The 257,944-nt window shown below is 44.3% G+C and overlaps 5 protein-coding genes and 1 non-coding gene across 21 annotated transcripts; 4 read left to right on the top strand and 2 right to left on the bottom strand.

Moving 5' to 3' along the window:
• Window positions 1–26,123: 26,123 nt before the first annotated feature.
• Window positions 26,124–174,596, top strand: LOC135507897 (nesprin-1-like). 7 transcript variants are annotated; one of them, XM_064927664.1, is made up of 151 exons: window positions 26,125–26,693; window positions 30,632–30,693; window positions 35,406–35,501; window positions 35,715–35,798; window positions 36,845–36,937; window positions 37,174–37,358; window positions 37,616–37,812; window positions 38,549–38,658; window positions 41,963–42,070; window positions 42,550–42,687; window positions 43,561–43,725; window positions 43,958–44,070; window positions 44,315–44,483; window positions 44,705–44,801; window positions 45,357–45,559; window positions 48,879–49,043; window positions 49,298–49,450; window positions 53,073–53,216; window positions 53,432–53,599; window positions 53,829–53,987; window positions 54,281–54,445; window positions 54,697–54,831; window positions 55,111–55,269; window positions 55,571–55,779; window positions 56,572–56,680; window positions 56,918–57,082; window positions 58,464–58,631; window positions 58,967–59,148; window positions 59,646–59,781; window positions 60,012–60,172; window positions 61,452–61,602; window positions 61,869–61,999; window positions 63,094–63,190; window positions 63,590–63,688; window positions 64,226–64,413; window positions 76,245–76,368; window positions 76,585–76,751; window positions 77,025–77,178; window positions 77,301–77,504; window positions 77,825–77,996; window positions 78,132–78,390; window positions 78,995–79,174; window positions 79,354–79,504; window positions 79,694–79,852; window positions 80,290–80,472; window positions 80,722–80,823; window positions 81,095–81,298; window positions 81,540–81,747; window positions 81,886–81,998; window positions 82,257–82,462; window positions 82,723–83,164; window positions 83,505–83,677; window positions 83,873–83,960; window positions 84,376–84,597; window positions 84,867–85,031; window positions 85,279–85,635; window positions 85,865–86,001; window positions 86,200–86,377; window positions 87,018–87,200; window positions 87,407–87,550; window positions 88,079–88,234; window positions 88,633–88,797; window positions 89,091–89,263; window positions 89,436–89,589; window positions 90,327–90,470; window positions 90,595–90,759; window positions 94,088–94,405; window positions 94,636–94,791; window positions 94,985–95,155; window positions 95,459–95,785; window positions 97,455–97,607; window positions 97,821–97,988; window positions 98,175–98,354; window positions 98,534–98,680; window positions 98,907–99,032; window positions 99,372–99,548; window positions 100,423–100,688; window positions 101,188–101,437; window positions 101,543–101,818; window positions 101,963–103,597; window positions 103,855–104,028; window positions 104,315–104,478; window positions 105,163–105,307; window positions 105,546–105,764; window positions 106,132–106,406; window positions 106,694–106,859; window positions 107,126–107,281; window positions 107,518–107,670; window positions 107,846–108,028; window positions 108,326–108,463; window positions 108,784–108,969; window positions 109,242–109,364; window positions 109,439–109,621; window positions 109,832–109,975; window positions 110,193–110,372; window positions 110,687–110,812; window positions 111,810–111,929; window positions 112,059–112,220; window positions 112,437–112,631; window positions 112,862–113,038; window positions 113,984–114,187; window positions 114,491–114,544; window positions 114,904–115,035; window positions 115,262–115,362; window positions 115,556–115,709; window positions 116,819–116,953; window positions 117,229–117,384; window positions 117,742–117,951; window positions 118,147–118,248; window positions 119,747–119,866; window positions 120,011–120,211; window positions 120,470–120,643; window positions 120,914–121,045; window positions 121,921–122,117; window positions 122,406–122,538; window positions 122,731–122,913; window positions 123,455–123,604; window positions 133,979–134,155; window positions 134,337–134,492; window positions 134,692–134,847; window positions 135,193–135,363; window positions 135,631–135,764; window positions 135,929–136,133; window positions 136,427–136,609; window positions 136,848–136,994; window positions 137,422–137,576; window positions 137,862–138,009; window positions 138,687–138,781; window positions 141,044–141,278; window positions 141,649–141,843; window positions 142,066–142,191; window positions 147,729–147,884; window positions 148,623–148,781; window positions 148,992–149,158; window positions 150,952–151,114; window positions 151,509–151,696; window positions 154,190–154,340; window positions 154,607–154,789; window positions 154,994–155,131; window positions 155,577–155,768; window positions 155,997–156,348; window positions 156,549–156,617; window positions 157,472–157,614; window positions 162,070–162,196; window positions 167,318–167,529; window positions 167,864–168,064; window positions 169,444–169,572; window positions 169,878–170,090; window positions 170,380–170,475; window positions 171,509–171,579; window positions 173,283–174,596. In XM_064927664.1, exons 1-151 carry the CDS (start codon window positions 26,615–26,617, stop codon window positions 173,521–173,523), a joined length of 26,466 nt encoding a protein of 8,821 aa, XP_064783736.1. In that variant the 5' UTR covers window positions 26,125–26,614; the 3' UTR covers window positions 173,524–174,596. The 7 variants fall into 7 exon arrangements, with proteins under 7 accessions (XP_064783733.1, XP_064783736.1, XP_064783730.1 ...); XM_064927658.1 differs by lacking the exon at window positions 114,491–114,544; XM_064927661.1 differs by lacking the exons at window positions 114,491–114,544; window positions 171,509–171,579 and having other exon boundaries at window positions 26,124–26,693; window positions 173,283–173,451.
• A 2-nt stretch (window positions 174,597–174,598) lies between these two features.
• ccdc170 (coiled-coil domain containing 170) lies at window positions 174,599–196,624 on the bottom strand. 5 transcript variants are annotated; one of them, XM_064927667.1, is made up of 11 exons: window positions 184,403–184,492; window positions 184,162–184,292; window positions 179,231–179,413; window positions 178,789–178,974; window positions 178,586–178,711; window positions 178,150–178,350; window positions 176,534–176,707; window positions 176,110–176,259; window positions 175,701–175,790; window positions 175,245–175,448; window positions 174,600–175,089 (listed from the first exon to the last, which is right to left on the bottom strand). In XM_064927667.1, exons 2-11 carry the CDS (start codon window positions 184,216–184,218, stop codon window positions 174,820–174,822), a joined length of 1,641 nt encoding a protein of 546 aa, XP_064783739.1. In that variant the 5' UTR covers window positions 184,219–184,292; window positions 184,403–184,492; the 3' UTR covers window positions 174,600–174,819. The 5 variants fall into 5 exon arrangements, with proteins under 5 accessions (XP_064783740.1, XP_064783739.1, XP_064783741.1 ...); XM_064927666.1 differs by having other exon boundaries at window positions 174,601–175,089; window positions 175,701–175,793; XM_064927668.1 differs by lacking the exons at window positions 184,162–184,292; window positions 184,403–184,492 and adding an exon at window positions 180,196–180,429 and having other exon boundaries at window positions 174,599–175,089; window positions 175,701–175,793.
• Window positions 196,625–213,906: 17,282 nt separating this feature from the next.
• Window positions 213,907–222,055, top strand: LOC135507896 (syntaxin-11-like). 2 transcript variants are annotated; one of them, XR_010450727.1, is made up of 3 exons: window positions 213,907–214,057; window positions 216,665–220,702; window positions 221,033–222,052. XR_010450727.1 is itself a non-coding variant. In XM_064927657.1 (2 exons), exon 2 carries the CDS (start codon window positions 216,665–216,667, stop codon window positions 217,568–217,570), a length of 906 nt encoding a protein of 301 aa, XP_064783729.1. In that variant the 5' UTR covers window positions 213,907–214,057; the 3' UTR covers window positions 217,571–222,055. The 2 variants fall into 2 exon arrangements, 1 of the variants encoding a protein (XP_064783729.1); XM_064927657.1 differs by having other exon boundaries at window positions 216,665–222,055.
• Window positions 222,056–229,847: 7,792 nt separating this feature from the next.
• Window positions 229,848–237,249, top strand: LOC135507895 (syntaxin-11-like). Of its 3 annotated transcripts, XM_064927656.1 has the most exons (3): window positions 229,852–230,123; window positions 230,360–230,450; window positions 233,866–237,249. In XM_064927656.1, the coding sequence occupies exon 3, from the start codon at window positions 233,871–233,873 to the stop codon at window positions 234,750–234,752; it is 882 nt and encodes a 293-aa protein (XP_064783728.1). In that variant the 5' UTR covers window positions 229,852–230,123; window positions 230,360–230,450; window positions 233,866–233,870; the 3' UTR covers window positions 234,753–237,249. The 3 variants fall into 3 exon arrangements, with proteins under 3 accessions (XP_064783726.1, XP_064783728.1, XP_064783727.1); XM_064927654.1 differs by lacking the exon at window positions 230,360–230,450 and having other exon boundaries at window positions 229,848–230,123; XM_064927655.1 differs by lacking the exons at window positions 229,852–230,123; window positions 230,360–230,450 and adding an exon at window positions 231,443–231,570.
• Window positions 237,250–238,689: 1,440 nt separating this feature from the next.
• Window positions 238,690–238,772, top strand: trnal-uaa (transfer RNA leucine (anticodon UAA)). Its single transcript has one exon. It is a non-coding gene; the product is annotated as a tRNA-Leu (tRNA).
• Window positions 238,773–242,075: 3,303 nt separating this feature from the next.
• Window positions 242,076–249,245, bottom strand: zbtb24 (zinc finger and BTB domain containing 24). Of its 3 annotated transcripts, none has more exons than XM_064927653.1 (9): window positions 248,696–249,245; window positions 248,210–248,554; window positions 245,779–246,478; window positions 245,412–245,579; window positions 245,053–245,220; window positions 244,894–244,975; window positions 244,342–244,606; window positions 243,889–244,146; window positions 242,076–243,561 (listed from the first exon to the last, which is right to left on the bottom strand). In XM_064927653.1, exons 2-9 carry the CDS (start codon window positions 248,504–248,506, stop codon window positions 243,076–243,078), a joined length of 2,424 nt encoding a protein of 807 aa, XP_064783725.1. In that variant the 5' UTR covers window positions 248,507–248,554; window positions 248,696–249,245; the 3' UTR covers window positions 242,076–243,075. The 3 variants fall into 3 exon arrangements, with proteins under 3 accessions (XP_064783725.1, XP_064783724.1, XP_064783723.1); XM_064927652.1 differs by having other exon boundaries at window positions 249,171–249,228; XM_064927651.1 differs by having other exon boundaries at window positions 248,210–249,219.
• Between the last annotated feature and the right edge of the window lie 8,699 nt (window positions 249,246–257,944).

The following is a 257,944-nucleotide window of genomic DNA, read 5'->3' as shown; positions in this document are numbered from 1 at the left end:
GACAGCAAGGAGTCATCATGTCAGGTAGTCCTGGGGCATGGTCCTAGGGCTCAGGTCCTCCGAGAGAGAGAAGGAGAGAATTAGAGAACGCACACTTAGATTCACACAGGACACCGAATTGGACAGGAGAAGTACTCCAGATATAACAAACTGACCCCAGCCCCCGACACATAAACTACTGCAGCATAAATACTGGAGGCTGAGACAGGAGGGGTCAGGAGACACTGTGGCCCCACCCGAGGACACCCCCGGACAGGGCCAAACAGGAAGGATATAACCCCACCCACTTTGCCAAAGCACAGCCCCCACACCACTGGAGGGATATCTTCAACCACCAACTTACCATCCTGAGACAAAGCTGAGTATAGCCCGCAAAGATCTCCGCCACGGCACAACCCAAGGGGGGCGCCAACCCAGACAGGATGACCACATCAGTGAATCAACCCACTCAGGTGACGCACCCCCTCCAGGGACGGCATGAGAGAGCCCCAGCAAGCCAGTGACTCAGCCCCTGTAATAGGGTTAGAGGCAGAGAATCCCAGTGGAAAGAGGGGAACCGGCCAGGCAGAGACAGCAAGGGTGGTTCGTTGCTCCAGAGCCTTTCCGTTCACCTTCCCACTCCTGGGCCAGACTACACTCAATCATATGACCCACTGAAGAGATGAGTCTTCAGTAAAGACTTAAAGGTTGAGACCGAGTTTGCGTCTCTGACATGGGTAGGCAGACCGTTCCATAAAAATGGAGCTCTATAGGAGAAAGCCCTGCCTCCAGCTGTTTGCTTAGAAATTCTAGGGACAATTAGGAGGCCTGCGTCTTGTGACCATAGCGTACGTGTAGGTATGTACGGCAGGACCAAATCAGAGAGATAGGTAGGAGCAAGCCCATGCAATGCTTTGTAGGTTAGCAGTAAAACCTTGAAATCAGCCCTTGCTTTGACAGGAAGCCAGTGTAGGGAGGCTAGCACTGGAGTAATATGATCAAATTTTTTGGTTCTAGTCAGGATTCTAGCAGCCGTATTTAGCACTAACTGAAGTTTATTTAGTGCTTTATCCGGGTAGCCGGAAAGTAGAGCATTGCAGTAGTCTAACCTAGAAGTGACAAAAGCATGGATTAATTTTTCTGCATCATTTTTGGACAGAAAGTTTCTGATTTTTGCAATGTTACGTAGATGGAAAAAAGCTGTCCTTGAAATGGTCTTGATATGTTCTTCAAAAGAGAGATCAGGGTCCAGAGTAACGCCGAGGTCCTTCACAGTTTTATTTGAGATGACTGTACAACCATTAAGATTAATTGTCAGATTCAACAGAAGATCTCTTTGTTTCTTGGGACCTAGAACAAGCATCTCTGTTTTATCCGAGTTTAAAAGTAGAAAGTTTGCTGCCATCCACTTCCTTATGTCTGAAACACATGCTTCTAGCGAGGGCAATTTTGGGGCTTCACCATGTTTCATTGAAATGTACAGCTGTGTATCATCCGCAAAGCAGTGAAAGTTAACATTATGTTTTCGAATAACATCCCCAAGAGGTAAAATATATAGTGAAAACAACAGCGGTCCTAAAACGGAACCTTGAGGAACACCGAAATTTACAGTTGATTTGTCAGAGGACAAACCATCCACAGAGACAAACTGATATCTTTCCGACAGATAAGATCTAAACCAGGCCAGAACTTGTCCGTGTAGACCAATTTGGGTTTCCAATCTCTCCAAAAGAATGTGGTGATCGATGGTATCAAAAGCAGCACTAAGGTCTAGGAGCACGAGGACAGATGCAGAGCCTCGGTCCGATGCCATTAAAATGTCATTTACCACCTTCACAAGTGCCGTCTCAGTGCTATGATGGGGTCTAAAACCAGACTGAAGCATTTCATATACATTGTTTGTCTTCAGGAAGGCAGTGAGTTGCTGAGCAACAGCCTTTTCTAAGATTTTTGAGAGGAATGGAAGATTCGATATAGGCCGATAGTTTTTTATATTTTCTGGGTCAAGGTTTGGCTTTTTCAAGAGAGGCTTTATTACTGCCACTTTTAGTGAGTTTGGTACACATCCGGTGGATAGAGAGCCGTTTATTATGTTCAACATAGGAGGGCCAAGCACAGGAAGCAGCTCTTTCAGTAGTTTAGTTGGAATAGGGTCCAGTAAGCAGCTTGTAGGTTTAGAGGCCATGATTATTTTCATCATTGTGTCAAGAGATATAGTACTAAAACACTTGAGCGTCTCTCTTGATCCTAGGTCCACGCAGAGTTGTGCAGACTCAGGACAACTGAGCTTTGAAGGAATACGCAGATTTAAAGAGGAGTCTGTAATTTGCTTTCTAATAATCATAATTTTTTCCTCAAAGAAGTTCATGAATTTATCACTGCTAAAGTGAAAGTCATCCTCTCTTGGGGAATGCTGCTTTTTAGTTAGCTTTGCGACCGTATCAAAAAGGAATTTTGGATTGTTCTTATTGTCCTCAATTAAGTTAGAAAAATAGGATGATCGAGCAGCAGTAAGGGCTCTTCGGTACTGCACGGTACTGTCTTTCCAAGCTAGACGGAAGACTTCCAGTTTGGTGTGGCGCCATTTCCGTTCCAATTTTCTGGAAGCTTGCTTCAGAGCTCGGGTATTTTCTGTGTACCAGGGAGCTAGTTTCTTATGAGAAATGTTTTTAGTTTTTAGGGGTGCAACTGCATCTAGGGTATTGCGCAAGGTTAAATTGAGTTCCTCAGTTAGGTGGTTAACTGATTTTTGTCCTCTGGTGTCATTGGGTAGACAGAGGGAATCTGGAAGGACATCAAGGAATCTTTGTGTTGTCTGTGAATTTATAGCACGACTTTTGATGTTCCTTGGTTGGGGTCTGAGCAGATTATTTGTTGCAATTGCAAACGTGATAAAATGGTGGTCCGATAGTCCTGGATTATGAGGAAAAACATTAAGATCCACAACATTTATTCCATGGGACAAAACTAGGTCCAGCGTATGACTGTGACAGTGAGTGGGTCCAGAGACATGTTGGACAAAACCCACTGAGTCGATGATGGCTCCGAAAGCCTTTTGGAGTGGGTCTGTGGACTTTTCCATGTGAATATTAAAGTCACCAAAGATTAGAATATTATCTGCTATGACTACAAGGTCCGATAGGAATTCAGGGAACTCAGTGAGGAACGCTGTATATGACCCAGGAGGCCTGTAAACAGTAGCTATAAAAAGTGATTGAGTAGGCTGCATAGATTTCATGACTAGAAGCTCAAAAGACGAAAACGTCATTTTTTTTTTGTAAATTGAAATTTGCTATCGTAAATGTTAGCAACACCTCCGCCTTTGCGGGATGCACGGGGGATATGGTCACTAGTGTAGCCAGGAGGTGAGGCCTCATTTAACACAGTAAATTCATCAGGCTTAAGCCATGTTTCAGTCAGGCCAATCACATCAAGATTATGATCAGTGATTAGTTCATTGACTATAATTGCCTTTGAAGTAAGGGATCTAACATTAAGTAGCCCTATTTTGAGATGTGAGGTATCATGATCTCTTTCAATAATGACAGGAATGGAGGTGGTCTTTATCCTAGTGAGATTGCTAAGGCGAACACCGCCATGTTTAGTTTTGCGCAACCTAGGTCGAGGCACAGACACGGTCTCAATGGTGATAGCTGAGCTGACTACACTGACTATGCTAGTGGCAGACTCCACTATGCTGGCAGGCTGGCTAACAGCCTGCTGCCTGGCCTGCACCCTATTTCATTGTGGAGCTAGAGGAGTTAGAGCCCTGTCTATGTTGGTAGATAAGATGAGAGCACCCCTCCAGCTTGGATGGAGTCCGTCACTCCTCAGCAGGTCAGGCTTGGTCCTGTTTGTGGGTGAGTCCCAAAAAGAGGGCCAATTATCTACAAATTCTAACTTTTCGGAGGGGCAGAAAACAGTTTTCAACCAGCGATTGAGTTGTGAGACTCTGCTGTAGAGCTCATCACTCCCCCTAACTGGGAGGGGGCCAGAGACAATTACTCGATGCCGACACATCTTTCTAGCTGATTTACACGCAGAAGCTATGTTGCGCTTGGTGATCTCTGACTGTTTCATCCTAACATCGTTGGTGCCGACGTGGATAACAATATCTCTATACTCTCTACACTCGCCAGTTTTAGCTTTAGCCAGCACCATCTTCAGATTAGCCTTAACGTCGGTAGCCCTGCCCCCGGTAAACAGTGTATGATCGCTGGATGATTCGTTTTAAGTCTAATACTGCGGGTAATGGAGTCGCCAATGACTAGAGTTTTCAATTTGTCAGAGCTAATGGTGGGAAGCTTCGGCGTCTCAGACCCCGTAACGGGAGGAGTATAGACCAGAGAAGGCTCGGCCTCTGACTCCGACTCGCTACTTAATGGGGAAAACCGGTTGAAAGTTTCTGTCGGCTGAATGAGCGACACCGGTTGAGCGTTCCTACAGCATTTCCTTCCAGAAACCGTGAGAAAGTTGTCCGGCTGCGGGGACTGTGCCAGGGGATTTATACTACTATCTGTACTTGCTGGTGGCACAGACGCTGTTTCATCCTTTCCTACACTGAAATTACCCTTGCCTAACGATTGCGTCTGAAGCCGGGCTTGTAGCACAGCTATCCTCGCCGTAAGGCGAGTACAGCGACTGCAATTAGAAGGCATCATGTTAATGTTACTACTTAGCTTCGGGTGTTGGAGGTCCTGACGAATCGTGTCCAGATAAAGCGTCCGGAGTGAAAAAGTTGTGGGTAGTCCCAATTAATTGTAGTCCCAATTATCTTCCTACCCCTTCCTCTTGGCCCCAACCTGTCAATGTTTGCAGATCCAAAGGGTCAAAAGCAGTGTATTGTTGGAACTCACAGGTCTGAAAACATCAAAGGGGCTAGGGTCAAGGGAAAGGGGTAGGTGGCAAATTGGGACTGAATTTGTGCTTGTAACCTGCAACTTCACGTGTGGATGTTTTGTTACTGATAAATTCAGCAGGCAGATTGTGTGTGTGTGTGTGTGTGTGTGTGTGTGTGTGTGTGTGTGTGTGTGTGTGTGTGTGTGTGTGTGTGTGTGTGTGTGTGTGTGTGTGTGTGTGTGTCGCTCATTACCATAGGTACTGTGTTATAAAACATCTGTGTGTGGTTGTACCACTGCTACCCGATAAGTAACTTCCAGCTCTTTGGGAGGATGTTTTCCTGTTCGTTTAGCTTGAGCTTTTTCTAATCAATGTCAAACTTGAACAGTAAGTGTGGACATAAAGGGATACTTTGGGATTTACTTCCCCAGAGTCAGATGAACTCGTGGATACCATTTTTATGTCTCTGTGTCCAGTATGAAAGAAGTTAGAGGTAGTTTCACAAGCCAATGCTAATTACTGAAGTCTATGGGTATATTAAGCTAGCATGCTCATTTCCAAAATCTCAAAGTATCACTTTAATTGTGAGAAACAATAAGTGCCAATAGAATTGGACTGTGCCATTTGAATGGACTGTATCTTCTCTTAGACGTTAAGTGCCCTATTTTAGGGAACTTTGAGCGGTTCTGGACATTTGGGTGTACCAGGCACTCTGTGAATTTCTTAGGGTCCAGTGCCTTATAGTGCCCGAAAGCCCCATCTGTCTGATTTCCGCTGACACTCAAGTCAGTGAAATGGGGCCAAATTTGTAGTCACTAAATATGATCCTATTTATTTTACAGTTATAAGAAAGGTGAACTCTTACAGTAAGTAATTTATAATTTGATTGTTACTATATTTTGAAAGCATTTCAGTCACCATTCCCCCACTTTTGTTTTACCAGAAAGGTGAGTTCCAGACCTTTCTAGAACTATGCAGCATTACTAGTTATTGTTTATTGCCATCTCGTGGAAAATAATTACTTTTTGCCATAACGTTCAAGAGTTAATCATCATGTGGTTTTTGATGTGGAGATGCTCTCTTAAACTATACATAGCAGAATAGTGTCTGAATTGTATAGGTTGTGAGATGTAAAGTGAAAAGCTTGGTATTTTTATTATTTAACTTTTGTGAATAAGTCATAGTCTTTGAGAAAGATGTGATGTTGACTGAACATAGGAACGATAAAGGCTATCTATAGTTTTAAAACTTTCCTCTGTGTGTGTGTGTGTGAGTGTGCATTTTAGAGTTTCAAACCTTTTGCTTACACCATGCCTAAACCGGATGTGTGCGTCCGTCCGCGTGCGCCATCGTGCGCAAATTGATTTTGTCCCCCCACACCAAATGCAATCACGTCACCAGGTTGAAATATCAAAACAAACTGAACCAATTATATTAATTTGGGGACACGTCGAAAAGCATTAAACATTTCTGGCAATTTATCTAGCTAGCTTGCAGTTGCTAGCTAATTTGTCATATTTAGCAAGCTTGCTGTTGCTAGCTAATTTGTCCTGGGATATATACGTTGAGTTGTTATTTTACCTGAAATGCACAAGGTCCTCTACTCGGACAATTAATCCAAACATAAAACAGTCAACCGAATTGTTTCTAGTCATCTCTCCTCCTTCCAGGCTTTTTCTTCTTTGGACTTTATATGGCAATTGGCATCTAACTTTCATAATAAGGTGTAATCCCAGAACTGATCGACCTCAGTTCATCTTTCAATGGTTATACCCATGTGGGTATAACCAATGAGGAGATGGGAGAGGCAGGACTTGCACCGTGTCCAGCGTCACAAATAGAACTGACTTCTATTTTAGCGCTTTGCAACGCAGACACTCGTTGGCGTGCACGAGCAGTCTGGGTGCAATGATTGAATAACATGTATGTGTACATTTATTTTGCAACGAGAGCTGTGTGGTCAGCATGTTAGGCAATGCCCAGGCTTGAAGTGGGCATGTGCTAACCTGGCTCAATGTCAGTGTAAGGTAAAGCTTTTTTGCTTAGTCAATCAAATCAAATCAAATCAAATCAAATTTATTTATATAGCCCTTCGTACATCAGCTGATATCTCAAAGTGCTGTACAGAAACCCAGCCTAAAACCCCAAACAGCAAGCAATGCAGGTGTAGAAGCACGGTGGCTAGGAAAAACTCCCTAGAAAAGCCAAAACCTAGGAAGAAACCTAGAGAGGAACCAGGCTATGTGGGGTGGCCAGTCCTCTTCTGGCTGTGCCGGGTAGAGATTATAACAGAACATGGCCAAGATGTTCAAATGTTCATAAATGACCAGCATGGTCGAATAATAATAAGGCAGAACAGTTGAAACTGGAGCAGCAGCACGGCCAGGTGGACTGGGGACAGCAAGGAGTCATCATGTCAAGTAGTCCTGGGGCATGGTCCTAGGGCCGCGGTTCAGTTGAAACTGGAGCAGCAGCACGGCCAGGTGGACTGGGGACAGCAAGGAGTCATCATGTCAGGTAGTCCTGGGGCATGGTCCTAGGGCTCAGGTCCTCCGAGAGAGAGAAGGAGAGAATTAGAGAACGCACACTTAGATTCACACAGGACACCGAATTGGACAGGAGAAGTACTCCAGATATAACAAACTGACCCCAGCCCCCGACACATAAACTACTGCAGCATAAATACTGAAGGCTGAGACAGGAGGGGTCAGGAGACACTGTGGCCCCACCCGAGGACACCCCGGACAGGGCCAAACAGGAAGGATATAACCCCACCCACTATGCCAAAGCACAGCCCCCACACCACTGGAGGGATATCTTCAACCACCAACTTACCATCCTGAGAAAAAGCTGAGTATAGCCCGCAAAGATCTCCGCCACGGCACAACCCAAGTGGGGGGGGGGCGCCAACCCAGACAGGATGACCACATCAGTGAATCAACCCACTCAGGTGACGCACCCCCTCAGGGACGGCATGAGAGAGCCCCAGCAAGCCAGTGACTCAGCCCCTGTAATAGGGTTAGAGGCAGAGAATCCCAGTGGAAAGAGGGGAACCGGCCAGGCAGAGACAGCAAGGGTGGTTCGTTGCTCCAGAGCCTTTCCGTTCACCTTCCCACTCCTGGGCCAGACTACACTCAATCATATGACCCACTGAAGAGATGAGTCTTCAGTAAAGACTTAAAGGTTGAGACCGAGTTTGCGTCTCTGACATGGGTAGGCAGACCGTTCCATAAAAATGGAGCTCTATAGGAGAAAGCCCTGCCTCCAGCTGTTTGCTTAGAAATTCTAGGGACAATTAGGAGGCCTGCGTCTTGTGACCGTAGCGTACGTGTAGGTATGTACGGCAGGACCAAATCAGAGAGATAGGTAGGGGCAAGCCCATGCAATGCTTTGTAGGTTAGCAGTAAAACCTTGAAATCAGCCCTTGCTTTGACAGGAAGCCAGTGTAGGGAGGCTAGCACTGGAGTAATATGATCAAATTTTTTGGTTCTAGTCAGGATTCTAGCAGCCGTATTTAGCACTAACTGAAGTTTATTTAGTGCTTTATCCGGGTAGCCGGAAAGTAGAGCATTGCAGTAGTCTAACCTAGAAGTGACAAAAGCATGGATTAATTTTTCTGCATCATTTTTGGACAGAAAGTTTCTGATTTTTGCAATGTTACGTAGATGGAAAAAAGCTGTCCTTGAAATGGTCTTGATATGTTCTTCAAAAGAGAGATCAGGGTCCAGAGTAACGCCGAGGTCCTTCACAGTTTTATTTGAGATGACTGTACAACCATTAAGATTAATTGTCAGATTCAACAGAAGATCTCTTTGTTTCTTGGGACCTAGAACAAGCATCTCTGTTTTATCCGAGTTTAAAAGTAGAAAGTTTGCTGCCATCCACTTCCTTATGTCTGAAACACATGCTTCTAGCGAGGGCAATTTTGGGGCTTCACCATGTTTCATTGAAATGTACAGCTGTGTATCATCCGCATAGCAGTGAAAGTTAACATTATGTTTTCGAATAACATCCCCAAGAGGTAAAATATATAGTGAAAACAACAGCGGTCCTAAAACGGAACCTTGAGGAACACCGAAATTTACAGTTGATTTGTCAGAGGACAAACCATCCACAGAGACAAACTGATATCTTTCCGACAGATAAGATCTAAACCAGGCCAGAACTTGACCGTGTAGACCAATTTGGGTTTCCAATCTCTCCAAAAGAATGTGGTGATCGATGGTATCAAAAGCAGCACTAAGGTCTAGGAGCACGAGGACAGATGCAGAGCCTCGGTCCGATGCCATTAAAATGTCATTTACCACCTTCACAAGTGCCGTCTCAGTGCTATGATGGGGTCTAAAACCAGACTGAAGCATTTCATATACATTGTTTGTCTTCAGGAAGGCAGTGAGTTGCTGAGCAACAGCCTTTTCTAAGATTTTTGAGAGGAATGGAAGATTCGATATAGGCCGATAGTTTTTTATATTTTCTGGGTCAAGGTTTGGCTTTTTCAAGAGAGGCTTTATTACTGCCACTTTTAGTGAGTTTGGTACACATCCGGTGGATAGAGAGCCGTTTATTATGTTCAACATAGGAGGGCCAAGCACAGGAAGCAGCTCTTTCAGTAGTTTAGTTGGAATAGGGTCCAGTAAGCAGCTTGAAGGTTTAGAGGCCATGATTATTTTCATCATTGTGTCAAGAGATATAGTACTAAAACACTTGAGCGTCTCTCTTGATCCTAGGTCCACGCAGAGTTGTGCAGACTCAGGACAACTGAGCTTTGAAGGAATACGCAGATTTAAGGAGGAGTCTGTAATTTGCTTTCTAATAATCATAATTTTTTCCTCAAAGAAGTTCATGAATTTATCACTGCTAAAGTGAAAGTCATCCTCTCTTGGGGAATGCTGCTTTTTAGTTAGCTTTGCGACCGTATCAAAAAGGAATTTTGGATTGTTCTTATTGTCCTCAATTAAGTTAGAAAAATAGGATGATCGAGCAGCAGTAAGGGCTCTTCGGTACTGCACGGTACTGTCTTTCCAAGCTAGACGGAAGACTTCCAGTTTGGTGTGGCGCCATTTCCGTTCCAATTTTCTGGAAGCTTGCTTCAGAGCTCGGGTATTTTCTGTGTACCAGGGAGCTAGTTTCTTATGAGAAATGTTTTTAGTTTTTAGGGGTGCAACTGCATCTAGGGTATTGCGCAAGGTTAAATTGAGTTCCTCAGTTAGGTGGTTAACTGATTTTTGTCCTCTGGTGTCATTGGGTAGACAGAGGGAATCTGGAAGGACATCAAGGAATCTTTGTGTTGTCTGTGAATTTATAGCACGACTTTTGATGTTCCTTGGTTGGGGTCTGAGCAGATTATTTGTTGCAATTGCAAACGTAATAAAATGGTGGTCCGATAGTCCTGGATTATGAGGAAAAACATTAAGATCCACAACATTTATTCCATGGGACAAAACTAGGTCCAGCGTATGACTGTGACAGTGAGTGGGTCCAGAGACATGTTGGACAAAACCCACTGAGTCGATGATGGCTCCGAAAGCCTTTTGGAGTGGGTCTGTGGACTTTTCCATGTGAATATTAAAGTCACCAAAGATTAGAATATTATCTGCTATGACTACAAGGTCCGATAGGAATTCAGGGAACTCAGTGAGGAACGCTGTATATGACCCAGGAGGCCTGTAAACAGTAGCTATAAAAAGTGATTGAGTAGGCTGCATAGATTTCATGACTAGAAGCTCAAAAGACGAAAACGTCATTTTTTTTTTTGTAAATTGAAATTTGCTATCGTAAATGTTAGCAACACCTCCGCCTTTGCGGGATGCACGGGGATATGGTCACTAGTGTAGCCAGGAGGTGAGGCCTCATTTAACACAGTAAATTCATCAGGCTTAAGCCATGTTTCAGTCAGGCCAATCACATCAAGATTATGATCAGTGATTAGTTCATTGACTATAATTGCCTTTGAAGTAAGGGATCTAACATTAAGTAGCCCTATTTTGAGATGTGAGGTATCATGATCTCTTTCAATAATGACAGGAATGGAGGTGGTCTTTATCCTAGTGAGATTGCTAAGGCGAACACCGCCATGTTTAGTTTTGCGCAACCTAGGTCGAGGCACAGACACGGTCTCAATGGTGATAGCTGAGCTGACTACACTGACTATGCTAGTGGCAGACTCCACTATGCTGGCAGGCTGGCTAACAGCCTGCTGCCTGGCCTGCACCCTATTTCATTGTGGAGCTAGAGGAGATTGTCAATGACAATCTATTGTGTGTACATCTTACCAAACAGGTGGTTGGCCTATATGTTTGACATCCATCTGCATGTTTGAGTGCTTGACAGGTAAACTCAACAGTGATCATAAGCCTATTCATGTAGGCTACATTTACAGAAGTTACACAAGATGCAGTTCTCTATCCTTCCTCTTTCCCTGAAATATCCATTCATAATATTTTACCCCCTAATATATATTTTTCAACACCTAATTGGCTACTTCCTAATAAGCTACTGCATTGCTGACATTCTTCTTCCCTCAATCACAACCAAGTCTGTGTCCCAAATGGCACCCTGTTTCCTATATAGTGCACTACTTTTGGCCAGAGCCCCATGGGCCTTGGTCAAATGTAGTGCACTACATACGTAGGTACAGTGCCTTGCGAAAGTATTCGGCCCCCTTGAACTTTGCGACCTTTTGCCACATTTCAGGCTTCAAACATAAAGATATATAAAACTGTATTTTTTTGTGAAGAATCAACAACAAGTGGGACACAATCATGAAGTGGAACGACATTTATTGGATATTTCAAACTTTTTTAACAAATCAAAAACGGAAACATTGGGCGTGCAAAATTATTCAGCCCCTTTACTTTCAGTGCAGCAAACTCTCTCCAGAAGTTCAGTGAGGATCTCTGAATGATCCAATGTTGACCTAAATGACTAATGATGATAAATACAATCCACCTGTGTGTAATCAAGTCTCCGTATAAATGCACCTGCACTGTGATAGTCTCAGAGGTCCGTTAAAAGTGCAGAGAGCATCATGAAGAACAAGGAACACACCAGGCAGGTCCGAGATACTGTTGTGAAGAAGTTTAAAGCCGGATTTGGATACAAAAAGATTTCCCAAGCTTTAAACATCCCAAGGAGCACTGTGCAAGCGATAATATTGAAATGGAAGGAGTATCAGACCACTGCAAATCTACCAAGACCTGGCCGTCCCTCTAAACTTTCAGCTCGTACAAGGAGAAGACTGATCAAAGATGCAGCCAAGAGGCCCATGATCACTCTGGATGAACTGCAGATATCTACAGGTGGGAGACTCTGTCCATAGGACAACAATCAGTCGTATATTGCACAAATCTGGCCTTTATGGAAGAGTGGCAAGAATAAAGCCATTTCTTAAAGATATCCATAAAAAGTGTTGTTTAAAGTTTGCCACAAGCCACCTGGGAGACACACCAAACATGTGGAAGAAGGTGCTCTGGTCAGATGAAACCAAAATTGAACGTTTTGGCAACAATGCAAAACGTTATGTTTGGCGTAAAAGCAACACAGCTCATCACCCTGAACACACCATCTCCACTGTCAAACATGGTGGTGGCAGCATCATGGTTTGGGCCTGCTTTTCTTCAGCAGGGACAGGGAAGATGGTTAAAATTGATGGGAAGATGGATGGAGCTAAATACAGGACCATTCTGGAAGAAAACCTGATGGAGTCTGCAAAAGACCTGAGACTGGGACGGAGATTTGTCTTCCAACAAGACAATGATCCAAAACATAAAGCAAAATCTACAATGGAATGGTTAAAAAATAAACATATCCAGGTGTTAGAATGGCCAAGTCAAAGTCCAGACCTGAATCCAATCGAGAATCTGTGGAAAGAACTGAAAACTGCTGTTCACAAATGCTCTCCATCCAACCTCACTGAGCTCGAGCTGTTTTGCGAGGAGGACTGGGAAAAAAATTCAGTCTCTCGATGTGCAAAACTGATAGAGACATACCCCAAGCGACTTACAGCTGTAATCGCAGCAAAAGGTGGCGCTACAAAGTATTAACTTAAGGGGGCTGAATAATTTTGCACGCCCAATTTTTCAGTTTTTGATTTGTTAAAAAAGTTCGCAAAGTTCAAGGGGGCCGAATACTTTCGCAAGGCACTGTAATAGGGTGCGATTTGGGACGCATCCTAAAGCTGGAAAGGGCCCCCATTCTATGAATGTACAGAAGGTACCCAGCTCTACCAGTATCGGAGGTTACTGAGTTTCCATAGCTTGTGGCTGAAAGAAAGAGGTATTCTGTAGGTCGGTCACATCTGGAACAGATCAACATAATGGTAAACATGTTTGCGCATGGTTAAGTACTAAGTATTGAAATTGAACATTCATAGACAGTGCTGTCCATGTAATTTAATCCAAACATTTAGCTGAACCATTGCATAACGTTAGACTAGAGCACCATGGAATCCATCCAGTCCGACAGATCATCCACATACGGATGGATGGGGACTCTCGGGTTACCACTGACGTGTCTTTTACTGCCAGGAGAGACCGGAGAGTAGAGTGGTGTGTATGACTAGCCCAGCCCACCCCAGACCGTGCAGCTTTCAGAATGACATGACTGACTGAGCCCTTGTCGTTTCCCCTTTTATGGCTGGTGATGGTGGTCTAAGGAGGAAGTAAAGAAACACTGCCAGTGAAGGGTTTCAAATCAAATCAAATTGTATTCGTCACATGTGCCGAATACAACAGGGTGTTGACCTGACCGTGAAATGCTTACTTACAAGCCCTTAACTAACAATGCAGTTCAAGAAATAGAGTTAAGAAAATATTCAATAAATAAACAAAAGTAACAGAGTAAAAGAACAATAAAGAGGCTATATACAGGGGGTAAGTCAATGTGCGGCGGTACAGGTTAGTTGAGGTAATTTGTACATGTAGGTAGCGGTAAAGTGACTATGCATAGATAATAAACGACGAGGACAAACAAAGGGGAGGGGAGGTAAATGTAAATAGTTGGGGTGGCCATTTGGTTAATGTTCAGCAGTCTTATAGCTTGGGGGTAGAAGCTGTTAAGGAGGCTTTTGGACCTAGACTTGGTGCTCCGTTACCGCTTGCTGTGCCTTAGCAGAAAGAACAGTCTATGACTTGGGTGACTGGAGTCTTTGACAATTTTTGGGCCTTCCTCTGACACCGCCTTGTATATAGGTCCTGGATGGCAGGACCCATGCCAAATCTTGAGGGTGAAAAGGGGCTGTCGTGCCCTCTTCATGACTGTCTTGGTGTGTTTGGACCATGATAGTTTGTTGGTGATGTGGACAACAAGGAACTTGAAACTCTCGATCCGCTCCACTTCAGCCCTGTCGATGTGAATGGGGGCGTGTTCAGCCCTCCTTTTCCTGTATTCCACGATCAGCTCTTTTGTCTTGCTTACGTTGAGGGCGAAGTTGTTGTCCTCGCACCACACTGCCAGTTCTCTGACCTCCTCCCTAAAGGCTGTTTCATCATTGCCGGTGGCCAGTGTTGTGTTCGTCTGCAAACTTAATGATGGTGTTGGAGTCGTGAGCATTGTGGGCACTATGGTGTTAAACGTTGAGCTGTAGTCAATGAACAGCATTCTCACATAGGTGTTCCTTTTGTCCAGGTGGGAAAGGGCGGTGTGGAGTGTAATTCATATTACATCATCTGTGGATCTATTGGGGCGGTATGCGAATGGAATGGGTCAATGGTTTCCGGGATGATGGTGTTGATGTGAGCATGACCAGCCTTTCAAAGCACTTCATGGCTACCAACCTGAGTGCCAAGGGGCAATAGTCATTTAGGCAGGTTACCTTCGCTTTCTTGGGTACAGGAACTATGGTGGTCTGATTGAAACATGTAGGTATTACAGACTTGGTCAGGGAGAGGTTGAAAATGTCGGTGAAGACACTTGCCAGTTGCTCCGTGCATGCTCTGAGTACACGTCCTGGTAATTTGTCTGGCCCTACGGCCTTGTGAATATTTACCTGTTTAAAGGTCTTGCTCACATCGGCTATGGAGCGCGTGATCCCACAGTCATCCAGAACAGCTGATGCTCTCATGCATGCTTCAGTGTTGCTTGCCTCGAAGCGAGCATAAAAGGCATTTAGTTCGTCTGGTAGGCTCGCGTCACTGGGTTTTCCTTTGTAGTCCATAGTAGTTGGCAAGCCCTGCCACATCCGACGAGCATCAGAGCTGGTTTAGTAAGATTCAATCTTAGTCCTGTATTTACGCGTTGCCTGTTTGATGGTTCGCCTGAGGGTATAGCGGGATTTAGTGTCCTGTTCCTTGAAAGCGGCAGCTCTAGCCTTTAGCTCAGTACGGATGTTGCCTGTAATCCATGGCTTCTGGTTGGGATATGCACGTACGGTCCCTGTGGGGACGACGTGGTCGATGTACTTAATGATGGTGCTGGTGACTGAGGTGGTATACTCCTCAATGCCATTGGATGAATCCCAGAACATATTCCAGTCTGTGCTAGCAAAACAGTCCTGTAGAGTAGCATCCGCGTCATCTGACCACTTCTGTATTGAGGGAGTCACTGGTAGTTGCTGCTTTAGTTTTTGTTTGTAAGCAGGAATCAGGAGGATATAATTATGGTCAGATTTGCCAAATGGAGGGCAAGGGAGAGCTTTGTATGCGTCTCTGTATGTGGAGTAAAGATGGTCTCGAGGTTGTTGTTGTTGTTTTTTCCCCTCTGATTGCACATGTGACATGGTAGAAATGAGGTAAATTGGATTTATGTTTGCCTGCATTAAAGTTCCCGGCAACTAGAAGTGGCGCTTCTGGATGAGCATTTTCTTGTTTGCTTATAGCCTTATACAGCTCGTTGAGTGCAGTCTTAGTGCGAGTTTCCGTTTGCGGTAGATAGTGTGGTCTACAGCTTATCATGAGGTACTCTACATCATGAGGTATTGAGACTTCCTTAACATTAGACATCGCGCACCAGTTGTTATTGACAAATAGACACACACTCCTGCCCCTCTTACCAGATGTAGCTGTTCTGTCCTGCCGATGCACAGAAAACCCAGCCAACTGTATATTATTTGTGTTGTCGTTCAGCCACGACTTGGTGAAACATAAGATATTGCAGTTTTTAATGTCCTGTTGGTAGGTTCGTCTTGAACGGAAATCATCCAGTTTATTCTCCTGTGATTGAACATTGGCCAATAGAACGGATGGTAGAGGCGGGTTACCCACACACTGACGAATTCTCACAAGGAACCCCGATCTCCGCCCCCTGTATTTCCGTCTTTTCTTCATGCCAATTACAGGAATTTGTGCCTGGTCTCGGAGAAGTAGTATATCCTTCGCGTCGCTCAATGAAGAAAAAATCTTAGTCCAGTTCGAGGTGAGTAATCGCTATTCTGATATCCAGAGCTCTTTTCGGTCATAAGAGACAGTAACAGCAACATTATGACAAAATATGTTACAAACAATGCGAAAAAACACAAAATTGTGCAGTTGGTTAGGGGCCCGTAAAACGGCAGCCTTCTTCTGTGTGGGATCACTACCCTCCCTTACAGGAACCACAGTGACAAGCATAGGGAGAAAACCCACCCACCAGATTTCATTCTGGTCCTCACAATCAGCAGGTTGTATGCAGTTTGCTCTGTGGATTTGTGAAGTGGCACTGACATTTCTATGTCATATGGCTCTATATAGAGCCCAATTGCCATTTCTGACCAGACTTGTCTTGTATTGCATTCATTTTCATTCATTCATACATTTGCAGGATATTTAGGCTACAGAGGAGGCTGGTGGGAGGAACTGTAGTAGGACAGGCTCATTGTACTGACTGGAATGTAATAAATGGAGCAGTATCACACACATGGAAACCGCGTTTGACTCCGTTCCATTATTACATTCCAGCCGTTACAATGAGCCCAAGCCATTACAATGAACCCGTCCTCCTATAGCTCCTCCTACCAACCTCTTCTGTAGATGTGAGAGAGTGGTGATTATTCTGTCAGTCTCCATACATGAGATCATATCAATCAAGCTTTAAGCTGTAAACTGTAGATCATTGAGTCTGTGAGCTCTACACTGAGAGGACCTGGCAGCTGCTGCTGACACTGTCTGGGAGGTAGATTAGCGGAAGCTCTTACAGCCAACCCCCCCCCTCCTCTCTCTCTCTCCCTCCCACCCCCCCACACATAAGTCATTGAATAATTTTACTTATTTTCTGTCATTGTAAAGCCACGCACCAGATGTCACTGTTTCCTGTGCAAGTTCAGATGTTGCCTTATCAAACTTGACTGGTTGAAGTCAAGTGCAGAATCAGTCCAAACCCTATAGCCCTATATCATTATTCTATGCTTGTCAGGACTACAAAGTACTGTTGCTGTCAGGTAAATGGAGCAACAGAGTGAGTGGGCTTTTACAGTGGTCCCTGGTGACCTGCAGAAACCTTTGGAGCTGAACTACACTACAGTGTGCTTCTTGCCAAAGGTATCATCATGTCCTAAGATCGCTTAAAGTACAACATCACTCATGTAAATGACTTCTACCCTGGGGTTGATGTGGTTTGTGTTTGCTCCTGGGTCTATCCCCTTCAATGCCACTTAGGCTACATCCATATTGTAGTGCTTACCTACCGTATGGCAAACTAAATTGAATTAATCGTCTAATATATAATTCTGGAGAAAATGAGATGTGCATGTGACCTGATATCAGATGCCCAGTAGATATTATCATGGTTTAGAATAGTCTTGCACAGTATAATTTCATCTAACTAGGCAAGTCAGTTAAGAACAAATTTTTATTTTCAATGTTGGCCGAGGAACAACTCCTTGTTCAGGAGCAGAATGACAGATTTTTGCCTTGTCAGCTCGGGGATTCAATCTTGCAACTTTTCGGTTGCTAGTCCAACACTCTAACCACTAGGCTACCTGCTACTCTAAGAAGCCTATTGATTCCCCTAAAATAGCACAATAACTCTCTCTGAGTTCAGGACTGGACAGCTCCTTCATACACTAGATGAATGTACAGTTTATTCAGCGAACCTTTATGAGTTTTCCACCCTCAATACCAGCAACATGCAATGCATGTACTTTTTTCTTTCTATTTTTACTTTAAAAGCTTTTTTAGTCAGAACTGCCTGACTAACAGGGTCCTGTACTGTAGTACTGAAAGGGTGTGACGAAAACTAGTCTAGTTGTATATATAGTCTGTCAGAAAAAAGCTTTTAGAGGAATAGCTGCTGTGGTCCCGAAAGAATAAAAGGCTTTCTGTGTTGCATATGACAAGCAACCAGGTACTAAATTATATTCATTCTATTGTGTGTTTTATTCAGGACGGTGGTGCTGTATTAGACTGGTCCCAGATACACTTTATATACAAAAGTATGTGGACACCCCTTTGAATTAGTGGATTCCGCTATTTCAGCCACACCCGTTGCTTGCATGTGTGTCAAATCGAGCACACAGCCATGCAATCCCCATAGACAAACACTGGCAGTGGAATGGCCTGACTAAAGAGTTCAGTGACTTTCAACGTGGCACCGTCATAGGATGCCACCTTTCCAACAAGTCAGTTCATCAAATTTCAGACCTGCTAGAGCTGCCCCGGTCAACTGTAAGTGATGTTATTGTGAAGTGGAAACATCTAGGAGCAACAGCGGCTCAGCTGCGAAGTGGTAGGCCACATAAACTCACAGTGCTGAAGCAGTACACTCACTACCGAGTTCCAAACTGCCTCTGGAAACAACGTCAGCACCAGAACTGTTCATCGGGCACACAAGCCTAAGATCACCATGCACAATGCCAAGTGTCAGCTGGAGTGGTGTAAAGCTTGCTGCCATTGGACTCTGGAAACGCATTCTTTGGAGTGATGAATCATGCTTCACTATCAGGCAGTCTGGTGGACGAATCTGGGTTGTGCGGATGCCAGGAGAATGCTACCTGCTCCAATGCATAGTGCCAACTGTAAAGTTTGGTGGATGAGGAATAATGGTCTGTGGCTGTTTTTCATGGTTCATGCTGGGCCCATCAGTTCCAGTGAAAGGAAATCTTAACGCTACAGCATACAATGCTTCCAACTTTGTGGCAAAGGCTTCGGGAAGGCCCTTTCCTGTTTCAGCATGACCTTTGGGATGAATTGGAATGCCGACTGAGCGCCAGGCCTATTCGCCCAACATTAGTGTCCAACATTAGTGACAACTCAGGGGATGAGCAAGTTATGGTAGTCGATGTAAGCTTTTCCCCCAAACAAAAGGGAATTGTTGCTAACTCTTTTGTCAGGACCCGGTTACAAACCTGGGTCTCCGGTGTGAGAAACAGTCACTTAACCAACTGAGCCACGAATAGTCAGCAGAACCCAGAAGATGAGGCAGACACAGCAGTACTTAAGACGGTGTATTTAATAAAGTAAAAAAGAGAAGTCCTTCAATACAAAAAGGCAAATCCACAAGGTGGTAGGTATAGCACAAAAAAGCCTCAAAAGATACTCAAAAACAAAAAACAGAATTCCACAAGAGCGTCCACCGGAATCGACAAGAGTACACAGAACACTAGGGCTGGGTGCTAACATACAAACACAGAGCACAGAACTGAGGGAAACTAAGGGTTTAAATACAATCAGGGAAAACGAGGCACAGGTGCAAATAATAATGGGGAACAAGGGAAAAAACATAAGGTCAAAAAGCACAATGGGGGCATCTAGTGACCAAAACCCGGAACAACCCTGGCCAAATCCTGACAGAATCCCCCCCCTAGGAACGGCTCCTGACGTTCCTACCAGCTCTCTCAGGGTGGAGGGCCCTGAACTGACGAATGAGGTCAGGGTCCAGGATGTCTTTGGCAGGAACCCAGGAGCGCTCCTCGGGACCGTAGCCTTCCCAGTCCACCAGATACTGCCAGGACCGCTGCACCCGGCGGGAATCCAGTATCCGATGGACGGTATAAGCCGGCTGGCCTCCAATGACACGAGGCGGAGGGGAGGTCTGTCTGCCGGGACAAGGGGAGAAAAAAACAACAGGTTTTAACAATGAAATGTGAAATGTGGGATTAATCTTAAGGGATCTGGGTAAGTGTAGGCGATAAGAAACTGGGTTAACTCTCCTGGCAACCTTGAAGGGACCGATGTATTTCTGGGACAGCTTGCGAGACTCCACCCGTAGAGGTAAGTCTCTTGTGGAGAGCCAGACTCTCTGGCCGGGGCGCAGGGTAGGCCCGGGACGGCGACGTCTGTTGGCTTGTTGTTGGTACCTCTGTGAGGAACGCATAAGATTAAGACGGGTCTTCCTCCACATAAGCCGACAGCGTCTGACGAACTTCAAGGCTGAAGGCACTCTGACTTCTGCCTCCTGGTCCGGGAACAATGGAGGAGCATAGCCAAACTGACACTCGTGCGGGGACATACCAGTGGAGGAGGAGCGCAAGGTGTTGTGCGCGTATTCGGCCCAAACAATAAAGGATGACCATGTGGACGGGTTGTCACGAGTCATACATCGGAGGGTGGTTTCCAGCTCTTGATTCATCCTCTCTGTTTGGCCGTTGGACTCCGGATGGTACCCTGAAGATAGACTGGCAGAAGCCCCCATAAGTTGGCAGAAGGCCTTCCAAAACCTTGAGGCGAACTGGGGACCTCTGTCAGAAACCATATCTTGAGGAATGCCGAAGACTTGGAACACATGATTAATTACCAACTCAGCCGTTTCCTTGGCAGAAGGTAACTTAGTCAGAGGGACGAACCTGGCCGCCTTTGAAAACCTGTCGATTATGACTAGGATAGTAGTATTGCCATGGGATGGAGGAAGTCCAGTAATAAAGTCCAATGAGATATGGGACCAGGGTCTGTGGGGAACAGGTAAAGGGTGAAGGAGTCCTTGAGGGCGGAGGTGAGAAGATTTGCCCTGGCAGCACACGGGACAGGCATTGACGAAAGTGGCAACGTCTTCTCTTATGGTAGGCCACCAGAACTTACGCTGGATGAACTCCAAGGTGCGACCTACGCCCGGATGACAGGTGAGGCGAGAGGAGTGCCCCCACAGAAGGACCTGAGTCCTCACTGCCTTGGGGACAAACAACCGATTGGCAGGACCTCCTTTCGGGTCCGGTTCGCTAGCTTGAGCACGTCTCACGGTATCCTCAACTTGCCACGAGATCGGAGCCACAATCTTAGCAGCAGGAAGGACAGGCATGTCCGTGTCATCTCGAATGGCAGGAGCGTAGACTCGGGACAGGGCATCCGGTTTGAGATTCTTCGACCCGGGCCGATAGGTGAGGATAAACTGGAATCGATTGAAGAAAAGAGACCATCTAGCTTGTCTAGAGTTCAACCGCTTCGCCTGCTGGATATACTCCAGATTTTTGTGGTCCGTAAGCACTTGAAACGGGTGAGAAGCCCCTCGAGCCAGTGTCTCCATTCCTTCAATGCCATCTTAACCGCTAGGAGTTCACGATCCCCCACATCGTAGTTCCTCTCAGTCGGGGTAAGCCGGTGTGAGAAGAAAGCGCACGGATGAAGCTTCTTGTCTTCACCCCTCTGAGACAGGACAGCTCCAACACCAACCTCTGATGCGTCTACCTCCACCACAAATGGTTCATCCGTAGTCGGTAGTATCAGGATGGGAGCAGAGAGAACGCGCTGCTTGAGTCCTTGGAAGGCCGTCTCAGCTTCTCTTCCCCACAAAAACCTTGCATTGCCACCCTTGGTTAAAGTTGAGAGAGGGGCTGCCACCAAGCTGAAGTTCTTGATGAACTTGCGGTAAAAGTTTGTGAAGCCCAGGAAACGCTGAACTTCCTTAACGGATTTGGGGGTGGGCCAATCCGCTACCGCCCCTACCTTCCTGGGGTCCATTTGGACTCGACCGGGTTCCACTACAAATCCCAGGAATTGTACTCGGGATGAATGGAATTCACATTTTTCCGGCTTAACGTACAGATGGCTGTCCAGGAGGCGTTTGAGTACTTGTCTGACATGCTTAGTGTGTTCTTGAAGGGAGCTCGAAAAGATGAGGATGTCATCCAAGTAAACGAACACAAATATGTTAAGCATATCCCTAAGCACATCGTTTATGAGCACTTGGAACACCGCTGGGGCGTTGGTCAGGCCGAAGGGCATCACCAAGTATTCATAGTGACCAGTAGGCGTGTTGAAAGCGGTCTTCCACTCGTCACCAGGTCTGATCCGCACAAGATGGTATGCGTTCCGCAGGTCAAGCTTAGTGAAAACAACTGCTTCCTGGAGCAGCTCGAAGGCTGTGGCCATAAGGGGTAGCGGGTAACGGTTACGGACGGTTATGGCATTGAGTCCCCGGTAGTCGATGCAAGGACGTAATCCACCGTCTTTCTTGGCCACAAAGAAAAACCCTGCTCCCGCCGGGGAGGTGGATGGACGCATGAGGCCTGCTTCCAGAGCGTCCTTGATGTAGGTATCCATAGCAGCTCGTTCGGGTGGAGATAGGGAAAAGATCCGACCCCTGGGGGGCAAGTGCCCGGAAACAGGTCGATGGGGCAATCGTAAGATCTATGGGGTGGTAGCATGGTGGCCCTCTGTTTGCTAAACACCAGTTTGAGGTCATGGTAACACTCGGGAACTCGGGTCAGGTCGATGGATTCTAAAGACTCGGGAGTAGAACTCGGGGAATTCTGGAAAATACAAGTAGCTTGGCACGTAGGACCCCACTGCTTGATAGTGCCCACAGACCAGTCGATGTGAGGGTTATGGCTGTGAAGCCAGGGGTATCCAAGGACGAGAGGGAACTCGGAACAGGAGATCAAATGAAAGTTCATCAATTCCTGGTGTTGTGAAACTGAAAGTCGCAAGGAGGTAGTGACATGAGTGACAAGTCCAGATCCCAAAGGGCTTCCATCCAATGTAGTGACCCTCATGGGTTCACTTAGAGGTTCAGAGGGAACGCCATTCTCCTTTGCCCAGACACCATCCATGAAGTTACCTGCGGCTCCAGAGTCTACCAAGGCTTGAAGGTGAAGCTTGTGGTTGTCCCAGGAGAGGGTGACTGGAATGAGCAGACGGGAGTTGGATGGATGGGAGGAGGTTATGTTTCCCGTTACAGTTCCCCCGGTCTGTACGGGACAGAGCGTTTCCCTGGAGCCCGGGACACGTGGAACGGAAATGGCCCGGTTTGCCGCAATATAGACAGCGTCGCTCCCTCATCCGGCGGTCTCTCTCAGCCTGGGAGATGCCTCCAATCTGCATGGGTTCCGATGGAGCCAGCGAGGATAAAGGTGGGGACTCGGAGCTGGGACTGATAGGGGCTAGAGGTCTACGGTTGAGTTCTCTCTCTCTCAGACGCTGGTCAATGCGTGAGGCCAACTTGATCAGGGACTCGAGATTGTCCGGTGGTTCCCGAGTGGCCAGTTCATCTTGGATAGTGTCGGAAAGGCCTTTCAGAAAGCACACCGTGAGCGCCTCGTTGTTCCAGCCACTTGCTGCTGCCACCGTGTGGAACTGGATGGCATAGTCCGTCACGCTGCGCCAACCTTGGTGGAGAGTCAGGAGCTGTTTGGCTGAGTCGGAACCACTGCTTGGGCCTTGAAACACTCGTTTGAATTCCTCAGCAAAGGCAGAGTAGCTGGCACAGCAGGAACTATGGGCATCCCACACAGCAGTAGCCCAGGCCAGGGCTTTTTCCGACAGCAGGGTGATGATATAAGCGATCTTATACCGGTCGGTGGGAAACGACGAGGGTTGTAGCTCAAAGGAGAGAGAACATTGGGTGAGAAACCCTTTACAAGCACTTGGATCACCTGAGAACCGTTGGGGAGGTGGAAGACGAGGTTCAGCCAGGGGGTTAACTGCCATGGGTACGTGAATCTGAGGTACTGGAACGGGAACTGTTGCCGGGGTAAGACGATCAGATATTTGCTTAATGGAAGTCAGCATCTCCGACAGAAGATGAGAATGTCTAGCCATTAAGGCCTCTTGCTGAACCAGGACGGCTTCGTGGTGTTGGACAGTCTCCTGGTGGTGGGACAGCATGGCAAAAAGGTCCTGGGAACTGGCTGCCTCTGGGTTCATTTTTGGCTCTGTGTTTCTGTCAGGACCCGGTTACGAACCTGGGTCTCCGGAGTGAGAAACAGTCACTTAACCAACTGAGCCACGAATAGTCAGCAGAACCCAGAAGATGAGGCAGACACAGCAGTACTTAAGACGGTGTATTTAATAAAGTAAAAAAGAGAAGTCCTTCAATACAAAAAGGCAAATCCACAAGGTGGTAGGTATAGCACAAAAAAGCCTCAAAAGATACTCAAAAACAAAAGCAAAAAACAGAATTCCACAAGAGCTTCCACCGGAATCGACAAGAGCACACAGAACACTAGGGCTGGGTGCTAACATACAAACACAGAGCACAGAACTGAGGGAAACTAAGGGTTTAAATACAATCAGGGGAAAACGAGGCACAGGTGCAAATAATAATGGGGAACAAGGGAAAAAACATAAGGTCAAAAAGCACAATGGGGGCATCTAGTGACCAAAACCCGGAACAACCCTGGCCAAATCCTGACATCTTTAGGATAGATTAAGTATTTTTAACAGTTTTGAGGGTTTTTTAAAGGGATTTTGGCAATAAGCGTCTCTGTTTTCAGTATGAAGTAAGTTGGAGAAGTTTCACGTGGTAATGCTAACTAGCGTCAGCGCAACAACTGGAAGTCTATGGGTATCTACTAGCTCGCAAAAGGACCTCTTACTTCCTTTGTACTGGAGAGAGAGACATAAAAATGGTATCCACGTGTTCCTCTGACTCTGGGGAAGTAAATCAAATCCCGAAGTATCCCTTTATCATTTTAACACTAACACTTCCATGTTCCATCCAATCTATAGCCTTTAAAGGGGAAGGGGAACACTAGAACGCCAGCAAACTGTAACTGTCAATCTAAAGTGTTTCCATTCCCCTTTAAGCTTTTTAACACCACGGTCATTAGTATTGTGAAGCTACTGTATACAGACAAGGTAGTGAGTATTAACTGGACCTGAGTCCAGTTTGTTGTCCTGCAACTGGTTTCTTGCCCAATGTTTCACTCTCTCCACAGTCAGTCAGACAATAGGCTGATTGAGACTTCTCCAACTATGTCATAAAGTGGGCGTCTGGGAGAGGGAGACAATAACTGTATTCACATACATTCAGGCAGGAGCTATCAAATACCCTTTCAACTTTATTGTCCCCACACGGAAATTCATTGTGCAGCTGTGAGTACTGCACAATGTAAGGAGGGTACACGAGAATTGAAGAGTTCAAGAGAACATTTGAACCTAAAGTAAGAAATAATAGTTTGAACTCTAATAAAACAAGTTACAGATCAAAATAGTTTATAACTGTGGCCTTCACATTGTAGAATGACTATTGTAGGCTCGTTTTGAGGTACTGTTAATCAACAGAGAGCATTCATTTACTTGATTGAGTGTGGGGAAATCCCTAGGGGAATCCTATGGTACTGTATCTAGTTTGGTCTCACAACAATAGCCCTGACAATCAGAGAGCAGGTGGCTGATGCCATCTACCAGCTATGAAATAAATAATTTAGAACGGTTGTCCCATGCTGAGATATTGTAACATATTCTTGATACTATTCTGGTCTTTGTGGGAGGGAAACTAACGTAATATATATCATTACTATAATTCAATTTTAGAAGAAATTAGTGTAATACTGTATATAATTTAATAAGACGGAACTGCTAGCATTGTGCTGGCCATACATTTATTGTTATGTATTGTATTACATTATTAATAGTGCATAAAACACAGTACTCTTTGTTTGAGTGTCCCACAGAATTATAGTTTCAGTTACAGCAGATTAGATCTAAACCTTGTATCCACACACAAACGCACACGCACACACACACACACACACACACTGCACCCGCACACACACACACACACACACACACACACACACACACACACACACACACACACACACACACACACACACACACACACACACACACACACACACACACACACACACACACACACACACACACGCGCGCGCGCGCACACACACACACGCACACATATACCCCCCCACACGCACACACACCCACATACACACACGCATGCAGGCACGCACACACACACACACACACACACACACACACACACACACACACACACACACACACACACACACACACACACACACACACACACACACACACACACCCTGCTTGAGATAATGCAGCTAGGGCAGCCTGTGACATCAATGCCGTCCCTTGTGCTGATTGGTTGAGCAGTGCTCCAAGCTGATCCCCCCTGCTTCTGTCTCAGATGGATGCTGCTGCGGGAGGGAGGCAGGGCTACTGGGTGGCAGGGAGGGAGGCAGACAATGCAGCGGGGGCTGGGCAGTGCACACATCACATGCACCACACATCACATCCACACAACACAAGCATAGCTCTTCTGGATATTGGGAGAATAACAGGAAGAGGAGGGAAGGATGGGTTGGGAAAGATTGTATGTATCTGTCTCTATTAGAGGGCTTTCCACTGACCTCTGTGTGTTTGGTCGTGTGTGTGTGTGTGAGGGGTGTGTGTCGGGCTAGGAGTGGATTGAGGCTGCAGCAGGCAGTCAGCCCCCAGCAGCTCAGCTCTGTGTTGTCACCGGGGAAACAAGCGACCAACCAGGCTGAGGCAGCCCAGACCTGTTTTGCTTCCTGCCGCCTGGAATAAAAGGGAAAGGAACAGCTCTGTTTTTAGCCTTTTTCTTCTGTTTTTTTTCCCACTGTGGATAGCCTTTCATCATCAACTCCCACAGACAGACAGACATACAGAGGCTCACAACAAGCTTGCAATGTGAAGGGCACAGGGAGGGAGGCAAGGAGTGTGTGTGGATAATGGCTCACTATAAGGATGTAGCCGTCAAAAAGACCTCTTCTCTCAACCTGGTGACGGGATTCTTTCAGTATCTCCGCGGTAAGTAGGCCAGCAGCAGTGATTTCTATAGATTGTCATCTCTCACTGCATCCCATCCTCTCATCCTTAGTGGATGATTGAGTTCATGCATATGGAAAATAACAAGGAACCAAGCTTGGATTGTGATTTACATGGAGGTGAACCAGATGCATGAACCAGATATATACAGACACAGCAGCACTATGTATGTAAGGTATATGGTGGAGGATTTAGTTAGTGCAGAAAATAACAAGGAGTTCACTGAGGCTTTGGTTTAGCTAGGTAAACCAGATACAGCACTATGCATGTTGTACGCTTCACTGGGCATCCCTGTATGTGCATCACTGATGCTCCTTCAGATTACACTATATGCCTTTAGGTTAATATGGGCTCTTTTCTCTCTGTGGAGGCTATCTATTGTTAGCATAGCCCTATTCTCCAGCATCACGTGACCAGAGAGTATACTTTAAGTGTGGATGTTTAAAAATGGCCACTGTGTATGCTCAACCTACTGACACATATGTACATGTCACTGTGTTCAGTGAACTACAAATGCTGTGCAATGCAAGTCACCCTTTTCTTCTATGAAGCGACAGATGTTTTGTGTAGTGTGAAATCAGAAATGCATTATGCATGAGGCACAGAGTCTGTCTGCATATATTATCCCCCTCTCTACAAAAGCGCAGGCTGGGGGTGACCTGAAAGAGTATGCTTGCCGTTATTGGTGGGTTGGACACTGAGCAGTGAGTCTGCAAGATGTGTGAAGCTGTGAACAGAAGTCTCCTCTGCTTATACTTTGATCTACTTAGGACTCTTACTTTGATGGGACTTTTATTTGAGCAAACACCTGTCAATATCTAATCATTATATGTGATTGTATTATAAATATGTTTTTTTAAAGGTGGTTTGGGTGCATCTTTAGTAGGGCCGGGAGGATACCAGTATCATAATATTTTTTCCATGGCAAAAATGAAAACTTGTGAGCTAAAGCTCCGAAAAATAAATAAATGTGAGTTTGATGATGTTTGTTTCCATCATTAGGGCTGTTTTCCTAAAGAATTTAAATCTGCTTTGTGTTTTGTTTCCTTGCCACGATACTAACGAGTATCATGATGCTGGTAATGTCCTGTTCAGTCATTAGGTACAGTGGAAGTCGGAAGTTTACATACACCTTAGTCAAATTATTTTAAACTCAGTTTTTCACAATTCCTGACATTTAATCCTAGTAAAAATTCCCTGTCTTCGGTCAGTTAGGATCATCACTCTATTTTAAGAATGTGAAATGTCAGAATAATACTAGAGCGAAAGATTTATTTCAGCTTTAATTTCTTTCATCACATTCCCAGTGGGTCAGAAGTTTACATACACTCAGTTAGACTTCTGCCGAAGTCGATGCCTCTCCTTGTTCGGGCAGTGTTCGGCGGTCGACGTCACCGGACTTCTAGCCATCGCCGATCCATTTTTAATTTTCCATTTGTTTTGTCTCTTTTTCCCACACACCTGGTTCTCATTTCCCTCATTATATGTTGTGTATTTAACCCTCTGTTTCCCCCTTGCTTTGTGTGGTATTGTTTATCTGTTTCATGTATGTCTGGTTGCGCTGGGTTATGTCAACCCATATTGTATTTCGTGTTCGTTGTGCCGTGTGCTTTTGGTTCGCCTAAATAAAAGGCTCTGTTTGCTACCCACTATCTGCTCTCCTGCGCCTGACTCCCTTGCAGCCATTTATGCATACGTATTTGGTAGCAATACCTTTAAATTGTTTAACTTGGGTCAAACATTTCAGGTAGCCTTCCACAAGCTTCCCACAATAAGGGGTGAATTTTGGCCCATTCCTCATGACAGAGCAGGTGTAACTGTGTCAGGTTTGTAGGCCTCCTTGCTCGCACACGCTGTTTCAGTTCTGCCTACAACATTGTATATAGTATTGAGGTCAGGGCTTTGTGATGGCCACTCCAATACCTTGACTTAAGCCATTATGCCACAACTTTAGAAGTATGCTTGGGGTCATTGTCCATTTGGAAGACACATTTGCGACCAAGCATTAAGCTTTAACTTCCTGACTGATGTTGTGAGAGGTTACTTTAATATATCCACATAATTTTCCTTTCTCATGAAGCCATCTATTTTGTGAAGTGCACCAGTCCCTCCTGCAGCAAAGCACCCCCACAACTTGATGCTGTCACCCCCATGCTTCACGGTTGGGATGGTGTCTTCGGCTTGCAAGCCTCCCACTTTTTCTTCCAAACATAACGATGGTCATTATGGCGAAATAGTTATATTTTTGTTTTGTCAGACCAGAGGACATTTCTCCAAAAAGTACAATCTTTTTCCCCATGTGCAGTTGCAATCTGTAGTCTGGCTTTTTTATGGCGGTTTTGAAGCAGTGGCTTCATCCTTGCTGAGCAGCCTTTCAGGTTATGTCAATATAGGACTTGTTTTACTGTGAATATAGATACTTTGTAGCTGTTTCCTCCAGCATCTTCACAAGGTCCTTTGCTGTTGTTCCGGGATTGATATGCACTTTTCGCACCAAAGTACTTTCATCTCTAGGAGACAGAAAGCGTCTCCTTCCTGAGCGGTATGACGGCTGTGTGGTCCTATGGTGTTTATACTTGTGTAACATGGAAATTGCTCCCAAGGATGAACCAGACATGTGGAGGTCTACAATTGTTTTCTGAGGTCTTGGCTGATTTCTTTTGATTTTCCCATGATGTCAAGCAAAGAGGCGCTGAGTTTGAAGGTAGGCCTTGAAATACATCCACAGGTACACCTCCAATTGACTCAAATTATGTCAATTAGCCTATCAGAAACTTCTAAAGCCATGACATAATTTTCTGGAATTTTCCAAGCTGTTTAAAGGCAGAGTCAACTTAGTGTATGTAAACTTCTGACCCACTGGAATTGTGATACAGTGAGTTATAAGTGAAATCATCTGTCTGTAAACAATTGTTGGAAAAATGACTTATGTCATGCACAAAGTAGATGTCCTAACTGACTTGCCAAAACTATAGTTTAACAAGAAATTTGTGGAGTGATTGAAAAATGAGTTTTAATGACTCCAACCTAAGTGTATGTAAACATCCGACTTCAACTGTATGTCCACATGTTCCGTTGTTGTACACCTAAATGTTTATATATGTGCGTTCTAGGAGCTGTAATTGTGTTGCAGGATGCACCAATGTATCTCTCCTCTCTTCATCTCGTCCTCTGATCTTCCATACCACTGCATAACTTCCTTCCTCTTTCACCTCCTCTATGCCAGGTTTTCCCTAAACTCGGGACCCCAAGAGGGTCACGTTTTGGTTTTTGCCCTAGTACTACACAGCTGATTGCAAATATCAACTAATCATCAAGCTTTGATCATTTGAATCAATTGTGGAGTGTAAAAAACAACATTTGGGGTCCCCATGACCGAGTTTGGGAAACTCTGTGCCATATCCCTGCTTAGATTACTGTGTGGTCTGGGGCTGCACAGATCAGAGGTCTACACTCGTAAACAGAATGGATACTACTCACAGCTCAATTAAATATTCACATTGTTTGTGAATGCACTTACTTGAACAGGCTGCAAAGAAGCGTTGGGAATAGAGAATATACTTGAGCTATAAGGCACGGGTGGGGTGGGGTGGTATATGGCCAATAAACCATGGCTAAGGGCTTTTCTTGGTTGCGGAGTGTCTGGATACAGCCATTAGCCATTGTATATTGGCCATATACCACAAACCCCTGAGGTGCCTTATTGCTATTATAACTGGTTACCAGCTTAATTAGAGCAGTAAAAATACATTTTTCATCATACCCGTGGTATACAGTCTGATATACCATGACTGTAAGCCAATCAGCGTTTAGGGCTCGAACTGCCGATGAAACAGGGGAGGCAGCAGTTGTGAGCAGGGTAGGCAGTTATCTTGTGTGACATCATGTATTGACCATGTTCTGTACCACTTCAATTCCAGATGAACAAGAGGCCGTACAGAAGAGGACCTTTACAAAATGGATAAACTCCCACTTGGCAAAGGTAAGGAGATATCTTTCACTTGATAAGATATGTGTTGTGTGTTAACACATCATGATGAGTTAACTATCATGCCACCCGCAGCTTCCCTTTCCGTATAGGAGCGGAGATGATGAAATAACATTATTACAATGGTATAATCACTGATATACAGCAATTGTATCACTATGATAATATTGCTATCCCGAATATTATCCTGACCTTTGTTATCAGATGGCTGTAGTAGTATTGTACTGCTGTCTTTGACCGCCCAGTTTTATAGCTGCTCTCTGGACAGTGGCATTTCAATAGTCCTCGTGACCCTGTGTGAACAGAGATTGGACCATGAGATGAGGGTTGTCATCCAATCATAATGATTCTGTGAGGCACCTCCTAGTGTAATGGAACCACATTATGCAAACAAAGTGTCAGAGGTTTTTATGTCAATTTTGTACACGTGGAAAACTACAGTTTGATTGCGGCCATAATAGACAGTTCACATTTCAAGATATGTTTTTCATCATCTAGATGTTTGGATTGTGTTACAGTGTAGCTACTGAGTTGTTTGTAGAATCAGTCCTGTAAATGTATTTTAAACGAGACCAGGGGAGAGTGAGACACTAGTAAAGACGACTCAGGGCAGAGATCTGTGTGTTTCTCAGTTCCTCAGTAAGCTTACAATATGCCTGCAGCATGCCTTGCCGAGCCAATGTGATGGACAAAGTAAAGTTGACTAGGTAGGTAGAACTATCCGTGTCACTGTATTGTATACAGGAGATCACCAGGGCAGCATTTTAGAGAAGATAATACCTGTAGAGTAAAGCTGTGTGTGTGTGCGCGTGTGTGTGTGTGCTGCGTTTGTGCCTATAAGTATGCCTGCACACTTGTGTGTGTGTGTTTGTGTGTGTGTGGGGGCATGCGCGTGTGTGTATATATTTGTCCATGGCTAGATTTGGCAGGCAGGGAGAGTTTAGCAACACGGTGCAGATGGAGAGTGTGATGTGGGAGGAACATTTCTCTGCAGGAAGCAGAATGCCATATGACAGTTCAGCTCTTTAATACTATAAACATACTCATCATGAGTTATAGCTATATATAAACACATAGGATAGCTCATAATGTCATCATCATCATCATCATCATGAGTGTGTGCATAACGCATTACAGATACGTGCTTCATAGATACTGTTAGTGCCAACCATGTTTTCTTGCTGTATTTTAGACAGCCAGGTTTTGCTGGCTCAAAGGTTTTCGGTGACACAGCACATTGTGCTGCTGCTTGGTCAGACAGGGTGACGAATCAACTAGTACAGGGTTTAAGTTTTGAACCCAGCGGAGAGATCTGTCTTTTGTCCTGTCAGATTTGGCCCACGGGGCGGCAGTTCAAAGCGAATCTGAGTAATGTGGCTGGCCAATAAGTCACCACGGAGGTCTATTCCTCATTATTCATGCTGTACACTTATACGCCCCCCCCTCTCTCACACACACTCTCACCTCTCTCTCTATCTCTCTCTCACTGTCTCACTCTCTCTCGCTCTCTCTCTTTCTCCTTTCCTCTCTCCCTCTCTCTCTCTCTCTCTCTCTCTCTCTCGCTCTCTCTGTGCATACCAATGAACCTGTAGAATAAGCCTAGTCATGAGCCTCTCGCTCCAGTTCACTCGGCTACTGCTACTGTAGGAGGGATTCAAATCTCAATTCTTATCAGTTCATCTTTCAATCAGTTTATCTAATCTCATCTAAACCTTTTCCGTCAAGTAAGCAAGCCATTCTGAATGAATTACGATAGACCACATGACGGGTGCCTTAAAGTTCCCATTTTAAAATAGATTTTTTAATCAAATTCTGAATGGAACAAAATGTAATATGTTGGCTTTATGATGGAAAGTGCTGGCCCTTTTAGTTTGAACTTTCACTGGGCAGTCACGCTTTTCCCATTGTGTCCATTTCCTCTCACGTTACCAAGCACTTTTGCATTTATTGAATGACAGAGTGTGCGTGCGTGTGTGCGTTATGACAGTGTGTGTGTGCACATGCATGTGCGTGTGTGTATGTGTGTGTGCGTGGGTGCGTGTGCATGTGCATGTGTGTGTGTCATGACAGTGAAAATGGGGCTTGTCATGTGACTCCTATTTTGTTTGTCACAAAACCCAGGATGGGCTTGATGTTTTTTTTTTTACCTCGTGACTCATTTAAGTGTAATGACATTCTGGAGATGTATGGTTCGTGTTACCGGTCAAATAGTTTAATGTAATTTCTATATTTAAATTGATCTTGTTGTTAGGATACTGGTGGTCATAAAGGAGGAATACTTAAATGTAAATGTAAATGTAATATTATCTCAAAGACTTCCATTGGATTCTGTTTTTGAAGCAAAGAAAATATCACAAAAAACAGTGTATACTTTTCACACTGTTGTACTCCACAGTCCCAGCCAACTGCATCCTGTCGTCCTGTCATGAAATGTGACGAGTTGTGAAACGAACAGCTTAGCCTGCCAAGACAATTCCCACAAAGACCAGCTTTCCATTAATTAATGCATTGTTTTCGTGTATGATTTCTGAGAATGTTCTGTGTGTTTCATGATGTAGTTTGCTCTGTCACCTAACTCCGTCAGAATTCCCTCAGCTCTGATAATACATGGATAGTTGGATACAGTGTGTTACATGAAACAACTATGCCCAGCTAGGGTTAAATGGACCCATGCTCTGATTTTGCTCTGAATCACACTGCCTCAGGCACGGGCACCTCGCCATCTCAGATGCACAGGCACCATCTTTTCAGCTGCAGGGGAGCTCTTTCTGTTCTCTTTATAGTCCAGCCGTTAGCTAGCCAACAAGCTCTGTTCAGTCTGGACTCCAGTCTGTAGCTGGCTCTGCTTTCTTTTCTCCTCAACACAAGGGCTGGGGAGAGGGCTGTTCAGTCTGGACTCCAGTCTGTAGCTAGCTAGCCAGCTCTGCTTTTACTCCAACCTGTATAGTAGCTAGCTCTGCTTGTACACCAGCCCGTAGCTAGCTCTGCTTGTACTCCAGCCCGTAGCTAGCTAGCTCTGCTTGTACTTCAGCCCGTAGCTAGCTCGCTCTGCTCTATTTTCTCCTCAACACAAGGGCTGAGCGAGAATGAATGTGTTGTGTTTCTAGGATTTACTTATTGAAAGATTATAGTGGATTGTAATAAGATAATGTCTTTATTAACTTCTTATGGCTGCAGGGGCAGTATTGAGTAGCTTGGACGAAAGGTGCCCAAGAGGTGCCCAGAGTAAACGGCCTGCTCGTCAGTCTCAGTTGCTAATATATGCATATTATTATTAGTATTGGATAGAAAACACTCTGAAGTTTCAAAAACTTTTTGAATGATGTCTGTGAGTATAACAGAACTCATATGGCAGGCAAAAACCTGAGAGGATATTCAAACAGGAAGTGAGAAATCTGAGGTTGGTCGATTTTCAACCCAAGCTTTATTGAATTCACAGTGGGATATAAATGAAGTTGCACTTCCCAGGGCTTCCACTAGATGTCCTCCATCTTTAGAAACTTGAATGAGGCTTCTACTATGTTGTGGGACTGAATAAGAGCTGAATGAGTCAGGTTACTGGCATAGAGCCATTTCCTGGTCATGCGCATTCCACATGATATCGCCCTGCGTTCCATTGCTCCTCTAGACACAAATGATTTCTCCGGTTGGAACTTTATTGAAGATTTATGATAAAAACATCCTAATGATTGATTCTATACTTAGTTTGAAATGTTTCTTCGACCTGTAATATTACTTTTTGAAGTTTTTGTCCGAAGTACTACACGAGCGTTTGGATATGTGTACCTAACGCGCTAACAAAAGTAGCTACTTGGACATAAATAACGGACATTATCGAACAAATCAAGCATTTATTGTGGAACTGTGATTCCTAGGAGTGCATTCTAATGAAGATCATCAAAGGTAAGGTAATATTTATAATGTGATTTCTGGTTTCTGTTGACTCCAACATGGCGGCTAATTTGATTATTTTTCTGAGTGCTGTCTCAGATGGTTTGCTTTTTGGTTTGCATGGTTTGCTTTTTCTGTAAATTGTTTTTGAAATCTGACACAGCAGTTGCATTAAGGAGAGGTATATCTATAATTCCAAGTGTTAACTTGTATTATCATCTACATTTATGATGAGTATTTCTGTTGAATCGATGTGGCTATGCAAAATCACTGGATGTTTTTGGAACTAGTGAACGTACACACCAATGTAAACTCACATTTGTTTTCTAAATATGAACTTTATCAAACAAAACATACATGTATTGTGTAACATGTTGTCCTATGAGTGTCATCTGATGAAGATCATCAAAGATTAGTGACTAATTTTATCTCTATTTGTGCTTTATGTGACTCCTCTCTTTGGCTTGAAAAATGAAAATGTTTTTCTTTGACTTGGTGGTGACCTAACATAATTGTTTGTGGTGCTTTCACTGTAAAGCCTATTTGAAATCGGATACTGTGGTGGGATTAACAACAAGATTTCCTTTAAAACGGTATAAGATACATGTATGTTTGAGGAATTTTAATTATGAGATTTCTGTTGTTTTAAATTTGGCGCCCTGCACTTTCACTGGCTGTTGTCATATCATCCCATTAACGGAATTGCAGCCCTAAGAAGTTTTAAACAATAGGTGGTCTATAATTTGTAACAGTATAGCCTACCAATTACCAATGATTAATGTATTAGTTTCACTGTTGAATCTTCTCTTCCCTAGCGCAAACCACCTCTAGAGGTCACCGACCTCTTCGAGGACATCAAAGATGGGGTGAAACTTCTGGCTCTGTTGGAGGTGCTGTCTGGACAGAGACTAGTAAGCACTGCTCTTAATATATACAGTCATTGGTAATGCTGGATTATTCTATTCATGCTACAGAATTCAGTTGCATTTAATTACCATAATATTGAATTGAACTTTCTTGCTGTATTTAATGTGAGCGCTCTGATAAGATTTTGTGTATTTACAGTACTCCATATGGAAAATACACTTAAACGTTACTTGAACCCTCCCTCCTCTCTCCCCTAGCCATGTGAGCAGGGCCGCCAGCTGAAGAGGATCCACTGGGTGTCCAACATCGGCACCGCCCTCAGGTTCCTCGAAGGCAGGAAGGTAAGCACGCCCTCAGAGTAACTACACAGTATTTTCCCTGAGTATTTTGTCATAGCTCGAGTTTAACATGTAAACCTAAGGGCCCATTCACAATGTCACATATCTTCTAAGGGTTTTATTCAAAACATTTGGCCAAGGCTTGTGAAAAGAATATTCATCTCTGTTTAATGCTAGCGGTTTGAAAATACGACATTGTATCATAGTGTTTATTAACAAAGATAGATAAATGGAGGCAATGCATGGAAATATCTATCTATGCAAGGCCATATGGATGGTATATCCTCTCTCAGTCAGTATTGCTTTGAGGCCTGTATCTTACTGTGACCTTCTCTCACCATGCCTGACCTCTGACCTCAGTCTGTGTACCGAGGATCCCCGGTCAGTGGCTGCCTGTAAAACACACTGTGTTCATATACTGTATGCATTCCTTTTGTTTAATTCACGGTGTCTATTCCTAGCTATTCTTTGGTTGAGCCATTCTTTTCCTCTTTGAGCATCTTGACGATTGTAGTGCCATCAACCAGGTGCTTTCTGGTTGTCATGCATTTTGTATGCATTTTGAAACTTTGGAGTCAATTCTTTCCTACCCTCTCCTTTCTCCAACCTTTGTGAAATAGTCACATCATCAAAACAAATCCTACAAAAAGACGAATGTAAATATGCAGCAACCTTAATGTAAACTAGTTTGCTCATCTAAAGTTTGTTACAGTGATATTCACTCCATTGGCTTTATTGTTGCTGTCCTGCCAAATTGAGTACTCTACCGCTTTTATGTTTTTCCTTTGTTGAGCTTGGCTGTTTCTGCCTCACCTGCTTCCGCTCTTCCAAAGTTCACGTTGTTGCATCAGAGAGCTGATTTTGATGGCTGTGAAAGAAAAAACATAAAATCGTCATAACTATGCCAATGGCCCACTCACTCAACAATGCCTTTATTTGTTAAACATTGTTTCAGAATGTACCTATGTATGAGTGCATGTATTTCACAGACATTTCATTTCATGACAAGTTGTGAATTGCAGTTAAATTGGGGTTTTCTTTCCCAACAGATCAAGCTAGTCAACATTCATGCCACTGACATCGCAGACGGTCGACCATCCATTGTCCTGGGGTTGATATGGACCGTCATTCTCTACTTCCAGGTAATGTACTGTTGTATCTGGTCAGTTTGACACTTACATGTTGTAATATGACTGTCTGTGATTGTTAACAGTGTCTCACAACTCTCCGTGAGTGGTCTTCAGTGTTGTTTTTACCTGTTATATCGAGAAGTGACACTTTAATGCACTTTTTTAATCTGATTGGATCTACATACAGTTATTTGATGTTGCTATGGTTACTCACAGCATGTTTGCTCTAATTGCTGACCCTCTGTCAGATCGAGGAGTTGACCAGTAACCTACCAGCCCTGGCAGCCCTCTCCAGCAGTACCTCCTCAATGGACAGCATGGCCAGTAACTCAGAGACTGGCAGTCCCCCTATGAAGAGGAAGGTAGTACCCAAGAAGTTCCAGGGCAACGCCAAGAGGGCCCTGCTCAGATGGGTGCAGTGCACCGCCGCCAAGTACGTATGCCATTATATATTTGGCCAGCTTTTCTAACCAGTGCTCCAGCGGGCAAAACGGGTTGAAATGATGTCATTACAACTAAATTAAGACCAGTCCAACATCATTTTCTCTACCATTTTCTCCACGTCAGCCAAGAGTATAGGAAACAGAGCTGTCTGTATCACCCGAACTGTCTGTATCATAATTTGAGTTATAATTTCAAGAGTGCTCTGCCACCGGCCCGCTGTAAACATATACTTCTGTTTGTCCCAAGGCGTCAGGGCATGGAAGTGAAGGACTTTGGTGCTAGTTGGCGGAGCGGGGTGGCGTTCCACTCTGTGGTCCATGCCATCCGCCCAGACCTGGTGGACATGGAGGTGGTGAGGAGGAGGAGCAACAAAGATAATCTGGAGGAAGCCTTCTCATTGGCCGAGAACGAGCTGGGCATCCCACGCCTGCTGGATCCAGAAGGTTACTACCTCTCCTCTTCTATTTAGTGAAAAATAAAAGATTGCTTTGTGAAAATAAGCGTACACTCCCTCACTCATCCCCAGCTCCGGCTGGTACATAGGTACAGCAACAAAGGATCTCCACCTCTGTCTTCCATGATGCAAGAACTATGCAATTCCAACAGAGCTTTATGGAATACTCTATTAAAGTTTTCATTGAAGATTGTGCGATGTTTATTTATGGGTGTTTGGTTCCTTCAAAGTGTTGTTGATACGTCTGTCTGGAGATAATAATGCAGACAGCAGCTCAGCAGCAGTCACTTCAGGAGAGATCAGACTCCTGAGCCCTGAGGCTTCATTACGAACCTCAAGAAACGTCTGTGTTTATCATGGCCCTCGTTTTCTCAGAGATCAGGTCAGCGATAGAGATGACAGGAGACATTTATAATTAGATGTCAGTGTGTCAGAGGAAACACAAAATGTAGTCTCCTTCAGGGCACAAATGTGTTCCCTGTTTTTACTGTGTCATATTTGTTATAGAAATGATGTTCCTGCCCTGCCTGTACTTTAGTCTATATATACATTTTAAATGACCACAGTTTACAGACGGCTAATCGAAAGTGGCATATAGACCTATACACACATCAATCATACTTAATTGACATAATGTAGTTTGCTTGATGGATACCACTAATGCCATTGTTTTATTATTTACTACTTTCACGCCAGACTCTCTCTTTCACTCTCTTCTTCTGCAGATGTGGATGTAGATAAACCGGATGAGAAGTCCATCATGACATATGTTGCTCAGTTCCTCAAGCACTACCCCAACCCCCACCACTCCGAGACAGATGGACAGGAAGATGAGGTACCAAGCTATATTCACTGTAGTCCTGAGTCAAGTACTGTATTGGCTTGGGTAAACTCAGTGTTGTGTTGTAATGCTTTATTTAAGCGATAATGCCTGAGAAGCCAGTGTTTGGAGGATATATTGGCACGGGTTTTGTTGTCTCGGGCCGGCAAACCGTGCCAATATATCCTCCAAACACCGGCTTCGAGGGTATTATCACTTTTATACAACGGGTTACCAACATATTCAAATAATGATCGACATATTTTCATTAAAATAGTTATTTGGATGAATTTATTAATTAATACTATTTAATCCTTCCACAAGATATAGTCCCAACACAAATCTAGGGTTGCTACCCAAGGTCAAATCAAATCAAATCAAATTTTATTTGTCACATACACATGGTTAGCAGATGTTAATGCGAGTGTAGCGAAATGCTTGTGCTTCTAGTTCCGACAATGCAGTAATAACCAACAAGTAATCTAACTAACAATTCCAAAACTAATTTCTTATAAACAGTGTAAGGGGATAAAGAATATGTACATAAAGATATGAATGAGTGATGGTGCAGAGCAGCATAGGCAAGATACAGTAGATGGTATCGAGTACAGTATATACATATGAGATGAGTATGTAAACAAAGAGGCATAGTTAAAGTGGCTAGTGATACATGTATTACATAAGGATACAGTAGATGATGTAGAGTACAGTATATACGTATACATATGAGATGAATAATGTAGGGTATGTAAACATTATATTAGGTAGCATTGTTTAAAGTGGCTAGTGATATATTTTACATCATTTCCCATCAATTCCCATTATTAAAGTGGCTGGAGTTGAGTCAGTGTGTTGGCAGCAGCCACTCATTGTTAGTGGTTGCTGTTTATCAGTCTGATGGCCTTGACATAGAAGCTGTTTTTCAGTCTCTCGGTCCCAGCTTTGATGCACCTGTACTGACCTCGCCTTCTGGATGATAGCGGGGTGAACAGGCAGTGGCTCGGGTGGGTGTTGTCCTTGATGATCTTTATGGCCTTCCTGTAACATCGGGTGGTGTAGGTGTCCTGGAGGGCAGGTAGTTTGCCCCCGGTGATGCGTTGTGCAGACCTCACTACCCTCTGGAGAGCCTTACGGTTGTGGGCAGAGCAGTTGCCGTACCAGGCGGTGATACAGCCCGCCAGGATGCTCTTGATTGTGCATCTGTAGAAGTTTGTGAGTGCTTTTGGTGACAAGCCAAATTTCTTCAGCCTCCTGAGGTTGAAGAGGCGCTGCTGCGCCTTCTTCACGATGCTGTCTGTGTGAGTGGACCAATTCAGTTTGTCTGTGATGTGTATGCCGAGGAACTTAAAACTTACTACCCTCTCCACTACTGTTCCATCGATGTGGATAGGGGGGTGTTCCCTCTGCTGTTTCCTGAAGTCCACAATCATCTCCTTAGTTTTGTTGACGTTGAGTGTGAGGTTATTGTCCTGACACCACACTCCGAGGGCCCTCACCTCCTCCCTGTAGGCCGTCTCGTCGTTGTTGGTAAATCAAGCCTACCACTGTTGTGTCGTCCGCAAACTTGATGATTTGAGTTGGAGGCGTGCGTGGCCGCGCAGTTGTGGGTGAACAGGGAGTACAGGAGAGGGCTCAGAACGCTGGTTGCCAGAGACGAGACCCTGTCGTTAAGTCTTTTTGTTCTAAATCTATGGACATGACCCAGTTGTTCGTTCTAAATGTTTCGTTGCCATGATGGCTGGCAACGTCCTTATCCCTTTGCTTGCTGGCGAGCCAACTGTGGATCTTTCTTTGGATACTTAACAATGACCTTATGATGTGAGATTTCGTCTGGCATAGAGCATTGTCTCTCTCGCCAGACCATTGTTCAGAAGAGATAGCCAACTACACAGCTAACACAATCACTTCAAACTAAAGCTGGAATGACAGCAAACTAGCTGCATCTCTTGTTTTTCCATAGATATTTCTTTGTATATATCCACAAAAATTATGTTCATTTTCATGATTTCGACTGGCTGAAAAAAGATGCCAGCCTGTCTGTCTTGTCCTGACTGCCGACATGTTCATTACCACAGGAGATCGAATTTTAATATTGAAACAATGTTTCAAATGTCAGAGAGACAGACAGCAAGGTTATTACAAATCTCCGCTGTTGAAAACCAAATGCTCGTCTAAAAGAAATAGGAGGTCAAGTCTAGATGCTTTTTACAGGGTAGATATAGTATATACATTGCCTGACTGAGCTGATGAGACAGTGGATTGCGCAGTCAGATGGAACAGAGTAAATAGGCATTTTAACATCATAGATTTAGCTGGTGGTAACTTGTGGAATAGATACCGGCTGGAATTCCGTTTGAACCAATCAGCATCCAGGATTAGAACCACCTCTCCCATAAGTACTTTTCTCTGCTTTTGTTTTCTTTTGTCTTCTATTGTATTTGCGTTTTCAGTATGATTGTTCTAGTTTACCCAGCTACAGTATATTTAATATCAAGTGGCTAACTAATACTGGCACCCTCATTGTTGTAATGCTTTATGTACTCTGTTATTGTATTGTTGTATCTGCTATTGTATTTGTGTTTTCAGTATGCTAATGCGTGTTGCTAACCATATTTCCCATTACACCAACGACAGCTTTTATGAAAAAAAGATACATAAAAACAATTTGTCACTGCATGAACTCGGCAATCATCTTACTTTCCTCATTGTGCATTACGTCATTCACTCACTCCATCTCTCCGTCACGCTCTCACTCCATCTTATGTTATCTTTCCTGTTGCATTTGAAGCTGCTTCTTCGCTACTTTCCAAGTTTTGCACTCTCTATCCCAAACCTACGGGTAAGTCCATCCATGCCCATGTAGTGTAGTGTCTGCCTGCAGTGTGCTATATTTCCTCTTCTTTATGTTTGTCATGGCTTCGCTTTGATCTTGCTCTCTCTCTCTCTCTCTCTCTCTCTCTCTCTCTCTCTCTCTCTCTCTCTCTCTCACTGCCACTAATGCCTTTCTGTGCTGTCTGTTTGTTTGCATCTCTTCGTGTGGCTTTCTTTCCTGGATAGTATGGTCCTCAAGATATAGAGCAAATACTTGAGGTATGTTGTCACTGAATACATAGATTCATCAGGGATTCTTATTTTGCTTTGAATCTTATTGTGCTTGCTGTGGTACTGGAAATCTATTTGGAAGGTTTTGGTAGGAGTGGTTTCACTGTATATAGTTTGTTGAGAATTCTGTTCGGGTTGAGAGAGGAAGAATAATGGTGCATTGTATTACCTGAATATTATGTGTCATCTGAATGCTGTGTGTTAACTGACTTCCCAGAGAGAAGAGCGTAAGGTTCTGAGAGAGCTGAAGGTGTGGCTGGATCAACTGGAGAGGGACGTGCTGCGAGTCCAGGGGGCAGAGGGCAACCTGACAGACAAGTACCAGGTTAGTAGTAGGTGACCAGAGGGCAACCTGACCGAGAAGTACGAGGTTAGTACCAAGCCAACGGCGCAGAGGGCAACTTGACAGACAAGTCCAAGGTTAGTACCAGGTGACCAGGGGGCAGACGGCAATCTGACAGACAATACCAGGAGGAAGTATCAACCTGACCAACAAGTACCAGGTGATTGGAACCAAATCTCATGCTACGTATGTAGCTGGCTAATGTTATGGTATATTTAGTTCCAGGTCACGAGGTAACGTACATCATACGTGTAGAGGGAAGAGACAGAGCGTCGTAAACACCATGACTCTTTCTCATGTCCTCGCTGACGTTTTAAAAAAGGATGTGGGAAGAGGGCACTAAAAATCAAGGAAAGACTATTAAGAACAGGCCCATATTTGACTGAGCTCTACGTTCCTGTGTGTCATATACTCAATGTGAATGTAACACCTCTAATACTTGTGTTTCTACTTTCCTCCAGGGCTTCAAGAGTTTCCGTGTGCAGTATGAAATAAAGAAGAAACAGACAGAGCCTCTACTGCAGCCGGTGCACAGGGATGGGAAGCTGTCTGTAGACCAGGCCCTGGTCAAACAAGCGTGGGAACGTGTCTCTATCAGGGTGAGTCAGTGTATTGCTGTCTATGGACCCCTGGACAACGAGCCTGATCCCATATTGCTTCAGTCAACTCTTATTTACAAAGATGATCCACCAGGCTACTGCACAACCAGCCCAAGACTACACACAATCTATGGGCCAGACTCAAAAGGGCCGATTTCACGGACACAGATCAAGTCCACTGTAGTTATGGATTAGAGAGCGTACTATATGGAGGATCTCCATTGAAATAGCTTTTTAGTCCAGGACTAAGCTTTATCTCTGTCTGGGAAACCGGCCCACAGAGACCATATAAATAGACTTTAACCTTTGTCATTGTGAAATTGTTATTTTTGTCCGCCAACTCATTTTCAATTGCCCTGTGTTTATTAGTTAGACTGAGACTTGCATTGCAGAATGTGAGCCCAGATAGCTATCATAATAAACTGAATGAGTGTTCAGTGAGGCGCAAGCTTTTGAAGGAGCGCTCATTAAGAGGGCATGCGAGTTTTGGAGCGAGGGGAACAGAAAGGGTTTTGTTCACTTGATCGAGTGTCCCCAGCCTATATGGACTGTGGACTGGAGTAGGGCAGCACTGTGGCCATCCACTGGAGTAGATGCTTGAGAACATGTGGAAACCTTTTTAAGCACCACCTGCTTTTTAAACAGCATGGTTAATGCTAATGCCTCGATTGTACTGATCGTTCTGGCTGTAATGGGTGGCTGTTGCAGCTCCTGGACTGAAACTTGATGAATACCCAAGTGGTCGAAACAATATCACTAACAAACCACATGGGAGCATAGATCACAGTTTTTGCCACATTTTGCAGACTTGTACTTTTTTTTTATCCAGCACCTGCTCAAAATCTTTGGACATGTAATATTTGCCTATACTAGCTCCTGGACTGGCACATCCATCTGGATAAGTCGTTGCCTGGCCCACTGGGGGTGATCGGAGCCTGGCTGCATCGAGCTGAGATCGCTTTGAGAGAGGAGATTCCCATCCAACAAGCCCATGAAGAGACAGCCAACGTGATCCACAGGAAACTGGAGCAGCACAAGGTATTCAGCAAGAGCAAATTTCATAATATATACATGTGCTGTGGTAAAACGATCCTTGGATAGGCGTTGTGCGAAGGTACAGCAAATCTCAAAATTCTTGGTTTTGTTGGTCATATAAGAAAAGATGACAAAGTCACAGTGATGTTTTGGATGTTGCACCAGTGTCTAGTCTAAATGATTCAACAAGTTTTTATTTATTTTAGCGTACATGTATGTGGATATGTGTTTTTAGGAGGTACTGAAGAACTTGGAATCCCACCAGCAGACGTTCCAGCAGATCCACAGAGACAGATCTGTGAACGGGGTCCCTGTCCCCTCTGAACAGCTCCAAGACATGGCCGAGCGGTTAGTCATCCTTCAGTCATCTCTACATTAGTGTTAATACTGTAACACATCTATGGATGTCTCTGGACAATATTAGCCTGATCCCTGATCTGTTTCTGCTGTCTTGCCAACTCCTACGGTCGTTGTCAACCCATGAGTTGACAAGAAAACACAAACAGATCAGGGACAATATGACATTACTTAAATAAGACTGATATTGATCAGTTTGATAAGAATGTTATGGATTTTCTATTTTGTCAAACAGGTTCAACTATGTGTCCACATCATCTCATGCCCACCTGATCAAACTGGAATTCTGGGAGATGAAGTACCGTCTGATGGCGTTTCTCATCCTGGCTGAGTCCAAGCTCAAGTCCTGGATCATCAAATATGGCCGCCGTGACTCCGTGGAACTACTGCTGCATAGCTACATTGTGAGTTGGCCTTTCCATTAGTTGTTACTTGTTTGTGGTAGCCTGGTGGTCTAGATCTATTTGTGTTGTTTAGCCAACCTCATGTTTGCCATGAAAATGACTATGGGAGTTGGTAAGACAGCACAAACAGATCTGGAACCACCAAGCTAATTTTCAATGGATACTGTTCCAATCGTATCCTCATGATAATTCCATGCTTATCTCACCATCATTCCCAACAGTCCTTCATTGATGGACACAAGTTCTTTGAACAGTATGAGACAACATTTAAGGCACTCAGGCAAGCTGCAGATGTCTACATCAAGTCTGATGGTTCAGGTAAGGGGGGTTTTCTTTTGTGTGTGTTTACCTCAGATGTGCTTCGATTGAATGTTGTCTGTCAGAGAGGGCTAAATGTGCTAACTGTTGATTTCATATTCTAGGCATTAAGATCAGTAGGAAAGGTAAGTCTAGATTCATTTGGTATTGATATACAATAGTTAACATGGTGACCACACTAGCTTTTGATTTGCTGTGCACTAGTGGTTCACTGGTCTAACAAAAAATCCAAGAAATCTGATAGAATCTCACTGTGCCTGGCTGTTTACGAACTGACTACTCTATATTCTTCCACAAAGATCATTTCCTGTAACGCAATTACTCTTTGCATGATACAGTAACAATAGTCACAGTAGGTCTTGGAATGTGAAACACTGCAAATGCAAATACCTTGCTGTCTTGACTTGCTTGGCTTATCCAACAGCCTTGAAACGTCTCTGTACTAGGCTCTATTAATAAGATCTTGAGTAATGGGTTGGTACGTGACCCAATTAACCACTGAAAAATCGTATGTCATGATGAAGAGAGAACTGACTCCATGATGTTTTCTTTCAGTTGAGGAAGCGGAGGGGGTGGGTAAGTTCCTGTCGGACACGTCGGCCCAGTGGAGGAACCTGTCGGTTGAGGTGCGTAGCGTGAGGAGCATGCTGGAGGAGGTCATCTCTAACTGGGAGAAGTATAGCAGCACGGTGGCTGGACTGCAGGCCTGGCTGGAGGACGCAGAGCAGATGCTCAACCAGTCAGAGAACAAAAAACGGGTGAGCATGAGGCTGGGTGGGTGGCAGGCAAAAAGGGAAACATTTAAGCTAAGAGTATCTTTATTCCATGACAACAATTGATGTTTTGGAATAAAAATACTCTCAGCTTACATTTTTACCTCCCATTCCCTTTTTCTTATTGGATATACAGTTCATTTGGAAAGTATTCAGACCCCTTGACTTTTTCAACATTTTGTTACGTTACAGCCTTATTCTAAAGTTTATTTAAAAAAATGTTTACCTCATCAATCTACACACAATACCCCATAATGACAAACCAAAAACAGGTTTGAATTATTCTTTGCAAATGTATAAAAAAACAACAACTGAAATATCACATTTGTGACGTCCGGCTCAAATCGGTCTTATGTAGCAAAATTTGAAATGGTGTTTTTTTTACATTGTATAAAAGTAGAGTCTCAGAGCTACACAATGGAATATCAAACACTACAGTTGAGGAACAATGGGAAAGTCATTTTGCTTTGAAATTTGATGAACTTGTAAACTTACATTTGAGAAAATGCCCTTTGAATGTTTTGGTACTGCTATTTAAGAGCCCTTCTTTGTCTACACCATTCAGCATCATTCACACTCTCTTAAGCTTTAGCCTCACCAATCTCTCTAAGGGTTGATCCGAATATACTAACAACAGCAGTCAAGCATGCACGCTAATTTTCTAGCTACTTCCAGACAAGTGAGAGAGAGAACAGCTCACTGAACATTACTCGCCCTAGCAGAGCTGGTTAGGCTGTTTTCATGTTATCCAGAGCGTTGGTGACTTTAACTGTGCAGTTGGCAACAATTTAATATGCTTTTTTGCCTACGTTTACTGACACCAGCCATATTCAATGGGTGTTAAGCGTTCATAAATTCATCAGTTATTCTGCGCTCTGGCACACTAAAACGAGAGGCTTTTGTTAAGACATGTTGCTAGCTAGCTAGGTAAACAATGAACCATAATCCCAACTCATGACGTTACTACCCTGCATGAATCTGCAGGTAGCTAACCAACCAGATTCAATGTTAGCTAGCTAACATTAGGCTATAACTAGTGGCTTTGAGATACAAATTATCATACACGTAACGTTAGTTAGCGAGACAGCTAACGTGTGGAAGCTAGCTAACAGTACACTTGAAATGAAAATACTTGATGTTAAAGTTAGAAACGTATAATATCTGAAAATGTAGCTATCTTACTTCATGGTTGGATGCATCTCCTGTCGGATGCTATGGTTGCCCTTAGTTTAAAGATGTAATCCAGAGGCAGGTGTTTTCTCCATCTCCTTAGCTGTCATACTCGAATTCCACTGATTTCAAAACTCGGTCCTCCAGGAAGTGGAGAGCATACACGTAACGTTAGCTAGCAAGCCAGCCAGCTAACGTTAGCTAGCTAACAGTACACTTTAACTTGACATTAGGTTTATGCAGATTTACTACAGATACATTTCTTTTTAAAGTCGGTGTTAGGATTACTGCTATATGGCAGACCAATCCAAATTCATCTCTCGGCATGTCCAGCCCACTCATTATCTTAGCCAATAATGGCTAGCGGGAAGGTTGCTCACTTTTTCTGTGGCTAAACCAACTAGGCTTGTAATTGAACCATTTTATTTGTATTTACAGATGTCATACACATTTGTTATTAAGGCACATGAAAGTTCACATGTTCGAGAAGGCATTTCTGCCCCCCAAAAAACACATTTTGATAAAACAAGTTTTATGTTCAAATGGCTCCCCTGTGAAGTAGTGACCCAATACATACGCCTAGTTTCCTGAAACGGGGCACATTTAAATAAGTATTCAGACCCTTTACTCAATACTTTGTTGAAGCACCTTTCGCAGCGATTACAGCCTCAAGTCTTCTTGTGTATCATGCTACAAGCTTGGCACACCTGTATTTGGGGAATTTCTCCCATTCTTCTCTGCAGATCCTCTCAAACTCTGTCAGGTTGGATGGGGAACTTCAATGCACAGCTATTTTCAGGTTTCTCCAGAGATGTTTGATCGGGTTCAAGGTCGAGCTCTGGCTGGCCCACTCAAGGACATTCAGAGACCTGTCCCGAAGCCACTCATGCATTGTCTTGGCTGTGTGCTTAGGGTTGTTGTCCTGTTGGAAGGTGAACCTTTGCTGAGTGCTCTGGAGCAGGTTTTCATCAAGGATCTGTACTTTATTCCGTTCATCTTTCCTTCAATCCTGACTAGTCTCCCTGCCGCTGAAAAACATCCCCACACCATGACGCTGCTACCACCATGCTTCACCGTAGGTTTTCTCTGCAGGTTTTCTCCAGATGTGACGCTTGGCATTCAGGCCAAAGAGTTCAATCTTGGTTTCATCAGACCAAAGAATCTTGTTTTTCATGGGCTGAGTCCTTTAGGTGCCTTTTGGCAAACTCCAAGCGGGCTGTCATGTGCCTTTTACTGAGAAGTGGCTTCCGTCTGGCTACCATAAAGGCCTGATTGGTGGAGTGCTGCAGAGATGGTTGCCTGGAAGGTACTCTCATCTCCACAGAGGAACTCTGTCGCTCAGTCAGAGTGACCATCTGGTTCTTGGTCACTTCCCTGACCAAGGCTCTTCTCCCCTGATTGCTCAGTTTGGCCAGGCGGCCAGTTGTAGGAAGGGTCTTGGTGGATCCAAACTTCTTCCATTTAAGAATGATGGAGGACACTGTGTTCTTTCAGACCTTCAATGCTTCAGGTACCCTTCCCCAGATCTGAGGCTCGATACAATCCTATCTCCTTTGACCTCATGGTTTGGTTTTTGCTCTGACATCAACTGTAGGACCTTATATTAACAGGTGTGTGCCTTTCCAAATCATGTCATATCAATTGAATTTACCACAGGTGGACTCCAATCACGTTGTAGAAACATCTCAAGGATGATTAATGGAAACAGGATGCACCGGAGCTCAATTTAGAGTCTCATAGCAAAGGGTCTGAATACTTATGTAATTAAGGTATTTCTGTTTTTTATATTTGATAAATTAGCAAACATTTCTAAAAACTTGTTTTCACTTTCTCATTATGGGGTACTGTGTGTAGATTTTTACATTTTTTCATTTAGTCCATCCATTTTAGAATAAGGCTGTAACGTAACAAAATGTGGAAAAGGTGAAGCAGTCTGAATACTTTCCGAATGTACTGTATATTCTTTTTGGGTCAACATTACATTTGAAGCGCTGTGCCAAAATACTCTTTCTGGCTGTATAGACACCCACTATGTCTGTTGGCCCGTTTAAAGAATACACAATGTTGTATATTCTATGCTCACAGCTATTGCTATCAATTGTGTAGAGTTTCTGTCTTTCTTCTTCAACCCTAGGACTTCTTCCGGAACCTTCCTCATTGGATTCAGCAGCACATGGACATGAATGATGCAGGGAACTTCCTGATCGAGACATGCGATGAGACCGTCTCCAGAGACCTTAAGCAGCAGCTGCTTCTTCTCAATGGGAGGTGGAGAGAGCTGTTCGTTAAAGTCAAACATGTAAATTATTGTTTTAAATCTCCTATTTTTCCTGCACCTACGATTATGATTATTGAGAAGCATACTTCTGGATTGGGCCATGAAACATGGCTGTAGACTCGATAGTCTACAGCCATGTGTCAGGGCTAACCACTGTTATTTAGGCTGTGAGACTCAGGTGTCATAAAAGATCTTGGCATTGCCTTTATAAGCAAAGTTCACATTGAATGCTCAAATTATAAAGACAATCATTGTATTCACTGTTTCCATGGCAGTATGCTAGAGCGGATGAGGTGGATAAGTTGAAACAGGACTATCAGGACTCTATAGCTACTCTCAAAACGTTCATGAATGCAACCAATGACAAGATGACTGCCCCTGTCCAAGTGTCCTTCCTGAATGTCAGGACATTCGTTCAAGATGTTGAGGTACCCATCACGTACATACAGTGCCTTAAGAAAATATTTATAACCCCTTGACTTATTCAAAATAATGACAAAGTGAATACATGTTTTTCGACATTTTGGCAAATGTATTGAAAATCAAATACAGAATACAGAAATATGTAATTTACATAAGTATTCACATCCCTTTACTATGTAACTCTAACTGAGCTCAGGTGCATCCAATTTAATTTGATCATCTTTGAGATGTCACTTCAAGTTGATTGGAGCACCTGTGGCCAATTCAATTGTTTGGACATGATTTAGAAAGAAACACACCTGTCTATTCAAGGTCCCACAGCTGACAGTGCATGTCAGAGCAGAAACTATACCATGTCCAAAGAACTGTCCGTAGATCTCCGAGATGATTAGGTATATATCTGGGGAAGGTTATAGAACCATTTCTAGAGTGTTGAAAGTTTCCAAGAGCACAGTGGTTTCCATCATTAGAAAATTGAAAAAATATGGAACTACCCAGACTCTGCTGGCCGTCCAATCAAACTGAGCAACTGGGCAAGAAAGACTTTTGTCAGGGAGGTGACCAAGAACCCGAAGACCCCTCTGACAGAAGTACAGAGTTCCTTGGCGGATATGAGAGAACCTGCCAGAAGGACAACAGTCTCTACAGCACTTCACCAATCTGGGCTTTATGGGAGAGTGGTAAAATGGAAGTCACTCCTGATAAAAAGGCGTGCCTGGAGTTTGCAAAAAAGCATGTGAAATACTGAGAGCATAAGGCAAAAGTTTACCTGTCTAACACCATTCCTACCATGAAGCATGGTGGTGGCAGTATCATGCTATGGGGCGGCTTTTCAGTGGCAAGCAATGCAGATGTAGAAGTACGGTGGCTAGGAAAAACTCCCTAGAAAGCAGGAAACAGGCTCTGAGGGGTGACCAGTCCTCTTCTGGCTGTGCTGGGTGGAGATTTTAACAGCACATGGCCAAGATGTTCAAATGTTCATAGAAGACCAGCAGGGTAAGATAATATTAATCACAGTGGTTGTAGAGGGAGCAACAGGTCAGCACCTCAGGAGTAAATGTCAGTTGGCTTTTCGTAGCCGATCATTCAGAGTTAGAGACAGCAGGTGCGGTAGAGAGAGAGACCAACACAGCAGGTCCGGGACAAGGCAGCACGTCCGGTAAACAGGTCAGGGTTCCATAGCCGCAGGCAGAACAGTTGAAAATGGAGCAGCAGCAGCACGAGAAGTGGACTAGGGACAGCAACTCGTCATCAGGCCAGGTAGTCCTGAGGAATGGTCCTAGGGTTTAGGTCCTCAGAGAGAAAGAGAGAGAGAGAGAAGGAGAAAGAGGAGAGAAAAAGAGAGATTTAGAGGGAGAGTACTTAAATACACACACGACACCGGATAAGAAAGAAGAAATGCTTCAGATATAACAGACTGACCTTACCCCCCAACACAAACTATTGCAGCATAAATACTGGAGGCTGAGACAGGAGGGGTTGGGAGACACTGTGGCCCCGTCTGATGATACCCCCTGGACAGGACCAAACGGGCAGGATATAACCCCACCCACTTTGCCAACGCACAGCCCCCTCACCCCTAGAGTAATATCTTCAACCACCAACTTACTACCCTGAGAGAAGGCCGAGTATAGCTCACGAAGATCTCCCCCACAGCACGAACACGAGGGGGGTGCCAACCGGACAGGAAGATCCCGTCAGTGACTCAACCCACTCCAGTGACGCACCCCTCCTAGGGACGGCGTGGAAGAGCACCAGTAAGCCAGTGACTCAGCTCCCGTAATAGGGTTAGAGGCAGAGAATCCCATTGGAGAGAGCGGAACCGGCCAGGCAGAGATAGCAAGGGCGGTTCGTTGCTCCAGTGCCTTTCCGTTCGCCTTCACACCCCTGGCTCAGACTACACTCAATAATAGGACCTACTGAAGGGATGAGTCTTTAATAAAGGTTTGAGTCTGCGTCTCTCACATGGATAGGCAGACCATTCCATAAAAAAATTGCTCTATAGGAGAAAGGCCTGCCTCCAGCCGTTTGCTTAGAAATTCTAGGGACAGTAAGGAGCCCTGCGTCTTGTGACCGTAGCGTATGTGTAGGTATGTACGGCAGGACCAAATCGGAAAGATAAGTAGGAGCAAGCCCATGTAATTCTTAGTAGGTTAGCAGTAAAACCTTGATATCAGCCCTAGCCTTAACAGGTAGCCAGTGTAGAGAGGCTTGCACAGGAGTAATATGATCAATTTCTAGCAGCCGTGTTTGGCACGAATTGAAGTTTATTTAGTGCTTTATCCGGTTAGCCAGAAAAGTAGAGCATTGCAGTAGTCTAATCTATAAGTGACAAAGCATGGATACGTTTTTCTGCATCATGTTTGGACAGAAGGTTTCAGATTTTTGCAATGTTACAAGATGGAAAAAGCTGTCCTTGAACTAATTCTTGATATGTTTGTCGAAAGAGAGATCAGGGTCCAGAGTAACGCCAACACATACTTAGCAGCTCATGTTATAGACAGAAGCCTGCTACATGGCGGACCAATCCAAACTCATCTCCTGGGATGTCCAGCCCATCCATTATCTCAACCAATCATGACTAGCGGGAAGGTTCCTGGCTTTTTCCGTCACTAAAACCAACAAGGCTCATAATTTAACAAATTGATTCATATTCACATATGGAATACAAGTTTGCTATTACGGTTTACATGACTCTCCTGTGAAGTAGTGACGTGCGACATACGCCTAGCTTCCTGAAACGGGTCACAATTGAACATTAAATTCTCTGGCAACAGCTCTGATGGACATTCCTGTAGTCAGCATTGTGTTGTGTGACAAAACTGCACATTTTAGAGTGGCCTTTTATTGTCTCCAGCACAAGGTGCACCTGTGTAATGATCATGCTGTTTCATCAGGTGGATGGATTATGTTGGAAAAGAAGAATTGCTCACTAACGGGGATGTAAACAAACATTTTAGAGAAATAAGCTTTTTGTGTGAATGAAACATTTCTGGGATCTTTCATTTCAGCTCATGAAACATGAGCGCAACACTTTACATGTTGCGTTTATATTTTTGTTCAGTGCAATTAAACAAAACTTGAGATAAAATCCCCAAATCCAGATGTTCAAAGCTGATACAGAAATACCCAAGACGACTCAGAGCTGTAATCGCAGCCAAAGGTGCTTCTACAAAGTATTGACTCAGGGGTATGAATACTTATGTAAATGAGATATTTCTGTATTTAATTTTCAATAAATGTGCAGAAATTCTAAAATCATGTTTTCACTTCGTCATTATGGGGTATTGTGTGTAGATGGTTGAGTTAAAACTCAATATAACCCGGCTGTAACATAATAAAATGTGGAATAAGTTAAGTGGTATGAATACTTTCTGAAGGCACACAGAACATACAGAACATGCACATTTGCTTTTCTTTCAAAATTGATTGAACTACCTATTGAACTACCTCAGCTTGGCTCACTTTGTTGCAATGTCATCAGGCTGTTATTGTAAATCAAAACATTTGTTCTTTATAGACATTCCCGGTTACGTAAATGGTAAATCAATTAATGAATACATAAATACTTAAAGTAAGTAGAAATGGACCGATGTTTGATCTCTGTCCTTCCGCATCCCTTTCCAGGACATCAAGCACAAAGTGCCTGCCATGGAGGCAGCCTGTAAGACAGCCACCCGCACCGCCCAACTACTGACCAAGGACACATCCCCGGATGAGCTCTCAACGATGCTGGCTGTCATGGCTTCTATCAAGGAGGAGATGAGCAAGGTGACCATCCAGCTCACCTGTTCCTGTTCGAATTGTTCAAAATTGCATCTTTCCCCTACCCCATTCCTTGGAATAATCATTTATCAGATATTACTAAATTGCTGAAAGTTATTCACTGGAAGCCCCGCTTTCACCAAGCCAACTTTGTTAGATCAGTGATTACCTCTGTCTATCACCTTAACACTACCTCTCTCACTGTGTCCTCCTTCCACCAGATAAGGGAGAGGTGTCTGCCGCTGCTGCGGGAGGCCCAGTCACTGCTTCCCCCTCTGGAGGAGATGGAGAAGAACATCACAGGGTTCTACCAGGCTCTGGAGAAGGCTAGCCACATCACCTGCTCCAGGGACTCAGAGGCCCCCGGGGACTTCAAACAAAAATGCCAAGTGAGATCAGGAGGGTCAGGGGTTGAACAGAATGAGTGATGAAACGTGCTTGAGGGATTAGGTTTTGGTTGCCGTTCAAACTGTTAGACCGACTTTCTACATAAACAAAACATAATTCTACTTAATCGCCTAATTAGTTAACATGAACAAATTGCTTAATTGACCCATTTATGTTATTACTAGTAACCCAAAGTCTCTAAACTCTACTATCCTGGTTCTGCCTCTCCAGGAGCTGGTGACATTCACCCAGAGCTGTAAGAAGTGTCTGACAGTGATTGAGAAGAACCATCAGGGCATCCAGAGAACCCTGGACAGCAGTAAGACCCTACAGCACATGGACATGGCCCTGCTGCAGAAGAGAGTTGTTGACCTGCAGGCGTCCTCACGGGTACTAGACATGACTATACATGGCACTGCAGGCTTCGCGGTTAGGTTAGGGCTGTGTGTAATTTTGGAAATGAATGAATAAACATAATCGATCTTGATCAATCAATCAATCATGGGGTTTTGACAGAGAAAACGTATGTAGCGCACTGTATAATGTGAGGGAGAGAGCGTCTGAATGACGTAGCCGCGCTATACAGCATGTTCAAATCAATTCAATATAACTGTACTGTCCCTGAAGGACACGATGGTGATGATGAGACTGCTTGTGAGTATGTCTGTATTTGTGTGTCACAGGCCATGATCAAGGAGTCCACTGACTGGAGGAAACACATGGAGGCCAACAGCAGCTTAATGAAGAGGTTTGATGAGTCCCGTGTCGAGCTGGAGAAGGTGCTCAAGGTGGCTCAGGCCTCTCTAACGGAGAGAGGCCACCCAGAAGACCTGCTCCGAAAACACACAGTAAGACAAGAGCTTGCTCATGGATAGGACCAGGGTTTTAGATGTTGTTTGATCTGGACTTAGCCTGGTCCCAGATCTGTTTGTGTGACATTGCCAACTCTTATGTTTAATGTTTGCCATGACAATGGCTGCACACTTGGCTGCACAGCACAAACAGATCTGGACCAGGCTAATCTTGACTAGGGAATCAGTAGATGAGGGGTAGGATCATAAGGAAAATCTCAGTGACAAATATTTGTCAATATTTGCAGGAGTTCTTTGGGCAGTTGGACCAGCGGGTCCTCAATGCGTTCCTGAAAGCGTGTGATGAGTTGACAGACATCTTGCCAGAGCAGGAGCAGCAGAGTCTGCAAGAGACAGTCAGGAAACTGCACAAACACTGGAAGGTTGGTGCCATGTTGACAGAAAGGACACATACGAGCCATCATAGTCATTCAAAGCCTATCAAATTCCTCTTCAATGTCTAGTGCACTTCGTCAGTCCTGGATAGACCTTCATTGTATTGAATAGTATGTTCAGGTTAACAGTGAGACTGAAAGAGTCCCTCACTCTTTACTTCTTTCCCTCCCTCCCTCCCTCCCTCCCTCCCTCCCTCCCTCCCTCCCTCCCTCCCTCCCTCCCTCCCTCCCTCCCTCCCTCCCTCCCTCCCTCCCTCCCTCCCTCAGGATGTCCAGACAGAGGCGCCCTACCACCTGCTGCAACTGAAGGTAGAGGTGGAGGGAAGCAAGCTGATGGTCTCCCTTCAGGAGTGTCAGTCAGAGCTGACCAGGGAGAACAGACACCTGTCTGGCATGGGGAGCGAGAGGCTGGTCAAGGAACACAGGGTGAGACGGGTTGATGACTGTGGTCTCCATCCTGATCTAATAGTGATCTCTATTCCATGGTGCAACTCAGTTTGCTTTGCCGAGATCACATGATCTGGCCCATATCAGGCAGTGAATGTGTGGGGACTGTCACTCTACCCTGTAGAATAAAATCTATCACAATCACAGTGCTGGTCCACAGTGCATATTTCAGAAATTGCATTTCATGATATAAGTTATTGTTTGATGATTGTCAATGTATTTGGCACTTGATGTCTTCCTGTGATAGAGTTTGTCACATTAACAATGTACCTTTCTGCAGGGCTTCTTCAGAGAGAAGGGTCCTCAGTCTCTGTGTGAGAAGAGACTACAGTTGATGGAGGAACTGTGTCAGAAGCTCCCGGACAGAGACCCAGCCCACCAGACTCTGGACAGCTCTAAGAAGGCCTACTCTGAACTCCGGGAGGAGATAGACAGCACCCATCACAAACTGATGCATCACCCTGATAAGTGGAAGGAGTTTAACACTAGGTAATAAGGCCTCACCAACGATGCTGATCCAAGACATATCATTTTGTTTTGTTTCTGTTTCAAGTCTAAGGACATTTCTGCCTTTTCGTAGTCACTCATTACTCACTATCTATATTTATGCACTGACTAATAACAAACCAGGGGCGTCAACTGGGTTTGGCAGAGTATGGCAGTTGCCATACCATAGCATAGCTCAACACCAACAATTTAAAATAGGCTACTGAAATCATTCCAATCCTGATTAAAAGGAAAATGCAGTTTAGCGGATAGAAGGGACGTTTTTTTTCTGGCTGGCTGAGCGGGTGGGATGCCTTTAGAGCGCACCGAGTCGAGGCATCTGCTGTGAACAGAGCAACTTTTCTCTTAAAACAGTACGGAGGTGGAAGATGGCTGTAGATGGCTAGGTAACTGCTGTTTGACTTCACATGAAACTAAACTAGAGTTTTTAATCCCGGCACTAAACTAGTGAGCAGTAGCTAATTGCTGTATGTTTGTAGAATGATAAATCCCCTAATATCGACTGAAGGAAATGAGGCTAGGTGATAGTGGCTGTAGTAAATGTTGCTTGTTTTCGCTGTTTTAGAATGTTTAAATTGTGTAGAAATACATTAAATGAGCTTAAAAAATGTATTGGGTGGGGGGACCCCACCCTGTCACATTGCCATACCCTAGGTTTAGCTGAAATGACGCCACTGTAACAAACCACTAACCTATTTACTATTTAAACCTAATGAAAACTGAAATATTGGGTAGATATACAGTATGATCATACTTTGCCCATCTTCATCCCAGGTTCTCTGAGCTGTCAGCCTGGCTGTCGTCTAAAGAGAGCCAACTCAGACTGCTGAGGAAGCGAGCCAATGACCCCAGCAAGTACGGACAGGTCAAGTCCACCATTACAGTAAGTTGGAGTCCCCCTGTGTGTACGACAATGCATATACTTTATGTTTTAAAGACATCAGGGTCGTTGGGTTCATTAGGAACCAAACTGACATAAATGGACTAAAACAGGGAGGGACTACCTGGGCCTTCCTTTTCAAAATGTTTTTCAATGGTGCGCCCTACTCATTATGACCCTGTTAAGCTAAATACACTGTACAGAACAGTAACCATTGACACCTTACTCTCCCTTCTCCAGGAGCTGAGGAACGATGCAGAGTTGCAGGAGGGGAACCTGGGCTGGCTAAAATCCCGTCTGTCTGTGCTGATAGAGATCTCCTCTGAGACAGATGCACAGAGGCAGGCTGGGGCCCTGAATAAACTTTCCACCAACTTCAAGGGCCTCCTCTTCTATCTAACTGAGGTAAGGAAATTAAGCTTGAGAAGGGCATTACATTACATAAGGTTTGTTCCACCTCAAAAAGCACAAAGAATAGGAGTTTTGACACCCAGTATCTCAGATTGTTTGTAGTATGTAGTTAGAAACAGATTTTTTTTAAGCTAATGGCAGGAACAGCGCCATCTAGTGGTCAGAACCTGTTGAAATCAGGATTAAGGATGGGACATAAACCTAACAACTTCAATGACTAATTTCTCTGAAGATGGGAAAAAATTCACTGAGAATAGATTGCATAGGTTGAAGAAGCAATACTCCAAGCCGCAGCTCCATACTACTTGCCAGACATAGAGAACTTATACTGTATACTGGCTTTTATGGTGGGATTGGCACTTTTGTCCATTTATTTTGAATTCCTCAAGTCTTACCCATTGTTAAAAAAATGTTCCAAATCAGATGTTAGGTACTATATTTGTTGAATAGTATATGAATCCTATCAATTAAAATGGCTAATTTGTGTGCAATCAATTAGATTAATTTCTCACACATCAAGTTTTATTTAAACAAAAGAATGTTGCATAAATGCTAGTCTTATGTATTTCTAACTAAATAAATGATTTCAGAACAATCTGAGATGTTGGGTGTCATGGCTTGCTGAAATTACATGGAAAGACCCATAACTTATTTACTTAGTTCTCGTCGTTCCAGATACTGTAGGACATAGGGCTGCAACCATAGTCGGAATTGCATGTAGAACTCGATGGCTGCAACACTCTTCTGTTGCTGAAGTTGTCTTTTGCAACAGTTTGTCCCATGACAAACCTATCTCCTCCAGATTGACATTAGTGATCCTTATTACAGGTCCTAGCATTGTCTATCTGGATCAATCCTGGAGCTGAATTATTCTATTAAATATAGTCTCTGTCTTATTGAAGAATCGTCTAATATACAGTAAATCAACATACTGTTAGCCAGGTAGCTAGCGCTGTAGCATAACCCTTGTCCGGGCCACACAGTCAGAACCACAGCATTATATTGCACCCACATTCCTGATACTCTCCCTCTGTGGTTTCATCATCGATCCACTACTATCACTACCTCAAGGTGATATGTTATCGATTGTTTGGGTCAGCTAGGGTTCCTTATCACTGAGTGAGGCTGTTTCGCTTTCCTCTGTGTTGTCTCCAAGTCTGTTTTACCAACTTCCATGGTCCTTATAGCAAGAGTTGTTGAATATATTTTCTTCTTTAGTTTGCTCCACTGTTCTTGCACCTTGGTTTGAATGCAAGGTATCTCTGTAATTTTTGGTGTCTAAGTCATGTTTTTGGTGTCTAAGTCCTGCATTTGTTTTGTTTGGAAATGGGAATTCATTAAAAAAAAAATATTCTCTTGTGTTTTTGTCTCCCAGTCTGAGAAGTTGGTCCTGGCGGTGGGGGACTGTGTGCAGTTCAGGGAGGAGGTGCGTGGTACGCTGGATGAGCTGGTGCAGGGTCAGCAGGAGGTACACCAGGAAGTGACCAGGATACTGGACTCTGAGACCGTCAGGGAGGCCCAGCAACTGCTCCAGGTTCACCAGGTAAGTCGGACTGGAGTGGAGCACCACTGGCCGTCTATGTTAGATGGATAACTGGCCGCACATTGCTTCTGATTAGATTGAACTATTCTCAAAGGTTTATGCGATGTAAAATGATTGAGTTGGAGCAACAAACTTTGCCCTGGCTGTTGGAACTTTACATTGTATTCATGAAAGAAAATTATGCTTTTTTTTGTGGTTGTTGGAAATGTCATTTTTCTTGTCATACTGAACAGTCGATGCATTCTTTTTTCAAACAGTAATACAGTATATGACATGTAAAGCATCTGCATGACATTCCAACACGTACATCTTGATTGTCACTTGTCCGTGTGCAGCAACAGCTGAAGCGTCTGCGTATGAAGAGGAAGGATGTGCAGCAGCAGATCGCCAGGGGCCATCAGCTACAGGCTGAGGAGGGGCTGGGGGAGACCTTACAGCAGGACCTGCAGAGTCTGGAGACTACACTCAGCAAGATGGACCACACCATGGACTCACAGGAGCAGGAGTTAGAGGTGACCTATCTCACCAGAATGTACTGTCTGTGGTTATTGGAAATCCTCTTGCACAGTGTTCCAGAGCCTTAGGATCAGTTTCCTAGACACAGATTCATCTTAGTTCTGGACTAAAAAGCATATTTAATTGAGATTGTCCATTAAAAGTGCTTCTTAGTCCAGGACTTTCTTTACCTGTGTTTTTTTTTGCTGTGGATTACAAACGACCTGTCTGCTCAAGATGTAACAATGCAGACCATATCAGGGTGTTAATAAGTGTGCTGAACGTCCCCATTTGTTCATCTGTGTATTACATGTATGTCCCTGTATGTCCCTGTCCCCAGGTGTCAGGGTGTCTGTGTATTGAATGTCTCTGTTTGTCCCCAGGTGTCAGGGTGTCTGTGTATTGAATGTTTCTGTTTGTCCCCAGGTGTCAGGGTGTCTGTGTATTGAATGTCTCTGTTTGTCTCCCAGGTGTCAGGGTGTCTGTGTATTAAATGTCTCTGTTTGTCTCCCAGGTGACCCTGTCTTCATGGCAAGAGTTTGACGGTCAGCAGAGGGCAGTGCAGGAGTTTGTTACAAGGGCCCGCTCTGTCATGGACAGAGACCTCAACTTCAGCAGCCCAGAGAGCCTGGCTACTGATCTGGACCAGTCCAGGGTGAGGGAGAAGTACATTTTGTGAACATTTTAGTGTGGCATTTGACACTTTTGAAGGATAGTTGACAGTTGGCAGGGCTGTATCATGTCTTTACATTAAAGGTTTGCTATTCAGGCTACATGTTGCGATGTGAAATTAAGATTTTAAAACCTTTCAAGAATAATTCAACTTAGTCATATCGCAACGTGTCAGTCACATTCTGACTCTCACATTCTCCATTGTCACAACAGGTCCTTTTAAAGCAGAGTGACGCAGAAGCCTCCACGGTGAACACCTTGTTAAAGAAAGCAGCAGAGATCCAGCTCGGCCCAAAGAACAGCACCCTGCTACAGAAGCAAGCCCGCTCCCTCAGTGAACAACTGGACAAAGTGGAGGCTGGCCTCAAGAAAGAGTAATACAACACCTCCTTGTCGAGGTTCTGATCTGGGCCTGTATTCATAAACGCTCTCATAGTAGGAGTGCTAATCTAGAATCAGTTTTGTCTTTTAGATAATAATGATTAATATTACTTGGACAAGGAGAATATGAACCTAGATCAGCACTTCTACTCTGAGAGACTTTATTCATTTACCTTTATTTAACTAGGCAAGTCAGTTAAGAACAAATTCTTATTTTAAATGACGGCCTAGGAACAATGGGTTAACTGCCTGTTCAGGGGCAGAACGACAGATTTATACCTTGTCAGCTCGGGGATATGAACTTGCAACCTTTCGGCTACTAGTCCAACGCTATAACCACTAGGCTACCCTGCATACGGGCCCTGAATTCTATTTGTTGTGTTGCCTACCTACACAGTTTTATTTTATTAGTGGTTTTCCCTCAAGACCCAAATTGAACCAGGTTGTCTTAGTCGCGACCCAATAGTCGCATAATATTTTTATTCAATAGGAAAGAAAAGTATGCTATATTGACAGTAAATGTCAATAATCCCATATTTATTTTACCAGGTAAGTTGACTGAGAACACATTCTCATTTACAGCAACGACCTGGGGAATAGTTACAGGTGAGAGGAGGGGGATGAATGAGCCAATTGTAAACTGGGGATTGATAGGTGACCATGATGGTTTTAGGCCCAGATTGGGAATTTAGCCAGGACACCGGGGTTAACACCCCTACGATAAGTGCCATGGGATCTTTAATGACCTCAGAGATTCAGGAGACCCGTTTAACATCCCATCTGAAAGACGGCACCCTACACAGGGTAGTGTCCCCAATCACTGCCCTGGGGCGTTGGGATATTTTTTAGACCAGAGGAAAGAGTGCCTCCTACTGGCCCTCCAACACCATCTGGTCTCGCATCCAGGGACTGACCAGGACAGACCAGGACCAACCCTGCTTAGCTTCAGAAGCAAGCCAGCAGTGTTATGCAGGGTGGTATGCTGCTGGCTTGTAATCATATTCTTAATGAAGAACATTGGTAAACTCACTGGTTTGAGACCACAAATTGAAGAAAAATCGTCTTCAGAGATTAAATGATTGTAAAATGTAGTTTCATTATAATTTCTACACACACATATAGTGTTCTTCGTCATTGAAGTTCAGACTGAGTATTTTTTCATCCCAGCAAAAGAAAACATAAATGAAAAGTCTGACACCTGCGACCCATTCAGAACCTCCCAACCTACCAGCTGAGAATCACTGAGCTAAATGAATCGTTCTCCTTTTCAAGTGTCAAGGCTCTTGATGGGATGAAGACTCAGTGGGACCGGTTCGGGACAGAGTTTGAGGCCTTCTCCTCGTGGATCTCTGAGAAAGAGAAAGAGCTGGATGCTTTAAAGAGTTCCACTGCTCCACTTGGACAACAGATCAACACAGTAAAGGTACTGTCAGCAACCTCTGCATTTCATGTATGTTTCAGCACATTTTCCCTAGACGGTATGCACAACATGTTAATTGTTTCGAAGATTTTCCATCTTTGATCCAAATCAGGGACAGATCATTTCAACAGAGCACTCATAACTTAACTTGTATGACCCCATTCCAACAGTAAAACCTTTGTTATTGATCTGACATTTGAGAAAAGTGCTAATGAATCAACGTTAGCATTTAGTCCCCTAACAATCTTTATCCTCCCCTCTCCTCCCAGGCAGTGGGTGTGGAGCTGGGGGACAGGGTGGAGGTGTTCTCCCAGCTAGAGGCAGACTCCCAGGCTCTGGCCCAGTTTATCTCCTCTGGGGAGGCAGCCCGCGTCAAGGCCCGGCTCACCCAGATTGGCAGGTACTGATTTGTGGATGTTTTTACCTACCTTGGTTGAATGCACTGACTGTAAACATCTAAATGCGATGTAAATGGGTATTTATCTGGATAAGAGCATCTGCTAAATTACAGAAATGTTAATGTAATTTTTTTAAACATAAATATTGGTTTCGTAAGCAGCAGCAGCAGTCCATGGCGGTATAGACTGGTGGCTTAGGTGTAATGGTGTGGCGGATGTTTTCCTGGAACATGTTACGTCCCTTGAAACCAATTGAGCAACGTTTGAACGCCACACCTTGTACAATCCATTCCCCAAAGAATATAGGGTGGTTCTGAAGGCAAAGGGTGGTCCGACCTGGTACTACACTGAGTGTACAAAACATTTGTACATTCATAAAATTGAGTTGCACCCCTTTTGCTCTCAGAACATCGTCAATTCGTCGGGGCGTGGACTCTACAAGGTGTCGAAAGCATTCCACAGGAATGCTGGCCCATGTTGACTCCAATGCTTCCCACAGTTGTGTCAAGTTGGCTGGATACCCTTTGGGTGGTGGACTATTCTTGATACACACTGGAAACTGTGAGCATGAAGAAACCCAGCAGTGTTGCAGTTCTTGTCACACTCATACCAGTGCGCCTGACACCTACTACCATACCCCGTTCAAAGGCACTTACATCTTTTGTCTTGCCCACTCACCCTCTGAATGGCACACATACACAATCCATGTCTCAATTGTCTCAAGGCTTCAAAATCCTTCTTTAACCTGTCTCCTCCCCTTCATCTACACTGATTGAAGTGGATTTAACAAGTGACATCAATAAGGGATCGTAGCTTTCACCTGGATTCACCTGGTCAGTCTATGTCATGGAAAGAGCAGATGTTGCTAATGTTTTATACACTCAGTGTAGATGGGTATACCTAATATACTGGTCACTGAGTATATTTTGAGATCTTGTTCTGGAACCTTTTACAAGCATTTCGCTACACCCGCGATAACATCTGCTAAACACGTGTATGTGACCAATAAAATGTTATTTGATTTGATTTGAACCTGTGTGTTTATCTTCTACGTTGTGCTACAAAAAGTTGCTGAGTATTATCTTTTCATCTTCAGGTACTGGGAGGAGCTGAGAGAGAGTGTAGACCAGTTAAATGGACAGCTACAGGAGAGCTCCTCCACACAGCACCGCTTCCACACCAGCCTTGCAGAGGTATGACTGACAAAAATAGTCTTGGTTACTCGAGTAACCTCGGGAGAACGAGACATCACTGCTAGAATTACCACTAGCTACCTATATGTCACCTCTAGAATCAATTAAAATATCCCTTAAAAGGATACTTCGGGATTTACACATCTACTTCCACAGAGTCAGATGAAGTCGTGGATACCATTTTTATGTCTCTGTGTCCAGTATGAAAGAAGTTAGAGCTAGTTTCGTGAGCCAATGTTAACTAGTGTTATCGCAATGACTAGTAGTTTATGGGTATCTGCTGACTCTGGGGAAGTAGATAAAGGGCCTCATTGCCAAAATCCCGAAGTATCCCTTTAAAGGTGTTGGAGCAGATGATGAATGTCAAAGTCAATGATTGTCTGAATTATTTTAATAAAGGCCCAAACAACTCTTGGTGATCTCCATGAGAAACTGGACCATCCTGTCACCTCCTGTACCTCCTCGTCAGAGACCTACAAAGGACTCCAGAACCACATGGTATGTCTTTCATTCACTCTAGTTTCATCATTACGATATACTGACTGTATCTCACTAGCAACTTATTTAAGGGAGGCAGGGTAACCTAGTGGTTAGAGCGTTGGACTAGTAACCGGAAGGTTGCGAGTTCAAACCCCCGAGCTGACAAGGTACAAATCTATCGTTCTGCCCCTGAACAGGCAGTTAACCCACTGTTCCCAGGCCGTCATTGAAAATAAGAATGTGTTCTTAACTGACTTGCCTGGTAAAATTAAAAAATTACCTACTTCATTATCCTAATTTCATGTCAGACATCAGACCACAATTGACTCCCTCTGCTGTTTCTTCTCCCTGGAGATAGACAATTTTAGCTTTAAGGTTGTACATTCAGATCATCTCCCTGGCACACTGCCACCTATGAGGTTCTGCCATTTGACTGACAATATTGTCTCGCTGTCTTTTCCCTAATGTTGTCTTTGTAGCGCTATATATAATATATGGTGTTGTTTTAGTAAAATGTTCTATTTCATAATGTGGGTTTTTCTTTGTATCCCCCAGGATGTGTGCCAGAGCTTGGAGAGGCTGAAGGCAGCCTTCTTGTCCCTGTCTGCTGGGGCACGTAGACTCAGTGACAGGGAGCAGGCTGAGAGGGCCGTGGCAGCTCTACAGACCAGCTATGACCAGAGTCTATGGCAGGCCAAGGACAAACAGAACACACTGGAGAAACTGCTGTCTCTATGGCAAAAGTAGGAAGGCTGGGCTGGAGGGAGACATTTTGGGCAGGTTTTCCAGACACAGATTATGCATAGTCCTCAATTAAAGCATCTAAAGAACCTCCATTGAAAGTGTTTTTTAGTCCAAAACTAGGCTTAGTATGAATCTGGGAAACTGGGCTTTTAGCTCTGAAACACTAGTTTTTGTACATTTATTAATTAAAACTTCTTATGGCTTAGATCCCGTTAACGGGGACGATATGACAACAGCCAATGAAAGGGCAGGGCGCCAAATTCAAACAACAGAAATCTCATAATTAAAATTCCTCAAACATACAAATATTTTACATCATTTTGAAGATATACTTGTTGTTAATCCCACCACAGTGTCCAATTTCAAAAAGGCTTTACGATGAAAGCACACCAAACGATTATGTTAGGTCAGTACCTAGTCACAGGAAAAACACAGCCATTTTCTTCATCAGATGACACTCATAGGACTTCATGTTACACAATACATGTATGTTTTGTTCGATAAAGTTCATATTTATATCCAAAAATCTCAGTTTATATTCGCGCGTTACGTTCACTAATGTTTTGCTTCCAAAACATCCGGTGATTTTGCAGAGAGCCACATCAATTTACAGAAATACTCATCATAAATGTTGATGAAAATACAAATGTTATGCATAGAACTTTAGATAAACTTCTCCTTAATGCAACCGCTGTGTCAGATTTCAAAAAAGCTTTACCGAAAAAGCACAGCGCTCAGACACAAAAACAAGCCGTACAGATACCCGCCATGTTGTGGAGTCAGTAAAAGTCAGAAATAGCTGTCATGTCTTGTTATGTCTGTTCCTGTCCTTTCTCTTCACTCTGTCTCTCTCTGCTGGTCTTTTTAGGTTACCTTCTCTGTCTCTCATTCTTCAGCTGTTCTACATCTCCCCTAACTAGCTCATTCACTCTTTCCCACCTGTTATCTCTTCCCCCTCTGATTAGGTCTCTATTTCTCTCTCTGTTCCTGCTACTTTCAGTGTCTGATTCTTGTTTGTGTTTTTGATGCCAGAAGCAAGCTGTCGTCCCGTTTGCTTCCACCTTGTCCTATCCTGTCGGAGTCCGCCTGGCAGGTGCATCCTGCATTATACTAACGTTCTTTTGTTCCATTGACTACGTTGGAAGAGGATTTATGCCATTCCTGTTTTTCATTAAAGAACTCTGTTTTCTGTTAAAACCGCTTTTGGGTCTTCACTCAAGTACATAACAGAAGAATCAGACCAAGAATGGACCCAGCGGCTCCGGACCCTTTTCACTCCGCCGTCGAGATCCAGGGAGCGATGCTAGGCAGACACGAGGAGGAATTGTCTGCTGCTCGACATGCCGTTGAAACCCTGGCCGTCCAAGTCTCCGACCTCACAAGACAGGTTCACCAACTCCACCTCGATCCACCGCCCACTTCCAGGGTTTCCGAGTCTCCGGAGCCCAGGATCAACAACCCGCCGTGTTACTCTGGGGAGCCCACTGAGTGCCGCTCATTCCTCACTCAGTGTGATGTGGTGTTCTCTCTCCAGCCCAACACTTACTCCAGGAGCGCAGCCCGCATCGCCTACGTCATTTCTCTCCTTACCGGACGGGCGCGTGAGTGGGGCACGGCAATCTGGGAGGCGAGGGCTGAGTGTATTAACCAGTATCAGGACTTTAAGGAGGAGATGATACGGGTTTTTGACCGTTCTGTTTTTGGGGAGGAGGCTTCCAGGGCCCTGTCTTCCCTATGTCAGGGGAATCGATCCATAACGGATTATTCTATTGAGTTTCGCACTCTCGCTGCCTCTAGTGACTGGAACGAGCCGGCTTTGCTCGCTCGTTTTCTGGAGGGTCTCCTCGTCGAGGTTAAGGATGAGATCCTCTCCCGGGAGGTTCCTTCCAGTCTGGACTCCTTAATAGCTCTCGCTATTCGCATAGAGCGACGGTTTGATCTTCGTCGCCGAGCTCGTGGAAAGGAGCTCGCGTTCTCCGTTGCTCCCCTCTTCACATCACTGCCACCTGCCGCATCACTGCCACCCTCCTCCGCCGGCTCGGATGCTGAGCCTATGCAGCTGGGGGGTATCCGCATCTCGGCCAAGGAGAAGGAACGGAGAATCACCAATCGCCTCTGTCTCTACTGCGGCTCCGCTGGTCATTTTGTCACCTCATGTCCAGTAAAAGCCAGAGCTCATCAGTAAGAGGAGGGCTACTGGTGAGCGCAACTACTCAGGCCTCTCCTTCTGGATCACGCACTACCTTTCCGGTCCATCTCCGCTGGCCCGGTTCATCTGCTTCCTGCAGTGCCTTGATAGACTCTGGGGCGGAGGGCTGTTTTATGGACGAGACCTGGGCTCGGGAACATGACATTCCTCTCAGACAGTTAGGGAGCCCACGGCCTTGTTCGCTTTAGATGGTAGTTCTCTCCCCAAGATTCAGCGTGAGACGCTGCCTTTAACCCTCACTGTCTCTGGTAATCATAGCGAAACCATTTCTTTTTTAATTTTTCGTTCACCTTTTACACCTGTTGTTTTGGGTCATCCCTGGCTAGTGCGCCATAACCCTTCTATTAATTGGTCTAGTAATACTATCCTATCCTGGAATGTTTCTTGTCATGTGACCTGTTTAATGTCTGCTATCCCTCCTGTTTCCTCTGTCTCTTCTTCACAGGAGGAGCCTGGCGATTTGACAGGGGTGCCGGAGGAGTATCACGATCTGCGCACGGTGTTCAGTCGTTCCAAGGCCACTTCTCTCCCTCCACACCGGTCGTATGACTGTAGTATTGATCTCCTTCCGGGAACTACTCCCCCGGGGTAGATTATACTCTCTGTCGGCTCCCGAACGTAAGGCTCTCGAGGATTATTTGTCGGTTTCGCTCGACGCCGGTACCATAGTCTCCTCCTCCTCTCCCGCCGGAGTGGGGGTTTTTTTGTTCAGAAGAAGGACGGGTCCCTGCGCCCATGCGTGGATTATCGAGGGCTGAATGACATAACAGTTAAGAATCGTTATCCGCTTCCTCTTATGTCTTCAGCCTTCGAGATCCTGCAGGGAGCCAGGTTTTTCACCAAATTGGACCTTCGTAACGCCTACCATCTCGTGCGCATCAGGGAGGGGGACGAGTGGAAGACGGCGTTTAACACTCCGTTAGGGCACTTTGAATACCGGGTTCTTCCTTTCGGCCTCGTTAACGCTCCAGCTGTCTTTCAGGCACTAGTTAACGACGTCCTGAGAGACATGCTGAACATTTTTGTTTTCGTTTACATGGACGATATCCTGATTTTTTCACCGTCTCTCTCGATTCATGTTCAGCACGTGCGACGCGTCCTCCAGCGCCTTTTGGAGAACTGTCTTTATGTGAAGGCTGAGAAGTGCACTTTTCATGCCGCCTCTGTCCCTTTTCTCGGTTCCGTTATTTCCGCTGAGGGCATTAAGATGGATCCCGCTAAGGTCCAGGCTGTCATTGATTGGCCCGTTCCTAAGTCACGCGTCGAGCTGCAGCGCTTTCTGGGCTTCGCTAATTTCTATCGTCGTTTCATCCGTAATTTCGGTCAGGTGGCAGCTCCCCTCACAGCCCTTACTTCTGTTAAGACGTGCTTTAAGTGGTCCGTTTCCGCCCAGGGAGCTTTTGATCTTCTTAAGAATCGTTTTACATCCGCACCTATTCTTGTTACACCTGACATCTCTAGTCAGTTTGTTGTTGAGGTTGACGCGTCAGAGGTGGGCGTGGGAGCCATTCTTTCTCAGCGCTCTCTCTCTGACGGCAAGGTCCATCCTTGCGCGTTTTCTCTCATCGCTTATCGCCGTCAGAACGTAACTATGATGTTGGTAATCGCGAACTGCTCGCCATCCGCTTAGCCCTAGGCGAATGGCGACAGTGGTTGGAGGGGGCGACCGTTCCTTTTGTCGTTTGGACTGACCATAGGAACCTTGAGTACATCCGTTCAGCCAAACGACTTAATGCGCGTCAGGCTCGTTGGGCTCTGTTTTTCGCTCGTTTCGAGTTTGTTATTTCTTATCGTCCGGGCTCAAAAACACCAAGCCTGATGCTTTATCTCGTCTCTTCAGTTCTTCTGAGGTCTTCACCGACCCCGAGGGGATTCTCCCTGAGGGGCGTGTTGTCGGGTTGACTGTCTGGGGAATTGAGAGGCAGGTAAAGCAAGCACTCGCTCACACTCCGTCGCCGCGAGCTTGTCCTAGGAACCTTCTGTTCGTTCCCGTTCCTACTCGTCCGGCCGTTCTTCAGTGGGCCCACTCTGCCAAGTTAGCCGGCCACCCCGGCGTTCGGGGTACGCTCGCTTCCATTCGCCAGCGTTTCTGGTGGCCCACTCGGGAACGTGACGCGCGTCGATTTGTCGCCGCTTGTTCGGTCTGCGCGCAGACTAAATCTGGGAACTCTCCTCCTGCCGGCCGTCTCAGACCGCTTCCCATTCCCTCTCGACCGTGGTCTCACATCGCTTTAGATTTTATCACCGGACTGCCTTCATCAGCGGGGAAGACAGTTATTCTTACGGTTGTCGATAGATTCTCTAAGGCGGCTCATTTCATTCCTCTCGATAAGCTCCCTTCTGCTAAGGAGACGGCTCAGATCATTATCGAGAATGTTTTCCGAATTCATGGCCTTCCGTCTGACGTCGTTTCCGACAGAGGCCCGCAGTTCACGTCTCAATTTTGGAGGGAGTTTTGCCGTTTGATTGGGGCTTCTGTCAGTCTCTCGTCCGGCTTTCATCCCCAGTCTAACGGTCAAGCCGAACGGGCCAATCAGACTGTTGGTCGCATTTTACGCAGTCTTTCTTTTCGTAACCCTGCGTCTTGGTCAGAACAGCTCCCCTGGGCAGAGTACGCCCACAACTCGCTTCCCTCGTCTGCTACCGGTCTATCCCCTTTTCAGAGTAGCCTCGGGTACCAGCCTCCGCTGTTCTCATCTCAGCTCGCCGAGTCCTGCGTCCCCTCCGCTCAGGCTTTTGTCCAGCGTTGCGAGCGCACCTGGAAGGGGGTCAGGTCGGCACTTTGCCGTAATAGGGCGCAGACTGTGAGGGCCGCTAATAAGCGTAGGACCAAGAGTCCTAGATATTGTTGCGGTCAGAGAGTATGGCTCTCCACTCAGAACCTTCCCCTTAAGACAGCTTCTCGCAAGTTGGCCCCGCGGTTCATTGGTCCGTTCCGTATTTCTCAGGTCATTAATCCTGTCGCAGTGCGACTTCTTCTCCCGCGCTATCTTCGTCGCGTTCACCCGGTCTTCCATGTCTCCTGTGTTAAGCCCGTTCTTCGCGCCCCCGCTCGTCCCTCCCCCCCCATCCTTGTCGAGGGCGCACCCATCTACAGGGTTCGTAAGATTTTGGACATGCGCCCTCGGGGCCGTGGTCATCAGTACCTAGTGGATTGGGAGGGGTACGGTCCTGAGGAGAGGAGTTGGGTTCCCTCTCGGGACGTGCTGGACCGTTCGCTGATCGATGATTTCCTCCGTTGCCGCCAGGTTTCCTCCTCGAGTGCGCCAGGAGGCGCTCGGTGAGTGGGGGGGTACTGTCATGTCTTGTTATGTCTGTTCCTGTCCTTTCTCTTCACTCTGTCTCTCTCTGCTGGTCTTTTTAGGTTACCTTCTCTGTCTCTCATTCTTCAGCTGTTCTACATCTCCCCTAACTAGCTCATTCACTCTTTCCCACCTGTTATCTCTTCCCCTCTGATTAGGTCTCTATTTCTCTCTCTGTTCCTGCTACTTTCAGTGTCTGATTCTTGTTTGTGTTTTTGATGCCAGAAGCAAGCTGTCGTCCCGTTTGCTTCCACCTTGTCCTATCCTGTCGGAGTCCGCCTGGCAGGTGCATCCTGCATTATACTAACGTTCTTTTGTTCCATTGACTACGTTGGAAGAGGATTTTGCCATTCCTGTTTTTCATTAAAGAACTCTGTTTTCTGTTAAAACCGCTTTTGGGTCTTCACTCAAGTACATAACAATAGCGTTATAAATATTCACTTACCTTTGATGATCTTCATCAGAATGCACTCCCAGGAATCCCCGTTCCACAATAAATGTTTGTGTTGTTCGATAAAGTCCATAATTTATGCCCAAATACCTCCTTTTTGTTCACGCCTTGAGTTCACAAATCCAAATTCACAACGCGCAGGCCAGACGAAAAGTCAAAAAATTCCATTACAGTTCGTAGAAACATGTCAAACGATGTATAGAATCAATCTTTAGGATGTTTTAACATAAATCTTCAACAATGTTTCAGTGCTTTCATCTCTAGGAGACAGAATGTGTCTCCTTTCTGAGAGGTATGACTGCTGCGTGGTCCCAAGGTGTTTATACTTGCGTACTAGTGTTTATACAGATGAACGTGGTACCTTCAGGCGTTCGTAAATTGCTCCCAAAGATGAACCAGACTTGTGGAGGTCCACAATGTTTTTTCTGAGGTCTTGGCTGATTTATTTTGATTTTCCCATGATGTCAAGCAAAGAGGCACTGAGTTTGAAGTTAGGCCTTGAAATACATCCACAGGTACACCTTCAATTGACTCAAATTATGTCAATTAGCCAAGCTGTTTAAAGGCACAATCCAATAGTGGATTTAAACTTCTAACCCACTGGAATTGTGATCCAGTGAATTATGTGAAATAATCTGTCTGTAAGCAATTGTTGGAAAAATTACTTGTGTCATGCACAAAGTAGATGTCCTAACCGACTTGCCAAAACTGTAGTTTGTTAAAACCTCTTGGAACTCCCCATCCCGGATCCGGGATCGTGACTAAAGCCTCAGGCTCATTAGCATAACGCAACGTTAACGATTTCTGAAAATCGCAAATAAAATGAAAATAATGCGTCTGCTCTCAAGCTTAGCCTTTTCTTAACAACACTGTCATCTCAGATTTTCAAAATATGCTTTTGAACCATAGAAATTGACTAATTTGTGTAAGAGTATGCAAAGCTAGCATAGCATTTTGAGTAGCATTTAGCACGCAACATTTTCACAAAAACCAGATAACCAAATAAATAAAATAATTTACCTTTGAAGAGCTTCTGATGTTTTCAATGAGGAGACTCTCAGTTACATACCAAATGCGCAGTTTTTCCTGAAAGCGTCTGTGTGTAGGAGAAATCGTTCCGTTTTCTACATCGCATCTGGCTACCGAAACGAACCGAAAATTCAGTCACCTACAACGTCAAACTTTTTCCGAATTAACTACATAATATCGACCGAAACATGGCAAACGTTGTTTGGAATCAATCCTCAAGGTGTTTTTTCACATATCTCTTCATTGATATATCGTTCGTGGAAGCTTGCTTTCCTCTCTGAATCCCATGGAAAAATACTGGCAGCTGACATTTGCGCACCAATTTCGGCGCAGGACACCGGGCGGACACCTGGTAAATGTGGTCTCTTATGGTCAATCTTCCAATGATCTGCCTACAAATACGTCACAATGCTGCAGACACCTTGGGGAAACGACAGAAAGGGTTGACTCACTCCTCTCGCATTCACAGCCATATAAGGAGACAATGGAAAACAGAGCCTCAAAAATCCTGCTCATTTCCTGGATGCCGTCTCATCTTGGTTTTGCCTGAAGCTCACGTTCTAGGGCACGCACAGAAAATATCTTGGTAGTTCTGGACACGTCAGAGTGTTTTCTTTCGAAAGCTATCAATTATATGCATAGTCGAGCATCTTTTTGTGACAAAATATCTTGTTTAAAACGGGAACGTTTTTCATCCAAAAATGAAATAGCGCCCCCATAGCATCAAGAGGTTAACAAGACATTTGTGGAGTGGTTGAAAAATGAGTTTTAATGACTCCAAACTAAGGGTATGTAAACTTCCGACTGACCCTGTTTCGATACAGGTGCATGATAATGGTCCATTCTAAATCAAAACAAATTTCACACATATATTATTTAGTATATGTAATGACAATAATTAATCAAGAATAATCTGATGGTTGACAATATTAGCCTATCACTTATATATTATCACTTGTGAATGATGCCCAGCATAAAAACAATACCTTTTTTTCACTTCTTTTTCTAATCATAGTCATGTAGCCTAGCCCATAGGCCTATATGTTTTAATAAGGTTCTTAAAACTTCTTAAAATTAAGCACATTAATCCGCTTTACAAGGGGTGTAGAGCCCAAGTGGCATACATAAGCAGCGCATGAGTTTCAAGTTTGGGGAGGATAATTTCACCATTAGAAAATGCACCTTTTTAATAAAAACATTACATGCATAATTGCATTTGCTGTCACTTTTGATAATGGTGTTTTCCACAAATGGAACATTTGCGCTTATAGCCTACTACCATGTGTGCATTGCTGTGCTTATAATGTGAAGAAATAGCCTAATAGTTGATCAACATTTGAAGTTAAATGTTCTGATCTGTTGTGTCAGGCTCATTGCGTAAAAAAGTTTTTGTTGATGCTAGTGCTTGTATTAATTTGGGATCTATCGCCGTACCTGGAATATTTATTTCTTGGTCAGAATAGAATAGGTTGACTTTTGTTCTGTGGGAGATAGTAGATTGACATAGGCTGGGGCTTTTGCTGTTCGTTAGGCCTACTCATATTGTTGGCTGAAGAAAAGCAAATGGGGACAGTTCTTCCAATATATTCAATATGCACCTCGTAATTGGATAAGGGCTTGTGCAGTTGCATCCCCAATATGTCTGTCTCCACTTGTAGCCTGTGAGAAAGACCCAATCACATGATGGAGCCTGAAGCACTCAGGGAGAAGCGCACAGCGGCCACTGGCCGCAAAATAAATACATTTCTTTAGGATGCTTTATGGCCACACAAAGGGGATGCCGCCGTGAAATGTTAGGCATTATCAAGTGCTTGTCAAATTGTGAATGAGTGACTGATGTGGTGTGTACAGCCTGCGCAAAAAAAACAAAGCAGAGCTCATGCCTTTCAAACAACTTTTTTCAAATCATCATTAGTCGCATCATGCAGCCTTACAATGTATTAAAAATCAAAACATATAGCCCAACGTTTGTAGAACAACTAAAAATTCTAAATTAAGCATATAGCACTACCTATTTTTTTGTTAACCGATGAACACGCGAACTCCGCTCGCGGATCCAGCATCGGTGGTGGTTCTGGTGCGGGACTTTGCCCCTGCCCAGCCCACGGGTCCGGCCATGGAGCCGGGTAGAACTCCGTGCCTCGACTGGGCACCGGTGCCGAGGGAGGCTCCTGCCATGGAGCGGGACTGGACGCCGTGCCTGGACTGGGCCCCAGCGCAGAAGAAGGCTCCGGCCATGGAGCAGGACTGGACGCCTGGACTGGACATCGGCGCAGAGGAAGGCTCCGGTCTTGGAGCGGGACTGGACGCCGTGCCTGGACTGGACATCGGCACCGAAAAAGAAGGCTCCAGCCATGGAGCTGGACTGGACGCCGTGCCTGGACTGGGCACCGGCGCAGAAGATGGCTCTGGCCATGGAGCAGGACTGGACACCGGACCTGACCTGGACTTCGGTGCAGAGGAAGGCTCCGGCCTTGGAGCTGGACTGGACGCCGTGTCTGGACTGGGCACCGGCGCAGAGGAAGGCTCTAGCCATGGAGCTGGACTGGACACCGTGCTGGATGTTCCCGGACCGTTGACCCTCGCTGTAGGTTCCGGACCATGGACCGTCGCAGGAGATTCCGGACCGTGGACCGTCACAGGAGGTTCCGGACCGTGAACCGTCGCCAGATGCTCTGGACTGGGGGCCATCGCAGGAAGCTATTTGACTGGGGATCATCGCCGGAAGCTCTGGACTGGGGACCGTCACCGGAAGCTCTGGACTGGGGATCGTCGCCAGAAGCTCTGGACTGGGGACCGTCGCCGGAAGCTCTGGAATGTGAACCTTCGCTGGAAGCCTGGTGCATGTCACCAGTCCGGTGCCACCTGTGCCGACTCCACGCACCAGGCTTCCGGCGAGGGTGAGGAGCAGGCACAGGATGCACTGGACTGTGAAGGCGCACTGGAGGCCTAGTGCATGGAGCTGATGACACACACTTCAGGGCGATTGCGAGGAGCAGCCACAGGACGTTACGGACTGGGGAGGCGCACTGGATGCCTAGTGTGTGGAGCTGGCACAGGTGGTACCGGACTGGTGACACACAGGTGGTACCGGACTGGGGAGGTGCACTGGAGGCCTAGTGCGTGGAGCCGGCACAGGTGGTACCGGACTGGGGAGGTGCACTGGAGGCCTAGTGCGTGGAGCTGGCACAGGACGTACTGGGCTGTGGAGGCGTACTGAAGGTCTGGTGCGTAGAGCTAGCAGTAATTGTCCCGGACAGAAGACACACTCCGCATGGCGAGTGCGGGGATCTGGCACAGGACGTACTGGGCTGTGAAGGTGTACTGGAGACTTGGTGCGTAGAGCCGGCACACATGGTACCGGACAGATGATACGCTCCTCAAGGCGAGTGTGGAGAGCTGGCACGGGACGTACTAGACTGTGGAGGCGTACTGGAGACCTGGTGCGTGGAGCCGGCACAGTTTTTTACAAGACTGCTAGCAAGCTCCTCAGGACGAGTACGGAGAGCTGACTCAGGTGGCAGCAAACTAATGAAACGCTCCTTAGGGCGAATGTCGTGCATCATACACCAACACAACAACTCTCTCATTTCTCTCTTCTCCAATTTCTCCATTAACTCACTGACGGTCTCTGACTCTCTCCGTTCACTCTCCTCCAATTTCTCCATCAACTCACTGACGGTCTCTGACTCTCTCCACTCACTCTCCTCCAATTTCTCCATCTTCTCCCAGATTGGGTCTGGTTCACTCCTCGGCTCCGCCGACCACCCCATGTGCCATCCTCCCAAAAATTATTAGGGCTGTTCTTTGGGCTTTCGTTGTGGCTGCAAACCCCGACGTCGTCGCTGTCTTCCCTTCTCTCCTTGCCTTCTGCTTCCAAGGAAGGCTTTCGTGTCCTCCCATTATTTCTTCCCAAGTCCAGGATATCTTCTCCTCCTTGATCTCCTCCCAAGATACCCAGGATACCTTCTCTTCCTGGCATGCTGCTTGGTCCTGATGTGGTGGGATCTTCTGTCACGATCGTCGAAATAACATTCGGACCAAGGCGCAGTGTGATATGGGTTCCACATCTTTTGATTAGTGAAACGCAAAAAACAATAAAGAGCAAACCACACGTGAAGCTATGGAGTGCTCACAGGCAACTACACATACACAAGATCCCACAAAAAAACAGTGGGGAAATGGCTGCCTAAATATGATCCCCAATCAGAGACAACGCTAAACAGCTGTCTCTGATTGGGAACCATACCAGGCCAACATAGAAATAAAACAACCTAGATTACCCACCCTAGTCACACCCCGACCTAATTAAAATAGAGAATAAAAAGGCTCTCTATCGTCAGGGCGTGACAATGAGTGGCTTGTGGAAGCCGGGAGATGCTCAATGTGTTAATTAATGGTCCATTACTGTAAGACCGACAGTTATTTGTTTGACAATCACCGGCTGACAAAACTTAATGGCCGCCATAGCCCTAGGTTGGAATAACACGAGGAAATTGTGAAAATTATGATAATGCACTTTTAGTGTAAGCGCTGTTTGAAGAGACTGCCTGAAATGTCATCCTGTTTTGGTGGGATTGAATTTTGGTACATTTGTTAGACCAATAAGAAAGAGTTCCAAACCTCTCTGCCAATAACAGCTAGTTTTCAGTTTTCCCCTCCCACGTCAGACCAATCCCAGACAGCCCTAGCAAAATCTTGATCTTTGTTAAGAAGCTATTTTTGAACATTTTAATTGAAAACAATCACGGTAGGGCACTTAATTGTTACCCAGAAATGATTTGATATTGAGATAAAAATGTCTGCATTGGATCTTTAAACTTGGATACTTTGTTTCAGGTATGAGAAGGATCGTTCTAGCTTTGTATCCTGCTTGGAGAGATGTGAGTCTACATCCAAACCTGAGAGCCATTGCCTGCCTGCAGATAAAACAAAGCTACAGAGTGAGCTGCAAGACTTGCAGGTACTGTAAATTCATCCATTTTGAATTCTTGTTCCTGGACTGATCCTGCACACGGTTCCATATGTAATTAGGGCCAGTTTCCGAGACAGATTAAGCCTGAAGATTCTCCATTAAAGGTGTTTATTGGTCTAGAACTAGATTTAATCTCTGAATGGGAAATCATTTTGTTGAAAGGCTTGCTGGAGTAGATGCTCAACAAAAGCGTGCCTTCTGTAGGATTTGCAGTATGAGGTGGTGTTGCTGGAGCCCCTCCATACTGGCCTGGTGACCTTGGGAACATCTCTGTACCCCACTGCTACAGTGGAGCGGGCAAGGGAGCTTAGAGAGGACCTGGAGCAGCTGAAGAAGAGATGGAGCTCCCAGAATGAACTCATCCCTCACAGGTCAGTCAGAAGATGGTGTGTTTGTCGCTCGGTTCAGCAATATCACATTGATTCAATCTGGCTGCCTCCAAAATGGCACCCTATTCACTATACTATGTAGTGCACTACTGACTACAGACTGTCATTGTTGGCAGATGGATCCTGTACATCTTCCAAATCAAGTCTGTTTTGTCACATCACATTTCCAACATAATTAGGTCTACTACTATTAGGTCTACTACTACGGCACAGCACACAGTTGATAGATTTGTCTGTTATTTGCATACTGTACAGAATCCAGGAGCTCCAGAGCCACCTGTCCCAGGTGGAGCAGTTTGACCAGGCCCTGCATACGTTTTCTCAGTGGAGTGAGACGCTCCTTTCCAACCTACACTCAGCTTCCCAGGTCAACATCACTGACCTGCAGCCTGCTGTGGCCCAAGTCAAGGTACGAACTACGGTCAACTGGTCAATAATGTTGTCTGTTCTACTGTAAGATATCTGTAATAACAGTGTTATATATGACATCTCCTCGTCCTACTTCTCTGCATCCTATATGGTCTTCTGTAGGAGACTCTGGCTGCACTTCAGAAGCAGAGCGGTTTGAGGGAGAGCCTGGAGCTTCAGACAGAGGGTCTGTGTGCCTCATGTGATCCCCAAGATGCTCAGCTCCTCCAAGGGAGACAGGGGAGCTGCCTACAGCCCTACCTGGAGGCCCAGCAGCTGGCTGAAGTCCGTCTGGACTGCTTGGAGAAGCTAGAGGCCTTGCTGGAGGTAAGATATAGGCTGAATAGGGGGGCATAGGTCCTACAACATGACCAGACAACATGTTAAGGTAAGCTTTGGCTGGCTAGCTTGCCTTAGTCCTGCGTCCTTTCTTGGTCATCATTTCCAAGTACCCAGATGTTGCTGAAACCTGTTTAAGTAAACATTCAATAAGTAGGAATAGGGTTAGGTTTAGGGGTAAGGTTAGGGTCAGGGTTAAGGTAAGAGGTAAGGTTTGGGATAGTCATTCAAAAGTTGTAAATAGAGTGTAATGGGTTAACATGTTGGAGTTAAAAAACACAGCCGGTCTTATGCCTCCCTTCCTACAGACCCACGGTGCAGCTGCAGGGGTACTACGAGGCCTGAGGCAAACGGTGGAGAGCGCAGGGAGCTGGGACCGGGGTCGGGTGGAAGAGCTGCAGCGAGAACTGGAGGCCATCGTCCCAGACATCAGCAGACTGGAGAACCTGGCAGCCAGCTTGGACAGCAGCCTCTGTAAAGGTATTTTTATGATTGATTTAATTTACTATTATTTATTTGATGTATTTGTTCCTCTGAATTGTATTGCTACCCTGCACTTTGTATTGCTACATTGTACGGCGTGTTATACAAATAACGTTTTGATTTGATTTGAAGGCCACCTACACGTGGTGAGCAGCACTGCAGAGGGAGGCACCCGGACATCGTGCCGGGTGCTGGCTGATGGTCTCAGCGGAGAGCTAGACATGGTGAGGAACCTGGTGGGGACCAAGCAAAGCGAGGCAGAGGCTTTGGGAGCGCTGTGGAGCTCATTCAGGCAGAGGAAGGAGCAGCTGCTGAAGAGTGTGGAGGACATCGAGGAGAAGGCGGACCACCAGAGCCTCAGAGAACCCAGCCCACTTGCCCTGCAGCAGAGGTAGCTACAGTTTAATGCTAGTGTCACAAAGAGCAGAATTCAAACATGAAATTGAACACGTTTAACTTGGAAGACGGTGTATATCATGCATTGATGTCAATGGTTATGCAACTGGATCTCATGTTAGGTTTTGGGCCATACCCTGCTACTCTCTATCTCTTCAATACTCTCTAATGCAGGGATCATCAACTAGATTTAGCCGTGGGTCGTTTTATTTCTTGAGCGGATCGTCATGGGGCCAGAACATAATTAGGAACATAATTCCTAATTCCTAATACATTTAGCAAATTGACAAGAATCCCAAACAGACATATTAGTTGACTAAACCATAATCTTTTCAAACCTTGCTTACATTGTATAAGATCACATACAGTAGTATATCCCCTCTATTATGAGTGGGAATAGTTTGGAACAGATTCCCAAAATTAAAATCACTTGGAGCTGATTTGCTTATTTTTTCATTGGAAACTTGGGGGGCCCAAATCAAATCACCCATGGGCCAAATTCAGGAACCCAGCTGGGGAACCCTGCTTTAATGTGTGAGTTGTGAATAGCTGACTGTAAATGAGTCCCTCCTTCTTCTCTCGTTCTCTGTGGTATCCAGGCTGCGGTTCTTCAACCAGCTGGAGGATGAGCTCCAGTCTCACCAACACGAGGAACAGTGGCTTAGGGACAAGGGCCAGCAGCTAGCCCAGAGAGATGCAGAGCTGGCTGGGGAGGTTCTCCGAGAAATCAGCCTCCTGGAAACCACCTGGGAGGACACCAAGAGACTCATCACTGACAGGTGCGTAGGTCTCTGTCATCTGCATAACATAACATAACATAAAAACTAATCAGGGACATGTAATTATCAGACTCTTTAAGAATGGCAAAACTTAGCAAAACTGTAGCTTATCCAAGAGACCCACACACACACACACACGCAAATGAATCCTATAGTAAGAGTTGTGCGGTTGTTGGCAGACAGGAGCAGTGCAGTGTTCTGGTGGAGCTGATGAGAGAGTACCAGAGCTTGAAGACATCCATAACAACCATCACAGAGAACACTGAGGCTGTGGCTGACATTGGTTCTGCTCTGAAGGACCATGAGGAGACCAAGAGAGCGCTGTCTAAGGTTAGGATAATGACATTCATCTCAGTTCTCATATAAACTTGTGTTAAACATTAGTACACTGTTACCAGCTAGTATCTTGTTATTGCTACTATATTGCTACAGTAAACTTCAAAATAAAAGTAATCACTTCAAAATAAAAGTTTTTGTTGCTCTTCGTTCTCACTGTTTTCCCATTCTTCATCTGTGCAGCATGAAGCAGCGAAGGCGGAGACGTCAGCCAGGCAAAGTGAGCTCGACCAATTTTCCAGTAAAGGGAAGCAGCTGTTAAGTGAGCTGAAGAAGATCTCAGACTGTGAGACCCAGCAAATGAGGAAGGACATGGAGACACTGGTGGACCAGTGGCTCGATGTAAGTCTACATTTCCAGCCTTGCCATGAGGAGTTTAGGTCATCCACTATTGGTGTGTTGTTGCTGTGCTATATGTTGATTGTTAAATGTTGTTTTTATGTACCTGCATGCCAGCCTACATCATTGCCCCTTGTGGGATATGCAGTATTTTGAATTGAATAAAAACCAGAGGTACAATAGTGATACAGTCCGTTGGAGTCTTGATTTGACCTTTTTAATCTGACTGTGAGGAGCATAGGTGATCCCCAAATGTTCTCCACAGCACTCTGTTTTGGGACAGTTTCTCAAGTTCCCTCAAGTTCCTTCCATGAGTATTTCAGTTTGTCCATCTCTGTTTGTGCAGGTCCTCTTCAGGTGTTCCTTGGTCTTCCGTGATTTATTTTGTCTCCACAATTTTGGGAATTTACATAGGTTGATTTTGTCCCTTTACATTACAGGTGTCGGAGAGGGTTGAAGACAACATTGAACATCTGATCCAGAGCTTGGCGTTATGGGACGATGTACGCCAAATCAGCGAGGAGATCGAGGGATGGACAACCAACTCTGTGATGGAACTCAGTGAGAGCCTGAACAACCTCAACGACAGCCAGCGGATGGAGACCAAACTCTCTGCATTACAGGTATGATGCATTGAGACACACCAGACACAGATATACAGTAAGATGTTTCTTCTACTACCCTTTAAAATGGGAGAATGGTGGAGCTAAAGTTGTCTGCTAAATGATTCTGTCCAATCAGTTTGACTCAATTCATTTTTCAGATACTGCATCCCAAATCCACTAATCATCCAATCCTTTAATTTCTGCAAATCCCAAATGCTCAAACATATAGATGAAATCAAATTTTCCATTTTTTTCCCTTATGTATAGGTGGAGATGGGAAAAAACGAGCACAAGCTTGTAAACCTGCAAGGGAAAGTGTCAGAACTGAAGCATCTCAGCCGTAGCCAGGAAACTCCATCCAAACTACAGGTGTTGCTCATTATTATTTTGAACCCCAGACTTCACACATCTATAGCTTTTGAAAATCTTGTTTGAAATTATGTATGTTGAAGCAAACTTTTGAACTAACTGACACATTGTGAGTTTCCTAAAACCTTTCAAGAAATGAGATTATTTGTAGTCCATTGGTAGGCAATGAATGAACAATAGTGCTACGAACATTTTGGGAAACTCGTGCTCAGTCGGTTTGCCCCATACAACTTCAGAAGGGAGCTAAAGATCTTCTGTATGTTTCTATCAGGTGCTGGAAGCAGACTTGAGGAAGAAGATGAGCCAGGTGCAGAAGCTGTGTGAGCAGGCCAGGGGAAACCTCCGGGACTTTAGCTCCCAGAGGAAGCAGCTAGAGGACTACATTACTCAGATGTCTGATTGGCTTAAGAGCATGGAGCGATCCCTGACGAGCTCACCGATTGGCTCTGACCCAGAGGACATCTGCAGAGTCAAGGTGGGTAGATGTTGAATTGAAACAGCTTTTACCTGAGAACGTACTTGACTCAGTCCACTTGGCCCTCTTGTGATCATAGGGAATCCACCACGGCTCTCCACTTCACTATTTTCTGTGCAAGGCCTTTACCTCTTTCCACGAGTTCCTGACTAAGTTATTTTTCTGAGCGCTCACACGTGTTATTCTGTATATTATTATTGCTGTAGGTGTGGAACTCAAATGTGTGTGAATTGCATGACAGGACCTCCAGAAGGACCTTCAGAACCAGCAAGGCAGCATAGATTCTACCAGGGAGAGCCTGAACACTCTGTGTCGGAAGTACCCTTCTGAGGAGCTGGCTGGGCTGGGCAGTGCCCTCACTGACCTCATCAAGAGCTATGAGTTTGTCAACCAGCTCTCCTCCAGGACCCTGGCCTCCCTGCAGCACGGCCTGCAAAAACACTTCAATGGTGAGAAGGACTAAATTGATGGATGGATTGATTGATCTATCGATATATCTATTCTGCACTACACTACTGTATTCTATTCTGCAATATTCTACAACAATGACGAGGATGATGATAATCACTGTCTCTCTTGTTCTGTAGAACTGGTTCGGGAGTTCCACAACTGGCTGTCTGGGCAGAGGGAGGTAGTGAAGGAGTGCTCTGACCGATCAGGAGACACAAGCATCGTGGAGCGCAAACTCCAGAAGCTAAAGGTACAGTCCGAACACAACATATAACCCATACAACCCTTAACTATACCATTAATCCTCAGTCTCTTAAAGTAGGTTTCCCCGGACGCAGATCAAGACTAGTCCTGGAGTAAAATGAACATTTTTCCATTGAGTCTGTTTTTTTAAATTCTAGGACTAGACTAAATCTGTGCCCTGGAAACTGGCAGTTACACAGTTAATTACTTGTGCAAGTGTTGCCCTGTCACATACAGTATAACGATGTGTCCTCCTATCGTTTAGGGGGCTCTGGAGCGTGTGGAGGAAGGGGAGGTGCGTCTGACTCAGGTGTGTGAGGAAGGAGAGAAGCTCCTTCTCCATCTCCCTAAGGCCAGCGCTGGCCAGGTGCAGCATCACCTCTCCTCCATCCAGCAGGACTGGGACCGCTTCGTAGAGCAGTGTAGACTCAACCAACAGGCCCTGGAGGACAGCACTGCACAACTAAATGGGTAAGAGATACTTGGGATGGATCTCAATAATATAAAGAGACTTCCTCTCCTTTCCCTCATCTTCACTTATCCAGGCCTATCCAGGTGTTGCTCTGTCCTATATTGTTCTTTCAGTACAGATGGGGCAAAATCAACTTCTAGAGGTAGAACTATAGAATATTGAGATGCAGCCTTGGAGCCCAAGAGTAGACCTGAGGGATACAGTCATAGATGTCTATGAGTCTGTGACTGTTACATGGTGATATATCTCTGTCTGTCAGGTTTGAGGGGCGTCTGAAGAGGCTGAAGCGTTGGCTGGAGCACATGGAGCAGAGGCTGAACACAGAGCTGCCTGAGGAGACACACAGGGATCCTGAGAAGGCAACACTGGAGAGGGTGGAGGGATACCACCAGGACGTGCTCAAAGAAAGGGACTCGTTCGAGCGACTGTGTCAGGAGTCGCAGGCCCTGAACGAAGGTGGACGGGGCGACGGTGGCGAGACGCGGGCAGCTGCGGGGCTGCAGTCTCAGCACCAAGGTCTGCTGCGGAGGGTGAGGGAGAGGCTGCGGAGCTGCCAGATGACCCTACAGGAACAGCAGGCATTTGAGGAGACCCTGCAGAGCACCTGGTCCTGGCTGAACGGTGTACAGGAACGACTGGGGAGCCTCAACAGTACACTGGGGAACAAGGAGAAGCTGGAGAAGAGGCTGGGACTTGTACAGGTCAGACAACATGACAAACTGAAGCTGATGTAGCCATGATAGAGACCTTAATTCAGGGGTTATCATTTTATATTTGTTGGTTACATTTATTACATTTACCTCAAGTACCTCATGTGCAACTAATCATTAGCCTATGTTCTTATGAGTCCTCCCAAGTACCCCCTTGTGGACAGGCCAGGTACCGCCAGGGGTGCTAGTACCCCAGGTTGAGAACCACTACTTTGGGATAACACGAGCCATGGAAGGTCAATGTTTCAATGAGGAAATGGTCAACAAGGATGTTGAACAAGTCTTCAACCAGTCTAAATAAAGTTTGCTTTGCTCTTCCTCCATGTTCCAGGACATCCTGCTGATGAAGGGCGAGGGCGAGGTGAAGCTGAACATGGCGGTAGGGAAGGGCGAGCAGGTCCTGAAGCATAACAGTGTGGAGGGACAGGAGGCCATCCGCTCCCAGTTACAGAACCTAAAGGATGCCTGGGCCAACATGCTCATGACCGCCATGAGTTGTCACAGGTACAGTACGCTGCCCGTTTACCCCGATACAACTACAGTGAATCTCTTGTTGCAGTTTGGAGTAGCACAATACATGATGTTATGTGTATAACAAGATGCTCCCTACCCGTAAGTATGCTCCAATCTTCCACGTCTCTGTGTGTGTTAATCTGTGTGTTTATGCTTGTGTTTGTTTTCTTGTGTTGACCAACCCAGTCGTCTAGAGTGGACGGTGGCCCTGTGGAGTAGCTACCAGGAGAGTAAGGGTCAGCTGCAGCAGTGGATGGAGTCTGTAGAGCAGGAGGTGAGATTTAGCTGTGCACACTTTTAGATATTGGGACTATAAGGTTCTATCACCATTTTTGTCAAAATTGAGTTATTGACATTGCCTTGTTCTCTTCAATGTTGTATACCATATAATACTAAAAATACCCCAGTTCATGTTCTGTTCAAAAGAAAACAAGATAAAAATTGCTGACACTATTCAAACCAATGCGGGTTCGGAACATTAAAACCAATTATCTCAGAATCCTCTTTTAGCAGGTAGAACCTCTCGACTTATCTTTTCTTACTTCCACTGATTTAGCATATATCGGCTATTTTAAATACTTTATTGATTGAGATGAGGTTGTTTTAGCTTCCTTACTTGAATGCGCTGCATGTAAGTTTCTCAAGATAAGAGCGTCTATTAGGTGACTCAAATGTCAATGTAAATGTAGGTGGTTCTGGCGCTCGCCCAGCAGCCAGGCCTGAAGGAAAAGGCTTCTCTCCTGGAGCGTCTCAGAGCCCTGCAGGCTGACGTGGAGGCTCATACAGCACCACTGGCCAGGCTGACAGAGAAGGCTGCAGAGCTGCATGAGAAGACAGGCGACCAGGCCTTCGGACCAGAGCAGAGAATGGAGCTCAATGCGCACTTTGCTGATATCACCGCTGTCGTCAAGGTAACCAAGCCTTGCTCCTAAAGGATGGCAGTTAGATACATGCTTTTCTCCTTTGTGTAATAACTACATCTAATAACTACATAAGTACATTCAGTTCAAGTCTGACGATCTGTTTGGGTTATTAGCCTCAATACATCTAGTTTGGTTGTTGTAATCGACTTGCATTGATGTTAATGCATCAAGACAATATCCAGTCTTTGTTCACAGTGTACTCGATGTGTAAATCTGACACAGCCTAACTCAGTCTCTGTCTGCCGCCCACCCCTCAGAGTAAGGTTCACGCCATGGAGAACATAGTGACAGAGCATGAGCACTACCTGGAAGCTGTGAGGGACTTCAATGATTGGCTGACCTCTGCCAGGGAGGAGCTCCAGCGCTGGTCGGATCTGTCAGGAGACTCCACCTCTGTAAAGAGGAAGCTCGCCAAAGTTCGGGTGAGGATGTTCAATCATCACAGACAATATAAACACCTTGTTGACACATCATTGACACATCAAAGTAATCATTAGAGATTAGGCACATGCAGAAAACTTAAATAAATGTTACCCTCCCGTAAGGAAAAGTATGTCTCTCTGTCTGCGCGAAGCCTCTATAGGACATCATAGTGACGGATGGAGAGTCGTTGGCAGGAACAGTAACAGTTGAATTTTTCCTGTTCAAATGTTCCATGTTCCAATCCAGGAGCTGATAGACTCCAGGCAGTCTGGCCGAGAGCGTCTCAGCCGGGTGCAGCGTTGTGGGGCTGCAGCGAGGGACCACACGGGCTCCGGGGGCTTCGAGGCAGTGGAGAGGGAGGAGGCATCCCTGCTGTCTGCCTGGGAGCACTGGGAGCGTGGGGCACTGCAGACCAGGGCAGGCCTGGAGACTGCGCTCTCTCAGATCGCCAGCTCAGAACAGGAGTTTAACTGCTTGGCTGCTCAGCTGGAGCAGAATCTGCAGGAGTTTAGCAGTCAGCTGCAGGAGTGGAGAGACAGACTCTCTCAGACAGAGGGGAAAAACTGTGGGGAGGAGGCTGTGCAGGGCTGGCAGATTGCAAAAGTAAGACTCTTTTGCAGGTATATATATATATATATACTGTGTTGTTCAAGTATTGATGCAATGCCAAAGTGGAATGCAACAATAAAGGAAAGATCCGTTTTAGTTATGATGAGTGTTGACTTTTCAAAGTGAAAATGAAATGCCCAAAATTGCCATATACTCAGGCATCCACAATCCTCCGTTCCCTCTCCTCTAAAGCATCTTCTCATTGCGTGTGTGTGCCACCCAGGACACTCTGGATGGCCTGGTTAAAGTGGAGCCCATGTCAGACAGTCTGAAGTCCCAGCTCAACGACCTATGGCGGTTCTCCAGGGACCTGGGCACTCAGTCAGAGAGAGTGTCCTCCCTTATCAAGGAGTACAACAGGTGAGTCAGTCAGCAGCAGGATGGAGGATTCCTACTATACTCAAACTTTCACGCAAACCGTTCACTGATGTCAATGGGAGACTTGCACAGAAAGTTACGCGTGCAGAATCAGATCTCAAGTCAGAATACCGCCCTGTAGATGTTGTGTAAAAGTAATTGGTCCTGGTCTGGTATCTGGTCCTCTCTTCTCCCTCTTAGTCTGAGCCTGCAGGCCTCCAGAGAATGCCAGAGCAAAGAGAAGCTTCTGGAGCAGCGGTTCCGTGCCACTTTCCGAGAGTTCCAGCAGTGGCTGGTTAACGCCAAGATCATCACAGCCAAGTGCTTTGACGTGCCTCAGAATCTCAGCGAGGCCTCCTCCAGCCTGCAGAAGATACAGGTACACTAAGGGCCAGTTTCCCTGGACTCAAAATCAAGCCTAGTCCATCAGTCTCTCTCTCTCTCTCTCTCTCTCTCTCTCTCTCTCTACCACACCTGCTGTCTCGACCTCTGAATGCTCAGCTATGAAAGCGAACTGACATTAACTCCTAAATGTGCTGACCTGTTGCACCCTCTATAACCACTATGATTATTATTTGAGCCTGCTGGTCATCTATGAACGTTTGAACATCTTGAAGAACGATCTGGCCTTAATTGCCATGAACTCTTATAATCTCCACCGGAAACAGCCAGAAAGAGGACTGGCCACACTTCAGGGCCTGGTTCCTCTCTAGGTTCCTTCCTAGGTTCCTGCCTTTCTAGGGAGTTTTTTCTAGCCACTGTACTTCTACATCTGCATTGCTTGCTTTTTTGAGTTTTAGGCTGGGTTTCTGTTATAAGCACTTTGTGACTTCTGCTGATGTGAAAAGGGCTTTATAAATACATTTTACATTTGATTGATGAGTTCTTCAATGGATATTCTCCAATAAAAGCACTTCTTATCTTTGTTCAGGAAACCTTTTGTCCTTGAACATATTTGTTCAAGGACAAAAGTTTTAAAGTATGCGTCTCATCTCTTGACTTCTGTCTCCACCCCAAAGGAGTTCCTGAGTGACAGGGAACAGGGCCACTCCAAGCTGAATGCTGTGGTGCTAAGTGGTGAGCTGGTGGTCAGTATTGCTGCCAAAGACCGAATGGACGCTGTCCGGGCCAAGATTAGCAGTGCCAGAGAGGACTGGAAGACTCTGATGTCCAACCTGCACCAGAGGGAGACTGCATTACAGGTAATCAATCTATGTACAGTACAGCGTGTGAATCCTTTCTGGCGATAATGTGTAATCTATTCACTTTGTTTAAAAAAAAAAAGATCTCACACTCAGTGTACTTTACTGTATCTTGAGAGGAAGCATTTTATCAATTTGTGTGGTGCTGAAAACTCTGGTTTGAATTGTGTATCAGAAGGTGTGTTTGTTTCACTTCTATGCTTCAGAACCTCCAGTCTCAGATGAAGGACTTTGAGGCTAGTGCGGAGCCCCTTCAGGAGTGGCTGCACGGGACAGAGGTTGCTGTACAGGAGAGCAGCACACGACTCCACGACCTCACAGCTAAAAAGCAGGAGTTGCACAAGCTGCAGGTATACATGGCTCTCAGCCTGTGTCATTATGTCACTTCGTATCACCATAACTGTTCCCATCATCCCACCATCCACCCGGCCTTCCCAGGCACCAGCCTTGCCAGGCACCAGCGCGGCCGTTACAGAAGCTCATCTTTCCAGCTCTGTCAATCATAGTCACTGATGGAGTTCCGCATTGCATTGTCAAAGCTTATCATAACTGCTAACTGCTCATCTCTGCCCTGCCATCTACTCAGTCTATTTTCAAATGCTTCTGCTGTATGTGTGTTCAATGCAGAGTAAAGAATAACTGTTTACAGAGTTGACACTTGACATTCCTGTTCAAATGCTTGCATCAAACATCTTTGTCTGCTGTGTTTTCTAGCCTTCTTTGGATTTCCATTTCATGACAGTATTTCATGGTCATAACATTGACCAAGTCTTCTTCCTCCATGTCTGGTCTCTAAGTGTCTATGTTAACTTAGCTAACTGTCTGTGTGTTGGCTTGCATGCCTCTGTCTCGGTGATGACCTGCTTGTGCCCTTGCAGTCTGTGCTCGAGGAGTTAGCCTCTCAAGAGGTTCAGCTGATCAGGCTCAAAGAGAAGGCCCAGCTGCTGTGGGACGGACACGCGGCCGGAAAGGGCTTTGTCCACCGTGTCTCACAACTCTCTGCACAGTACCTAGCTCTAACCAACATGACCAAGGTAACTAATGTCTGCCTGCCTGCCAGCCTGTCCACCTGCAAGAGGGCAGGGAGGAGGCACTAGGCTGTGTTTATCTGGAGCTTACCACTCCGGTTCAAATTGCGTAGATAATCAATGAATTTACAATCTTATAGCTGTAGAATTAAACATTGTATCATTGTAAACGTAATTATGCTATTTCGTTTTGAGTTAACGCTGAATTGCTAACACTTTAATACTGCTAATACTGAATTTCAATTTTTGCTGGCAAAATTACTACTGCTGTTCTTTTCTTCCATACTGGATTGTAGCCCATTGTCATTTGCATACACAAACCCCAGGTTCGCTTTACGTTGAATTTGTCATGGGTGTGCACATGAATGAGGCTGACCTGTGTGCTGTGCTGTGTGATCCCACAGGAGAAGGCTTCCCGTATCGACCGGATCGTCACCGAGCACCAGCTGTTCTGCCAGGGGCTGAAGGAGCTGCAGAACTGGGTGGCCGACACCAGCCACATGCTGCAGACCTACTGCACCCCCACAGCAGACAAGAACGTCCTGGACAGCAGGGTGATCAAGCTGGAGGTACAGTGCGACCCCCTACACCAAGCTACACTAAGATAAACTAAGCTTAAACTAAACTAAGTAAACTATACTATGCTAAGATGAACTGAATTAAACAAAGCTAAGATAAGCTAAGCTAGATCAAATAAAATAAATGAAACAAAGCTAAACTAAAATAGAATCAGACTTGGATTACAGAGTAGAAGCTTCTGTAAATCTCCAGTATGTAACAGGTAGCTAAGTTAGCATTGCTCCTGCCTTCGTGAGACCTCACTATGTTATACATGGACTGACCCTTAATGTCATTCTCCCAGGCTTTGCTGACAGCACGCCAGGAGAAGGAGATCCAGCTAAAGATGCTGGTCACCAGGGGAGAGTCTGTCCAGAGGAACACCTCAGTAGAGGGAGTACCAGTAGTCTGCAAGCACATCCAGGAACTCAAAGACTCCTGGGATGCCCTGCTTTCCGCCTCCATCCATTGCAAAAGGTATAGATTTTTCTTTCTTGTGTACTGCCTTAGTAGAATACTTACTGGGTTATGATAACATCTGACCAAATTTAATGTTTTGTTTTATTTTTAACATTTGGGTGGTGTACAAGTAACTTTAGTGACGATTAGCTGATATATTTATGTTTACTACACTCTATTCCCCTCACAGTCAGTTGGAGGGAGCCCTTTCCCAGTGGACCAGCTACCAAGAGGATGTGCTTCAGTTTGTGGGCTGGGTGGAGCATGTTGAGGAGAGCCTGGACACAACAGACAAACAGTTCTCTGAGATGAGAGACAAAACTGCCAACCTGGGTAAAGCCAAGGTACCCACCGTCATTTATACTACTCATTATTATTATTGACAGTTGATGGGAAATGGGATTTCAAATAATAACAGTAAAAGAGGGACTCATGTCTGGTGCCAGTGCAAATAATAATGGTAAAAAAAGACATGTCATGTGCCTCTGTCTTATAAAAACATTTGGGTAATGTGACCTTGGTAATGATTGGTCATTACCAAGTGCTTCTATAACATCTTTAGTTTTATCAAGAGGTAGGACCTGTCATGTTCTGACCTTAGTTCATTTGTTTTTGTCTATGTTTTAGTATGGTCAGGGCGTGAGTTGGGGTGGGCAGTCTATGTTTGTTTTTCTATGTTGGTTTTTGAGTTCGTCCTAGTATGGTTCTTAATCAGAGGCGGCTGTCAATTGTTGTCCCTGATTGAGAATCATACTTAGGTAGCCTGGGTTTCACTTTTGGTTTGTCGGTGTTTGTTTCCGTGTGAGTGTTTGGGCCACACGGTGTTGTTTCGTTTAGTTTTGTTCCAGTGTTCAGTTTGTTTATTAAAAAAGACATGAACATTTACCACGCTGCACCTTGGTCCTCCTCACTTTCTCCTGAAGACGATCGTTACAGAACCTTAACCCTGTGAAATGCCATTGTTTGTTTCAGCTTCAGACAGCGCAAATTATAACAAATTAACCTAACCCTGTGTCATGCTGTGGTTTAAGTACAGTAGAAACATACACATTAACCCTGAGCTATGTTGTGTTTGTTTTAGCTTCTCTATGAGGAGGTGCTGAGCCACAGCAGTCTGCTGGACACCATCACTATGAAGGGAGCCAACATGGCCGAACATTACGTCACACAGCTAGAGCTCCAGGACCTGCAGGAACGATACAACACCGTCAAGGACAACGCCAAGGTATATAGAGTACCTTGGCGTATATAGAGTGCCAGACTTATGTTGTTCCTCCTATGCATTAGCATGAACAAAAATAGTAGTAGTTGCATGTCTGTAATGCACGTCATTGTTATTGTGTTGTCAGAGTACGATGGGGAAAGCAGAGGAGCTTGTGCAGGCTCACCAGGAGTACCAGAGAGGCCTGCATGTGTTTGAGGTGTGGCTGGAGCAGGAGCAGGAGAAGCTGGGCTGCTACACACAGCTAGAGGGGGATGTGGAAACCCTGGAGGAGACACTTCAGAAACTACAGGTCAGAACAAGAACATACTGCTACCTCCAGATACATAGCCAAAGAAAAGTGTCTTTTTCCATTTCTCTCATTCTCCGAGATGAGAGACAAAACTACCAACCTGGGTAAAGCCAAGGGACCCACGTTCAGCTATACTACTCATTATTATTGACAGTTGATGGGAAATGTGATTTTTTAAATGTAACCTTTATTTTATCATGGAGTCATACTGAGACCTGAATTACAGAAAATACACTCATCAATATAAATACAAAATGCAAGCAGAAAGCAAAGCACGGTCAAAAAACACATTCATCCGGAAAAAGGTCCTCAATCAGCTTTATGAATTGCCCTAAAGGCACCAAAACATCACCTTTAAGAACTTTTTGAAGATTTATTTAAGGACATTATGAAGGAAAATAAGGAATCATGTCCAGTGCCAGTGCAAATAATAATGGTGATAAAAGACATGTCATGTGCACGTATTATTGATAATTGTATAATTATTATTATCATCTATATTACACGTATCATGTAGTAACAGAAAAAGTGTTAAACAAATCCATGTTTATTTTAGATTATTCAAAGTTGCCACCCTTTGCCCTGCAGCTATGCACACTTTTGGGATTCTCTCAACCAGATTAATGAGGAATGTTTTTCCAACAGTCTTGAAGGAGTTCCCACATATGCTGAGCACTTGTTGGTTGCTTTTCCTTCACTCTGCGGTCCAACTCATCCCAAACCATCTCAATTGGGTTGAGGTCGGGTGATTGTGGAGGCCAGGTCATCTGATGCAACAGTCCATCACTCTCCTTCTTGGTTGGTCAAATAGCCTTTACATAACCTGGGGGTGTGTTTTGGGTCATTGTCCTGTTTGAAAACAAATTATATTTCCTCTAAGCGCAAACCAAATGGGATGGGTTGGAAGCCATGCTGGTTAAGTGTGCCTTGAATTCTAAATAAATCACAAACAGTGTCACCAGCAAAGCACCATCACACCTCCTTCTCCATGCTTCACGGTAGGAACCACACATGCGGAGTTCATCCGTTCACCTACTCTGCGTCTCACAAAGACCCGGCAGCTGGAACCAAAAATCTCACATTTGGACTCATCAGAACAAAGGACAGATTTCCACCGGTCTAATGTCCATTGCTCGTGTTTCTTGGCCCAAGCAAATCTCTTCTTCTTATTGGTGTCCTTTAGTCTTGGTTTCTTTGCAGCAATTCGACCATGAAGGCCTGAATCACGCAGTTTCCTCTGAACAGTTGATGTTGACTTGAACTCTGTGAAGCATTTATTTGGCCTCAATCTGAGGTGCTTTATACAATTTTCTTCCTATAGTAGTAGCAGTGAGTATGTATAGTATTAGTGATAATTGTATAATTATTATTATCATCTATATTACACTTATTATTTTCTGGCTTTGGTATTAGCCTGTCTGAGGGGCTGCATGTGTGAGATAGGGCGGGAAAATTGAGGCTCTTCATCCGGTGTATTTGATACAATAGTGGCATACAAAAAGTGAGAGCGGGGTATGAGCATATATTTGATATGCCGACCACGGCAAAGGCCGGGAAAGGCTGACATCCTTTTTCTTCATTTAAAAAAATGTATTTAATTGATCACCAATGGACATGTAGCCTACAGATGCCTGCCTCGTCACCAAGCGAGGAAGATTTCTCATCAAATGCGTTGATTATTATGGCGTGGCTAGGATTTAGGCTGGTCGAGGCGGAGGATAATGAGAACAGGGTGGTGGACAAGGGCATGTGAGCAACAAAGTGAGGTAGTTTGTGCGTGCGATCAGATTGAGTGGTGCATGCGTGTCATCAGCTATATTGTATGCAGAGACCGTGGCATGTATGAAGTAAGGCTGTAGGTATAATGAAATGCATTCCAGGTGACTATCTCATGAAGCTGGTTGAGAGAATGCCAAGAGTGTGCAAAGCTGTCATCAAGGCAAATGGTGGCTACTTTGAAGAATCTCAAATATAAAATATACTTTTATTTGTTTAACATTTTTTTGGTTACTACATGATTCTGTATGTGTTATGTCATCATTTTGATGTCTTCACTATTGTTCTACAATCTAGAAAATAGTAAAAAAAAGAAAAGAAAAGCCCTTTAATGAGTAGGTGTGTCCACACTTATATATTATGCGCTTTACTTGCCAGTGTTCCAAACGGGACATTATATGTATTTTTACCTGAACATGCGAACACCATCAGATAGTATTGATAACAAGCAGTTCACTGGGTTAGTCAGATTTGATTAAATATAACAGAACAGATTAACTGGAATGACATTCAATCTCAAAATAAAACATATTTTGCATCTTCAAAGTGGGAGGCATGTTGTGTAAATGAAGTGATACAAATCCTCCCAAAATCTATTTTATATCCAGGTTGTAAGGCAACAAAATAGGAAAAATACCAGGGGAGGTGAATACTTTCGCAAGCCACTGTAGCCTAACATGCTAGCAAAATGGTATCAGTCCTGCGAATAGATAAGCAAACTAGACTAATGATCATGAACACTCACTTCAACTTAGCTCACATCTCCCCAGCCAAATAAATATCCAAAACAGATTCAGTGAAAACAAAAATCGGACGTTGATTGATTTATCAAGATGAGTCCCCATGCTTTTCTCAAACCAGCCCGATGGCATTGTCCCTAACAAAACGGTGTGGAAATGATCATCGAGACCGCACACGGCTGTTGTTGCTGTACATTTATTATAACAGTCGGAGGACTTTGGACGTTTCAGTGAGCAACAATTTGATACATGCCTTCAATTGCGTTAGCCTTTTATTGCAATAGTATATTTTCCTTGTTCAGTGATAATTATTCCCACAGTAACTCATTATGGATCCATCCAGTTGTGGTTTAGGAAATGTGCATGTGGTGGTGGGTGAATGTGAAGCGATGGGCGAAATGACATGCCTTGCAAAGTTTAGAACTGCCACGACGATGGTAAGCAGCTTAGTAACTGAGCGCTGCCTAGCAACTATCATTATAAATCATCAAATCTTACGCCGTACTTAGCTACAACTAGTCTTATTTTTGGTTGGTGCCAAAGGTGGGAACTCTGATCACATAGTCGGACAAAGCTACGACCAACCTAGCATTTAAGACCAACTTTTTTTTTATGCCCAACTGGTCCAACAGGCCCCTGTTGTATTGAATATAATGGATCATATTCAAAATTGTTTTCTAAACAGATGTTGTTCAGCATTGGGAAAAATGCCTATCTTTGCCTGTTGGCGCAAGATGTACAGTATAATGGCGTTGGAATGTCCAGTAATATTTCGTAAATAATGACAGCTGTCTCTCTGCATTCATTCCCAGGACCTACAACTCCAGTGCACGGAGGGCCAGGCCCTGCTCAACACTCTGCTAGACAGTAGAGACCAGGTTGTGCCATGGGGGGTCCCTCAGATCGAGGACCGGGTCCTGGAGACTGTGCAGCAAGACTGGCGGTTGTACCAGGGGAGGCTGGGAGACACCAGGGGCCAGCTCAACAGTGCCCTGGCCAAGCTCCGCCAGATGGAGCAGAAGTTTCAGCGTCTGGACAGCTGGCTGAAGAGCATGGAGAGCAAAGGTCAACTACGAAGCCATCGGAGGTCAGACCGCGCCACCAAGGACGCTCAGCTGCAACTAATTAAGGTCAGCAGTGGTTCAGAGTAGATTGCTGTGAAACACTAAGTGACATCAATGGTGATGTTGATTATTGTTATATTAGTAGTTACACAGTCTTGTCTGTGTGCGTTATGCAGCAAGGGGTAGCATGTAGCCTTCTCCTCCTCCTCATCCTCCTCCTGCGCATCTTCCTCCTTCAGTGCCCCTGTGTTTCAATAAATTATATGCCATATTTACATGTGTCTCTCTGTATATAGGGTTGTCAGGAGGAAGTGCTGGTGTACCAGGAGGAGGTGGAGGGTCTGAGTGTTCTAGCCCAGCAAGTGTTGGACGAGACACACATCAGCAGCCGGGTCAGCACCAGAGCTACCCAGCTCACCGCCCGCTACCACGCCCTGCTGCTGCACCTACTGGTATGGAACACTTAAGGATGCAGACACACACACACTGACGCATACAACCACATGTAACACAGTAGATTTCATCCCTGTCCTGACATGGGCACGGACCTGGGGCCTTTGCACTCACAAAGCTCTGAAACCAAAGTGCAAGATCTGACAATTTTGTCTCTCGCTTTTTCCTAAAATGTCTGTGTTGATGACGTAGGAGAGCATCAAGCAGCTGCAGGAGGAGGTGTATTGCATAGAGGAGGCCCAGAGTGTGTTCAGTACCTTCTCTGATTGGCTGAGCTCTGCCAAGAACAACTTCAGCACCGTGGCCATCAGCATTGATGTAGTGGACCGTGTTACCATGGAGAGGAAGAAGAAGAAACTGGAGGTACAGTTATAGTCTCCTCTTACAGCCGCTGCCTTGAGCCTGGCATAAGAGAGTCTACAGTTTGAGCTTCAGCTAAATGGAAGCCATGCCTCAAGTGACTTAGTTGGTAGACAACAACTGTTAGCGTAGCAAAAGTAAGCTCTTTTGAACTACTTGTGAATGCGGACCTAGTGTGTTTTAGCATTGCAGTGACACTCCCAAGGCTTTAACTCCCTTTGCTTTGCTTCATCCTCTAAGAACGTTATGGTCCCAGGCATAATGGTTTCTGCTTTCTTTCTATGTATATGTGTGTCTGTCCTCTAGGCTCTGCAGGGTGACATGGAGCAGGGCCACAGCTTCCTGAGGACGATGCGTGAGAAGACTGAACGAGCCATGGCCTTCCTGGAGGAACCAGAGGCAGACCAGCTGAGGGAGGAGGTGGACGCCCATCTCTCCCAGCTAGAGGGCCTGATGGTTGGGCTACGCACTGAACACAGCTCGCTGGAGAAATGCATCTCCCTTTCCAAAGACTTCCTGGACAAGTACAAGGCCCAGGCTCAGTGGATCACAGAGACCAAGGCTCTGCTAGGGATGCCTGTTGAACCCAAAGCTGAGCTCTATCAGAAGAAGGCCCAGTTAGCCAAATACAAGGTATGAACAGATCTATCTACTGTTGAAGTCGGAAGTTTACATACACTTAGGTTGGAGTCATTAAAACTTGTTTTTCAACCACTCCACAAATTTCTTGTTAACAAACTATAGTTTTGGCAAGTCAGTTGGGACATCTACTTTGTGCATGACACAAGTCATTTTTCCAAAAATTGTTTACAAACAGAATATTTCACTTATAATTCACTGTAGCACAATTCCAGTGGGTCAGAAATTTACATACACTAAGTTGACTCTGCCTTTAAACAGCTTGGAGAACCCCCCAAAATGATGTCATGGCTTTAGAAGCTTCTAAAAGGCTAATTGACATAATTTGAGTCAATTGGAGGTGTACCTGTAGATGTATTTCAAGGCCGACCTTCAAACTCAGTGCCTCTTTGCTTGAAATCATGGGAATATCAAAATAAATCAGCCAAAACTTCAGAAAATAAATTGTAGATCTCCACAAGTCTGGTTCATCCTTGGGAGCAATTTCCAAACGCCTGAAGGTACCATGTTCATCTGTACATCTGTATAAACCATGGGACCACGCAGCCGTCAAAAGTGCAAATCAATCCCAGAACAACAGCAAATTACCTTGTGAAGATGCTGGAGGAAACAGGTACAAAAGTATCTATATCCACAGTTAAACAAGTCCTATATCAACGTAACCTGACAGGCCGCTCGCTCAGCAAGGAAGAAGCCACTGCTCCAAAACTGCCATAAAAACGCCAGACTACGGTTTGCAACTGCACTTGGGGACAAATATCGTACTTTTTGGAGAAATGTCCTCTGGTCTGATGAAACAAAAATAAAACTATTTAGCCATAATGACCATTGTTATGTTTGGAAGAAAAAGGGGGAGGCTTGCAAGCCGAAGAACACCATCCCAACCGTACGGGGGTGGCAGCATCATGTTGTGGGGGTGCTTTTCTGCAGGAGGGACTGGTGCACTTCACAAAATAGATGGCATCACGAAGAAAGATAAATTATGTGGCTATATTGAAGCAACATCTCAAGACATCTGTCAGGAAGTTAAAGCTTGGTCGCAAATGGGTCTTCCAAATGGACAAGGACCTCAAGCATACTTCCAAAGTTGTGGAAATATGGCTTAAGGACAACAAAGTCAAGGTATTGGACTGACCATCACAAAGCCCTATCCTCAGTCCTATAGAACATTTGTGGGCAGAACTGAAAAAGCATGTGCGAGCAAGGAGGCCTACAAACCTGACTCAGTTACACCAGCCCTGTCAGGAGGAATGGACCAAAATTCACCCAACTTATTGTGGGAAGCTTGTGGAAGGTTACCCGAAACATTTGACCCAAGTTCAACAATTTAATGGCAATGCTACCAAATACTAATTGAGTGTATGTAAACTTCTGACCCACTGGGAATGTGATGAAAGAAATAAAAGCTGAAAGAAATAATTCTCTCTACTATTATTCTGACATTTCACATTCTTAAAATAAAGTGGTGATCCTAACTGACCTAAGACAGAGAATTTTTACTGGGATTAAATGTCAGGAATTGTAAAAAACTGAGTTTAAACGTGTTTGTCTAAGGTTTATGTAAACTTCTGACTTCAACTGTATGTGTGCCTTGTAAAAATAGACATATCATCAACAACTGATTCATTATTGACATTCAAAGGATGTTTTTCCTCGTACATAGACGATCCAGCAGACAGTGCAGTCTCACGAGTCAGCAGTGAGGTCTGTGGTTGAGAAAGGAGAGGCTCTGCTGGATTCGGTCCGCGACTCTACCATCAGGGACAACATGAGCAGACTACAGACAGACTACCAGGACCTCTGCACTGCAGCCAGGGTAGGTGTTCTACTACAGTACACATGATTCACTTTTAAAGTATTAGAGAGCTTCCTTGGTTTGTGGTTGTCTAGTCTCTTGTGACAGACTAGCTAGCTACTTAAAGCATGCAACCAAAATGTGTCATTGTCCTACCTGATTGATGTGGTGGCTGAGACAGCCACTGTAGCTTTGTCTATAAGGTAAAAAAAAGTAATTCTGTACTATTTACAGGGCCAGGTTCAGACTCTGATGGAGTTGGTGAAGGAGCATGAGGGCTACAGCAGTGAGCTTCAGGAGGTGGAGAAGTGGCTCCTTCAGATGTCCAGTAGGCTGGTCACCTCAGACTCCATGCAGACCTGCAGCATGGAGACGGCCACACAGCAACTAGCTCGGCACAAGGTGAGTATATTCATTAAGTTATGGATTGGAACTGTATGAGAATCCATGAGAATGAAATTATGCAATAACACCTGTTTGCGTGATAATGGAATTGTGCTTCTGAAGTTCTAAACCAGCATTCTAAAATGGCAATTTAGAAGTTTGGGGTTTATAATCATAACCCTTGTCTGTCACATTTCTTCTCAGGCAATCATGGAGGAGATAGCTAGCTTCGAGGAGCGCCTGACCAGTCTGAAGGAGACGGGAGATGACCTGATGTCCAACTGTACTACAGACCAGGTCCAGGCTAAGATCAGCCAGCAGGTCCAGGCTCACCAGCAGGGCACCAGAGACAGTTACTCAGCCATCTGCAGCACCGCACAGCGTGTGAGTACTATATTAACACTCTACTCTAAGCTAACCTACGCTACTACGTTGGTCTGCTCTGTTCTGCTGTACTCTAATCTACTATACTCTACTCTGATCTGCTCTACGCTACACTACTCTACTCACTTACCGGCTGCATCTCTTCATTTGTCTCTGTGTGTCTGTGTCTGCTTCATCAGGTGTACCAAAGTCTTGACAGGGAGCTGCAGAAACATGTCAGTCACCAGGACACTCTGCAGCAGTGCCAGACCTGGCTCTCCACTGTCCATGAGGAGCTCCGGCTGCATTGTCAACCTCCCTCTGGCCTGCAGGAGGCCCTCAAACAGGTTCCTGACTGACTGCTCCCTGCTCTTTTATAGGCAGAGAACGAGAATCAAATGACACAATAATGGTGTTTTCATGGCAATGTTATGCCTTAGAATTTGGGAATTTCGTGGTCATTTGAAAATAGAAGGCTCTGCTTCAATGGGAAAACCTGGGTAAATAGGGGAAATTAACAAATGAAAATGTTTCATCAAGCTGATTACATTTGTTTGTATATTACCTGTACAGGTGAAGCACTACAGGGCTCTACAGGAGCAGGCCAGTACGTACCTGGACCTGGTGTGTTCTGTGTGTGACCTATCTGATGATGCTGTGAGAGTCACTGTTGCTGAGGTCCAGCGGGTCAAACACACGGTGTGTGGGCTGGTCTTACCGTACATTCACTTCTGGTCATCATCACATCATCCTTACCATATTGACAACAGGGTTTTCACCAAGAGTTTCAAGTATTTGCCATATGTAATACATATACCTTACTCTCACAATCTCTCACAATAAAAAACAACATTAGTTCAGGGCGTGAGAGTTCAGGGAAAATATGTAGGCCTGTAAATAGACATACAACAACCAGTAAAGGCATCATAAAGCTGATAAAACAATAAAACAATCTCATGTTCAATACTTTGACTTCATGTTGTTGTGCGCTCTGCTGTATACTTCATGTTGTTGTACACTGTACCGTGTTCTGTACAGATCGAGGAGAGGATGTCTAGCTCCCAGGGGCTGTCGGAGGGCTGGAAGGAGATAAAGGAGCAGAAGCAGGAGCTGTTTGGTCTGTTCCAGGACATGGAGCAGCAGCTCCTCAGTCTCTCCAGAAGACCAGCCGAGCTCGAGACCAAGATCGCCCACAACATGCTCACCCAGGCCAAGGTAGAGAGATCTTATGGTCAAAACGTTGTCACCAACAAACCACATAGGAGCATAGACTGCAATGTGCAGAGTTAACAAAGAAAGAAGAAGTTTAGGGAGCAGGGTCCCACTCCCCAGCGTGGTCTCATAGACTAGATGTAACATAGTAAACCAAAATCCGGGACACTCAAATTAGTATGATATGTTACATTTGGTATGTTTTCATAAGACAGAAGGTTACTTAAGGTAAAAACAAAAGGAGGGTGGTTAGTCGGCGTATAACGTGAACGTCTAGCAACCCATAGGTTGCGTGTTTGAATCTCATGACGGAAAACTTTAGCAGTTGAACTAATTAGCAACTTTGCAACTATTTACTACTTTTGAGATACTTTGCAACTGCTTAGCATGTTAGCTAACCTTTCCCCTAACCCTAACCATAACCTTTTAACCTAACTCCTAACCTTAACCCCTAACCCTAACCCCTAGCCTAGATAATGTTAGCCACCTAGTTAATGTTAGCCTCAACAAATTGTAATTCGTAACGTATCATTCGAATTGCAATTCGTAACATTTCATACAAAATGGATGATGGACATCCACATTACATACCAAACGTAACATATCATTCTAATTTGAGTGACCCTGATTTTTGTTTACTATGTTACGCCTAACCCCGAGTCCAGGTTGCACTCCCATCTTCCCTACCTTCTTTAAAAATACTTCTCTGATCAGCCAGATTAATAATTAAAAATCTTAATTTAGATGAAAATGTGTAATTGTCAATATCAGTTTCAGCGATTTAGGATACTGCTCACATACAAACCACTAACACAGCATGAGACAAAACATGCACATTGATCAAATCCAATGAATGTTTCTCTACTCTCTCCAACAGGAGTTTAGCAATCAGCTGCAGAGTAAACAAGCCACCCTAACCAGGATGACAGAGAGTGTGAATCGTCTGACTGAGGGCCAGGCCAGCCCGGAGCATGGGGAAGTAGGGCGTCTGAGCCACTCCTGGCTGGAGCTGTGTCACCAGGCTAACAGGCTGCAGGATCAGAGGCAGGAGGACCTGCAGAGGACTCAGGAGTACCACGACTGCATCACAGCCATGGAGGCACTGTTTGAGCAGGTGTCCAAGGAGTGGGACAACCTGGCCAGGTGGGATCATCTATCTATCTGAAACACACAACTGAGTTACTACAGGATGGGAACTAGAAGTGTATGCAATATGGGTCTATTGCAATAACTTTGCTCTGCTTCCACCCGTAATAGTATCACAATACACTATTAAAGTGATTACTTTATGTATTGATAACAATCACAAAAAAGCAACAACTTAAAATATATTTGGTTCTGTATGGCCAAATTCCAGCCAGTCTTGTTGCTATGTGGGTTGCTAGTGAGTGAGCGGTCCCTTTCATAGCAAAAGTATATTGATGTGGGATCAGTCTCCAGAGCACATAGAAGACTGACTCTATGTGGAATAGCTGAATAATCATAGTTGCCATGACAGTGGTAACATGGCTTAAGAGTTCGGGAGCGGTACCAACATTCTAAAAACCATGACAATGGGTCTCAAATACTTCTTCATCACTAGAATGTGTGTTAGCTTTTATTGTGAAATCTAGTCATTGAATATGTTATTTTTCTCTCCAAGGACTGATGCTGAAAGTTCATCTGAGCACTTGGAGGCGTTGAAAAAACTTTCCGTGGCTCTCAGAGACCAGAAGGGAACTCTGGAGGACCTGAAGGACCAGAGGCAGAAAGTCATCTACCATCTGAATCTTGACGATAAAGAGCTGGTCAAAGAGCAAATCAGCCACTTCGAGCAGCGTTGGGCCCAGCTACAGAGCCTCATCGACAGGAAGATCCAGGACTCGGTGCTGACCTTGGAGGACATGGCCCAGGTGTGTGTGTGTGTGTGTGTGTGGGGGGGGAGTGTTGGGAAAGGCAGAAGACACATTTCTGGTCTAACCTATGGGCAATTTAAGTATCTATTTTATTCTAATCAGGTGGAGGCCCGTCTGAGGGAGGCCAGGGAGTGGGCCGAGGAGCAGCAGCCTGCCCTGTCTGAAGCCATGAAGATGAGTCCTCCTCCAGAGTTGTCCCAAAGCTTCCTGTTTGACCACCTCAGCATCTGCAGTGAACTGGAGGCTAAGCAGCTGCTTCTGGCCCAGGCCATGACCGACGCTGACCGCGTCCTGGCTCACCTGGGGCTCAACGAGCGCCAGCGCCTGCAGCAGCTCATCTCAGACACCCAGGCTGAGGTGGAGTCACTCAGTGTGAAGGTGTGTGTTTTTTTTGTGTGTTTAAAAATAAAATAAAATACTATTTGGGTTTCTGACACTTGCACATGCCTGTTTAACTTATGCTTATACTGTTTTCATGCTATTATCGTTTTTACATGTCTATATTGTGTAAATAAAATAAAGGTGGCCCAGAGGAGGAAGCACCTCAGCAAGGCATTCACAGAGAGAACACAGTTCCTGCAGGCTGTCAACCAGTCCATCACCTGGGTTCAGCAGAATGAGAAGAAGGCCCAGGCAGAGGAGTACATCGCCCTGCTACCTGACGACCTGGCCAAGCAGGTGCGAACCTGCAGGAACATCCAGAGCAGCCTAAAGGCCTACCAGAGCGAGCTGACCTCCCTGTGGTCCCAAGGCAGAGACCTGATGAGAGACGCCACCGAGGACGAGAAGGTTGAGATGCTCACCAAGCTGCAGGAGCTGCAGAACATCTTTGAGAAGGCCCTGCAGAAGTGTGGCCAGAGGCTGCAGGAGCTGGAAAAGGTGCTTGTCTCCAGAAAGTACTTCAAGGCAGACCTGGAGAAGACATGTCAGTGGTTGAAACAGGCAGACATAGTGACCTTCCCTGAGATTAACCTCATGAATGGCGACTTGGAGCTGAACGTGCAGCTGTTGAAGTACCAGCAGATAGTAGAGCAGGCGATGGAATATGAAAACCTCCTACTGATCGTCCAGAGAGCTGGTCAGGAGATCCTTCCCACTCTGAATGAAGTGGACCACTGTTACTTGGACGAGAAACTCAATGCTCTCCCACAGCAATACAATAGCATACTGGCTCTGGCCAAAGAGAAACAGGAAAAGATTGAACAGGCCATTCTATCCAGAAAGGAGTATGCCTCCTTCATAGATGTAACACATAATGCGTTGAAGGAGCTTGAGGAGCAGTTCCATAACTTGGGGACTCAGCCTGTTGGTCTACAGACAGAGGAGGTTGTCAGTTTACAGAACGATTACAAAGCTCTTCAGGTTGATCTGAGCAACCTTGGTCTGGCTGTCAGTGAACTAAACCAGAAGAAAGAAGGATTCCGAAGCACCGGCCAACCCTGGCGGCCTGAAGAAATGACCCAGCTGGTGAGCCTCTACAATGGGCTCAAGAGGCTCATCGAACAGCGGGTGGAGCACCTCGACGACACGCTGGAGTCCTTCGAGGACCACAAGGCCATGGCCATGCAGGTAGACTCAGAGCTGAAGGCTACCAAAGAACAGCTGGTCAAGGTCAACGCAGAGACTCAGTCGGCGGAGGAGAGGCTGAAGAACTACCACGCCCTGGCCGGGAGTCTCCAGGGCGCCAGCTCTCATCTTTCTAGACTCATGGAACAGATGGACAACCTGGCTCCTCAGCTGGACCAGGCTGCCCACGAGGCCTCCAGAGAACAGGTGGTCTTGTGGCAGGAGGAGCTGCAGTCCCTACAGTCTGCTGTAGGGGAGCTGATAGTGGAGTGTGAGAATAGGTTTGTCCAGAGTAAAGACTTTGAGACGGAGGTGAAGCGGACCCTGGACTGGCTGCAGCAAATCAGGGATGAGCTGGACTGTGCTGTGGTGGTGGACGTGAGGGTAGAGAAGGTCCAGGAGGAGATCAGGAAGCAGCAGATTATGCAGGAAGAGGTCCAGTCCAGGCTGAGGATCGTGGCTGCCCTGAGCAGCAGGGAGAAACAGAAGTACACCAGCGCCAATGAGCTGGTCCCAGCCCATGTTGACTTGAGCCTGGAGGAGATGGCCAAACTGCAGGCTGATGTACAACAGGCTCTGAGCTCCAAACAGGTGAAGGGATATCATATTGTCTCGATGTATTATAATATAAGGGAGTGGGGTTGCAAAAGTCTGGAAACTTTCCCAAATCTCCTAGGTGTTTATAAAATCTCAGTTGAAGGATTTCATCTGGGAACTTTGCGAACGTTTCTGGAATTTTTGTACGCTGTGAGGGAGTAATAGTGATAATAACATAGCCTGTTTGTTGACATCTATTAGTATTGTTAGCTTCACATACTCACCATTTCCCTTCCCTGTCTGTTCTCCAGATCACCCTGGAGCAGGCCTTAGCGTTGTGTCAGAAATACCACTTCCGGATGCAGTCAGCGTGTGAGTGGCTGGAGGATGCAGTGGCCTTCCTACAACTAGCCAGCTTGGGGGTGGACGTAGAGAACTATGAGGAATGTCTACGCCAGCAGGAGGACATCATGGCCTCGGAGCAGGTGGGTGCTCCAATAACTTGTCCGGGTGGATAATGTAGAGCAAAAAATGAATCCGCGCAATGGTATAATGCTCCCAAAGTGTTTAGTTTAATAGGACGTTTTCGACGAACTGGGCCTTTGTCAGGACTAAATAAAGTGTGGTCTATTAGGACATGTTGCTAAGAGGTAAAGCTTCAATTGCAACATATATTCAAGAGTGATTTTTTTGGTGTGCCTTTTTTCAACAACAAAAAAATCTAATTTTTTTTCTCCCTTTACCATGTTCTCTCCTTGTGCCTCGTGGTAGGAGTTCTTGGGCCACCTGCAGGAGTTGGAGGCTCTGCCCCCCCAGCTGGAGAACCTGGTTAACCCTTCAGCCAAGGAGCAGCTTAGGCTGAGTGTGGAGTCTGCTCAGCAGAGAGGAGTGGAGGTCCGAGATCAGCTGCAGTGTCATCAGGACGTCCTGATCAGGTACAGGAAGTAAAGGAAAAGGTTCAATTGTAACCAAAATATGGACATATTATATATGCCATTTAGTGGACCCTCATCCAAAGCGACTTAAAACCATTTGTGCATGGACAATATGGTTTTACAAGTGTTGAATACAGAGAGAGAGACCTTGGTGCAGAGATGGGCAATTTAGTGTTAATATAACACAGACAGAACTGATTGGATTGTCTTAAAGTGATCGCCGTCATCGTGACGTTGTTACTCAATTGAAACTAAGACATTAAATCCCCTTCAACACATGCTTCCCTCCAACACAATGAAGTGCATATTGTGTTTTATAAACTGGATGGTTTGAGCCCTGAATGCTTATTGGCTGAAAGACGTGGTATATCAGACCATGTATTACGGGTATGACAAAAAGTAGCTTTTTACTGTTATTGCTATTATATTCTAACCAGTTTTATAATAGCAATAAGGTACCTCAGGGGTTTGTGGTATAATGGACAATATACCACAGCCAATGGCTTTATTGTGTCATGCATAAGAACAGCCCCTAGCCGTGGTATATTGCCCATATACCACGCCTCCTTGGCCTTATTGCTTAAAATGATTCTGTAAATACTTGGCTGCACCATGCATTTCCTTACTGGCACAATAAAGTTGGAATGGAATTGAATTAAATTGACTGTCCTCTGTTGTCCCTAGCTGTGTTGCCCAGTGGAAGTCCTACCAGGAGACGAGGCAGACAGTGATTGAACTGATGAACGAGGCAGAGAAGAAGCTGACTGAGTTCTCCACCGCCAAGGCTGCTACCTTTCTGGAGGCAGAGGAGAAGCTCAGGAGTCATAGGGTAAAAGAGGACCATGGGAAAATAAAGATTTTCTTCTCTTTTGACTTTTACATTACTTGATACATGTTCCTAATGGCCGCATAATTAGCCACATGATGGCGTCATTGTACATTCATCTTTAGTAATCAAAGCACAAAGAAGTAATGATCAGACTTTATTTATGAACACCCATAATGTGCGAACGGACCGCGACTCTTCTCTTGTGTGTATATTTCCTCCTCTCCTCCCTCCCTGCCAGTCCCTGGTGTCGATGGTGAATGGGTTCCAGGAGAAGCTGACCGGGCTGGAGGAGCAGGCATCCCAGCTGGAGCTGGTGGGTAGTGACGCCAGCAAGGCCACCATCAGCCGCTCCATGACCACGGTGTGGCAGCGCTGGACCCGGTTACGCAGCGTAGCACGAGGGCAGGAGAGGGTCCTAGAGGACACGGCCCAGGAGTGGAGGACCTTCAGGGAGAAGGTATAGTAGGCTACAATAAACAGTAAACAGTGGAGAAGACCATAATATCAACCTAAGTCCATGAATATAACTCAAATTCCCTAAGGAGGTACGAGGTACGAGGTACAACACAGTTAGGGGGACAAGAGTGCAATCCTCATAGCTGTCCGTTGTGCAGTATACTGACTGAAAGGGAACTAAACAGTATACTATCAGCACTTGCTGGATTATTTATTTGTTCCCCTTATGCCCTTTGTTGCTGTCTGCCGTAAAGGTTCTCTAAAGAGTGTACACTACTCCATAGTAGAAGCTAACAATGATGCTTTATCAACACGTCATTACAGGTTCAGCACACTGTCTAGATTTCCCCCGCCTGTGTTCCTTTCAGATGGTGAAGCTGAGGAACATGGTGGACGAGCTTCAGAGCCGTGTGATAGACTGTGCTGTGGAGAAGGCCTCCAAGGCTACCTTGCAGTCTGTGTTGGACCAGCATGAGCTGCTGATCCAGGACATGGAGAGGGAGCTGTCCTCCCTCACCCTGCTGCGTCAGTACGCCCTCAGCCTGCTCCATGACGTGGAGGTCCCCTCACCATCCCCCACCTCCGAACAGGACGAACTGCCCAGTCTCAAGGAGATCAGAGCCGTACAAGACCGCATGGAAAGGTGCGGATCAAGATTGTTAGGTTTTGCGTGGTCTCTTCCCACAGCCGCTGTGGAGCTCCATGAGTCTGGCAATCGAGCCTATGTTTAGCATTTGCATGACAGATGGATTGGCAACTCGGGAATTAGATCAGTTGTTGTTTGCATTGAACAGAATAAGAGAGATAATTGTCCATTTAGTTACTAGTGAAAATGTGTCTTCTGTATTTCCCAATGCTCCAGTTCAAAAACAGTTAAAATATCTTAGAAACAGAATAATGGAGCTGAGTGGTTTTATGTCTCTCCACCAGTCTGCTGCAGCAGGCACGTACCAAGCGTAGCCAGGCTGGGATGGAGCTGAGGGATAGAGAGGAGGTGGAGAAGAACCTGAGTGTGGTCAAAGCCTGGATCCAGGAGACCAGGGAGCTGCTTCTCAACCCTACCCCAGATATAGATGCTCTGCTTCAGGAGCTGGAGGTAAACCGCTGACGAACCCTATGGAACTCGAGATTGAGTAAACACAATCTAACACACGATCACATCCTTTTTTGCCATTTTTGCAAATGCAAAATTCCTTTCTGCATTTACTCAATTGTTGTATCAAGTACCACTGTGTGCTAAGGCGTAGTCTCAGGCTGGGATCAAGGCTAGCTATGGCGTAAATTAAAGAATTGTTATGCGAGTGACTTGTTTTTGAGTCTTGGTACATGTGCATGACCATGTTTCTACTATGTATTGTACAGGTGGTGCACAGTGATGTGATTGGGTACCGTCAGCATTTGGATAAGATAGCTGAGCAGCAGCAGAGCAAGTATCTGGACCTGTACACCATCCTGCCCTCAGAGATCTCCATGCAGCTGGCTGAGGTGTCCCTCGCACTGGGGGCCATCGAGGACCAGGTACCGGACTATCTAGCGCTTGCTATTTCTCACTGGGCCAGTTTCCTGGACACAGATTAAGCCTAGCCATGAACTAAAAAGCATGTTCAATGGAGAACCTCGATTAAAATAGATTAGGCTTAATCTGTGTCTGGTCTACTACACCAACTACTGTATCTTTTACTAATGTAAATGTTAAGAAATAGAGAAGTTATTACAGGGTTAAGTGTGTACGTTTTTCTTCTGAATTTCTTAAGGTTCTATCCAAAGAGAGAGAGATTCAGAAGACGAGAGACATCAAGGAGGACTTCAGTTCCAGGATCCATGACGTGTCGGAGAAGATGAAAGCCATCTCCACCAGACTCAAAGACAAAGCCAGTGATGTCGAACACGCTAAAGACGAGACCAAGGTGAGCGGGAGCTGAAGATGCTCATGCATATGACTCTGAATAAGGGTTTGGGGTCAATTTCTTGTCAATTCAATCAATTCAGGAAGTAAACTGAAATACATACAAAAGTGAATGAGCACCCAGAGCTGCTATCTTGGTCAGTCCGTTTAACCCAGAGTTTCTCTCCTCTCCTCAGTGTCTTTGTGATGACCTGGAGAGCTGTCGTCGGACTCTCTCAGAGCTGGATGCTGCGGTCCATGAGTTCGGCAGACGGAACTCTGTCTTGGCCAAACAGCTGAGCGATGCCATAGTCAAGTTAGGAGACATCCACCACCACACTGCCCGACTGGCCGAGTGTAGAACCATCTGGCTCAAAAAGGTTAGGAACCAATTGTATAAATGTTTTGAGGGGGGAAAACACAATATACATGAGAAGTCTTGTTGTTACACTGTTGTTGTTTTAACAATGTTGTTGTTACACTGAAGAGGTGGCATTAATGTACTGTGTTGCCCAGCCCAAAATGTTTATATGGGGCCATTTGACTTTTAATTGTAAAAGGTGCTATTTATACCATAAACGTACATTACCCATACATTGTCAGTGTCATTAAAGTATGCATTTCCCTGCTGTTGTTCCCTGGTTCCTCAATTCCTCTCTGTTATCTCACCTGTCCAGGCCGATGCCCATCTAGAGGAGTACAGTGAGATGCTGGACTTCATAGTGAGGTGGTCGGAGAAAGCCAAGGGCCTGGTGAGGGCCAACATCATCTGGAACTCCTCCCCTCATCTGCAGGAGCAAATAAGGATGTACCAGGTGGGTGGAGACATGAATAAACACATGTAGAGTTACCGGATTGAAATGCTGATAGAGACTGTATGAAACTCTCACTGTTCACTTCCACTGTACCATCTTCAACAATACTGGTGGTGTTTGTGTGTGTAAGGAAATAAACATGGGTTCTGTTCCCCTGTCTCCTATCATTATCCCTCCAGGATGTTACTTCTTTTCTTATTTACCGGCACCTCTTAGGGTCCATCCATCACTGGTTGGCCCCTTTTTTTCCAAAAACAGTGTCTTCTTATTCCATTCATTGCCTGTGTTGTGCTTTCCCCCTCCTCTCCCCGTCCCATCAGTCTGTGCTGCGTGAGTCCCGGGAGCTCCATGGGGACCTGCAGGCCATGGGAGAGAAGGTGGATCTGCTATCTGAGGTGCTGCAGACGGAGAACATGTCCCAGCAGGTGTGTGAGCTCAGCCGCAACACCGAGGAGCTCCAGCAGACCATCAGGACACGACTGCAGAGCCTACAGGACGCAGCCAAGGTACTGACTCAGACATACTGTATGCGATGACCTTGCATTTTAGCCTAGCATCTGTTTCCACTCTAGCATTGTTGTTAGTCTCAGAGACGGTCAAATAGCTTTTAGCATCTCAGTGTTATTCTCACCTGTACGTATAAATATATTTGATTGATTGACCTGTGTGTAGTGACAGACGGTTAGCATGACTTGATTAGCTAGCCAGCTAGCCCGTAGAAGATTTGGTTCTGGGTTCTGAGATGAACCTGTGTGTGTGTCCTGTGTCGTCCTCTCAGAGTATGGAGTGTCTGGAGTACGAGGTGAAGACCCTACATGTTGCTCTGGAACAGGTCCAAGCTACACTGACCTCTCCTGAGTTGGCCCGACAGAGTCTCAAGGAACAACTGGCCCAGAGACAGGTAACTACTCCTTCTTCTGCTGCTGCTGCTGCTGCTGCGGAGAATGTGACGTTCCCTCCTGTCTGTTTTCCTAGCGTCTTCTGTCGGAGATGGAGGGCTTCAAGCAGCAGGTGCAGGCGGTGCAGCTGTGTCAGAGCGCCCTGCGGGTCCCAGAGGAGGTGATGCCTGGCCTGGCTATCTGTCGCACGGCACTGGGCCTACAGCAGGAGGCCAGCCAGCTGCAGCATGTCGCAATACAGCAGTGCAACATTCTACAGGTAGGGAGGCCACAGCACAATCATGAATAATTCATTCGATTGCCTGTGACTGAAGACTTGTGTTAGTTCCCCCGAGCTAATGGCTAGGTTTTGAGGAACACAGAAAGTCACGGTTTGAATCCGGTTGGCCACACCTGCAAGCCAAGAGCATTTGACCTCCTACATTGTGCACCAATATCAACATTCCTTGATTTCTTGTCCCTTCTGTAGGAGGCTGTTGTGCAGTATGAGCAGTATGAGCAGGAGGTGAGGCACCTCCAGGGGCTGATAGAGGACGGCCACAGAGTCATCCAGGACCGACCCATTCCCACCAGCAACATCCAGGAGCTGCAGGCTCAGATCCTACACCATGAGGTACTTCTACATACTGTAGCATTACCAATGGAAAGGAATGCAGAATTGTGAAAACCTCTAGGTCCAGGTGCTGGTAGGAACAACTAGGTACCCAAAGCAAAAAATCAACAACGACAAAAAGGACACTAGTTAAGCTGTAAAATGTTAGGACTATAAGGATGCTTTGTTCCCATGTTGTCACCATAACAACTGACCGTGATCGGGATGTTTCTAACAGGACCTGGCCCAGAAGATCAAGGGTTACCAGGAGCAGATAGCCAGTCTGAACTCTAAGTGTAAGATGCTTGCTGTGAAGGCCAAGCACGCCACCATGCTGCTCACTGTGAGTGACACGGAGGGGACGGGGCTTACTGAGGAGGACCTGGATGGAGACACACACAAACCCTCTGTAGTCATGGTGAGAGGCCAACTCCCCTCCCCAATCGAGCTTATCGATGTGGTAAACGATACGAGTTTACTAATTGTACAGCATGTTTTTTTTTTACTTTGTGTGTTTTCTGGTTTATTAACTAACTCAGGCAAATCGCTCCGCTGTTAATCCTTTGACCCTTTATCGAATCTCGAGCTAGCATGATGTCTGTCTGAAAGACTCCACTCTCTGTGGTGGACTTTGAACAAATTCACACAATCTTCTCTGCATGTGTTTTCTGATTAAAACCTGGATGCTATGTCTGTCTGTTCTGTCTAACTCTGATCCTATGGTGTGATCAGATGACAGCTGGCCGCTGTCACACCCTCCTGTCCCCTGTCACGGAGGAGTCTGGGGAGGAGGGCACCAACAGTGAGATCTCCTCTCCTCCTGTCTGTCGCTCCCCCTCTCCCATCACTCACTCCCAGGTCTGTTGCACTCCCTCTCCCATCACTCACACTCAGGCATCACCTATTGAGCTCTTTCTCTCTCTCTCTCTCTTGCTTTCTCTCTACTCTAGCTGCAGACCATGAGATATGAGATACATCTCCATATCCTGTCATCCTGTATGCCTCAAATTAAATGCATTGCATTAGTACAGATTAATGCATAGCAAGGCTTCTGTACTTCTCCATTAAGGGCCTGTGCCCAGTTGCATACAACATCTTAGGTGTTTCCCTTAAGGGTTTACCTTAAGGAATCATTTCCTCTTAACTAAAGGAAATGTTTAAGGGCGTTGCATAGAGCCCCTCAAATATTTCCTTAGGTAAGGGCATATGTTAAGGGGTTTTACAGTAGTTTGAAGGCCGGTATGGCTGAAAGAGTATCTGGTTACCGTGGAGACGGCCTGATTCACTGATAACTAGAGATCGCTTTTATTTTTTGAGATAGCAACATAAAACTTCTACAATCAAGACAGGATAACCAAATTGCTCCAGAAGATAATAAAATCCTGTTTCTTGTAGCACATTTTTTCCCAAACTTTATATTACTTTCTAGTACGTCAAGCTAGTTTACAGAGGACATAGCTAACTAGCCAGCTAGCTCAGTCGCCATGGATTGTGCACTTTCCATTGTTTAGCTAGCTAAAGTAAGTAGCTAGCCGGTTGATGTTTTTCTTTTGGAACCCAGAGCAGATGAAAGCAACATTCAACTCCACCAATGCTATTTACATTGCAGTTAATGGACCTCATGGGCACCCTTAACTTTTTCACATAATTTAAGGGGGGAATTCTCCTTAAAGTATTTTGTGCAACTGACTTAAAGTTAAGGAAACTTTAAGGGAAGGGGAAAGGGGGGGATATGCAACCCCCCTTTTATGTTTTATGTAACCAGGTCCTGACCACTTACCTTATTGTGTACCTACCTATACACCGAGTAACATTATGATGCTTCTCTGTATATGTTGCTCGTGTTTTCTTTCAGATGGGATTGGGACGAGCCACCCTCACCAGAGCCCCCATACAGGAGCTATATGACCCGACATTTGAATCTGTGGCCAACTTCGATGACCTTCAACGCTCCTGGGAGACCTTGAAGAATGTGGTACTCAATGCATATCGATTAAACATTTAATTGGCTATTTAGGAAAGTGTATTTACAAATAAACTGTGAAGTACCATTCTTTTGGGCCGAGGTCTGCCTGCTACCTATTTCCTATCCTTCCCTTTACAGATCAGTGAGAAGCAGAGGACTCTGTACGAAGCGTTGGAGAAGCAGCAGCGCTACCAGGGTTCTCTCCAGTCTATCTCCTCTAAGATGGAGTCCTTAGAGGCCAAACTCAACGAGCCACTGGAGGCTGACAGGAGCACAGACAGTCATATGGAAGCCCATCAGGTAAGGGAGAATCAGTATTGCCTAGGGAAGTCTTATGTAACATTCCGCTATGCTCAAGATACCAATTTCCACAAGGTAGTAATCCTATTTGACATCTCGAAATGCTCAAAAAAAAAAAAAAATCCTGCTCAAGGCAGAAATCCTGTGTAACATCTCAGTATACTCATGACTCAATGTCTTCCCATCATAACTAAATACTGTTATTCCCTCTACCAGGCCATGGGTGACGAGATCCAGAGTCTGCAGGAGGATATAGACAAGCTGCAGACCAGCTTCTCAGAGGAGCTGGGTACTGATGCTGTGGACTCGGACACGGCCGACCGGCTAGCCATGCAGTCCACCCTCACTGTCCTGGCTGAGAGGATGGCCACCATACATATGAAGGCCACAGGGAAACGACAGCTTCTGGAGGTACAGTGATGCTTCCAATACCTTTTCTCTCTCTCTTTTATATTTTTGTTCGGATAGGTGCACTTCCACTTCTTCAGATGCTCATTTAGCTGTATTTGAGTGTCTTAGGTCAGGCTCATCACGAGAGGGCCATTAAAAGCATGTTTGTTGAGGGGTCAAGAGGTTCACGAACATGACAACAAGCTGTGTCTGGCCTTACTTCATGTGGTGTCTTGTGATTCCCTGTCCAGGAGCGTGCGACTGACCATCTAGAGGAGCAGCGTCAAGAGCAGGCCTTACAACACTACCTCGACCAGGCTGACCAGATGGACCACTGGCTGCTCAGCACCCGCTCTGCATTCACAACCTTCCAGCCCAGCGTTAAGGAGGATGAGGAGGACATGGAGGAGCAGCTCATAGACTGCCAGGTTAGAACAGAGCGCCCCCTACTGGCGGTTACTCACGCACACACATACGCACAGACGCCCATATGCACGAACGCAGAGAGAAACCCTTTATTTAAAAGCTCCTCCGTGAGTCACATGCGTTTTCCCCTTTTAAACAACTGCTCATTTAACATCCAATTATTAAATACCACTATAACTCCCCTTTTTGATTCTGCCTGCCACATATGGATCCACCCGGGAGGGGTAGGAACCTGGCAGCAGTAAACAAGAGTATTAGCAGCAGTGTTATAGTGCAGGGCTGCCTTCAGAGGCTTGGTAAGGTTCCTAAAGCGTCTGTAACACTAGTCTAGTTAAGCAGATTATGCAGATGTCTTCTGTGTGACTGCATGGGGCCGTGTCTTCAGGTGGGAGGCCTTATTTGCTAGATTAATAGATTCCGACTGCAGGGATTGGTGTTGGTGTTGGTGGTGGAGCTGGATCAGCCTGCTAGAATATCCAAGTAGGAATACCAACTGACGAGAGGAGGGAGGCGGGGAGTTGAAACCTGTTCAACTTACCGATACACACACACAGGATATGGGTCTATATATGGAGGAATCTCCTTTGTGCACGGATCTTTGAGGAAGCATTTACTATGGGACATCTGTGGTAGCTTTGGATCTTTTCATTACAAGGGTCTACAACAGTCCAGGCCACTTGGTGAATCTATATTTTTGATCTTGAGCATGCGACGTGAAGGATTAGTGCTGGTGTGTTGGGCTGTGCTGGAGGCGAGGGTGTTGGTAGGGAGGTGGACCTACAATGAGAGCAGGACAGTACCTACAGAGACCTGCTGCTGGGTCTTCTGAAGGGGTCTATACTGACCCTGGGACTGGAGGCCCCGTTGACTGAAGCTGCCTTGCGGGCAGGGCCTGCCTGGTATCCAGCACCATGTTTGAGATGGCCTCTCTCCTCCTGCTGCTCCAGAACATGCTGCAGGAGATTGAGCAGAAGGTGGTGGCCCTGTCGGAGCTGACCATGCGGAGCGAGAGTCTGTTGCTGGAGGGGAGGCAGGAGACGCGGATGGACATGAGGGAGGACGCTGAGCAGCTAGCCAGGAAGCTGCGGACGCTGAAGGGAAGTCTGCTGGAGCTGCAGAAGATGCTGCAGGACAAACACATCAACATCCAGGTGAGTCAGGCTGCTTCTGGATACCTGCCCTGTAGCTTACTACGACAGTAAAAGGTGCTGCCGGATTTATCTGCGGAGAGGAATGTACTAGTAGCCTGGTAGATCTGGGACCTGGCTACTGCTACAGTCATCTCCGTGTCCGAAACTGAGACCTCTTTAGAATAATTATTTCAATTTGACTGCAGACAGTGTTTACTGAGGTGCCTGGTCGCTTATGTGACCGACTGTGTTCAAGTCCAGGTCTCCTGGATCATGTTAGACCACAGCGCTAAAGCCTATGCCTTCACCTTGTTTGTCCTGCAGGCCACTCTAGCATGGGATGCTTTTCAGGAGCTGAAAGGCCCATTGAGGAAGCATGTACATGTAATGTCTGTTCTGAGCCTTTAATGTAATGTCTTCTGTCTTTGACATGGTCCCTGTTTGTCATCTACTATTCTTTTTTGTGGCTGATGTGTGCAGGGATATGATTGGGTGAACTGGATTGCATAAAAATTTGCTTGAATTATTTCAACCACTCTATTGTTTGAGGTTTAAAAATCAAAATAAGGAATTGACTTATAATCAAATGACTTGTAATCCTCACCAGCCTTGATGGTTGTTCGGTCTTGTTGTCAAGATGTGAATCAAACGAATCCTTACATGAATAACCATTTCTCGTCATTTTTCTCACTATTGTTTCCATAAATAACCCTCTCTCTGCTTGTGTCCTTCACTAGGGCTTCCTGCAGGACCAGGAGAACAATGAGTCTGACTCTAGCCTGTCTCCGGGGCCCAGTGTACAGGACTGGCTGGCCCAGGCCCGTACCACACGCTCACAACATCACCATGACAGCCTCCAGAGACAGAGGGTAGGGTAGTCACTCTCAAACACACCATCGCACTACTGCGCCATGCCAGTGTAGGATCTTTGTTTTGTTTGGTTGTTTGTGTGTTTGTTCCTTCCTTCCTTCCTTCCTTCCTTCCTTCCTTCCTTCCTTCTGTCCTTCCTTCCTTCATTCATTCATGCATTCATTCATTCATTCAAAGAGAAGTCATTGCTGTTAAGAGTGGTCATGTTTGTGCCTTGTTGTTTAGGAGCTGGAGGAGCAGCTAGCAGAGCAGAAGAAGCTGCTCCAGTCAGTAGCCAGTAGAGGAGAGGAGATCCTGATCCAGCAGGCCTCACCCAGCAGTGTCAGGTATGGCCATGAAACAGTGAATTCACGGCTCTGCCTTTGTGAAGCTTTACTACAAAGTAGTAACGTGAATCCACGTTAACACAGCAACACAGGGTTCTGACAGTTTATTTTGAATTACCAGAGGCCAATAGGCCTTATCCTCTGTGTAATGTTTTTATGTTATATCATATTCCGTCTATTCTTTTGTCTGCAGTATGACAGAGCCCTTCTCTCCGGAGCTCCTGCAGGAGAGAGAGACCCGGGCTGCCAGGCAGCAGATGAGACAGAGGTGGGAGAGCCTGAGGAAAGAGCTCAGTACCAAACTCCAGCTCCTACAGAAAACCCTGGAGCAAGACAACAAGCAACCGGTACTGACCCCACCGTCAACACCTATCCCAGCGGCCAAAACCAGATTACAACCAGTTATTTTTGGTTGTGCATCAGCAGTTTTTCTGTTATGTCAGTCACTGATAGTCACTCAATTAGCCATGACAGAGAGTTAGCAAGTTAGTTTAGCCAGCTATCTAAACTTGTAGTAATCATGGCCAAATACTGACGCAGGGCACGTGCCCTGACCTCCAGGGGGCTGTTATGTATACGTTGGGAGTCAGGAAGCAGGTGCAGAAGGTGAGTTTAATAATGATAACTGCAGATAAACCAAACATGAGAAGACTGCAGAACGTGAATGAAAACAAACCAATACTGCCTGATGACTGAGGCTACTGAGGGGTAAAACTGAGGGGTTAAAATAAAGGGAAGTGAAGTGATAATGAAGTCCAGGTGTGCGTAATGATGGGGAGCAGGTCTGCGTAACGATGGTTGCCAGGACGGGTGGTTAGTAGACCGGTGACGTCGAGCACTGGGGAGGGGGAGTGGGAGTAGGCGTGACAGGGGCCCACATTGATTTTGCTAGTCACTCTCACTCAGATATCATATTAACATGGCATGAGTCATGGAAAAATATGTAGAATTGCAGGAAATTAGCTTTAAAACAGAGAAAAAAAATCTCTGTCCCATGGTAAAACTAGGCAAGTCAGCTAAGAACAAATTCTTATTTACAATAACGGCCTACCTGGGCCAAACCCGGATGACGATGGGCCAGTTGTGCACCGCCCTATGGGACTCCCTGGATTCGAACCTCAAATCAAATCAAAGTTTATGGGACTGTAGTGATGCCTCTTGCCCTGAGATACAGTGCCTTAGACCGCTGCACCACTCGGGAGCAATTTATTTGTTATAAAATTGCAAAAATGTTCTCTCTGCCCCATGCCAAAATGTGTAGAATTGCAGTAAATTAACTTAAACTTTTGCATTTTTCTCTCTGACGTCAAGAGGAGGCCACTAAAATGTTTTTCTACGACGTGGTGGGCTCCCAAACCAAATCGCTCAGGGCCCCCAAAAGGCTAGGGCCAGCCCTGCTCTGAGGTACAGTACAGTGATGTCGTCTGACAGTGACAATGGTCATACTCTGTTCCAGGTTTACTCCAGAACGGCCAGAGTGACCACTGTTGGGACCCTGTTTAAAGGAGAGACAGATAAAACAGAGGACAAGTCTTCACTGAAGACATTATATGATGGTTTCAGTCAGACAATGGAGGAGATGTCTTCTCAGGTAGGTTATAACAACACTATAACATCCCACCCTGTTATTGTACTGTAGGTTGTCCTTGTTTTCGGATGTTAAATTATGTTTATGTATGGAAATATACAAGACAACTATGCACTGTATCTATCAGGGATGGGGCCAATTCCATTTCATCTGAATTGACTGAATTGTAATGGGAATTTCAGTTTACTTCTTAAATTGATGGAATTCAAACGGAATTTGAGCTTACGTCCTAGATTGACTGTATTGAAATGGAATTGACGCCAACCCTGGTATCTCAGACTAGGGCCTCTGAGGGCCAGGTGATGCCAATGGAGCAGCAGCTCTACCAAGCCGTGTCAGCTACCTCCTCCTGGCTGGATGATGTAGAGAACACCCTCTTCTCTGGTGCTGCCCTGCTGGCCGAGAACGCTGAGACACAGCTACAAAACCAGGAGGTAGGCCACTGCAACACCTGAATAGTAACATCCCTTTGTGTAAAGCACACAACGTCTGCTCTCCTAGTGTTATGTCATCTCAAAATGTGATCATGGTCTTCAGAAACAGTCCTCTGGTCCTGCAATCACTCCCCTTGCCCCTTCGATGTTTGCAGATCTGAAGGATCTGATAAGTGCTGCAGTGGTGGAGCTTCCACCGTATTGCTTCCACCTGAGAGATCTGCAAACATGGAGGAGTTAGGGCCAAGGGGAAGGGGGAGGGAGCAAAAAAAAGACTCCTTCCAAGCCTTCCTCCATTCCTGTGTATCACCTGGTACCGTGCATGTTTGGTGACTTTGTCATCTCTGTTTCCTCCAGGCCTTAGGGAAGGATGTCAGTGAGGTGAATGGGGAGGTGAGCCACAGTCGGGGTCTCCTGGGCCAACCTACAGGGCTGTGTGGACAGGACCAGGCCCTGCTAGAGAACACACTGGACTGTCTGACAGAGAGGCTAGGGACTATGGACTCTGCCCTGGGGCGACGCTGTGAACACATGAGGACCAGGATGAAGGAACTCACTGCCTACCAGGTCAGGCTATGTGGTGTAATCTCTATGCTTTAGTTCTCTAGGCTACTGAGCATATGGTGTACTTGTCCCCATATGAGCCATTTCGGAATCCACTATTCTTGGACTAAAAAGCTTGAGTCTGACTCTAGCCTGTCTCCGGGGCCCAGTGTACAGGACTGGTGTGCATTGAGTTTTATCTTGTATTGGTTTATGCAGACGGAGTCACAGCTTCTCCTCACTGATCTAACCGACACCAAGTGCCAGATTCTTCAGACGTTGGCGGGAGCCACGGAGAGAGCAGCCTCCAAACAACTTGAGGTAAGATCTGTGATGGCAGTCCACGAGTACATGACACTTCCTTCTTAACCGACCGTATAAAAGATAACCAAAATGAATTTGTCAATCATTTCTGGTGAGCAATGTCTAACATTAAAGACATCTCGAGGTATTGCTCTCCTGAGGTGTAGAGTACCTCATGATAAGCTGTAGACCACACTATCTATCAAGAGAGTTCTCATCTATATTGTTCTTAGCCATTAATTTACCAACACAAACCGATGCTGGCACTAAGACCACACTCAACTAGATGTATAAAGCCATAAGCAAAGAAGAAAATGCTCATCCAGAAGCAGCGCTCCTCGTGGCTGGGGACTTTAATCCAGGAAAATTTAAATCTGTTTTTTCTTTCTACTAGCATGTCACATGTGCAACCAGAGGGAAAAAAACTCCAGACCACCTTTACGCCACACACAGAGACGCATACAATGCTCTCCCTCGCCCTCCAATTGGCAAATCTAATTCTATCCTCCTGATTCCGGTTTACAAGCAAAAACTAAAGCAGGAAGTACCAGTGACTCGCTCAATATGGAAGTGGTCAGATGACGCGAATGCTACACTACAGGACTGTTTTGCTAGCACAGACTGGAATTATGTTCCGGGATTCATCCAATGGCATTGAGGGGTATACCACCTCGGTCATCAACTTCATCAATAAGGGCATTAAACTATCATGGTCCAAACACACTAAGACAGTCGTGAAGAGGGCACAACAACACCTATTCCCCCTCGGGAGACTGAAAAGATTTGGCATTGGTCCCCAGATCCTCAAAGTTATACAGCCGCACCATCGAGAGCATTCTGATCAGCTGCTTCACCGCCTGGTATGGCAACTGCTCGCCATCTGACCGTAAGGCACTACAGAGGGTAGTGCGTACGGCCCAATTCATCACTGGGGCCAAGTTTCCTGCCATTCAGGACCTATATATTAGGCGGTGTCAGAGAAAGACCCCAAAAATAGTCAAAGACTTCAGTCACCCAAGTCATAGACTGATCTCTCTGCTACCGCACAGCAAGCAGTACCGGAGCGCCAAGTCTAGGTCCAAAATGCTCCTTAAGACTGCTGAACAATTAATCAAGTGGCCATCCGGACTATTTACATTGACCCCCTCTTCCCTTTGTTTTTACACTGCTGCTACTCGCTGTTTATTATCTATGCATAGTCACTTTACCCTTACCTACATGTACAAATTACCTCGACTAACTTGTACACCCACGCATTGACTCGGTACCGGTATCCCCTGTATATAGCCTCATTATTGTTATGTAATTTTAATGTGTTTGTTATTACATGTTTTACTTTAGATTATTGAGGAAATATTTTCAGAACTATTTCTTGAACTGCAGTGTTGGTTAAGGGCTTGTAAGTAAACATTTCACGGTAAGGTCTACACCTGTTGTATTCGGTGCATTTGACAAATACAAATTGATTTGATCTGGATGTCTAAGATGCTAACCAGCATTGGGCTCTCTCCTGCAGGTCATTGCTGAGGCTGAGGAGAGTTTGAGAGAGTTTGAGCGGAGGATTACCCAGCTCAAAACAAGAGGAGCAGAGCTACAGGCAGACCAGTTCTCCACCAACGAACTGCTAACGCTACAGGTATCTGAACTCTTCTTACAGTCAGTTCTTACACACAGACACCCAAAGACACTGTTTTAACACTGCTTAAGCATTGGTGAATCGTATCATATCTGGAGGTGTTATTCTGCTTCTCTGTCCTCTCTCCTCCTCCTCTTCCTCCAGGATACCTACGAGGAGCTGGTGATGACGGTGGGGTCGCGGCGTAGTGGCCTGAACCAGAACATGGCTCTGAAAGGCCAGTATGAGAGGGCTCTACAGGATCTGGCTGACCTGGTGGACACCGCTCAAGACAAGATGGCTGCCGACCAGAGGATCATCGCCAGCTCTGTGGAGGAAGTACAGATCCTCCTGGACAAGCACAAGGTAGACTTTAACCTTACATATAAGTCTCACAGAATTACAGGAATTTTGGATAGTACAAAGAATTATATGCATAGTAAGTATATTGTCAAAAGGCAATTCAAGAGTATATCGCTCAAGTCCGCTACAAGGGAAGACATGTCTCTGGTTCACCGTATTGAATATTCCCACAGGGTGCTTTTCAGAAGACCATAGCTGGGGGGGGGGTTTCACTCGAGTGGCATATCTCAACATTATACCATCTCTGGTTTCTTTCTCCAGGAGTTCTTCCAGGGTCTGGAGTCCCATATGATCCTGACAGAGACATTCTTCAGGAAGATCAGTGGCCTGGTGGTTCCCAGGGAGAACCAGAGTCTGGAGGAGACTCTGGCCCAGGCCCAGGGAGTCCTCAAACAGGCCCACAGGAGAGGAGTGGAACTGGAGTATATACTGGAGGTCAGGGACGACCACAAAACAAACTGCTATCATACTTATCAATCAGTCAAATACCCTTTTCACACTAGTGCCAAGCTGTACTGTACTGGGCTGGCCTGGTTACATATCCACCAGCCTTGCTGGAACCATGCTGGAAAGGACCATGTGAAAAGGCAATGTCCGAGCCAGCACAGTACAGCTGGGGTCGGCCAGATAGTCTGAAAAGGTTATATCTGTAACCCGAGTATAGCTGAATTGTTACTTTTTCATGAGTTATCTGTGTGTTTTTAGACTTGGAGCCGTCTGGTGCAGGACTACCAGGCTCTGTGTAGACAGCTGGAGGCAGTGGAGGGTAGCATCCCCACAGTGGGCCTAGTGGAGGAGACTGAGGAGAAGCTCACTGAGAGGAGCTCACTGTGTCAGGTACGGTATGCCACTATCATCCCTCTGTACAATGGCATGCAACCATAACAGAAAACCAATGGCACTTGCATGTATACGGTGTGTTACTTTTGCCATATCTTATACTACCTTCTAATAGCATCATACACAACACCGCCATAATCTTTATCATGATGTTCCTAATGAATACCAGGTAAACTACCTGGTAAATAGTACAGTAAAATAAAATACTACCAAGCATACATTTGATATGTATTTATGCAGCGGTGGAAAAAGTACTTAATTGTCCTACTTGAAGATTTCTTAATAGGTAAAGGTAAAGATACCTTGATAGAAAATGACAAGTAAAAGTCACCCAGTAAAATACTACTTGTCTAAAAGTATTTGGTTTTAAATGTACTAAAGTATCAAAATTAAAAGTATTAACCATTTCAAGTTCCTTATATTAAGCAAACCAGACGGCACAATTTTCTGTTTTTATTGACAGATAGCAAGGGGCACACTCCAATACACAGACTACATTTACAAATGAAACATTTGTGTTTAGTGAGTCAGCCAGATCAGAGGCAGTTGGGATGACCAGGGATGTTCTCTTGATAAGTGTGTAAATTAGACAATTTTCCTGTCCTGCTAAGCATTCAAAATGTAACGAGTACTTTTGGGTGTCAGGGAAAATGTATGGAGTAAAAAGTACATTATTTTCTTTAGGAAGGTAGTGAAGTAAAAGTTGTCAAAATATAAACAGTAAAGTATAGTACAGATACCCCAAAAAAACAAATTAAGTAGTACTTTAAAGTATTTTTACTTAAGTAATTTAAGTACAGGTATCTATACCACTGTAGATACGTGTATGCCCCCCTCTCATTGTCTTGGTCTACCTAATCTCCTCACCATAGAGTCTGATGGATAGACTGACGGAGCACCAGCACAAGCTGTACCAGGTCCTGGAGGAGGGGAAGAGGTTGCTGCTGTCTGTGTGCTCTCCTGGCCTGGAGAATCAGCTCACAATGCTAGGGGAACACTGGCTAAGCAACGCTACCAAGGTCAACAAGGAGCTGCAAAGACTAGAGGCCATTCTCAAACACTGGACCAGGTCAGGGCTGAACCCCAAGGGATGTTATTTAAAGTGCACTGTATGTGATATTTTTTCCGAATACTTTAGCTGCGCTTCATTGAGCTTGCCTGGCACAGTGGGATCAATTAAATAGTCCCAACCCCATCCTTCTGTCACTTAAGGCAGGTCTCAAACAAAAACTCTAATTATTTGGAAAAAAATAAAACACTACTTGAACCCAGGTCTGTAATGTACAGTATGTAAGTGGATATTTTGGAGAGTTTGAATAGCACCCACTCAACCGGTTCCTCTCCAATTGATGTTCAGGTACCAGAAGGAGTATGCAGAGCTAAATGGCTGGCAGCAGTCTGCTCTAGAACGTCTGGAAATCTGGAACACACAGGCAGACTTGGTTCCACAGGAGATGGAGGCCATCAGGAATCATCTCTCTGCCTTCCTGGTGAGTCAACATGTCAAAAGACTGGGTGATATCTTATAGGGGGTTAAGGGTAGGGTTAGGGTTGGGGTACGCGTTAAGTTTAGGCATAAGGGGTTAGAGAACCATTATCCGGAACTTAAAATCTGCCAGCTGTATACACATACTAGTTATATTCCATGTGAAACTGACTGTTATACCGTTCTCTGTTCACAGGAGTTCTGTAAGGAGGTGGAGACTCATTCGTCTCTGAAGTGCTCTGTGATGACAGAGGGCAACCAGCTCATGAGGCTGAAGAGGGTTGACACCGCAGCCCTGCGTTCTGACTTGGCCCGCGTGGACTCACAGTGGACCCAACTACTCACACGCATCCCAATGGTGCAAGAGAAGCTACACCAGGTACTGTCTGACCTCTGAACCCAAAACCAAAACTTGCGTGAACACTGTCCAGCTTCTCGATTTAGTAACAGTGGTTTACGGTAACTGTGTCTCACGAGAGACAAGGCACAGCACCCTATTCCACTACATAGTGCACTACTTTTGACTAGAGCTCTATGGGCCCTGGTCAAACTTTGCACCCTATGAAGGGAATAGGCTTCCATTTAGGATGCAGTTTAGGTACTGCCGGAAACCGGCTTATCTGGTCAGGGAAATAGGATTAGTGTTTGACTCCTACTCTTCTGCTTCACTCTCATACAGTAGTTAGATCAAGCAACACCTTATTTTCTCGACCATGTTGTGTATAGAAGTTCTATCTAATAGAGGAATGTCTATTTTTTACTATTTTTGTATGCAAAGAAGCTCTCCTTTTCCCTTATTTAGGAATGCCAGGCTGGAATCAAAAAGTCAAAACAGAGCAATTCAGTTTGGATCCAGGCTAGTAGGCTATTTTTCTCCCTTTTGCATACGTTTTATACATTGGCCCGTTTCTTTTCCTCAGCTTCAAATGGAGAAGCTGGCCTCTCGCCACGCCATCTCTGAGCTGGTCAACTGGATGTCTCTGATGGAGATTGTGATCAAGGAGGACGAGGAGAACCTGAAGGGAGCAGTGGGGTCGACTGTCATCCAGGATTATTTACAGAAGTATAAGGTAGGGAACATAACACTAAATAGGTTTCCATCCAATTGGCGAGAGATTTTCCTGCGCATATAAAAAAAAACAATATGCACATTTTCCCACCAGAGATGTTTCCGTCAAATTGACTTGAAGATAAGTCTGTGTGTGATGACATAGTGCACACAAAAATACCTTTTGCGGTTAAATTCCCATGTACCGAATTAACAATACAAGTTAAATGGGTTTCCGTTGAATTTTCAACTCTACTGATGGTTCTCACAAAACTGTTTTAGATAGCGAGTTTGCCCACTCTGGTATTGGCACGTGTGCTCTAGCCAACAGTATAGAGACAGGCTCTAGCGAATTGTTGGCTACGTCGCCAGTTTAACCTACATCAGGGGTTCCCAACTGTTTTCACTCAGGCCCCCCTCCCAGCATTGGGGAACATTCCGTGCCCCCCCTGCGTGAGTGCCACGTCAATTTACTATGGGCACAATCACTGTTCTTGACAGAAATTGTTCACATCCCTCTTGTTGGCGGATAGAACATTTTGCAGTTTTAAAGCTAATTTTCTTGCAATTCTATACATTGTAGCAGGCCTAAGCATGTGGGATTTCCACGTCACCAAGTTCAATAACAAAACATGCACCAGTAACACAAATACATGCAAATGAGGAGTTTATTAGGGATTTTGGTACACTGGAGAAGAAGGGGGAATTCACCAGGCTCTAATCACCTCACAGTCCACAAGCCATTCTTGTTGTCTGTTCCGTCTTCCAGGGGTAATCCTCACACTCGGATCCTCAGCTCATCCGGTCCAGTACACAAGGGAGGTAGTCTGTCAGTCCAGGTCACAATGGGTAATCTCACTGATATTGCTCTCTCTTTTCCCACTCTTCATAACGCACTTGGCTCTCTCCTACTCTGCCCCTTTGTGCAGGCTGCTTCCTCCTTTATCACCTGGGCGGGCAGACGTCTCCTGGTCAGATCTGTCAGGAGGCTGGCTAGGGAGGCAAAGTGGGGAATAAATCTCTGGTAGTAACTACTCAACACCACAAACATGCGTACCTGCTTCTTGGTGAGGGGCGGGGACCGCCCCGAATCGCCTCCACTTTCTTCACCTGGGGTTTGACACATCCCCTCCCGATCGTGTACCCCGGGTACTCAGCCTCCCGCAGGCCGAGCCGACATTTCTTTGGGTTCACTGTTAGCCCCGCATCCCGTAAGGCCTTCACTACTGCGCTCACCTGGTTTAGATGTCTCCCACTCACTCCCATGGATCACAATATCGTCGATGTATGCCGCCGCGTACTTCCAATGGGGTCGGAGAACCTGGTCCATCAACCTCTGGAAGGTGTCCGGGGCCAAGTGCAGTTTAAAGGGCAGCTTCTTGTAATGGAACAGACCGTAGTTTTCTCCCGTACCTCGGGAGCTAAGGGCACCTGTCAATAACCCTTTGTGAGGTCGAGCATGCTGATAAATCGGGAGGTCCCTAGCCGTTCGATTAATTAATCAATTCGGGGCATGTGCTAGGCGTTGAACTTTGAGATTTCATTTACCTTCCTAAAATCATTACAGAATCGGATGGTGCCATCTGATTTTGGCACCAGCACTATGGGGCTGCACCACTCACTGTTCGACTCTTTGATTATGTCAGCTTCCAACATCGTTTTTCCTTAGTCCTGACAGCTTCTCTCCTTGCTTCCGGTATGCGGTAGGGTCTCAACTTCACATTTTTCCCGGGTTCAGTGATGATGCGGTGCTGTACCAAATCGGTGTGTCCTGGTTCACTGGAGAACACATCCTGGTTTCGGCCGACCAACTCCCTCAGCTCCTGCTTCTGGGCTTGGCTCAGCTGCTCCCCCATTGGAACCTCTGCTGGCTCGGTCTCTGTGGTAGCCTTCTTTGGGAAAATAGAGTATATCACGTGCATTCTATTTCTTTAGCAGATTCACATGGTAAATCTGGGTCAGATGCCTACATCCTGGTTGTCTGACCCTATAGTTGACTTCACCCACCTTCTCAATGACTTCTTAGGCACTTCTCAAAAACTTACATTCTGAGGTGGGGACCAACACCAACACTTTGTCTCCTGGCTGAAAGTCCCTTCGTTGTGCCCCTCTTAAGTACCCCCTCGCTTGGGTCTCCTGGGCCTCCAGCATGTGTTTCCGTACCAGGGGCCACAGGGTTGCCATCCGATCTCTCATTTCTCCCACGTGCTGCACCAAGGTTCAATGTGGCGACGGCTGCTGTTCCAAGTCTTCTTTAGCCATGTCCAGCAGTCCTCGGGGTCGTCTCCCGTACAGGAGTTCGAAGGGAGAGAATCCTGTTGAAGCTTGGGGCTCTTCTCGGATCGAGAACATCAGGTAGGGTAGCAGCTGGTCCCAATTCTTTCCAAAGCCTCCATCATTTGCATCATCATTTACATTTAAGTCATTTAGCAGACGCTCTTATCCAGAGCGACTTACAAATTGGTGAATTCACCTTCTGACATCCAGTGGAACAGCCACTTTACAATAGTGCATCTAAATCATTAAGGGGGGGGGGTGAGAAGGATTACTTATCCTATCCTAGGTATTCCTTGAAGAGGTGGGGTTTCAGGTGTCTCCGGAAGGTGGTGATTGACTCCGCTGTCCTGGCGTCGTGAGGGAGTTTGTTCCACCATTGGGGGGCCAGAGCAGCGAACAGTTTTGACTGGGCTGAGCGGGAACTGTACTTCCTCAGTGGTAGGGAGGCGAGCAGGCCAGAGGTGGATGAACGCAGTGCCCTTGTTTGGGTGTAGGGCCTGATCAGAGCCTGGAGGTACTGCGGTGCCGTTCCCCTCACAGCTCCGTAGGCAAGCACCATGGTCTTGTAGCGGATGCGAGCTTCAACTGGAAGCCAGTGGAGAGAGCGGAGGAGCGGGGTGACGTGAGAGAACTTGGGAAGGTTGAACACCAGACGGGCTGCGGCGTTCTGGATGAGTTGTAGGGGTTTAATGGCACAGGCAGGGAGCCCAGCCAACAGCGAGTTGCAGTAATCCAGACGGGAGATGACAAGTGCCTGGATTAGGACCTGCGCCGCTTCCTGTGTGAGGCAGGGTCGTACTCTGCGGATGTTGTAGAGCATGAACCTACAGGAACGGGCCACCGTCATGATGTTGGTTGAGAACGACAGGGTATTGTCCAGGATCACGCCAAGGTTCTTAGCGCTCTGGGAGGAGGACACAATGGAGTTGTCAACCGTGATGGTGAGATCATGGAACGGGCAGTCCTTCCCCGGGAGGAAGAGCAGCTCCGTCTTGCCGAGGTTCAGCTTGAGGTGGTGATCCGTCATCCACACTGATATGTCTGCCAGACATGCAGAGATGCGATTCGCCACCTGGTCATCAGAAGGGGGAAAGGAGAAGATTAATTGTGTGTCGTCTGCATAGCAATGATAGGAGAGACCATGTGAGGTTATGACAGAGCCAAGTGACTTGGTGTATAGCGAGAATAGGAGAGGGCCTAGAACAGAGCCCTGGGGGACACCAGTGGTGAGAGCGCGTGGCGAGGAGACAGATTCTCGCCACGCCACCTGGTAGGAGCGACCTGTCAGGTAGGACGCAATCCAAGCGTGGGCCGCGCCGGAGATGCCCAACTCGGAGAGGGTGGAGAGGAGGATCTGATGGTTCACAGTATCGAAGGCAGCCGATAGGTCTAGAAGGATGAGAGCAGAGGAGAGAGAGTTAGCTTTAGCAGTGCGGAGCGCCTCCGTGATACAGAGAAGAGCAGTCTCAGTTGAATGACTAGTCTTGAAACCTGACTGATTTGGATCAAGAAGGTCATTCTGAGAGAGATAGCGGGAGAGCTGGCCAAGGACGGCACGTTCAAGAGTTTTGGAGAGAAAAGAAAGAAGGGATACTGGTCTGTAGTTGTTGACATCGGAGGGATCGAGTGTAGGTTTTTTCAGAAGGGGTGCAACTCTCGCTCTCTTGAAGACGGAAGGGACGTAGCCAGCGGTCAGGGATGAGTTGATGAGCGAGGTGAGGTAAGGGAGAAGGTCTCCGGAAATGGTCTGGAGAAGAGAGGAGGGGATAGGGTCAAGCGGGCAGGTTGTTGGGCGGCCGGCCGTCACAAGAAGCGAGATTTCATCTGGAGAGAGAGGGGAGAAAGAGGTCAGAGCACAGGGTAGGGCAGTGTGAGCAGAACCAGCGGTGTCGTTTGACTTAGCAAACGAGGATCGGATGTCGTCGACCTTCTTTTCAAAATGGTTGACGAAGTCATCTGCAGAGAGGGAGGAGGGGGGAGGGGGAGGAGGATTCAGGAGGGAGGAGAAGGTGGCAAAGAGCTTCCTAGGGTTAGAGGCAGATGCTTGGAATTTAGAGTGGTAGAAAGTGGCTTTAGCAGCAGAGACAGAGGAGGAAAATGTAGAGAGGAGGGAGTGAAAGGATGCCAGGTCCGCAGGGAGGTGAGTTTTCCTCCATTTCCGCTCGGCTGCCCGGAGCTCTGTTCTGTGAGCTCGCAATGAGTCGTCGAGCCACGGAGCGGGAGGGGAGGACCGAGCCGGCCTGGAGGATAGGGGACATAGAGAGTCAAAGGATGCAGAAAGGGAAGAGAGGAGGGTTGAGGAGGCAGAATCAGGAGATAGGTTGGAGAAGGTATGAGCAGAGGGAAGAGATGATAGGATGGAAGAGGAGAGAGTAGCGGGGAGAGAGAGTGAAGGTTGGGACGGCGCGATACCATCCGAGTAGGGGCAGTGTGGGAAGTGTTGGATGAGAGCGAGAGGGAAAAGGATACAAGGTAGTGGTCGGAGACTTGGAGGGGAGTTGCAATGAGGTTAGTGGAAGAACAGCATCTAGTAAAGATGAGGTCGAGCGTATTGCCTGCCTTGTGAGTAGGGGGAAGGTGAGAGGGTGAGGTCAAAAGAGGAGAGGAGTGGAAAGAAGGAGGCAGAGAGGAATGAGTCAAAGGTAGACGTGGGGAGGTTAAAGTCGCCCAGGACTGTGAGAGGTGAGCCGTCCTCAGGAAAGGAGCTTATCAAGGCATCAAGCTCATTGATGAACTCTCCGAGGGAACCTGGAGGGCGATAAATGATAAGGATGTTAAGCTTGAAAGGGCTAGTAACTGTGACAGCATGGAATTCAAAGGAGGCGATAGACAGATGGGTAAGGGGAGAGAGAGAGAATGACCACTTGGGAGAGATGAGGATCCCGGTGCCACCACCCCGCTGACCAGAAGCTCTCGGGGTGTGCGAGAACACGTGGGCGGACGAAGAGAGAGCAGTAGGAGTAGCAGTGTTATCTGTGGTGATCCATGTTTCCGTCAGTGCCAAGAAGTCGAGGGACTGGAGGGAGGCATAGGCTGAGATGAACTCTGCCTTGTTGGCCGCAGATCGGCAGTTCCAGAGGCTACCGGAGACCTGGAACTCCACGTGGGTCGTGCGCTCTGGGACCACCAGGTTAGGGTGGCCGCGGCCACGCGGTGTGGAGCGTTTGTATGGTCTGTGCAGAGAGGAGAGAACAGGGATAGATAGACACATAGTTAGCAGGCTACAGAAGAGGCTACGCTAATGCAAAGGAGATTGGAATGACAAGTGGACTACACGTCTCGAATGTTCAGAAAGTTAAGCTTACGTAGCAAGAATCTTATTGACTAAAATGATTGAAATGATACAGTACTGCTGGAGTAGGCTAGCTGGCAGTGGCTGCGTTGTTGACTTTGTAGGCTAGCTGGTAGTGGCTGCGATGTTGACACTACACTAATCAAGTCGTTCCGTCGAGTGTAATAGTTTCTACAGTGCTGCTATTCGGGGCTAGCTGGCTAGCTAGCAGTGTTGATTGCGTTACGTTACGTTAAAAGAACGACAATAGCTGGCTAGCTAACCTAGAAAATCGCTCTAGACTACACAATTGTCTTAGATACAAAGACGGCTATGTAGCTAGCTAGCTACGATCAAACAAATCAAACCGTTGTACTGTAATAGTTTCTACAGTGCTGCTATTCGGGGGCTAGCTGGCTAGCTAGCAGTGTTGATTGCGTTACGTTACGTTAAAAGAACGACAATAGCTGGCTAGCTAACCTAGAAAATCGCTCTAGACTACACAATTGTCTAGATACAAAGACGGCTATGTAGCTAGCTACGATCAAACAAATCAAACCGTTGTACTGTAATGAAGTGAAATGAAAATGTGATACTACCTGTGGAGCGAAGCGAAATGTTGACCGGGTAGTTGAAGTTCTATTCGGTAGAGGTTGGCTAGCTGTTGGCTAGCTAGCTAGCAGCATCTCCTACGTTAAGGACGACAAATAGCTGGCTAGCTAACCTCGGTAAATTAAGATAATCACTCTAAGTCTACACACTCTAAACTACACAATTATCTTGGATACGAAGACAGCGAAGACAACTATGTAGCTAGCTAACACTACACTAATCGAGTCGTTCAGTTGAGTGTAATAGTTTCTACAGTGCTGGTGGACAGTGGACGTTAGCTAGCTGCTTAGCTAGCTGCTGGGCAGATAGCAGTGTAGACTACGTTAGGACGACGAAATACGATAATTACGCAATTATCTTTGATACAAAGACGGCTATGTAGCTAGCTAAGAAGAAATTGCTAAGATTAGACAAATCAAGCCGTTGTACTATAATGAAATGTAATGAAAAATGTAATGAAAAGTTATACTACCTGCGGACCGAAGTGTAGATGCGACCGCTCGCGACCGCTCGCTCCAATCCATCGCCTTCTTTGTCATCTTCTACGGGGTTTGATTGGACCTTACCACCAATCCATCAGTCTGATGGTGATACAGTGAGGTGCGCAACTGGGTTATTTTCATTAGCTTGCATAGATCCTTCATGATTCGTGACATAAACGGCGTGCCCTGGTCAATCAATATCTCGTCGGGAATGCCTACTCGGGAGAACAGCATGACCAACTCATGTGCGATTCCCTTGGTGGCCATGGTGCGCACGGGAATGGCTTCTGGGTACCTGGTGGCATAATCCAGAATCACCAGAATGTATTGGTGTCCTCGGATGCTCTTGGGTAGAGGTCCCAGCAGGTCCATTGCGATCCTGCTGAAAGAAACTGAAATAATGGTTAGGGGAATTAAGGGACTGCAAAAATTGGGTTTTCGAGCCACCTGCTGGCACTCCGGGCAACCGCAGAAGTATTCTTCCACTGCTTTCTTCACCCCTGGCCAGTAAAATCGTTCCTTGATTCTGTCTAAGGTCTTTTCCACCCCTAGGTGAGCCCCAAGAAGGTGGGAGTGCGCCAGCTGCAGGACACATGGTACAAAGGGACAGGGTACCAACAACAATGCCAGACATTCATCATTCTTCTTCACAACCTGATATAGCAACCCTTCTTTATAGCAAAACGGGGGTAGGTTATTTGACTTACTCCGCCACGGCTTTCCGTCCACTACGGTCACCTGCTGGAGAGCGCTGGCCAAGTTGGGACCCTCCAGTTGGGCCGTGCCGAACCAGCCCGCTAGAGAGGCGGGCTCTGGTGCCACCTCGTGGTCCATTGGGAACATCTCTTCCAGACTCGCCACCTCTCCCTCCAGTCTGGCTTCTTAAAGTGGACCGATGCGCGAGGGGATCGGTCCACTTCCTAGAATCCACACATCCGGGCATCCCTCCTTCTGGTGTCCCTCCCACCTCTCCGAATTCCTCCTCCCTTCTGGTTCCCTCGGTTCCCCACATCTCCGGACATACTAGTCCACAGTTTGTGGAACGTTGTGAAATCCCTTCCGATAAGGACTGGCACAGGCAAGTTTGGGACGACTCCCACTGTTCCCGTGTGTTGTCCCTTTGTGGTCTGTAAGTGGAGGAGTGTGGTAGGGTAGTCCTTGGTCTCACCGTGTATGCACGCGATGGCCACGGTGTTAGTCGGGTTCTGGGACTGGGCGAAGTCAGGTCGAAACAGGGTCACCATACTCCTGGAGTCCAAAAGTGCTGTGATGTCCTTTCCGTTGGCTCTTACCAGAGTGACAGAGGAAGTACCACTCTTCTCAGCCCAGCATGCCATCAGTAAGCCGCTGGAATGCCTGGTGGATACCTCACTGTCGGAGGCTGAAGGCGTCGGTACATCTCGGTCTGGGAAGTTCTAGGTGATGTGTCCCTGCTCCCCACACTCGTAGTACTTCTTGCTGTCCAGGAAGGGCCGTCGTCACAGGGAGTTGGCTGTTGGTCCCCCCCATCTTTGGCTCCTTCAGGAGAGTGGAGGGTTCCGCCTTCCGTGATTGTCCCCTGCACAGGACCTCCAAAGCCACCTGTTGTCCTTCCATCAGTTCCACCAGCTGATCTGCACTCTGTGGGTTAGCTTGGCTGTCTAACCTTTTAGCTTAGAACAGGAGAGAGCGTAAAATGTTTCTTTGACCACTTTCGATGGTCATGAGCATCATGGGTTTAGCAGTTAGCCAGCTCTTGGCCAGCCTAATTAGATCATGGATTTGTGATCGGGGGATGCTGTAAAATCATACGCCCAATCATGGAATCTTTATGCCCTGTTAATCAGGGTGTAACCATACCGGTGCAGGGTCTCCTTTTTCCGCACCTCGTAATGTGTCGCCTGGTCAACCCTCAGATCCTGATAGGAAGGGTGCTAGCAGGCTGGCCTATTGCTCATGGGGCCATTTCTCCCTAGCCACCGTCCATTCGAAGGCGTGTAGGTAAGCCTCGACGTCATCAGTTTCAATATAAACCTATTAGGTTTGGGACGAGACTGCTGCGCCTGCTGCTATGCTGACCTGGGCGGCTGTCAGCTGGCTGAGTTCAGCTCGCAGGAGAGCGGTCTGCTGATGCTGTTCCTCCAGCAGCTCCTGATGCATAGCCTGCTGTGCTATATATGCCTCCACCAGCTGTCTCACCAATGCTTCCATTGTGCCCTGTGTCTGTTTAGTTATAGAGCTTGGTTTGGGTTGCCCGTATTCTCCACCATATGTAGCAGGCTTAAGGGAGTGGGGTTTCCATGACACCAAGTTCAAAAACAAAACATGCACCAGTAGCACAAATACATGCAAATGAGTTTATTAGGGATTTTGGTACACTGGGGAAGAAGGGGGAATTCACTAATCACCTCACAGTCCACAAGCCGTTCTCGTTGTCCGTTCCGTTTTCCAGGGGTAATCCTCACACTCGGGTCCTCAGCCAATCCAGTCCAGTACACAAGGGAGGTAGTCCAACAGTCCAGGTCACAACAGAAAATCTCACTGATATTGCTCTCTCTTTTCCCACTCTTCATAACGCACTTGGCTCTCTCCTACTCTGCCCCTTTGTGCAGGCTGCTTCCTCCATTATCCCCAACACTCCCTGGCTTAACGAATGACAGCCTTGCCTCGTTGGGACAGGAAGTCCATATAAGGCTTGAGGGTGGAGCCAGCGGTCTGCCAGATATCTCCCCTGAATAACCATTCCCCTCACCTCTCCCTGCCGTCTGCCACAACATTTTGACATGTCTAATGTCTTAGTCAAGTGACGTTTGAGTGACTCGAACATTACTGGAAAAAAATCTATGGGCTAAAAATCCTACATGTAGCTAAAAAGGTTAGCTGACTTGGGCAAGTTGATCTGGACATTTCTAACAAGTTATAAATTGCTCTCTAAGGTATGCAATGACAGACATGACGAGGAATACTGATGATGCACTATCCAATTTCGAAATTTCACCTTGTGCTGTCTACTATTACAACTTTCAAAAGTTAGTTGAAAGCCAAAAAAAGAAACGATCCACAGTTTTGGAACCACTGGCCTACATGATGAGATTATTACGGACAAAAGAGCAAGATTATAATGGACAAAAGAGCAGCCAAGCGTCGATCATCATGTCACCAGATTAAGACACTCAATATGTATTGGAAAGGAGCATCAAGAATAAACCTTGCACTTTCACCACCCTGTGAAGTCCTTCGTAACTTATTTAATCTGTAGCCTAATAAACGGCACACTTTCCCGAGTCGTAGTGGGAGGACCACACGTCATCGCGTGACTCCAAGTTTATTTTTCGATATGATTATTATATAAATATTTGCTCATAAAAGCGTTTCCACCAACATTTCTTGCATAATTCACTTTACCGACACAAAAAGATCCCACCTTGTCTCGGGTATTTTGTTTTGTCAACATTTGGAAAGTTTACAGAAAAATGTTCTGTTTCCATCAGGCCTGTCATTACATGCACTTTACTCGCATACAAAGCTTAGCTGGAAACCTGGTTACTAAGACTCAAATATTCCATATATATTTCAAGTATTTTTTGTCTTAATGGAGCACCTTCTGTACATTCTCACAACCCATCGTAAATAATGAATGACTCTCTCACTCTAAAAGATAACGCAGAATACAAATGTCTGTTAGACAATAAAGTGATCGTCTTTTTGTCCTTCTCTTTTGCCTTATCTCTCTCTCTCTCTCTCTCTTTCACTCTCCTTCTTTCTACTTCTCCAGGGCTTCAAAATAGATGTGATCTGTAAGCAGCTGACGGTGGACTTTGTGAACCAGTCTGTGCTCCAGATCAGCGGTCCGGATGTGGAAAGCAGGCGCAGCGACAAGACAGACTTTGCGGAGAGGCTTGGAGTCATGAACCGACGCTGGCAGCTACTACAGGGACTCATCACGGAGAGGGTGAGAGAGAGAAAACAAACCACGTTCAACCTCAACTTTCAGGGTTCTTCCTGGAACCAAAAAAGCTTCTCCCATCGGGACAGCCGAAGAATCCTTTTAGAGACTAGTTTTGATCAGAGGGATTATTTCATTGTCTCAGTACAACATATTGAGTATGTGCCCTGCTGTGTTTTGTGGTTAGGTCCAGTTCCTGGAGACTCTGCTGGAGGACTGGTTGGACTATGAGAACAACATACAGGGCCTGAAGACCTGGCTGCTCACTCAGGAGGAGAGGCTGAAGAGGAAACACAGGATAGAGGACCTAACCTCCGTACAGAACGCCCTCAAAGACTGCCGGGTAGGAGTACCCGCTGTCTAAACTTTGTATTGATTTATTATATAAATCACATATTTATTTTACACTGTGTATATTATACTCTGTAGGCCTTTGGGTTTCAATTGTTTGGTTTTTATTCAATGAAGAATCTTGATCAGGTTCATGATCTTGACGTTGATCTTAAACCTCTGACTGCTCTCTCTTTCCACTGCTCCTGTAGGAGATGGAGGAGGTGGTGAAGGAGAAGGAGGGTGAGGTGGAGCGCGTGGAGGAGCAGGCCTGTGCCCTCATCCAGAACAAAACAGACGAGGCCTGTGCTGTTGTCATGGAGACGCTCCAAGCTGTCAATCACACCTGGGCTAACCTCGATCACCTTGTAGGCAGAGCTATCTTATCTTCTGTTAATTTCACTCTATATATATATATATATATCTCTCTCCCTCATCCTCTATTAATTCTCCATAGAGTGTAAATAATGTGTGCTTTGTCTCTGCGTAATATAAGAGTATATGAGAGTGATAATAGATCTAACCCACTATAAGTACCCCATAGTCACCCATTACTGCATACTCTGCAACTGCCCCCATTTCAACTACCTCACACTCATTCAGCCACTATGACGATCCCCCGTTGCAGAAAAGTACTAAACACAACTGCAAAATCAAGTAAGTTCCTTGAACTACTTTTTAAGTGCAGACCTTATTGTTCTGCTCCGCCCCAGATTGGGCAGTTGAAGATCAGCCTTGTGTCAGTGCTGGACCAGTGGAGTCTGTACAAGCTGTCTTCAGAGGAGATGAACGGCTACCTGATGGAGGGGAGGTACTCTGTGTCTCGCTTCCGCCTCCTCACCGGCTCCCTGGAGGCTGTACAGCTACAGGTGGAGAGTCTACAGGTAATTCTAGGACGAACATGCATCTCAGGCTTTTAGAAATGTTTTTCCCCCACCCTGTTTTATTTAATGACTGGTTAAACCTACACAGTAGCCTTTATTCCGAAAGTGTGGGTGTACTAGTTCCATCCCCCTCAAGGATTTAAACACATTGGATTGGTTTAAGAAATATGGTATAGATATCCAATACTTCTATGTTTTTGAGGGGTTGTGGAGAAGTGCACACTTCGGGAGGAATTTGGCCTAATATGTTTGACTTGTTTTGTGTAGAACCTACAGAAGGACCTGGAGAAGCAGGAGAGCAGTCTGAGGAAGTTTGGCTCGGTGACACACCAGCTGCTGAAGGAGTGCCACCAGTCTGTGTCCGACTGCCTCAACAATACCCTGAAGGATGTCAACGCTAGGTTTGTTTGTTTATTTGGATCACTTTATGACCTCCACAGGGGCTTATCTTCCATGAATGGGTGAGAAACACCGGTGTTGATCAGTTGATCCAACAACAATATTATGTTATTGATCCAGGATCCATTGATCCAAGATGTTCATCATCTATGTATGTTGTGTCCAGGTGGAGCAGTCTGCTGGAGGAGATCTCTGAGCGTCTGAGGAGCAGTAAAGCCCTGTTACAGCTGTGGCAGCACTACAAAGAGCTGTATGAACAGAGCTGCTCCAGCATCCAGCTGCAGGAGGAGCAGGCTGGCCAGCTATTGGAGACTGCCTGCAGCAAGGACATCGCAGATGAGGAGGTGTCCACCTGGATTCAAGACTGCAGTGTGAGTTGGAACAGGGACAGTGTTGGATTGATCCTTTTACATACGCATAGGACTCAGTATTCATGAACTGTCATCTACCTTCAAAAGCCCTTTTGCCTATATGGTCTATTATGGAAAGAAGTGTTGGCACACTTGAATCAGATGCTAGTTTCAGGGTTTAATGTCCTAAGCTTTCAGTCAACAATGATCCTTGTCTGAAAACAAAATGACATTTGGTCATATTGCTTTGTGATAATAGATGATTTGTGTTCTGTTACACTCATGTGTGTTGGTGTATGGTGGTGTCTCTCCAGGAGTTGCTGCGGGCTCAGGTTCCAGTGCAGGCATCTCTACAGGTTCTCCAGGAGCTGGGAGATCAGCTGAAGCAACAGGTGGAAACCTCTGCAGCGTCCGCCGTCCAGTCAGACCACCTCTCTCTAACCCAGCGCCTTGCCACCGTGGAGCAGGCCCTCAGCAGGCAGCTCATTACACTACAGGTACAGGGGAATATGGGACCAGATTTACCCAACAAGACAAGCTTTTGCCACGTTCAGAAGTTAGTGTAACCTCATGCTTCTGAGATCTTCCAAAGAATGTAATTTTCAGTTGCTTCAATAGCCATTGGTTCATTCCTCTTGGCCTTGAAAAAATGTATTTCCATTTCAATGGGACTCACCTGGATGAATTTTGCATGTATAAATAAATACATCTCTTGTCCTCCAATCCCTCCTCCAGATGGGAGTCCAGGACTATGAGACCTTCAGTGAGCAGCTGGATTCGTTGGGGCGCTGGATGGTGGAGGCCGAGGAGGCTCTGAAGGTCCAAGATCCCAACGGTTCTTCTGACCTGTCCATCATCCAGGACCGCATGGAGGAACTCAAGGTAAGTCAGCACCGTGATTTAGCTATATGACTGTGATCCAACTATTAAAAAAAGGTCAAAAACTCAATCCTTTGCTCCTTTCTTCTCCTCGTGTACGCTCATTGGAGAAGACTTGACAGGTGAAAACAATATGGAAGCTCATTTGGCTGGTCTTTTACATGGTCCTTTATTTTAGATTATATCGATAAAGGAAAGAAAACAATTCTTAGACAATATATGCTTTTTAGCAGACACTTCTATCCAAAGTGACTTAGTCATGCATGCATTCATTTTATGTATGGTTGGTCCCGGGAATCAAACATACTACCATGGCATTACACGTGCCATACTCTACCAACAGTTTATTAGACCATTAGAAAAAGCCATTGTCCTGGGGTGAGTTAATTTCACTGAAACTCAGTACTAGTTGCTCTTGTTCCCCCTGCAGAGAAAGATTCTGAGATTCAGCAGCATGGCCCCTGACCTGGAACGTCTGAATGAGCTGGGCTATCGGCTTCCTCTTAACGATACCGAGATCAAACGCATGCAGAACCTTAACCGGAGCTGGTCCTCAGCCAATGCCCAAACCACTGAGAGATTCAGGTAAGGTTGAAAACTGAAGTTCATGAAATAATTTCAAAGACTGACGTTTTTTCAAAGAGATTAAGGTAAATTCCTGAAATATTAAATGACATTGGGCACTTAATTCTGACTTGAGATCTGTGTGCTCAACTAGAATTTTCGCACGTCTCCCATCTACGTCAATAAATGATTTAAGAGAAAGTCTTGAGTTGGGGCCACTTATCTAAACTCTGTATCGGGCCCATAATTATTTCATTGACTGAAGGTTTTTGGGTCTGATATGATTGGTTCTTTGTCTCTCCTCAGTAAACTGCAGTCGTTCCTGCTGCAGCAGCAGACGTTCCTGGAGAAGTGTGAGACGTGGATGGAGTTCCTGGTACAGACGGAGGAGAAGCTAGCCGTGGGGATATCTGGGAACTACCAGAGTCTGATGGAGCAACAGAGAGCACACGAGGTACTGGAGGAGTCCTGCTGGAATAGAACCTAGTAGTGAACTCAGCTGGAAAAACTTGTTATAGTGACTTCAATCCATATTACAACTAGTTCTGAAACAGTTCTGGTTGTGATGACATAATTTCATCCAGCTTTGCATGCTGGGATTTGGGACGTCTGGATTCCATAGTCATCAGGACTGCTATAGTGCAATAATTACTGCAATGTCGCTTTCTGAGATGCAGTTAAAACCTGTCTAGGAATGGGGTTCCGCTAGCGGGATTCTTGTTAATCCAACCACAGTGTCCGATTTCAAAAAAGCTTTTCGGCGAAAGCAGAACATATCATTATGTTAGGTCAGCAACTAGTCACAGAAAGCATACAGTGATTTTCCATCCAAAGAAAGGAGTCACAAAAAGCAGAAATAGAGAGAAAATTAATCACTAACCTTTGATATTCTTCATCAGATGACACTCCCGGGAGAACATGTTACACAATACATGTATGTTTTGATCGATCAAGTTCATATTTATATCCAAAAACCTCAGTTTACATTTGGCTTTGCCTCCAAAACATCCCGTGAATTTGCACAGAGCCACAGAAATACTCATAATAAACATTGATAAATGATACAAGTGTTATTCACAGAATTAAAGATATACTTCTCCTTAACCAGATCTGAATGTGTTTTCTCTGCAGCTATTCCAAGCTGAGATGTTCAGTCGTCAGCAGATCCTTCACTCCATAATCAGTGATGGCCAGAGGATGCTGGAGCAGGGACAGGTGGATGACAGGTACAGTACACTGCAAAAGTAAGTAAAGTTTGGGGTAGCATTCCACAAGCTTCCCACAATACGTTGGGTGAATTTTGGCCCATTCCTCCTGACAGAGTGTAACGGTTTTCATCCTCCTCTTCTGGAGGAGGAGTAGGAAGGATCAGACCAATACGCAGCGTGGTAAGTGTTCGTCATATTTTTAATTTAAAAAAAACACTACACAAAATGAAAACTAAACAGTTCCGTGTGGAAAATACAGACACAGAAAATAATCACCCACAACCAAAATGGGGAAAACAGGCTACCTAAGTATGATCCTCAATCAGAGACAACGATCGACAGCTGCCGCTTATTGAGAACCATACCAGGCCAAACACAGAAATACAACATAGAAAAAAGAACATAGACATACCCCCCCCCAACTCACGCCCTGATCAAACTAACGCACAGACATAATAAAGGAACTAAGGTCAGAACGTGACAGTACCCCCTCCCCCCAAAGGTGTGGACTCTGGCCGCAAAACCTGAACCTATAGGGGAGGGTCTGGGTGGGCGTCTGTCCGCGGTGGCGGCTCTGGCACGGGACGTGGACCCCACTCCACCATAGTCTTGGCCCACTTAAGTGGCGCCTTTGGAGCGGCGACCCTCAGGCGACCTCGGACTGGGAACCCATGCAGCGGGCCCTGAATAGATGGGCGACTCCGGCAGCGCCGTAGTGAAGGGCGACTCCGGCAGCGCCGTAGTGAAGGGCGGCTCCGGCAGCGCCGTAGTGAAGGGCGGCTCCGGCAGCGCCGTAGTGAAGGGCGGCTCCGGCAGCTCCTGACTGACGGGCAGCTCTTGACTGACGGGCGGCTCCGGCAGCTCAGGACAGACGGGCGGCTCCGGCAGCTCAGGACTGACGGACGGCTCCGGCAACGCTGGACAGGAGGGAGACTCTGGAAGCGCTGGACAGGAGGGAGCACCTGGAGGGAGGAGACGGAGAGACAGCCTGGTGTGTGGGGCTGCCACCGGAGGCCTGGTGCGTGGAGGAGGCACCGGATGGACCGGATCGTGGAGGCGCACTGGAGGTCTCGAGTACCGAGCCTGCACAACCTGTCCTCGCTGGAAACTCCCCGTAGCCCGGCAAGTGCGGTGGGGTGGAACAGACCGCAGTGGGCTGTGGTGGCGAACCAGGGACACCATGCGTAGGGCTGGTGCCATATAACCCGGGCCGAGGAGACGCACTGGTGACCAGATGCGCTGAGCCGGCTCCATAGCTCCTGGCTCGATGCCCACTCTAGCCCAGCCGATACGAGGAGCTGCGATGTAGCGCACCAGGCTATACCTGCGCACTGGGGACACCGTGCGCCTCACGGCATAACACGGTGCCTGCCTGGTCCACCTCTCTCCACGGTAAGCACGGGGAGTTGGCTCAGGTCTTCCCCCAAGAAATGTTTGGGGCTGCCTCTCGGGCTTCCTTGCCAGCCGTGTCAACTCCTCATAATGCCGCCGCTCGGCTTTGGCTGCCTCCAGCTCTTCCCTGGAACGGCGATATTCCCCAGCCTGTGCCCAGGGTCCCTTTCCATCCAAAATCTCCTCCCATGTCCAGGAGTCCATAACCCTCTGCTCCTGGTTACCACGCTGCTTGGTCCGGTTGTGGTGGGTGATTCTGTAAAAGGATCGGACCAATACGCGGCTTGGTAAGCGAACGTCATATTTTTTATCAAAACTGAACACTACACGAAATGAAAACGAAACAGTTCTGTGCATCTTCACAAGGTCCTTTGCCGTTGTTCTGGGATTGATTTGCACTTTTCGCACCAAAGTACGTTAATTTCTAGGAGACAGAACGCGTCTCTTTCCTGAGCGGTATGACGTGAATTATGTGAATTAGAAGCTTCTAAAGCCATGACGTCATTTTCTGGAATTTTCCAAGCTGTTTAAAGGCACAGTCAACTTAGTGTATGTAAACTTCTGACCCACTGGAATTGTGATATAGTGAATTATAAGTTAAATAATCTGTCTGTAAACAATTGTTGGAAAATCTACTTGTGTCATGCACAAAGTAGATGTCCTAACCGTCTTGCCAAAACTATAGTTTGTTAACATGAAATTTGTGGAGTGGTTAAAAAACGAGTTTTAGTGACTCTAATGACATTAATGACTAAGTATCATTCACAATGCTATAGATGAGTGCCTTGGTAGAAACATGGTCATTTTTGTCAGATTTGTATGACTCCTCTACGGTATATCCATCTAATCTTTCCTTATCTTACTGTAAATGTCCTCTGTCTCACGCAGGGATGAATTCAACCTGAAGTTGGCACTGCTGAGTAACCAGTGGCAGGGTGTGGTGCGTCGCACCCAACAGAGGCGGGGTATCATCGACAGCCTAGTCCGCCAGTGGCAGCGCTACAGGGAGATGGCAGAGAAGCTGAGGAAATGGCTGGTGGAGGTTTCACACCCTGCCGAGGCCCTACAGGTTGGGGAGCCCGTACCCCTGCAGCAGGCCAGATCCATGCTGGACGCAGTTCAGGTACTGTAGGCTCAACTCACTCTGATGACCTCATGACCCTAGCTACCTGCTTCTTGGTAATATTAAAACGTGTGACTATTTATATCACAACTCATTCTCATCAATATGACTGTGCTGAATGGGACTAGCTTTTTTCACCCTGCAAAAATATGGAGACAGTATTGTACTTATTCCCAAAGAACAAGGCAGGGCTGACATCTATCACCTTTATTGTTTGCTATCACCATAGAGCCATTGCTAAGGGTTAGAGTTAGGGTCAGGCATCAAGGTTCTGTAGTGGCATCAAGGTTCTGTAGTGGCTACATCCTATAAGTGGAGGGTTAGGGTCAGGGTTACGGTCTAACTGTCCTGTGTCTCTGTGTTCCTCCAGCTGAAAGAGAAGGTCCTACAGCGGCAGCAGGGCAGCTACATCCTGACGGTGGAGGCTGGGAAGCAGCTTCTCCTGTCTGCAGACAGCAGGGTGGAGGTGTCTCTGCAGGGAGAGCTCACAGGCATCCAGGACCGCTGGAGACACGCCAACATCTGCCTGGAGGAACAGAGGAGAGAGCTGGCCAACCTGATAAAGGTACACTGCACCCAACTGTAACATTAAAACACACAGTACCTTTAACTTGACCTTTTTGGAGGTTTACCTTTTAACTGCAAGTAGATTATTCACTTCAACTGCAATTATAGGCATTCTTATTGTCCTGAATGATTGATTGATTGAGGACATATTTTATACTACGATGTTAACAGAGGATGTTTAAGTACTGACATTTTGTGTGGATATGCTTGTTGTCCACAGGACTGGGAGAGATGTGAGAGAGGCATAGAGGGTTCTCTGGAGAAGCTGAGAGCGTTTAAACGGCAGCTCTCTCAGCCCCTCCCTGATCACCACGAGGACCTGCAGGCTGAACAGATGCGCTGCAAGGTAAGCCTGAGTCCGGTGCTCTTGGACAGGTGTACTAAAACCACATATCACCAGTGTGCTTTGATTTGATAGGTTGGAGAATATTGTGTGATAGAGAAGTACAGCATCTTTAAAAGTAAGTGGTATGTGAACCAGCACAGTACAATAACAGACAGCTTTTTCAATCCTGTGTAGGGGATATGATTTCACAGATGTTTCCTTCACGCATATTTTGAATGTTCGTCTTGGGTATTGGACCTTGTCCTCACATTTCTCTGGACAGTTATGTTCAGATAAACTCTCATTAGACAGTGGGTTTTATTCTTGGAAATAATGGCTTTAGAGGCTTTAGAACACCTTGTTTTGGAGGTATATTTAACTGATGTAATTATAATCAAATAGCATTTTATACAACAGGTGTAGGTAGACCTTACAGTGAAATGCTTACTTACGAGCCCCTAACCAACAATGCAGTTTCAAAGAAATACAGAAAGAATAAGAGATAAAAGTAACAAGTAATTAAAGAGCAGCAGTAAAATAACAATAGCGAGACTATATACAGGGTGGTACTGATATAAAGTCAATATGCGGGGGCACCGGTTAGTTGAGGTAATATGTACATGTAGGTAGAGTTATTAAAGTGACTATGCATAGAAGACAACAGAGAGTAGCAGTGGTGTAAAGAAGTGGAGAGGGGGGTGGGGCAATGCAAATGGTCTGGGTAGCCATTTGGCTAGATGTTCAGGAGTCTTATGGCTTGGGGGTAGAAGCTGTTTAGAAGCCTCTTGGATTTAGACTTGGTGCTCCAGTACAGCTTGCCGTGCGCTAGCAGAGAGAAAATAGACAAACTTACTTGGCACCTTTATGGGTCTGATCTAATTACAACATTTCCCACACCAATGCCGGGAGCTGGTCTGCAGTACTGACTCACTAAGGATGTGATGAACATAATAGCCAGGTTACATGGCATTGCGGTTCATGATCCAGGTAATCAGGAAATGGATTGTAATTACTGGGTTGTTCCACCAATTCGGTGTCTTTTGAGAAGTATATCGTCCTAATTTAAAAAAATAATTTTAGTAAGTGTCAAATAAACTAACAGGGCTGACGATTGACAAACATAAATCTCCTTTTGACAGAAATGGAAGCTTGTTGTAGTGCAACAGGAAATGGCAATTGAATGCAATCTTCACAAAAACATTTTTATTGTTAAAACATTTCTAGCCTGTCTATCTATGGGTAACAGGCAGTGGCGATATTAGCATGTAACTCTTGGTGGGGCAAACCCTCCAATTGGGTGGATGCATGCCAGCAAAGCCACAACAGTAAATAATATATTAATTGCACTATAACGGTGACAAACGGTGCCCACAAAATGTTAGGGCCTACATGAAGCTGTCCCAACACCTTACCACTGCTACACCTGGCTATTAGCGTACTTTGTCTGGTAGCGAAACAGTTCATTCAGCCTCATTTACTGCCTTTTAAAAAAACATAGCTGATATGGCTGACTTGGTTAAACAAATGGGGTTTCTACTGACAATTGAGATGTACAAACTATGGCATAAGGGGACAACAAGTAGATAAGAGGCAATTCGTTATTTCGATCAAGACATTAATGAGCAAGCTAGGACGGACATAGTCAATATAACTATTTGTTCAGCACTTTTGAAGTGTACAGAAACAGAATTCAGAACATGTGCCGGTCTTACAGTGTTCTCCCAGTACACCAAGTCAGAACCGTAGGATAAATAAAGGGGGCATATAAGCAGACAATGAAACCTCTTATAAAAATTAGATGATTACATTTCTCTGAGACAGGTTATAGGCTACATTAGTACCACCAAGTGAGAACAGTAAGTGAAATTAAGAGGGGAAAATAGACCAAATTATTAGGGTGAGGCACATGGGCTACTAACAGCTTACTACACAACATACACTTAGTATTACTTTCTTAGCTACAGTATAAAATCTCCCTGGCATATAACGTAATTTATTCAGCGGCATACAATACATTTTCACACTCACCTTGTTGTGCTGTGCTCACTTGAACAGGAAGGTGGCGCGGGCAAATTTTATCATCAAAGTCTGGATTGAAATTCTGGATTCTGGATTTTTGGATGGGCACTTCTAATGTAACTATGGCAGCATAGTTGCATTAGAAGTGCCCATCCAAAAAGGCTCAAGGTCATCTACAGTTGCTTTGATTGGACTGATCATGTCAACATCATACTTTCAAAATCTTAGCTAGCAGTCATCATCGTGAATCAAGTCTACAATCAATGTGGTTTGGAAGTGCTTGAATTTGAGAGCTCTACTATTAGATTTGGCAGTGACGTAGTGTCCCCATGAGTGACAGGACACGGAGAAAATCACGGCGCAACAAGAGAACATTACCAATCCCTACTCTCCGTATTTTCCACTGGCTGCCCCACCACAGAAAGCACTGAGCTAGGCTGAAACACCTGCATTTGGAGCTGCCTTTTTCAAGAAAGGAAAAAGGAGCCCATGTTTGTATGGAGGCTTTATTAACTCAATTATTGTCTTTTTTTATTACTTTGTTTGCAAACTGATATGTGACACTTATTAATGCCAAAATAAAATGTAAAATAGGTAACCCACAAAATGTGGGGCTCATGCCCTGAATGACGGGTCGCCACTGGAAACAGGGTTGACGTGTAATGCTTGAACTGGCCCAGTTTTCCACCACAAAACACCCCAAAATTGCCAGAAAGAGTAGAACCAGCTCACCTGCTTTTACACTATGATTTGGCTATAAGATGCTCATTGCTTCTTTTTGATAAATATTTATAAAGGAATAGTTTCACCATATTAAAATGAGAGTTCAGTTTACGTAACAGGTTTGACCTTAAAATGAGGGACTGACGTAAATTAATCACTTATCACACAAACTAAATAATAATCTTCATAAATGACTTTGTCAAAGCAACAAAATAACTAGGGCTTTACAATGGAGACCTTTTGGGATTAAGTGGGTTAAAATCTTCCTAAATGTCACAGAGGGTGCATGGAGAGACATGTTAAGCTACAGATGGCCCAGGACAGAGCGGCATGGTTTGCTCTTAATCGTAATCAGAGTGCTGATATACTGTGCATGCCAGTCTCTTCTTGGCTAAGAGTTAAGGAGAGACTGACAACATCACTTATTTTTATAAGACACGTGTTGAAAATCCCAAATTGTTTGCATCGTCAACTTACACACAGCTCTGACACACACACTTATCCCACCAGGGGTCTTTTCACAGTCCCCAAATCCCAAACAAATTCAAGAAAACATACAGTGCCTTGCAAAAGTATTCATCCCTGTAACGGGATTCTTCTGTTGAAGGAGAGGCGGACCAAAACGCAGCGTGGTTATTGTGATACATCTTTAATAAAGATGAAACTAGAACAATATACAAAAAAAACACAGTGAAAAATCGAAAACAGCCCTATCTGGTGTAACAAAGACAGGAACAATCACCCACAAACAACCAACACAAAACAGGCTACCTAAATATGGCTCCCAATCAGAGACAATGACTAACACCTGCCTCTGATTGAGAACCATATCAGGCCCAAACACAGAAACAGACAAACAAGACATCCAACATAGAATGCCCACTCAGATGACAACCTGACCAAACAAAACATAGAACATACAAAGCAAACTATGGTCAGAGTGTGACAATCCCCTTGGCATTTTTCCTATTTGGTTGCATTACAACCTGTAATTTAAATTGATTTTTATTTGGATTTCATGTAATGGACATACACAAAATAGTCCAAATTGGTGAAGTGAAATGAAAAAATAACTTGTTCTAAAAAAATTATTAAAAAGGAAAACCTGGAAAGTGGTGCGTGCATATGTATTAACCCCCGTTGCTATGAAGCCCCTAAATAAGATCTGGTGCAACCAAATACCTTCAGAAGTCACATTATTAGTTAAATTAAGTCCACCTGTGTGCAATCTAAGTGTCACATGATCTGACACATGATCTCAGTATATATACACCTGTTATGAAAGGCCCCAGAGTCTGCAACACCGCTAAGCAAGGGGTACCACCAAGCAAGCTGCACCATGATGACCAAGGAGCTCTCCAAACATGTCAGGGACAAAGTTGTGGAGAAGCACAGATCAGGGTTGGGTTATAAAAAAATATCTGAAACTTTGAACATCCCACGGAGCACCATTAAATCCATTATTAAAACATGTAAACAATATGGCATCATAACAAACCTGCCAAGAGAGGGCCGCTCACCAAAACTCACGGACCAGGCAAGGAAGGTATTAATCAGAGGCAACAAAGAGACCAAAGATAACTCTGAAGAAGTTGCAAAGCTCCACAGCGGAGATTGGAGTATCTGTCAATAGAAACCTGTTTCAGTCTTCCTGAAATTTGAGACAGGGACGGAGGTTCACCTTCCAGCAGGACAATGACCCTAATACTGCTAATGAAACACTAGTGTTTTAAGGGGAAACGTTTAAATGTCTTGGAATAGCCTAGTCAAAGCCCAGACCTCAATCCAATTGAGAATCTGTCGTATGACAGATTGCTGTACACCAGCGGAACCTATCCAACTTGAAGGAGCTGGAACTGTTTTACCTTGAAGAATGAGCAAAAATCCCAGTGGATAGATGTGCCAAGCTTATAGAGACACCCCAAGAGACTTGCAGCTGTAATTGTTGCGGAAGGTGGATGTACAAAATATTGACTTTGAGGGGGTGAATAGTTATGCACGCTCAAGTTTTCTGTTCTTTTGTGTATTATTTCTTGTTTGTTTCACAATAAAAAATATTTTGCATCTTCAAAGTGGTAGGCATGTTGTGTAAATCAAGTGATACAAACTCCCCCAAAATCCATTTTAATTCCAGGTTGTAAGGCAACAAAATAGGAAAAATGCCAAGGGGGGTGAATACTTTCACATGCCACTTTACACTATTATAAAGATGGAACTTGGAACTTCCTTCCATCTCATATTGCTCAAATAAACAGCAAACCTGGTTTAAAAAAACAGATAAAACAACACCTCGCGGCACAAACCCTCTCCCCTATTTGAACTAGATAGTGTGTGTATGCATTGATATGTAGGCTACATGTGCCTTTTTTTAATGTATGTAGCTCTGTCCTTGAGCTGTTCTTGTCTAATGATGTTCTGTATTGTCATTCTGTATTATGTTTTGTGTGGACCCCAGGAAGAGTAGCTGCTGCTTTTGCAACAGCTAAATGGGGATCCTAATAAAATACCAAACACCAAATGTCAAAATGCTGAATAAGCAAGTCTTTATTCATATTAAAAAATCTGATTTATTTTAAGTCTCCATGTGGTCTATATTAAAGGGCACTTCATTTTTTACAACAGGCGTATAAAATGCAATATTGGTGCAAAATGTCTACTTAAAATATCAAAGGCACTCTTTTCGTGGAACGACCTTACAATTATTATGCTATGTACAACACTGAATACAGGCAGGCTCACATAATGTCCAGAGAAATGATCTGTAGGTGGGCTTGTCTGCTTAAACCAGATGATAACGTTCTCTCTCCTGTGACCAGGACTTGGAGAACACGTTTGACGGCTGGACAGAAGACCTAGCCCACCTGACGGTGCTGAGGGAGTCCCTGTCGAGCTACATCAGTGCTGAGGACCTGTCTGTTCTACAGGAACGTATAGAGCTTCTGCACCGCCAGTGGGAGGAGATCTGTCACCAGGTACCGTATGGCTGTTGAATATGTTGCTGTGAGGAGAAGCAGTCTCTTCCCACGACCTCTGTGTGTCTGACTCAATAGGTGTGTCATCAGTCCAGCAAGAGAGACGAGAGCTGTCATTTTAAGTTGTAATGACATGTGCCAAATGGTGGTGCTGAAGCTCCACGATAGGCCATGGCCGCACTACGTACGCATAGTTATGGGAACAGGGTTGAATCTTGCACTGATTGCCGACTCTTGCCGAAAGATCTGCAGCAGACTATGGTCAATATGACTAAATAGTGGTTCTGCAGTATTCTTTATCGCCTTCGTGAAACATATCTCTGGTGATTTCATAAAGCTGGAAGCGTAGTGTTTAGTATAAGTAGACTTGAGATAGAGAGAACTTTAATGCAAAACAGTACAGGATGTTTCCCCTTCAAACTACATCCGGTGTTGTATGTGAATATAGACCACATAGTGACAGGAAGTCACACAGTGCTAGCGTTAGATGCATTACATTAGGTAACACCTCTACATCACTGCTACCTCTTCATTAATGTTCTGCTAAATCTATGCATATTGCCTAGTACTGCTTGTTGTGTATGTTTCTTTTTTTATATAAAAATGTTCATTTCTCTGTGCAACTAGCTATTATCCTTACCATGGGGAATTAATTTCAAATGAGTATATGTGTTTACAACACCTGTGTATCTGTCTAGCTGTCTCTCTCTCTCTCTCTCTCTCTCTCTCTCTCCATAGCTATCCCTTCGGCAGAAGCAGGTGAGTGAGAAGCTGAATGAGTGGGCCGTGTTTAACGAGAAGAACAAGGAGCTGTGTGACTGGCTTACCGACATGGAGAGCAAGGTGTCCCAGAATGGAGACATCAGCATCGAGGAGATGATCGAGAAGCTACGCAAGGTAAACACCAACCGATACCAGACCTTGTCTTTTCATTCGAGTTTGATTAATTAGACAAATATCCCATTGAAATGGTCTTCTCTACTCTGAATTGCTTCAATGAGAAATGCTTGTAGATGTTGATTCCTCTTTGAAAAATGTTTCAGTCCAAACTGTTACACTATTCCACCTTTTACATGGTCTGATGACGGTTTTTAATCCCTCTCCCAGGACTACCAGGAGGAGATAGCGGTGGCTAAGGAGAACAAGCTGCAGCTGCACAAGATGGGTGAGCGCCTGGCCAGGGCCAGCCACGAGACCAAGGCCTCTGAGATAGAACACAAACTCAGCAAGGTGGACGAGCGCTGGCAACACCTGCTGGACCTCATCGGAGCCAGGTAAGGAGTGCATTCGGAAAGTATTCAGACCACTTGACTTTTTCCACATTTTGTTACGTTACAGCCGTATTCTAAAATGGATTAATGACAAAGCAAAAACAGTTTATTAGAAATGTTAGCAAATTTCTTAAAAATAAAACAACTGATATTACATTCACTTAAGTATTCAGACCCTTTACTTAGAACATTGTTGAAGCACCATTGGCAGTGATTACAGCCTTGAGTCTTCTTGGGTATGACGCTATAAGCTTGGCACGCCTGTATTTGGGTAGTTTCTCCCATTCTTCTCTGCAGATCCTCAAGCTCTGTCAGGTTGGATGGGGAGCGTCGCTGCCCCAGCTATTTTCAAGTCTCTCCAGAGATGTTTGATCGGGTTTAAGTCCAGGCTCTGGCTGGGCCACTCAAAGACATTCAGGGACTTGTCCTAAAGCCACTCCTGCATTGTCTTGGCTGTGTGCTTAGGGTTGTTGTCCTGTTGGAAGTTGAACCTTTGCACTAGTCTGAAGTCCTGAGCGCTCTGGAGCAGGTTTTCAAGGATCTTTTCTCCATTCATCTTTCCCTCTATCCTGACTAGTCTCCCAGGCCCTGCTGCTGAAAAACATCCCCACAGCATGAAGCTGCCACCACTATGCTTCACCCTAGGGATGGTGTCTGGTTTCCTCCAGACGTGACGCTTGGCATTTAGGCCAAAGAGTTCAATCTTGGTTTCATCAAGCCAGAGAATCTTGTTTCTCATGGTCTGAGAGTGGCTTCTGTCTGGCCACTCTACCGTACAGGCCTGATTGGGGGAGTGTTACAGAGATGGTTGTCCTTCTGGAAGGTTCTCCCATCTCCACAGAGAAACTCTGGAGCCCTGTCAGAGTCACCATTGGGTTCATGGTCACCTCCCTGACCAAGGCCCTTCTCCCCTGATTGCTCAGTTTGGCCAGCTCTAGAAAGAGTCTTGGTGGTTCCAAACTTCTTCCATTTAAGAATGATGGTGGCCACTGTGTTCTTGGGGACCTTGAATGCTGCAGACATTTTTTGGTATTCTTCTCCAGTTCTGTGCCTCGACACAATCCTGTCTCGGAGCTCTACGGACAAATCCTTCGACCTCATGGTTTGGTTTATGCTCTGACATGCACTGTCAACTTTGGGGCCTTATATAGACAGTCTTTCCAAATCATGTTTAATCAATTGAATTTACCACAGGTGGACTTCAATCAAGTTGTAGAAACATCTCAAGGTTGATCAAAGGAAACAGGATGCACCTGAGCTCAGTTTCGAGTCTCATAGCAAATAGCTCATAGTAAATAAGGTATTTCTGTTTTCGCTTTGTGGTTATGTGGTATTGTGTGTAAGATTGATGAGGAAAATGTTATTTTTAATCAATTTTAGAATAGAATAAAATAAAATGTGTAAAAAAGGGAAGTGGTCTGAATACTTTCCGAATGCACTGTATATACTATGGCCGGGTGTGTGGGATAGGAAGTACATGGATATGCTATACTGCTGTGGGTTAGGAATATACACACATTTGATTACACACGCCATTGGCGTTAATATTTGCTTTGATGCAGCCTTCTTGACTTTCAGAAACTCTCTGGCTGGCCCAGTGTACAGTACTGTACTTAGCACAATTTCACCACATTGGGACTTCCTAGTAAAATATAGCTTGAATAAAATAAAAACAATGAGTGGAAAGAAGTGGTTTAATGACTGTGTTAATTGTTTTTAGTTGCTTCTTTACTAGGAATCTGCTGTGTTATGTATGTTTTCTCCTAAAACAAGCATCATGTATCCGGTTGCTATAGAGTGAAGAAGCTGAGGGAGACTCTGGTGGCAGTGCAGCAGCTGGATAAGAACATGAGTAGTCTGCGGTCCTGGCTGGCCCACATAGAGACTGAGCTATCCAGACCCATCGTCTATGACACCTGTGATTCCCAGGAGATACAGAGGAAGCTGGACCTGCAGCAGGTAAATATCCCGTCAGCTTGGTGGTCCCAGATCTGTTTGTGCTGTCTTGTAGACTCCTGTAGTCGTTGTCATAGCAGTTGGCAAGATGGCATTAACAAATCTGGCACCACCAGGCTACCGCATCAGTGGGCTGTGAGTACTTTGAAATGAAAACTGTAGTTTACACCCCTTGGTATAGCTATTAATACAGATACTGTACATAGTCAATGATGGTTGCTTATGTTGATATTTTATAGATCCTTTTTAGTTCCTAGCAGACATGCTTACAGACAATACAATAGAGAAGGGCTTATTGAAAAATCTTAGCAGGTTTCTTGGTTCTGAAAAGATCCCACCCTCTTTCTCTAACATAGCGTACCATAACATCCTTCCATCTTTCTCTCCATCTATCCAGGAGCTTCAGCGTGACATAGAGAAGCACAGTACAGGTGTGGCGTCTGTGTTGAACCTGTGTGAGGTGCTGTTGCACGACTGTGACGCTTGTGCCACGGACACAGAGTGTGAATCTATCCAGCAGGCCACTCGCAGCCTGGACCGCCGATGGAGGAGCATCTGTGCCTTGTCCATGGAGAGAAGGCTCAAGTAAGACCTACACAGTTTAACTTAACCTTTTACTGTAGTGGGCTAAATCGGGGTCACACAGTGTGTTTTCTTGGTAGTCTTAAACAAATCTACTTTGAAACAAAAGTATACACCTCACACACATGGTTATGGGCTTAAAAGAATAATACACAGGGCCTTCCAAGTGTCACTGGGCCTGTAGTGACAAGCATCACTACAGGCCCAGGTTCGATCCCAGGCTGTGTCACAGCCGGACGTGACCGGGAGACCCATGAGGCGGCGCACAATTGGCCCAGCATTGTCCAGGTTAGGGGACATTTAGCCGGCCGGGATTTCCTTGTCCCATCCTTGTGGCAGGCCGGGTGCCTGCAAGCTGACTTCGGTTGCAAGTTGGACAGTGTTTCGTCTGACACATTGGTGCAGCTGGCTTCCAGGTTAAGCGAGCAGTGTGTCAAGAAGCAGTGCGGCTTGGCAGGGTCGTGTTTCGGAAGATGCATGGCTCTCGACCTTCGCCTCTCCCGAGTCCGTAGGGGAGTTGCAGCGATGGAACAAGACTACCAATTGGGCAGAAAAAGGGGTACAAGTGAAAGTAAAAAATAAAACACACACACAAAAAAAGACACAAATATCATGTCAGATATGGAGTTTTGAGTTTGTATCCCAATATTACACTTTATATACAGTACCAGTCAAACCTACTCATTCAAGGTTTTTCTTTATTTCAACTATGTTCAACATTGTAGAATAATTGTGAAGACTTCAAAACTATGAAATAACACATATGGAATCATGTAGTAACCAAAAAAGTGTTAAACAAATCAAAATATATTTTATATTGGAGATTCTTCAAAGTAGCCACCCTTTGCCTTGATGACAGCTTTGCACACTGTTGGCATTCTCTCAACCAGCTTCACCTGGAATGCTTTTCCAACAGTCTTGAATGAGTTCCCACATATGATCAGCACTTGTTGGCTGCTTCTCCTTCACTCTGCGGTCCAACTCATCACAAACCCTCTGAAATGGGTTGCTGTCGGGTGATTGTGGAGGCCAGGACATCTGATGCAGCATTCCATCACTCTCCTTGGTCAAATAGCCCTTACACAGCCAGGGTGTGTGTTGTGTCATTGTCCTGTTGAAAAACAAATTATAGTCCCACGAAGCGCAAACCAGATGGGATGGCGTGTCGCTGCAGAATGCTGTTGTAGCAATGCTGATTAAGTGTGCCTTGAATTCTAAATAAATCACAGACATTGTCCCCAGCAAAGCACCCCCACACCATCACACCTCCTCCTCCCATGCTTCACTGTGTGAACCACACATGCGGAAATCATCCTTTCACCTACTCTGCGTCTCACAAAGGCACGGCGGTTGAAATCAAAAATCTCAAATTTGGACTCATCAGAACAAAGGACAGATTTCCACCGGTCTAATGTCCATTGCTCGTGTTTGTTGGCCCAAGCAAGTCTCTTCTTCTTATAGGTGTCCTTTAGTAGTGGTTTCTTTACAGCAATTTGACCATGAAGGCCTGATTCACGCAGTCTCCTCTGAACAGTTGATGTTGAGATGTGTGTTACTTGAACTCAGTTTCTGAGTCTGGTAACTCTTATGAACTTATCCTCTGCAGCAGAGGTAACTCTGGGTCTTCCTTTCCTGTGGCGGTCTTCATGAGAGCCAGTTTCATCATAGCGTTTGATGGTTTTTGCTACTGCACTTTGAAGAAACTTTCAAAGTTCTTGATATTTTCCGTATTGACTGACCTTCATGTCTTAAAGTAATGATGGACTGTCGTTTCTCTTTGCTTATTTGAGCTGTTCTTGCCATAATATGGATTTGGTCTTTTACCAAATAGGGCTATCTTCTGTATACCAACCCTACCTTGTCACAACACAACTGATTGGCTCAAACGCATTAAGAAGGAAAGAAATTCCACAAATTAACTTTTAACAAGGCACACCTGTTAATTGAAATGCATTCCTGGTCACTACCTCATGAGGAGAATGCCAAGTGTGAGCAAAGCTGTAATCAAGGCAAAGGGTGGCTACTTTGAAGATATGAAATATATTTCTAAAATATATTTAGATTTGTTTAACACTTTTTTGGGGACTACATGATTCCATATGTGTTATTTCATTGTTCTGATGTCTTCACTATTATTCTACAATGTAGAAAATAGTACAAATAAAGAAAAATCCTTTAATGAGTAGGTATGTTCAAACTGTTTCACATAGAAATGTACAAATATATATATATGTTTATTAATTATGAAAATATGAAAAATATGAATAACATTCCACCCCTGAGGTCACTAGAGGGTGATTTGGTAATTTGACTGCATGAAGGGGCTACTACTTTTAGATACAGTTGTCGCAGTTGTTTCTACAGTAGTGCCATTTTTTAGAGTATCATCAAGCAAAGTGCGGTGATGTAACTCTAGGGTTGGTTAGTCTATTTGATCGCTTATGATGTCGGCTGTCACCATACCTTAAAGTAGTCCATATCGTTTTCATTTCTAAGGATTGAAGAGACATGGCGTTTATGGCAGAAGTTCTTAGAGGACTTTGCACGTTTTGAGGAGTGGCTTGTGACCTCAGAGAGGACTGCTGCTCTGCCCAACTCTTCAGGCGTGCTCTACACTGTGGCCAAGGAAGAACTAAAGAAGTTTGAGGTACAGTACAGCTATTACAGACCACCTTATTTGATATGCTGTAAACCACTATATTCTCTCCCCATGTATCTCATATTCAGAAGACGATACCTCTACAGTACATATCTAGACAAAACTCATGGATGGACTAACTTGTCTCTGATTGATACTAAATGATCAATTGATCAACTAAATTGTCAACTGCATGATTAATCAACATTTCCTTGATCAATACTAAATGTGTGGGTTGATTAATATATATATTTGAATTATATGATGTCCTGTAGGCATTCCAACGTCAGGTCCATGAGAGTCTGACCCAGCTAGAGCTGATCAATAAGCAGTACCGCCGTCTGGCCAGGGAGAACCGCACCGACTCCTCCTGTCGCCTCCGGGAGATGGCCCACGACGGGAACCAGCGCTGGGACAACCTGCAGAAGAGGGTGGCCTCCATCCTCCGCAGACTCAAGGTACAGAGTCGCGTCCATCCTTGTTGAACAACTGTAACACAACATAAAGTCTTGTATATAGTCCAATTCTACACTCCTAAATATCCGAAGTGCTCACAGAAAGAAATCATGAGGAGTGTCTGCCCAAAATTACAATTCATTGATAGAAGAAAAAAAATCTGTGAGAAATGTGTATCCTAAAGCATCCCTTCATGATTTCTCCAGCACTTTATCAGTCAGCGTGAGGAGTTTGAGACGGCCCGAGACAGCATCCTGGTGTGGCTCACGGAGATGGACCTGCAGCTCACCAACATAGAGCACTTCTCAGAGTGTGATATCCAGGCCAAGATCAAACAGCTCAGGGTAAGAATTCCCACAATACCTCACACCTTGGGGCTGCCCAGGTACATGCTACTGGTCACTTTTTTATTAAACTTTATTTAACTAGGCAAGTCTGTTAAGAACAAATTCTTATTTACAATGACGGCCTACTCCGGCCAAAACCTAACCTGGACGACGCTGGGCCAATTTCACACCGCCCTATGGAACTCACAATCACGGCCGGTTGTGATACAGCCTGGAATCAAACCAGGGTCTGTAGTGACGCCTCTAGCACTGAGAATCAGTGCCTTGGACCGCTACGCCACACGGGAGAACAAGTCATCATTTTTGCTAATAAGTTTCACACCTGGTGGTTGTGAACTCAACCTTACCTGGTTGGTCTCTGCTTCTCTTCCACTTTTTGACAACCTCTGATGTAAAATGAAGTACATTTGATTGATTGATTGATTGATTGATTTTCTACCAGGCGTTCCAGCAGGAGATCTCTCTGACCACTGGGAAGATTGAGCACATCTTCCACCAGGGTGAGGTGCTGCTAGAGAAGAGTGAGCCTCTGGATGCTGCTGTTATAGAGGAGGAGCTGGAAGAGCTGCAGAGATACTGCCAGGAGGTGTTCGGACGTGTGGAGCGCTACTACAAGAAGCTCATACGCCTACCAGTAAGCCTAGGGATGACATCTACTGGCCCCCTTGGTTCGATTTTAATGTTGGGTGACTTGGCTTCTAGCACCCTTTCATAGTAAAAAAAAAAAAAAAAAGAAGGATGGAGTTGAGCACATTCTCTCCTGTGGCCATTTTACCAAATGATGCCATGTCTTGATTCCTGGAACCTGTCGTTGTCTTTGTTGACTGTCTCATAAGTGTACCTCCCACTCCTCTTCCTCTAGCTAACAGGTGACGAGTACGACGTGTCATTCTCGGACCGGGAGTTTGAACTAGACGAACCTGGGGACCTGTCCAGCATTCCCTGGAGTGAGCGTCTGGGAGACTGCCTGATGTCCCCTCTACCCTCCCTAAGCCACTCTGCTTCCCTGGCTGCCCCTCTGCGGACTGGGGCTGAGCGCTCGGGCAGGGACACCCCAGCCAGTGTGGACTCCATCCCCCTGGAGTGGGACCACGATTACGACCTGAGCCGGGGGCTGGAGAGCGCCAGCAGGGCCCTGGGCCTGGCGTCTGAGCAGGGGGAGCACGGAGATGAGGGGAGCTACCAGGGATCAACTTCTGCCTCTGCTCTGTCAGGTCAGTCTAGTCTACACCCCTCACACCCGTACTGTCAGATGCTAAAGATAACACACCCCTCACAACTTAAGATAGCCTCGATCTCAGAGAGAGTGGAGACATCACAGTGGAGAGATACAGTATTGTACAGTGGCTATTAAAGCGCACTCATATTCAGCCTTGTTAATTGTACGAAATGTGTGTATGTATGTTTCTTCCAGATGTAGTGATCCCAGAGAGCCCTGAGGCCTTTGTTAAACTAACTGAACAAACCCTGAGGTCCTTGGATGGTAGGCAAGATGCCGTAGTGTGGAAAAATAACACTAACAGCCTACTTACTGCCTGCTAGTAGTTTGGTTTGGTTTTCTTACTCGCACACTGAAGCATAACAGCAATTACTGTTAACCAACAGCACCACTTCCTAACGATTTGTATTTTTTTATATTACATTTTGCAGCACATAGGCTACTGTAGCTAACCTCAAGCTAATTTGTGGTTGGCATCCTGTGTGTTTCAAAAGGTGCATGTTGTTGTGCACTGTTGGGGAGATGTTGTTGTTTTTTGTGTTACAAATGTCCTTTGTCCCTTGTCTTCTAATTTACCACTGAATGGATAACACTCACTATTAATGATATCTTACAATGTTTTGGATGGATTTCTATGTCTGTTTGAAGAAAACATTTAGGGACGGTTTTTGGGCACAGATTAAGACAGATTAAAGGAAAACTCCACCCAAAAGCTATATTTTGCTTGTCAGCAATCAAGATTTCAAGATATGTAACTTTCATATTATTTTAATGTATTTTGAAAGTTTCATATCTTGAAAACTAGATTTTCTGGTGGAATGTTCCTTTAAACGAATCCAGGCTGTATCACATCCGGTCGTGATTGGGAGTCCCATAGGTCAGCACACAGTTGGCCCAGCGTCGTCCAGGTTTGGCCGTCATTGTAAATAAGAATTTGTTCTTAACTGACCTGCCTAGATAAATAAAATTTTAAAAATAAAAAACTCCTGAATAATCTACATTGAACGTGCTTTTAAATCCAACAGGAGTAGGCTTAATCTAGGTCTAAGAAACCGGCCCTTGAACATAAAATCAAAGCCTTTATCTAACTGTATTCCATCTCATCTTCCCATCCTCAGGAGAGGGAGGTACCCTGGAGACTCACATCCTACAGTTGGACAAGGTTCTGGACACAAGCCGGTTCCACCTGCAACAGACAGAGAACATAATCCGCAGCCGCACCCCGACTGGCCCCGAGCTGGACGCTTCATACATGGGATATGTGAGTACTGCTGGTCTCATTCACTAGACGAGACACCTAAGTATTCTGCAGCCAATTTGGCTCTCAGGGTTTGTAAACATGAAGTTACGATTTAAACAGAAGACAGCCCAACTTGGTAAAGACCAAGTCCATATTATGGCAAGAACAGCTCAAATAAGCAAAGAGAAACGACAGTCCATCATTACTTTAAGACATGAAGGTCAGTCAATACGGAAAATGTCAAGAACTTTGAAAGTTTCTTCAAGTGCAGTCGCAAAAACCATCAAGTGCTGTGATGAAACTGGCTATAATGAGGACCGCCACAGGAAAGGAAGACCCAGAGTTACTAATGCAGCAGAGGATACGTTCATTAGAGTTACCACCCTCAGAAGTTGCAGCCCAAATAAATGCTTCACAGAGTTCAAGTAACAGACACATCTCAACATCAACTATTCAGAGGAGATTGCGTGAATTTGGCCTTCATGGTCAAATTAGGACACTAAAGAGGCTTTTCTACTGATTCTGAAAAACACCAAAAGAAAGATGCCCAGGGTCCCTGCTCATCTGCATGAACATGCCTTAGGCATGCTGCAAGGAGGCATGAGATGTTAGCAGATGTTCTGAAAGAGCTGCAAAACCTGGACCCGTACAAATCAGCTGGGCTTGACAATCTGGACCCTCTATTTCTGAAACTATCCGCCGCCATTGTCGCAACCCCTATTACCAGCCTGTTCAACCTCTCTTTCATATCGTCTGAGATCCCCAAGGATTGGAAAGCTGCCGCAGTCATCCCCCTCTTCAAAGGGGGAGACACACTGGACCCAAACTGTTACAGACCTATATCCATCCTGCCCTGCCTATCTAAGGTCTTCGAAAGCCAAGTCAACAAACAGGTTACTGACCATCTCGAATCCCACCGTACCTACTCCGCTGTGCAATCTGGTTTCCGAGCCGGTCACGGGTGCACCTCAGCCACGCTCAAGGTACTAAACGATATCATAACCGCCATCGATAAAAGACAGTACTGTGCAGCCATCTTCATCGACCTTGCCAAGGCTTTCGACTCTGTCAATCACCATATTCTTATCGGCAGACTCAGTAGCCTCGGTTTTTCTGACGACTGCCTTGCCTGGTTCACCAACTACTTTGCAGACAGAGTTCAGTGTGTCAAATCGGAGGGCATGCTGTGACCGGTCCTCTCGCAGTCTCTATGTGGGTGCCACAGGGTTCAATTCTCGGGCCGACTCTTTTCTCTGTATATATCAATGATGTTGCTCTTGCTGCGGGCGATTCCCTGATCCACCTCTATGCAGACGACACCATTCTGTATACTTCCGGCCCGTTCTTGGACACTGTGCTATCTAACCTCCAAACGAGCTTCAATGCCATACAGCACTCCTTCCGTGGCCTCCAACTGCTCTTAAACGCTAGTAAAACCAAATGCATGCTTTTCAACCGTTCGCTGCCTGCACCCGCACGCCCGACTAGCATCACCAACCTGGATGGTTCCGACCTAGAATATGTGGACATCTATAAGTACCTAGGTGTCTGGCTACACTGTAAAGTCTCCTTCCAGACTCATATCAAACATCTCCAATCTAAAATCGAATCTAGAGTCGGCTTTCTATTCCGCAACAAAGCCTCCTTCACTCACGCCGCCAAACTTACCCTAGTAAAACTGACTATCCTACCGATCCTCGACTTCGGCGATGTCATCTACAAAATAGCTTCAAACACTCTACTCAGCAAACTGGATGCAGTTTATCACAGTGCCATCCGTTTTGTTACTAAAGCACCTTATACCACCCACCACTGCGACCTGTATGCTCTAGTCGGCTGGCCCTCGCTACATATTCGTCGCTAGACCCACTGGCTCCAGGTCATCTACAAGTCCATGCTAGGTAAAGCTCCGCCTTATCTCAGTTCACTGGTCACGATGGCAACACCCATCCGTAGCACACGCTCCAGCAGGTGTATCTCACTGATCATCCCTAAAGCCAACACCTCATTTGGCCGCCTTTCGTTCCAGTTCTCTGCTGCCTGTGACTGGAACGAATTTAAAAAATCTGCTATCTGAGCAGCTAACCGATCGCTGGTAAATAGCCCACCCAATTTTACCTACCTCATCCCCATACTGTTTATATTTATTTACTTTTCTGCTTTTTTGCACACCAATATCTCTACCTGTACATGACCATCTGATCATTTATCACTCCAGTGTTAATCTGCAAAATTGTAATTATTCGCCTACCTTCTCATGCCTTTTGCACACAATGTATATAGACTCTTTTTTTTCTACTGTGTTATTGCCTTGTTAATTGTTTACTCCATGTGTAACTCTGTGTTGTCTGTTCACACTGCTATGCTTTATCTTGGCCAGGTCGCAGTTGCAAATGAGAACTTGTTCTCAACTAGCCTACCTGGTTAAATAAAGGTGAAATAAAAAATCAAAAAATAAAATGAGGACTGCAGATGTGGCCAGGGCAATAAATTGCAATGTCCGTTCAGTGAGACGCCTAAGACAGCGCTACAGGGAGAAAGGACGGACATCTGATCGTCCTCGCAGTGGCAGGCCACGTGTAACAACAGCTGCACAGGATCGGTATATCCGAACATCACACCTGCGGGACATGTACAGGATGGCAACAACTGCCCGAGTTACACCAGGAACGCACAATACCTCCATCGGTGCTCAGACTATCTGCAATAGGCTGAGAGAGGCTGGACTGAGGGCTTGTAGTCCTGTTGTAAGGCAGGTCCTCACCAGACATCACCGACAACAACGTCGCCTATGGGCTCAAACCCACTGTCGCTAGACCAGACAGGACTGGCAAAATGTGTTTTTCACTGACGAGTTTCAGTTTTGTCTCACCAGGGGTCATGGTCGGATTCGCGTTTATTGTCGAATATATGAGTGTTACACCGAGGCCTGTACTCTGGAGCTGGATCGATTTGGAGGTGGACGGTCCCTCATGGTCTGGGGCGGTGTGTCACAGCATCATCGGACTGAGCTTGTTGTCATTGCATGCAATCTCAACGCTGTGCGTTTGGCCCTTCCTGCAGGCTCATCCTGACATGACCCTCCAGCATGACAATGCCACCAGCCATACTGCTCGTTCTGTGCATGATTTCCTGCAAGACAGAAATGTCAGTGTTCTGCCATGGCCAGCAAAGAGCCCGGATCTCAATCCCATTGAGCACGTCTGAGACCTGTTGGATCGGAGGGTGAGGGTGAGGGCCATTCCCCCCAGTAATGTCCGGGAACTTGCAGGTGCCTTGGTGGAAGAGTGGGGTAACATCACACAGCAAGAACTGGCAAATCTGGTGCAGTCCATAGGGAGGAGATGCACTGCAGTACTTAATGCACTGATTGTTACTTTTGATTTTGCCCCCTTCCCCCTTTGTTCAGGGACACATTATTACATTTCTGTTAGTCACATGTCTGTGGAATTTGTTCAGTTTATGTCTCAGTTGTGGAATCTTGTTATGTTCATACAAATATTTACACATGTTAAGTTTGCTGAAAATAAACGCAGTTGACAGTGAGAGGACATTTCTTTTTTTGATGAGATTACTAAAGGACACACATAAGAAGAAAAGACTTGCTTGGGCCAAGAAACACGAGGAATGGACATTAGACCTGTGGAAATCTGTCCTTTGGTCTGATGAGTCCAAACTTGAGATTTTGTGTTCCAACCGCATGTGTAGTTCCCACCGTGAAGAATGGAGGAGGTGTGATGATGTGGGGGTGCTTTGCTGATGACACTGTAGTGATTTATTTAGAATTCAAGGCACACTTAACCAGCATGGCTACCACAGCATTCTGCAGCGATACGCCATCCCATCTGGTTTGCGATCAGTGGGACTATCATTTCTTTTTCAACAGGACATTGACCCAACACACCTCCAGGCTGTGTAAGGGCTATTTGACCAAGAAGGAGAGTGATGGAGTGCTGCATCAGATGAGCTGGCCTCCATAATCACCCGACCGCAACCCAATTGAGATGGTTTGGGATGAGTTGGACTGCAGAGTGAAGGAAAAGCAGTCAACAAGTGCTCATCATATGTGGGAAATCTTCAAGCTGGTTGAGAGAATGCCAAGAGTGTGCAAAGCTGTCATCAAGGAAAAGGGTGGCTACTTTGAATAATCCAAAATATCAATTATATTTTTATTTGTTTAACACTTGTTTGGTTACTACATGATTCCATATGTGGTATGTCATAGTTTTGAAGTCTTCACTATTATTCTACAATGTAGAACATAGTTAAAATAAAGAAAAACCCTTGAATGAGTTTGTGTGTCCAAAATTTTGACTGGTACTATATGTCTCAATGCAAGGTCTTTGGGAAACATTGTGTCTTTATCTACACAAATCGTGTGGTTTGTAAAATAAGTATCTACTCAGCGGGATTACATGATGTGAACATCTCAGTGACATGCTTTCCATCCGCTGCTTGTCCTGTCGTGTTGTGTAGATGCGTCTATTGGGCGAGTGTCGTGGTAGTATAGACACGGTGAAGAGGGTGGGCTACGAGCTGAAGGGGGAGGAGGACAAGGCCTCAGGACTCGCTGACCCCATTGGTGGTGATTCACAAACAACAGGTAACGTTTGGCTTTCAGATGTTGATACTGTACTGTATACCGTGCCTTCAAAGTTTTCACACCCCTTGACTTTTTCCTCATTTTGTTGTGTTACAGCCTGCATTTAAAATTGATTAAATGTACCCTATAATGTCGAAGTGGAATTATGTTTTTCAATATTTTTACAAATAAATGTTTGTATTTGTATTTTTTAAGGACCCCAGCAACAATAAGGCAGTTATATACAATGTTAAATTACATGACATTACATTTCCTAACACTTTTCACAACACACCAAGTGTGCTTCCCCAGGCCTCTACTCTACTACCACATACAGTGGCTCCAAAATTACTGGCCCGCCTGACTGGCAATGCACAAACAATACTTTAAAAAATATAAACAATATAATTATAGAGAAACTCAAAATACCAACATGTGAGAAATACTGTACTTTATTAATGTTTCAATGGAACCCACCACAATCATACAATTATTTAATACAAAATACATTTCAACAAAATCAAGGTTTCATAATTATTGGCACTCCTCATTTAGTACTTAGTGCCACCACCTCTGGCAAGGATAACAGCATGGAGTTTTTTCCTGTAATGTTTCACAAGGTTAAGGAACACATTTGGAGGGATTTTGGACCATTTCTCTATGTAGATCCTTTCAAGACCCTTCACATTCTTGGGTATGCACTTATCAACTGCCCTCTTCAACTCAGCCCACAGGTTTTCGATTGGATTGAGGTCCGGCGACTGAGATGGCCATGGCAGAACATTGATTTTGTTGTCACAGAACCATTTCTGTGTGGATCTTGAGGTCTGTTTTGGGTCATTGTCTTTGTTGGAAAGTCCACCTACGGCCAAGTCCCAGCCTTCCGGCAGGGACTTGCCTGATACCTGGTGGAATTCATTATGCCATCAATCTTAACTAGTGCCTCTGGACCTCTGGAATTAAAACAGCCCCAAAACATCACTGACCCACCACCATATTTCACCGTGGGTATGAGGTGCCTCTCCTCGTATGCTTCTCTGTTTCATTGCCAAACATGCCGATGCTGTATCTGACCAACTTTCAATTTTTGTCTCATCTGACCAGAGCACCTTCTTCCAATCATAATTTAAATTACATTTGGCAAACTCCAAGGGTTTGCGTCTGTGTCTTGTTGTAATTAAGGGCTTTCTTCTGGCAACCCTTCCAAAGAGCCTGCTGTTGTGAAGGTGGCATCTGATGGTACTTTTTTTAAAACCTGGTGACCCCAAGACGCTACCAAGGCCTGCAATTCTTTCAGTGATTCTTGGGGATTTTATTGCTTCTCTCACGATCCTCCTCCCTATCCTGGGGGGCAAAATGCATTTCCGTCCTCTACCCGTGAGGTTTTCAACTGTTCCATATCTTTAGAACGTTTTAATAATTACCCTGACAGTGCGCAGTGGTATATTCAATCGTTTGTGGATCTTCTTGTAGCCATTACCAGATTTATGAAGATCTACGACCATCTGTCTCTTTTGAACTGCCAGTTCTTTTCTTTTCTCCATGGTGTTGGATGACAAAGGGATATTGCATGTGTGTTACCTCATTTTTATACCCTAGTGAAAAAGGAAGTGATGTAATGGCTCGATATAGTTCCTTAACACTTAGATAAACTTAAATAAGTGGAATGTAATTCCTGGTTTAATTTTGGTAGATGTTATTTATTTACAATAATATTTAAGGGTGCCATTAATTGTGAAACCTTGATTTGGAGGACATAGATTTTTAATTAAATCAATAAATGATTTTGGTGGGTTCCATTGAAACATTAATAAAGTACAGTATGTTTCACATGTTGGTATTTTAAGTTTGTCTCTATAATTATACTGTTTATATATTTATAAGTATTGTTTGTGCTTTGCCAGTCTTGTGGGGTTTGCATGGGTGTCCAAGCTGTGTGCTGGTAGTTTAAACAGACACCTCAGTGCATTCATCATGTCAACACTTCTTATAAAAACAAGTAGGGATGAAGTCAATCTCTCCTCCATTTACATGCATATTGTTAATGTTAGCTCTCTGTGTACACATTTTAAGGGCCAATCGTGCTGCCCTGTTCTGAGCAATTGTAATTTTCCGAGGTCCCTCTTTGTGGCACCTGACCACACGACTGAACAGTCGTCCAGGTGCTACAAAACTAGGGCATGTAGGACGTGCCTTGTTGATAGTGTTTTTAAGAAAGCTGAACAGTGCTTTATTATGGACGGACTTCTCCCCATATTAGCTACTGTTGTATCAACATGTTTTGACCATCACAGTTTACAAATCAGGGTTACTCCAAGCAGTTTAGTCACCTCAACTTGCTCAATTTCCACATGATTTATGACAAGATTTAGTTGAGGTTTAGGGTTTAGTGAATTATTTGTCCCAAATAGAATGCTTTTGTTTTTGAAATATTTAGGACTAACTTATTCCTTGCCACCTATTCTGAAACTAACTGCATCTCTTTGTTAAGTGTTGAAATGATTTCACTTGCTGTAGTAGCTGACGTTGTGTAGTGTTGAGTCATATGCATACATAGACCAAATCAAATCAAATTTATTTATATAGCCCTTCGTACATCAGCTGATATCTCAAAGTGCTGTACAGAAACCCAGCCTAAAACCCCAAACAGCAAGCAATGCAGGTGTAGAAGCACGGTGGCTAGGAAAAACTCCCTAGAAAGGCCAAAACCTAGGAAGAAACCTAGAGATGAACCAGGCTATGTGGGGTGGCCAGTCCTCTTCTGGCTGTGCCGGGTGGAGATTATAACAGAACATGGCCAAGATGTTCAAATGTTCATAAATGACCAGCATGGTCCAATAATAATAAGGCAGAACAGTTGAAACTGGAGCAGCAGCACGGCCAGGTGGACTGGGGACAGCAAGGAGTCATCATGTCAGGTAGTCCTGAGGCATGGTCTTAGGGCTCATGTTCTCCGAGTGAGAGAAAGAAAGAGAGAATTAGAGAGAGCACACTTACATTCACACAGGACACCAAATAGGACAGGAGAAGTACTCCAGATATAACAAACTGACCCTAGCCCCCCGACACATAAACTACTGCAGCATAAATACTGGAGGCTGAGACAGGACACACTGGCTTTACTCAAATGTCATTAGCATGTCATTAGTAAATATTGAAAAAGTAAGGGGCCTAGACAGCTGCCCTGGGGAATTCATGATTCTACCTGGATTATGTTGGAGAGGCTTCCATTAAAGAACACCCTCTATGTTCTGTTAGACAGGTAACTCTTTATCCACAATATAGCAAGGGGTGTACAACCATTCCTTAAATATTCAAAGCTGAAATGTCTTGAGTCAAAGTATTCAACCCCTTTGTTATGGCACGCCTAAATAAGTTCAGGAGTACAAATTTGCTTAACAAGTTACAAAATAAGTTGCATGGACTCACTCTGTGTGCAATAATAGTGTTTAACATGCTTTTTGAATGACTACCTCGTCTGTGTACCCCACACATATAATTATCTGTAAGGTTCCTTATTTGAGCAGTGAGTTTCAAACACAGATTAAACCACAAAGACCAGGGTGGTTTTTACAATGCCTCACAATGAAGGGCACTTATTGGTAGATGGGTAAAAAAAAAGTTATTAATTACACTTTGGATGGTGTATCATTTTACCCAGTCACTACAAAGATACATTTGTCCTTCTGAACTCAGTTGCTAGAGAGGAAGGAAACCGCTCAGTGATTTCACCAGACCAATGGTGATTTTAATGGCTGTGATAAGAGAAAACTGAGGATGGATCAACAACATTGTAGGTACTCCACAATACTAACCTAATTAACAGGGCGAAAAGAAGTAAACCTGTACAGAATAAAAATATTCCAAAACATGCATCTGATTTGCATGAAGGCACTAAAGTAATACTGCAAAAAATGTGGTAAAGCAATTCACTTTTTGTCCTAAATACAACACATCACTGAGTACCACTCTCCTTATTTCAAGCATAGTGGTGGCTGCATCATGTTATGGGTATGCTTGTAATCGTTAAGGACTAGGCAGTTTTTCAGGATAAAAAATAAACGGAATTTCGCTAAGCACAGGCAAAATCCTATAGAAAAACCTGCTCCTCTGCTTTCCACCAACCACTGGGAGATGAATTGACCTTTCAGCAGGACAATAGCCTAAAATACAAAAAAAGGCCAAATATACACTGGTGTTGCTTACCAAGAATACCGTTAATGTTCCTGAGTAGCCAAGTTACTGAATTTTGAAAATAATAATGGGCAAATGCACAATCCAGGTGTATTAAGCTCTTAGAGACTTACCCAGAAAGAAGATAATCATTAATTTTTAGTAATTGTGCAAACATTTCTAAAAACATGTTTTCACTTTGTGATTGTGGGGTGTTGTGTGTAGATGGGTGAGATTCTTTTTTTTTTAAATCCATTTTGAATTCATGCTTTAACACAACAAAATGTGGAATAAGTCAAGGAGTATCAATACTTTGTGAAGGCACTGTAAATCAGGCTTAACATAGTCAGTAATGGAGAGGTCTTTAGATGTAAAGTAGCAATGGTACGTTGATGCCCAGAACTTGTAGTCAACGATGACACAGCATTGTGTGGTGGTTGTGTGTTTGCTGCCTTGTCTTTGCCTTATGCGCCAGTAGGCTCAATGAGAGAAGTAGGTAAAGAACTACAAAGTCAGACGTTTTAAGGCAGATTCTTCCTTTGGGGCAGAAGAATACACATTTCTTTGGGCTGTACTGAGCTGTAAGTTCTATCGAACCTCAAATGCCTGAATATATAACTAGCCATAGACATAAATAATAGATAAACTACACATATATCCCGTTACCAAATTAATAATTTCATAGCCTTTCTTTCCTTCCTCCTATACTGTACTGTACTGTAGAATAGTTACTGCAGTCTCAGGCCCTGAGTAAAGAGATAGAAAGGCATAGATATAATAAATAAATACGTATATATCCCATTACCAAATAAATATTAAAATACTCCTTCCTTCCCGCTGCAGTGTAACACTGGGAGTTGCTGCCCCATCCCAGGCCCTCAGTAAAGAGATGGATAAATATAGTATAGCTATATTATATAACGCCGTTTATATATTATAATACCCCTTTCTTCCACCCCTGTGGTTTAGGTGTGATAGAACGTTGGGAGTTGCTGCAGGCCCAGGCCCTCAGTAAAGAGATGCGTCTGAAGCAGAACCTTCAGCAGTGGCAGCAGTTCAACTCTGACCTCAATGCCGTGTGGGTGTGGCTGGAGCAGACTGCGGCGGAGCTAGAGCAGCAGCGGAGCCTGGACCTCAGCACCGACATCCAGACCATGGAGATGCGCATCAAGAAACTCAAGGTGATCTTTGGCTTTTTGCTCTCTGAGTCCTGAAATGGGTGTTTAGCATCCTCACTAAGATTAGAAAGCTTGCAAGGTTCGCAAGGCTTTCCCAAAGTTCCCAGGTTTTTCAGAAATCCCGGTTGAATGGTTCCCAGTTGGAGGATTCCCTCCTTGCTTATTCCCTCTTAGTTATCGGGAATCCTCCAAATGGGATTTCTTAAAAACCTGGGCTCTTAGGAAAAGTTTCTGAAATTTTGCAACCCTAATTCTCATAAGTTACTTTTTTTTAAAGACTCTATGCTGATATTATACACCATCTCCAATCATCTCTTTCCATAATGTCTTTCTACAGGAGCTGCAGAAGGCTGTTGACAAGCGTAAGGCCATTGTGCTATCCATTAACCTGTGCAGTGCAGATTTTGTCCAGTCTGTCACAGTGGAATGCCAGGACCTGCAGGCCAGGTTGAAAGAGATGAACAACCGCTGGGACAGACTTGGCACCTCTCTGGGGGAGTGGAGGGCAGCACTACAGAATGCCCTCATGCAGTGTCACGTAGGTGTCCAGCTGTCTATCCACCTAGCTTGGTCCCAGATCTGTGCTGCCTTGCCAACTCAAATGGCCGTTGAGGAGTTGGCAAGATAGCACAAACAGATCAAGGACCAGGCTACAGTTCTTTTGGTTTGTTTTGCTTTTAGGGGGTAGATCAGCTTTTATATTGCATGTAGATAGTGGCTTCTATCAATGTAATTGTCTGCATAATTTGTAGTCCCCCATATACAGTATTTTTGGGGAAATATATATAATATGTATATATTTTCCTTCTTTATTATTTTCACTTAACCCTATCATCCCTCCCTTATTTGGAGTAAACTAATGGATAACAACACTTAGGTTTCTACTTCCAGCTTATATATACTATATACATTTTACGGACACAGTATATTTTACGTTCGTCTTTTAAAATGTATTTGTGTTTATTTTGTATGTCCCACCCTTCAGCTCCCCTTAACCCCTCCCATCTATCTCTGAATACCATACATTTTTTTCTTTCTATTAGCCATGTATTTTTCAACTGTGCTGTGATGTTTCACAAAAGTCCCCAACCTTTCTATTCTCATAGTTTCTACAGATTGTAAATTAAAGATACAAATGTTTTGCTAAGAGTATTATATTATGGATCGATTAACTATTAACTATTTGCTATTTGCAGAGTTAAGCACCAGGTAAATGTTGTTATTCTTCAGCCATCCCTGAACCCCCAACCAAAAACAAGCTACATATGGGCAGTACCAATACAAGTGATCTAATGATTCTGTCTCTTGTTGTTGAGTATCTGGAGTGGTTAAAACATGCTAAATGCAGTCATCTGAGTACATAAAAAAAAAGTCTAATATACCTCAACTGCTTTGCCATCCAGTGCTTGAGTTTTCCCTGATTTTAAAGGCTTTAATTGCATCAAGAAATCCCTCCTCTGGCTTTCTGTACAGCTGTTAATTTAAAATTGCTCATATAAAAAAATCCTAGTAATTAACTTCAGTTAGTGGAGATGGAGGAGACTGAAATGAAAACATATGCTCCAAGTACTTTGCTCCCTCTTTTAAAAAATGTTGTTTGGTGAATCGTGGGTGACTCACGTCATTTGTAACAAATTTCAGTAAATTATTTTTGGTAGCATTTCCATTGTGAAGATTAAGAAGTAGACCAGGCTACTGTTGACTTAATCAAAGATCCAAAACTGGACAGATATTGTTTGCATGTTTGACAACTGAGACAGTCTCGGTGTCCTGGACATCAAAATCAAGGTTTATCATTAGTTAGACATGTGAAATATGTTACTTTTGGTAGAAGCCATGACTTTTGATAGAAGGTGGCGTGGAGTGCTGAATACTCCCATCGTCTTTGCATTTGTGTTCACATCTCGTCTCCTGTAGGACTTCCATGAGATGAGTCACGGCCTGCTACTGTGGCTGGAGAACATTGACCGCAGGAGGAACGAGATCGTTCCCATTGACCCCATCCGGGACAGCGACACCCTCCACGATCACCACAAAACACTCATGGTCGGTAGAGAAGCCTTATGTTGATGTGTAATCCTGAAACTCAGAACCAAATCTTGTTTGTGACGAGAGGCTAGTTAAACTGTGTTTTTTAGGGATCCGTTTGATGCAGAATCTCTAATATTGATTCCTTTATGATTAGTTGTTTGGAATGCAAGGTCATTTATCGATCAAAGATTCTGCTCAGTCGGACTGCAATGTAGTCAATGTTAAACATGCAAAAACCATATTCTGTGAATCACTGACTCCTTGCACTATGATAGTGAGCCTGAGCCACCATTTTATCTCCACTCCTCTCCTTCTTACAGCAAATCCGTGGTGAGTTGCTGGACTCCCAGAGGAAAGTGTCGTCCCTGCAGGACATGTCCCTGCAGCTGCTGGTCAACAGCGAGGGCTGCGACTGTCTGGAGGCCAAAGAGAAGGTGCACGTCATCGGGAACCGCCTCAAACTGCTCTTCAAGGAGGTGACCAGAGACCTCAGAGAGCTGGAGAAGATTCTGAACATCACTAGTAGCCAACAGGTCAGAGCAGCAGCACTTGTACTGCACAATTAAATAGAGCAATTGAATGCACCTCCATGCAGTACACAAATTACACAATAATAAATAGTACAGGAGAAAAATTTGGAGCCTTTCTTTACTGTATCTAACACAATTTCTCATGCTCGGTCCCTCCCTCCCTCCCTGTGTGTGTGTGTGTGTGTGTGTGTGTGTGTGTGTGTGTGTGTCTCTCTCTCTGCCTTTCTGTCTCTCCGTCCCCTTACTCTCTCTCTTCCTTCGGTCCTATCTCTCTCTCTCTCTCTCCTCTCAGGATCTGTCTTCATGGTCGTCGGCTGATGAGCTGGACACCACCTCTGGTTCCATCAGCCCGGTGTCGGGCAGGAGCACGCCAAGTCGCCGTCGATCGGTAACGTATAGTAGTCCCCCTTGCGCAACATGGTGCTCTACCAGAAGGAAAGTGTTTGGTACTCCCCCCGAAAGGCCCAGACAGTGCATCACTTGTGCCCCCGAATGCAAGGACCAGTTTTCTCCAGTTTAAGCCCATGCAGAGTCACTCCCTCCCACCATCCCAGCACCTCTCCTTCTCACCTCTGATCTGTACACCGACTGATATACTTTTCCCACCACACTCTGATCCTGTTTCCACACCTTTACACCTTGCATGTCTTCTTTTCCCCGAGCCAAACCCATCAGAGTTTTGGAGACATGGCTATTCCCTCTCTTTTTTTCATTCTTTTTTCTTTCCCCCTTTTCTTCTTGATTGACATGACTTCAATTTCTACCCAAATTTGAACATTTGAAGTCAACATGTTTTTACGTCCCAAATTCTGCCCCCTAAACTTCTACTTCTACCGGACTGACTCTTTCTTGTTTTGTTCTTCTATTATTTAGTGTTCTTTAGTTGTAGGTCCCTGTAGTGTAGTACTCAAGGAATACTGGCTCTTTGATACTGCTGAAAACAGAAAGTAGAACATTTAATCCTGCTTGGTTTTTATCAATCCAATTCTCCAATTTCTTTTTGTTTTTCTCTGAAGTAATGACCTGTTTTTTTAAAGTCAATCCCGATGATTGATCTCAATGATTTTAAGATACAGTACATGTATATCTTGTGTCTCCCACATAACAAGTCATTCATCCTATAATATAGGATATAGTACAAGTTGTGCTTCAGCAGCTTATGAAATCACGTTGTTCAAAATAACAGCATGGCCATTCAGCTGTAGCGGTTCAAAGTAGCTGTGCACTTTGAAAAAAAGCCAGTTTCCTTGTTTTCCATTGAATTATCTCTCTTGTTGTCACCTTCCTTCACACATCTGATTTCGTTGCTGCCTTTCTAATCTTTCATTTTGGGTAGTTCCTTTTCATCAGTAGCTTTGTTCTTGATTTGCCTGGACTGAAACATACTTTCTTTCTTTTACCCCCCTGTTCATTGCAAACAGCAACGGGGCAAATGTAGTCTGTCCCAGCAGATCTCTGGACCCTCTGTGAGCAGTCCACACAGACCACACAGGTACCTTTCTCCTGGTTTCTAGAACACCCAGAAGATAATGGAACTCATGGAACATGTTACACCTGTTCTGAAACCGCAGTCCGTTGTGCTGCACTGCACACATACGGTACAGGGCAACGCTACAGTGCAACAACAACAAAAATTAACAATACAGGGATAAAAAAAAACCCTGAGTGCTGTTTTCTTTTTTTACTTACTACCAAAGGTTCATTAAAGGTTAATGATTAAATGAATTCCATCATCTTCTACCATTCTAGATACTATGTAGAGGCTAGGGGTTTACAGTAGGTGGTGGTTATATCCCACAAATCATTTACACTACAGTTCCGCAAAATATAATGAGACTTGCAAGCCTCTTCGCCGCCAATGTCCTCGGCTGCTTGATTAACTGCGCTACCAAGAATGCACCTTGAGTGCTTAACATACTGTAAACTGTTTCTCTAATACAGGGCCCTTAACGCTCCTTTTCTCCTGCTGATGGGCACACACAGTTTTTCTTTTGAATTGCCAAGCCAGCAAGTGTCTGCAATGAACAATGTGATGGCAGCAAGTCTATCTCTCTATTCCTTTCTCTTTCTTTCTCTTCTGTGTGACATCTCTTCTATTTCACATAACTAATCCACCATCTCCCCCTCAGTGCCCTCAATCTGCCATCTGTGGGTCTCGCCTCTCAGGTCTCCATTTGTGAAGTGTTAGAGGGAGGGCATTTTGGTCACAGTCTAGAGTCTAGACGGTCAAACCTGAGGGTAAAACAGACATCAGTGTTATCTACGCACATATTGTTAGTAATCATTTTAGAGTAAGCTAATTTCACAGTTATAAAATAGACCTCAGAGCTATGTAAAACAGATCAACATCAGGTATCACATTGCCGCAAAGTCACTGTACTGTAACTCTTCTCGGCTGTTGTTTTGTTACTTTTGCATCCCTTGTGCATTGTCCAAACAGGTTATTTAACGTATTTAGTAGCGATTTAGTGTTCCGTTCAGAAAATTCAAGAGGTCCTCATTGCTTTTCAGTTTTCAGTTTACTTCCTGCGTTGACTGATTATGGTTCCTCTCAGTTTGACAGCAGCCAATGTTTTTCACAGTCAGATGAGGCTGTATTACGATGCTTCGCCTGCTGACTAATGCTAAAAAAAAAGAGCAGAGCTACAGCTACCCCCTTTAAAACAGACTGCTCTATGCTGCTATGCTCCTGTCTTGGCATACTTTTTTAACAGGATATAAACTCATCAGTGAGACCCTTGTAGGACTATCTAAATGTTCAACTGCTACTTTTTGTCTCGCATCCTAACACCTCGCATCCTTTAAAAAGGAATGTCAGCTCCACATATTTATTTTATGGGCCGGAAAGGATTGTGTTCCTTGAAAATGTTTGTCAAGTGATGTTCAAATGACTCAGTCAGTGTATTGATCACAGATATCGTTTGGTTATTTGATCATGTTTGTGGAGATACACAGTTCATCATCGTAATTGTAGTTCAAGAACTGCCATACCGTAGTTCCTCAAGATCATTTGGGATAGTTTATATCTTATAACTAAATAGTTTATTTTTGGATTCTAATCAATCTAACTACAGTACATAAGGTATACTTGGATGGATGTGTGGTATGGATGCAGATCCGTAGCTCTACAGGTGTCATAACCTAAATCTACTTGGCTTGGTGTTGTTGTGTGCTCCCCGAATCGTGTTTAATCAGGTCTCCCAACGTCGCTGGGTCCGCTTCCTCCCCTTCTGAGGCTGAGGTGATACCATCGTCATTCCTGTACCGTGTCCTGTGCGTGGCGGTGCCCCTCCAGTTGCTCCTCCTCCTGCTGCTGGTGGGCATGGCCTGCCTGGTGCCAATGTATGAGGGGGACTTCAGCTGCAGCCAGTCCAATAACTTTGCCCGTTCCTTCTACCCCATGCTCAAATACACCAACGGGCCCCCTCCTGTATAGTCTATCATGACAGACCAAACATTTGGTTCTGGGTGCCGAGCGAGATTACTTCCGGTATATTCCAGCCTGGCCCTGGCATGGAGACAAACCTGAGGAGGACAGTTGGGGTTTTTGAACATCATCACAGTCTGGGGTTTTTAATTGTATTGGAACTGTTTCAATGCTCCACTACCTTGCAGCTTCCATGAAGAATAGACAGATAAGCAATGCCGTCATTCGGCTCCTTGTGCCCCCATAAGCAAGAAACATAGGAACCCAAATCTTAAACTGATCTTTGAACGTGTCTTCTTTGTGTGGATGGAGTACAGCAGCTGTCTTAACTTATCTTTTGTAGCTGATAGAATCACTCATGTCATCTTTTAGTTTTCTGTCATGTATAGACGGGGAAAGCATTTTTTTGGAGCAGCACATGTAAGAACCAAAAATGTTTCTGACTGCCGTCAGTGGATATCAACTGGATGCTGGAACTGTTGGGTTGAAACACAGCTGCCATTTGACACCTAGTTCAATACAGAACATGTAACCTGTGAATTTGCCTGTTGTAACAATTGAGAATTTGTAAGATAACATTTTAAGATGACTTTCATTGCATTTATTTTTTACATGTATTTTGGCATGCAGTTATAATCTTTGATTTTACTTATGCTTTTACTTGATATGTGTTGAATAGTTGATTTTTTAAATATGAACTATACTGTGTGTGTAAGAATCTATTTAATCTGAATTGTGTTTTGAGTGTGTATGTAAAACAAATGAAATAATGAGAGTTGTTTGCTCTAGACTGTTTGACTGTATAAGAAACCTTTAAAAATATGAACTGTATGGAAATAATGTACTGAACACATTTTGTTGTTATTTTTCTAATTGAAAATATGGAAATTATCTACTTACTATTAATCAAAACTATAACGAATTATAAAACAACTGTATATTTTCTATGGCTCTGTGCGTTCAGTATTACATGTATAACAGTCCAGAATTACTTAACATGTTCTGTACATAATATAAATGTATATCTATAATGTATATCTGAGCCTAAATCACAAATATTGAATGCCAAATTCTCATTTTGATTGTGTCTTTTATTCAAAATGGCTGATTCAGTGCTATTGACTTGACAGTATGTGGATCTGACTTTGGATATGACATAAACTCATGTCAAATCCAATTTCAACGGGCAAAAATATATATGATGCATCTCAAATGAATACATTTTGATCATTTAAATAAATCATTCATATCATACAGGTGCCTGTCCTGAGCAGAGTCCTCGGGATGAGCAGATGTACGTTTCGTTCACAGGAGAGCCTCGGGGCCAGTGGACCTCTGAGAGAAAGCTGAGCGGGATGTGACAGACCCAGAGGTATCTCGGTCATGGAGCTGTAGGAGATGGTGGTTCTGGCAGTGGGTAGGACAGGGCCAGGACAGGGCCAGGGAGTGGTGGTGGAGGTCATGGTGGGGGTGAAGCAGGCTCTCCAGAGATTTGATGATCTCATAGTTTGGAAGGGCCAGGGCTGAGACATCCAGACCTAACATCTGAGAGACCACCATACGGAAGTCTACCAACTGAAACAACAAAGTAAACATATCGCCAGTCAGGTTTCGGATGGTCTTTTTCTGTACTCCTCAATCAAATGATATTATGTGTGTGTGCGTGCGTGCGTGAGTACATGCATGTGCATGTTAATACGACTATGTATCCATCCATCCATCCTCCCCACCTCTCTCTCTCTGTCAGTGAGCTGAGCCAGGGTCTGTCTAAGGCTGGTCAACTGCTGCTGGGCCTCCCTGGCCAGATGCTCCTGGCTCTGTAGGTCTGTCCTGGCTGTGCTGAACTTCTTCTCCACCTTGGCCTTGCCTTTCTCCATGTCCTCCAGTCTCTTACTCTGCTCCGCATTGGTCTGACTCTGCTCCAGGACTTTGAGCTTCGACACATCATTCCAAATTGGACATGAATGTATTTTGATCATGTTACTTAACAACAACATAACATTAGAAAGTATAGTATTTAAACAATTATTCCCAATTTACATATAAGACAGTGCTTAGGGGTTTTAATAACCAACTTTTATTCAAACTCAATATGCAATCTTGTAGCTACAGGAAGTTGCCAGGAAATGAAGTTATATGACTCTGCCTCTAGAGGATGTGTGGGCCTGAGCTGTCCTGCCCTCTACCTTCAGCTCGTTGGTGTGTGACAGCTGGGCCTTGAGCTCTGTGATGGAGATCTTACTGGATCCTAGTTCCTCCTGTAGTCGCTCCACCTTCTTCTTTAGGATAGAATAGATACTTAAGATAGAATAGATTCTTTAGATACAGTAGAATACATACTTTATCGTCAGTTTAGTAAGAAACAGAAATGTGGCTTCTGTCTATCTTAACCTCGCCCCTGGATGTGGAGCTTTAGGGGTTCAGTTTTAGGGGGGAAGTGCCATGCTAAAGGGCACAATGGCAGGAGCTAGTACCTGGGATCACAGACCAGCAGCCCTTCAGTTGCCGGTTCAGTTTCCACTTTTTACGCCCGTGCCTGGGGCTTGAACCAGCAACCTTCTGGCTACTAGCCCACCCCTCTAACCTCTAGGCTACCTGCAACTTCCGGGCGGTCACATTGGCGTCGTCTCGCTGCATGGCCAGGGCTGAGCGACTTCTCTTTTCCTCCTCTAGCTCAGACACCTTCCTCCTCAACAGCTCCATGTGGAGCTCCTTACTCTCCAACCGCTCCTTCTGGATCTTCAACTGCAGGTAACATGGTAAACAGGTGTTTAAGCACAACATACAATGATACTAGTAGATGGAACAGTAATGATAGTAACTAGATTGACATAAATGTTGGCGTGCGATCCATTAAATACTGTACATTGTGGAATGCGGATCATACAAAAATACCAGTGTGCTTGAGTTTTGTTTTATACAATGATGTAAGGTGTGCAAACAACCCTCTGACTATAAACAAATGATATGTACACTCCTAAGTTGTTGGTTCAGTAGCTACTAGTTTCATTTTGTGTACCTTTCGCTGTTGGTTGTGGGCCAGGGTCTTGCTCTCCACCAAAGCCGTCCCTTCTAGTTTGACAAGTTGCTCTGCCCGAGACAGAATGAGCTGAAGCCTCATGTCATAGCCCAGGTCAGTGGCGATACCGTCTACTTTCATCCTCTCTGACAACTGTTCCAGGAACTGCTCATACTGCATGGGAAAACACAAGGCCCATATTTACATAGTGTCTCGGAGTTGGAGTGCTGCAATTTAGCCTTTTAAATAATATATGCCATTTAGTTGACGCTTTTATCCAAAGAGACTTAGTCATACATGCATACATTTTAGGTACAGGTGGTCATAACGAATAAGAGTTCTTAGATGCCTGTTCTTAGATGAGTACTCCTACTCTGGGGACACTTTGTGAATACAGGCCAAGGCAGTAATATCTCTGCTATTCTAGAAACATCCAAATCCATTTACAGTAAATGTACCATTATGATTTTAGTACGAGGATGGTCGTGGTCCTGGTCCTATTAAGGTCCCTTTCCAGATGTGGTAATACAAAAAGGAAAGCTCCCACACATAGTATGCTGCTCCCGTGCTCTATTACCGCACTCTATAAACTGAGTTTATGAGGCACTTTTGCCTTTGCCCATTCACTCTTTGAATGGCACACATACACAATCCATGTCTCCATTGCCTCAAGGACTTCAAAATCTCTCTTTAACCTGTCTCCTCCCCTTCATCTACACTGATTTGCTTTGAATTATTAGGCTCCCCATTAGCATCAGCTAGTCTTAGTGACGGGGTCCGACACACAACGAAAAAGGCTTTACCAAAAAAAAGACTTTAGAATTGACATCCGTTTCTAAACATTAACATGTAGTGTGTGTGTGCATCTATCAGTTAACACACGTCAGTACATACACACAACAAGAAGGTCACATGGGGGGGAGGTGTTGTGCCGTGAAGTGTCGCTTTATTAGTTGTTGTTTTTTAAACCAGGTTTGCTGAGTTCCATCCACTTATGGCTCTGTATAATACTGTATGTTTCCTTGAATTTGTTCTGGACCCGGGGACTGATTTGAAGTGGATTTAACTAATGACATCAATAAGGGATCATAGCTTTCACCTGGATTCACCTGGTCAGTCTATGTCATGGAAAGAGCAGGTGTTCCTAATTGTTTCGTACACCCAGTGTACGTTTTACGTTTACATTTTCGTCTTTTAGCAGACGCTTTTATCCAGAGCATCTTACAGTTAGTGCATTCATCTTAAGATAGCTAGGTGGGACAACCACATCGCAGTTATAGTAAGTCAATTTTTCCTCAATAAAGTAGCTATCAGAAAAGCCAATGCTAGTAGGAAAAAGGAGTTGGTTCACGAAAGGCAAGGGTGTAGTTGTTTAGATATTTTTTGAGGAGGGGGATTGGGTGCTGTGGGATTATTTACTATAGCGTACTAAAGCATGGAGGTATCAGGTATCAACAGTGTTATTTCCTACCGTAGTTATATGTTCTATATACTGTGTCTAACATTAGTTACAAAGACTGTTATAATTTTTTGGGGAGGGGGGGGCAGCACCAGTGGAGAAATGTGTGATGTTCACCTACTGCACACTCTACATGGTTGCCAGTGTGCTCACTCACAAGCTGTCTGTCATGACTCAGCCCATCTCGGTGCACGTCTGAAGTCATCAGCTCAGCTTCCAAACCCTGCAGCCTGTCGCTAAGGTCTGTGACCTGTTGCTCAGCCAGCTGGGCTCTCTGCAGGGCACTGTGGTGGAGCTCTGTCTGCCTGGACACATCCTCACGGCCCTGGGACAGCCTCCTTTCCATCTCCTCCGTGATCTAACAGGAAATATTGGCGGCTACAACTTAAAAACAAAACTACTGATAAAGAATAACTACTCAAGGTTATTGCAATGCGCAACCACTTTAGGCTATCGTTCAAACATTGTATCTTCAGGTATAAAATGATTGAAAATCCTGATTGATTATCAGTATATTATATTCTTGCCTATTGAAACTGTCACATGATGTAATAACAATGTAGCAGTATAAGAAAAGAAAAACCCCTGCTTACCGCTTTCATACGTTCCTGCCTGGTGCAGAGGTCCCCGAGTCTCTGTAGTATTTCCTCCTCGGTTGCCATGGAGAGACCCAGCTGTAGAAGGGCCCCTACCTCCCCCAGGAGGGCCTGCAGTCTCCCCTGTGAATGGGGTCTCAAAATTTCTAGAATCCTTCAAACTGGATTTCTGGGAAAACCTGGGAATATTGCAATCCTACCTTTGTAGCCTGGTTTTTCCCCTGGCTGGTCTGGAGTTTCCCTTCCAGCTCCTGGATCTGCCTCTCCAGGCACCCTGCCTCTTGCTTGGCTGCCTCAACCACACGTTGATTGGCCTCCAGCCTCTCTGCTAGACTCTGGTTCTCCATATCTGTGCTCCTCTTGGTCAGCAAGGCACTATCTAAATCCTGGAAGACAAATTTTGATAAGGAAATGCAAAATTGCAACAAATAACCATTTACTGTACATAATGCATGTATAAAGATTTAACATATTAATTTATGCTTATACACAACAAAGATGACAGTAGTACACTACTGAGACAAGCCAATTCCAGGCTGTACTGCCCTGGAAAATATATATCAGAGCCAGCAAAGTACAGCTCGTATCAGCACAAAGTGAAAAGCGTATGTGTTTTAAAAGGATGCACATATGGATACATACTAGTCTGAGCAGATCGAGAGCCTCTGCACTGCCTGCTGTGTTCCTCCTCTCCCGGGCCACCTCTGCCACCAGTCTCATCACCGTCTCTCTGCTGGCTTTACACTCTACCTCGTAGGACCTCACACTCTCCTCCAACACAGAGACCCTCATCCTCAGTCTGTCCCTCTCAAGGCAGGGCTCCACCTGGGGACACATTAAGCAGGGCACAATGTTGTGGAACAAGTTAAATATGTTATGTTAGTAGTCTCCGAGTGGCGCAGCGGTCTAAGGCACTGCATCACAGTGCTTGAGGCATCACTACAGACCCTGGTTCGATCCCAGGCTGTAACACAACTGGCCATGACCGTGAGACCCATAGGGCGGCGCACAATTGGCCCAGCTTCATCAGGGTTAGAATAAGGTTTGGCCGGGGTGCTTTACGTGGCTCATCACACTCTAGCGACTCCTTGTGGCAAGCCGGGTGCCTGCAGGCTGACTTTGGTTGTCAGTTGAACTCTGTTTCTTCCGACATATTGGTGCAGCTGGATTCCGGGTTGGGCGGGTGTTAAGGGACACAGTTTGGCGGGTCATGTTTCGGAGGAAACTTCACCTCTCCCAAAGCCTTTTGGGGAGTTGCAGCGATGAGACAAGATCGCAAATGAATATCATGAAATTAGAGAGAAAAGGTGGGTAAATTAAAAAAATATATATAACAATATGTTAGGTTATGTTAAAGGACAACTTTACAACCTAATTTTCATTACCTGTGTATATGTGAAAACTGGCAAATTACGTTTTTTTTATTTAAAAGAAATATAAAGTAAAAAAGTTATACCAGATGACATCGTTTTTTTTAACAACAGTGATTTTCAAACACTGCGATTTGCGGTGACGTTTGCAGCAAAAAAAAAGTCCTTTAAGTGTAGAACAAACATGCTTCCCTGACATGTAGAAGGTCAGCTCTATTCATGACATTTCTATTTTACCTTATCCAGTTGTCTGCCTTCTGTTGCGGTATCAATACTTTCCATTTTATTTATCTGTGTTAACTGTAGGTCGCCTTATAAATAGAATAGATATAGGTGAGAGTTTTGGGTTGGGATTTCAACCAAGTGCTATACAGTGCTGTTTCCAGGAGTCTCCAGGCAACAGAAAACATTGTCTCTCGTTTCACCACAGAGGGTACTGTTGTTCAGGATCCCTTGCTTCAGGATGACACTACGACGCGTCACTGCAACCAGAAAATACGGTAGCTGTTCAAATGAAACTTTATGCACAACAAGCATGCGTTCAAACCTCAAACTGTTTTGCGGATCTAGTGTGACTTAACGTAGATACTGTAGTTATTTTAAGATGACAGCCATTGAAACATATTCTTGTTTGCAAAGCCTGATTTGGTGAGTTATTTTCTTTAGGTTAGCTTCTTTAGGTTAGCTAACGTTAACGTTACATCAAAGATATTTATAACTAAAGCCCCTTCTGTCTGGTTACATCCTCATTCATTTGAAGCTCGCTATTTAGCTATAGTACCTTGCACGTGCTAGTGCACGAACCTGAGCTACATCATGGAAGGTTTGATTTGGGATAGTGATACTCTCGTGCTTTATTGTGAGGTTCATGAACAGCCACAATATAGTGACCTCTGACCATAGCTAATGTTGCCCAGAACGTTTATTGTAATCTATCTAGCTAGCTATTGCATGCATTCCCATTCAATGCCATTCACCCAAGGTCAATCTTCCTGCCCTGCAGTATAGCTAGCCATATTAATGTACAGTACATTGCCAAAATGCATTTCTATATGTGAAGGTTTTATAATGGGGTCATTTTGAATATAATAAAACCCATAGTTGTTCCCATCATTATTCAATATTTCACATTTATTGATTTACCTAGGCAGAATGCTTATGTTTTCTCTTCTCTTTGCATTTCTGTGTACAGTCCCTCCATGCAGAAAACATGCTCCGGACACTGTTGTGCCGTCTGAGGATACAGCAGCCTTTGAGGAGTAGAACTGTATAGAACTGTATAGAATACAGTTCCTAGAACTGTATTCTATCTATATGTTCATCATAGGACCTGTCATTCAAACACACACACACTCCCAACAGCATCAGAGGACTATCAGAGGAGACAGGAAGCGAGAAGTTTCCTAATGTGTCACCATGTTTCAGCACCGGTGTTGTGTCACTATCAGCAATCATTGGTCATTCCACCTCCACCAGACAGTTGGGTGTCAGTATACAGAGGAGGCTCTATTCAACGGCCCCTATTAAACCAGTGACCATGCCTGGAAGTGGGAAGAAACTTCCTAAAGGCCCTAGGGCCAAAAAACCATCCAGAACCAATCAGCTGACCCCAAAGGAGGACAAGGTGATGCCGTCCACCAATCAGATTAGAGGACTGGGAAATGCCTAATGGATGTATCTATTTTATTTATTTAACCTTTGTGTTTTTTGTAATAAAAAAAATTCCCTAGGGTTATTCAACAATCAAAATGATTTGTAGATCAATGACTGTCAACACAGTTACATGCTTGGTTCGCATCAGTTGTCACAAGTATGAGGTCTTGTCGGGAAGGTAGAAAGAATTGTGAATGTGCGATTCGTCACTTTTGAATCGATTTTCTGACCGATGCATGCTACATTTGGATGGTTTGTGGTCCGTGGACCGACGCAGTCCTATTTTAAACATTTAAATAAGGAACTGATGCGTATCGGTGAGTCATTACATCCCCATCATTAATATGCATGTTTTTTGGGGCTTTATATGCTTGTGTTTATATTTTGAGTTGAAACTTTAAATTGCCTATATGTATTGATTCACTGGACGTATTTATATATTTGCAGACATACATTTCGGTGTATTTCTTCATTCTGGCAAACTGTAATAATTCAACCAAACAATCCAATATCTCATCAACCCAGTGACTTGTCTGGAAGAAGCTGAGCCTATTGCCTGGCACTGCAGGTCATTTAGAAGATGCTAATTGTCTGTGGTCTTGCCATGTCAAATGTTATTCACATTCATATGAGCCATGAATATCTAGAGCACATACTTTTGGTGACAGCTGTCATCTCCTTTTAGAATTTTTTTTGTGTTTGATTTTATAAGATAAAGTAGACTGAACTAACTTGCGCATTGTCATCACGTCTTGCTGTATTTAGTATAGGTAGAAGCATAGTGACAGAACCTTAACTCATCTGTAAGAAAGGCCCCTAGAGGGTCAGAGTGGTCCTTCAAGCCGGATGTAAATAGTTTTCATTTATTTCATTCACAGCTTTGAAATATAAATGTGTTCATGCAACTATTTTATGTTTTGCATTTAGTTATTAGTTAATATTACATTTGAAGACAAAGAGGAATATATATATATATATATATATATATATATATATATATATATATATATACTGAGTGTACAAAACATTAGGAACACCTTAATATTGAGTTGCACCCCCTTTTGCCCTCAGAACAGCCTCAATTCGTCAGGGCAAGGACTCGACAAGGTGTCAAGGCAAGGCATCCCACAGGGATGCTGGACCATGTTAACTCCAAAGCTTCCCACAGTTGTTTCAAGTTGGCTAGATGTCCTTTGGGTGGTGGAGCATTCTTGATACACATGGGAAACTTGAGCGTGAAAAACCCAGCAGCGTTGCAGTTCTTGACACGCATTTAAACCGGTGCACCTGGCACCTACTACTATACCCCGTTCAAAGGCACTTAAAGCTGCATTATGTCACTTTTTTCACTACCTGGCCAAATTCATATAGAAATGTGTGTTATAGATCTGTCATTGTCATTGAAAGAAAGTCGAAGAAGTGGTAGATCTGTTATGTGCACTATTTCTCTGCCTCCCATTCTTAAGTTTAGTTTTTTGTCTTTTACTTTCCGTTTTGTACACCAGCTTCAAACAGCTGAAAATACAATGTTTGATTATGGAAAATATATTTTAGATGGTACAATGATTCTCTACACTATACTTGCTTGTTTTGTCCCATAAACTTACATTAAGCGAACTATTAGAATTTTATCAAGCAGGAAATGGCAGAGCGATTTCTGCCATAGCATCTTTAAATATTTTGTCCATGTCTCAATTGTCTCAAGGCTTAAAAATCCTTCTTAACCCCCCCCCCCCCACTCTGCCCATCTACACTGAATTTGAAGTGGACCTAACAAATGACATCAATAAAGGGTCATAGACTGACTAGGTGAATCCAGGTGAAAGCTATGTCATGTTCTTAATGTTTTGTATACTCCGTGTATATTCACATGCAAAAAAAAATGAATACACAAATATAGTTCTGTTGATAAGTTTGTCTGTGACCGATACATCACGTAACTCATGATAAAATACACATTTTGTATTAGTATTTTGGTCTGTGTCAACTAACCATTGCAGTGCATAGTTTGAAAACTTGGCAATTCAACTATAATTCTGAGATAATGAAGATGGATGGCAATATTCATAGGAATGATGATAAATGTGATACAAATTCTAGTCACTACACATGACTAGAGCAAATGTTGTATTACTGTTATGTGCTGAGTTGAGCAAACATTTAGTGTCTGACAGAAGACACAGTAACAACGCGAACAAATCTACATACCTGTATATCTAATCACAGTTTGTATTTGCATTGTTTTGGTGAGCAGTGGGGTACGTATGTCCTGTGTTGAATGTAAGTGTTGTTATGTTGATAAATGGAAGGCTTCTGTTCAACCCACAAATTACATTAACGCTAAATAAAACTAAACTCAGATAAATATACGCTGTAGAAGGACAAACAGGACAAACATTTTAACATAAATATTATATAATATACATTATTGTACCTCCAAGTTCTGATAAGATGACATGGTTCCTTGAAAAGGAACACAAATTGTATTTAAATAAGTAGAAGTAATTTACACATACAGTTAAACTTTGATATAATAACATTGAAACTAACATTAATGTATTCAACGATCCGAAGAATGTCTCCATTAGCTCCGTTGTGGTGGGTCATCCTTCATGTGCGGACTTCTATCTTCTCTTTCAGGTTGTTCTTTGGTAGTCCAGCACTCCTTTAGCTCGTTAAACCTAAGAGAAGAAAGTTCAAGAAGACAAGTTCAGGAGACATTATATTTGTGTACTTCTTCAAGTACTTAAATACAAAGTAGAATAACAAGAAATGTAAAGGACTGACTTACCAGTTCATGATACGTCAGTTTGGTGGAATGGCTGCAGTCTTATTAGGTATCACCTCCGGACAGAAAGCTTTGAGGCTCAAGTGCAATATCAAATATATCTCCACTGTCCTGCAGCATCTTCTCTACTCTATCTGTTTTTTTGCTTAGTAGAACCTCCAAGATATTGGATTTTACTGTGCCAATATCTTCCTCAGCATCCAGCCACAGTTCTAGGTCATTCTCTTCCTCTATCTGTGGGTTAGACCCTACTGCATTGGTCATTACCTGTTCTGTTTCAGGGTTTAGGGTGTACAGCACTGTTGCAGGTGGGGTATGCAGTGGCACATGAGGTGCAGTGGCACTGGTTTGCTCAATTTGACTGACTTCACAAAGTTGAGCACTTTCTATTGATTCTGTTAGAAGGCTGTCAGTATTCTCTGCAACTTCTGCAGTAGTACTTGGAGGTGGCCAAATAGCACGCGGTGGTGACTCTAATCCCGCGGACACAACTCCAGTATCTCTGGGTTTAATGTGGAGATGGATATGGACATGGGATTCAATAGATAGTCTCTTTTCAAATGACTCCACTGATTCCTTTGCTGATTCTACTACCATTCCCACTAGTTCCTTCTCATTCCCGCTAGTAGAGTCTGAAACATCAATGGCTTGATCTACTTCAGAATAAATCATGAATTCAGCCTCTGTTCCAAAAACATCTTGCACATCTGCCTGTGAACAAGACTCTGCAAATGTAGTGGGAACTGTGTCGTCAGGTATGCTGTTGAATTCAGAAGTGGGCTCTACAAATGCCTCAGGAGTTTTTCTATCCTCACATACTGTATCAACTTCGAGAGAAATCGAGGGCTCCGTTTCTTTTTCTGAAGGTTCTTGTGCATTTCCCTGAGTATTAAGATCGAAGTAGTTTTCAAATAAATGAATTGTCTTTTGCACCTGTGCAGTTACATGTGGATGTCCTTGACTCTCTATAACTGCGACCACTGGTGTATTCTCTGGTGATTTCGAAACTTCTGCTTCACTCGATAATTCAACTTCAGCCTTTTCACTTGATTGTGGTACAACATTGGGGTCTTCTGATGAGTTCTGCTGCACATGTTGGACAATTTCCTGAGTTATAATACTGCTGGCCTCTTCAAACATGTCGTCCTCAATCTTCTCAGTGGCATTCTCACCCTCTCCTTCGTCCTCCATTTTGTCACAAACTTCTATGACCTCTTTAATATCGGTTGAGGAAACCACCTCAAGTGCTGTCTCCACAATAGCTTCAGCTGAACCCTTCTCAGCATTTGCATCTGTTACTTGTACCTGGATCTCATGACCCTTGACATCAGTTAAGACAACCTCAAGAACTGTATCAACAATTGTTTCAGCTGATTCAATCTCTACATCCAACCCTTTTAATTGGATCTCATGATCAATGACATTGGTTGAGTCCATTTCAAGCCCTTGATCAACAATTACTTGAGCAGACTTTAACGCTGCATCCGCCACTTGTACTATAATCTCGTGATCATCAGTTGAGCCCACCTCACGGGTTGTCTTAACATTTGCTTCATCTGATTCAATCTCAGTGTTCACCTGTTGTAATAGAATATTGTGATCATTTGCATCAGATGAGCCCACTTCAAGCACTATCTCAACAATTTCTTCAGCTGACTTTAGCTCTGCATCCGTCACTTGTACTTGGATCACATGGCCATCAACAAACTGTGCTGAAGGCACATTCTTCATCACAACCATGTCCTCTACCTTTAGTGTCTGAACCATAGCAGAGCATATGAGTGGTCTTAGAGCACCCAAAGGATCTTTCTTCTCCGGGGATTCTACTTCAGGTGCCACTACAGCAATCAAAGTTTTCAGAACGTCCTTTCCTTCAACCTGAGCTTCTTCTGAATTAACGGTGGTGACAAGTACTGGCCTTGCTTCTTCAAGTGGTCTTAGAGAACCCACATGATCCCTTTTCTCTGGGGATTCTACTTCAGGTGTCACTATGGCAATCAAACATTCCAGAACGTCAGATGGTTCCGACGTTGAAACGTCATGCATTGCAGCTGTGACATCTTGAACCTCACATGTGATTGTTTCTAGAACTGGTGCATTGTCATTGTCTGCAGCATCCTCCGCAACATCCAGGAATTCCGCTTTCTCTTCTTCAAGAGTGAACTCCGTGAGAGGTTGTATGGAGATAAGTTTGTCTGTGACTGATACATCCAGACTCTCTGTATCAGGCTGTGGAGTTTCTTCTGCTACCACCTTTTCGTCAACCTGAGCTACACCTTCTTCTGAATTAATGTAGGATACAAGTTCTGGTCTTGCCTCTTCTAACTCATTTACCAATTCTGTTTGTGGGTCCTTTTCAGTTTCTATGCACATGATTGTAATTGATTCATCTTCAGCTTTGTGTAAATCATCTGTAGTGATTCTTGCAGCATCAGACTCTTCAGTGTCCTCAGGTGCCAACTCTGTGCGTACTACCTCAGTGACCTCAGATGGACACTCTACCATAGGAGTCACTGGGCTTTTATCAACAAGATCAATTTGTTGAGACTCTTCACCTGTGCGGATTTCAACTGCATCTGATTTTTCATGAGCTATCAAAACTGTTGCTTCCTTCTCTTTTGGTGTGTGTAATATTTGTGGAGAAACTGAAATAGCTTCCAGATGTGGGCCTTTTCTATTTACCAATGAGAGAGTTTGGGTTCTGCTAATGGTATCAACAGTCTCATGCAGAAGTAACTCTGTATCCTTTAACTCGTATTCTATTGGGACAGGTGTTGTGCTGCCTGATGTTTTGGGAGACTCATCTGTCAGCTGTGACACTGCTGAAACCATTTCTGTTGTTTCTTCATCTAGAGGTTCTGGGGCAGTGACTGCTTCAGATGTCAACTCTATTAGGTCCTCGGCTATGGTATCGTCTTGAGTGGCTTCTTCAGGAGTAGACACTTCTTCAGGTATATCACTGAGTTGCTGATGTTTACTTATGAATTCCGTAAGGTCCTCAAAGTTTTCCATAGCAGTGGGGAATGTTGATGGGAACAAATGTTCTACAGTATATTTGGCTTGAGCCTTCTCTGCTTCAGTGGGCAGGGTGTCTTTGGGTATGGTCGATTCGGTGAAAGTGCTAGAGATGTCTGGCTGGGTTTCTTCTTCTGTTATGTGTAATAGAGTTTCTATAACAGCCTCAGTTGATATGTTGTGTTTCTCTCCTAGCTCTTCTGCATCAAACTCTGACATGGGGACCACTGCTGGCGTTTCAGAGTCCTCCTCATCGTCCGATCCAACACCCATATCTGCCTTGTCAGAAGAGATTGGTTCCTGCTTTTCTCCATGCTTTCCCTTTTTGCGTCCAGGGAGGAGTTTCTTTAGAGAAAAAGAAGACTTCTCTTTGGTGATTTCGATGCCAGATTGCATCTGCTCTGGTGAGTTAACTTTGACGGCCTCCTCGGTTTTTGCCTTTGTTTTTGAGGTGATCAGCTTTTTAAGGTATTTCCATGTAGACACCCCTTCACTCCCAGAGGGACTTCCAACTTGCTCAGGGGAAGAGGTAAAATGTTCATAACCTCTCTCTTGAGAACTGTCCAATGGCGGCGCTGCAGTGTTTCCTGGTTCACTTAGTATTTTACCTTCATTCATGGGTGCTTGCTCCTCTGAGTCCGATGTTTTTCTGCCCCTCCTCTTTGCAGATCCACATAGGAAAGCCTCCCAAGACACAGATATATCAACCTTTTTTTGGGGCTCTTCTGTGATATGTTCTAGTACCTGTTCCCCTTCACTTTGCTTTGGCTCCTCATGTAAGCCTACAAGTGCTGACTCATCCTCACTCTCAGAGGATCTTTTGAGATGTCTTTTGGGCGTCATTCGTTTTTTGAAGGAAGTCCAGGTACCATCCTTCTTCCTTTCACTGTCAGAGGTTACATCATCTGATTCGTGGCTCAACCCAGCCTGAGCAGACACATTTACCTGCTCTGCTGATAATTCTTCTGGCAGAGAGGCAGTACTTTCTCCTTTCTGGTACTCCGCTGAATCTGTGGATGACAGTAGATCCTCAGCTACATGCTCACCAGATCCAGTCAACTTGTCTGGTTTACTACCTCTCCGCTTCCTAGTAAGCTTCTTCAAACCAGCCCCAGACAAGAGCTTCCTCAGTGGACTTCCTTGATTTCTAGCTTTCTCTTGTGAGCTAAGAAGTTCAGCTTCATTTGAGATAACTGTGTGGAATCCCCAAGAAGAAGACTGCTTGTCAATAATATCCTGGACTGGACTTCCTTGGGTTTTAGCTTTCTCTTGAGAGTTAAGACGTTTAGCCTCATTTGAGGTAACTGTCAGTAATACCACAGGAGCTGGCTCCTCTTCAGGAACATCCTCTGTGACTGTGACAAATCCCCAAGAATGAGACTGCTCTTCAAGACTTTCCTGTGTTTTAACTTTGTTTTGAGAGCTCAGAAGTTTGGCTTCATTTGTTTCAACTTTATTTGTTATAACAGTTATGAAACTCCAAGGACACAGGTCTTCAAGAATATCTGAACTAAGAAGTTCAGCTTCATTTGAGATAATTGTCTGTAATATATTAGTAGCTGTCTGCTCTTCAAGAACATCCTCTCTGTTTCCACTACTTTTTGGGACATTACTCTTAATGAGTTTGGGGACATTGGATGCCTCAGCCATTAGGGAATCTGTTACTCCGGCTAACATTGTGGCTGCAATTTCAAATTGAAGTTCTTTCTCATTTTGTTCCCCCTCAACACCTGGACTGATCTCCTCTTTTGTTTGTTCTTGTTCAAGTCCAGCTTCCTCTGCTGTGTTTATGTCCTCCTGTTTTTCAATGCTTTGCAGGTCCTGTTCCTTCTCAACGTTCGCATATTCGGGCGTTTCCTCTTCTATAAACTTTTTCTTTTTCTTTAAACCGGCAAAGATTCCAGTAGTGAAAAACTTCTTAATTGGGGATATAATTTGTTCTTCAACATCCAGAATGGTTGGTGCTGGTGCCTCTGTCTCTTCGGTTGGGAAGACTTCCTCCTCTACTTTCTCCTTGACTTTGTCCTTAGATTTCTCAATGACTTCTTCCTTTGGTTCCTCTTTGGGTTCATCCTTGGGTTCGGTCTTGGGTTCTTCCGTAGGTTCTTCCTTGACTTCATCCTTAGGTTCCACCTTGTATTCTTTTGTGGGTTCTTGATTAACCTGCTTGTGTATTTTTCCTGTTAGGAAAAAATGTTTCAATGGAGACATTTCGTAAACTACCGGAACCAGTGGGGCTGGTGCCTCTGCCTCTCTCTCTACTTTTGCCACTTCTTCAGGTGTGACTTCCTCCTTAGGTTCTATCATTTCTGTGGTATGTTCCTTTGTGGTTTTATAGAGAAAATGTCACAAATGTGAGGTCTGTCATCATATGGCAAGAGGTACAATCATCAGCAGGTTCCTCTGTTGTGTCATCAACAACCTCATTCGGTGCATCGTCGATATGCGCTTCTTCTAGTGTAGAAGCTCTTTTTGTGTATCATCAGTAGGCTCATCTGGTATATCATCAGCATGCTCTTTTAGTATTTTGTCAACCAGTTTTTCTAGTGTATCATCTATAAGCACTTTTAGTGTATCGCCAACAGACTCTTTTGGTGTATCACCAACAATTTATTTTATTGTATTGTATCAGTCAGATCTGCTCTGCTCGGTATTCTCCTCAGCATTATCTATAGTGGTCTATTTTGTGTCCTTGATATCCTCAGGAGTTCTTGCTTCGCCATCTACTTTCTTAGGGCTCACTTCTTCTTGTGTTGTGTCAGTCTTTTTTCAATGTAAATTTTAAACCAATTGAACTGAAGAATTTTTTAAAATGTTAATTGACTTAATTTAATTTAACTTCTGTTTCAGTCTCATTTGTTGATGCCTCATCGTCTGCATCTGGTGATTCCTTCCCATCATGTTTTCCAGAGGTGGTATCTTCTCTGTGAGAGTCTCTATCATCTCTTGAATGTCCTTATTCTGAGAAATGATAACTGAATTTGTCTCACCAACTGCAATGAAAAAACAAATATGCATTACCCAAAACTGTTAAATTGCCTGATTCATACAAATAACCTAGAATTATAAACTACAAATAAACTCTTTACAACCATATATATAGCTCAATGTGAAGTGTTCACCATGATCGTAACATTGTAAGAACTTGAGGAAACAACTGAACTCTTTTTCAAATAAACCAAAAGTAAATCCTTTCTCATACACACACAAATTAACTCTCGTCCACACTGTGATGACTCACCGTCTGCAACGACCCTGTCTTCACACAGTCCGCTGACCTCCTAAATCTTGCCCGCTGCTTTTTCACTCAGCCCGGAGATCTGTCCATTCTTTTGGAGTAACTAAAACGGAGAAGGGAACATTTTGAGATAATATATATATATATATACACATACATACAACATAACTTGACCTCTGGGGTGGGGTGGGGCGGGTACTAAACTAGCATATGGAATTATGGAATTGTTGTAAGATAACAAGGATCATTTAGCTATTTGATTTTTAATTTTAGGATCTCTTTCAGGTATCTTCTTTTTATTTATTTATATATATATATATACCTTTTTTTGAATAAAATATTTAATTTAGCCCATATAAATGCATTGAATAACACATTCATAAATGGCAAAAAAGACAGTAAAACAATTTATAATAATGAATAAGTGTTTTGAAGTGTCTGTCCTATATCTCGGAGATATATTTTTTTATATATATTTAAGCCCTTATATTTGTTGGCACAAAACTACCTACTTACTTTCATTTGTGTGTATGGGTTACCTTCAGACATGACACTAGTGGGGGTCATAGAGCAAAATGGAGAACACCATCAAGTTCGTGAGAGTAATAAGATAATAGTTTGTAGGCCAATTTTCAGGAATGTCTCATGGTCTGACAAACACAGCTGTAGCTCGGCCACCTTCCACTGCAGATGCGGAAGGCCAACATAGGCAGATGATATCTCCAGCTTAATTTCTTTATGGGAATGTTTGTATTATGTTAATTAGATTGACGCACGGATGTACCAATAGACACTTGTAAGGATTAAATACATGTAAATGCACTTTTTGTCAGAATCACATTTCCCTTTGGGAGAAAGGGTTACAGCTTTTAAGACTGCAATAGTAGTACTAGTGCATGAGTCATGTTATCCCGTAATGTTATTTATTGCTTTCAACTAATCAGGAACCAGGACGTCCTCTATGAAGTTATGATCCTATTTGCATGCAAAGAATCTGAGAATTTGCCACCTCAGATAAATAAGCTTGGAAGATTTGTAGAACTTGGGTTACTAAAAAGGAATCTCAGGCACAAATGATTAACAAGTAGTGTTTGTGCTGGGTTGAAATGTATTACAAGGAGACACAGATGATGCTCGTCATTCTGTGACTACTAGACAACAAAGAACAATGGAAAATGGGCCTCTGTCTCATCTTAAACATGTCAATGTTTTCACTGGTGAAAACATTGTTTATTGTTTTGTAGAATCTAAAGTGGTAAAATGTTAAGTTTTATCAATTAAAAAAAAAGCTTTCGCCTTATAACCGACGTCTCGAGTCATTACTCTGAAGATAGTTCATCTCTAATAACATTGCAAGAAAAATGCTGACCAAAAACACACAGCAAAGTACACGTCTTCATTTATTTCTATAATGTGATAATGTTCCAGGTTTCTACACAGTTTTTGGGACCTATATGCATGAGACAAGGTGCAAAATAAACATTGCACAATGGTTCCTCGTGTCATTACATCGCTTTTACGTTGTGACAAATTCTTGTGACTTTTAGTGACGGACTCAACAACCCACACGTACTTTCCCTGTTTTGATGTCTGTCCTAAATGGCAACAACTAAATAGGGTGCCAATTGGGTAGCATCCATGTAGAGACACTTGGCTCAGTTGGCTGGACCATAGCTGCTGCTGACTGATTCTATCCATCCCTGCTGTGGAGTGGTCCTTTAAAACAGCTCACTCACACACACACACACAGACACACACACACACAAACCCTCAGCAACAAAGCCATTGCAGTTGTTTCTTTTTAATCCCTTGAATATCTAAATTGGTGATCAAGTGGTAACATTTGGTAATAAATGATCATGAATAAGCTTTTAATGAATGAATCTAATCAATTTAATTCTATTATCTATTTATAAACAATGACAAAAAAAGTAATTATTTGTCAACATTTGTGAAGCCTTTGCAAGCATCTACACATGTTAAAAGCATGTATAATGGCTTAATCTGGAAAGTTATTATAATGTGTAACCTAAGTATTTATAATGAAGAATTTGAGTCCTCAGACACAGCTAACAGACTTACTGCTCACCCACAGCTGAGCTCATCGTGTCTTACAGTGCAAAGATAATCAATGCTTTATAAAGAGTGCAGACAAGGTGAAATTCTATCTCTCTCTTTCTCTCTCTCTCTAGGGTCACACACTTAATTTAGGGCTAGATTCAATCCGTATCGCCAAAGTTCAGCACTATAGCTCAGTTGAAATGTAAAGGTAATTACCGATTGAGCCGACTTATGCAGCGTTTACCGTGAATACAGTCAGCGTTTACCGTGAATACAGTCAGCGTTTACCGTGAATAGACTCAGCGTTTACCGTGAATGCAGTCAGCGTTTACCGTGAATGCAGTCTCCTCAAACGTGGCAACATTGTCTTTAAACTTCAATCGCACTATAGCGCTGAACTTGGGCTATACGGATTGAATCAAGCCCTTAGATACATCTATGAGTGGAAGGTCACCATTCCACTAGTAGCAGTTTCCACTGGTATTCTGGTATTCTATTCTATGGTCTCCAACAACTGAAAAGTCAAACATGGACCATGATAGTGCAAATAATGAATGGACCCTCCAATGACACAAGAAGATGGTATCTCTTTAAGGTTAGTCCCATTGAGGATGACATATTATTCTCAGGGAAGACCTGACAAAGAGGCAGCATAATAATAGCAACACACAATCAAAAGCCAAACATTGACTCGCAGAGAAGTGTCAAAAAGGACTAATTGAATATGAACAGTCAGGTCCCTTACAGAGCTGTAGATGTATTGCCCTTTGACCATGCCTATGAAATATGTAGCCTAATCTCACATGAAAGAATATTACAGTTTACTATAGAATACTGCAGTACTTACTATAGAATTTTGTAGTAAACTGTAGTATACTTAAGCAATAAGGCACAAGGTGTGATATATGGCCAATATACCACGGCTAAGGGTTGTTCTGCACGACTCAAAGCGGAGTGTCTGGATACAGCCCTGAGCCGTGGTATATTGGCCATATACCACAAACCCCCAAGGTACCTTATTGCAATTATAAACTGGTTAGCAACATAAATAGAGCAGTAAAAATAAATGTTTTGTCATACCCTTGGTACAGTATATGGTATATACCACAGCTGTCAGCCAATCAGCATTCAGGGCTCGAACCCCCCAGTTTATAATATACTACACACTGTAGTATCCCTCGATCATGTGTAGTACTTACTATAGCATTTTGTAGTATCCTGTAGAATGCTATAGTAAATAGGCCTTTTTACAGTTTTACAGTTTTTTGGGGGTCAAGTTTAGGGAGCTCCTTTAGCACCTCGGACCCAGTGACCGCCTGCAGGGAGAAACTTTGTAGCAGGGCAGGGAAAAAAAGAGGGAGGAGCATCGGGGCTAGTCGCATTAGAAGGGGTTCCCATTTCCCCTGAGGAAATGTTGGACGGGCTAAGAGGCATGGCTGAGTCAAATAGGAATCCTGACTTAATGAAGTGGTGATTAAAGAGCTCAGCCATGTGCTTCTTGTCAGTAACAACCACATCATCAACATTAAGGGACATGGGCAGCTGTGAGGAGGAGAGTTTATTGTCCAGATCTTTCACCATTTTCCAGAACTTCTTGGTGTTAGACACACAGAGAGCAAACTGCTCCTTAAAGTAACTAACTTTGGCCTTCCGGATAGCCTGAGTGCACTTATTTCTCATTTGCCTGAACGAGAGCCAGCCTGAGTATGCGTGTTCCGAGCCTGTCACCTAATGCAATTCTCGAGGTGGAGTAACTCGGCAAGATCACGGTCGAACCAGGGGCTGAACCTGTTTTGAATTCTTATTTTCGCTATGGGGATGTGTTTGTTAACAATACCAATGAAAATATTTTTTTAAATAAAGTCCAAGTGTCTTCAACAGGAGGGGGGGGGGGGGTCAAGCTGATTCTATACAATTTTACAGGGGCCAGTTCATGAAGGAAGGCTTGCTCATTAAAGTTTTTTAGCAAGCGTCTATGACAAATCAGGACAGGTCGTTTCACTGAGCAGCCATTATGAACACGGGCTGTAAACAGTGATCACTACGGTCAATACAGAAAACACCAGACTGATACCGATCAGGATTATTTGTGAGGATAACATCGAGGAGAGTAGCCTTTTCTGGGTGTTTGGAGTCATACCTTGTGGGATTGGTAGTACTCTGAGAAAAATGTAGGGAGTCCCATTGCTTTGAATTGAATTTATTTTGGGTAACAGACATATAACACAAAATGTTCAATGTGGACTCAGAGGATATCACTTGAAAGTATTAATTAAAACAATTGTTTCCAAAGTGGTTCTCGATGGTAAAAACAATAACACATATAATGCTTAAAAGACAAAATTAGGACTTGAGTCAGGTGGTTCAAACATGTACCAGTTTAGGTCACCTCGCAGGACAAATTCAGACTTAGCGTAAGGGGCCAGGAGAGAGCTTAGAGCAGGTAGGGTACAGGCCGATGCTGATGGAGGACGATAGCACCCAGCAACAGTCAACAAAGACCTATTTGAAAGTCTAATGCTTAAAACCAGCAAATCAAATTATTTGGGGACAGACTTGGTGGAGATAACCGAGCACCGAAGGTGATGCTTTGTAAAGCAAGTCAATAGGAATAAACCAAAGAATAGCCTGTATGTAGCAGGCCATAACTATGACTAAAAAGAGAACATCAAATCAAACTTTATTTGTCACATGCACCGAATACTAGAAGTGTAGACCTTTCCATGAAATGCTTACTTACAAGCCCTTAACCAACAGTGCAGTTCAAGAAGAGTTAAGAAAATATTTACAAAATAAACTAAAGTAAAAAAATAAAAGTAGCACAATAACATAACAATGACGAGGCTATATGCAGGGGGTACCAGTACCGAGTCAGTGTGCGGGATACAGGTTAGTTAATTAATTTGTACATGTAGGTAGGGATGAAGTGACGACGCATAGACAATAAACAGCGAGTAGCAGCAGCGTACAAACAAATGGGTAAGGGGGTCAATGCAATATTCCGGTGGCCATTTGACAGAGATATTGTATCATTTCCGATTGTAAAACGTCTTCTCATTTTAGTCATACATATGGCTAATATATATCCTGGAAAGATAATAGTTGGACAATTTCCAGTAGTGAAAATGTAACCCTTTGATTTTATACCTAGCCTATTTCCAGTGCCATTTAATTCATTTAAATACTTGGGAATGAAGTTGAATACTTTGTGAAGCAGTGAAAATAGATAATGTATCAAATGTATTGTTGTTAAATGGGGTCGGTATCTGGCACTAGTGCTCACTTCAATCAACTGAATGACCAACCTTATCTCTGCAGCCCGACAAAAACAACACTTCACAGACAGTTGAGAAACATCGTCTCTTATTGTGAGGCTTTAATTGGCCATATAAGCCTTTCACTTGAATGTCAGGAGACATACACAGGTTATTCTATTAACATCGTCGAATAAAAGCCTACCATTTGATAAGAAGACGTAATAAGATGCATGTATAATTACTGTAACAGTGTGGTGATTGTTTATGCACTCCTCTGTCCATATTTAAAACGTTCCCTAAATTTCACTTCAGCTATTTAAGGACAACATCCCCTTGATGATGCTGTAGATATAGAAATGTGTTTCCTGTTGGGTTAGTTATCAATACATCAATCTGCTATTTAGTTTTACCTTGGCATCAGGAGTCTCGCCATCCTGTAGGTTGTTCGCACTCTCCTCATCTGCTTTTGCTTCCTCGTCGTCGCACTTGCGGCTATCCTCCCGCTGCTGCGCAGATTCAGTCGACCCCATGAACAGAACTGTAGCGGCTCCCGGTCCTGTCCGGTACTGTGTGAACAGATACCGACTTCAATGGCACAGAATATCCCCCCCCAAAATGAAAACAGCAGCAAAAGCCATTGGGTATGGGAGCAGAAAAGGAGATAATTTGCGCACGCTACAGACGGCTATATCGGTCAGCTAATACAGGGCTAGTAAAGGCCCAGTGCACAACTTTTGGGATATTTATTTTTTCTTCATATAATAAAGAAAAAATAACTTTGGAGATATATATTTTTACTTCATATAATTTTAATGCATAAATCAAATTAGCATAATAAAAAAATCCCCATAACAATCTGTCAGTTTAAGCTAGTTATATCTGTTTTTTTTGCCTTGGATGCGTCTCATTCCAACGCATCCTACAATGTCGCACTTCCACATATGCGGTCAGAGCTAAAGTGGTGTTTGTCAGAACATGAGACATCAAGAAATTCGGTCTTCTCACAGTCATGTGTGGGGTTGCTTCTCAGCCAAGGGAGTGGGCTCACTCACAATTTTGCCTAAGAACACAGCCATGAATAAAGAATGGTACCAACACATCCTCCGAGAGCAACTTCTCCCAACCATCCAGGAACAGTTTGGTAACGAACAATGTCTTTTCCAGCATGATGGAGCAACTTGCCATAAGGCAAAAGTGACTCTTTGACTCTCTATGTCCCCTATCCTCCAGGCCGGCTCGGTCCTCCCCTCCCGCTCCGTGGCTCGACGACTCATTGCGAGCTCACAGAACAGGGCTCCGGGCAGCCGAGCGGAAATGGAGGAAAACTCGCCTCCCTGCGGACCTGGCATCCTTTCACTCCCTCCTCTCTACATTTTCCTCCTCTGTCTCTGCTGCTAAAGTCACTTTCTACCACTCTAAATTCCAAGCATCTGCCTCTAACCCTAGGAAGCTCTTTGCCACCTTCTCCTCCCTCCTGAATCCTCCTCCCCCTCCCCCCCTCCTCCCTCTCTGCAGATGACTTCGTCAACCATTTTGAAAAGAAGGTCGACGACATCCGATCCTCGTTTGCTAAGTCAAACGACACCGCTGGTTCTGCTCACACTGCCCTACCCTGTGCTCTGACCTCTTTCTCCCCTCTCTCTCCAGATGAAATCTCGCTTCTTGTGACGGCCGGCCGCCCAACAACCTGCCCGCTTGACCCTATCCCCTCCTCTCTTCTCCAGACCATTTCCGGAGACCTTCTCCCTTACATCACCTCGCTCATCAACTCATCCCTGACCGCTGGCTACGTCCCTTCCGTCTTCAAGAGAGCGAGAGTTGCACCCCTTCTGAAAAAACCTACACTCGACCCCTCCGATGTCAACAACTACAGACCAGTATCCCTTCTTTCTTTTCTCTCCAAAACTCTTGAACGTGCCGTCCTTGGCCAGCTCTCCCGCTATCTCTCTCAGAATGACCTTCTTGATCCAAATCAGTCAGGTTTCAAGACTAGTCATTCAACTGAGACTGCTCTTCTCTGTATCACGGAGGCGCTCCGCACTGCTAAAGCTAACTCTCTCTCCTCTGCTCTCATCCTTCTAGACCTATCGGCTGCCTTCGATACTGTGAACCATCAGATCCTCCTCTCCACCCTCTCCGAGTTGGGCATCTCCGGCGCGGCCCACGCTTGGATTGCGTCCTACCTGACAGGTCGCTCCTACCAGGTGGCGTGGCGAGAATCTGTCTCCTCGCCACGCGCTCTCACCACTGGTGTCCCCCAGGGCTCTGTTCTAGGCCCTCTCCTATTCTCGCTATACACCAAGTCACTTGGCTCTGTCATAACCTCACATGGTCTCTCCTATCATTGCTATGCAGACGACACACAATTAATCTTCTCCTTTCCCCCTTCTGATGACCAGGTGGCGAATCGCATCTCTGCATGTCTGGCAGACATATCAGTGTGGATGACGGATCACCACCTCAAGCTGAACCTGGACAAGACGGAGCTGCTCCTCCTCCCGGGGAAGGACTGCCCGTTCCATGATCTCGCCATCACGGTTGACAACTCCATTGTGTCCTCCTCCCAGAGCGCTAAGAACCTTGGCGTGATCCTGGACAACACCCTGTCGTTCTCAACTAACATCAAGGTGGTGGCCCGTTCCTGTAGGTTCATGCTCTACAACATCCGCAGAGTACGACCCTGCCTCACACAGGAAGCGGCACAGGTCCTAATCCAGGCACTTGTCATCTCCCGTCTGGATTACTGCAACTCGCTGTTGGCTGGGCTCCCTGCCTGTGCCATTAAACCCCTACAACTCATCCAGAACGCCGCAGCCCGTCTGGTGTTCAACCTTCCCAAGTTCTCTCACGTCACCCCGCTCCTCCGCTCTCTCCACTGGCTTCCAGTTGAAGCTCGCATCCGCTACAAGACCATGGTGCTTGCCTACGGAGCTGTGAGGGGAACGGCACCCCAGTACCTCCAGGCTCTGATCAGGCCCTACACCCAAACAAGGGCACTGCGTTCATCCACCTCTGGCCTGCTCGCCTCCCTACCACTGAGGAAGTACAGTTCCCGCTCAGCCCAGTCAAAACTGTTCGCTGCTCTGGCCCCCCAATGGTGGAACAAACTCCCTCACGACGCCAGGACAGCGGAGTCAATCACCACCTTCCGGAGACACCTGAAACCCCACCTCTTCAAGGAATACCTAGGATAGGATAAAGTAATCCTTCTCACCCCCCCTTAAATGATTTAGATGCACTATTGTAAAGTGGCTGTTCCACTGGATGTCAGAAGGTGAATTCACCAATTTGTAAGTCGCTCTGGATAAGAGCGTCTGCTAAATGACTTAAATGTAAATGTAAGTGATAACTAAGTGGCTTGGGGAACAAAACATTGATATTTTGGGTACATGGCCAGGAAACTCCCCAGACCTTAATCCCATTGAGAACTTGTGGTCAATCCTCAAGAGGTGGGTGGACAAACAAAAACCCACAAATTCTGACAAACTCCAAGCATTGATTATGCAAGAATGAGCTGCCATCAGTCAGGATGTGACCCAGAAGTTAATTGACAGCATGCAAGGGCGGATTGCAGAGGTCTTGATAAAGAAGGGTCAACACTGCAAATATTGACTCTTTTCATCAACTTCATGTAATTGTCAATAAAAGCCTTTGACATTTATGAAATGCTTGTAATTATACTTCAATATGCCATAGTAACATCTGACAAAAATATCTAAAGACACTGAAGCAGCAAACTTGGTGGAAATTAATATTTGTGTCATTTGTCATTTGTCTCACAAGGCCTCACCGGACTTGTCTGAAGGTCCCCCCACAAGCGTCTTGGAACTAGTCTGAAGTCAGTGCCAACTTCTGTCTCTATTGGCCGAACAGTTTGGGCTACACACTAATATGACCCCTCTGTGGAAAGGTGAGGCTCTCATGAACATGTCCACAGGCCTCACAAGACACAAGAAAAAATTAATGGAAGTATATACAGAGACTGTTCAGTGCCAAAAATAAGGGGTTTTATACATAATATGCACAATAAATTCCTGATCTTTCTTATATCTCTCAGAAATACAGTATGACAGACACTCCAGAACAAACTTCCTTTAGATTTTTTAGGGGGTACTATCTGTTATTCCATGTAGTGAATCTGTTATTCAATATGTTTGAATGGGCTAATAGCAGTAAGGCCAAATATAAATATTCAAAATCAAATAGCAGAATTATCCTTCGTATGACCTTAAAACAATTCCATATAGCTTAGTAGAACCCTCTACTCGAGCTTAGACTGTCAACATGTAACCAGTGTGAAATGGCTAGCTAGTTAGCAGGGTGCTCGCTAATAGCGTTTCAATCGGTAACGTCACTCGCTCTGAGACCTTGAAGTAGTTGTTCCCCTTGCTCTGCAAGGGCCGTGGCTTGTGTAACAATGCTTCAAGGGTGACTGTTGTCTATGTTTGCAGAGGGTCCCTGGTTTGAGCCCAGGTAGGGGCAAAGAGAGGGACGGAAGCTATACTGTTACAAACGCAACATTTGAAGGAGATTTATCTTATGCTTCAATAGTTCCATCTGTGCCACTGTCTGGCTTTAATTACAATTAATAATTGATATGTTGTATTCACGTTTCCATCTCAACCAAAAATCTAAGTTAAAGAATTGGACTAAATAAAATTAAACTTTAAATGCACTTTAAATAAAGTTTGAATTGATTTACGTGCAAACCTCACCGGCCATGTTGCGTGTGCGAGCCACAACCACAAGGACCAGGGAAGTTTTCCAAAGGGCACCTATTGGTAGCTGGGTAAAAAAAAGCAGACATTGAATATCCCTTTGAGCATGGAGAAGTTATTAATTACAGTTTGGATTGTGTATTAATACACCTAGTCATTACAAAGATTTGTATTTATTTGATTTTTATTGAACCTTTATTTAACTAGGCACGACAGTTTAAGAACAAATTATTATTTACAATGACGGCCTACACAGGCATCTTTCCTAACTTAGTTGCCGGAGAGGGAGAAAACCACTCAGGTAGTTCACCATGAGGCCAACGGTGACATTAACACAGTCACAACGTTTAATGGCTGTGATAGGGGAAAAACTGTGGATGGATCAAAAACATTGTAGTTAGACCCTCCAAGTGGCGCAGAGGTCTAAGGCACTGCATCACAGTCTTGCGGTGTGTCGCAACCGGCCGTGAGCAGGAGTTCCATAGGGCGGCGCACAATTGGCCCAGCATCATCCAGGTTAGGGGAGGGTTTGGCTGGGGAGGGCTATACTTGGCTCATCGCACTTTAGCGATTCCTTGTGGCGGACTGGGCGCCTGCAGGCTGATTTCGGTTGTCAGTTGAACAGTGTTTCCTCTGACACATTGGTGCAGCTGGCTTCCGGGATAAGCGAGCAGGTGTTAAGAAGCGCGACTTGGTGGATCATGTTTCGGAGGACGCATGACCTGACCTTCGCCTCTCCCGAGCCTGTTGGGGAGTTGCAGTGATGAGACAGATCACGAAAAAAAGGGGTAAAAAAACTGTAGTTACTCCAAAATACTATCCTAAATGACAGACTGAATAGAAGGAAGCCTGTACATGCATCCTATTCTTTAAAAAATGTGGCAAAGCAATTAACTTTTTGTCCCGAATACAAAGTGTTGTTTGGGGCAAATTCAACACAACACATCACTGAGTACCTCTCTTCATATTTTCAAGCATGGTGGTGGCTGCATCACATTATGGGTATGATTGTAATCGGCAAGGACTAGGGAGTTTTTTAGGATAAAAAATAAATGGAATAGAGCTAAGCACAAGCAAAATTCTATAGTAAAACCTGGTTCAGTCTGCATTTCAACAGACACGGTGAGAAAAATTCACCTTTCAGCAGGGCAATAATCTAAAACACAAGGCCAAATATACACTGGAGTTGGTTACCAAGACAACGTTTAATGTTCCTGAGAGGCTAAGTCACAGTTTTCACTAAAATCGTCTTGAAAATCTATGGCAAGACTTCAAAATGGCTGTCTTGCAATGATCAACAACCAACTTGACAGAGCTTGAAGAATTAAAAAAATAATAATGTGCAAGTATTGTACAATCCAGGTGTGCAAAGCTCTTAGAGACTTAACCAGAAAGTGTCTCAGCTGTAATCGCTGCTAAAGGTGATTGTATTGACTCGGGGGTGTGAATACTTATGTAAATTAGATATTTCTTTATTTCATTTTCAATAAATGTGCAAACATTTTGATTTTTTCTTCACTTTGTCATTATGGGGTATTGTGTATAGCTGGCTAAGATAAAACAAATATATATATTTATTCCATTTTGAAATCAGGCTGTAACACAACAAAATGTGGAAAAAGTGAAGGGGTATGAATACTCTCTGAAGGCACTGTATTGATTTGTTTACATTGAGTGCCTTCAGAAAGTATCCAGCCCCCTTGACTTTTTACACATTTTGTTAGATTACAGCCTTATTCTAAAATGTATTAAATTGTATTTTTTCCTCATCAATCTACACATGTATATTGTCGATGGGGCCGGTGAAGATGGCTGCCGTTTTACGGTCTCCTAACCAATTGAGCTATTGTGTGCTTTTTTGTGTTATTTGTAACTTATTTTGTACACAATGTTTTTGCCACGGCCTCTTACGACCGAAAAGAGCTCACCACGTACCGGACAAAAAAAAAACAAGGCCCAAATTCCCATAATTCACATGAAGAAGAGACGGAGATATCGGGGACGTAGCTCGGGGTGCCTTGTAAGGATCTGACAGTGAGTGAGTAATCCCCCTCTACCATCAGTCCGATGAGCCAACGTGCAATCATAGGATAACAAAATAGATGAGCTCTGATCAAGACTATCCTGCCAACAGGACATTAAAAACGGTAATATCTTATGTTTTACCGAGTTGTGGCTGAACGACAACATGGATAACATACTACTGGTGGGGTTTTCAGACCATCGGCAAGATAGAACAGCTGCTTCCGGTAAGACGAGGGGTGGCAGTCTGTGTCTATTTGTAAATAACAGCTGGTGCACGAAATCTAATATCAAGGTTTTGCTCGCCCGAGGTAAAGTATCTCATGATAAGCTGTAGACCACAGTATTTACCAAGAGAGTTTTCATCTATATTTTTCGGAGCTGTTTATTTACCACCACAAACCGATACTGGCACTAAGACGGCACTCAACGAGCTGTATAAGGCCATAAGAAAACAACAATTCTCATCCAGAGGTGGCGCTCCCAGTGGCCAGGGACTTCTTTAATGCAGGCAAACTTAAATCTGTTTTGCCTAATTCATAACAGCATGTTAATTGTGCAACCAGAGGGAAAACAAACTCAAGATCACCTTTACTCCATACACAGAGATGCGTACAAAACTCTCCCTCGCCCTCCATTTGGCAAATCTGACCATATCTGTCACACCCTGACCATAGTTTGCTTTGTATGTTTCTATGTTTTGTTTGGTCAGGGTGTGATCTGAGTGGGCATTCTATGTTGGATGTCTAGTTTGTCTGTTTCTGTGTTTGGGCCTGATATGGTTCTCAATCAGAGGCAGGTGTTAGTCATTGTCTCTGATTTGGGAACCATATTTAGGTAGCCTGTTTTGTGTTGGGTTTTGTGGGTGGTTGTCTCCTGTGTTAGTGTTTGTACACACGGGACTGTTTCGGGTTTTCACGTTTTTTTGTTTTGTAGATTATGTTCATGTTGAGTTTATAACCACGCTGCATTAAAAAACATGAATTAGAACCACGCTGCATTTTGGGAATCCCGTTACAATATCTCTATCCTCCTGATTCCTGCTTATAGGCAAAAACTAAAGCAGGATGTACCAGTGACTCGCTCAATAAGGAAGTGGTCAGATGATGCAGATGCTAAGGTACAGGACTGTTTTGCTAGCACAGACTAGTATATGTTCTGGTATTCTTCCGATGGCATTGAGGAATAAACCACATCAGTCACTGGCTTCATCAATAAGTGCATCGATGACGTCCTCCCCACAGTAACCGTACACAAATACCCCAAACAGAAGCCATAGATTACAGGCAACATCCACACTGAGTTAGAGCTGCCGCTTTCAAGGATCGGGACTCTAACCCTAACGCTTATAAGAAATCCTGATATGCACTCCGACGAACCATCAAGCAGGCATACTGTCAATACAGGACGAAGATTGAATTGTACTACACCGGCGACAACACTCGTCGGATGTGGCAGGGCTTGCAAACTATTACGGACCACAAAGAGAAGCACAGCGGCGTGCTGTCCAGTGACACAAGCCTACCAGACGAGCTAAATAACTTCTAAGTTCGCTTTGAGGCAAGCAACACTGAAGCATGCAGGAGAGCATCAGCTGTTCAGGTTAACTGTGTGATAACACTCTCTGTATCCTATGTGAGTAAGACCTTTAAACAGGTCAACAGTCACCAGGCCGCAGGGCCAGACGCATTACCAAGACATATACTCCTAGCATGCGCTGACCAACTGGCAAGTGTCCTCACTGACATTTTCAACCTGTCCCTGACCGAGTCTGTAATACCAACATGTTTCAAGCAGACCACCATAGTCCCTGTGTCCAAGAACACCAAGGTAACCTGCCTAAATGTCTACTGACCCATAGCACTCACATCTGTAGCCATGAAGTGCTTTGAAAGGGTTGGCTCACATCAACACCATTATCCCAGGAACCCTAGAAACACTGCAATTTTCATACCGCCCCAACAGATCCACGGATGATGCAATCATTGTTGCACACCACACTGCCCTTTCCCACGTGGACAAAAGGAACACCTACACTACCGGTCAAACATTTTAGAACACCTACTCATTCAAGGGTTTTTCTTTATTTTACTATTTTATATATTGTAGAATAATAGTGAAGACATTGAAACTATGAAAAAACACATATGGAATCATGTAGTAACCAAAAAAGTGTTAAACAAATCAAAATATATTTATAGTTGAGATTCTTCAAATAGCCACCCTTTGTGCACTCTTGGCATTCTCTCAACCAGCTTCATGAGGTAGTCACCTGGAATGCATTTCAATTAACAGGATTGCATTCTTAAAGGTTAATTTGTAGAATTTCTGTCCTTAATGTGTTTGAGCCAATCAGTTGTGTTGTGACAAGGTAGGGGTGGTATACAGAAGATATCCCTATTTGGTCAAATACAAAGTCCCATATAATGGCAAGAACGGATCAAATATGCAAAGAGAAATGACAGTCATGAAGGTCAGTCAATGCGGAACATTTCAAGAACTTTGAAAGTTTCTTCAAGTGCAGTCACAAAAACCATCAAGGCTATGATGAAACTGGATCTCACGAGGACCGCCACAGGAATGGAAGACCCAGAGTTACCTCTGCCCGACCTCAAACAAACTGAGATGGTTTGGGATGAGTCGGACAGCAGAGTGAAGGAAAAGCAGCCAACAAGTGCTCAGCACATGTGGAAACTCCTCCAAGACTGTTGGAAAAGCATTCCAGCTGAAGCTGGTTGAGAGAATGCCAAGAGTGTGCAAAGCTGTTATCAAGGCAACGGGGGGCTATTTGAAGAATCTCAAATATAAAATATATTTTGATTTGTTTAACACTTTTATGGTTTCTACATGATTCCTTATGTGTTATTTCATAGTTTTGATGTCTTCACTATTATTCTACAATGTAGGAAATTCAAAAAGTAAAGAAAATCCCTTGAATGAGTGGGTGTTCTAAAACTTTGGACCGCTAGTGTATGTGAGAATGCTATTTTTTTTACTACAGCTCAGCATTAAACACAATAGCGCCCTCAAAGCTCATCACTAAGCTAAGGATCCTGGGACTGAACACCTCCCTCTGCAACTGGATCCTGGACTTCCTGACGGGACTTCCCCAGGTGGTAAGAATAGGTAACAACACATCTGCCACACTGATCCTCAATACAGGGGCCCCTCAGGAGTGTGTGCTCAGCCTCTTACTGTTCTCCCTGTTCACCCATGACTGCATGACCATGCACGACTCCAACACCATCATTAAGTTTGCAGACAACACAACAGTGATCACAGACAACGATGGGACAGCCTATAGGGAGGAGGTCAGGGACCTGGCAGTGTGGTGCCAGGATAACAACCTCTCCCTCGACGTGATTGGCACACCAATGCCTATTCCCCCTAAGGAGACTGAAAAGATTTGTCATGGGTCCTCAAATCCTCAAAAAGCTCTACAGCTGCACCATCGAGAGCATCCTGACTGGTTGCATCACCTCCTGGTATGGCAACTGCTCGGCCTATGACCGCAAGGCACTACAGAGGGTAAGCTTCCTGCCATCCAGGACCTCTATACCAGGCGGTGTCAGAGGAAGGCCCAAAGAATTGCCAAAGACTCCAGCCACCCTAGTCATAGACTGTTCTCTCCGGTACCGCACGGCAAGTGGTACCGGAGTGCCAAAACTAGGTTAAAAAGGCTTCTTAACAGCTCCTATCCCCAAGCTACCTGGACTATTTGCATTGTCCCCACCCCACCCCCCATTTTTTATGACTTGCCAAAACTATAGTTTGTTAACAAGAATTTGTGGAGTGATTGAAAAATTGAGTTTTAATGACTCCAACACAAGTGTATGTAAACTTCCGACTTCAACTGTATATAATTATTAAACACAATAGTGTTGCATAATGTTCCTTCAATTTGCAAGAGGTTCAATGCTTCTCACTAGAGAAAGTATCCGAATGAAAGCCAGTTTGCATTTGGCCTCCCTTGATTAAAAAAAGTATAAAATAATAGCTGATCAGTGTTGAAATCAACTGTGAATGGTCCTGGCATCCCCAGAAAATAATTGCTTTCCGTTGACATATAATAGCCTATTAAACAACGCAGACTATGGAGGGTTTTACACACATCTAAACCTTTCACAGTAGCTAGACAAAGATCCAATATAAAGAGAAAGAGAGGATGTCCACTCACCCGTATACTGTTCCCAAATATAATGTTTTTTATACTGTACATACTGGAACCATATCACAGATCGCATTCACACTTCTCCAAAAGTTGCATTGCATTGCAAGCCACGGATGTTCTCACCATAAAACCAGTACAATGAGTCATTCTAATAAGTTTGGTTTTAATCAAATTCAACGAAAACCAAGCAATCTGTTGTTTTTCAACTACAATAAATAAATATAAAATATAATGAAATCATAAAATTGCCAGGATAAAAAACACATGATACATGGCTGTTGAACCAACCTTCATTAAAGTAGGCCTAGGGTAAGGATAGGAAATTACATTTAAATATGAAGGTCACCGGTATTTGTCGAGGTTCTCATCTCTTGTTTCATGATGGGCATGGACACATGTAGCCTACTTGATTACATTGGGCAGGGCAAGAAGAAAACAGCTTTCATTGAGAGGTAGGATGTCAATGCTTGGTTTTTAATCAAATAAAACGAAATGGAGAAAAAAAACAGGCACCAAATATACAGGAACCAAGTATACAGGCACCAAAAGCACATCTTGTTCCATGCCATTTGGGCTGTGTGCATCACAGGTGCATATGCTGAGTTTCCGCTGTCAAAATGAATGCCATAACCAACCGCATTACGCTAAAATCAGCTTTTGGTTGGTCTTTAATATCCCTTCCAGCGCTGCCTGAAATTATGACTTCGGATCATGTTTTTAAGGAAACCTCAGATTTCCACCCCTCCCATCAGAAAGCAAGCAAGCTGGACAGCCTGTATTTCAGATTCAGTTTCCGTAAATGCGGGAACATTGCCTTTAAAAGGTGCATTGTCAACAAAGTGCAATCAGATTGAATACCGGCCTGAGTTTACAGACCCATTTGGGGTGTTGAACAGCTTACAGTATCCACAACAACTATCTCTGTGTTTTGGATGAATGTACATTTCAATTTGAGTCATTTAAGCAGACGCTCCTATCCAGAGCGACGTACAGTTAGTGCATTCATCTTAAGATAGTTGGTGGGACAACCACATATCACAGTCATAAACCACGTTTCCATCAGAGGAGGCTGGTAGGAGGAGCTATAGGAGAACGGGCTCATTGTAATGGCTGGAGTGGAATCAATGGAACGATATCAAACACATCAAACATAGGGAAACTCTGTTCCATTTATTCCATTCCAGCCAGTACAATGAGCCCGTTTTGCTATAACTCCTCCCATCAGCCTCCACTGGACTTTCCATCCTCAGTAAAGTCAAACCATATAAAAACATTATGACAGCTGTGATAGAAACAGGAAGTTTCGGTACAATTTTATAAATGCTGATAAATAATTTGTTTGTTCAATGTTTGTGTCTGTAAAATGTATTCGGCGAGAAATGGAGATGGGAACACCTTTATGCGCACAAATATTTATAGAAAAACCATTATATCCAAAGTAAAGTTGGAGTCACACAATGACATGCTGTGTGGTCCTCCCTGTATGACACCGGAAACCATGCAGTTTAAGTTAGGCTACAGACAAAATATGTTATGAACTTCACAGGGTGGTGAAAATGCATGGTATGAGCTTGATGCTCCTTTCCAATAAATGTTGACGGTCTTATTCTGGTGACATGATGATCGATGCTTGACGGCTCTTTTGACAAATAAATACATTTTCGCTCTTATCCATGATCTCATCATGTAGACTAGCCTACCCGCGCTCTATCTGCAAGCTGTTACCTTGAGCACATGTGTCAAGACAAGGGTAGGCACATTTGCTATGTAATGCTTTTCCAACAATTGTTCACAGACAGATCATTTCACTGTATCACAATTCCATCTGGTCAGAGGTTTACACACACTAAGTTGACCCTGCCTTTAAATAGCTTTGAAAATTCCAGAAAATGATGTCATGACTTCAGAAGCTTCTGATAGGCTAATTGACATAATTTGTGTCAATTGGAGGGGTACCAGTGGATGTATTTCAAGGCCTACCTTCAAACTCAGTGCCTTTTTGCTTGACATCGTGGGGAAATCAAAAGAAATCAGCCAAGAACAGTTTTTGTGACACATTAAACATTCTATTTTTATCCGGTACATGAAAACTTAAGCAAAAAAGTACATTTTGTGTGCACTACGTCATCACGCACTCATTTTTATCTGCAACAAGTCAGTTTGGTGGATAAAATGTGCATATTATATTATGCTGATTTTAGAATATTCGCTAATTGGATGGAAACCTGTAAGTACATCAGAAAAGTCAGAGATAATAAGGAGAAGAAAAGAGTCAAGTGCGAATGTTAGATCTTGAAAGGTGGGGGGGGTTGATAAAGGGCTGCAAGGGGGGTGTTGTGGGATTATTTAATAGGAGGTAGAGTTTCAGATGTTTTTGGAAGGTGGACTGAGACTGCTGTTCCAGCTTCAGGGGGAAGCTGGTTCCACCATTGGGGTGCCAGGACAGAGAAGAGCTAGGACAGGGCTGAGCGGTAGCTGCCCTCCCATATGGGTGGGCGGGCCAGGAGACCAGAGGTGGCAGAGCGGAGTACTCGGTTGGGGTGTAGGGTTTGTACAGAACCTGAAGGTAGGGAGGGGCAGTTATTCTTGCTGCTCCGTAGGCAAGTACCATTTTCTTGTAGTGGATGCGAGCTTCGACTGGTAGCCAGTGCAGTGTGTGGAGGGGCGGGGTGACATGGGAGAACTTGGACAGTTGAACACCAGGCTGGTTGCAGCATTCTGGATAAGTTGCAGGGGTTTAATGGCACAAGCGGGTAGCCCAGCCAACAGCGAGTTACAGAAGTCCAGACGGGGAGATGAAATGTGCCTGGATTAGGACCTGCGCCGCTTCCTGTGTGAGTTCGGATCGTACTCTTCGGATGTTGTAGATCATGAACCTGCAGGAACGAGTCACTGCTTTGATGTTTGCAAAGAACAACAGGGTGTTGTCCAAAGTCACGCCAAGGTTGCTTGCACAATGGGTGGAGTTGTCAACCATGATGGAGCGGTCTTGGAGCGGGCATCCAAGCTGATATATCTGCCAGTCACTCAAAGATGTGCGTTGCCTGGGTGTCCGAATGCCCAGCCCTGAGAGGGTGGAGAGGAGGATCTAATGGTTCACGGTATCGAAGGCAGCGGATAGATCTAGGAGGATGAGAACAGAGGAGAGAGACTCAGTCTTGGTTGAGTGACCCATATTGAAACCTGACTAGGGTCAAGAAGGGTCAAGAAGGTTTAGGATCAAGAAGGGTTAGGGTGAGAGAGCTGATCAGAGACAGCACCACCCTCAAGTGTTTTGTAAAGAAAATAAAGAACTGATAACGGTCTGTAGTTTTTGATGTCAGAGGGGTTGAGTGTTGGTTTCTTGAGGAGGGGAGCAACTTGGTAAATTTTGTAGTGTAGGGGACACAGCCAGTGGTCAGGGATGAGTTGATGAGGAATGGGAGAAGGTCTCCAAAGATGGTCTTGGAGGAGGGGATTGGGTAAAGCAGGCAGGTTGTTGGTCGTCTGGACCTCACTAGTCGCAGGATTTCAACATGGTGAGAGAAATGAGAAAGAGGTCAAGGCGTAGGGTAGTTCTGTGTGAGTGGGACCAGTGGACTAAATAGACTGAGTGAATGAGGAGCGGATGTCGTCAACCTTCTTTTCAAAGTGGTTGACAAAGTCGTTCGCAGAGAGGGAGGATGAAGTGGGAGGGGGTGGAAGATTAAGGAGGGCGGAGAAGGTGAAAAAGAGGAAAAAGAGTTTCCTAGGGGTAGAGGGAAAAGCTTGAAATCTATCGTGATAGAATGTGGCTTTAGCTGCGTATAAAAAGGATGAGAAGGTGGAGAGTAGGGAGTGAAATTATGATAGGTCCTCTGGAGGGTTAGTTTTCCTCTATTTTCGCAGCCCTGTTCTGTAAGCTTGCAATGAGTCACTTAGCCACGGAGCAAAAGGGGAGGACCGAGTTGGCCGGGAGGAAAAGGGACAGTGCGACTCATAGGATGCGGAAATGGAAGATAGTAGGGTCGAAGAGGCAGAACCAGGAGAGAGGAGGGAGAAGGATTTAGCAGAAGGGAGAGATGATAGGATAGAAGAGGAGAGAGTAGTGGGAGAGAGAGAGAGTGAAGATTGTGACAGCGCATGACCATCTGGGTAGGGGCTGAGTGGCTAGGGTTAGAGAAAAGGGATACAGAAAAGGAAACAAAGTATTGATCAGAGACCTGGAAGGGGGTTGTTGTGAGATTAGTAGGCGAACAGCCTCTAGCAAAGATGATGCCAAGTGTATGCCTTGTGAGTGGGAGGGGACTGTGAAAGTGGGAGGGGACTGGGAAAGGGTGAGGTCAAAAGAGGCGAGGAGGGGAAAGAAAGAGTTGGAAAGAAATGAATCAAAGGCAACCACCGGGAGGTTGAAGTCGCCCAATGCGAAGAGCAGTGAGCCATCGTCAGGAAATTATCTTATCAAAGTTTTAATCTCATTGAGGAAGTCTCTAAGGGCACCAGGTGGGCAATACATGACAACAATATTAAGCTTAAGTCCCAAGCTTAACATTGATCGACAGTTCCAAACGCTGCCGTAGACCAGGAATTTCACATAAAGTTCAAATAAAATGTTATTGGTCACATACACGTGATTAGCAGATGTTATTGCAGGTGTAGCGAAATGCTTGTGCTTCTAGCTCTGACAGTGCAGTAATATCTAACAAATTACACAGCATATACCTAATACACACAAATCTAAGTAGGAATGGATTAAGACTATATACATATGGACGAGTGATGGCAAGAGCAGAACAGACTAAGATACAGTAGAATAGTATAGAAAAACAGTATATACATATGAGATGAGTAATGCAAGATATGTACGCATTATTAAGGGAATGAGATACCGTAGAATTGTATAGAAAACAGTATATACACATGAGATGAGTAATGCCAGATGTAAACATTAAGTGGCTAAGATACCGTAGAATAGTATAGAATACAGTATATACATATCAGATGAGTAATGCCAGATATGCAAACATTATTAAAGTGACTAGTGTTCCATTCCTTAAAGTGGCCAGTGATTTCAAGTCTATGCCTATAGGCAGCAGCCTCTAATGTGCTAGTGATAGCTGTTTAGCAGTCTGATGGCCTTGAGATAGAAGCTATTTATCAGTCTCTCGGTCCCAGCTTTGATGCACCTGTGGTGACCTCGCCTTCTGGATGATAGCGGGGTGAACAGGCAGTGGCTCGAGTGGTTGATGTCCTTGATGATGTTTTTGGCCTTCCTGTGACATCGGGTGCTGTAGGTGTCCTGGAGGGCGGGTAGTTTGCCCCCGGTAATGCGTTGGGCAGCCTGCATCACCCTCTGGAGAGCCAAAGACGGTTCTGCAGTTATTCGAGGAGGGAAAGAGAGGAACGCTCCACACAACTCTCTCACTTTATTATTTTACGTAGTTATTTCAGATGATCTAATTTTGGTCTTTTGTAGCTTTGGCACAGGTATGATGGGACCCATGTCATCCAAAAAGTTGACTGAAGTTTGCCAAAAAGCACCTGGATGATCATCAAGACTCTTGGAAGAATGTTCTATGGACAGACGATTCAAAAGTGTAACCTTTTGGACGACATTCCACAGTAAGAACGTCATTCCAACGGTCTTTGGGGATACTTTGCTGTCTCGGGACCTGGATGACTTGCCTTAATTGAAGGAACCATGAATTCTGCTCTGTATCAGATAATTCTACAGGAGAATGTCAGGCTATCCATCTGTGAGCTAAAGCTGAAGCGCAGCTGGGTCATGCAGCAACACAATTATCCAAAACACACAAGTCTACATAAAAATGGCTAAAAACACTTCTGAAGTTTTGGAATGGCCTATTCAAAGTCCAAACCTAATCCCAATTGAGATGTGACAGGACTTGAAACGAGCAGTTCATGCTTGAAAACCCACAAATGTTGCTGAGTTACAGCAGTTCTGCATGGACGACTTGGCCAAAATTCCTCCACAGCGATGTGAGAAACTGATCAACAACTACAGGAAGTGTTTGGTTGGAGTCCTTGCAGCTAAAGGTGGCACAACCAGTTATTGAGTGTAAGGGGGAAATTACTTTTTCACACAGGGGCATTGGGAGTTGCATAACTTCGTTTATGAAATAAATGAAATAAGTATGTAATTATTGTGTTATTTGTTCACTCGGGTTCCCTTTATCTAATATTAGGTTTTGGTTGAAGATCAGATAACATTCCGTATTAAAAATATGCAAAAGTATGGAAAATTTGAAAGGGGGCAAATACTTTTTCATGGCACTATATATATATATATATATCATTGGTTGACCCTCAACACGATTTATCATATTGAGTAACGTAACATTTTATTTGTAGGTATGAGAAATAATCCAGCAGTTCAGCATGTATACAGTATGACCGTGGTTTTAGTAAAGAGGAGGATGGGATGTAGCCCTGACTAACACTGGTGATCTTGTCTCACATTAGTGTTTCACTTCCTCTGACGACTACACCCACTTGGTAGATTAAATATCTAAAATACTTCCTTCTTATTTCTCACATTATTTTGGTGTGCATTGTCAGTGTACAGTGACGTGAACTTTGTAGGTGTTATCTTGTGCATATTTGGCCTCGTGTAGGCTACACGATTTGCCTTAGTTGTTTTGGTAATCATCCCTATGCAGTCTACCTGCCACAACCCAATAACAAAGCATTTGTATGTGTTTTAATGGAAAAAAAAGAAAATGTTCAACTGCCATGTACAATCGTGGTATTACAGGAAGACGTATTTGTTTTCAAGGTCAGGTAAAGTGCTATTGACTTGAGGCCTTCTGGAATAGGTCTATAAAGCACTGTTTTGGACACAAGTCCTATGTTTATTGAGATCCAGTTGAAATCAGGGTGATACGGGCAGACTGGTTTCAAAAGGGCACTACACGTCCTGTAATAGACATGTTGTTTTTAAAAACAATAGCTTCCAGACATTCCATAGGCCCATGTGACATTAGACTGTGACGTGACTGGAATGTTGTAAGAACTTAACCTTGGCCAATAAGCGACAGTGGCTTTACAGTTCAGAATAACTCACCTGTTCCATCCACTTTCATCATTGGACATATTTAGTCACCACCTGCGTTTTCTGTGTTCTTGAGGTCACTTTAGAGTAAAAGAGAAGAAGAAATGTAACATATTTGGACGACCAAAATTCATCATATTGGAAGGGTAACCAAACCAATCTCATTCTGATTGAAATATGTAGATTTGGAATATTATGATTATTGTGTCCTCGAGTTAAATGAGCGCAATCGTTGCTTTTATTCAATGATTACATGTGATCTCTTTCCTTCCACTCTCTACATATTAGACTACTGTGTGAAAAGGCATGTGATAATAATCTTTGACAAATAGCTTATCTTGTGTCTTGTTTAAGGTACTTCTCATGCTCATATTGGGTAAGAGCAACATTTTTTTGTCAAAGATTTTGGTAAACGATTGGGTTAATTTGCCAAGTCACTCTCATTCAATCAAAAACAAACAGTTTTCCATGTAAGAAAAGACACGCTCAAGTATGCTTTTAAAAATGATCTTTAGTACCAGATCTTTGCATTAAGAACAAACTTGTTTGGTGAGTTTAGTTGCATGACATTTTGATTTTAATAACTAAAACATGAATGGGATGAACTGGTTGAACATCTCAGATATCAGTGGGTAAATAAGCAGGTAAAGGACAGGAAAGGGCGAGGGCAAAACAGGATAAAACACCAGCCAATCATGGGATTCAAGACCACAGGCAGAGCATGTAGGAAAATAGGCAGTATGGGGGGGAATTCAGACCCGAGTTATGCCCGCATGATTTGAACTTAATTCACTTTTTCTTTCAATTTTCTCTCTACACGTATTGTGTATTCTGACATTTAACTTAAAGGTAGACTCAGCAAAAATACTTTTCCATGAGCAGCAGCAGATATTCACACAGTCACACACAGTATCTGTGCATGTGCACAGGTTTGCTTCATTCTGTTACAGCATGCTACCCACAGGATTAAAAAGACGGGGAAGTTGAGCCTCGCGCATCAACGCTCTTAGTTGTTGCAGAATTTGACCCACTATGCTGTTTACTTTGTGCATCTACCTTTAAGAAAACACATGTGACAGCCACCTAATCGTTTGGGGTGGTGATCGTAGAGATAGAGGTGTGGCAGAGGTTGTCTACAGATACGCCCATATTCTTACCTTGACCAGAGATACTCTAGATAAGGACGAGATGGTCTTGTCTCCGCCCTAACAACGGGAATCATTGTCACAAAGGTGGTAAGGCAGGCGGCAGGAGGCGAGATCAGGTGGGAACATTCTAGCCAATGCGAGGGCAGATATACGTTTGAACAATAAGGCCATAGAGATAGATATAAAATCTTTCTCCTAAAGTTGCCACATGTGTACACTTATATAAGTACTTTCGGAACAACCTAAATATCACAAAACCTCTATTCGATCAAATAAACCTAATTAAGAAAATTATCAATCACATTTTTTTGTTGCCCAAATCCGACACTCTCATAGGCCTCCATACAAAAATCTCCGCTTGGTCTGCTTACGATGTATTCTCGCATTGACATATTGTCACGGGAGTGTCGCTTCTCGCTGCTCTCGCTGCTCTCGCACTTCGCCTCTTCATCTCTGCTTTCATTTAATTCCCTCATTATTCCACCACATTTACATGTGAGGAAACCATGAAAATGTTCGAGCAACCTGTCGGTTCTAAGTGGAAAAACATTTACTTCGTTTTTTTCCTTTCGAAATAACACCGATCTCAATGCATTTGAATTTATACATCGATAAGATCTATTGATAAGACCTAGGTAAATAAGCTTTCCATTTAGTTAAGGGAATTGTAAATATAAATGACAATTGATTTAGATCTATTTCACTTTATGATCGCTGGGGACGAATGTGAAACCAGTCATATTTCAGCAACTGAAAAGCTGGTCAACATGACAGGTATTTCGGCCTCATTCCCACAGTAACGTTTAAAAAGCTGGGGGGATTGACCCCTGCCATTATCACATTGGTTGCTGTGGCTTCATTTACTAAAATAGCTGGGATTAAAAACTAGAATGTAATACGTACAGGGATCTGTTAGCAGAAAAAAAACATTTTATCAAAAAAAGTAAACAAATGAGTTTGCTTTACAGCTGTTGTACAGCTCATTTCCTGCAATTCTACACATTTTGCTATGGGGTTCAGAAACATTTTTACTGCAAGATTACCACAAGTCTAGAAACTGGATAGACTAACTAGACTAATTTACCAATCTAAAATGTTTTAACTGACATGGGATTATTGAGTGACTGTCAGTGAGTGACATATAACACTAGCAAGACTGCTGATGCACAACTAATTAAGTTTTAAAATTTCCCCTTGTGTATTCTACTATTCTAACTCTCAAAAGCAAGTTGAGACCCTGACTGAGTTCCTTAAATATGTCCTCATATGCAGGAGGTGAAATTACAACCTTATGCTGATCACATTAGCCTACGTTAGCTCAACCGTCCCGTGGAAGGGACACTGATCCCAAAGAAGTCTTAAATGTATTTAGTATGCGCAATGGAGCCACACCTGAAGCCCCTTATACAGTAAGTCGAAATACCAACTACTGAGAAGTGCTTCAATCTTAATGTGTGACAAATAAATAGATTTCCTAAGCCTGAATGGGCCATTGGAATCCAGCAAGGCAGGAGGGACAACACAGGTAGGAGATGGGTAGCCTGGTGGTATGGTATGGTGGCTGGGTCACTGGTTAGCACTGACTCTCTCTCTCTCTCTCTCCAGATGAAAGATAGATTTGGCCAACTTCAGGATGCGTTGGACGAGCCTGGAGGAGGAGGAGATTACACCAATGAGGCCTTCACCAATGTGGACCTGGACCTAAATGACCTGTCTGCCCATTCGGGCAGGAACCGTGCAACAGTGGCGCCTGACAACGACCCTGAGCTGAATAGCATCCTCCAGGAGGCCCAAAGTGTTCGGCAGGAGATCCAACAGATCCAGGAAGACCATGCCCAGCTCCGGGACCAGAACTACCACGCCTTGAACAAGACATTTATGGACGACACCAGTGATGTGATCAGGGACGCCAACTACATTGCAACAGACATCAAGGCCAGAGGAGGGGCTGTGTTGCAGAGGCTACACAGGATGAACAGGGAGACCAGGAAGCTGGAGGTTCAGCGAGGTAGCACTGACCACGTGGTACGCATCGCACGGACGCAGTACACCAACCTGAGCACCACCTTCAGGGAAGTGATGTTCGACTACAACGAGACAGAGCTGGGACACAGGGAGAACTGTAAGAAACTGATCCAGAGACAGATGGCGATTGTGGGCAGAGACGTCACGTCTGAGGAGGTTGAGGAGATGATGGAGAGCGGGCAGCAGTTGAATATCTTCAACGCCCTGGCTGATGGGACGGCCCAGTCGGCACTGACGCAGATCGCTAGTAGACACAAAGAGCTGCTTGACCTGGAGAAGAGGATCCAGGGTGTTCAAGAGCTGTTTCTGGATGTGGCTGTGCTGACAGAGGAACAGGGAGCGGTGCTCAACAACATCGAGACCAACGTACAAAAGACGGAGGCACCTATTGCGGATGCCAGGGTTCAACTGAACAAAGCCAAAAGATATGACAAGAACAATCCCATCAAGAAACTGTGCTGTTGCTGCTTTCCATGTTGCAAATGATTGTATATCTCGTCTGATACATTGTGTATGTGATACATTCATTATCTTGATATTAATGTAAATAATATGATTTTTTTTAAAGAAAGCAGTGGGACTGGGAGGTTGTCCTGCAATAAGGCCAGGTAACGATGGATAACCATTGCCAGGAGGGAAATACTGTATGAAGAATGCATAGAAGGGCCTAAAAACTCTCTGGACTACCAACCAAACGACACTTTCAATCAAAAGAACATTGCATTGAGTTTGCAGAGAGTCTGAACTCTTTCTATTCTAGGTTTGATAATCTGGACATTAGTACTGAGAAGGATGAGCTGCTGTGTGAACTCTTATCATTAGCACAATGGGAAGCTGATTTGGTAATAGAGGAAGCAGATGTTGATAGGGTTTTAAAATTAATAGCAGTAAACAGTCACCTAATAATAGTAATAGCAGTAAAGGTCACCTAATCATCCCCAGATTACAATTGGCTCATTCATCCCCTCCTCTCCCCTGTAACTATTCCCTAGGTCGTTGCTGTTAATGAGAATGTGTTCTCAGTCAACTTACCTGGTAAAATAATAAAACAAAACAAAAAAACAAAGCCACTGGCCCAGGTAACATTAGTAACCATGTTCTGAAGTCCTGTCACAATGACTTGTCAGGTGTGTTCTGTGAGCTGAATGCCACCAAGATCAAAGACCTTGCCATAGATTTTAGAAGGAAACATCAGCTCCAAAGGCAATCAACATCGGTGACCAGAGCATTGAACAGGTGGATGAGAATAAGTATCTTTGCACAATAGTTTACAATAAGCTAAACTTTGGAGCCAACTGTGGGCAAGTGTTATCAAAATGTCAATCATTGTTAATAATCCATTTGTTTTACAGATGTTTTATTGCGTCTGTCATAACATTTAGTTTAGTTTCCTGGTTTGGCTCCATCACATGGGCAAGTCAGAATACCTTGTGGAGTACCAGTGGTAAGATTAAAGGGAGAAGCCAAAAGGTGCCCCTGAGACATTTACTAATACCACACATACAAGAGGGGTAATACATAATTTGGGATCAAGCACATCCGCTGAACAACCAGTATGCAATACTGCCATCAGGGTGCAGACTCAGGTCTTTAACTCTTAAAACCAAGAGAAGCACTAACAGTTTTGTACCGGCATCAGTACGGCTTTTAAAGATATCAATTTGTCTCTGTGAATGGTTTGTCCTCTGACAAATGAACTGTACATTTCGGTGTTCCTCAAGGCTCCATTTTAGGACCACTATTGTTTTCACTATATATTTTACCTCTTGGTAATGACATTCGGAAACATAATTTTAACTTTCACTGCTATGCGGACGACACACAGCTGTACATTTCGATTAAACATGGTGAAGCCCCAAAATTGCCCTCCCTGGAAGCCTGTGTTTCAGACGGGAAGTGGATGGCTGAAAATGTTTTACTTTTAAACTCGGACAAAACAGAGATGCTAGTTCTAGGTCCCAAGAAACAAAGAGAACTTCTGTTGAATCTGACAATTAATCTTGATGGTTGTACAGTCGTGTCAAATAAAACTGTGAAGGACCTCGGCGTTACACTGGACCCTAATCTCTCTTTTGATGAACAAATCAAGACTGTTTCAAGGATAGCTTTTTTTCATCTACGTAACATTGCAAAAATCAGAAACTTTCTTTCCAAAAACGATGCCGATAAATGAATCCATGCTTTTGTTACTTCTAGGTTAGACTACTGCAATGCTCTACTAGAACCCCAAAAAATTATCATATTACTCCAGTGCCAGCCTCTCTACACTGGCTTCCTGTTAAGGCAAGGACTGATTTCAAGGTTTTACTGCTAACCTACAAAGCAGTACATGGGCTTGCTCCTACCTATCTTTCCGATTTGGTCCTGTGGTACATACCTACATGTATGCTACGGTCACAAGACGCAGGCCTCCTAATTGTCCCTAGAATTTCTAAGCAAACAGCTGGAGGCAGGGCTTTCTCCTATAGAGATCAATTTTTATGGAATGGTCTGCCTATCCATGTGAGAGACACAGACTTGGTCTCAACCTTTAACCTCTCTAGGGTACGTGGCAAATTAGTGTCCCACCTCGTCAACAGCCAGTGAAACTGCAGGGCGCCAAATTCAAAACAACAGAAATCCCATAATGTCCAAATACCAACTTTTTGTTAGCGCCTTTAATACACAATCCAAACTCATGACGCGCGGTCACTAGCAGCAGATGAAAAGTCAAAAAATTCTGTTACAGTCAGTATAAACATGTACAAAATGATGTATAGAATCAATCTTTAGGATATTTTTAACATAAATCTTCAATAATGTTCCAACCGGAGAATTCCTTTGTCTGTAGAATTGCAATGGAACAGAGCTAACTATTAGGTGAACGCGCGAGACTGAGCTCGTGGCTCTCTGGCAGACCTCTGACTCATTCCCCTCTCATTCCCCCCACTTCACAATATAAGAATCAAACAAGGTTCTAAAGAATGTTGACATCTAGTGGAAGCCTTAGGAAGTGCAATATGACCCCATAGACACTGTGTATTCGATAGGCCAAGAGTTGAAAAACTACAAACCTCAGATTTCCCACTTCCTGGTTCGATTTTTTTCTCAGGTTTTTGGCTGTCATATGAGTTCTGTTATACTCACAGACATCATTCAAACAGTTTTAGAAACTTCCGAGTGTTTTCTATCCAATACTACTAATAATATGCATATATTAGCATCTGGGACTGAGTAGGAGGCAGCTTACTCTGGGCACGCTTTTCATCCAAAAGTGAAAATGCTGCCCCCTACCTTAGAGAAGATGAGTCTTTATTGAAGACTCATCTCTTCAGTAGGTCCAATGATTGAGTGTAGTCTGGCCCAGGAGTGTGAAGGTGAACGGAAAGGCACTGGAGCAAAAAACCGCCCTTGCTGTCTCTGCCTGGACGATTCCCCTCTCTCCTCTGGGATTCTCTGCCTCAAACCTTATTACAGGGGCTGGGACATTGGCTTACTTGTGCTCTTCCATGCCATCCCTAGGAGAGGTACGTCACTTGAGTGGGTTGAGTCACTGACGTGATCTTCCTGTCAGGGTTGGTGCAGGGTTGTGCCATGGGGGAGATCATCGTGGGCTATACTCGGCCTTGTCTCAGGATGGTAAGTTGGTGGTTGGAGATATCCCTCTAGTTGGTGTGGGGGCTGTGCTTTGGCAAAGTGGGTGGGGTTATATCCTGCCTGTTTGGCCCTGTCCGGGGGTATAGTCGGATGAGGCCACAGTGTCTCCGGACCCCTCCTGTCTCAGCCTCCAGTATTTATGCTGCAATAGTTTATGTGTCGGGGGGCTAGGGTCAGTCTGTTATATCTGGAGTATTTCACCTGTCTTATCCGGTGTCCTATGTGAATTTAAGTGTGCTCTCTAATTCTCTCTCTTTTTCTCTTTCTTTCTTTCTTTCTTTCTCTTTCTTTCTTTCATTCTCTCTCTCGGAGGACCTGAGCCCTAGGAACATGCCTCAGGATTACCTGGCCTGATGTCTCCTTGCTGTCACCAGTCCACCTGGTGTGCTACGGCTCCAGTTTCAACTGTTCTGCCTGCGGCTATGGAACCCTGACCTGTTCACTGGACGTACTACCTGTCCCAGACCTGCTGTTTTCAACTCTCTAGAGACAGCAGGAGTGGTAAAGATACTCTGAATGATCGGCTATGAAAAGCCAACTGACATTTACTCCTGAGGTGCTGACCTGTTGCACCTTCTACAACCACTATGATTGTTATTATTTGACCCTGCTGGTCATCTATGAACATTTGAACATCTTGGCCATGTTCTGTTATAATCTCCACCCAGCACAGCCAGAAGAGAACTGGCCATAGCATGGTTCCTCTCTAGGGTTCTTCCTAGGTTCTGGCCTTTCTAGGGAGTTTTTCCTAGCGACTGTGCTTCTACACCTGCATTGCTTGCTGTTTGGGGTTTTAGGCTGGGTTTCTGTACAGCACTTTGTGACATCAGCTGATGTAAGAAGGGCTTTATAAATACATTTTATTGTTTTGATTGAAATGGAAATTGATGTATGTTTATCTTGTATAGTATGGCTCTTATGTTTATATGTTTACTATATATCTGTATCTTATCTGACTTGCCACAACAAGGGGTTCTTTCTGGAAAAATAAAGTGATTATATTCTATAACAGAACCATTGCAAAGCACCAAATATCAGCTCATGATCTGTTTCCAGATTTCAGAAAGTATTCACACCCTTGTACTTTTTCCAAGTGTTGTTGTTACAGCCTGAAGTTAAAATTGATTAAATTGAGTTTGTATGTCACTGGTCTACACACAATACCCCATACTGTCAAAGTGGAGTTATGTTTTTAGAAATGTTTACCCATTTTCAAAAATGAAAAGCTGAAATTTCTTGAGTCAATAAGTTTGCAATCCTTTTGTTATTGCAAGCCTAAATAAGTTCAGGAGTAAGAATGTGTTTATCAAGTCAAATAATATGTTGCATGGACTTACTCTCTATGCAATAATAGTGTTTGTCATATTTTTTGAATGACTAACTCATCTCTGTACCCCACACATACAATTACAGTATCTGTAAGGTCCATCAGCCGAGCAGTGAATTTCAATCACAGATTCAACCACAAAGACCAATGAGATTTTACAATGCCTTGCAAAGAAGAGCACCTATTGGTAGATGGGTAAAAGAAAACAGACATTGAATATCCCTTTGAGCATGGAGAAGTTATTAATTACACTTTAGATGGTGCAACAATACACCCAGTCACTATAAAGATACAGGTGTCCTTCCTAACTCAGTTGCCGGAGACAAAAGAAACCTCTCAGGGATTTCACCATGAGGCCAATGGTGACTTTAAAACAGTTAGAGTTTAAAGGCTGTGAAAAAAAGACAAAATTGAGGATGGATCAACAACATCGTAGTTACTCCACAATACAAACCTAATTGATAGAGTGAAAATAAGGAAGCTTGTACAGAATGAAATATCACAAAGCTAAAGTAAAATTGCTATAAATGTTTCAAAGAAATTAACTTCATGTCCTGAATACAAAGTGTTATGTTTAGATCAAATCCAACACAACACATCACTGAGTACAAAGCTTCATATTTTCAAGCATGATGGTGGCTGCATCATGTTATGGATATGTTTATCATTGGCAAGGACTAGGTGTCATGTCTTGTTATGTCTGTTCCTGTCCTTTCTCTTCATTCTCTCTCTCTGCTGGTCTTTTTAGGTTACCTTCTCTGTCTCTCATTCTTCAGCTGCTCTACATCTCCTCTAACTAGCTCATTCACTCTTTCACACCTGTTCTCTCTTCCCCCTCTGATTAGGTCTCTATTTCTTTCTCTGTTCCTGCTACTTTCAGTGTCTGATTCTTGTTTGTGTTTTTTGATGCCAGAAGCAAGCTGTCGTCTCGTTTGCTTCCACCTTGTCCTGTCCTGTCGGAGTCTGCCTGGCAGGAGCATCCTGCACTATACTAACGTTCTTTTTGTTCCGCTGACAACGTTGGAAGAGGATTTATGCCATTCCTGTATTTTCATTAAAGAACTCTGTTTTCTGTTAAAACCGCTTTTGGGTCTTCACTCAAGTACATAACAGAAGAATCAGACCAAGAATGGACCCAGCGGCTCCGGACCCTTTTCACTCCGCCGTCGAGATCCAGGGAGCGATGCTAGGCAGACACGAGGAGGAATTGTCTGCTGCTCAACATGCCGTTGAGACCCTGGCCGTCCAAGTCTCCGACCTCACAAGACAGGTTCACCAACTCCACCTCGATCCACCGCCCACTTCCAGGGTTTCCGAGTCTCCGGAGCCCAGGATCAACAACCCGCCGTGTTACTCTGGGGAGCCCACTGAGTGCCGCTCATTCCTCACTCAGTGTGATGTGGTGTTCTCTCTCCAGCCCAACACTTACTCCAGGAGCGCAGCCCGCATCGCCTACGTCATTTCTCTCCTTACCGGACGGGCGCGTGAGTGGGGCACGGCAGTCTGGGAGGCGAGGGCTGAGTGTATTAACCAGTATCAGGACTTTAAGGAGGAGATGATACGGGTTTTTGACCGTTCTGTTTTTGGCGAGGAGGCTTCCAGGGCCCTGTCTTCCCTATGTCAGGGGAATAGATCCATAACGGATTATTCTATTGAGTTTCGCACTCTCGCTGCCTCTAGTGACTGGAACGAGCCGGCTTTGCTCGCTCGTTTTCTGGAGGGTCTCCACGTCGAGGTTAAGGATGAGATCCTCTCCCGGGAGGTTCCTTCCAGTCTGGACTCCTTAATAGCTCTCGCTATTCGCATAGAGCGACGGTTTGATCTTCGTCGTCGAGCTCGTGGAAAGGAGCTCACGTTCTCCGTTGCTCCCCTCTCCACATCACTGCCACCTGCCGCATCACTGCCACCCTCCTCCGCCGGCTCGGATGCTGAGCCTATGCAGCTGGGGGTATTCGCATCTCGGCCAAGGAGAGGGAACGGAGAATCACCAATCGCCTCTGTCTCTACTGCGGCTCCGCTGGTCATTTTGTCACCTCATGTCCAGTAAAAGGCCAGAGCTCATCAGTAAGAGGAGGGCTACTGGTGAGCGCAACTACTCAGGCCTCTCCTTCTGGATCACGCACTACCTTTCCGGTCCATCTCCGCTGGCCCGGTTCATCTGCTTCCTGCAGTGCCTTGATAGACTCTGGGGTGGAGGGCTGTTTTATGGACGAGACCTGGGCTCGGGAACATGACATTCCTCTCAGACAGTTAGGGGAGCCCAGGGCCTTGTTCGCTTTAGATGGTAGTTCTCTCCCCAAGATTCAGCGTGAGACGCTGCCTTTAACCCTCACTGTCTCTGGTAATCATAGCGAAACCATTTCTTTTTTAATTTTTCGTTCACCTTATACACCTGTTGTTTTGGGTCATCCCTGGCTAGTGCGCCATAACCCTTCTATTAATTGGTCTAGTAATACTATCCTATCCTGGAATGTTTCTTGTCATGTAACCTGTTTAATGTCTGCTATCCCTCCTGTTTCCTCTGTCTCTTCTTCACAGGAGGAGCCTGGCGATTTGACAGGGGTGCCGGAGGAGTATCACGATCTGCGCACGGTGTTCAGTCGTTCCAAGGCCACTTCTCTCCCTCCACACCGGTCGTATGACTGTAGTATTGATCTCCTTCCGGGAACTACTCCCCCCCGGGGTAGATTATACTCTCTGTCGGCTCCCGAACGTAAGGCTCTCGAGGATTATTTGTCGGTTTCGCTCGACGCCGGTACCATAGTCTCCTCCTCCTCCCCCGCCGGAGCGGGGTTTTTTTTTGTTCAGAAGAAGGACGGGTCCCTGCGCCCATGCGTGGATTATCGAGGGCTGAATGACATAACAGTTAAGAATCGTTATCCGCTTCCTCTTATGTCTTCAGCATTCGAGATCCTGCAGGGAGCCAGGTTTTTCACCAAATTGGACCTTCGTAACGCCTACCATCTCGTGCGCATCAGGGAGGGGGACGAGTGGAAGACGGCGTTTAACACTCCGTTAGGGCACTTTGAATACCGGGTTCTTCCTTTCGGCCTCGTTAACGCTCCAGCTGTCTTTCAGGCACTAGTTAACGACGTCCTGAGAGACATGCTGAACATTTTTGTTTTCGTTTACATGGACGATATCCTGATTTTTTTCACCGTCTCTCTCGATTCATGTTCAGCACGTGCGACGCGTCCTCCAGCGCCTTTTGGAGAACTGTCTTTATGTGAAGGCTGAGAAGTGCACTTTTCATGCCGCCTCTGTCCCTTTTCTCGGTTCCGTTATTTCCGCTGAGGGCATTAAGATGGATCCCGCTAAGGTCCAGGCTGTCATTGATTGGCCCGTTCCTAAGTCACGCGTCGAGCTGCAGCGCTTTCTGGGCTTCGCTAATTTCTACCGTCGTTTCATCCGTAATTTCGGTCAGGTGGCAGCTCCTCTCACAGCCCTTACTTCTGTTAAGACGTGCTTTAAGTGGTCCGTTTCCGCCCAGGGAGCTTTTGATCTTCTTAAGAATCGTTTTACATCCGCACCTATTCTTGTTACACCTGACATCTCTAGACAGTTTGTTGTTGAGGTTGACGCGTCAGAGGTGGGCGTGGGAGCCATTCTTTCTCAGCGCTCTCTCTCTGACGGCAAGGTCCATCCTTGCGCGTTTTCTCTCATCGCTTATCGCCGTCAGAACGTAACTATGATGTTGGTAATCGCGAACTGCTCGCCATCCGCTTAGCCCTAGGCGAATGGCGACAGTGGTTGGAGGGGCGACCGTTCCTTTTGTCGTTTGGACTGACCATAGGAACCTTGAGTACATCCGTTCAGCCAAACGACTTAATGCGCGTCAGGCTCGTTGGGCTCTGTTTTTCGCTCGTTTCGAGTTTGTTATTTCTTATCGTCCGGGCTCAAAAACACCAAACCTGATGCTTTATCTCGTCTCTTCAGTTCTTCTGAGGTCTCCACCGACCCCGATGGGATTCTCCCTGAGGGGCGTGTTGTCGGGTTGACTGTCTGGGGAATTGAGAGGCAGGTAAAGCAAGCACTCGCTCACACTCCGTCGCCGCGAGCTTGTCCTAGGAACCTTCTGTTCGTTCCCGTTCCTACTCGTCCGGCCGTTCTTCAGTGGGCCCACTCTGCCAAGTTAGCCGGCCACCCCGGCGTTCGGGGTACGCTCGCTTCCATTCGCCAGCGTTTCTGGTGGCCCACTCGGGAACGTGACGCGCGTCGATTTGTCGCCGCTTGTTCGGTCTGCGCGCAGACTAAATCTGGGAACTCTCCTCCTGCCGGCCGTCTCAGACCGCTTCCCATTCCCTCTCGACCGTGGTCTCACATCGCTTTAGATTTTATCACCGGACTGCCTTCATCAGCGGGGAAGACAGTTATTCTTACGGTTGTCGATAGATTCTCTAAGGCGGCTCATTTCATTCCTCTCGATAAGCTCCCTTCTGCTAAGGAGACGGCTCAGATCATTATCGAGAATGTTTTCCGAATTCATGGCCTTCCGTCTGACGTCGTTTCCGACAGAGGCCCGCAGTTCACGTCTCAATTTTGGAGGGAGTTTTGCCGTTTGATTGGGGCTTCCGTCAGTCTCTCGTCCGGCTTTCATCCCCAGTCTAACGGTCAAGCCGAACGGGCCAATCAGACTGTTGGTCGCATTTTACGCAGTCTTTCTTTTCGTAACCCTGCGTCTTGGTCAGAACAGCTCCCCTGGGCAGAGTACGCCCACAACTCGCTTCCCTCGTCTGCTACCGGTCTATCCCCTTTTCAGTGTAGCCTCGGGTACCAGCCTCCGCTGTTCTCATCTCAGCTCGCCGAGTCCTGCGTCCCCTCCGCTCAGGCTTTTGTCCAGCGTTGCGAGCGCACCTGGAAGGGGGTCAGGTCGGCACTTTGCCGTAATAGGGCGCAGACTGTGAGGGCCGCTAATAAGCGTAGGACCAAGAGTCCTAGATATTGTTGCGGTCAGAGAGTATGGCTCTCCACTCAGAACCTTCCCCTTAAGACAGCTTCTCGCAAGTTGGCCCCGCGGTTCATTGGTCCGTTCCGTATTTCCCAGGTCATTAATCCTGTCGCAGTGCGACTTCTTCTCCCGCGCTATCTTCGTCGCGTTCACCCGGTCTTCCATGTCTCCTGTGTTAAGCCCGTTCTTCGCGCCCCGCTCGTCCCTCCCCCCATCCTTGTCGAGGCGCACCCATCTACAGGGTTCGTAAGATTTTGGACATGCGCCCTCGGGGCCGTGGTCATCAGTACCTAGTGGATTGGGAGGGGTACGGTCCTGAGGAGAGGAGTTGGGTTCCCTCTCGGGACGTGCTGGACCGTTCGCTGATCGATGATTTCCTCCGTTGCCGCCAGGTTTCCTCCTCGAGTGCGCCAGGAGGCGCTCGGTGAGGGGGGGGGTACTGTCATGTCTTGTTATGTCTGTTCCTGTCCTTTCTCTTCATTCTCTCTCTCTGCTGGTCTTTTTAGGTTACCTTCTCTGTCTCTCATTCTTCAGCTGCTCTACATCTCCTCTAACTAGCTCATTCACTCTTTCACACCTGTTCTCTCTTCCCCCTCTGATTAGGTCTCTATTTCTTTCTCTGTTCCTGCTACTTTCAGTGTCTGATTCTTGTTTGTGTTTTTTGATGCCAGAAGCAAGCTGTCGTCTCGTTTGCTTCCACCTTGTCCTGTCCTGTCGGAGTCTGCCTGGCAGGAGCATCCTGCACTATACTAACGTTCTTTTTGTTCCGCTGACAACGTTGGAAGAGGATTTATGCCATTCCTGTATTTTCATTAAAGAACTCTGTTTTCTGTTAAAACCGCTTTTGGGTCTTCACTCAAGTACATAACACTAGGCAGTTTTTTTTAATAAAAAGAAAAGGAATAGAGCTAAGCACAGGAAAAATCCTAGAGGAAAACCTGGTTCATCCTGCTTTCCAACAGACAATTTACCTTTCAGCAGGACAATAACCTAAAACACAAGGCCAAATATACACAGGCGTTGCTTACCAAGACAACATTGAATGTTCCTGAGTGGCCTAGTTACAATTTTGACATAAATCGGCTTGAAAATCTATGACTAGACATGACAATGGCTGTCTAGCAATGATCAACAACCAACTTGGCAGAGCGTGAATAATTATTTTAAGAATAATGTGCAAATATTGTAGAGTCCAGGTGTGCAAACTTCGAGACTTACCCAGAAAGACTCACAGCTATAATCACTGTCAAACGTGTGAATACTTATGTAAATAAGATATGTATCTATTTCATTTTCAATACATTTGCTAACGTATGAAAAAATATGTTTTCATATTGTCATTATGGGGTATTGTGTGTAGATGGGTGAGAAAAACACCCAATTTAATACATTTTTAAATTCAGGCTGTAACACAACAAAATGTGAAATTAGTCAGGGGGTATGAATACTTTCTGAAGACACTATCTACCCATAGCAGAAGCATGTATTAAGAAACAAACAGCACTTATTCAGAAATTGGAAGTGGCTCTAGAAATCACACTGATTTGCATGAAAAGTAGGCCTACCTTAATTGAAAATGGGCAACTGCCATGCACTAGTATAATAGGGTCCGTTTCCGATTTAGGAAATGTACGACGTTCCTAAGCACTTCTCAGTACTTTGTAGTCAGACTTACCTTATGTAGGTGCTTAACGGGCTTTGGAGGCATGGTTCCCTCGTGTGTGCTCAATACATTTATAATTCAACCTCTGAAAACCCTCCCACTTGCTGGCCAATATATTTTCTCCTCTAGTTTTCATTCAATAGCTTTTTCAGTACCTATAATTTGACTTTTTTTGGCTGACTCACTAGAATAGATCGACAGAACGAGTTCAGAATATATGGACCAATGAAAGAAATCCATCTAATGCATATTCGTCTCCCTTTCAGCACCAATTGGTAGATTAAAAAATACTCTGATTTTAGGTTAATTTTAGTGTTAGGAAAGTATGCATGAATCAAAACAGGTTTGGAGAGCCTTTACGCACAAAATATATTGATTTATCCTCTAAATTGTCATATTCAAGGTCAATCCATGAAATATTGGAAGGTGGAAAAAAGTGTGCAATAAACGTTGAACAATAGTCCATAATCTACCTAATCTACCCTCACTAATCATGTGACTGTATGACAACGGCCCAGTCGTCGTGAACCGTTGAATCAAAACATGTTCTACACCCTAGTTCTTGAGTTGTCCATAATGAGTTAATGTTTGGAGTCTTCACAGATCGTGTGACATAAAACACTACCATTCTTTCCTTACATGAATGACATGTATGACAGTGTTATTTGTCATTTTTAAGCCCTGTCTGTACGAATAATAGATCTCGGGAAAATGCACTGTAAGTGTAACTATGCATACGTTTCATTGTATTATGTTTTGTCGTGAAACAGTTCTCATGGGCACACAAATCCAAAATAATTATAGGCCTTTGCCATTGCAAAATCGAATGCTTTGACCCGAAAGAGTCAACCATAGGCTTATTGTCATTAACGTATACTTGTTGGATGGATTCGATGCGCATTGTTATCTAGCTGTAGGCTGTAGGCTAGTCTATTGAAATTATCGACCATCATCACATGGTCAAAACATACAGACTCAATGGTTGCTAAAATGGGAAGATGTCTGTCCATGATAGGGCGTTGCTCTGCCTTCTTGACATCTCAGTCGACCAGACTACATGCCCTCGTTTTTTCGCACCTGGATTACTGCCCAACTGTGTGGTCATGTGCGGCAAAGAGGGACATAGGTAAATTGCAGTTGGTCAAGAACAAAACAGCACATATTGCACTTAGATGTACACAGGGGGAAAGCTCCAGTAACACGCATGTCAGTCTCTCCTGGCTCAAAGTTGTGAAGAGATTAACTGCATCACTATTGGTCTTTGTGCGATGTATCGATGTGTTGAAGGTACCGAAGTGTCTGTTCAAGCAGTTGGCCAACAGTTTGGACACTCATCGGTACAACACAAGACATGCAACTAGCGGTCTCTTCACAGTCCCCAGGTCCAGAACAGAGGCTGGGAAGCGCACAGTATTATATAGGGCCATGACTACATGGGACTCTTTGCCACCCCAGATAACTCAAGGTAGGAATATATATATATTTTTAAACAGTTAAAAGAACACCTTACTGCACAAAGGGGACTGTGAAGAGACAGTCGTTTTATATATTTATTTATTGTAATTTGCCATGTATTATGTATTAGATCTAGATATTGTGTGTATGTATTGATATATAGGCTATGTATGACGTTTTAAATGTATGTATTTCAGTCCTTGACTAATAATGTACTGTACTATGTATTATGTCATGTTTCATAAGGACCCCAGGAAGAGTAGCTGATGCTTTTGCAGCGGCTAATGTGGATCCCAATAAATACCAAATACCAAAGGTGATCCAGTAAAGAAAACAGGTAGAAAATAATTAAGATAAATAAATGGTCTACTACTTCTGGCTACAGATGGCACGGATAACACCAGTACCCGCGCACCTGAACAACGTAGCAATGAGCGCGCTAAACAGCTGAATGACTAAAGCAAACGATGATACAATAAATATAATTCATTGGAATAATGGCTTTTTTTATCAAGGTCGCCTGGCAAACAAATATGCATAAAGGAGCTCAGCTGAGGCTGAAATTCAGCACTAGGCCTACCAGCTGGGCAGGTTTCCCACATATATATTTTTAAACCATGACAGAGAGATGTTCGTTTCATTGGAATATTTTATTTTCATATTGACCACTGTAAAATATATTTACCACTGCTTTTTAAAGAAATATGAGAATGGCTAAATTAGCATTATGTGAAGACACGCCAAATTTAGACTTTTGTTGCATTTAGGGGAGCTAAACTCCGCCGACTCGCCATTAATTCGTACCATGGAATTAAATCAAGGACAGAATACCATACTGTTCTCATGCTTATGTTCAAATTCAGAATATGCATAGAGAGAAAAGTGCATAAAACGGGAATTGCGTTCCATTTACGCACGCTTAACTCAGGTCGGAATCTGCCCATAGATAGGCACAATATGTTCCATCATGCTCATTCAAATACACCCGAAGTGTAATGTACAACAACATTGATTAAAACTCTGTTTCCAGTAACATAAAACAACCACAATATAAATTATTAATGTCAACAATATTTTAAGAGTTTAAAACATGAAAACGGGAACGTGGTTGTTGTCCTTGCTTCCGCTTTTTCACCTTCACTGTTGTTGTGGATGAGAAAAGTCAGAGCAGCCATGGGGAACTCCCTGCCATGGGTGTATTCAATAGGAACCAAACGGAACCAAACGTGCAGACACGGGAGGGTTCAATCTGAATTTACCCAATACGAAATTTTTGTTACGATTTGCTACAGTTTGCACTAATGAATATACGCAATAAAGTAGGTGGTGGGCTGGTTCCTGGCAGACACAGCAAGATGACTAAACGGAGCAGAAAGGGGAAATGATTCTTCGAGCATTTGTCTGTTCTGTTTGAATGCTTTTGGTGTTATAGGATAGTCTACGGAGCACGATATCAGGTAAATGTTTCCGATTAGGTTTCGAGTTGTTTCAGTCCTGTTATTTAATTTAGCCTACTGTACGCTAGGTTGTGATGAGATGCGTTTTGCTCATCAAGTTGAGTTTGGGTTGTTGGGCGAGTGAAATTTTGAGCTGCTTTATTTCATTTGAATGTTAATTATTCCTTAAATGTAATATGTTGCGTCTGTTTTCTGTTACAATAAACAATGTCGCCAATATACAGTACCAGTCAAAAGTTTGGGCACGCCTACTTATTCAAGGGTTTATCTTTATTTTTACTATTTTCTACATTGTAGAATAATAGTGAAGACATCATAACTTTGAAATAACAAATATGGAATAATGTAGTAATCAAAAAAGTGTTAAACATATCAAAATATATTTTATATTTGAGATTCTTCAAAGTAGCCACCCTTTGCCTTGATGACAGCTTTGCACATTCTTGGCTTTCTCTCAACCACCTTCATGAGGAATGCTTTTCCAACCGTTTTGAAGGAGTTCCCACATATGCTAAGCACTTGTTGGCTGCTTTTCCTTCACTCTGCGGTCCATCTCATCAAAAAAACATCTCAATTGGGTTGAGGTCGGGTGATTGTGGAGGCCAGGTCATCTGATGCAGCACTCAATCACTCTTCTTGGTCAAATAGACCTTACACGGTCTGGAGGTGTGTTTTGGGTCATTGTCCTGTTGAAAAACAAATGATAGTCCCCCTTTGCGCAAAACAGATGGGATGGCGTATCGCTGCAGAATACTGTGGTAGCCATGCTGATTAATTGTGCCTTGAATTCTAAATAGATTACAGATAGTGTCACCAGCAAAGTACCCCCACACCATCACACCTCCTCCTCCATGCTTCACAGTGGGAATTACACATGCTGAGATCATCCGTTCACATACTCTGCGTCTCACAAAGCCATGGCGGTTGGACTCATCAGACAACTTGGACTCTGTGAAGCATTTTATTTGGATTGCAATCTGAGGTGCAGTTAACTCTCATAAACGTATCCTTTGCAGCAGAGGTAACTCTGGGTCTTCCTTTCCTGTAGTGGTCCTCATGAGAGCCAGTTTCATCATAGCGCTTGATGGTTTTTGGACTGCACTTGAAGAAACGTTCAAAGTTCTTGACATTTTCTGTTTTTGACTGACCTTCATGCCTTCATGACTGTCATTTCTCTTTGCTTATTTGAGCTGTTATTGCCATAATATGGACTTGGTCTTTTACCAAATAGGGCTATCTTCTGTATACCATCCCTACCTTGTCACAACACAACTGATTGGCTCAAACGCATTAAGAAGGAAAGAAATTCCACAAAATAACTTTTAACAAGGCACACCTCTTAATTGAAATGCATTCCAGGTGACCACCTCATGAAGCTGGTTGAGAGAATGCAAAGCGTGTGCAAAGCTGGCATCATGGCAAAGTGTGAGACTTTGAAGTGTCACAAGAATCACATAGTTTTGATGTCTTCACTATTATTCTACAATGTAGAAAACAGTACAAATAAAGAAAAGTGCTGTTCCACTGGATGTCAGAAGGTGAATTCACCAATTTGTAAGTCGCTCTGGATAAGAGCGTCTGCTAAATGACTTAAATGTAAATGTAAAAACCCTTGAATGAGTATGTGTGTCCAAACGATTGACTGGTACTGTACAGTAGGTGTGTACGTGCGCTTGTGTTTTGGCTTGACACATTTGCCATGGTGTTCAGTTGGTGCACCGAAAGAAACTTGTCATATTGCATTCTCTTGTCTAGCCTACCGTAACAGTAAAATACATGTAGCCTCATGAAAGAGATTACAGAGAGACGACAAGTCATAACCTCAGCCTATAATTAAATGCTTGGTAAAGGTTCAAGGTGTGTTAAAGGGTGGTAGCCGCAACATGTAGGGGGTGCTGAAAAAACCCAACATATTAATTAAAACATTGAAACATTTACTTTCTTCACAAAAGTAGTGCACTGGGCTTTTAATAGTCCTGTATCGTCTGCAGCGCCAATAGGTGTCATATAATTTCCTCTTATAGAATGGCCTTAAATTGCCTTAATAGAAAGAGGGCTTGTGGCTGTTATATGTTTAAATCAGATATGCTGCACTTAATACAGTTTATGCAGCTCACTAACTTCTTTAAGGCATGTAAAAGTCATCAATAGCTGAAATTTCTTGAATGACCATAAAGAATGAAAACTGCACTGCTCTAGCAGGATTCTGCTCTACAATATACAGTAAGTAGGATGAAAGAGAGGAGATGATAAGGAGATCATTTAGTAACTCTCAATATTTCCCTCCCATTCCAGGTAGGATGAGAGACAGACTGGTAGACCTGAAGGGGGTGGCCCCCGCTTCTTCAGACAAGGACGAGGGAGGCCAGGGTCGGGGCACTGATGACGAGGAACAGCTGGAGCACCAGACAGTGGTGTTCGAAGGCGAAGACATGATGGACAGCATCTTCAGAGAGGTCCAGTCAATCAGGAAGGAGATCGCTCTGCTCCAGGTGGATGTGAAGTGCCTGGGCAAGCAGAACTCCCGATTCCTCACCTCTGTCCGGAGGATCAGCTCCATCAAACGAGACTCCAATGCCCTGGCCAAGGGCATCAAGACCCGGGGGGAGGGCATCTACACACGGCTGGAGAAGATCGGCATGCAGCACAAAGAGCTGGAAGAAGAGCATGGTGCCAATTCTGCTCTGGTCCGCATGGTGCGCTCACAGTATGTTTCTCTCACTGGGGCCTTCCACGAGGCCATGTCTGAGTACAACCAAGCAGAGATGGGCCAGAGGGAGAACTGCAAGACCCGGATCCAGCGTCAGGCAAAGATAATGGGCAAGGAGGTGACCGGAGATCAGATTGAGGAGATGGTCGAGACGGGAAAGTGGAATGTGTTCTCCGACAACCTCCTGGCGGACGGGCGGACGGCGCGATCAGCGCTTACGGAGATCGAGAACCGGCACAAGGAGCTGGTTGAGCTGGAGAGTCGGATCAAGGACATCCATGAGCTGTTCTTTCAGATGGCTCTGCTGGTGGAGGAACAGGGGGCCATGGTGGACAACATAGAGGCCAACGTAGTCGCAACAACAGACTTTGTGGGCAAGGCCCAGGCTCAGATCAAGCTGGCGGTGAAGTACAAGAAGAACAACCCCTGTAGGAAGTTGTTCTGTTGCTGTTTCCCATGCTGCAACAAGTGAGGCAGACAGACTGATATTAGTGTTATTGTTTTATCTCAAGTCAAGATCCTCTCAAAAGTGTTTTCATGGCCATGACAATGTATTTATAGAAGTAGAATTAATCCATTTGCAGTTGTTTACACAAGTATGCACTTGATCCTGAATATTTTCAGATGTACAGTATGGGTGTTCCAATGTACACTGAGTGTACAAAATATTAAGAACAACTTCTTAATATTGAGTTGAACTTACTACCATTCCCAACTGAAAGGCACTTCAGTATTTTGTCTTGCCCATTCACCCTCTGAATGGCACACACACAATCCATGTCTCCAGACTTAAAAATCCTTCTTTAATCCGTCTCCTCCCCTTCATCTACACTGATATAAGTGGATTTAACAGGTGACATCGACAAGGGATCATAGTTTTCACCTGTCATGGAAAGAGCAGTTGCTCCTAATGTTTTGTGTACTCATTGTATGTTTAAAATGATTTATGCAGTTTGAATGAGGGTGCCATTGTGTATGTCATGCAGCTATTTCTATCTCTTATTGTACATTAACACCCTTGCCTAGCTGGCGTTGGGAGAGAAGACCCAGTATCTCGATGACAAACTGCTGAAGCTAACATGCCATAGTGTGATATGGGATGTTCCATTTCTTCAATGTTGTAAAAATAAAAATTTGGTCGGTGCTCCAGGCTGGCATTTAACAGAATACTTGATTAGTCAATCAAGAATGTTTACTTGAGTGCAGTTCAAATGTTTCCTTCTCCCACTATTCCCTTTAACCTTCAGCTGTATTGAATGTTTGATTATTTGTCCATTTTTTATATTATTTATGTTTTATGACAGGATATTGTGATTTTTATGAATACAAAACGCTGTAGAATGGCCCTTTGTGTTTCATTTGAGCATCTATTTTTTTGATGTACACAATTACTTGATCATGATGCGTCATTCTAAACGCATAATTGTGATACATTTGAGTTTCTTTTCTTGGAGACACAACCGTTATTGCTACACTGACTGATATTGCAACTGAAGGCAACCTCAAAATGACTCAACAGGATTTTACATTGTGAAGAAAACGAGAATGTGCCTAAATTTTTCCATTGTATAGTGCACATCACATGCAGATATCCAAGAGACCATTGCTTTTTTTAGTGCCCATCGTGAGTCAAAAACAGACTCAGAAAATTCTCATCAGATTGCTGTGACGTGTAAGGCTGACTTTCAACGTCTGTGTTCCATAAACCCACCAGCAAGTGAGGTACCTATCTCTCTGTTTCGACAATCGTCCAATCCTAAATCAACCACTCACTGCTCCTTCCCCACATATATCTAATGATCCCGCTGTGTAGATCTGAAATGATTGGATGCGTAAACGATATAGTAATACTTCCACTATATGGACATCCATGAACTGTTCTTTCAGATGGCTCTCCTGGTGGAGGAACAGGGGGCCATGGTGGACAACATAGAGGCCAACGTAGTCGCAACAACAGACTTTGTGGACAAGGCCCAGGCTCAGATCAAGCTGGCGGTGAAGTACAAGAAGAACAACCCTTGTAGGAAGTTGTTCTGTTGCTGTTTCCCATGCTGCAATAAGTGAGACAGATAGAGACCAATAGTTTTATTGTTTTATCTCAAGTCAAGATCCTCTCAAAAGTGTTTTCATGGCCATGACAATGTATTTATAGAAGTAGAATTAATCCATTTGCAGTTGTTTACACATTTATGCACTTGATCCTGAATATTTTCAGATGTACAGTATGGGTGTTCCAATGTACACTGAGTGTACAAAATATTAAGAACAACTTCTTAATATTGAGTTGAACTTACTACCATTCCCAACTGAAAGGCACTTCAATATTTTGTCTTGCCCATTCACCCTCTGAATGGCACACATACACAATCCATGTTTCCAGGTTTAAACATCCTTCTTTAACCCGTCTCCTCCCCTTCATCTACACTGATTGAAGTGGATTTAACAGGTGGCATCAATAAGGGATCATAGCTTTCAACTGATTCACCGAGTCAGTCTGTCATGGAAAGAGCAGGTGTTCCTAATGTTTTGTACACTCAGTGTTTAAATGATTTTGTTTAAAATCAGTTTGTTTAAAATGATTTATGCAGTTTGAATGAGAATGTGCCATTTTGTATGTCATGCAGCCATTTCTGCCTCTTACTGTAGAAGATACATTTTATATTAACACCCTTGCCTAGCTGGTGTTGAGAAATGACCAAGCATCTTGATATCAAACCGCAGAAGCTAACATGCAAGTGTGATATGGGGTGTTCCATTTCTTTAATGTAAAAAGAAAACACTTGTTCGATGCTCCAGGCTTGCAGTTAAAGGAATACTTGATTAGTCAATCAAGAATGTTTACTTGAGTGCAGTTCAAATGCTTACTTCTCCCACTTGTCCTATAACGTTCTGCTGTATTGAATGTTTGATTTTACTTTTTTTTTGACAGGATATTGTGATTTTTATGAATACAAATGCTGTATAATGGCCCTTTGTGTTTCATTTGAGCATCCATTTTTGATGTACACAATTACTTGATCATGATGCTTCATTCTAAACTCATAATTGTGATACTTTTGAGTTATTTTCTTGGAGACAACTGTTATTGCTACACGGACTGATATTGCAACTGAAGGCAACCTCAAAATGACTCAACTGGATTTTTACATTGTTAAGAAAACAAGAATGTACCTTGATATTTCCATTAAATAGAACACATCACATGCAGATATCCAAGAAACCATTGCTATTTTTAGTGTACCGCATGAGTCAAAAAGAGACTCATAGAATGCTCATCAGATTGCTGTGACATGTAGGCTAACTTTCAACGTCTGTGTTCCATAACCCCACCAGCAAGTGAGGTACCTATCGCTGTTTGACAATCGCCCAATTCTCAATCGACCACTGCCCCTTCCCGGAAGATATCTAATGATCCTGCTGTGTAGATCTGAAAGGATTGGATGTGCAAACTATATAGTCATACTTCCACAAGTCAGTTGGTATTACATAATTGAGCCTCAACCTACAGTATAGAAGGTAGAACACTAAATTATATTAAATATAATTCAATGTGCCCGATGTTTTAGAATGTGAGTCAATCACTTAGGCTACAGGAAGGTTGCGGCATATGGTCGGTCATTGGGCAATCAAGCTTTGCCTATACCAATGCTGCTGCAGCAGGCACTTATCAAGAGAGCACGTGGTCATCCCTACTGCCTCTGATCTGACGGATTTACTAAACACAAGTGCCTAATTTGTAAATGATGTCTGAGTGTTGGTGTGCCTCTAGCAATCTGTACATTTTAAAAACAAGCTTTGCTTAATATGATTTGAAATTATTTATACTTTTGATACTTAAGTATATTTTAGCAATTACATTTACTTTTGATACTTAAATACATTTAGAACCAAATACTTTTTAGACTTGCATTCAAGTAGTATTTTACTGGGTGACTAACTTTTACATGAGTAACTTTGTGTTAATTTATCTATACTTTTACTCTGGTCACACTGTTCTCCCCAATGAAATGTTTGCCTAAAGACATCAAGGGAAAATAATACAAAGCACATCTTTCAAATAACTGTACAATTGACTGCCCAATATATACCGGATCGTCATCAAGGAAATGTATTCTTTTGATAGAACACATTGTCAAGCGTTTGATTTGTATCTGTTGATCAGGCTGAAGTCATTATGGTCAATCGATAGTAGTCTCGCAAAATCGTTACAATAGAATGTCAGAGTAGCTATCTGCTTTGCTAATCACAGTAGCACCCGCTGCAACGACATATAATGCCGTTTGATTAAGATAGTTTTTTTTTTTTACATTGGAATGTTACACTTTTGCGAGTAACATGCAAGAAAATGATGAACCTTTTCAGTACATATTGATATCCATGATCTGTTATTGGCCGTTATTTCGACGCAAACCAGGATGGCCGAGTGGTTAAGGCGTTGGACTTAAGATCCAATGGACATATGTCCGCGTGGGTTCGAACCCCACTCCTGGTAATCAGCGCGCTTCTTTTGTTAATAGAACAAAGGAATGTCAATACTACTAACGATATGCGGAAAATGTATTCACAATCTGAAATAGTTACAGCGCTACCACTGTCCATTATATTGTCAAGTGGCCGGAATAACAATTGAAATACATGTCCTCAAAGATGGAAGGCAGGCGGAGATCAGGTGGGACCATTCTAGCCAACGAGAGGGCAGATACGCGAACAACAGGACATAGAGATTAGATTGTTAGGTTAGATTGTTTTGAAACTTCTGTATGTGTGATGTCTACTGTTATTTTTTATTGTTTATTTCACTTTATATATTATATACCTTACTTGCTTTGGCAATGTTAACACATGTTTCCCATGCCAATAAAGCCCCTTGAATTGAAATTGAATTGAATTGATTAGATAGAGAACTCATCTTTGTATCGGTGCTATTGTCGTATCTGTGACAGCATGGGCAGCGCCATTGAGGCTGAATGAGTCTCCCAAAACAAAAATGGCGAAAGCCCACCATGGCATTGTCCCTTAAAAAGGTTATATCAATCTAGTCCTCTATCTATTTCTATGACAACAGGCACAACTCAGATATAAAGTTGTTTTTTCAAAGTTGCAAAAATGCCACGTGCGTCCACTTGCATCAGTGACTTCAGAATAACCTAAACATTATGAAACTGCTATTAGATCAAATTACCAATTACATTTTTTGTTGACCAAATTCGAGCCTCTCTCACAAATCTCCATACAGATTTTGGTCTGAGTAAAACATAGTAAAACCAAAGTTGATGGATATACTGACCCTAACAATGGGAGTCGCCCGATAGGATACTCTCAATTGTATATCTGTAAAAGTTTGTGAGGGTCTTAGGGGCTAAGACAAATTTCTTTAGCCTCCTGAGGTTAAAGAGGCTCTATTGTGCCTTCTTCACCACACTGTCTGTGGGTGGACCATTTCAGATTGTCAGTGATGTTTTTGCTGAGAAGCTTGAAGCTTTTCAACTTCTCCACTGCGGTCCCGTCGATGTGAATAGGGGCATGCTCGCTCTGTTGTCTTCTTAAGTCCACGATCAGCTCCTTTGTTTTGTTGACGTTGAGGGAGAGGTTATTTTCCTGGCACCACTCCAGGGCCCTCACCTCCACTCTGTAGGCTGTCTCGTCATTGTCGGTAATCAGGATATACTGTTGTGTCGTCTGCAAACTTGATGATTGAGTTAGAGGCGTGCGTGGCCACGCAGTCATGGGGGAACAGGGAGTACAGGAGGGGGCTGAGCACGCACCCATGAGGAGCCCCTGTGTTGAGGATCAGTGTAGTGCAGTTGTTTTTTCTTACCTTCACCACCTGGGGGTGGCCCCTCAGGAAGTCCAGGACCCAGTTGCACAGTGCTGGGTTCAGACCCAGTGCCTCAAGCTTAATGATGAGCTTGAATGGTACTATGGGGTTGAAGGCTGAGCTATCGTCAATGACCAGCATTCTTACAAAGGTATTCCTCTTGTCCAGATGGGATAGGGCAGTGTATAGTGAAATGGCAGATAGATCTGTGGATCTATTGGAGCGGTATGCAAACTGAAGTGGGTCTAGTGTGTCAGGTAAGATGGAGGTGATATGATCCTTAACTAGCCTCTCAAAACACTTCATGATGACAGAAGTGAGAGCTACGGGCGATAGTCATTCAGTTCAGTTACCTTTGCTTTCTTGGGTACAGGACATCTTGAAGCAAGTGGGGACAGCAGACTAGGATAGGGAGAGATTGAATATGTCTGTAAACACTCCAGCCAGCTGGTCTGTGCATGCTCTAAGGACGTGGCTAGGGATACCGTCTGGGGCAGCAGCCTTGCAAGTGTTAACACGCGTAAATGTCTTACTCAAGTCGGTCACAGAGAACGAGAGCTCACAGTCCTTGGGAGCGGACCGCGTCGGCGGCACTGTGTTATCCTCAAAGGGGGAAAAGGTGTTTAGCTTGTCCAGAAGCACGACGTCGGTGTCCACGACGTGGCTGGTTTTCCCTTTGTAATCTGTGATTGTCTGTAGACCCTGCCGCATTTGTCTCGTGTCTGAGCCGTTGAATTGCGACTCCATTTTGTCTCTCTACTGATGTTTAGCTCGTTTGATTGCAGGATTTACCCAAAAGGCTCAGACTTTTCTGTTTCCGTCGACTCGGTCCGGCACCCGTGTCTCACTGGGCCATGGCTCTGGCAGGCCTGCTCTAACTTGGGGCCAAAGCCAGACCACTGGTACTTTTCAGCTGGCATTTACATAACATTGGCTAACTGTGAATATTATCTTCTCTTCTCACGAAGCAACAGTTTTGATTATGCAGAGGCTGTTGATTCTGCTCTTCACAAGTCCTCACAGCCCTAGCTATGGAAACAATTTCACTAGTATAACAAAAGTGTGTATACACTAGTGTAACACTGATGTTAGTCGAAAAAGCAGCATTGGATGCTTTGTGAATATGGGCCCTGGTGAAATGTGTGATCTTAGGCATGTTCCCACTATCAGCCCCCCTCTTTTCTTTATCTCACCTCCCAGGGGACCTGAGCCCCTGGTCATGCTTCCGTTCCGACTGCAGGATGACAAACATCCATCATTATCCATGACTACCATCCACATGCAATCCACCACCACTTTCCTAATAAACACTCAATGTATTGTACATGGAACAATAAAGTTTTCTATATATTTGATTAATAATCCCTTTTTGTCACTAACAGATTGTACACATAGCAACATGCTTGACTGATGTTTTTTTTGAACATATCTTTAGGCTTTATGGGGGTGCTGCTGTTGCCCATCAAATTTCATATTATGCCAATATGTCGAGATTGTCAATATGGAAGATGGTGCTGTTCAGAATGACAAGTTCATGACAGTTGATGTTCACAGGACTCTCCAAATGTCAACATTGAACGAGCACCATGGATGAAGGAGGGGAAAACAGCTTTGCTCTACCACAACTTCACCGAATTGTGAACAATTGCTGCATCTAAAATAAATACATACACTTTTTTCATTCTGTTTCTTTATGGTGGATGTGATTGATTTAGCAGGTTTATAATAATGTATTGTTTTAAAAATGTTTTTAAATATAGAGTCAGCCACTGAGTATTTTAGGTTGTCTTTTTAAATATTTGTTAAGATAATATATTGTTATTTTGTACATGTGAAACAGTCATTCGTTTTGGGATAGACTATTACCTGTAAATGTCAACTACCCTTTTAAAAAAAAGTTGTGAAATTATACATATAAATCTTAATTTACCAGGAGAGATAGTGGACAGGCAAACATAAGAATCATCATAGACACCCTTGTAAAGTATTGTGTGATATTTAATAGAGTGAAACAAAATGTTTTATATGCTTCAAAACTACAGATTTAAGGACACTGACGTGGTAAACAATGGCATAAAAAGTCTTAAAGCAGTGAAGAGAAAAATACATGTACAACGGTTATTTCTGTATTAGTATCACCCACAGCAGCCCATTAAAACACTTAGGTAGAGCAGAGGACTTACAGCATGTGGGTTTGCAATTTTAACTGTGCAACACCACACAGGCCTCATTCCTCGCAGTGAGGAGGGTACCAGAAATAAATGATTAAAAACATAATTAACGAAAGAGCACACAGGGCCACAGCACTTCAGTAGCACGCAGACACCGACAATATCCCTCGCCGCATTAATACTTTCCACTCTTGCCTTGCTCTTGCAGCACCACAAATGGCAGTATGTTACCTTCATAATATAAACAATGCATTTGTTCCACCTCACAATATAAATATGCATTTAAAAAAAAATAATTTTTACATTGTGATTTGACATGCAAATAATGGCTTTTATCTGCTTCGAAATAACCCTTTTATTGTAGCCTGAAAGAATAGCTATTGGCTCAGAGCTTTTACATCACGTCAGCCAGAAGATGTCAGTGTCACACAGAATAACCTAGTTGGAATCACATTTTCTCTACCTCTGTGTCATTTCAATATCCTGGCATAGCTAACTAAATTCAATTTACAACCATTGTGACAAATGCATTTTTACATCCATTGTCCAACCTGAATGTGAACTAAGGCAAAGTCAATTGTGTTGGGCCAGACTGGTTCCTCAGTCAATTCTGCTGTGCACATACAGTCTATGGCTGGGCTGGTCCTGACCCATGGCTGTTGACTCCTTTGCGGCGTCTACGGCCATGTATCAGGCCTATGGCTGGGCTAGACTGGTGGTGTAGAGTTAGGAGACAGTTCCCGCCCATTCAGTCAGTTCTGTTAGGGCAGATTGGTTCTCCAGTCCTTCAGTCAGTTGTGCCGGGCCTATGGCGGGGCTAGGCTGGTGGTGTAGAGGTAGGAGACAGTACCAGCCTGTATCTGGAAGGTCTGGCCCTGGATATGGTGGCTTGGGATCTGTTCACTGGTCTGACTGATTGAGATGGGCTGGCTGCTCTGGCTGTTGATGTGGATAGCCTGGGCCTGACCCTGCTGCTCTCTGCTCATCTGCCCCAGTATGGTGCTCTGGTCCTGGGTCACAGCCAGCTGAGAGAGGGTCTGGTGCTGCTGCTGCTGGTGCATGACGTGGAGCTGCTGTACAGAGCCAGGGCCAGGGAGGGAGCCAGGCCTGGGTGCTATGTGCAGGGGCTGGGGCGGCCCGTGGTGGGCCTGAAGGTGCTCCATGTCCTCCTTTGATAGAGTGATTACATGCATCTGTTCAGGCTGCCCTGCGACCCCAACCCCGTTGGTCATGTGTCCGTCCTGCAGCACGCTGATAGTCTGGATCTGCTGGTTGTGATGGTCCACGCTGCCCTGAATTGAAAAATAATAATAATAATAATTTGGATTTAACGTGCCATTCAAAAAACCAAAAGGACAAGGTCCTAGCCCTTTATTGAGCCCTAGAGGGGAAACCCAGCATTGGACAAGCATAGGACAATACAGATACATAGACATACTGTACATCAACACACATAGACCTGAGTACTGATGGCTGGTGTGTCCAAAAAAGCAAGGGACTGTACATTATATTGTCTGTGTCCCAAATAGCAACCTATTCCCGACGGGCCCTAGTCAATAGTAGTGCAGTATAGGGAATAGGGTGCCATTTGGGAAAAGACCATTATTGGTTCACTTTACCTGCGTGACCAAGGCCACGTTTTGCATGTGTCCTGACGGCTGGGTGAGGAGGGTCAGTCTGGAGTGGGCCTGGTCTGCCGCCTCAGAGACCCCACCCTCTGTTGTGGTAATAATGCTGATGCCCTGATCATGCCCACAGTGACTGGGCACAAAGTTGAGGTTGTTGAGATTATCCACATCTCCAGTCACAACCAGCTGTATCTCCTGCTCTGGGTGACCAGGTAGCTGGTACTGCTGGAGCTGTAGGATGCTGCGTACCTGTGTATAGATGATGTCATGTGTTGTAGCTGATATCAATGACATACTTCACGAAGGATGCCTACGATGACTGCCTGCAGTGTCACAAAGCTCTGAGTGGACCATAGTGTGGTTTTGAAATCTGTCATTTTGTATTGTCAATTAAGACTGTAATATTGTGGTGTGGCACTAAAAAAAAAATGTCCTAACTCTTACCTCCTCCGTTGCCCCTGTGGTGACCCCAGCCTCCTCTTCCACCACCCCAGCCCCGCACTGGGTCTCCTCGGTGGTGATGGTGACTACGCTCTCCTTGTTGTGGGTTTTGGTGTGGGTCTTCAAGTTGTCCAGGCGAGCGAAGGGCAGGTTGCAGAAGGAGCAGGTGAATGGCTTCTTTCCGGTATGGGAGGCGACGTGGCGGCGCCTGGCACTGGCATCAGAGAATGACTTGTTGCAAACGTCGCAGACATATGGCTTCTCTCCTCTGGAAATACAAACACGTTCACACTGGTAAATGGATGTGGACTGGATCACATTTTTCATTCATGTTTGTCGTGGAGTCTTCGCGTGTAGAACACATTCGTTTATAAGCCCCTTTTGAGTTTGTGATTCTCACATGCACATAAATTGCGTCATGTTTTTTGCATGGAAATAAATAAAATAAACATGCGGTAAGGGTGTTTTTTCCCCACCATCTCTCAGGATTGGTGTAAATCCTTTCTATGACAAGACATGGTGGAATAGCTCAACCTTGTATGAGTCATATCTCACCTGTGAATCCTGATGTGCGTCTGCAGTGTGCTCTTGGCTGTAAAACACTTTCCACAGATCTCACAAGTGAAAGGCTTCTCACCTGTCACGAGATCAGCAACAACTTATTACATAGTAACACACTAGAATTTGCAGAAGTTAAACCTCGTCTCACTCTACCTGTGTGAGTTCTCATGTGCTTCTTCAGTTGAGCTGCATCCATGAACCTACGTTGACAGTGCGCACATTCTGGTAAAGATTTACCCGTATGGACCCTGTGATGGCTCTTTAGTTGTCTCTTCTGGCTGAACGTCTTTTCACATTTGTCACAGCTGAATGTTTTCTCCTCTAGGATTTAAAAGAGAGAATAAGAGTCCAAGTACAATTAATTAAAAGGCAAAATTCGTACTTTGAGTTATTCCGAATGTGAAAGCCGAATTGAAAAGGGATACACTTTATATACGTTTTGATTGAAGTTGTATACCCCAAGAAACGCACTAAATCATTATCACTCGCTAGAAGTCAGTCAAGTAGGCAACCTGTGTGTAAGTTCATGTGATCCACTAGTGAGTGTTTGGTGGACAGGGCTTTCGAGCAGATGGTACAGACGAAGGGTTTCTCTCCAGTGTGCATCCGCTGGTGAACCAGGAGGGTGTGCTTCTGTGTGAAACTCTTTCCACACGCAAAACACTTGAAAGGCTTTTCACCTGGAGGGAACATTTTAAAACATTATTATCACTCAGGCCTATGAAATAATATGCTTTAATCTAATTGGAGGGATATAGTCACAGGCCTCGCCTGTGAGGAACTTGTCAGAAATAAATGTGTTCTAGTAATTCTGTCTATAATGAAATGGAATTGGCCAATAAAAACAATCCTGGAAGTAGTACAGGTCCCAGGCCTCACCTGTATGAGTCCTTTGATGTATCTTTAAGAACAGGTGGTTTTTGAACACTTTCCCACAGTCTTCACACCGTGCCTCTGTGTTGGGGTATTTTCTCTTCCTGCCCCTCTTCCCTGGTTCTCTGCATTCAGACGTAGTGTCGTCCCGGTCACCCACCCTGTAGCCCTTAAATTTCACCGGCGGTCTGATCTTCCTCTTACTCTGCCGCCTAGTACGGGCTGATCTAGGATCATAATCTGCATCATCAGAGTCTCTTATTGGAGAATCCAGTTTATCATGTGACTCAACCAGACATTCTTCAGGGTCTACACAGTCTACTGTGACATCATCGACTGTAACCTGCTGCTTTTCATTGGCTGCATCCTGGATATTGATGATATCACTTCTTACTTCCTGTTTATTGGACTCTTCCAACGGCTTCACCGACATGTCCACTTCCTTCTTCCTGGGACGACCCCTTTTCCGTTTCGGCTGCATCGCTGACGATGTCCCTTCTCCCAGTCCATTACCTTCTCCGCTGTCTGTGTTCACTTCCGGTCTCACCTCGAAACCAGGACAGGTGATGTTACTAAGGCCCCTCCCCTCTACACCTGGATAGGTAATGTTCAGGTTATGGTCCGCGTGAGCTTTCACAAGGTCACTAACCTCTAGGAGTCTGGCCAGGTCTAGTAGCTGCTCGGTAACACTCTCCTCCACAGATACCTGCAGGGATAGAAATGGAGAAAAGAAAATCACTCAAGATTCTTTAATTTTCAGTGCACGTCAAAATGATCATACTCCTTGATTTCAATGTAAAATGCACATTTACAGTGGCAAGAAAAAGTATGTGAACCCTTTGGAATTACCTGGAATTCTGCAAAAAAATGGACATAAAATTTGATCTGATCTTCATCTAAGTCACAACAATAGACAAACTCAGTGTGCTTAAACTAATAATACACAAAGTATTGTATTTTTCTTGTCTATATTGAATACATAAGTTCAACATTCACAGTGTAAGTTGGAAAAAGTATGTGAAACCCTAGGCTAATTACTTCTCCAAAAGCTAATTGGAGTCAGGAGTCAACTAACCTAGAGTCGAATCAATGAGACGAAATTGGATATTTTCGTTAGAGCTGCCCTGCCCCATAAAAAACACTCACAAAATTTGAGTTTGCTATTCACAAGAAGCATTGCCTGATGTGAACCATGCCTTGAACAAAAGAGATCAAAGAAGACCTAAGATTTGTTGCCTTGTATAAAGCTGGAAAGGGTAACAAAAGTATCACTAAAAGTCAGTCCACCGTAAGACAAACTGCCTAGAAATTGAGAAATTTTAGCTGTTGCTACTCTCCCTAGGAGTGGCTGTCCTGCAAAGATGACTGCAAGAGCACAGCACAGAATGCTCAATGAGGTTAAGAATCCTAGAGTGTCAGCTAAAGACTTACAGAAATCTCTGGAAGATGCTAACATCTCTCTTGACAAGTCTACAATACGTAACTCTCTAAACAAGAATGGTGTTCATGGAAGAACACCATGGAAGAAGCCACTGCTGTCCAAAACAAACATTACTGCACGTCTGAAGTTCGCAAAGGAGCACCTGGATGTTCCGCAGCGCTACTGGCAAAATATTCTGTGTGTGGAGAAAAAAGGCAATGCACACCAACATCAACACCTCATCCCAACTGTAAAGTATGGTGGAGGGAGCATCATGGTTTGGGGCTGCATTGCTGCCTCAGGGCCTGGACAGCATGCTATCATCGACGGAAAAATACATTCCCAAGATTATCAAGGCATTTTTGCAGGAAAATATCTGTACGCCAATTGAAGTTCAACAGAAGTTAGAGGATGCAACAGGACAACAACCCAACAGACAGAAGTAAATCAACAACAGAATGGCTTGATCAGAAGAAAATGTGCCTTCCGGAGTGGCCCTGACCTCCTGACCTCAAACCGATTGAGATGCTGTGGCATGACCTCAAAAGAGCAGTTCACACCAGACATCCCAAGAATATTGTGGAACTGAAACAGTTTTGTAAAGAGGAATGGTCCAAAATTCCTCCTGACTTTTGTGCAGGTCTGATCCGCAACTACAGAAAACATTGGGTTGAGGTTATTGCCAAAGGAGGGTCAACCTGTTATTAAATCAAAGGGTTCACATACTTTTCTCAACCTGCACTGTGAATGTTTACACAATGTGTTCAATAAAGACATGAAAAATTATAATTGTTTGTGTGTATTAGTTTAAGCAAACTGTGTTTGTCTATTGTCGTGACTTGGATGAAGATCAGATCCAATTGTATGACCAATTTACGCAGAAATCCAGGTAATTCTAAAGGGTTCACATACTTTTCTTCCCACTGGATGTAAAATGTCAAAATTATTTTGGTTTTCCCCTGGAATTTCACTTCACAAAACCCAGTTACCATTACCCCCATTTCCACCCCTACATACCTGGGCACTGTAGATGAACTCTAGTACAGCTCCAAAGGTCTCCGCCGCCATGCCGTCCAGCCTGTAGGTCGACTGGCTGATCTGCTCCTCAGCAGTGAACATGAGGGAGAAGTAGTCACTGCTGGCGGCCAACAGGGCCTTATGTGCTTTGAAGTGCACATCTTCTACGATAAGGGTGATGTCACACAGAAGCTCTCGCTTTCTCAGCTTGTCAAATTTGCAGAGGATGGTGTCCTTGTGTGTTGTTGAATGAATGGCTGTGTGGGAGGTGGGTGTGATTGGGGTCTTCCCAGACATTTTCTTGAGGATGGATTGTGAAGTATGATTCTAACCAAACCTCACCACCTGCAACAAAGTGAAACATAATTGGAAAGAAATAGGCCTAATACAGTGCAATAAATTGTATGGAATATGTTGATTGGCGCAAAGCTGTGGCGTGATCATTATAATTCACACTTCATAATTGTGAGATTGCTTGAAATGTACCTATAGCCCATCCATGTCATTTGAACTTTTCAGGGCTCATGACTTCACTCAGAATTTGCTACTGCAGCCTACAGAACAACGAGTGCTCCAGGCTCTCACTATAGAAAATATGTATCTCTTCTTTGTTGTTGCGATATTTCACATATATACATTTTGTCGATCAACAGCTGTTTGAAACCTTAGTAAGAACGGTTGAAGAGCCATAGGACAGAGCAATTTAGCGATCACTGGTCACTAAGTCACAGGGAAGTGTGCGCATACATTTTTGCATCGTTTCAAAACAGCGACACAACACCGGCGGGCGCCATGTAAAGCTTTTTACATTATACACAATGAATGCACTGCAAGTGGAACCCAAAATCTAAACAAAACAACAATGTTCAATAAAGAGACGAAGAAACTTTCTCAGCATTTCTATGATTGCTGCAAACACTGCAATGCCTTAAAAAAAGATATCAAGCTTTCAGGACCTTACCGTCTCTTCTTCGCAAGTTATTCAGATTATCGCGAGATGTAGAGGTTGTTCGCGGGTGTTTCATGTTTCTCGCAGTTTGAATCCACGATCTTTATAAGCTTTGGTTGGTATAATTTTCACTGCATTAATCTATCCACGGTGTTGTTATATCTATGGCCAGGATCAAGGAAACGTTTGTTAATGGGAGTCAAATAGTCATTATTATACCTCCGTGGTCGAATCTTTTACATGATTATTACACATGTTGTTGAGGCGAATCTTTATCGATCTCCAGACTCTAGTCGTGCCTGTTGTCTGACAAAGGTCAACTGGAAAAAGCTTGTGAGACTTTCTTCCAGTATCAATGATGTACATATAAATCATTGGTCAGTATCCTAGCGTTATTTAACAGATTTTTTTGGATCAACAAAATAAATGCTTCAAAACTAAAAATAGAATCTCTGGTTTCTTTTCAGGACTTCCCCCCTGCACTGTCAGAGCGTCCCACCAGAGGCGTATATGAGCAGCAATTCTATGCAATGATTCGGGTGTTCATATACAGAGTTTTACATGAGTTGATAACCTCGCACAGCCTGCAGATAGGTCAACCATTTTCTGGAGAAGTTATGTTATGGATCATAAGACTATGGGCAAATAAGTGTTTTATCTGTACATTAACATGCTTTAAAATTAATATTTGAATGTTGCGCACTTAATTGAGTCAAGTGGAGGGGCTGTGGTTTTACAAATAGCATATTTTAATTGCTGTGTAAATCAACCTTAACCAACCCACTTACCCTTAACCTTTAGCCAACATAGGGATGTCTGGAACACTGACCTGTTGTTTTGATAAGGATTTTCATTTGATCATACTCACATTAATGTATAACCTAAAGGTATTTGCACATTTAATAAATAAACAATTACTTATTGGTTTCTGATCGCTTCATGTGAAGTGGGCAGACAATAAGATAGAGAACTTTGCTATGCTATAAGAGGTGTACCAGGCTAACGACAGTTGAAGTCAGAAGTTTACATACACCTTAGCCAAATACATTTAAACTCAGTTAACAATTTAATCCTAGTAAAAATTCCATGTCTTTGGTCAGTTAGGATCACCACTTTATTTTAAGAATGTGAAATGTCAGAATAATAGTAGAGAGAATTATTTCAGCTTTTATTTATTTCTTTCAGAATTGAGGTCAGGGCTTTGTGATGGCCACTCCAATACCTTGACTTTGTTGTCCTTAAGCCATTTTGCCACAACTTTGAAGTATGCTTGTGTAACAGTATAACTTTAGACCGTCCCCTCGTCCATACCCGGGCGCGAACCAGGGACCCTCTGCACACATCAACAACAGTCATTGCTCCCAATTTTCCAAGGTGTTTAAAGGCACAGTCAACTTAGTGTATGTAAACTTCTGACCCACTAGAATTGTGATACAGTGAGTTTTAAATGAAATAATCTGTCTGTAAACAATTGTTGGAAAAATTACTTGTCATGTGTAACAGTATAACTTTAGTCCGTCCCTCCCCTCGCCCCAACCTGGGCTCGAACCAGGGACCCTCTGCACACATCAACAGTCACCCTCGAAGCATCGTTACCCATCGCTCCACAAAAGCCATGGCCCTTGCAGAGCAAGGGGAACCACTACTTCAAGGCCTTAGAGCGAGTGACGTCACCGATTGAAACGCTATTAGCATGCACCACCGCTAACTAGCTAGCCATTTCACATCGGTGCACATGCACAAAGTAGATGTCCTAACCGACTCGCCAAAACTATAGTTTGTTAACAAGTCATTTGTGGAGTGGTTGAAAAACAAGTTTTAATGACTCCAACCTAAGTGTATGTAAACTTCCGACTTCAACTGTATGTGTCACTGCTCTAGGTTGATTAAAGTAAATTATAGTAATTAATTCACTATGAACTAAAGTAAATAATCAGAAAAGATCATCCCCAGTTGATGGAACCATTACTCCTCCCTCCCTGACAGAAATGCTATCAACACATCTCTGTGCTTCACGCGTAACATGGACCTGAATCATTGCTACTATCCCTTATGGGACGACTACAAGGGCCTCCCCCGCCCCCCCCCCCCTTCTGCAAATCAGATCACGCCTCCATTTGGCTCTTTTCCACCTATAGGCAGTAACTTAAGCAGGAAGCTCCCGTGGTAAAGACTGTTCAACTGTAAAGACTGTTGTTTAACAGTTTTTTGGTTACTACATGATTTCATAACACAAACTTGTAAAAATAAAGAAAAACCCTTGAACTTTTGACTGCATCTTATGTCGAGTCTTATTGAAGCCTAAAGCCTTTTCTTTTGGGGTGTTGCTATAGGCCACCAAATGATGGCAGTCAGTATCTAAACAATGCGTGTGAAATGCTTGATAGTGTATGTGATGTCTACTTTCTTGGGGACCTGAATTTTGACTGGTTTTCATCAAGCTGTCCACTCAAGGGAAAGCTTCTCACTGTAACCAGTGCCTGTAATCTGGTTCAGGTTATTAATCAACGTACCAGGATGGTTACAAACACTACAGGAACAAGATCCTCCACATGTGTCGATCACATTCTTACTAATACTGTAGAAATTTGTTCTAAAGCTGTATCCATACCCATTGGATGCAGTGATCCAGGAAATATCCAGGAAAGCCAAAGTTCTCGAAAGCTGGGCCTAAAATAGTATATAAGAGATCATACAACTCATTTTTCTGTGACTCTGATGTGGATGATGTTAAAAATATCTGTTGGTTTGATGTGATTAATAAGGAGCATCCAGACACTGCACTTGATGAATTTATGAAATTCCTTCTTCCAATTATTGATAAACATGCACCTGTTAAGAAACTGACTGTTAGAACTGTTAAGGCTCCATGGTTTGATGAGGAATTTAAAAAACTATGGTTGAAAGAGATGTGGCAAAAGGAGTGACTAATAAATCTGGCTGCACATCTTACTGGCTGACTTACTGAACATTTAGAAATTGTGACTAAACTCAACAAGAATAAACTGTATTATGAAGCCAATATTAACAATATAAATAATGATGGAAAAAAAACTTTGGAGTACTTCAAATGAAATTATGGGGAGAAAGACAAATTCAACTTTCATCGCATCAATGGCTTTTTCATTACAGTGAACCAGTGAACCATCATATTCATGCATAAAAAAGCAAATAATGAAAGAGAAGCATTGCACGTTAGAATTTTGTAAAGTCAGTGTGGGAGAGATGGAAAATTATTGTTATCAATCAATAATGACAAACCTCCTGGCATTGACAACTTCAATGGAAAGCGACTGAGGATGGTAGCTGACACTATAGCCATTCCTGTCATGTCTAATCTGAGTTTAGAGGAAAGTCTTTGTCCTCAGGCCTGGAAGAAAGCCAAAGGAATTCCTAACCAAGAGTGGTAAAATGGCCTTTCCTGGTTTTAACAGCAGACCTATAAGCTTGCTGCCAGCTCTTAGAAAACTGTTGGGAAAAAAATGCTGTTTGATCAAATACAATGCCATTTCTCTGAAAACAAATCAACAACAGACGTACAGCATGCTTATAGAGAAGGGCACTCAACATGACTGATGATTGGTTTAAAGAAATTGATAATACGATTGTGGGAGCTGTACTGTTAGATTTCATGGCAGCCTTTAATATTAACCATAACCTGTTGTTGAAAAAAAACGTATGGCTTTTCAACCACTGCCATATCGTGGATTCAGAGCTAATTAATATAACTCAAAGGGTTTTCTTTAATGGAAGCGTCTCTAATGTCAAACATGTAAAGTGTGGTGTACCGCAGGGCAGCTCTCTATGCCCTCTACTCTTGTATATTTTTACCAATGACCTGCCACTGGCATTAAACAAAGCATGTGTGTCCATGTATGCTGATGATTCAAATAGATATACGCATCAGCAACCACAGCTAATGAAGTCACTGAAACCCTCTGTTTTGGAATGGATGGCCAGTAATAAACTGGTTCTGAAAAACTAAGAGCATTGTATTTGGTACAAATCATTCCTTAAGTTCTAGGCCTCGGGTGAATCTTGTAATGAATGGTGTGGCTGTTGAACAAGTTGAGGAGACTAAATTACTTGGCGTTACCTTAGATTATAAACTGTTATGGTCAAAACATATAGATTCAATGGTTGTAAAGATGGGAAGACGTCTGGCCGTAATAAATAGATGCTCTGCTTTTTTGACAGCATGCTCCAAAAAGAAAGTTCTGCAGGCTCTAGTTTTGTCTTATCTTGATTATTGTCCAGTCGTGTGGTCGAGTGCTGCAAGGAAAGATCTAGTTAAGCTGCAGCTGGCCCAGAAGAGGGGCACGTCTTGCTCTATATTGTAGTAAGAGTGCTGTTATAAATACTATCCATGCCAGTCTCTCTTGGCTAAGAGTTGAGACTGACTGCATCACTTTTTGTAAGAAACATTGTGTCGAAAATCCCAAATTGTTTGCATAGTCAACTTACATGTCAACTCACTTGGAAAGTGAATCAAACAGTTCCTCGAGCGCCGCTCTGCCCAATTCCTGTGGTGGGGGAACCGTTTGAAAGAGTGATAATTGATTGTGTAGGTCCATTGCCAAAAACCAGGTCAGGTAACCAGTTCCTACTAATATAATGTACAGATCGCTTATGTGAAGGGCTCGGCGAATGTGGTTGCTGACGCTCTGTCACGGGTTTACTAACTGGGGATGCGTTGGCTTTTGTTATTGCAAAACTAAGTTTGCAATTTTTGTGGTGGGCGTGTTACGTTCCCCAGTTTATGTGTTGTAGTTTGTATGTTTGCATGTGTTTATTTCAGGAAATGGCTTCCTGAAATCCCTCAAGCAGCTGATTAGTCGACTCCAGGGCTAATTGGAGAGCTGACCCCGCCCCCTCGTCAAGACAGCTGTCTCCAATTACCCATTCAATCTGAAGATATATAAATGCCAGTGTTCTGTTCAGGAGAGAGAGATTTGCTGGGAGGTCATTGCAGAGATTTGCTGGGAGGTCATTGCAGAGATTTGCTGGGAGGTCATTGCAGAGATTTACTGGGAGGTCATTGCAGAGATTTTGCTAGAGAGATTTTGCTGGGAGTTCATTGCTGAGAGTTGGTATGTTTTGTGAGTTTGTTGCTCAGATAGAGCTTATTTGATGTCCTTTTGTTTCTTAGTTTGTTTGTGAAATTGTTTAATATTCTGTTTCATTTGTTCCCAGGGGGGCAAGGGGAAGGCACCTAGGGAGTGCTTAGGCAAGAGGCCCGCGGGCATACATATACCCGTAGCATATTCGCTGTCTAGGCACACTAGGTAAGACCTGGGCGGACCACCCCCTTGTATTTTGGTTAGGGCACCAGGTGGTGCTAAATTAGGTGGGTAGGCAGGTAAGGTAGGAGAGGGGGGGCTTTGAGATTTACTTTCTTTGCTTTGGTTCCGTCCAGCCCCTTTTCCCCATATTACCGTGTGAAGGAATAAAGTCCTGGTAAACGGTACCACATTCTGCCTGTTGTCATTCTTTCTTGCACCTACAGTCCATACCTTTTTCACTTCACGGAGAGTTTAGTTGTAGCAGGGTGTTGCGTTCCCTCTTCATAGAGGCGTGCGTAACACCTACCCCACCAGACATGCCACCAGGGGTCTTTTCACAGTCCCCAAATCCAGAACATATTCAAGAAAGTGTATAGTATTATATAGAGCCATTATTGCATGGAACTCCGTTACATCTCATATTGCTCAAATAAACAGCAAACCTAGTTTAAAAAAAAAACAAAGCAACACATCACAGCACCTCTCCCCTATTTGACCTATTTAGTTTATGTATTGATATGTAGGTTGTGTGTGTGTGCCTTTAAAAACAAATGTATGTAGTTCTGTCACTGAGCCATTCTTCTCTAATATTCTGTATTATGTTTTATATTTTGTGTGGACCCCAGGAAGAGTAGCTGCGGCTTTTGAAATAGCTATAAAATGCAAAAAATACCAACAGTGCATTCGGAAATTATTCAGACCCATTGGCTTTTTCCACATTTTGTTACGTTACAACCTTATTCTAAAATGAATTTAAAAGAAATCCTCAGCAATCTACACACAATACAAGGCAAAAACAGGTTTAGAGACATTTGCACATTTATTAAAAAATTAAAAACCTGAAATACCTTATTCACATAAGTATTCAGAACCTTTGCTTATGAGACTCAAAATTTAGCTCAGGTACATCTGGTTTCCATTGATCATCCTTGAGATGTTTCTAGAGTCCACCTGTGGTAAATTCAATCGATTTAACATGATTTGGAAAGGCACACACCTGTCTAGATAAGGGGAAGGGTACCAAAACATTTATGCAGCATTGAAGGTCCCCAAGAACAATGTGGCCTCCATCATTCTTAAATGGAAGACGTTTGGAACCACCAAGACTCTTCCTAGAGCACAGCCAAATGGAGCAATTGGTGGAGAAGGGCCTTGGTCAGGAAGGTACCGAGAACCCAATGGACATTCTGACAGAGCTATAGAGTTCCTCTGTGGAGATGGGAGAACTTTCCAGAACAACAACCATCTCTGCAGCACTCCACCAATCAGGCCTGTATGGTAGAGTGGTCAGACAGAAGCCACTCCTCAGTAAAAAAGGCACAACACCATGAAAAACTAGATTCTCTGTTCTGATGAAAACAAGATTGAATTCTTTGTCCTGAATGCAAAGTGTCATGTCTTGAGGAAACCTGGCACCATCTCTACAGTGAAGCATGGTGGTGGCAGCATCATGCTGTGGGGATGTTTTTCATCGGCAGGAACTGGGAGACTAGTCAGGATCGAGGGAAAGATGAACGGCGCAAAGTGCAGAGAGAGCATTGATGAAAACCTGCTCCAGAGCGTTCAGGACCTCAGACTGTTGCAAAGGTTGACCTTCCAACAGGACAACAACCCAAAGCACACAGGCAAGACAATGCAGGAGTGGCTTTGGGACAAGTCCCTGAATGTCATTGAGTGACTCAGCCAGAGCCCGGATTTGAACCTGATTGAACATTTCTGGAGAGACCTGAAAATAGCTGTGCAGCGACGCTCCCCAGCCAACCTAACAGAGCTTGAGGATCTCAAGGGAGAAACTCCCCAAATACAGGTGTGCCAAGCTTGTAGGGTCATTCCCAAGAAGACGAGGCTGTAATCTCTGCCAAAGGTGTTTCAACAAAGTAAAGTAAAGGGTCTGAATACATATGTAAATGTAATACAGTTTTTTTTAAACACTTGCAAACATTTCCAAAAACCTGTTTTGGCTTTGTAGATTGATGAGGGAAAAGACATTTCAATCCATTTTAGAATTAGTCTGTAACAAAATGTGGAAAAAGGTCAAGGGGTCTGAATACTTTCCGAATGTACTCTATATACTGTATTTTAGTAATGGCTCATCCTAAAAAACTACTGCTGTACCTTTTCTATTCATATTTTGTGTATGTATGTACACTACTTTTCAAAAGTTTGTGGTCACTTAGAAATGTCCTTGTTTTTGAAAGAAAAGCAAAAAATTTTGTCCATTAAAAAACATCAAATTGATCAGAAATGCAGTGTAGACATTGTTAATGTTGTAAATGACTATTGTAGCTCAAAACAACAGATTTTTTATGGAATATCTACATAGACGTACAGAGGCGCATTATAAGCAACCATCACTCCTGTGTTCCAATGGCACGTTGTGTTAGCTAATCCAAGTTGATAATTTTAAAAGACTAATTGATCATTAGAAAACCCTTTTGCAATTATGTTAGCACAGCTGAAAACGGTTGTTCTGATTTAAAGAAGCAATAAAACTGGCCTTGTTTAGACTAGTTGAGCATCAGCATTTGTGGGTTTGATTACAGACTCAAAATGGCCAGAAACAAAGAACTTTATTCTAAAACTCGTCAGTCTATTCTTGTTCTGAGAAATCAAGGTTATTCCATGCGAGAAATTGCCTCTTCACTGTTGACATTGAGACTGGTGTTTTGCAGGTACTATTTAATGAAGCTGCCAGTTGAGGACTTGTGAGGCGTCTGTTTCTCAAACTAGACACTAATGTAGTTGTCCTCTTGCTCGGTTGTGAGCACTCCTCTTTCTATTCTGGTTACAGCCAGTTTGCACTGTTCTGTGAAGGGACACAGCGTTGTATGAGATCTTCAGTTTCTTGGCAATTTCTCACATGGAAGTGCCTTCATTTCTCAGAACAAGACTAGATTGACAAGTTTCAGTGTTTCTGGCCATTTTGAACCTGTAATCAAACCCACAAATGCAGATGTTCCAGATACTCAACTAGTCTAAAATAGGCCAGTTTTATTGCTTCTTTAATCAGAACAACAGTTTTCAGCAGTGCTAACATAGTTGCAAAAGGGTTTTCTCATGATCAATTAGCCTTTTAAAAGGATATACCTGGATTAGCTAATACAATGTGTCATTGGAACACAGGAGTGATGGTTGCTGAAAATGGGCCTCTGTAGATATTCCATTAAAAATCAGCTGTTTTCTGCTACAATATTCATTTTCAACATTAACAATGTCTACACTGTATTTCTGATCAATTTGATGTTTTAAATGGACAAAAAAAACTTGCTTTTCTTTAAAAAACAAGGACATTTCTAAGTGACCCCAAACTTTTGAACGGTACTGTATGTTTGAGGATTGTGTTTTTAATTTTTATTGCTAGGTATTACTGCACTGTTGGAGTTGGAAACAAGCATTTTGCTGCACCTGATATAACATCTCCAAATCTGTGTATGCAAGCAATAATCTTTGATTTGATTCGATTCAAGAAGACGATAGATCACCTGCTTGCCATCGCCCAATCAG

This window comes from Oncorhynchus masou, chromosome 21 (genome assembly GCF_036934945.1).
Source record: "Oncorhynchus masou masou isolate Uvic2021 chromosome 21, UVic_Omas_1.1, whole genome shotgun sequence".
NCBI lineage: Eukaryota > Metazoa > Chordata > Actinopteri > Salmoniformes > Salmonidae > Oncorhynchus > Oncorhynchus masou.
This window is presented reverse-complemented; position numbering and strand designations above follow the sequence as displayed.

What these genes read in the sequence shown, in the direction of transcription:
- ccdc170 (XM_064927665.1), bottom strand. Translation starts at nt 189,721, where the DNA reads ATGATAGAACCTAAGGAGGAAGTCACACCTGAAGAAGTGGCAAAAGTA.
- zbtb24 (XM_064927653.1), bottom strand. Translation starts at nt 248,506, where the DNA reads ATGTCTGGGAAGACCCCAATCACACCCACCTCCCACACAGCCATTCAT. An exon ending in ACGCACATCAGGATTCACAG is followed by an intron (nt 244,607 to 244,893) that starts GTGAGATATGAC and finishes TTGTATTTCCAG; the next exon opens with AGGAGAGAAGCCATATGTCT. An exon ending in CCACAGGGGCAACGGAGGAG is followed by an intron (nt 244,147 to 244,341) that starts GTAAGAGTTAGG and finishes ATCTATACACAG; the next exon opens with GTACGCAGCATCCTACAGCT.
- LOC135507896 (XM_064927657.1), top strand. Translation starts at nt 216,665, where the DNA reads ATGAAAGATAGATTTGGCCAACTTCAGGATGCGTTGGACGAGCCTGGA.
- LOC135507897 (XM_064927664.1), top strand. Translation starts at nt 26,615, where the DNA reads ATGGCTCACTATAAGGATGTAGCCGTCAAAAAGACCTCTTCTCTCAAC. An exon ending in CATCAAGTCTGATGGTTCAG is followed by an intron (nt 44,802 to 45,356) that starts GTAAGGGGGGTT and finishes GTTTTCTTTCAG; the next exon opens with TTGAGGAAGCGGAGGGGGTG. An exon ending in GGAAACGACAGCTTCTGGAG is followed by an intron (nt 112,632 to 112,861) that starts GTACAGTGATGC and finishes TTCCCTGTCCAG; the next exon opens with GAGCGTGCGACTGACCATCT.
- LOC135507895 (XM_064927654.1), top strand. Translation starts at nt 230,084, where the DNA reads ATGACTACATGGGACTCTTTGCCACCCCAGATAACTCAAG. An exon ending in GCCACCCCAGATAACTCAAG is followed by an intron (nt 230,124 to 233,865) that starts GTAGGAATATAT and finishes CTCCCATTCCAG; the next exon opens with GTAGGATGAGAGACAGACTG.